At 42.1% G+C, this 288358-nt stretch overlaps 6 protein-coding genes across 8 annotated transcripts in view; 4 read left to right on the top strand and 2 right to left on the bottom strand.

The window, feature by feature from the left end:
* Positions 1 to 4328, bottom strand: part of hdx (highly divergent homeobox) — a 6625-nt gene extending 2297 nt beyond the window's left edge. Inside the window, exons 1-6 of one of the 3 annotated variants that reach the window (XM_083981258.1) lie at positions 4221 to 4328; positions 2577 to 2738; positions 2178 to 2324; positions 733 to 1911; positions 595 to 651; positions 238 to 384 (exon numbers count right to left, since the gene is read on the bottom strand). In XM_083981258.1, coding sequence (XP_083837384.1) covers positions 238 to 384; positions 595 to 651; positions 733 to 1911; positions 2178 to 2324; positions 2577 to 2642 — 1596 coding nt within the window. In that variant the 5' untranslated portion in view covers positions 2643 to 2738; positions 4221 to 4328. Of the gene's footprint in view, positions 1 to 237; positions 385 to 594; positions 1912 to 2177; positions 2325 to 2576; positions 2739 to 4220 lie in introns of all 3 variants that reach the window. The other 2 variants (XM_083981257.1, XM_083981259.1) reach the window with 2 other exon arrangements.
* LOC310993016 (connector enhancer of kinase suppressor of ras 2) lies at positions 3826 to 71290 on the top strand. The gene is made up of 25 exons (XM_083981256.1): positions 3826 to 3995; positions 6614 to 6776; positions 20781 to 20944; positions 28543 to 28745; positions 29556 to 29643; positions 30800 to 30841; positions 37168 to 37287; positions 38449 to 38508; positions 38654 to 38722; positions 42012 to 42158; positions 48239 to 48366; positions 48482 to 48693; positions 49668 to 49754; positions 50563 to 50771; positions 57179 to 57216; positions 57337 to 57379; positions 60924 to 60972; positions 61611 to 61783; positions 62981 to 63054; positions 63189 to 63260; positions 66781 to 66851; positions 66962 to 67062; positions 67805 to 68555; positions 70387 to 70649; positions 70781 to 71290. The coding sequence occupies exons 2-25, from the start codon at positions 6713 to 6715 to the stop codon at positions 70988 to 70990; spliced, it is 3438 nt and encodes a 1145-aa protein (XP_083837382.1). The 5' UTR covers positions 3826 to 3995; positions 6614 to 6712; the 3' UTR covers positions 70991 to 71290.
* A 3581-nt stretch (positions 71291 to 74871) lies between these two features.
* On the top strand, positions 74872 to 82285 carry apool (apolipoprotein O-like). Its single transcript, XM_083980499.1, has 11 exons — positions 74872 to 74936; positions 75889 to 75987; positions 76083 to 76208; positions 76743 to 76797; positions 77275 to 77373; positions 78495 to 78586; positions 78700 to 78816; positions 79165 to 79372; positions 79470 to 79736; positions 80053 to 80175; positions 81649 to 82285. Exons 1-11 carry the CDS (start codon positions 74925 to 74927, stop codon positions 81735 to 81737), a joined length of 1287 nt encoding a protein of 428 aa, XP_083836625.1. The 5' UTR covers positions 74872 to 74924; the 3' UTR covers positions 81738 to 82285.
* Positions 82286 to 88804: 6519 nt separating this feature from the next.
* agtr2 (angiotensin II receptor, type 2) lies at positions 88805 to 91458 on the top strand. The gene is made up of 2 exons (XM_083981313.1): positions 88805 to 88979; positions 89558 to 91458. Exon 2 carries the CDS (start codon positions 89624 to 89626, stop codon positions 90869 to 90871), a length of 1248 nt encoding a protein of 415 aa, XP_083837439.1. The 5' UTR covers positions 88805 to 88979; positions 89558 to 89623; the 3' UTR covers positions 90872 to 91458.
* A 3444-nt stretch (positions 91459 to 94902) lies between these two features.
* Positions 94903 to 97656, top strand: LOC310993069 (SH2 domain-containing protein 1A-like). The gene is made up of 3 exons (XM_083981335.1): positions 94903 to 95301; positions 95626 to 95689; positions 97366 to 97656. The coding sequence occupies exons 1-3, from the start codon at positions 95165 to 95167 to the stop codon at positions 97636 to 97638; spliced, it is 474 nt and encodes a 157-aa protein (XP_083837461.1). The 5' UTR covers positions 94903 to 95164; the 3' UTR covers positions 97639 to 97656.
* Positions 97657 to 99694: 2038 nt separating this feature from the next.
* tenm1 (teneurin transmembrane protein 1) lies at positions 99695 to 254278 on the bottom strand (the record flags this gene model as incomplete). The annotated part of the gene is made up of 37 exons (XM_083980804.1): positions 99695 to 100726; positions 102118 to 102260; positions 102968 to 103674; positions 104148 to 104449; positions 105012 to 105223; positions 106995 to 107137; positions 107880 to 108124; positions 109217 to 109510; positions 110281 to 110525; positions 112063 to 112235; positions 112807 to 113120; positions 114474 to 114670; positions 116349 to 116436; positions 120159 to 120353; positions 120830 to 120913; positions 124005 to 124159; positions 139740 to 139972; positions 145790 to 145810; positions 146570 to 146822; positions 147536 to 147679; positions 152587 to 152872; positions 155467 to 155728; positions 155819 to 155938; positions 157160 to 157394; positions 161719 to 161865; positions 161976 to 162005; positions 162165 to 162350; positions 164278 to 164478; positions 166874 to 167068; positions 169800 to 169901; positions 174172 to 174379; positions 176241 to 176443; positions 185942 to 186115; positions 204319 to 204557; positions 211159 to 211402; positions 250280 to 250606; positions 254062 to 254278. 37 exons carry the CDS (start codon positions 254276 to 254278, stop codon positions 99971 to 99973), a joined length of 8280 nt encoding a protein of 2759 aa, XP_083836930.1. The 3' UTR covers positions 99695 to 99970.
* Positions 254279 to 288358: the final 34080 nt, after the last annotated feature.

Below are 288358 nucleotides of genomic sequence, written 5' to 3'. Positions count from 1 at the left end.
TTCTATGACCTAGAAAAGCTACCCTTTCCTTTTTTCGTTATCTAAGTCAAATACTTTTTTTTTACTAAATGCCATACACAAGAAGCCAGACCACGCGAATAATGTTCAGAGGTTTCTGGGTGAACAAAAACTCTAAATTCTAAATCTCTTTAGTTTCAGTGACTGCAGATTACATCACGGTAGGCAAGTCATGCTTCACCAGATTTCTCAGCATTTCTTTGAAGCCAAGGTGATTACCTTGACTATTTCAGTGTCTACATTAAGTTGGTTTGCTGCAGCGGTGATCTTTTCCCTGCAGACTGAGCCCAGGCTGGTCATGCCTCGGTCCCAGTAACGCTTTAATTGAATGAGATCCCCATCGCTGAACTGGGTCCGATCCTGCAGCTGAAAACACAGACTTCTGTTTGAATACACATCATGCACACTGGTCATAACGCAGATTCAAAGTGAGCGATGTAGGTTATCACAGCTATAGCTTTATAACCAACCAAACAGAAGCAGAATACGTGGGTATGAATATGGTACACTTGATGATTTTTCTTCTCTTCTTCAGATGCTCACATTCTTTTGTTGAGGTTGACAAAAAGTACTTACTGTTCTCTTTCTGGAGTTGCTGATAAACCAGGGGGCAGCAGACATACTGGCTGAAGTCTGCACACAAAGACAGACGCATCCAAGTTGTGTCTTTGAAATCACTTTGAAGGAAAACACCAACACTAGAACATGACTTACCTGTGAGCTGGATTCCCCTGTAACTGAGGTCTGTGCTGTGAGGGAGTAGCTGCCCTGAAGAGTTGTGTTGCTGTGAAGCAGTGTAGGTCTGGAGCTAGTCATAGGAGGTGTGTGGCTTCCTTTCACCACAGACATGTCAGCCCCGGTTGGACTGGCTGATGTCTGCTCCCTGTGGATATGCGTCTGAGCGGCCATATTTGCCAATTCCTCCTCCCTTAGCCACTCATCTGCTTCATCTCCAGTCTCCATGGCAATGGAGATGTTATGACTCGTGTCCAAAGGGTGAGGCACATGCCTATGACTTTCCTGACTTTTCTGGATAGACGATGGTCCAGGTTTAAGTCGGTCTGCCTGTCCTTTTTCAGACAAGGTGAAGACCTGCTGAATACGAGGTGTCTGTTCAGAGGAAGGACCAGAGTTCTGGACTGGGATGGAAACCTGCGTCCTCTGCGGGGCAGGTGGTTGAGGTTGGGGGTTGGAGTGAGGTCTGGGCTGAAGCTGAGCCTGGGATTGTGAGGAAGAGGACCAGGGGCGTGTTTGCGCTGTTCCGTACTGCCTAGTCCAGCTGTGAGGTACCACCCCTGCTCCTGCACTTACCCCTACCTCTCCAAGGGATGAAGTTCCCTTCCTGACTGCAGTGTAGACTAAAGGCCCTGAGGCGGATGTGAGGGATGGGAGATTCTGAGAGTGTGACACCAACTTGGAGTGGAAGGACGAGGAGGTGGAGCTGTTCCTGCTCTGCAGGACCTGGCTGATCAGAGATGAGGATGTGTGCGCAGAAATCTCAGTGTCTGATTGAGATGGGGGTGCTGTGGGTCTTGATCGAGAACGAGGGACGGAGTTTAGAGAGTAGATCCCGGTCAGTATGACGTCATTATTGTTGTTGTTGCTCCCACTGCTGAGCGGAGAGGAAGAGGAGGGAGAGGACGATGCTGATGAGAAGGAAGGGAAGGATGAGGATGGAGGGAGAAGGTGCACACGATTCTGGAGGTTCCGTGCTGCAGCTATTTCTGCAGGAAGCAATGCCCCTGCCGCCAGGCTATGATTGGACAGAGCCCCTCCAGCTAATGTGTGATTGGAGAGTAGTCCCCCAGTGAGTCCGTGACTGGATAAGGAATGAGACACACCTCCATTCTGGTCTTTCGAGGCGATTTTACGTCTTTTGTTGCCAACCCATGTCTGCAGGGAGAAGAGCAATCGGCTCAGTAACATCACTTTAAAAACATTCTGCAAAACACTAGAGGGACAGATTATGCTAAGTGAAAACAGTAAGTAATGCCTCTGCCCTGGATGAGGACCTCACAGGAAAGAAACCACACTAAGCTGACCTTCCCCAGCATTACATAGGCACCTCTAACGAAAAAACACAAGTGCAACACAAATCATATTGAGGAGTTCTACATCCCTCTAACTCATTCACACATTAAAACATTAAATGGGCCTACCCGGACCACACTGAAGTCCAGCTTGGCCTCCTGGGCACATTGCAGTATTAGCTGGAAGCAAGCCTTGCTCTGATTGGTCATCCCATTCTCATAGTAACGTTCCAGGATCCTCTGCTGTTCAGCTGTAAATACTGATCGCAGGTTCATCTGAGAGACAACCACACAGGTAAAGAACCATTAATAAACTTACGGTAATTCACCACTAATCAGAGTTCACTCCCAGATTGGAGTGGGTGATTAAGATAAATAAATAGATAAAGCTTTTACTATACAGTTAATGAGACTTGTGCAATTTGCTTTCCTCAATTTATAGACTACAAAATGTGTTATGTAGGTAGTGTCCCCCAAAATGTCACAGTCTCAAGATTCCTCTCCAACTGGAATACAAATGATACTCACAGTCTGCAGGCCACGTCTCTGCGGCCACGCATCCATTCTGCTACTGGAGGGGAACGGGGCTGCCATGCAGATCACAGCAAAACCTCCATATTTCTAGGTTAGCACACGTCTGATTGTAGTCATCCTGTCTCAGTGTAGCTGGTACACTGCAAGGTAGCACGGCTGAGGAGAAAGCAAAGCAGACAAACGCTGTGCTTAGAAGACAAGGAATCCATTCAATGATCCATCGCATTATGTTGCAGACACCCAGGCAACACTTTGTCATATATTACACATCTTTGATAAAAGTGACATCAAACACAGAGAAGCTGAAAAATATACAACGCACTGTCAGTCAAAGTACAATAAGCTATGACAAAGCTACTGTGTAACATCAATAACACCATCAATCAAGCTAATATCTTGTGCCTAGCCAGACATTGTTTCTTTTATTTCTTTTCTTTATAGTTTATTATCACTAAAAAGCATTTATTGTCAATTAATAACCCCTTGAGCTACAAGTATTTGACCATATGACAAAATTATACATCAAAAGCATCATTACCCTAACAACGATAACATTGTTTAACTCTAACATAACTTAAACTTTTAAAATCAGCTAAAACAGCCCAATTCTCTTCAGCCTTTACATGATCTGTCATTTTGTATCTTGATGAGATTACCTCTATTTCAATACAAAATACTGTTTGTTTATTTATTGTACCTTTACTCATATTTTATGCTTATATTGTGTGTTATGCACATGGAATGACCTGCATATTACGATGTAATATATAAACGTATACCTTGGTTTAGTTTGAAGAGGTTTTCAAAATAGTGTGTACAAGCAAAATAAAAAAAGAAAATAAAAAAGACTCGACTTGCCACCGGACATAGCGAGTTTATACTTTTCTACGTTTCCCACCAATGTATACTATAACGTTACAGGAGGGATAACAGTATTATGAATGTGGACTTCAAATGTAAGAAAGTTTCCCAGTAAACCTGTATGTTGTGTTGTGCTGTGTTGGTAACCTACGCCGAGAGGCGAAGAGAGGAAAGAGCAGCGAACAGCCTGGTCAGAGTAACAACATTTAGACTTTAAAAAAAGGACTGAGAAACGTGTTGACCAAGTTTGGAGCAGCGTTGCAGGAGGTTTTATGATAAATACAAAGTCACACACGGAAATATTGTGCGACCAATAAGCACCGAGCAGCTTTATTTTGGAGGACTGACTGCGCATGGCTACAGTCAATAACATTACGGGGGAGAATTAGCCAACAAATTGTGGGCACGTCAGATTAGCTCGCCACCAAGGCAACAGCCTGGGGATTCAGAAACACAATTACCACACAGGAAGCACATGCCATAACTTTACGACGGCGAAGCCAGACCGTAAACAAACCGGGGGAGAAGCGCCGCATCACCACAATGGCCAGCGTACGTTAGCTTTTGCAGGCCCGAGCGGCCATATCTGAGCCCAGCCAACGTTAGCCACCATTAGCATAGCTTTCCCACTGGATAGCTGCAGCTAAACTTTTCCTTTAAATCTGTGATTTCCCGACCCTGGCATGGTCATTCGCGCTGACCCGGGCTTCAGTCGGATACGAACAAAAGCGCTGCGGGATACCCAGAAGTGAAAAGTGAAATCACTCTGCTGCTTACCATTATGATGTCAAAATCAAAACGAAGGTTCAAATTCAGCAGATTTCTTCACCAGTCCCCTTAGCTAGACAATGAAATCAGAACGTCCGATCATCAATTCTAATCATGATTGTGACGTATGCGCAGACAGGAGCCAATGGGCGCTCGAGATCATCGCTGTGACATTCGGAAAGGGCTGAAAACTGAGCACCGTGGTCCCGCCCACCATTGACTTTGTTCAGTTGGTAGCTGGAGGAGGAGGTCACAGACATGGAAGCAGCCCAAACCCTCAGTGGGAAATGGTTCGTTTCCTCATCACCGGAATCTGTCACAGATCTCTCAGAGTGGTCTTTGTCTGGTCTGCCAAAGGAAGCAGTGCTTTGATACATGCTGTAGGTGCTGGAGATGTTGCCAACAAAGATATGTTTTTGAACAATTCCACTTCAGGATACCAAAATAGATTCATGTTTAATCAGATAAGACAATCGTTTTGTTTAGATTTTGTACTCTTATTCCATATCGATTAGCCTACTAGACTTAACATTATCAGAAAAGGCCTTTACATCTGTTTGATTTTCTAGTTTTTTAAATGTTAAACTCCATTTACTCTGAAAAACTTCACCTGCTTTGACAACACTGCATTTTCCCAGGGAGGTCAATTGGCTTTGCTGTCATCACATTAGGCTACATAGCCTAGATAAAGTAGCTACACAACAGAGATGAAATGACTTCTTGGACCAATAGCTACATAATAGTAATAATGCTAATAACGTGTTAATAAAAAAAAGGGGGGAAAAGTTAATTAAACTATGATTATGCAAAGAAATAAAATGTGTGTTTTAAATTTGATTCCTTTTGATCTTGGGAGACAGATTATTTAAACAATGTTAAGTGATAGATATAGACTAATTATCTTTTAAAGACTAATTAATCCACAGACACATCCACAAACAGGAACTGCTGCACATTCAGTAAGTAATGCAGTATGGCTGATGAAATGGTGGCAGAGGGCATGTATAGCAATTCAAAACATTAGTCAAATAGGGCAACATGTCTCTAAGAATAACTGCAGAACGTAGTCATTATAGTAATTAAAAAGGGTTTTTGTTTTTGGACCAAACAACAAATAGGGCCATGAGACTGTTCATCTATAAGCAAAGTGTTTAGTTATTTTTGTTTGTTTGTTGTTGTTTTTTACTGTCAGACCTCAGGACAGAAACTCTCTTCCCTTTGTTCACTTTCTTCATTTAAGACAGACATTATTAAGAGTCTGGAAAAGATAAATTAAAAAAACAAAACAAAAACAGCAATATGTTACTGTAAACTGAATGACATAACCCATAAACCTTATGGACCTTGTAGATAATCAGTAAGCTATTGCGCCTCCTATCTTGTATCTTACCTCATTTTAACCTCTCATTTGTCTATAGCCTGTCCTGTAGATGCCCATCTTCTGCTTTATCTCACTCTCTATAAAGGGAGCCTGTGTGTGCGTGTGTGTGTTTGTGTGTGCGCGGGGGTGTTGGTGGTGGGGGTACCTTAGTCTATGACGTCACCTGTGTCCCAGGTGCGCAGCAGGGGGCGCTGCTCCTCACAGCTGAGCTCATTCAGCCAGCAGCAGCGCCTGACAACTGATGCTGATTTTCTCATCCATAGATGGTGAACTTAAAAAAAAAAGCTTAGGCTACATGTAACCTGTACCCTGCCGCGTGACGTATCACGAGCTGCCAGCATGCAGTCATGTTATTATAAAGGGAGAGACACAAAAAATAATTGTCCTAAATACAAATAAAAACAACATTTATATTGTTTTTCTCAAGCCTATGGCATATCCCTGATGCACTCCCCCCCCCCCCCCCATTATTCAATGCTTTTTTTTTTTTTTTTTTTCCAATTCAGTTCAAATCAAGTCAGTTCATTGAGCGCTAAGTTATTTTTGCATAAATCACTCCTCTCCCTCTGTATGTATGTGTGTGTGTGCGTGCGTGCGCGCGCGCGGGGGGGCCTGTGTGTAAGTGTGTGTAAGACAGCGAGGGAGGGAGACTGAGAGAGATCCTCCCTATATGGTGTGCGTTGCACCATTCCCTGGTCTGTATTATGAGTGGTGGCCCTTGTGATGCTGCAGCGAGGCGGGCGGGAGGAAAAGAGGAGAGGGGAGGGGTCGCTCTATCCCCTCGCGCCCACCGAATCCACTTCTCACAGCGCGCGGGCTGCTGGCGGGAAGGCACGAGAAAGAGAGAGCGAGAGAGGGAGCAGTAGAGAGAGAGGGAGAGGGAGGGAGAGAGGAGAAAACGTGTGTGTGCGTGTCTCCGTGTGTGCGCGTGGATTGCACCACCGCATCCCGTTCACCGTTTCTGCAGGCGGCCATGCTCTGATGGAGAGAATAAAACTGACAAGCTTTTCTTTTTCCTCAGATTTATCCACCGCTGTGTCATTCCAGATGTGACTGACAAGTCGTTTTATGTCGCCTGCGTTAAGTGCTGTGCTGTTCATCACGGAGAGACTGTGACACCATGGCTTTGGTGATGGAACCTATAAGTAAATGGACACCAAAGCAAGTGCTGGACTGGATGAAAGGTAATATTGCATCCTTTCATTACATCAGCCTGTTAATGTTCACGCTTGTGGTTGGAGTGAGAAAGAGGGGGGTGACGGTGGTGGTGGTGGTGGTGCTGATGATGGTGATGATGTGAGCAGCGGAGGGCCACAGTGCATGTGTGTTCTCCTTATCCAAAACCTGCAGGCTGACGTGTGCTTCTAGGCGCTGTAACTGGCTGCTGTGAGACTGATTCAAGTCACTAAAGTATGAGGTGAATGCGTTTGAGCTTGTGAGAGTGAAATGGATGTCCCCAAGAAGCAGGGGAGTGGAGGCTCAGCATTCTGTCATCTGGCTTGCTTAAGAGCGCTCCCCTTGCAAGCCAAGCCTATAGGCTGCTGCTGCTGCTGCTGTGCTGCTGCTGCTGCTGCTGCTGATGGAGGCAGCAGCAGCAGCAGCAGCAGCAGCAGCAACACGCACCTCTCATCAATGAAGCTGGAAGATATGTCATCTTCCCCTCCACTCACCGCCACATGCTGTAAAGCCATGTCACCTCTTGCTGTATGTGCGTGCGTGTGGGCCTATGTGCATGTGCGCGCGCATCTATGATTAATGTAGTTAACTGCATGTACCCCCCCCCCCCCCCCCCCAGCTCCCCACCCCCACCCCGAATCCCCCCAATGCCAGCCGTACAGTCAGTTTCAGCACCGTGGACAGCGCAACGCAGTGCCGCCTGCCATATAAGGCAAACGCACCGATCACACTCGTTCTCATTTATATATTTAATTAATTACTGCTCGTCTTGCTGGGGCGAGATACATCCCTTCAAAAGAGACAGTATGAATGAGTAATCACTAATCACGCGTGCATGTGTGTGTGTGTGTGTGTGTGTGTGTGTGTGTGCGTGCGTGCGCGCGTGAGTGTGTGATGGTACTGTAGGAGCTTCTCTCACACACTGCTCAGCTACCCGGAGCTGTGAGAGAAACTGTGGTAGGCCTACTGGCAGACAATGGAAATGGTGAGGGAGGCTGTCCGCAATCCCTTTACTTAAGAGAATGACTTAATTACTACTTGTGTGATTACTCAAACCAACATGTAATGTCCCTACTGGTGCTTGTGATAGTGTGATGGTGTGTCTGCATTACTTACATACAGTACAGAGGAATCAATTTCCATATGGATTTCCTACAGCTCCACATTCCTGCATGTTTTCCAGGAGCACAAGTTCCTTTTCATTATGGTAAAGCACTAATGTCTGAGATTAGAAGTGGAGGAGGTTGATAGACCCCCAGGGGACACGGTGAGGGAGTATTTGGGATGCCTTAACTTCAGTGATTATACGACGATGTTCCTGGTTTTATAATTGCTCTCCTCAAGCAGCCAGTGGAGTTATAGCTTCATCCTCTGATCCATGGAGTGTTCATTTGGAAAGCTTTGCTCCTGCACTGTTCATTAAGAGAGGCTGAGGTGAAATTTGATTGGAGATTAGATTACTAACAAGATAAATGTGGTTAGAGTTTTGCAACATAGAAAATGCAATTAAAATGTTGGTTTTGGTTCAGTTAGAATTTGTTTTTGTTTTTTTACTATACAGTGTCACTGATTTATACACATTTGTGTTCAAGTACTAAAAACTAAAAGCAGCTGCAATGACGGAAACATCTTGCCATATGTGCTTACAAAAACATACTGTTATTTTAAGAACCATCACTTAAGTAATGAGCCAGGTCTAAAGATATGCTAAAATACAATTCTGCATAAGTTACATTCATATCTGTGCAGGCTGGTTTTTGAGCACTTAGAACTGTTGTCCTTGAATCCCTGCATTTGACAACATAAATGGTTAAAAACATTTTGAGACACACCAGATTTTTGCTGCTAATTAGTAAGTTCAAAAATTAATGTCCCTTCAATTATGACATTAATGAATTAACTACAATAGGAACTCACAAGTTTCAGAGCAATTTTAAAATTTGTCAGTGTCAGTTGTATGCTGCACAGGAAAAAAAGAGTGATATTGTTTTCCACATAATATTCTGTTATTTGAAACAGCCCTTTATAGTTTTGTCACCATGAGGTAAAGGAAAAAAAGAAAGAAAGAAGGACATTTAAACCAAGTTCTCGAAGGAAACTGTATCATCCCTCTCTTATGCTTTTGGTCTCCTCATTTGTTCTTTGAAAAGCTCGTGCTGGCCTCTTCCAGATGAAGGGCTGGGGGCGAAGAGATTCATTTTCATAGACATTCGCCAACATCTCCCTGTGTTGTCCCTGTTCATGTGAAGCTCCCGGCGTTCTCCTGTGGGGCTTCAAACATAGACCCTCAGGGGCAGGCTTATGCTCAGATCTTATTTTCTTATGAATAAAGTGAAGGGCAAAAGGCTAGTATTAATCTGTACACTTACACAGGCTTCACTTTGGCCCTTCTGTCTGGGAGCTCTTCATCTCTCTCACACTGAGCTAAGGAGTCTTGTGCCATTTTTAGGGGGCAGCAGGCCTTTACAAGTGCTTTAGTGATCTCTGCTGCTTATCATCAGAGAGAAGTACTTTAAATGTATACAGATATATGACACACATTTTAAAATACATTTTGGTGTTAATGTTATTTCACTCTGGAGGGCGGGAGCATCAACTGGCCTCATCACAGCCTTCACAGTCTCATAGTTTCACAAGAGAAATACTGTGCCGTGATTGTACATCAAAATTAGCTGAAATGTGTTACCTATTTTTTTATTATTATTTCTTTATTATCATATTTTTTTTCATAACCAACACCAACGTCTGAAGATTATGTAAACTGATTTTTGAAAAGTGTAAGAAGTCAATCCACATGGCCAAGATACAGTAGATCTTGTTACCTCCACTGAGGAGGTTATGTTTTCACCCATGTCTGTTGGTTTGTGTGTTTTATCAGCTAGATTAATCTTATTTGGTTGCAGGATGAGTCCAGGGCCATGGGAAGAATCGTTGGTGTAGAACTAGTTAAAGGGCCACATCCAGTAAAAAAAAATCTGTTTCCTTAACATTTAGACAGGAGGCTTTTTTTTTTTTTTTTTTTTACATTTTCATCAATTACCCAGGAGATAATGTAGGGTCTAAGGACCTTGATGTAAAAAACAGACATATTGATGTTGTTGAGATCTATGAGTTTGTACAATTTGGTGCAGATCCAGATGATAATCTGAATCTCACAGACTTGTGGTGGACTGTTTGGCCTTGGCGGAGGTATTCACTCAACTTGGTGGCTTTCTAGTTTTTAATTTAATAAAAAAAATCAGAATGAATTTATCTTTACAGCATCTTTTTAGAAATATATTTGATTAATTCACATATGTTTGCACAAAAATACATATTTAGTCTTTTTGGCAAGCGGTATAATTACCCATCCACACTAAAAATACAGTTTCAGTATTAGTAGAAGAATTTTACAAGTAAGGTTCCTGGATTTAAATCAGAAATGGAATAACTATTACTATTATTGAATGCTTTCCTCAAAATGTACTGAAGTATCAAAGATGTGTTCTCATGTAGAGAATATTATTCCCAGTAAAGTAACATAAAGCGGAAAGTATCTTTCAAAGTTGTTCAGTGCATGAGTCAAGGTGCAGAATTATGTCATTTTCATTTAGCAGGGCCTATGATGTCATGAGCTTTGCCTGACACAAGACAGTCTGAATTATTAAAACAGTATCAGGTTTTGTAACATTTGTCAGAGAATGTAGGACCCCATTGTTCCCAAGGGCAACAAATGAGGTAAAATCATAGTTTTGTGCCACCTGCGTGAGCTCGATCCAGATCTTGTGGGCATAAGCTCTTTTCCCTCAGTAGTCCAGACCTGTCATATGAAAGAATATGGGACAGAGAGATGGGGAACTCTGCAGTCCTATCGAGAAAACCTGACACAGCTAGCTACGAGGGCCAAGCAGACTATACTGTATCTCTCACTGCTGTAGAAGAACTGCTCCAGCAGCAGAACACTGGTGAGGCTCACAGAAAGATGACTCATTTGTTTTGATTTGAACACCCACACCGGAGGAGTTTCCTCTATGTGTGTGTGTGTATGTGAGGGTATGTATCTGCTCGGGTGTGTGCAGACGCAATTGATGTGTAAAGTATGACGCGTACGGATCTGTGCTTTAACGTGAGGCAACAAAGAAAAATGGACTTCTTCTTCTCTTCCGCTCTTGGTGCCTTGTGCCTCATAAGATCAGCCTGTGCTTTCAGGCGCGCGGCATTGGCAGCCTACTGATGCATACATTGACGGGAAAATGAATAAGGCAGTTCACTTTTCCTGCAGTAATCTGTCTTTCCTACTTTGTGTGCTGATGCATTGGAACGAAATGAATCCAAAATAAGAAAAATACATGTGATATGCGCAGTTTCAGTCACTGTTAGACATGACTGAGATCATTAGTCATATAACCTATTATGTATTAGAATATTAACATAAATGTGTGGCAGGGGGCCAACAAGGAAAAGATCTAACACTCCAGCAGGAAATGCTTCAGTCCTCTGATGAAAAAAATAGCTTGGATGTTATTCGGCTGTTTGAGTCGAGGACCATGTTTACTACGATTCCATACTGTGTCCTCTGATTTAGTCTCCTGCTGACATCGGAAGGTAGTCTGTGTTGGAAAAAATGCTTCCCCTGGCTCTGATTGTGTGCTTGTTGTAGTTTCAGCTGCATTAAAGATTAAAGAGCATGCCTTATTATGGGGAAACACACACACACGTAGAGGAAACTCCTCCAGTCCTCCATTTTCATACTCTAAAGAAAAGCCGAGATGCATGCGCTGCATATGGATGCACACGGAGACATGCACTAAGTGGAAGGCACATGTCGCTGAAATATATGGTATGTATCTATCTACAGTGTATATATGCACACTGACACACATGCACGGACACAAACTCTGGAGCAGCAGCTTTAAGTGGGGCATCGGTAGTCATGGAAACCAGATCTGATCGTGTTGGAGTCAGAGCACATGTCATGAGATGGGAAAGCAGCAACACACAGAGACTCCCAATTCATATCACAGAACGCACATTTAGACACGTAGCGAAGTGCGTGTTCGTGCAGCATTCGTGCACCCATGCACGGACACACAGCTTCCCCTTCTGTTTTACAGCTCGATGCAGGAAGAGAGAGAAAAGAGCAGGGGCATGGGTTCAGAGATGGAGAGGTGCGAAGCAAAATGAAAGAGAGGCTCAGGAGCCTAAGATGGGGGAGGAAGTGAGGGATTGTGCGAGGGGAAGAGTGGGCATGACGAAGAAAGAGGAGGGGAGAGCGCAGGGGCGATGGTAGAGCGGTGCGGAGAATGGGAGATGCAGTGGGCATCATATCAAAGCACCCGCTCTATCCGGCTGCTCGGACAGAGAGGCCTGTGTGTGTGTGTGGATGTTCGTATGTGTTTTACTGGGTTGTTTTTGCACCTGTTGTACCGGGGGCTGCAGTTTTACGAGCACATATATTAACTTGAAGCAAAGTTTCTCAGCCTACGGGTCAGGACCCCACATTAATTTGCATGTTATTGGTGTACAGACAGTGGTCTCTGGAGATTTCTGGAGAAAAAAAAAATCTGTTTTAAAATCAAGTTTCACAGCAAAACTTAATTGTTGGTGTTAAAAGCCAGAGAGAATGATGAGAAAGTCTGACTTAACGGATGAAACTAGAGACTATAGCTGGGATTAGTGTCTGAAGTTAACCATTTTTTCATCTTAGCTGTCATCAGTCAGGGTTAGTCTGTTCAAGCTCAGACCAACAGCTGGATCTTGTAAAACATTTCAGAATTGTAGAAATAGCTTCATTGAATCATCCTCGTGGCTGCTGAGTCATCTTCTTTGGTCTTTTTTGTGAGTGTGTTGGGGATGTCTTCATGTTGTGGCTTCAGTGGGCCACTGGCCTCAGCAACAAGGCCTGGGTCACCACCAGCTTGTCCCAGTGCTGGCATTTACATTCGTTTTAAATATAATGACATTATGAATACTTATATTTAAAATGTTATATGATTGACATGACATTTTTTCATGTTAAATCTTGATCATTTTAATCTTATTTACTTAATATCTTAAATTATAAGGAAAATTATAATGGAATGCTATAAATTACATGGTGGCGTAAAAGTTTGAAGAGTGAAGCAGCACAAAATACAGCCTACATGGCCATACTTGTACTGTATAAGCTTCTTAAATCTGTACCAAAATACACATTAGCAAACCTGCTTTTCACCACTGTCTACAGGCATTGCTATCAATACACACCTGACTTAAAATTTGTAAAATTGAACTACAACATGCTGTGATGAATCTGTGTAGTTCATATATGTACATTTTGTAAAACCCAGAGAAAATACAGAGGACATGACCTCTTGCACATCTTGCTCATTCCACAGGCAATTTGTGAACAATACTGAAAAACATCAGTGTCACTGATCTAAATTCATTAATTCCTCGCCCAGTTATATTTAGTTTAGCAGGAGAAGCTACATCTTTATACAAGTCAAAAACACAGCCCATATTGAAACTTGCCTTTGGCCTTCATCTTCAAGTCCAACAGCACAGCGCCGTGTCAGATATTAAACCCTCCTGAAGTCACACAAAAATATATTTTTATACAATTACATCTGTTGGTGACATGCTTCACAGATCACCTCAGTGCTGTCTTGTCTTCTGATTCACCTCTGTGATGTTGTGCTCTGGTGTGTATGGAGTTGTGACCTCTCACCAAAATTCACTTCACATATCACTGAATCACCTTCACTTTTGATCTACCCCATTGTGAGACTCTCCTGTCTCCTCTGGGGTTAACCATAAGATAAGCTTTCAGGAAGCTTGTGATTTATCTAATTCATAAATTATTTTAGACAAATCATCAGTAAGTGGATTTTCAGTAGAAATACTGTCATGCACTGGATCAAGGTTTGGACAAACATGGAGGAGAACACAAGGTGGATTCACTACTTAAAAGTAATTTATTAAAAATAACGGCCTTAACAACTGTATCAAATAAGGAATCTGTGGTGTAATGGAAGTGCATGTGGGTTTGAAACAAAGTATTCAATCAAACAATAAACCAAACAAACAGAGGGAATGGGGTGCAGCAATGGAGGAGAGAGAGCAAGGAACTGATCAGGCCAGTTTTCTAGGCTTGGCTCAGCCCACCTTCCAGGTGAATCCCTTTCACCGATGATGATGACCTCACTCTGCAGTCTGCAACAAAGAAGCAAAAGGGGAAACCAACAGCAGACAAAACACAGCAGTGTCAACAGTGGTCATCACAGTGCACAGCTACAGATGATCACCACTCCAGTCCTGTTAAATGAAAGAATATGGAACAGAGCAATAGAAACACTTCACTCGTCTGTCTTCCACAAGTTTTATAATTCACCAAACTGGGGTGATAGTTCATCAGGAAAGGACATAAAATAGGTGAAACAATTTATTATGATACATCTACATCTCAAGCACTTGTTCATACATTATTTCAGTTCACACTATTAGCTTGAGGCTACACAGCAGGAGATGTGCAGCCGTGAAGCCAAAGTCTAGCACAGAGCGAGTGAATGTGGTCCGGGCTCAGAGTACACCAAGTGCAGACTCCAGTACTTGGGAGGTCGAACTTGACAAGTTCAACTCAGGAGTCACGGCTCCAGAGGACAATTTGCATTTGGAACAGTGGCAGTTCAGCTCACCGCTGGTTATTACACTTCAGCACAAGATAGAAGGATACAGTTCATGTTTATCATTATTTATTGTGACTTTAACATTACCTTTTTTTTCATATTTATTTTAATTGAAATGTGTAGATGGTGTATATACTGTATATTATTATAAGAAACCACAGCAAATCTAGACAGTTGAATAAAGTATGGTACAGATATTTGTCACCGCCAATGGAATAAGTATTTGTGGATACATTTATTATATCAGGACAAACACCTTGAGATGTATCATCTTGTTTTCACTGTGCGTTTTTAATGATTAAACATGTGTTAATTGATTTTTGGCCACTTGGGGGAGGAACAACAACAAGCTCCAAACACAACACTGACATATTATCAGCTATTCAAACTTGATATGGCTACAGTGTTGGCAAACAGTTGGATATTATATCCGGTTGATAAGGAGCAACATTAGCCTTAATTTGGAGTCATGTCTCAGGCCTTTCAACTAAGGGTATAGTCCCATAAATTTACCCTTAATTTTGCTGTTATGCCCTTCGCAAGCTTCTCGGGGAACCGTATTTTAAACTAATAAATGCACCACAAAGTTCACAAGCTATTCGCGAACTTTGTTTGTCGGCTGTTTGTTGCTGGTAGCGAGAGTGGATTCATTAGAGCGTTTTTGTGAAAACAGCTGTATAATGTGCCCGGAAACAACTCTAATGAGAGAGCTACAAGACTTAATCATCAAAGTAAAGAAGGAACCTGAAGAACCAAAACAGAAAAAGACTGAAATATGCTAAAAGGTGACGAAGAAGTGAGGAGAACTGCAGTGTGGTGATCATTATAAGAAGCACCTTTTATAACACACAGACATTTAATCTGCTTTTCTTGTATAAGCGAGGAAATGAAGTAAGGCGCGTGAGGTGAAGGTAAATTCACGTCAAACGTTGCAGTGCAGGTCAGTTAGACCGTCTTAACTCCTTGCAGCTCCCTTGCTGACCCTGTTTTCCTCCTTCCTCTTCCTTCAGACCACCTCTTGACACCTCCTCGGTAGCTGGGTTTCAGAGCAGGGCTTTGTGCGCTTGAAAGCTCATATACCAGGGAGCTAAAACGCCATGGTCTTAAGAATATTCTGTCATGATGTGATGAATATTTCACAGCAGGAATATTTTTAGTGAGCGTTGTGTCTTTTCTTTGCACTCAATGAAGCACTTACTCCAACTGGAAGCTCACAGATGGGGCCAAGGCGATGCATGGGACAGCCTTTGCTGCCTGCTGCAACTCTTAGCCCAGCCTTCGCTCTGACCCAAACGTGCACTCAGAGGAAAACACAGGGTTGGCAGTTTGATTTTAATAGATGTTAATGGCTGAACAGCAAAGTCGCTGCTGTGCAAGTTGTTCACGTTGTTCACGTTGAGCTGTAAATGCAGTCTTTGAGGCCTTCAACAACCTTTCTGAGTCAGTCTGTGGAAAGCATACATGCTACCATATGTGTGTGTGTGTGTGTGTGTATTTATAGAGTGTGTGTGTATTCCTTAGCCTAGCATCAGTGCAGGGTCCTGAGGGGCAGCAACTGCAGATCCCTCACTTCTGCTCGGAGGCTTCTCTCGCTCTGGTTGCTTGGCAACCCTCTCGTGTCTGAAGAGGAGGGGTTTATTTTGCCCAGCCAAGAAGGAAAGATTGGTGGGAATTGCATGAAATGTGGATGAAGCTGTCAACATGAGATGCTTGTCCAAGCCTCAGCACACTGGGATTCAGTGATGGCCAGGATCAAGGGATCCTTCAGTGTCTCTTGTTGAGATAAGTCAATTTTACTATGTAGCCTATTTTTCACATTTGGAAAACGACAAACAAAAATAATCTTCTGCCTTTGTGTTATCATTTGGGATTAACAGTATTTGATTTAATTAAAAGTATAGAGTTATTAATTATGTGAGACCTTCTTAGAGTTACTTTATGATTTATTCTGCCAATTAAAGATAAACACGCAACAATCTTAAATAGTTTATTTTGAATACCTTATCATATCTTGTTTGCACTTGATCTCAACATTACAAATGTTCAAGTTTGACATTCAAAAACATTTGCTTCATGGGAACTGTGTGAGTGTGGTTTGGTGTCTGGGTTTCACCATCCAACTGAATCGCACCCAATTCAAACTAGAGAGAAGAGTGCAGACAAAAACACAAACACAGAAGGGTCCACATGAAATAGGCTATTATTTTTAACACTAACAGATAATCGTGTTTCCATGAAGTATAATGTTGCCTGTACTGTAGTGAGAAGCAGCATGAGAACAGATCTTTTAGAAACAGACCCAAAATAGAACCAACTATCAAAATGCAACGCTACCAATATGATTGACTTTGTCCAATCAACAACAAAGGGTTAGCAAACAATAGTAAAAAAAAAAAATACAATGAGCTGACCAATACAAATCCAGGTTTTACAGCAGAATGTGGGATTTGCTAAAGCCTATTCAATTATTTGGATTGACATGATCCCAACCTGTGTGTAGTCATCAAAGAAAAGGAAAGAAAATACAGTCACAATTTCATACCACTACTGTATGTGGCGGCACAATGTAAGTGCAGAAAAAACTGCCATGAGAAACCAGTGTAAATAAAATAAAATTGCTACAGAAGGCTATTTGTAGGAGGTATGTAAGTTTCACCATCACATTAATTAGCATTAACTGTTTAGTTTCCAGTCAAGAAAAAACGTTGCAAGTTCAACATCAAAAACAACATCAACATAAACAAAAAGTGTTAACTCTTTTTATCTCATGATGTTAGCATGCTAACCAGCTAAACTGGGCTGGTTTTGTCTCATAACACTACTTTGTGATAGTGAAATATTGTAGCATCCATTCTGGATGAAGAAGTACTGCCCACAGAGCTTACTCTAACCTCTTGTCTTATTAATGCAACAGTAGATGAACCTCTTGGCAAGCCACCACCACCACCACCACCACCACAACCTACTGCAGGCAAAAAAATCAAGTTCGGCAGCACACACAAAAAAAAACTTAACACAGAGCACCTTGTGAAAACATGAGAGATATGCAGGGACCAGTCTGGTTCAGCAAATACTGCTCAATATTGAGCTCCTGAAACAAAGCAGGAAAAGCAATATTTACAGGAGACACATTAGAGTCGTCTGCCATCGCCACATGAGCAGAGCCTGCTGTGGTGGAAGCTGGTGGAACCATCTCTGCTTAAGCTACGATAAAACATCTTATTCCCATGTCTGTGTAACTCCCAGGAGAAACTATAGCAGAAGCTTATGACTTGATTACACAGAGACGCACTTCTACAGAATTACTTTTTGTTTATTCCTGTTGTATACAGGCTGAGATTTGTTTGACTCTTATCACGCTGCATGACATACTTAAGTCAGTTTTCATGTTTCCTGCAGATACTATACACTGCCTGATGCGAGCAGGCATCTGGGCAGCTGGAGAAAGTATTAGCTGCTGTGTGATGCAGCCACAACTACTGCAGATCCTGACTAATAATATCTCCATGATTTTAATATCATGAACTGCCTGGCGCGAGGCACTGTACTGATGAACCTGACCCCCGTGTGGGTTAGTTTGTGTGTGTGTGTTTGTGAGCAGCATGTGCTATTTCCAGCTGGCATACGAACTCAGCAGATGAACCCAGATCAGCTGTTTGTCCTCTAGGGGAGGCATTGCGACTCATGTGATTGGCCAGCAGCTGTGTGTCACACTGTGTATATGCATGAATATATGCCTTGGTTTTTTTTTTCTTGTTTTTTTTTTTTTTTCTTGTGTTCTTGTTTAGCATTCCTGTGCACGTGCTTGTGTAAAGATGTGATGTGGTCATAAGAGACTGGCCTTTAAATGCACTGCAGTTAACACAGCAGCTCCTCATTCATCCATGTGTGCACTGCAGTAGGACAAAGCTATAGTAGGAGGCTTTCCCAGAGGAAGCCACGGTAGTCAGCCCGGATCTCTTTGATTCTTTATTCATCAGTTCTGTATAATTTATATATTTTATACACTACTGTATCTGGAAAGAGTAAAAAATGAGAGGGAAAAGGGTGCAACAATTAATGAGTGGACACCAGGAGGGAAGTGACGACCAGAATAATAAGTGTGAGAAAGTAATTTCACTTTTCTACCTGCTCAGAATCTTAGATGTGCAACGTCGTCATCAGATATAGTAAGATATTGCATTTGCATTATGATGACATAAGCCATAATGTGCCACACTATATGATGTGGCTGCTATCAAAAAGTGTCTCCATGCTTCAGGAGGGAGAAGCATGGGTATAAGGACACGTGAGTGAAAGAGAGAGAGAGGGAGTGGCAGAGGAAAAGAAAAGGAGGTTCTGGTTTGGGATGGGAGGTTTACTTCCCTTTGGTATGGACATGAAGACTTCCATTTTGAGAAACAGCCATCTGTGTTTTGTTCTTCTTATAACGAGGGCCAGGGGTTTCATATTTAGAAATCCTAGTTTTTCGCTGCAGGGCTTTCTCTCTGCTCTACCTCCATGTTTACTTGCTCCTATAGCTGCTGGCTGGCTGGCTGAAGAAATCTGCATGTTCAGTCCACTTGTGCATTTCTCTGCCAGCACTGGTGATGATTTATCAGACTACAGTGGACTGCTTTTTCTCTGTAGTAAACATTTTATATTCACACAAAAAACAAAAACAAAACAATGCGGGAGTGCAGCCGTGCACTTGCTCTTATTCAAGAATCAATCACCAATCAAGAACTCTCCCTTTTTCCTCGGCTTTCTCCACATCTCTTTGTTTTCTGTGCAGCTTCAGTCACGTTTTCTTCCGGGTCTTCTCTCCTCTCCCCTGCAGCTGTCTCTCGGACTCAGCCTGTTTTTCTGTTTAAGCCCTTGTCTTCCTCCGATCATTGATTTGGACTCATAGATTCATGCAAATATTATATGAGACACATTTAAAACTATATTTGTGTGGTTCTCACTGAGAAGCAGTTTTTTTTCAGTTCTTTTTGGGGAAGGTGTGGATTAACTATTAATGGAGAAGCGGTTTTATTTTTAAGCCGTTTTCATTTTTAACAACTGCTTAAAAGTCCTAGCATCACCTGATCACATGGCACAACATACAAGTCATCATGTGCACCTTCCTGACTTCACAGGTACAGTTTTCTCAGGCTAGCTTGAGCTAATATCAGCCCTGCTTGTCATACCACCATAATATCATTTGTCAGACCCAGACTAACGTGTGGGAAATGATGGTTCGTCCGGGAGTGTATTACATTAAACAATTTTCACTAGTGTTGCTACAGTGCAGAACCTCTCACTGACGTGTTAGATTTAAAATTGCTCTGCTGTGCTGTATGTAACAGATTGTTTGTCCGTGTCACTCAGAGCAACAGTAGGCTTATATTTTGTCTGTTTTGTCCCATGGCACACCAGGAGCAAGATGCCTCTTGCTCATCCTTTGTAGCAAGTGTGTGTGTGTGTGTGTGTGTGTGTGTGTGTGTGCACACTCTCTGTCAGCATTGCTTCCCTTGGGCATCAGTGTTTTCCTCACAGCTCCACTCTGCTTTAACAACATGCCTCCACGAAGGCGTCAAGACCCCGAATAACAGCAGCAGTTGTAATTGTATTTGTATGTGTGATTGTGTTTGAAGTGTGTGTTCACAGAGGGACAGAGTGCAATCTTTGTGTCGCACTGTGGTTCTGTGTGTGGGTATGTGTGTATGGATTTGCCTCCTCTCATGCGATTTTTCTTTCTTTTTTTTGCTCTGTGTGTGCTCATTTTTGAGCAGGCTTGTTCATTAGGTCTGTGGGGAGGACTGCTTTCTGCTGACTTCGTTAGGTTCAAAGCCTGAGGCTCTTACTGATCAATAGTATCCTGGACCCACCACATCTATGAGCAGCTGACTGGCTCTATGCATGGCAGGCAGCCACAGCTTAAGAGTGTAAAGCCATGCGTCAGTGTTGCTCACATCTTACTCACATCTTACCTTCTATATTTTGGACACACCCTTAATCAATCAGAATGTGGTGGAGAATTCTCGAAACAATAAAAACGCATTGCTTGTATTCCTCTGCAATGACACCAAAGGAAATCTCATTATAATGTAGTGTACAATAATCATTAAGAGATATTGAAAAGTTGTGTCAACACGTTTTTTCTAGGTGGCAGTTACTGAAGAGGTAGATTTAAACTGCTGCTTTGTTTCACTTAGCTGACATCTGTTCTATCCAAGTGGACCAGGATTCACCATACAATACTGCAAAAATGATTTGTTTGTTTGTGTATGTCTGGGGAGAAATACCTTTCATTTTTCTTTATTTTGGTCTCCTGCAGTATACACAGTGATAATAGGTAGAAACATCAGCAGGCTAATGTGTGTTTGTCTTTGTTGTCCCCAGGTCTGGATGACTGTCTCCAGCAGTACGTGAAGAGTTTTGAGCGGGAGCAGATGGGGGGTGAGCAGCTGCTGCACATCACCCATCAGGAGCTGGAGGAGCTGGGCGTCACCAGAATAGGACATCAGGAGCTCATCCTGGAAGCTGTCGACCTCCTCTGTGCCCTGGTAAGTAAGCCTCTGTTACTCAATGGCATAATGTTTCTCAATTGACAATAGTTCAGAGTGGTATTGCGTACAGATCCAGGATGTGGATACTGTATGTTTGAGTTTGGCCACAATGAACTAAATCTATTGAACTCCAGAACGGCAAAATGTTGTTATGAGTTATCACGCAAGTCAGATATGAAACAGAATTAATACAGAACATAATACATACATTTATGTATTACATATACATTAAGACATAAATACTCAGTTAAGGGTCTTTAGCTTGATAACTTTATCCATTGTGGCTAAAATGTAAAAGATACAGTGATGATACAGGGGGAGAAAGTTATCTTGAGCTAGACAGGCTAACTATTGTCGCTGGGAAAAGCTGCTGCTCAGTGTGTTTTGCTGCTCAGTGTTTACATTTAATTTACCCACTCAAATCAAACTGATGATAGATGTTGGTAAAAAAAAAAAAAAATACAAGCTTTAGCAAATTGATAGTGGTTTTTATCATTTAGATAAAAAATTATATTTTTTATTCCTCTGAAAGGCTTTGACTGTCACAAATATTGTAAATATTGACAGTATATCATCACAATACTATCTAGACTACTTTTACCAACACATTTTTGTCACAAGATCAATTAATTCCAGTGTAAATGTTGTGATAAGTTGAACTTTGTCACAGAACTTTGCCAGGTTAACTTAGGCATATAGCAAGCTATGCTGACTGTGCTAACATTTTAGGGGATGCATAACCAAGACAGTAATGTAGCTAAACCATCCACGCTTACTTAACCTACTCCGCAGGTTTGGTGATAAACAGTGTGATACTAGTGACCACTTGTTAGCATAACGACACAGAGGGAATGTTAAGAAGCTTGCATGACAAATGTTGCTGTGCACAGCTACTGCTGATTTAAATCCATGTCAGACTGGTTCATTTTTTTGCACTTGTGTTAGACTTTTCAGGATCTTAGAATGCTAGCTTGTTTTGATGAACGAAACAAGGTTTTTGTGGGAAAGAAAAATGTTCGGTGTTTTCCCATGTTTAGGTCAGTCTGTCCTGTCCATCATCAATACCAGTCTGTCCTCTGGTGTTGTTCCTCAGTGTTTTAAACATGCTGTGGTCCAGCCCCTACTTAAAAAACCTGGCCTTGATGGCAGTGTGCTGGCCAATTTTAGACCCATTTCTAAGCTGCCTTTTATTTCCAAAATTTTAGAAAAAGTTGTGTTCACTCAACTCAAGTCGTTTTTAGATGAACAAGATGTCTTGGAGGTCTTCCAGTCAGGTTTTAAAAGTCTGCATAGCACCGAGTCAGCTTTGATTAGAGTGTTCAATGACATACTCTTGGCAAATGACTCTGGTGAACATGTTATTTTGGTTTTATTAGACTTGACTGCAGCGTTTGATACCGTGGATCACAACACCCTAGTGGCTCAGCTACGCTACCTAGTGGGTATACGTGGTACTGCACTAGACTGGTTCAAGTCATATTTTACTGGTAGATCAATGAGTGTGAGCCTTGGGGACTCGAAATCCAGCTCTGCTCCACTGCCATATGGGGTTCCACAGGGGTCGATTCTAGGACCCCTACTTTTCTCTCTGTACTTATTGCCACTGGGATCCATTCTGAGGAAGCATGGCATATCCTTCCATTTTTATGCCGATGACAGTCAGATTTATGTGCCTCTAAAAAAGAAAAATGCCTTCTCCCTCGCACCACTTCTTGCATGTCTTGAGGACATCAAAGCCTGGATGGCCCTCAACTTTTTAAATTTTAATGAGAAGAAAACAGAAGTGATGGTGTTTGGTCATAGTGGCCTCTGCGAACCCCCCCCCTGTTGACTTGGGCCCTTTGGCAGAGTTCACAAAGCCAACAGTTTTAAACTTGGGTTTTAAGATGGACAGTGATTTTAAACTGGATCGACAAATTAGCTCTGTGGTAAAGTCCAGCTTCTTCCAAATTAGACAGCTGGCAAAGGTCAAACCACTTCTTGCACATCAGCACTTTGAAACAGTAATCCATGCCTTCATCACATCTCGGCTGGATTACTGTAATGCACTTTATTTTGGAGTTAGCCAGTCCTCCCTTGCACGTCTCCAGTTGGTGCAAAATGCGGCCGCACGCCTGCTAACTGGAGTACGTAAGAGGGAGCACATCACCCCCATCCTGGCCTCCCTCCACTGGCTGCCTGTGCATTTTAGAGTTCATTTTAAGATTCTTTTATTTGTTTTTAAATCTTTAAATGGACTGGCCCCTTCTTACCTCTCTGAGCTTCTTCACCCCTACGCCCCTGCTCGGTGCCTCCGGTCAGCTGATCTGCTGCTCCTGGAGGTACCGAGGTCCAAACGGAAGCTCAGAGGGGACAGAGCTTTTTCAGTTGCCGCCCCTAAATTGTGGAACGAGCTTCCCCTCCACATTAGACAGGCCTCCTCACTGTCCATTTTTAAAACTAGTCTTAAAACCCACTTTTATTCTTTGGCGTTCAACTCAGCATGAGACTCTACCTCTGTTTTAGTGTTTTATGGTTTGTTCTATTCATTGTTTTTAATGTTTTTTATTTTAATTGTTTTATTTAAATTCTAAATTGTTTTATTGCTTTTAAATTGTTTTAAAAGCAATAAACAATTATTATGTTATATTTATTCTTCTGTTGCACTATGTACAGCACTTTGTTTCAGCTGTGGTTGTTTTAAAGGGCTCTATAAATAAAGTTGAGTTGAGTTGAGTTGAGTTGGTGCTGTAACTGAGATAGTGTATGGTTACATACACGTTTTAGCATTCTGTTACCAGTAATTCTTTTCAGTTTTTTACTCTTTCCGCAAGAATTACCTCTCGGACCAAATCTGAGGTTGTTTTTATTTCCCTTAACCAGATATTGATATTGGTTTAAGAAGTGTCTAGAAAAAAATCCTTTATCATTTGGGCCCTGCTATGTGTGTGTGTGCTGCCTCTGTCACTGCTGACTGTACGTGCAGTGGCCCTGCTCAGGATTAGGGAATTAGGGAGAATAAGGTGCTACTGTCACAGAGAGAGGAAGAGGGAGAGGGAGAGAGAGAGAGAGGGAGAGAGAGAGAGAGTATGTAGAAAGTGTATGTAGGATGCACCTTATCTCCCAGGCACACATGGCTGGATTAGTTGGAGTTTGAATGTGTGTTTTGTGTGTGTGTGTGTGTGTGTGTGTGTGTGTGTGAATATGCTTGTGTGCTAATCAGCACCTCTTCATGGGAATGAGTGTCCCAGAGCAGCAATCACCACAATGTCCTGGAACTGGACACACGCACACGCACACACACACACACACACACACACACACACACACACACACACACACACACACACACACACACACACACACACACACACACACACACACACACACACACACACAAGCATGTTTAGGCATGCTAGATAAACATTACAGCTTGGGTCATACTTTTTTTGAGATATTATCCATGTCAGATATAATAACTGTTTCTGAGATCAGGGGCTGAATGCACAGACAGACTCCATGGTTCATTCCACAACAACAATCTGCTCACTTGTAGCGTAGACAATCAAATGCTTTTCTTACCATGCAATTACACTCATGATACTAGCATGTCCCTGAATCTCATCCATTAATATTACAGTAACTGATAGAAATAACAAGTAGTAAAACTGAATAATCATTTCAGCATACCTGAATTCCCCAGTTAACACAGGGACACAGATCTATGGTACCTGTAGACTGTGACTATTTGTACAATAAAGGCAGATTCACTGTCATCAGCAATATAATCCATCATAGGGAAAGCAAATCCCCATTCCCCTGACTCAAACATTATGGTCTTCCTGCAGTAAGAAAGGGGGGGCTCTGTGGCCCTGCAACTTCCAAATGCTGACTGAGCTTTCAGTCTCACTGTAAATGTGGAAAAGTCTTATCTTTCATGACTATACTATTGACTTTTTGCCCCTAGCATCTATTAGGTTCCCTACATGTGCAGTGAATTTTTACCTAGCTGTACCCATAAACAATAACAAAAGTTAACACTGAAACAACTTCCCATCCTAATATCTGAGCTGAAAGATGCACATAATTGACATACATAGGTGTCATTTTATTTAAGTTACATAGTGAGTGCCAACTTGGAAACCTAAAACATTTGTATATACCCAGAATAAAATGCAACCTATCTTTCTTGAACACCAATTCATCAAGGCGTCAAAATCAGTGACAGGAGTGAGCAGAACAATTATTATGATTACTAATATCATAATTTTCTATTTACCACATACAAATATAATCAGAAAATCTAGTCAATTAACTTTGTGTAAATGTAATGTTTGTGCAGCAGTTTAGGCAAATTATTTGTTAAGATGATATCTAACTGACACCTATTAATCTCACTTTTTGAAATCTTTTTCCTTCAGCTTATAAAGTTGACTTTTAGCCTGTTACATATACAATTAGAAACCACTCCATTTAATTTAAAAATGCCTGTTTTCTTCTCCAGTGCCAGAGGAATGGTAATTCTCTAATGACACTGGACAAACTGCAGAGCGGAGGTCAAAAATCTGTCAGGACACACACAGACAAACATTCATATCTAATAGAAGTTATATGTCTGGAGTACCTAAAAAAAACCCACATGCAAACAGACAGGAAGCTCTGAATATATACCCAAACATCTTACAAACAGCTTAAGTCTTATCATCTGCTCAGAACCCTTAAAATATCTTGGCATAATCTCTAATAATAATTAGTTTCTAACTTCTAAGTCCCCCTTCTTTCTTTTGTTCTGACAAAGTGATTCATGCCTTCCTCTCCTCCTCCTCTAACTCTTTCACGCAGATGAGTCAGCTTTCTATGTTGGTTCCTTTTCACTGTTGCCCTGCATGACTCCAAATTGATTTTAAAATCCTGTTGGTTACTTCAAAGCTATTTAATATTTGCCATAATTTATATTTCTTGTGCTTTTCATCCTCTCTTCAACTTTTGAGCTAATTAGACAGGACCCCTCAGATGTTTCATATAGGAGAGCTTAATAAAACTTGAATGTTCTCTTCGGGTTTACCCCTAGTTTGTGAGAAGGTATCCTGCATTAATGTCTACACAGTGCATGCTCTGCTCTGCATGTATATTTGTCTCAATTTGGTTCATATGATTTTATTCTCTTTTTTCTCTCTTGTTGTCTTTTATGACATCATTGTTTTACATATTTGTTTCTTGATAGGGATTAAACAAATTGACATAAATATGGACATTACAAAAACATCAAATCATGTAGATTCATAATTTATGTTCAGTTTTTAGGCAGCTGAAAACAACTCTTTTCTTTAATATGATATCAACTTTGGAGCCAAAGATAAATATTTCTTAGAATTAAGGTGGGGAAATGGTGTGTTTCAGTTTGAATCCGTACCTTGGTAGTTAAAAATAAAAAATGACAGCTGTTTCAGGTAAATAAGAAAATCCTGTGATTGAGCTGAGCCCATTGAATCCAGATCCTCCAAGCTGAGAGTGACACAAAAAAATCAATATTCTCTTGAATAATAATACAAGTATGCTCACGTAATACGTGTCTGCAAAAGCTTATGTTTCAGTCAAGTGAATGTGAACCAACAGTGAAACTCCATAAAAATAACACCATCTTTTACTTCTGGAAGAAAATGATTAAAGGTGAAGTTGTGCTTTTCGCCCAAGCAGTTCATAAAAAGATGTTTGAGTGTGAGTCCGTGGACAATGGCAGAAATTTCAGCGTAGAGGAGAGGCCACTCCACACATAGCTGCTATGGCAACCACATCAACGTGAAGGTGGAGAAAAGGGGAGGTGGGAGTTGCTCTAATAGCATCACCCTCTTACTGTATTGATTTGATACACACAAGCGCACATATGCACGCGCTGCTCAAATTATTTCCCTCTCTTTCTCCACAGTCACACGCACGCACACGCACGCACACGCACACGCACACACACACACACACACACACACACACACACACACACACACACACACACACACACACACACACACACACACACACACACACACTTACACTCACACACATACAAAGTCATTCAGACAGTCGACACAGGGCATTTTCTTCCCTCCCCTTTATCTCAGCACTCTGTCCCCTGGAGAGAGCTGCACACAGCTTCAGATCGAATCATAGGACAGCCTAATTACAGCTGTGCAAACATGTTCTCTCCAAGTTCATGTATACATCTATGTATGTTCACACAGAATGCAGAAGATTATACAGAACACAGTGTATGCATGACCCAGTTTCAGTGAGATGCATAGCTGGGTGCTTCTCTCTTTCTCTCTCTCCCTCTTGTCTTCTGCCTCTTTAGTTCCTCAATTCCCTCATTTCTCTCTCCCTCTCCTTTCCTCCCTGTCTCTCTCTCTGTCTGTCTCTCTGCTACCACCACAGTGAAACCCCCTCTCCTTTGTAGTTACTGTGGTCGTGACTGTGTAGAAAAGATCCAGAGGCAGGGAAGGAATAGATACGTCTAGTTCAGCCTGTGCATCTGACTATACAAGGATATGTGTATGTGCCTTTTTGTGCATGTTGTGTGTATGTATAGGCTTTATGTCAGAAGGAATCAGGCTCTCTCAGGCAGGACATGACTGGAGGTGCCTTGGGACACTGAGCGCAATGTGGCTTAGTGGGTCTGTGTGTGTGTCTGTGTATGTGTGTGTGTGTGCGTGCGTGCATGTGTGCATGTGCGTATTTATTCAAAGGGTCATAGTGCCATAATGGGCTATTCAACTAGCTTATAGTGTTTTGCATTAGTGTGTGTTTAATGTAAATGTTAATTGTTATTCAGAGATTGTGATTCTAATTTAAGTTAATTCCATTCAGAATGACCATTTGGGTTGATTTTTGTTTACTCAACATATAAGTATTAAAAAAAACATATGAAATTTAGAAGGATAAAAAAAATGTGTGCAGTATCTGTCACGATAAAAACACTCTGAAATGTATATTAAAATAGTTTCACATTACTTTTCTGCTTTGATGATACACAGTAGAAGGGATTTCAAAACCTTTTACAAATAGAAATAGATCAATGAAACTATTAATATTCTGAAGTTTGGACAAATGACTTCCTTTCCAAGAAGATCAACACCACTCTGATGTGCGGGTTTGAAGTGGGGAGCTAAAGAGGATTAGCTAAGCTCAGCACAAACAGTGGAAGCAGCTAGCTCTGCTCTCCGAACTACAGCTAACAACATGTATAAAAGCTCACTCATTAACACATTGTGTTGTGGTTAATTAATCCATATACAAACATAATTGTAAAAACATGGTTTTAAGTGTGAGCTATGTGAATTGATTAGCAGCATTATGAACTTTGAAGACAGCCAAATTAGCTTGGCCAGTATAAAGACAGATGCAAGTTGAAACTACTTTTCTTCAAAGCTGAACGGCTACATTTACCCACAGCTAACTAATTAACACATGTTTTTTGAAACAATATACATATTATATAACAATTTTAGCTTTTGATCCCATGAATCATGGGCAACTGCAAACTACTGGTGTTAAAGAAAATCAGACAAAGGTAGGCCTACTGTACTGTAACTCTTCTAAAATGAATCCCTCTGTTTGTCCTGCAGAACTACGGCCTGGAGACAGAGAACCTCCGCACTTTGTCCCACAAGCTGAATGCCTCAGCAAAGAACCTCCAGAACTTCATCCTGGGCCGGCGGAGGGGAGGACACTACGACGGACGAGCTTCCCGGAGGCTCCCAAATGATTTCCTCACGTCAGTGGTGGATCTGATTGGTGCAGCCAAGAACCTTCTAGCCTGGCTTGACAGGTAAAGATCACAGTTTAGGGTTAGGGTATGGATTAAAATACGTTTGGCCTTTCAGTTTGTCAAGATAACTAGTGCTATATTCATGTAATAAGGATGATAAAAAAAAAGTTAAAATATATAAATTTCATGCTACATTGCAACTTAACTATGATGACTGGAGCTGAACCAACCTGACTTGGCTTAACCTAATTTATACATCCCAGAAATGGTTGGTGCTATTCTGCATTATATCGTAAGCTGGTTCTGTTATTGTAGCCATGGTAACAAGTCACAGATGGATAAAGAGTACACAGTGAAAGTGCTGATGGAATCGTGAACACATACTGTAAAGCACTGTTGACCTTTATTAGATCCCTGAATTGCGTCACCTTGTAGTCACAATATAAAACCAAATATTGTTATTTGTCTTTATCCATTGCTCCTGTGCTCTGAGAGGAGCTGAGAATAGCTTCTATTTCTCTCTCTCTCACACACTTCCCTCTCACAGCTTTTAAAATCACGCCTTTAGGGAATAAATGAACAGAACAAAATGAAATGAAAACACCAATATAAAATAAAAGTAGGGCCCAACACCGAATGAGGAAGCTAATTTTGAAAAGAAAACAACAACCAATGACCAAAATATGCTTTGCTCACATTCATTTATATGTTTCAATTTGATCCTTTTAGTCCCATTTTGCCTTGCAGTGAAAACACACTACTTCCCATTCTGAGGATCATTTTGCTAAAAAACAAAAAGTAAATTTAAAATAAGGTCATAAGGAGTCAGGTGCATTTGTCAAATCATAAACTCTTTTGTGTCTTTTTCAGGTCTCCATTTGCCAGTGTGACAGAGTATTCGTTACTGAAGAACAACATTGTTCAGCTCTGCCTAGAATTAACTACCATTGTACAACAGGTGCTTACAAACACACATGCAGTACACACACAGGATGCTTGTGTCACATAGTCCATCATGCCCATACTCATTACTCCCATACAGTAAAGGTCAGGATTTGAATTGAAAGGGCAAAACTAAAGTGGCTATGGACTGGGAACATCAATACGGATGCAGCTTGCTCCGGTCTATACGTAGCTCATTCCTATAGATTTGACTATCAGTGAAACATATGTCCTCTGCCACAGGCTGTTTGCATCATGGCTGATGGGATGAGTAGTTCTCTGTAACAGCCTCTGGCAATGTGCTCATTGATGCCCTGTTAGACCTCATCCCCTGCTTAACTTATGGACCATGATGGAGAACAAACCAGGGGCCTCTCATCCCTTCATTTCCTGTCCTCCTTCTGCTCTCCCTCTAACTAAAACTGGAGGTGCATGCATACACTCTGATACTGTAGAAATCTCATTGTTTGGACAGAAACTATGTCTGCCGTCCTGGACCTCATCCATGTCCTCCCTGTAAGAGCCTGCTTAGAGTGTGTGTGAGAGTGTGTTTGTCCGTGTGCCCAGAGTGAGTCCTGGAGCTGAGCAGATAACACCCATCCCCTCTTACAAGGGCCAGAGGAGAGCGAAGAGAAAGGGGCCACCGTAGGTGCATAATGGGCAAATGAACATGTGGCTGCCAGGGTGCAGAGAGACAGACAAAGGTGGCAGGGCTGCCTGCACCAATGCATCAAACAGATGAATTAACTGCCACCATGCACATCTGGTGGATTCAGTGGGCTGCTCTCCCAGAAATAGATTAACTATCAGCTATCGTTAAATAACAATCCGTCATGTTCAAATAATGTCATTTCTAAATCCTGAAGAGACACATGATGCTCCATGCAGCAGAGTCGGTCCCAAACTGGTAAATCCAATGTATTAGCCTGCCTAGTTTATAAAGTAACATACTGTAGAAAATGTGGAAGGTTAGCAATAAAACAGCTGACTGCTAATGTTCTCCTGTAGAGAAGAAGTCGCCCATCTCTCATTTCTCTTATTTCCTTCTTTCTCCGCTGTTATATTTGGAGGAGGGAGATATTTGAGCCTCTGTGCGGATGTTCAAATTGATGCTTACTCAATCTTATATTTTTTTCTCTGCTCTCTCATTCTGTTGTCTTCTAATTTTACAGGATTGCACTGTGTATGAGACAGAGAACAAGATTCTCCATGTGGTAAGTTTCTGTTTTAAATGTCAGTTTTAGAAATATCAATGCTGACTTAAAGATATTGGCTTATTATTTATGATGGAAATCAGTGGTTAACTCAGCCATGAAGCCATTAAAAGGATAGATAAAACAAACGCCCACAACTAGATTATTGCCTAAGTGTATTCAGTATTTCATTTCCACAAAGTCATCACAGTTGACCTCTGCTACACATCAAATCAAAGCAAAAACCTAGATGCTTTAAAAGAGGAGGAAAACTTTTTTTTTGTTATCAGTGAGCTGTAGAGATGCTGGTGTAGTTGTTACCTGTGGACAGAGCCAGATTGTTTCCTTTCTTTAACTGGGTCTTAGCTCCAACTTTACATTGAACAAGCAGGCACGAGATGTGTTTCAATACTCTTGTGTATGTTTTGTATATAAAGTGTATGTGGTGTGTGAATGTCTTTGTGTGTGTGTGTGTGTGTGTGTGTGTGTGTGTGTGTGTGTGTGTGTGTGTGTGTGTGTGTGCTCTCACAGTGCTGTTTGTTTTTGTGAAAATTTGTGGCACAAAATTGTGCATGTTAAAATGCAAGTGAGCCTGAGGCCATTTAGCTTCTTGTGTGTGCGTGCGTGCGCGTCCGCGTGTATGATGGAGAACTGTCTGTGTCCACGTGTGAAACCGAGTGAGCAGCTAGTGTCTGATCTGGGCTGACAGTTGGACTGGGACACTTCCCGCTGCCATCCAAGGTCAGGTGTAGAAAACCAAATAAAATGTTGGCAGAGGGAGTTCACAGAAAAATATTAAAGCATATCATGGTGAGGAAAATACTCAGATCAGATGTTCATGGTAAAAAAAAACACTACGAGTATATTATGTATTTCTTTCAATTATATCAATTATTGGACTGTATTTAAAATGCTGGTCTCCTCATGCTACAATGTTCCTTCTGACAGTATTACTTCCCCCTTAGCTGTGTCATTTAAAGCAAAAACCAGGACAGTGACATTGGCAAAATTCAAATATTTAGATGGCTATTCACATGTGTACACACATACAAACACAAACCCCTCAGTGCCAGACTAAAAGCTCCACATGACTAAGTCTGTTATGTGTGGGAGGTTTATGAAATAAGGAGACAGCGTGAAGGGAGGAGAGAGAGAGAGAGAAGATGAGTGGCCTGTTTTTAGTTGCTGCGTCCTTGCTGATCTTTTTTTTTTACTATGTGTTGGAGAAATTGAGGTGAACTGACAGAATACCTAAACCACACACAGCACATAAACACACATGAGACACGCAGGATGATAAAAAAAATAATTGTATGGTGTATATAGAATAAAGTTTTATGTAATTTTTTAAAGAGCTGTAGGTTTGTCTACATCAATTTTGTTCATATCCTTTTCCATATTCTTTAGTGAAATAAACAAAACTTAAACTTAAAGCAGAAGTAAGCGATCCGTTCGTTTTGGCTAATGCTGCGTTCCAGGCAGGCTTTTGAAACCGTAAATTACAGCTTCAAGTCGCGACTTACGACTTTGTAGCGTTCCAGGCAACCCGCAACTCGCGTTTCTCCGACCTGTTTTACCTGTGAAAGTCACTATAACGGCCACTCGTAACTTCCGACCCGTGAACTCGTACCAGATCGAACTGGTACGACTTCACAGGTCGGAAAAACACGAATTACGGGTTGCCTTGAACGCACCATAACGTCTTGTCAGCCGATGGAGTTAGCAGCCCCTGTCCTCGTCCCTACGTCACCACATTCAGGCGCATCCCTTGGCTGCACACACAGTCCTGCATGCCGTTCTCTCTCCTCATTGGATAAAACTTGTAGGATACGAGAAAAGTTTTCTCCTCGGCTCAGAGCAGAGCAGAGGGACTAAGAGACCCGTGTTTCGGTCCAAACACTCTATGTAAGTGATTGCTGTCGGAAGATATAACTATTTAAGACTTATATTAACACAAAAATATCGCTTACTTCTGCTTTAAGTATTTTTTATTCTCTGATTGTCAGCAAAATTCTGTCATTTTTCTATTTAAGATTTTTTATGCAAAACATTCTTTGAAATTATACTACATGATATGTATGTTACCACACATTCATACCATTCAGAACAGTCAACTTCGTAGTATTAATTAGTGTTAGTGTTAGTGTTATTATGAGTATTAGTAGTGGTAGCATATTACATAAAAGGTTCTGTTTAAGGGAGTGTTCTGTGTAATTAGTGCTTTACCATTGATACATATTTGCGATAAGATTCCTGCATGTTCAAGAAGTTTAAAAAAAAATCAGTGCAGACCTTCTCCGGCTTTTTTGCAAGGTATTAGTAGTTTTACTTAAATAGTGTATAATATGTTTATTACCTCTTTTGCCATTAATTGGGAAGATATTACGAGTTCAGTCATGTCTATTAAGTGTCAAACTGTAGTTGGGGAATAGTTAGCAGCATTTCTATATCTCACTAATGAACATGTTGGGCTCTAATATCGTAGACCAGGCGCAAGCGAGGCGCAAGTACTCCTCTTTCCCACCTCCGTCCCTCCCACTAGCACAAGTGGCAAAGAGGGAGGGGAGAAGGCGTGAGTGAGTTTAACACAGACAAGTCAGATCTTCATCAATCAAATGAGCTCCTCTCCTCACCTTTAAATGTGATGTGAGGTGCACTGCAATTTTGTCATTTTGGGGTCTAGTTTCGTAGACCAGGCGCAGTCTAGGGGGGTGTGTCCATGCGCATTTTGAAAGTTTCGTGCACGGTGCAGCCTGGCACAGCAAGCACTCCGCGTTCCCACCTCAAATTTATATAGATATAAATTTACGTGTTGATTCCATTAGTTGCATTAGATGGTGTTTGTTGTGATTATTTTTTGGATTTATTGTCTGAAACTGTGGAAACCTGCCTGTGAGTTCTTGGTGACGTGTGCGCACTGTGCGCCGGTCAGTCAAACTACCACCGCACTGGCTGCGATTCATAGACCAGGTTGGACCTGGCGAGCTTGCCGCCACACCCATCTCGGTGCACCTCGGTTTTCCAAACTGCCAAACTGACTGTGAGCCACCTTGCGCTGCAGCACGGAACTGGGGCCCTTTATATTTCTACATGGACGGCCAAACTTCCCTCAGGAGGAAACTGAAGTTTTGGTCTGGGAGGTCCAAGCTCACTGTGGCCGAATATATGGTAATGCTGATGAAGCAAAAGTAGTCGGGGAGGAGGTTACTAATATCGTTAATCAGGTTTTGCCCTGATGGGACTACGGATAGAAATTAGCATAGAAATGCATAGAAATGTGCCTGACATTCTGGAAACCTGCCTGTGAGGTTTTGGTGACGTGTGCGCACTGTGCACAAGAGTAGACCAGGTTGGAGCTGGCGAGCTTTCAGCACAGCTTCGGCGGAGCCTTTTGGCGCGGAATTGTCACTGCGCCAAGCTGAATCTGTCGACACCTCCTCCTACTGCGCTGCCACACCCATCTCCACGCACCTCGGTCTACCAAATTGGCTGTGCGCGGTGTTGCGCCTGACGAAATTAGCACTGCACGGGCTGCACCACCGTGAGCGACCCTTGCACCTCGTTTACGTCTGGTGTGAAATTAGAACCTGTTATATCATGTTTGAGAGAACTTTACTAAAACCAAATAATTTATAATTGCACCCTCTTGCTGGTACAGTATTTCATGCCAGGTAAGCTGACCATCTCTTGGCTTCATATGTGCAATACAGATTTAGAGAGTGGCACCATTTACCTCCTCCGTGTCTGGCCAAAAAAGTGAATGATGTCATACATAATATTTCCCAAAATGTCAAAGTGTTCCTTTAAGTAATGCATGAGTGGATTTTGAGCTAGACAGACATGTATGTTAGAGCCTCAGCTAGTGTGGCCCCTGTGAGCATCCAGCATGAGGTAGAGACTTAATGCTCCAGTCAATGCTGCTGTAGCTACTGTAGTGGTGGTTGTACGTTTGTCAGCTTCTGCTCAATAATGCAAAACTCACTGCTACACTGCTCTCCTCTAGACTACGGCCTGCAGCAATCAGATGGACAGGGATAGTGTGTGTATGTGTGTGTGTGTGTGTGTGTGTGTGTGTGTGTGTGTGAGAGAGAGAGAGAGAGAGAGAGAGAGAGCGATAAGATATGAGCATGTGTGAGTCTGTGTGTCTGATGGAGCGTGAAGTGTGTATGAGTGTGTGCGTTTTATGTGCATGCATGCATAAGGATGAGAGGAATTACATAAGACTGTCCTAGTTGTGTGTTTTCCCTTTCCCTTGTTTTCTCCCCCTTTCCTCCCGGACTCTCCCTCCCACCTCCCAGCTTTTCTGCTTCCCTCTGCCAGTCCCCCTCTCCCTCCTCGCTTCTCTCCATCTTTCCCTGTGTCTCGGCTCAGGTTTATATTTTTCACAGTGTGCATGCTCACGCAGTGCGATTGTGTGTAATTACACACTTGCTGTGTGTGGGTGTGTGTTAGCATGTGAACATGTGTGTGTTGAGTCCATTAGGAAGATAAGGTGAGAGAGAATGAGAATGAAGGATGCGGTGGGTGGGTGGGTGGGTGGGAGGTGGTGTTGGTGGTGTTGGTGGGGTAGGAGTGTGCAGCCAGAGCTTAATCCATTTGGCAGCGTACTATGTCTGGCTTTCTGTTTGACTGCTTTTAAATCTCACGCCAGCCAGCCACATAAGTTAACTTCCCTATAATCTGCGCTCTGATTCTCCTGGAGGCATGTCAGATCAAGGCTGGGTGTGTCAGAGCTGGAGGACTTGAGAGTCTCCGTGCTGGCGACTGGTCTTTTGTGTCCTGGTCCCGTGTTAATCCCAGGTCAAGACTATTAGTCCTATGATCAAAGCGGGGACACGAGCAGAGCCACAACATTGTCGCTTGCTGTGGTTTCCAGCTGGGCACATCACATGCTACTTAACGACTATATAGGCAGGATTAGATATACACCCCTCCTAGCCTTCCTTTCCATTTCCTCTTTTTTTTTTATATAAAGCTCAAAATTGTGCTTGGTATCTTCTCATGACATGAACAGTTGTGGGTATCCCATTACGTAATGTGTGCACCTTGACATAATAGTACTGAATGAACAGAAACCGGCAGTGTAATGTTCAAATAAATGACCCAGAAAAGGGAGGAAGTGTGTGTGTGTGTGTTTGAGAGAGAGAGAGAGAGAGAGAGAGAGAGAGAGAGAGAGAGAGAGAGAGAGAGAGAGAGAGAGAGAGAGAGACACACACAGACAGACAGAAACAGAGAGAGCATAAGAATCACATAGCCAGCTCACTGAAGATCCTCCACCTATTCTCTCACACTGAATGAATCACAGGCTCTGAGCTATGGTGTATGTGTGTGTAAGTGTGTGTGTGTGTCTGGTGTGTGTGTTGAAGATCCTCTGTTCATTTCATAACCGGTAATAATCTGGTAATTGCTCATTAGAATTGCGATCAGAAGATTATTTTATGCAGGGTTCATCACTGTCATGCAGCTTGTGTGAATGTAGGGAATTTACTGTACATTCACATTCGCATGTTTGTTTGTTACATTCCAGTGTGTGTGTGTGTGTGTGTGTGTGTGTGTGTGTGTGTGTGTGTGTGTGTGTGTGTGTGTGTGTGTGTGTGTGTTTTGCATGCATGTTTGCACTGAGCAGCGATGCAACAAGGCAGGATAACCAGGGTAAAATTCCCGGTAAAGCCACTGCAGTCAGTCAGCCAAGATTAGAAGGCAGAGATGTTGCTGATGATAAATTAACTTGCATGTGTGACCAAGCAGACAAATAGCCTGAAAAACAGTCAAGGTTCATTTAGAACAAAGGCAAGGTGAAGCCATGCTTTTTATTTGGCGTATTTGCTTGGGTGCACTCAAATGGCGTAATATATGTATAATATGAATATAAGTGCAGTGTTGGGGGGGGGGGGGGGGGGGGGGGGGGGGGGATCACAGCACAGATAATCCATCCACTCTACAACAATGTGTCCGTTTGTTGTTAGCTGACATGAAGGGGAAAATAAGAAAATAAAATACAGATAACAAGAAATGAAATCTGTACTCTGTAATTTAGATGTTAGAAAATGTCATCTAGGCACCCCGGGCTTGTCTGGTATCGGTGATGTGTTTTTCTGTCTGTGACGGTGTCTTATGGGCATGCCTGTGGACACACTGTGACAGGAAACAGTTTGTGTGCTGGAGTGATGGAAGTGGCGATGTGGAACAATCTGATGAAATGATTTCTGTTTCACCTCCTCCAGCTAGGTCACAGCATCCCTCGCGGACCAAATCCAATCTCAATAACTTTCTGTCTTCCTCTTTTTGTCACTCTCTCTCTCTCTCTCTCTCTGTCTGTCTGTTTGCTCTCTTTTCTTTACCTCCAGTGTAAGACCTTAGCAGGGATATGCGACCACATCATCTCTCTGTCATCAGACTCTCTGGTCTCTCAGTCCGCCCATCTGGAGGTGGTCCACCTTACCAGCATCATGCCCAGTGAAGGGCTGGTAAGGACACACGCAAGCATGCACACCAAGGTCGTTTCTAAAGCTACACAAGCAACAATTTACTCCATCTGCCTCTCATGTGAAAGGAGACAGTAGAACAGAGAGAACCTAAAGAACTGGATATTTCTTCTAAAAGTCAGCGTGGACCAAACCAAAGCTAAAATGACTGAGTGAATATTTCACTTAAATAACAGAAATATTAGTCCAAATGAATGCTAATGTTCCTCCGCACCTTCTGTGCCTTCTGGATGTGTAAATAAGCAACAGCCAACAACATCGACACAGTTATATATCAGTACTGTGTTTTCATCTTCTTCCACTGAACATACAATGTATTAAAGCTGCTTTAAATGCTCTGGTAAAGTCAAAGTCCTGTAATACTGTATTATCAAATCTCAGGTTACATCTCAAGTCTTTGGGGATAAATACAATTAAAGTCTTCATAAGGAAATAGACTTTTGAACTTTAATTGGACTGTTTTTCTCTAAGCATTTGAGGACTCTGCTGTTGTGTGGTTACATAACTGAATCTTAAGTCTCTCGAATTCATAGCACTGATAAACAAATATTCAAGGTGTGTGGATATACACTGTCTACCTTCTGCTGCCTCAATTCATTATTTACTTTACTTGGTCAAATCTTGAGATGTGAATGTTTTTTTGTTGTTGCTTTTTTTCCCAATTCAAGTCAAGTATTTAAGTGAGTTGGGTGTTAAATCAAAGAAAAAGAACATACAGTATATAACACATATATACAAAATAATACAAAATATGATATGTGGAAGAACATAAATGCAGATCCTTCTGCACAGAGCTGAATGAGCAATAATGTGACTCATACACCTTTGAAGTCAACACCAATGGAGCTTTTGCAACAAGGTGTTGGACAAATCCTCTTGACCAACATTATCAAAATAGTGACCTCAGTATTACTGGGGTCAAAGTCCAAAATATAGAGTCTGTCACTCTGTCCAACACAAACACACACACACACACACACACACACACACACACACACACACACACACACACACACACACACACACACACACACACACACACACACACACACACACACACACACACACACACACACACACACACAGCACAGTCACAGACACAGACACACAGTGTGATGTTGAATCCCCCTGCTTGTGTTTCAGGGGATGTACATCAAGTCAACATATGATGGACTCCACGTTATCACCGGAACCACAGAGAATGTGAGTTTTTATGTCACTCAGTCAGTCTGAAGACTAACACTTCACCAACCACAATTTATAGTCTCATATATCCCACTATGACAATCAATCCATGCTTGCTATGTTTCCATTGTCCTTTTCTGTCCTCCACCTTGCGCCCCTACAGTCTCCAGCAGACCAGTGTAAGAAGATCCATGCAGGGGACGAGGTGATCCAAGTCAACCATCAGACAGTGGTGAGTTTTCAGAAGGAATCACATGAGATACACTGTGTTACATTGAGAGGCTGTCAAGGTACATGTCTCCTACTACCACCACCACCACCACCACCACCACTGCCACCATGGTGCTTCCTGTCCTGTGCCGCTATGTAGGCTAATTAGGCTTGCTGCAGGAGCAGATTATAGGACGATTGTTACAAGACCTTTGTTCAGTCCTGCGTGATTGTCTGCTCACTCTTTCTGGAATTTGTTTCCATTGTCGTAAGGAACCCCTGAGGGAGACGTCAGGTTTGAAATGTGAACTCATGTTCCCATTTCAGACTTGAATAAGTTGTACTTCTGCTTTCAACTCTTCACATCAGAGAGAGGCACGGAAATGGGCAGCCATTTTAAATGGAACGGTGGCTTGTGAGCGCATGTGATTGAGCACGCTGTCTATTGCCTGTGCTGTCAGCTCTGGCACAAATGATTTGTTACAGCGTTTATGTGAGATTTCTGAGGGAGGGTGGAAAAATGGTTGTATCTGCATGTGTGGACGTATTTTGTGTGCTCTTACCCTGAGTATTTCCCTCGTACGTCTCGGTAGGTGCTGCTCATGCGAAAGTGTGCATGCAGGCGCTGGGGAGCGCCGCTGATTGACGCGTGAGGGAGCCGCGTGTTATCTCTGTCCCTCTCTCTCTCTGTCTCTCCTCGGGGTGACAGTGCAGATCGCACCCTGCCAGGCTCTCAGCTCCAACCCCTCATTACTCCCTCAGCTAGACCCTCACCACTCTGATCCCTCACTCTGGGGGAGGAGATAAGCATGAGGGAGATAGAGGTGTGTGTGTCTATAAAGGGGGTGTGTGAAAAAAGGGAGGAGGAAGTAAAGAGTGACTTAGGGAGAAGATGAAAAGGATGGAAAGAAAAGGGGGGGCAGTAGAAGGCAGTCTCTACTCTATATAGCTTTTTTATTAAATCCTAAATGAAGCTGCTGAGGAGGTAAGATGGACACACTCCTGGCAAACTCTCTGTCAACATCACAGCTGATAAGTTTATCTAGTGAGGCTCCATATTAAAAAATTAGATTAGAATGAACAAATTCCATTACATTATACAATCATTATGTAGGCCTATCCCACGTATTTAGCAACAACGCTGCCTTCATGTCTATGCATGAGCCTTTGTTTGAGGCCCACTTCAAAACAGGAACTGCAGTTTTTAGCTCAGATTCTCTTTTGAGGTAAAATGTGGAATTCGCTCAAATAACAAACTGATTGTTTGAAGAGGCAACATAATTATGTGGAGGTAATAGCATCTGGGAAAATAATGAAGACCCCTGGGATTTCAAAAACCTCTCCAGCAGCAGTTTATGCTCTATTATTACTTTGGTAGGTCTCTCCCTGTTTCCCTCTGCATGTTTGCATAACAGAACAGTTCGGAGCCAGCCCGGTTAGGACAGGCTTTGTGTTTGCTGTTAACGCACACTAGACAAGTGGATCAAAAAAGTTTTGATTGCAATTCAGTTTAGTTCACTTTGAGTTCAGTTGATTCTGGGTTTATGTTTTGCATGAAACACTACACCTTAAGAGGTATAGGGCCAAGGCAATACCCTATGTGTTGTCAGTTTCCACTTTGGCCAATTTGTTACCATTTCCCCACTTCTTACAATTTCACTAAGCTTCTAAACTGAAACTTATTGTGGTTTATTTCCCAGTACTATAGAGGAGATGTTGTGAGTTCAGCATAGTTGCTTCACTCACGAAGAGCTGTGCCAGTGCTCGAAAGAAACTCCAATGTTAACTCCTCACTTAACCACATACCTGTAAATTAGCAGGCTAACCAGCTAGCCCTGGCCCGTTTCATTAGGACATATTATCACCTCCTCTCTTGTAATTGCAACAATGGCCAAAGCTCATGTCAATCACTACCACTTGCTCTTGGCAACGAACCACTTTTGGCAGCAAAGGAAACTTACAAATAACCCCTTTAAATCTAGCAAAACTATGAGTGAAAGAAGGAACTATTTAATGAAAGAACAATGAAGAATCTTACTAGACAGTCGGCGATAACTCTTGGTCCTTGACGGTTTTTGTTGGTTTTTTTTCTTTCTTTTGATAGATGGACACATTTCATTTGGTGTCAACTGAGTACTGAGATTCTGTACTCAGCTCTACTTCAGTTATCGAAAGGCCGAAGAAAACAAAGTCGGCCCACTAAATACTGACACGCTGTTCGTCATAATGTCAGGATTATGGCCAGAGCACTTGTGTGTGTGTGTGTGTGTGTGTGTGTGTGTGTGTGTGTGTGTGTGTGTGTGTGTGTGTGTGTGTGTGTGTGTGTGTGTGTGTGTGTGTGTGTGTGTGTGTGTGTGTGGTGGCCTCTGTGGACAGTTCCAGTAGCTGAGACCTGTGTAGCCAATCAATAGCCTGATGAGTGCTACCAGCTCTGGAGACAGGCTGCCCGGAAGCAGGAGGAAACGCTGCAGTCAGCACTCCTTTTACCATCTCCCTGGTTTCCTTAAGCATGTGGACAAAGACATATCTTATTTCAGTATACTAGTGCTTTTAGACCACAAAAGATATTGTCACGACAATGTCATTGACATGATCACTTCATTATGGCTGTTTAAAGATGTCATGGTGCTGTTGTACAGTATCTAGGAGAAATCACATAGGCTTGCTTGAATTATATTGTGTTATACAGGCCACTGTGCCTGATCAATAAGTACCCATTATAAAATCTTCTCAGTATAACACAATGCAGTTCAATGTAACCCCAAATTAAAGCCTCTAAAATGACCACAACAATTGAAAGACGATACCTTAAAAACAACTTGAACAAAAACTGAACATAACCAAAAGAATGAAGGTAAGATATCTTACCAGGATGACGTAATAGAACACATTAAAGTGGAAACTATTGAACGTGAGATAGACCATATTCAATGCCCTATAGATGTAAACCAAAGAATTCTGGGAAAGAAAAGTAGATTTGACTTGATAGTCCACAGAAGGGTGGACATGTGACGTACTTTCATCAAAATGTCATCTATTTCTCCTAGCCCCCCCCCCTCTCTCTCCTCTTCTATCATCCCTTAACTGTCCTCGTCTAATCAGGGCACAAAAGTCTGAGAATAAATAACTGAAAAGTAGCATATGGTGTTTTGGACAGGTAGTATCAGAACCTGTGTGTGTGGTGGTTAATAGAAAGCATGTGTGGTGGTTTTACTCAGCAGATTTTGTTGCTCCCAGTACATTGTGTACAGCATGTGTGTGTGGTTGGCAGCAGTTGTTTCGGTAGCCCGGTATGTGTGTGTGCTCCTCAGGTGGGCTGGCAGCTGAAGAACCTGGTGAACGCTTTGAGAGAGGACCCATGCGGAGTCATCCTCACGCTGAAGAAAAGGCCCCAGAACACCCTGAGCTCCACACCGGCCCTGCTCAGGAACGTCCGCTGGAAACCACTGGGCCTGCAGGTAAACAACAGCAACAGCAACACATGGACACGGCCTTCACTGCAGTGTAATAACAAGCTCTCCTGCACATCCTGACCTGAAAAGTGAGAAACTGATATTTTGCTCCCGAAACATCACTATATTTGAAATTATAACAAACAAGCAAGAAACAGACGTTTGACCTGACTGTCTTCTACATTTATACCTCCACACTTCTCGCGCACACTCCAGCTAAGGATTTGAGGGAGGATGATTTAACATTGTGTACAGTAAGCTGTGTACCTCTGGCTTTAACTTTGACTCACTCTCAGCTCTTGTTTTCACTGCCCACACTCTGCATTCTCCTACTAGCGTTTTCAACAAATATTTTCAAAGGAAACTTGTCCACTGTTTGACCTTGCATCAATCCTCCTGTTGAGCATTTCAACAATTCTCCTGCCGTACTGCTGGCACACTTCAAAGCCATTCACTATAATGTGTTGGTCGCTAAATCTCTACCTGCACAGAATGTATGCATACCAAAAGAATATTTTTAGACTGAGATAATTCAGATTTAAATTAGAAAAATGCCGTTTTTGTAAAAGTCGTTTATAATAGCACTTTGGTGTTACATGAATGATTCAAATGGTATAATATGGTCTGAACTTCCTGCTCAGGATCTAGTGCAGGGCAATACAAGGTCACCATCCACGCTCTCACGCACATTCACCTTCATCTTCACTGAGACAACCTTTGCCCCAAAGGATATCTCTTTTTCAAACGGAAGTAAATGTTTAATGTACTGTACATCTAAAAAAAAAAAAAGAAGAAGAAGAAGAAGAAGGAGGGTGAAGTGTTGGTTTGAAGGCTTACAGCTCTGAGCTGGTGTAGACATTTCACTTAACAGCAAATACTTTGTAAATCTGTCACTCACCCCCCCTAAAAAAGAAAAAAAAAATCACTCAACAATTTTGGTGCACGGAAAGAACAAGTTTTGCCCGAGAAGGACGGAGGGGTGAGGCGAGAGATAGTCTGATGCTGCCTGCGTGCTTTGTGAAGCGGTGACTGTCTTGTCAGACCCCCGTGTTCTGAGGATGCTATTTTTAACCTCACATCAGGCTAATTCATTTACATGCTACATGCATGCTTTGATCTCTGCTTGGCGCATGGCTGCTCTTTGGCATTTTCTCTTTCTTTCTTTGTTTTTTTTGTCCTCCCTTTCAGTGTCTCCTCCAGCATGTCTCCTCTTTGTTCTTTTCAAGCCGCTGCTGTTTGTGCATCTGTTCCTCTCTACATGTCTGTGAGCATTTAAATGCAACATTTAGCAGTTTACTGTGCATGTGAGCGAACATGTGAGCAAACAGATTCAGCCGCCCAGAGTGTTTAGTGGAAATGAAATGGTTTCTGTGATGGCGCAGGAACCATTAAAGTCTTGTAATAACTATAGCGCTAACGCAACTTCATCACCATCTCTGTCTTTAACAAGCTGGAGGATTGCTCTTGTTTCCAGGTTGCTGTCTTGTTAGATCATCACTCGTAGCTGTTACCATGAGCTTACCACTGTATTTGCTGCATGCTACAGCAGGGGATTGTGGGAAGTCTACCCTGATGGGCTGCTAAGACACAAACGCGCCATGAGCACCTAGATCAGAGCACCAAAATATCTGTGGGAGAAGAGAAGAAAGGAGTGTTTTAGATTTGTTCTCTCTCCGAAAGACTGGAGCTCTTAATTATTCATAAGCAACTACAGGCAGCTCCACTGGCTCTGAAACAAGAGCCGCTACTCAGCAAATACTGGAGATAATTCACTGAATCCAAAATACCCTGCTCAACAGCCTGTGAGTGTGTGTGTGTGTTGGGGTGGGTGGGTGTGCACACATATCTGTGCAGGGCCTGTGTCCATATGTATATGTCAAGTGTGTCTCCGTGCACGTTTGTGTAGAGAGATGTTTTCCGTTATCAGTCCCGTTACTCCTTTGGGAGACAAAGGAACTGGGTCACTGCACTCTGTAAGCTTGGTTTTGGATACATATTGCATGTACACACTTCCAAAACAAACACACACACATGCACACTCATACCTCTAAGCCTGGTTTTGGAGGAAATGTGGCAAACGTTAAGCTGGATTATAACTGAATCCACAAAGGAAACAATTTATCTCTGCAAATTATCATGTGATTCCAGCCCCAAATCCCTGCATGGCAACCTCTTTTATTCTACGAAATAATGGCACATATCTTTCTCTCTCTCTCTCTGGCTGCATGTGTCTTGTTTGCATGTGTGTCTGGTTCCACAGACAGATGGAGTAAAAGCAATTTGATGATGCACTGTGATTACAACGATGCCGGCAATAATTTTAGCAAAGATGACGAGGATTACTGTGACGATGCATCCTGCATATATGTCTGCTGCGCTGCTGCTGCAACATGTGCATAAAGGGAGTGAAGTGCGTCCACATCACACATCACGTGTGCCTCACATTGTCCATGACCCCACTTTCATAAATCTGTTCTATGTTTACACATATAAATTATTGCTCTTTGTATACCTGCTATTTTAAGTATCATGTATTGCCCAGTTATCTATTATTAATGAACCAGCTGAACAGGTGAGGGGTTGTGGTTTTACTAAGATTACTTTTGATTCTTTTTGGCTGTGTTTGTGTTTGAGGTAGAGGTTTGCTGAGGTTTGTTGATGACACATAATGAAACTTATTCCATTTTTATCATGACAAATTACTTTTTAACTGTAAATGTGCGCTAATGAAACAATCTCACCTGGAGGTCCATTTAGTAGCTGTCAAACCTTCCATCATATCCCATGATTTCCATCAATCAGACAAGGTCTCAGGCTATTTTTTTTTAATCCAACATGGATGAGAATTCTCTTCATCAGATGATGAAAAGCAAGATAACATCTTCAGGTGAGATTGTTTTGTCAGTTGCTACCTCCAAGGCAGATCTCTGGGATTGATTGACAACATATTATATACAGTATTAGCGTGCGCAGTAGTAATTTCACTGTGTGCTGACTGACGCACAGTGCGCACTTGTCACCAAGACCTCACAGGCAGGTTTCCAGAAAGCCAGGCACATTAAATGCAATAAATAATCATAATAACCACAATTTAATGTAACTATCTGAACCAGCACATACAATTATATCTATATCGATTGTCCCGTCACATTTGTTGTCAGATCAAAGGCGGTTGTTACACGTAATGGAAACTCAACCTTACTGAATTAACACAGCTGAAACTGTGATGCAAGCTAACGAAAAACTAAATACAAACAAACTATCATCCCTCTCTGCAAACCACAAACAGCCTCGGCATCAGATAGTGAGTATATATTCAGCATCTCTCATCTCAGAAAATTCAAAAGAAAAAAAAAAAAGATAGACGCTCGGCAATGCGTCCTTTACGCACAGCTGCTTCTGAGTTCATCCCCATTATGCATGGTATTGGTTTATGTTGTGGTCTGTGCACACTATGTATATCGTTAGGATTTTATTGATATTGATATTGATACCGATACCGATACTCCTTATCGGTACCGATGCTTATCGATACTCTTATCGATACTACAACATGTAATTTAGTGTAAAAAATAAAGATGTTAAAAGATTCAATTAGGGGGGTAACACCAGCAACATAATAAAAAAAAACTGACAGCAGAGAAGTCATCTCAACACCTGCCTTGAGACCCTGAGCAAGTCAACAGTTAACCTGCAGAACCTGCAGTTCATCTTTCATCATGATAAAATATGGTTCTTGATGAATATTTAGTTTTTTTACTATTGCTCTGACTCACAGCTCACGTCAGCTCAGGTGATCTGCAGGTTATTGTTTCACTTCACTGCTTCACCCGTGTGTGCGTGTGTGTCTGTGTACAGCGCTGACACACACACACACACACACACAATTTGTTCCTAAAATTATCCGTCAAACCACCGTACCAAGAAGAATTTTATCAAACCACACAGTATAAGGAATGACAGAAGAAGTTTCTTACCAAAAAAAAACAAACTGAAAAGCCTTGTTCCACAAAAAAGGTTTCCTGGATAATATGTTGGTAGCAATAGCTTCACAGGAGTGACTGGTCCAGCATTGTTCTGAAATATGAGACTGGTCTGAGATACAATTTTGGTGTTCTCAAACTCACTGGTGTCAAATAGCAGTATCATCAGCAAACATGCAACTGGCATATCTTATAAGTTATTAGCTTATCTGATTATATCTTATTGGAATATTGGATACATTTGATATATCGGTTGATAAACAGGATGAAACTGCAAGGTCATTTTCATCTGTAAGAATCTAAATCAAATCCAAGGTGTCTTTATCAAAGAGGTTTGTTTATGTTATATCCTCCTAAAAACCTAGACTGTTTCAAGATTGATGTTTATTTAATGTGCCTTTTTCACTCATTTCAAAAAGCACCGGTGTAAATAATTAAATTAATGACTAACTTCCATTTCAGGGTCCTGGTATTGTTCCTGCTGGTTCGCTGTCACACTGTCTTGACTTACTGAGACACTTTAATGCAACTGAGCCCTAGTTATTCAATGTGCTTTTCCTGTCTGCTTTGAAAAAGGCTGGTTATGTAATGAACATTGCCAAGCGACTACAATCCATTCACAATGTTGGTGATTGAATGAAATAGACAGAAGCTTATCATTTAGCTTTTTGAACATTGGCAAATATTGAGTTGAAATATGTGAGAGTATGTGTGTGTGTATTTTAGTGAACCTTCGTGTGTGCATGTAAAGGCAGTGGGAGGGGTATGAGCAGTGGATCTTGAGGTAGTTTGGACTGGGCACAGCAGGGGTCAAATGGTTTAAGTGCTGTTTTAACAGACTGGAATTTCTCCTGCTGTGGAAGTCCCATCTCTCTCTACTTCTACAACTCCCCTACCCCCTATTCCATGCAGGCAGCAGTGGGCTGTAATCACTAAATTACTGTTTTCACTCTCGGCTCCAGTCACCACACTACACAGCTCCCCCGCCTCACTCTCCCTCTCCTGCACTTTCTCCTTCTGTCTCTCTCTCTTTGTCCTATTTCCTTTGCTCTCCTCTCTCTTGCTCACATCCCTCTCTTTGCGCCTTGTCTTCATGATTTATCGTGAAGCCGTCTTACTGTACGCTGCCTTCATGAGAGGAAGACTGTGTGGGAGAAAGAGATGAAGATAGAGACAGGGCCTGGGGATGGTGGTAGTGATGGAGGGAGAGGAGGGAGCGAGGGGGGAGGAGGGGGGAAAGTTTGGAATATGAAATGAATTCCACTAATGCACTGTTGATGAAATGATGAAACACTAGGCTTCCTTAATGAGAACGCTGCCTGCCTCGCCATCGCTCAGGCTCTGTGTCTGTTTATCTATTCTGTCCGCACTCACATCCACTCCCTAAAATGAGGCATATACTCCTCAGACATACAGTAAAACGCTACATCCTTTAAAATCCAGGAAACCTCATCCTTGGGGAGAAACTGTCAGCACGAGCTACGTATTTTGTCGCCCCAGCTGTTCTGACAGAGAACAAATATAATTCATTTGAAACTTGGAGTGAGTTTCCATGACATCAGAAGCGAGGCATCCTGTCCTCGCCGGAGACCTGATAACAAAAGAGTCTACGTGTCCTTGAGTCAAGCCGAGGCAGGAGGCCACGCTATAGCTTTCCTCTGTCCCTCTCCTTCTCTTGTAGCATGGGGGGGGGGAGGCGGGCGAGGAGAGGACGGGAGAGGAGGGGTTGTCATGGGAACAGACATGGAAAGCCCTGTGTGAGTGAAGAGGCTTGAGACAAAATGACAGAATAGTGAAGCGATTGAACCTGGGAGAGGCTGCACAGTCAGAAAGATATAAAAAGAAAGACAACATACACAACATGGCAGCTCTGTGGAGATAACTCTCTCTGTTTGTGATTCAGTATTAAAACAAGCAGCGGCTGCAGTGAAAAGGTTCCCCTCCTGCGTAACAGCGTAAATTGTGCTTGTTTGTTTTTCCGCGAGGTGGGGAGAGATCAGGTTGTGCTCCGAGATCCCCTCACCGTTATTACCAGTCATTCCTCAATGAAAAACTACTGAAAAAGAGTCATTCTTTCCTTCTCCTGTCTTTTTCTCTCTCCAGCCGGTCCCCACCAGCCCCACCAGCACTTCCCCGACACCCGGTGGAACTTTAGGCATGTCCAAAATGGACGCCCCCAGCATGCAGGACGTCTACATCCTCTCCCCTGTCTCCGGACTCTACAGCACCAGGTCAGACGCCCGTCGCCCACGCAACACAGATGTTTGGTGGTGATCATTATGTTGATTATTATGACCCAGCTGATGACACTGATGACAGCGATGATAACAGCTCTGCTCTCCCCAGGGAGGAGCTGGGTCTGATGTCATGTGACGACATCAGCCGCTACAGCGTGAGCTCCCAGTCCGGCTCCAAAGGTTCAGAGGCAGTCAGCTACTATCTGGACCAGGACAGCGGTCAGTACTTCTCCTTGTTAGAGGGAGATGGTCCCCCAGGGCCTGACTATGACAGGGGGCGCAACACGGGGGTTCGTCGGCGGGACAAGACCCCTACTCATGGTAAGACGGCGAGTGCGACCCCCACCGTGTGAATGAGGCAGCTCCCTGTATTTGTTCTGAAGGACAGCATGCCGCTCTCTCACTTTTCATTGCCATATCTTTTCTCAAAACTCTTCCTTCTGTGTTCATCACTCGCTTCATGGCTCTGCTTCTTTGTGTATTCACCCCGCGTACACACGTCCCAAAAAACACTGATCACATGCCAAAGGGTCAGTCCGAAAACACAGTGTCCAACTCCCTTTCTGCCGCACCACCTGTGTCCACCCTTGTCCGAGACGCCTTCCTCGACATCCTGTTCTGTCCTGGGAACCCCCCCCCCCCCCCCCTCCTCCCCCAGGGACTGCTATGATGAGTGAGGTGAGGGTCGTGTGACAGGCAAAAGCAATGGAAACCAATTTTTTTTATAGCTCTGCTACCAGTTCATGTTGGCTTCTGGGAGAAGGTAATCAGCGTAGAAGCACTTAACACTACAAACATGAAAGATACACAGTAAAGCTTCTGCTGCTGGTGCCCCAAAAATATATTCTTGTTGATTCTTGTGCCTGTTTGGCTTGTGGCTTCACTATATTTTGCCCAAGCTGCAGTAATCTCAAGTAACAATGACTTTATACTGAAATTAAAAACATTTTATATGCCTTGCTCTGCAGTTTGCCAGTCATAGCCAACAGAAATCATGCTAGCAGATTAGCTAGCTGGCACCGCTACTAGCTTGGCCTCCCGTGCTGCAGAGGAGTTTCCTAGCTAAATAGAAATGTACTGATTTAACCACGGAACCTGAAACTGTGGCCATGTGACCTTGGCCTTGCACACCAGAGCAGTCCCACCCTTCCCCCTCACCTGCACACACTTTGTCTCACCTGTCCACCCGTCCAGCTGTCTCCCACGCTGTCTCTCAGCCACCGCCTTCCCGAGATATCCCCCCTCCCCCCCACCGCCCCACAACCGACTCTCTGATTGCTGATTGGTCATTCCAGGTGACCTCAGACCTGTTTCCATGCCTCCCGAATATAACTGGATGGCCGAGGCCAAGGAACCCAGCATGGGCAAAAGAGGGAGCCGAGGTACACACACACAAACACAAATACACGCAAAAAAAAACTCAGGCCCTCACACACTCGACACAAACGGGTGTGACTGGCGCCGTGCTTTGTTCCATACTCAGCTCAACACATTTCAGCTCATCCTCTGGTTATCCATGGTGGTGTGGTTGTGTGAGGATACATATCTCTCAGGTATGTATCTGACAGAGCGACAAATAAACATAAATGCAAGGAAATTGCATTTATACAGCCGCTCTGGAAATGAGGGTATTTCTATGTGACCCGTTCTAACCAGCTTCACCATTTTGCGGCGAGACTCAATCTGTATTCAACCGAGGATCCTCCACTCTACCATCAGAAAGTCTATGAATAACATTAAAGCACAATACTACTGTCAAGGTCTGCCTTTCTCATTCTCTTTTTCTCAGTCACTTTTTTCGTTTTTCACATTTAGTGTATGGATAATAAACAAATAAGGTTTGTTCTTTGTTCTTTGTGGAGTTAAAGCAGAATAAAACTTTCTGTGAGTGACAAGATTTAACAGTAGTGCCCTCCAAATCAGCATAATCACTGCAAACAGATTAGCCGTGTGTCCCCGGCTCTGGATCCATATCAGAAGCTCTGAAGCACTTTTATCCCTTTCTGTTGGGTTTTTATCTGTAAGGGTCTATTCACCCTCATCTGTTTCTACTCTGGGGTTCTCCCTCGACTCTACGATGATATCTCCCTCTGCCTCTGTGGTTTTCCTCTCTCTGTCATCGGTTCTGTTTGGCTTTGTCCATTCTGTAACTGCTATATGTTTCCCACATCCCCCCATTTTCCCCCACAGATTCAGACAACTCCCTGCTGCGTTACCTAAGCGACGACAAGATCCTGGTGATCGAGGAAGAGCCCGAGGGTCCTGGCAGAGAGAGCCGGCGGGATTCCACCAGACGGTCTCGCCGCAAGAGCCGCAATCCCAGCAGCCCCAGCTTTCCCATCAGTCCCTCCATGCTGTCCTCCACCCTGCGCCTAGACCAGCCACCTGAAGCTTTGCCCGTATGTACAGAGTTGGTTGTATCTGCTCTCTGTGGAGTTGTGCTTTAATGTCCCTGAGGGGATATTGGGTTTGCAGACTGCAGTAAACAAATAATCAGTCAATCAAATCAGTCCATCATCTGCTCCTGGATGAATGTAGTTATATCTGTGTTGATGTGTTTAACGTCCTGTGCTGGTTGCACTTATCAAGTCATCATCATGGTAGATATATTTTATGCTCACTTCAGTCCACTGGGCAGTAAAAAAGAGCCTCTTTACATTTGTGTATTAGTTTATGAGGAGTATGGTTGATGTGTATTATGTGCACATATTGAAATGCCTGCACGTGCCATATTAAAGGATAGTGATATTCTATACTTTCATTCCAGTCAACAAATAAAACCAACAGTGAATTGATCCCACTAACAACTACTGTCTATGTAAATACGACTTGATGCAGCTTATTCCTCCGAGTCTTCCACCTCCACTGTTGGGAGGTGCTATAGTTTATTTTGAGTCAGTCAAAAACACACCATCCTGCTGCTATAAAATATGATCGATCGATAAATTATGTATCGAGGAAAAATTACAACTTAAGAAAAAAAATACTGACCTGAACTGAACCCTAACCCTGTACATACAGTATGTGACCCAGTTTTGAGATTTATATCTTCAGCAGGGCTAAGAAGAGCCAGGATGTGCATACCCCCGCGGGTTGTGACACCAACTATGCACCGCAGCATCCACTGCTTTTTGCTATGGTCCTCCTCTAATGAAAAAATGAAAAAAAAAAAAAAAAAAGAATTCTTGGCATAGATTTGAAGGGACATGGGAGTTGGCTAGATTGTTAGTCCTCAGGGCCTGAGCCCAGATACTTCTCCATCAAAAAAACATCAAAATGTACTTCTAAATATTTTTTTTCTTCTGCATGATGGCTACACATTGCTTAGAAAATATAGAGAAGGAAAATGGGTTTGGATTCACTATGCACATGAAAGGGTTAAAAAAAAATGACTGACCTTTTCAGAAAAATGTTCTCTGTGCTCTATATAATCTAAGACCCAACATAGGGGTGGGCGATATGGCGATATTAGATCGTGAAGGATTAGAGTGTGTAGACGATCTGCCAAAGTGCAGAGATCGTAGGATCGTCTGGGGCTCATTCTATAAATTGCAGTTCTATGCTGCAAAGTGCAAACAAAGGACATTTGCAAAGTTTGCTAAAAGAGATAACAACAGTTACTTTATTTGACCCTTTTCAATCAGCTATTTAGTGTTTTGATAAACTTAAAATCCTGTTAAAATGACTGTGTTGAATAAAACAAACAGTAATGTCTTCATTAATATTTTACTTTCATGTTTATTGAAAGCTACCTTTTATGTTGCAAGAGTGCACTTTATCAGAGTGTTGTTGTTTACCTTTTACTATGTTTACGTTGTTTGGCCTAAATTGTCTATTTTTCCTTTTTTCGATTTAAAATCGTGATGAAATCGAAATCGTGACTTCATTTAAAAAAAATCGTGATATGATATTTTTGCCATATCGCCCACCCCTAACCCAACACCATGTAGTTGCTAATATTTAATACACACTTGATAGTCTCATCAGATCATTATGCTACTCCATTACGAATGGAAGTGAAGATACAGTACAGGCTTTGGATTTTTATTTTAAATGAGGATATGTGTGTATGCTTGTTGTGTGCATTAGTGAGAAAAGGAGAAGTGAAGGAAGTAATTGTGGTTCTAGGTGCTTTGATGGTGGAAGACTGTAGCATTTTGTTTTTAGCCTCATAAATCTCTTGACCTCGTCAATCAGCAACATCTCTCTCAATGGACCTTATGGCCAAATTAATCAGCCCATCTCCATTGTGTACATGTGTGCAGTCAGTGCATGTTGCTTTTCATAACTGCAGCTGGTGACTGGGTCAGTCAAAGAAGCTTATAAGATGGCCCAAAAGGGAATACACTTTGATTGTTGGGTACTGTGTCTTTTATGTTTCTGTCAAGGAAATGCTTCGCAATAATAATCTCTTCCGGCTGTTGGTTGATGCTGTAATGTTCAGCAAGATGTTTGAGTGACTCTACATTCAAGAACTGCTCTGCTCTATATTTTCATTGAGATTTTTATTTCCATCTCCAGAAAACACGTTCTTATGCTCTTCTAGTGAACTCCAGTGAGGTCTGACCTGGTGCCATAAGATGTCTCGACTACATGATCCCTCCATGTTTCCTTGCATGAATACCAAGATGTTCACAAGGGACTTTGGTTCTGCATTGTGTCTTTAACTCTTGGGTGTTCGAACAACCCTTTGATACACAGCTGGTTCTTTCTGTACATGTCTGTCTGTGCATACTATGTGTCTCACTAAGTAGAGCAGTGTCCAAAATGTGAAAGCTTTCCTTCTAGTCCCTTGGCTTGAAGTGTTGAAATGCTCCTTGGGGTCAGGATAAAAGCAGGGAGGTTTTGTAGAGTGACGTTCGGTCTCAATCTGGCACGGACTGTCAGTCTTGGATAGCAGGGCAAGTTCTCTGTCCCCTACCCTTAGTTGCTTCTTGAAGGTTTCTAATTTATAGTGGTGGACAAGAGAAGTGGAAAAGACAGAGTAGGCACCCCCCAGGAGATCAAATAAGTCACATGCCTCTGGGATTGCCTTCAAGGTTGGGCAAAGGAGGAGATTTAGTTCAAAGGCTTTGCACTGGATAGTGTGTCTGGATGCTGTGGTCTGAATCGAGCGTGGTACACCTCTCACTGCTTCACTTATGTCAGAAGCACAATGCAAGCCGCTCCAAACCACAATCCTTTGCTTCGTCCACCATTATTGATAAAATGATTTCCCCTATACTCCCTGAGATCATGCATTAACTTATCATCAGAGGTGCTTTGAATATTCATTTTTGAATGGTGGTGAGAGGTAATTGAAAACATATGATACAGGAAAGGCTAAAAACCTCTACTAGAAGTTGCATACGCACCATACAGTTTATCTTCATCGTCACTATCTGGTGCTTCATTGTGACCCTAAAAGGCCTTGCTCTTTCTGAGAGGCTGTCACTTCTGCTATATATCTGAGATACTGCCTACAATCCACAACCTCACTGATGTTTGCAGCTCGTAGCTCTTCTGTGATGTCTCCATGGGCCTTTGTGTCTTTAAAGCTCTTCCAACCTATCGCTGAGGCCTTGTGCATGCTGGATTTTTCATGCTCCCTAAAACAATGTAAATCTTTCTTCCAACTTGTGGTGTTGAGTCTGTCCTTTTGATCTCTTGCCTGTTTGGTTTGCCATAAAATCCACACACGAAGCAGAATACCACATTGGCAGTTAAAGAGTGTTAAAGTCATTAAAAAGTGTCAGACAGGCTTGTATAGAAATAGTCCTTTTTGTTGGTCGACCATGCTGCATGGAAGTAAGAGATGTTGTACTTACCTTGGTTCCCAAATCATTGACTTCAGGTTTGTTTCCGACTGCCTCTTTGGATATTCGGCGACTACTGTCCTGGTCTCCCTCATCTTTGCTGTCGATTTTGTCTCCTTTGCTTCTCCTGTCCTCTCTCAAGACATTGTCACACCTAAAGTTCCCCCGCTCTGGTGGAATTCGGTTAAAGAGTTTGTGAACTTGTCTTGTCTTGTCATTTTCTACGTTGGGCTTGGTTTGCTTTCACACAGATGCATTATTACAATTCACAAATCACTCCACTAACAGATGAGTTAGAAATGAAACTTAGTTACTAGTTAGTTAGTACTTACTAAGTTCACCTGCTCGTGGGGTTGGATCAAGTTCAGGACTCTTTTACACCAAAAACTAACCACCCCAGAGTTTGTTCACAAATGAATCAAGACCAATTCCTTGAAGGGGTCTTGGTGTGATTGATTTGGTCCACACTCAAGTGTGATTACTGTTTTCACACCTGCCCAAATGAATCGTAGCTAGGGGAAAACAAACCAAGGATCAGTTTAATTGGACTAAAAAGCACCAGTGTGAAAACACCCTTTCTCTGTCTTGTCTGACTTACTGGCATAAAAGCTGTATTAACCACAGACAAAAAAAAGGAATAGTGAAATCTCCCTCTCCTGTTAAATGTGTCTCCATTTAAATGAGTCATCATTATTACTACAGTATATAACAGAAAATCCACGATACATAATACAGTGGCTGGTAATTTTAGTTATTCAGTTATTTTAATGCTTTTATTGCCAAAAGAATCAGTCTTAAAAAGGCCAAAACATGAACTCCTGTCTGTTTTTTAACAACAAAATATAACACAACACAAGGTGTATTCTTTAAAGCAATATCAAAATTTGCACAGTATTGAAGTGTAGGAACTATTGGTTAATGAGTAGCATGTTTTAAGCTGAGCCTTTGCTATGCATACTTAATATCAGACAGTAGGCCACACAAAAGTGGCAAGTATTGAACTGATGAGTCTATGAGATGCATCCAATGCAATAATTAGGGGTCTGCAGAAATGGAGAAGTATTTCACAATAAAATCACATGTTACTAAGTTAAACATGTCAGTGAAGGTTCTAGCAAATGTGGCATACAATGGGCATCAGAATGGAACTAATAAGTACTGAAAGTGAACTGAATTACTCTTCTTATTGGTATGCAGGACACAGATGTTTATTGTTTCATATTTTATGCTTAAAAGTTCTTTTTCACAGAAGACATTAATTGTGACTTTTCACTGTTGGAGTAAAACTGATGTAACTTATAACATTAACATGTTTTATTATCTACCCCTGGGCCTTTCCCGACTGTGGCATTCAAAGATGTCTTCTGTGAGCATGAACTATTAGTGGCACTAAAATCACCTTCAAGGATTTAATCCTGATTGATTGAGCAAAGTGGAGCAGTTATGTCACTCGCTCACACAACTTTCTTCATCTCACAGTTGATGTCTTTGTCCTTGAATAGGGGACTGGTTGTGGTTTGTAGGACAGGTCATGATGTTCACAGATTCACACAAATTGTTGTTTGTGTGTGCGTGTGTGCGTGTGTGCGTGCCTGCCTGCCTGCCTGTGAGTGTGTGTCGGTTAGAGGAGACAAAGGAGAGAGAGGATGATAAGTGTTATTGCATGGCTGCCAACATCACGGATTATGAGAATGACAGTGACACTCTCAGACACGCCCCTCTGTAACTTTGCGTTTTCTCTCTCACGCGCACACGTACATGCACACACACACACAAGCAAACACAAACAAATACACACTAGCACACAGGAGTGCATTTGTATGCATGGTAGCCATCTCACGACTCATCCTAACTCATCCTAATATCCCCATCTCCTCTGATACGCCTGAGTCTAAATAGGAGTTTATTCTGGACAAACACACACATTTGCACACACACATACACAAACAAGTATCCCCGTGAGTAGGTGTATGACTCAGCATCAGCCAGACCAATTACAAGCGCGACTGACAGACTGTGCTTAAAACACGGAGCACGCAAACACACATACACATTCACAGCTTAGCTCACACCAGGCCTCTCTAACCCTCTCAGCTGTGTGTTTCTCATGGTGGTGACTCATATCTATTCAGCGGCACATGAAGTATACTATCCTGCACTAACAAGCATATGCTGACCCTAATGGCTGCTCCTTTCCCCTTACTCATTCTCTCTGTAGGTTTCGTTTTCATTAATACAAAACATTTTGGCAAATAAAATGCTGCACAAACTCATTGTGAACCTTTGTGGAGCTCCATGTCTTTGTCTCGAATTTGTGTATTTTACCACAGTGTGTGACAATACACAGTTAAAGAGACATATAATTATTAAAAAATATGAAGCATATAGTTATAGTAGCTTTAGGATCCTGGGACTCCTTGATCCAGTAGCCCCATGTCCATTTAGGCCCAAATGTTAATGGATGCCACAAACACTTTCAACAGAGTATATTTTGTGGAGATTAGTGGTCCAGAAATGATTGATTTATTGGTTGTAATGAACTTGTCTTATATTGCTTCACCTTATTGAATTATAGTCATCTGGCTGCAGTCTGCCAAAAAAGGTTTGCTGGTGATGGAATTGATCAGATACCAGTAGTGGCTGAAATAGTAATGATAGGAAAGAAACATTTAACTGTATATTTTTAATACAGTCTTGTGTTATTTGTTTCAAGAGATATACATTAATGACAGTAGAGACAGTGAGGTTAGATAGACTTAGCTATTAAGTAAACAAATATAAAACCTTAAATACATGTGCAGGAAGTCACATCACATTATACCTCAGTTGAGTAGTTTACTGGTCATTTTTTTCAGTCTAACACACTGTGCTGAGTTTTACTTGTATAGTTTGTTTGAATGAAAAAATATAATTAGTGTTGTAGCAAATCAGGTGTTACACATTTGGCTTGAAAGAAATACACAGATGTGCAAAAGATTAAGTCTTTGTTTCCTTTTCCTTTTGTCCACCAGCGAGGCGCGGACACACTGCGAGCAGACACAACAGACAGGTGAGTTTGTATCTGTATCTGTGGTTGGTTGTGGTTTGACCACATGCTTTTGCCTGATAGTTGGAGCTGCAAGAGTTAAATTGTTTGCGGTCATATTTAATCTTGTCTGTCTGTCTACAGGTACTCGGGCTCAGGGAGCTCAGGAGCGGCCTCCATGAGGAAGGTAGGAGAGCAGATGTTACGCCTCTGACTGTGTACGTGTTGCTTCTTTTACCTATGCACACTGGTTCTGATTTTTTAACAATGTCTCGTCCAGCACATTTTCACTCTGACTCAAACCCCATTTTGATGTAACACTAGAAGCTTCACACTTACATCATCAATCTCCTAGCAACCACATCCGCTGTTATATGGAGATCAATTGTGTCCAAATAATGGCTGAACATACAGTCATACAAGAGTAGGAGAGACACCTGAGATTAAGTCCATTCAGGAGTGTGATAATTAAATAAAGGATAACAGTCGGATGAGGTAAATTGGTTTCCATATTTAGGTTACTGTGACACGGGAAGCTGCCTTAGTCATTAGCTGTTGCCTCTTCTTCAAAGCACTGTTAGTTGTAGCATACAATGAGTCAGCTTGGATGACTACAAACAGGCACTTATTCATCTTTGTCACCTCGATAAATAGCCAGGAGCCTCATTCAGCTGTGATAATGTTACAGTTTTTCTCAGTCGCTTTGGTGCTATTCTCACATCACTCTTAACATTTGCACAACAGTTAGTGCATTTCTCAGAACAATTATCACAAACTGCAAAACCTAGTGGATGACCTGCAAAAGCGCGTCACTTGCTCAAAATGGATTGTCCATCCCTCAAAAGCAAGTATTCATGTCAATGAAACTGTCAGTGTCGTCAGAATGAGAAGTCCTGACACCATCGTTTATGAACAAGATGGTCAAATGGCTTTGTCATGTTTTCATTAAGACACTTTATTCTCTAAGTGTTTTCCAATGCAAAAAGTGATGATACTACCTGAAAATGCAGACAGCACTATACACTACTTGTACAGCCATGTGAAAACTACAGTAAAGTTACACATTACTGTATTTAGTGGAGATACTGAATATGTATGTTTCACATTTCTACTGCATATGCTCTTTGCAATTCTGATTTGTTCACAGCGTTGTGCAAAGGAAAAATACACTACAGTCATCTACAACAAACATAAGAAACACTCTTTGGGTACAACTTTACGTAAACAATGTTGCAGTACATATAGTAACTGAACCTACAGAGTACTGTAAATCATTCCTGCACATCCAGATGTTCCAGTCACATTTTCATCTACATCACTCTGTCAATTGTAGCGATTGAAACAGATTCAATATTCCCAAAGATACAGTAATGTCATCCTTACATTGTATCTCTTTCAACCTTATGTCATTGTTTGTAATCACCATTGCACAAATGTCTTGTTCTTGTAGCAGAGTAAAAAGGGCTCAGTCTCTTCCAGCTCTGTGAGGTTGTCTTGTAATCCTATGTGATGCAGAGTAAAATTACAGTAATGTACAGTACATGTATTGCATCAACCATTATTACTGTAGTGTACAATACTGTAAAAGTGCTTCCTACTTGTAAAATGCTGTAGTACAGTACCGTACTGTAAAGATGGGAAATCTTTACTGTGGTTGCTGTAATACATTACAATACAGTAAATCTGTTCTCTAGTGAAGCTGTAAGTCTAAATGTAAATGTAAAAAGTTCTTGTCCCACTGTATCTTACAGTAAGGCCTGACACAATGACAGCAGTGCAGATTGTTTAGTGCTGAATTACTGTCCAATACCATACATACCTGTTGTTCCTTACTGTAAATGTTTCAATAATTGAATTCACAGTGCTTCTCCCAACATTTAAAACTAGTTTGACAGATTTTGAAAACTAGTTCAACAATTTTGTATGTAATGACTCAAGCAATGAAATGAGGACAATTAGTTTTTTAGGGAAAGACTATTCAGCGTTCAAAAGTATAGTTCATTTTGACTGACAGGACATAAACAAATGATAATGTTGTAAAACAGCAGAGAATTGTATGAGAGCAACTGATACATGTCCAAAAGCATTTGCAATTTGTTCAGAGGAAGGAGAAACTGCTACTATGATGTGGACAAATGACTACATGTTGTGGAGGTTGAACTAATAGTTATGAGAACTTTCATTCTGATCTGAGAATAGCACCAAAGCGACTGAGAAAAACTGTAACACCTATAGCCACCAGGCTACATAGGCTGTTCATTAATCTTTACAACAACATGCTAGGTTGTTGACATTATCTAAACATAAAATACAATTCAAATGTAAGTTTTAAAGGGAGAATAAGATGTCTTTCTTTCACAAATAAAATGTTAATTTCATATGCAACGATAGGCTTCATCATCTAACTGTTTTGCTGCCATATTTGGTCTGGTATGTCCAGAAGCTAACGTGCTAACGTGAGCTCACAAATGCTGAGTAACAGACAGCTACTGAGTTACTGACTTCAGAACTATTTTAGATAGATAGATAGATAGATAGATAGATAGATAGATAGATAGATAGATAGATAGATAGATAGATAGATAGATAGATAGATAGATAGATAGATAGATAGATAGATAGATAGATAGATAGATAGATAGATAGATAGATAGATAGTGTCGTGGAAATTCTTGGCCGTTTGCTGTTGGTGAATAATGAAATAGAGACTTCGCTGGCGGACATGATTTTATTTCCTTGCAAGGAAAGGCCAGTTCCAATCCAAGTGGGTGATGGGTAAGAAAAGACCAAGACAATGGGAAAACCTAAACATTTATAGCTGAGGGAAGGTCCACTTCTGGGGTGTGTTTGTGTCCTTCGGCCGGCCCCTTCCCTGATTGTGTTTTCACACCTTCACCTTTGAAGGTATCATCACCGGTCTCCCAAGGTATGGAGTTAAGAGATACAATTTAAAATACAAAGGGGTTTGAGTGTAAATTAGGAAGTGGGAAGTTGCCAAGTGTAAAGGAACTTGAATTTACAATTGCAGAAGGAAGTCTGGGAAAGTAGGGTGTAGGAACATCTCAAGTGATTAAAACAAAGGAATATTAAGATTTACCATTACAATAGATAGATAGATAGATAGATAGATAGATAGATAGATAGATAGATAGATAGATAGATAGATAGATAGATAGATAGATAGATAGATAGATAGATCATTTATTAGTACAGACTCTGGGTCCAGTTAAGTGTTAGTTTTATTACACGACATTAAACTTTAGCACTGGTGGTCACATTAACCACTGTTCAGCAAAAGTTATGCCAATAGAGTGACTAAAAACAACAGAGCATTTGACTGATGTGGGCACATTTCATCATCAGTGCTCATAACATTTTCAATTTCGGACTCAAGTATTGACAATCTGATTCAACTATTTCAGATATAGGCTACTAAAAGTAACAAATGTGATGTACTTCACAGAATTCACAGACATTTTTCTCAGTGGCAGCTTTCAGTTCTCAGCACAGGTTGTAGGTCAGTTCCCGACTGTAGCAGTTTTAGTATTGTGATCCCTGTGTGGCTGTAATCCTCTCTGCTGTTGGCCTGATAAAATGAAAATAAGCTAAAGAGGGAAAAAAAAGAGTGAGAGAGCGAACTGGCTGCACACTTTTTTTTATCAACACCAACAAATTGTGTATTTCAGGTTTTTTTGGGGGGGATAACATCTTTTTTTCTGTCTTTCTTGTAGTCTTTCCATTACACCTCTCTAAGAACGAAAACCAAAAAGAGAAGTAAAGGTAGGCACTGCTGTACTGCTGTAGTATTTACCCTGTGGCTCAACAGAGACTCAAAGGTTTCACCAAGTATATACAGTATGACTCCCCACAAATGTCTAAACCTGACAGATTTTAGTTTCTGTGAGTATTCACTGTAGTGTGCGTCACAGGCAGAATGGCTTGACATATCAAAAGGTTTGGTGATAACACAATGCTTAAGTGTGATAAGCCCACATTCAGAGTACATGATGAAAACAGCAATGTTCACACTATAATAATAACTCTGTACTTGCAAAATAGAACATTTACATGTACGGATTTTCTTCAAAACATCTGCCATCTCTGTTTTGTCATTCGTTGTACTTGCAATGATAGACCATTTCCTATTTTTGGATACTCTCAACTTATCACTGTCAGTGCTGTAATACTGGTATATTCATCAGAATTGCAGATGGGCTGAAAATCTTTAACTTTGGAGGGATCCAACAGTGCTGATTTTACAGGAATGAAATCCTACAGTGAGAGTACAGACATTTGGATTTAGTCTGTTAGACTGGAATCACTAAAAACATGCTTGTACTTATTTACTAAATTTCTCTCACTCCAGCTTTAAACCCTGTGAAGACTGGGTTTTATATCAATATTACCTTTCTCCTTAGGTTCCCTCACTAGTGCCAGTCGAAGGAGAATCTCCTGTAAGGACCTGGGCCATGGTGACTGTGAGGGCTGGCTGTGGAAGAAGAAGGATGCCAAAGGCTACTTCACTCAGAAATGGAGGAAATACTGGTTTATCCTCAAAGAGTCCTGCCTCTACTGGTACACCAACCAAAATGTAAGGCATCACTTTTATATATTATCAAATCCTGATGTCCAATATCAGAATAGAATCCCTTTATGTTTACATTATTTGAACTTTGCATTTTTGCTTTACATGTTTGCTTAAATTTTCATTTTAACCACAAAGCTAATATATAGGCATTGAGGGGTATTCCCCATCAGGGTCATCTTGAGTAATGCATGAAATATTATGATACTGACACTGTAATCTTGGGGCATGCAGAAATATCTCTCAATCGATCATTTCCTCAATCTTTTTTTTACTGTATACATCTAAGATAGCATTTAAATACTTATTAATATTGCACATGTTAGAAATCATAACTTTACCATGCAATGTCCCCAATTAGATTCTATCTGAGAATTTTTACAAGCAACCACAAACATCAAAAACAAAACCCCAAACATTCTTTAAATTAATTAAATATCAAGATTACAGATAATTTAGGAGTTTCCATCTTATTCATCAAGTGGAGGGTTTTGATGGTTGTTGATGCCAAAGCTTATTGTTGGGATAAAGTTGGGAATTTACAAATTCAAAAATTGTTTGTTATTTCTGTTTTTATGTCATTAACAATTATTTTTATTGTTGATTAATCCATAATCCAATTTTTTCTTGATTATTTAATCATTCGGCCTATATATCACTACAAAAAAGAAAAATAGCTACTTCTCATATTGGTACAACTCCACCCTTTAAATCTTTGTCATCTTGAACAATACCATACAACCATACAATTATTGGTTAGAAAGATATACGTATACTGATTATTAATGTCAATCAACTTATAAATGCATCCACCAACTTAAACCACTCTAATTTCTAATGTTTGAGCTGTTTAATATATTCATACAGTAGCATTTTGGCCTAATTGAGACTCATTGTAAGACTCTAAGACATAAGACATGAGAAATGTCTAAATATCTGGATCAATGAATTGACTTAAATGTTTATAATACTGTATAATGATAAAAAGAAGTGATCCAGACCTGACAGTTTACTGTGAATATGATGTTTTGTTTATGTAACTCTGTAGTAGTGAAAGGAGTTACCAGTCAATGTAAACAACATATGTTGTTTTCATTTGCTTGACAAGAGTACTACTATCCCAAATATAATTGGTATATCAGTATGCGTGACATTTTGTTCTGTGTTGATGTACCTCCACTCTCCATCTGTCTCTGCCTGTAGGATGAGAAGGCTGAGGGCTTCATCAGCCTCCCTGAATTCAGAATAGACCGAGCCATAGAGTGCAGACGGAAATTGTGAGTGTCCCTCACATGTCGCCAAAATTACTAATCAAGCACATTTGCGCTCGCCCACACAACACGAACGTACACAAACCCACTGTGCATAAACAAAAACACTAATCAGTCTTCTTCTCCCTGACTGACTGCAGTGCCTTCAAAGCCTGTCATCCCAAAATCAAGAGCTTCTTCTTTGCCACAGACTGTCTTGAAGAAATGAACAGGTGAGCGATTGTGTGTCTGTATGACTCTCGTGTGTGTTTGTGTCTTAATGTGGACAATACTTAGTGACTGGGGATGTCACATTCATGAATACTTTAAACGAGTTAACCAAGTTTGCACAAGGCAACAGCCCGCCAACACAACGCTGTGCATGAATAAGACATGAACCTTGCCCCGTGTTGTTAAATGTAGAGCTGTGTACGTGTGTGTTAATGTGTTAGTCTCACGTGTGTGCTTGTGTGAAGAGGGAGAACTTAGTGATATTTGCAGGAGTGTTATTTGATGAGCTCTAATTATCCACACCTCTCCTCAGTGACATGGGGAGATAATTGGGGGAGAGTAATTAACCAGCTATATTTGACTTCCATACTGTGTTGATGAATGTGTGATCGCACCGTTACACACATGTTTGTGTGCATTTGTGTCTATATATGAATAGATAGTAGATACAGTAAATGGTCTCATACATTAGCTTCATATGTTTATGAGACCCATTCACTTTTTGCACAGTAAATTTTACGTAGTTATTTTGGCAATCAGTAATCTACAATCAGTAACCCATAGTGATAAAATGTTTAAAGCTGTGAAGAAAAGAAAATTGAATTTGAGCCCACTGTGGGTCCTAACATTAGTGTAATAACTCATCTATCAGACGATGTAGCCCAAACTTTGTGCAAAATTGTCTATGGATATTCTAATTCATCCAGGTCATCGTTGTTTTCTGGACAAATTGAATCGTAGGCAACTGGACTTGTATTTGTCTGGGAAGACGTTTCGCCTCTTATCCAAGGGGCTTCATCAATTTGTACGCAACAAGTCTCACTAGTCCGCACTAGCTAGACAAAGACAGTGGAGTAAGACCCAGGTATTTAACCTCTGTGGGAGTGGTCACCAGAGTACCTGTGGGTGTGTTTACAAAGGTACTGGTTTCACCATTGTTGGGTTCCCAAGTGACAGTTGTTAGAGTCCTGTGCCACTTGGGGAACAACAGTCAGGAGAAACCCTGGTGGACGACAATCGTTGAGAGTCGTTAGAGGTTGAGTTACAGTAGGTTGAATACAGTAGGTGGTGTCTCAGACCTCCTCCTCAGAAAAAAAAGAAAGAAAATTGTGCAAAATTCTATTTTTGAGTAAATCCGGGATGAAAGTGTGGTATTTTTTTTCGCATTGGATAATGCAGGCGCACAAATTATGCGTCACCCTGCTCACGATTCATCAGCCACTGATATTGGATCCGTCATCCGTCAATCAAACATCTGAGACACACACACACACACACTGAGCTCGTCTCGCCCCAAACATTGAATATCCCGCCCGCTCGATAACGACCAATCAAATTCGTTTTCCTTACTCGGGTAAACACGTGCGGCAACTCGTGGCACGACAAACAGGACAAACAGTCATTTCTCAACACCTTTGATTTACAAAATATTCAGATGAATTGACTGGACATAGTTTAGAAAGAGCACACACCAGTCCCACAATTAACACTGCACACCAGGACAGAAATTGAGCCATGGAGTCCAAGAAACTCTCAGTAGACCTGTGATAAAGTTGTGAGGAAGCACAGATCAGATCAAGGGTACAAAATCATTTCTAAACGTTTGAGTGTTCTCAGGAGCACAGTGGCCTCAGTAATTGTGAAATGGAAGTTTGTAACCACCAGGTCCTTTACTAGAGGGGCTGTCCACCACAACTGAACTAACAGAGCAAAAAAGCCCTCGGTCAGTGAGGTGACCAGGAACCCAACGCTGACTCTTACAGAAAACCTGCTGGGAGGACGCTCCATCATTCAGGCCTTCATAGTAAAGTGGCTGGACAGAAGCCAGAGTGAAAGGCACATGAGATCTCACTTGGAGTTTGCCAAACAGTATTTAAAGAACACTGAGAGCATGAGGAAAAATGATTATGTGGCCTGATTCGGCTTCTCAGCAGCAGGGACAGGGAGACTGGTCAGAATTGAAAGAAGGATGAATGCAGCTGAACACAGAGAGCTCCTGGAAGAAAACATGACCCGAGACAGGGGTCAGGTCTTTTTTTAAATTAGTCTTTTAATTAATATTTTAGCAGGATATCATCACATCACTCCGCATCATGATGACATATTCATTGTCCTTTTTTATATACGTATACAAAGAAAGACAAAACAAAGACAAACAATATGGACCAATAAATAAAAACATTAACATTGGACAAAGAAAAGAAAAAAATGGTACTCAGGGTACTGATTAAACTTACAAACATATGACAAGGACAAAGCAGATGTGACTGTGTATTTATTTATTATTATCAACAAATTATATTTAAAAATCAAAACCAATAATGTGTTTGTTCACTGGACAGTGCCACTCATCTTACTCCAGAGGTCAGTCTTTTTAAAACATGTCAACATTTGATTTTTACCAAACTTTTAAAGGTGTACAGAAATGGCCGTTTGTCCTGTTTGTCGCGCCGAGTTGTCACGAGCTGCAACACGAGTTTACCCGAGTGAGGAAAACGAATTTGATTGGTCGTTATCGAGCGGGCGGGATATTCAAAGCTTGGGGCGAGACCGAGCTTTGTGTGTGTGTGCGTGTCTCAGACGTTTGAATGACGGATGACGGATCCAATATCAGTGGCTGGTGAATCCTGTACAGGCTGACGTATAATTCGTGCGCCTGCATTATCCAATGCGAGAAAAAAAAAATACACACTTTCAGCCCGGATTTACTCAAAAATAGAATTTTGCACAAAGTTTGGGCTCCATCGTCTGATAGATGAGTTATTACACTAATTTTATGATCCAGAGTGGGCTCAAATTCAGTTTTCTTTTCTGTACACCTTTAATAATTTCCTACAAAACATGTCCATGTAGTTTTTAGCAAATATCACTGAAACAGGAGGAAACGATGCATAAGATGGGTACTATTTTCAGCAGTGGATAAACACACATTTTTTAATGATATGGTTAGATTATGTGTTTTTAAAGTTGTGAACAACAGCAGCAACATAAAATCTGGTTGCTTTTATCCTACTTGATATTAAGATGAATTCACATTTGGTTTGAGTCTTTATTTATAGTACATGGGATTTGTTGACCATTATAAATCAGTTGTGTTGTTCGTGCACGGACTGGGGCGGGCCTCTATTCTTAGCTGCGACCTTATTATTAGGTGTCTGCAGAGGACAAGTCAGGATCTGTAGGGAAGACAGACAGCGGGATGGGAAGAAGACAAGTGTGAATGTAGAGAAAGAACACCATCTGAGACTCAGTGTGGAGAGACAATGGGACAGAGGAGTCTCAGTTCTCTTTTTCTGCATTCATCTCTCTAATTATCTTGATTCTTTCCTCTCGTCGTCAGGAGGATGGAGTCAGTTAGACACTGTTAAGAGACACCACTTGAATTATTTAGAGTCAAAGTTTTTTTATTCATCACCTACCATTTACCCCGTATAGCCCATCCATTCCTCTCCTCCTTTCTGCTACTGTTTCTACACATTACTTTCCCTCACCTCTCCTCTCCCCTTCACTTGTTTCCCATAGATGGATGAATCGACTGGGGCTTGCTGCTATTGGCTACACACCAGATGACAAGGTGCCACGTCCTGATGAAGGTAGGATCGATTGGCTTGGTTAAAAAATGGCTATTTTTTCGTCCATGAATCTCTAACATTAGTGTGTGTGTATGTGTATGTGTGTGTTTCTTTTCTTATCTCAATATCAGACTATTGGAGTGAGAGTGATCAGGACGAGGTCGACGGCTCAATGACACTCAAACAGGAGGGACCCTCATCCCTCTGTGATACTTATCACCGCACACCATCAGTAAGTACACACACAACACACACACACACACACACACACACACACACACACACACACACACACACACACACACACACACACACACACACACACACACACACACACACACACACACACACACACTCACTCACTCAACATTTCTTTGCAGTGTTTCATTCTGATGGAATATTTTATTCCTAAAAGCTCCACAGTTTTCAGAGCTGCATAGACCAGAGCTCTCAGCATTAATAAAACATCAGAGTGTGAGACTATCTGGTTCGGTAAGCAGCCAACACCATCACTTCTCTGTGTTCTTTTGCCAGGACTAATACACAATCTCACCTCTAGGTGGAGACAATTGACCATGCATCTGAAAATAGATATGAAAACATACACTTTTTTTTAGATTAGGCATTCAGACATGTATTTGAAGGAGCAGTGGCATTGGTACCATGTTTTCCCAATGAGCCATTCAACAGTCATATCAGTCCTTCCTGGAGTTACTCATCTACCATCTCATAGCTTTTTTGCTCTCATATTTTGCTCTCTTTCTGTCCTTTATACTTTCCTGTCCTTTCTTCTTCTTTCTCCTCTCTCCATCCCTGCACTCGTCCTTCTCCCCCTTGTTTTGCGGGTCACCTTCTCCTTGTAACTGTGCTCACACCTTCATACCTTTCTGTCAACTTTTATCTGTCTCTCGTCTCGTCCTCCCTCCCCCATACTAACCAACTCCGTCCACCTCACTTACCCCTGGGCCCTTCAGTCTAACTTCCTCCATAGTTACGACCAGTTGCCCCGCTCAGTCAGCTCCATGAGCCTCATGCGCTCCACTCCGTCCCCACTCCCTCCACTGAGTGCCTCCACCTCCCCCATCCCTCCACAGATGGTCTCTTCCACCTCCCCTCTCCCTCCCCAGGTCAACTCTTCTAGCCCCTTCCCGGAGCCCAAGCACGGCCGACACTTCTCCAGCGAGTCCACACACTCCCACTCCTCAGCTGAGGACCAGCGTGGAGACGGCATGGGCATGGGTACGGGCACAGGCAGCACCAGCACACACTCGTCTGGCTGCCGCTCTTCCCATCGTGAGCGTCGATCCTGGCAGGACCTCATCGAGACCCCTCTGACCAGCGCCGGGCTGCACTTCCTCCAGACGGCACCGGGGGAGAGTGACTACGGAGGCCTAATGGGGACCATGGCCGGAGACATGGGGCTCTACGGAGGCCTGGGCAGACAGGGCATGTCCCCGGAGAGACGCAGGCAGGCCACTCTTCCTGTACGGAGACACCACGCCGCAGAGAGGGACAGGGAGCGGGATGGGCCCTTCCCTCTGGAGCGGGGGCCACACACGCACAGTCACACACACCGACGCTCACACAAGCAACGGAGCCAGAGTCTGCCCAGGAACAGGGACCCAGTGCCAGGAAAGCTGCTATACACCTCCGCTCATATGGAGGAGAGGAGCGAGGATGAAGAGGCAGAGGGACAGGCGGCAGATATGTTCGAGGGTGAGGAGGGTAAGGCAACTGCACACAGTCTGAATTATAATAATAATATGCACAGAAAGAACAAACTATGAAATAACAAATGACTCTAGAAGATTGTGCTATCCATTGTAATCTCCTACCTACAGTAGACCTATTTACTGCATATAAAATAAAGTCCTTCATTGAAATGCTCATAATAAAGTAATAAAATATTACAGTATCAGCAAAAATTCTTAAAGCATCAAGCATAAAAGTCACCATAATGCAGAACTATGGCCCCTCTGAGTGTTTTAGTATTAAATATTACATTAGTGGGTTATTATTAGTGATGCAATAACATGTAAGTAGCATTTTATTGTTGTAGCTGCTTGAGGGGAAGCAGATTTTATCGTTTTAATATAGTATGGTAGTTTGGGCTTTGGTTTGGTAATTTAACAGAGGAGCATCATATTTTGTTCATAAAGTCTCTCGTGGCTCCTGGAGACCCCGGGGCCTCTTTAGCAGCCCAAAAATACACCTAACATTGTTTTATCAGCTGCTGTGACCAAACTAATTCTATGAAAATGTATTTTAAACATAATTTTAGATTAACTTTATTGTCCACCTTAGTGGAAATTTTGAAATGATATGTTGGCATATTTTGGAGGTCAGTTTTGGTTTGTGGTCTAAGAGACCTCAGCTGTAAAACAAGATTTAATAATTATATCTATTAGCATGAGAGCTGTGTGAACAAGAAGTTCAATATACTTTACAGTTTAGGGCAAAAAAACAACAACAAAAAACAGAATTGAGGATATTTATTAATGCATGGATCATATACGTTTGAAATTTCTCTTCTTCCGGTGTAACAATGATGCTTTATGATCAGTCTGTACTTTGATACCTTCACAAATTGATTAGTATTATGACCCCACTTCACTTTTGTTGCATTTACTATTATTGGATTACAAAAAAGGGTGTGCTGTGTGTGGGATCACAAATACTGAGGACATTCTGAAAATCTAAACAATACACAGGTTTAATCTTTCAATCCCCAAGGTAACAAATAACTGTAGCTATAACATTTGTAGTTGTAGTGGAGCACTACCACTACTACCACTAAAGTACAAGTAAATTGGATGGAAAAGGTGGTGGTTTTTGCGGGGGGCTCAAGGACTCACATAGGTCCTGGCTTACTCTCAATGTGCTAACGACCACACGAGAAGTTAAATGTCTGGAACCCCCCGTTAGTCTGTTAGAAGAGTGAGAAGGCTTTTGGATGAGAGAGGAAACATCTTCAGACAAGTCCAGTTGCCTCCACACAGCACTAAGAATCCTCACTCTCCCAATTTCCATACTTTCTGGTGGTGTGTGTGTGTATGGGTTAGGGTTGTCTCTGATATTTACTTTTTTCTAACCTATACCTCCCAACTTTCCAAAACAGTACATATATTCACACATACTGTACACACACACACACCAGTAGGCTGACAGGGTATAGGATATGTAGGTATAGGTACATGTAGATATAGGTTATAGGATGACAGGTCAGGTTAACCATCAAAACAGATTTCATAAAACAATGGAGTTATAAGTTAGAAGAACAGGAAACTTAAATGCAAATATATCACATCAGAAAATATGTCAATAGTGGTTAGGGTGTAAAAAGAAAAAAGATCATTTGTCAACACACCAAGTTCTGTGAATTAACTGATGTTCATAATTTCATTTGCTATGTGAAAATGGCAGGACACGGTGCCACTGAGGAGGAGCATTAAACAATACGTCATTTTGTGTAGTAGTATTTCTCCTGTGTTAGTGTTAAGCACACCAGTGTACGTTCTGAATCTGACTCTTACTGGTCGTCTCCTGGCTGTCTCAGACCTGCGGGAATTGAGAGTTGAGAGCAGAGAGAGGAGGGTGTCAGAAGGAAGGGAGCGGCGAGTGTCAGAGGGCCGTGAGCCAGAGCCATTAGATGGTCTAGAACAGCTGTACCGGGCCTTGGAGCAAGCTAACCTGACGGCCCTAGGAGACCCCAGACCTTGTAGCAGGCAAGAGCTTCGACGCTGTTTCACCCAGAGAGCCAGGGACCCTCTGCTCAACGACAGGCTACACCGGGTGCGAGCCCTCCGCAGCACCTTGAAGGTAGCACAAAGAGAGGATTCTGTCACAAACACAGCAAAGATTTGGGGATTTAAAGAGGAATTAGACGTGCAAGGACTCAATGTGGTAATCTCTTGGTGTCTCTTTTCTCCCCCCTCCTCCCACCCCCCCAGGCCAAAGAGTCAGAGCTGGCAGTAATCTGTGCTCTCCTGGAGGACCCTGGCCTGTGCTCCCAGACCTTCAGAGAGTGGAAGCAGTGGCACAGCGATCTCTACTCAGACATCTGCCAGCTCAGCCCCGGCACCAACGGCCAGGACGACCTGTCCCCGCTAGCTGCTCCTCTCATGACTCACACACACTCCTTCATTGAGACACACGTGTGAGACAGAGAAGACAAACATAGACTGAACTGATATGCACACTCACTTACACATGCACACACATACACACAGACACACACATGCTCACAGAAACACACAGAGCTTTACATTAGCGAAACCCTTTCCCCTGATCAAGACTCTGAGCACGCACTCACACAAACACATACAGGAACACACATTGTAAGATGTGTAAATATCATAGAGGGAACAGTCTGAGACCTGCGTGTATGAACTTTTGATAATCCTGAGGACCCCACAGGGTGCCTATTGCATGCCTGAACAGAAAGCATTAATCTTCCTTTGTCTATGGAACTCAGCATAAACTCCACACGAGCAAAATGGAAAAAAAAAGGAGACTTTTTAACATGTCCGTTCCTTTGTATTGGTTTTGTTATTTTTTCCGGTTGATTTAAGGGGACAGGGGGAGCTATGTAGCAGCAATACAGAGGAGAATCCTTTTCACCACAGCACTGTACTTTTGTACTGATGAACTTTGCACCCAGAGCCACCAGTTCTCCCCCTTTCTCTCTCTCTTTTTTTCTCTCACTGCATATCTCACTGATTTACAGGGACCTAACTGTTGCTCGAGGCCGATCTGACGGGACAGTGTGGGGAACGTGAGGGCAGCGACTTTACTGTAAGACTGTGAAAGGTAGCCATCAATGCTGGTTTATCTGTTTTAGCTGGTGAAAATACGTGTCACAAGCATTGAGAAACAATTGTGCCAGCTAGATGCACACTATTTCAAACTGTGAACTGTTATAAAAAAAAACACAATTTTATCAGCAGAAGGAGGCTCCTCTGATAGAGTGCAATTCTATGATTCAGTTTGCATTCTCTCTCCCTCTCTCTCTGTGTTTCTCTCCATCTCCTCCTTCTCTTTTCTTAATTTTTCCCTTTTGTTTCCTCTCTCTCTCTCTAGTCCTCAAAGACTTGTGTATATGTGTATACTGCTGTGTATACTGATGTAAATGTTTGCGTTCCACTACCACTGTGATATGCTTCTAGAGGTAGCGGAGGGAAGACGGAGAGTATGTATTTGCGTGGGTGCAAAACTCTTTTTTTTTCTTCTATTTTTTTCTTCTATTTTTTTTTTTCATTTTTTTCTTAAACAGTGAATGCAAGAGCTGGAGAGTCTTTTCAAAGGAGTCACTCACTACAAAGAATGCACTTTCTATATCTCTATATCTCATTGGCTGCATCACAGGGTCTGTGTCTCATCGGCCTCTTTACCATTGCTGTTCAAAATATCAGGTAAAAGCATTTGCCGTCTCATTTTCTAAAGATTTGTGTACAGTCTACAAATATATTTAAGCATAGAAGAATATATAAATCTATTTACGTTTTGTGTCATAGATATAATGTAAAGTATGATGTATTCTATGCCAAGGTTTTGCAGTGTCCCCCTCTTCACTCTGTAGATGCAGGGTGTTTAGCAGTTGAACAACTAGAAGGCAAACAACAACAACAACCACCATCACTGACAGTTTTTACTGGTTTACATCACAGCTGACTCTTCTCCTGGTGATGTGTTGCATGAGAAAAGGCCTGGGACTGATTTGATTGGACAGGGTAAAAAATCGTGGATCATTTGTGTTCTTTCTTATTTTAAAAATAATATTTTTTATCTTCCTCTCATGATTGCAAGATAATTAGACTTGTAGCGCATGATACATGCAAACATACTGTCAAAGAATGACTTTTTATTTGTGTTCATAGGTTTGACATCTTTTTTTCATTAGATGGTGTTCGTAGACACAAACTGTACAATAACTGAGGGAGGCACTTTTGTATCTCAGTTTTTTTTTTAATCTAATGCAGATCCTTCTTCAGCATCTTACCAGAAGCTTTCAGTTTGGTATTTTGGTTTACATACAGTAGAGAGACTGACACACATCCAAAGGTTTCAGGAATCTTACCAAGGAGACAACCATACAGTTACTTCTAAAACAAAAGCTTTTTTTTGACATTCCCTACAAGCATTTGGTTGATAGTGGGCAGTCTAAGACCTCTAGATTAATTGGTCTGTAATGTCTGTGAAACTCAGATGAATCATTTCATCTGCAATATCAGGCCAAGGACTCAACGGTGCCCCCCAGTGTCGAAGACTCTGCAAGACATGCGTAGCACCTGCTGCATCCAGCACGTCTGTACTCTTCATATTTTAACTGTAGTTCTTTGAGTGTAGGTTCAGGTTTTTCATCATGTCACACTGTCTTGAAATATCAAACACACCCCAGAGATATAGCTCATGTTTTTTTTTTGTTTTTTTAAGTACATTTTTTTGTTCTTTTTGAATGGTTAATTTGAGAGTACCACAAAGAAAACTAAATGATGCAAGCACTTTCCCTGTGCCTCCCAACCCTCTCTTTGGCAATGGTGGACTGACTATACTGGCGATCCTACACACACACAGCTGTAGAAGAGCTACAATACAGTTTTAGTCTGCAGACCTCTCTCCGTTTCTCATCTGTAGTGTTGGTCTTCTTTTTCCAACCGCTGCTCCGCTGAGCAGGTGACATACTGTAGATTAAGGAGCTATGTGAGTTATGATTTGTAGGCACAGACTGTGTTAGTCCTCCCAGATTTTTGTGTGTGTAGACCTGCAGAAACAGGCCGAAAAGGGAGATTCCACTGTGTGTTCTTTCAGGGGTGTACACCTCATGGTACATTGCACAGGTGTTTAAGATGTAAGTTGCACTGCGACATTAAAAAAGGAACATATTGCTCTTTTTCAAGGATAATATTAGCTTACTGTTATTCTGTACATTAAACTGACTAAAGATGATATTAAAAAAGAAAGAAAATGACATTTATTCTTCCTAAAGTAGCCTTTTTTTGGTTTCATATATATGAATATATATTACAAAAAATACAGATTGTAAACTTAAGTTGTTAAACTTTGACTTCAATAAACTGAATCCTCTGCACTATGAGCTATGATCTGTTTATGTGTACCTCTTATTGGATTTATTGTAACAGCATTGCAATGTGTTCTGAGCTGATGTTTCCAGAACATAGATTTAAAATTTAGAGTCACCTCATGACGTTCCTGCATCGACTAATGTGTATATTTTAAATCTCTTTAACCAAACTAAACCTTTACTAGCTCAATCTGTTTAGCCACCCACCTTTAACTATTATGGGTGACTATTATACATGCTTTATATATTCTTTGAATTTATTAACCCCTGTTTCTCCTGGACAAGGTCATAGGAGGGAAAGGAGGTTGTTCATTCAGTCCCAAAAGGTCACCTATCTATCACAGGGGTGAAACATACTGACACCCATTCGCACTGACAATCAGTTCAGAAATTTACTCTTGTGTCCATTCTTCCTGACGCCCCATCTATACAATGTACAATGCACATGTGCCCTATCACTCCCAGTTCATCATTGGGCACATCACAAGCAGTGCTTTATGATATACTTCACAAAGAGAACACAACAACAACAGATTGTAATACCGAGCCTTGACGAGACATGACCACGATAAAGACCACCATAGTTAATATTACACTTACACTACAAGTTTTGTTGTGGTAACTATTAATGAGAACACAGTATATCCATCACACTTTCTATGAACATGAGCTTGTGGAGTGTCTTTAGATCCAAGGCCCCTGGGTAGGCTATTTTCCTTGCTTATGCCCTTTGCTGTTTGTGTGGAATTGCAGCAACAGTCAAATATAACATCCATGTAGCCTATTTATAAACAACAAAATGTGATATATGTGAAACTTCAGTTCTTTGGAGGCACATACAAAACCAGAGTCATCAGCCACTGTTTACTGAGCGCGTGGCACCACAGTGATGAGATCACATAAACACCGAGTGGTGCATGCGCCTCCTCTGGCCACTCGGTGGCAGCAGGTGACCGTGGTTCCGACCGGTGGAAGCTGTTCACGGAGCCCAAAGAAGACGGAGGGGTACTGTCATGGCGGCCAAGGTGAATGCTTGACATTTTCTCTTCGGCAAAGTTTTACTATGTCGTAGATGTATATTTTTCAATGAAAACGCGCGTGTATTGTTAACGTCAACCTGTCCCGAGCCGTTGGTGCAAACGTGAACTGACTGTCACTTTCCAGGCATTTGTACTGCACACGACAACAGCTTTGCTAACCACTGTGTGTGTGTCCACTGTGCTAGCCTCGCTCACTCAGTCCACGCTAACTAACAACCCCACAATTAGGTCAATAGTTTCCTAGTGTAGCGTAACAGCCGGTCAGTCTTACTACGTGTCAGCCCTGGCTTTGGTTTAAATACAGTTGGCACGTATTCCGCTCAGTTTCAGGTGACGCTGCTGTTCAGCTCAGCTAGCTTAGCTGGACACAGTTGTGAAGCTGTTACATACATGAGTTGTACACGCTGCATTAGTGGCTTTTATTTACACTGTAGACTATTTCTACACCAGTGCACATCAAGTAATAAAGTACATGTAAAGTAACTGTTGTGTCGACTCCACTAACGTCGCTGTTATTGACAGAATTGATTTTCCATGTGTTAACGTTACATTAAAAAAAAAAAAAAAAAAGCTAAACTTGTGAAATGTGATGCAAATTTCAAATTAAAATATCCAGTCAGTCATTGACAGAGTTCCCACTTAACATGTTATGGCATAAAAATTGCTGATTTGGTGTCATTACGTTTGGCTATAAATATGCATAACCATACACAGGGAATGTGTGGTAGATGAACCTCACAGTTAACTTTCACACTGGTTTTGCTACTTTGAATAATGCAGAGGAGGATGTACTTCTTCCATTACTGATGTACAGGAGTCATCTGTCAGTCAGTCTGTCTGTCAATCAGTCAGTGACTCAGTGTCTGTCACTTGCTGCCGTGGTTTTTGTGAGGTGATAGATGGATAATGACTGACATGTACTTTCATTGTGCACTAGGTGGTGATGGTGGCCGTCCCGACGGTGCTGGGAATAGCCTCAATCCGTGTGTACAATGTGAGCGAAGCCCCCACTGACGGGCTGGTTACTCGCGAGAAGGTACGTCTGTCTCCAAACGTCAGCAGATGTGACAAGACTCAGTGCCATTCACTGAACTGCTGCATCTTAAAATAATATCTCACCTCTCTCCTCAGCTGAACATCTACACACCGCTGCAACAGTCTGCCCAGGCCCAGTTTGTGCCCGAGAAGCCAGGTGTTATTGAGAGTGGGCTCACTACAGCCAGAGAGAGCATACTACCAGTGGCCCAGGCTGTTAAGGTATTAATGTTTTGCTGTGTGGATCTACAGAACAGAACGTACATCAGAATGAGTTCATATGCAGCATTTACTCACATCCTGTGTAACACTGTGCAACACAAACGGGTCAACCCCCGGTTAGTGAATTACACATCGTTGTGATGAAAATGAAAAAAAAAAAACAGCTAAAACACGTCAAAGATGTCTTATCTTGCATTTGCAGTGTTAGTTTTCCAACGTTGATTTTTGTCTCTCTTGTTTGTGGTTACACAGCACAGTCCCACGTGCCACAAGAGCTCTGTGCAGATACAACTTTGCAAACGGCAAAGTTGAGGAGTCAGACAGGAAATAGTTCATGCCGTTAATTCTGCAGCTGTGTGTGTGTGTGTGTGTGTGTTTACTGCGAGGAGATGTGACAGTTTGATACTGTGGAAGAGAGGGTGGAAAAACACTTCACATCACTCAGATGAATCTGCGTCATTGTTGTCTAGATGATGGAAGAAGAAGAATGATATAATGCAATGATTTTCAGGTTTGTTGTCCATTTCCCTGCAGGGTGCCTGCATCTCTGTGAAAAGGGGAGGTGTTAATCTCTACCATGCAGGAGAGGGTGAGTCAACAGTAGGTACCTTAAGGTCTCGTTTACAGCAAACACTTTCCCCCCATGAAAGTCAATGTCTAAAGCAGCCAGTAGAATAATGCAGTGGATTTCTGACTTCATTACTTTTTCAGGGGGTGGGGAATTGTTGTGTGTTACAAACTACATTGATGTTATAAAAACAAATTCCCTGCACTGTCAATTAACAGCATCTATTTTCTTCTCCAAAGTGCAGGGAACAGAATGTAGCTGAATAATGAATTATCAAACATCCTCTCTGACTGTGCATGTTTCTCTCTCCTATTTATACCGTGCGTGTTGTGAAAATTGGCATCTTAATGTCATCATCATGTTGTGTTACTGCTGCACACAATATAGCTGTTTTCATCATAAAGTTAACACAATGAGTCAGATGACCTTCTCAAAATGAAGGAAGGTCCCACGAGTATTAGTCAGCATATTGACTTTCCTATGTCTCTCTTTCCCCAGATGCATACTATTATCTCAAAGACCCTCCCCCAGGTTTTCTACCCAGATTTGGCACCATCACCATGGCTGGCCTGCTTGGAATGTTTCTGGCACGGAAAGGTAGCGAATCCCCCGTCTCTGCATCTCAAACACTCGAGGCCTGCTGGGAACAATTATTACCTCTTAATCTGTCCATTTATTTGTTCTTACCGCAATATTACAAGGAAAAAAGTTAGAAAGAAAATAGTATAAAATGATTATGCACTGTCATGTCACACTATTTACTATATAGTCATCATAAGCTCACATTTTGCCAACATTAGACACATTCAAGCCAAAAGCTGTAGCATCAAGCCCAGTATTGTTCAGATTCTCAGTACTGCATCAGTTCTGTATCAGTGTTGTTAATGATATGTGAAGACTCCATTTTCAGTGCTACAAGTTCATGAGCCCAAAAAACAACATTCATTTAACAAAACATATGAAACTGACCAACTGACTGCAACAAACAAAGTAAAGGTAAACAGTAAAAGAAAAAATCTTACCAAGCCCTTGGTGTCCACCTTTGATACACAGTGCTGCACGCACAATTTGGTTGATGCTCAGGGAGTATTAAGGATCTGACACCCACATCTGAGATGATCAAAAACCTTTGTTTCATGTCCTTGGCAATCCTGTAATGAATTCTGTCGCACCACTGTAGACGGGGAAATAACAGATGGCTTTGAAAGAATTTTCACCACCGCAAATATAGATGATCAATATGTAGTGTTCACTGTAGATGTTTGAGCCCTTTATTTGAATCAGGCTATTTTAGCAGTATTAAAAAAGAAGTACCTTCAGTCCTTTGCAATATTACGGTAGCGTGCCGACTAACTTGGTGTCATTGTAGCTTAAAATAAAAATTGCCATGCAGCTGTAAATGTAAATGAATATATGACCTGTCGTGTCATATATTTTTAAATCTCAAATACAAACCACTAGTGGGATCATGTTATGTACATGGAGGGAACATTTGGCTGGTGCTCAGTCACACTGGGCTGGGAAGAGGTTTTTGAACCTCCAATACAGTTTTTACCTGTGTTTCTTTGTGGGTCTAAATAGCTCATTATAGCCTGTGTGTGTGAATGTGTGAGTGTGACCTTTGTGAATACAGCAGTCCCAGATGAAGTTGTCCTCCATTATCTAATCTGTGCCAAGTTTGATTGATTGCCATTGTTCTTTGTAAAACTTCATTGTAGGCACTCGTTTCAAGAGGTTAGCTGTACCACTGGGCTTGATGAGTGCAGGAGCCTCAGTGTGCTACCCAGCCCAGACAGTGGCTGTGCTTAAGGTAACAACTTCTTCAAATTAAAACATCTTGTTAACTACTCGCTCCATCATTCTCAGTAACAAACCTCCTTATTTTCCGAGTGTGACCCTGTTATTGACTGTTGTGCTGTGTAGGTGACGGGTAGGAAGGTGTACGCTGCAGGGCAGTGGAGCAGCGCTGCAGTGGCTTCGTTGCTCGCCTCCAAACCCAAGGAGCCTGTTGCCAAAGAGATAACAGCTTCACAACCAGAGGTTAACACTCACTGAGTTTCTGAACTGATTGTCACATATCGATTCAACTGGCTCGTTTTAAAATAGAAACAAGTGTAAAGCCGTTTCACTGTGTGTGACTAAAACCAAAACATCTGTTCAACCTCTTTAATGTTATCTGTCTTCCCGCTGAGTTATTTTCCATTGACATAATTTACTTTCTAAAGAAAATCCCTTGTGTCTCAGTCAGTCATATTCTATTTCCTTTCCCAGCAATTTGCCTTTGATCGTTGAGTTGTTACGGGAATTTGCGCTTTTTGTTTCATATGCAGTCACTTGTGATTTTGTGATTTAGAAGGCGACGCTTAAATGTGTTATACATGTTGTCAGTCATCTACAGTGTCAAATGCAGAGTGTGCAGCCGTTGAGGCCTCAGAGCCCAGCTCCACCACAGACAGCTCATCCCAAAGTGCTACAATCCCAGAAACAGAGGCAGCTGAATCTGTTCCTGTCTCTGAAGAGCCCAACGCTGCTGTCATAACAAAGGAGGCGTCCTCAGTAACACTCTCAGAGATCTCCCCCACAGAGACCAGCACAGGTATTGTAGATATTAATCCCTGTCTCCATCTCCGTTTCACACACAATCACACAAGTGCATCTGCCGATGATGTGCCGTGTTTCTTCCCCCTGTCCAGATCCCGTGGTACATTCTGTGCCAGCAGAGACAGAAGCCGCTCCTCCCTCTGAAGAGCTGCCTGCCCCTGTTGAAAGCGAGGAGCCCGCAGACACAAAACAAGCACCACAGGACGTCTCAAACGATGCTGTCCCAGCCGAGGCCGCGGCGAGCGTAGAACCAGAGGCGGCAGAGGCTGTCCCCGCTGAGACCGCCGAGACTGCCGAGGTCGAGTCTGCACCCCCCTCTGAAGAAGCACCTGCTCCGAAGGCCTCAGAGGAGGCAGCAGGTACTAAAACACTCTGGCCCTTGATGTCAAACCGCCAAAAAAAGGATCAAAGACACAAGATCAAAATGATGCCAGATTGAATCAGCTTCTTTTTGAGCATTACTCTTGGTACAGAGGAGCTAATGACTTTATGCACCTCTTGTGTTATTTCTTATTAAACCCATCCTGTACAGTGCACTAACATGCAGAATAAGAACTTTCAAAACAGCATGACTTTATCACCAGTCTGACATCACAGTAGCTTCATAAAGGATGAGGTACACATCAGTTCATGATTCTGCTGCTGACCTTGTGTTTTATTTTGACTTCTCCTCAGAACCAGTTGTTGAATCAGCTGAGCCTGAGCCCACTGCTCAACCAGAGGACGCCCCGACCACAGCACTTGCATCACCACCACCACCACCACCTCCTGAGCTGCCTGCAGCAGAAAACAACAAAGGTAGTGTGATGAGCTGCTGCTCAGACATACACCACTGGTCCAGTTTATTAGCTGGACACTGACTCACTCAAGCACACATACACACACATAGACACAGAATCACCTCTGCAAATAACTTGAATTCTTGTTCTTTGTTACTCGGTGTGTTGTTAGTTATCCAGACTTTTGATGAGCCGAGGTTTGCTCATGCTGTTATCAGTTTTCTCCAAAGGTTGTGTTGCTTCATAGCTCCAAAAACATGTGGGGGGAAAAAAACAGTTTCATTCACATTAACTGGCACCTACAATACTGGCAGTCTTACATCTCCTCTCTCAGCCAAACACACACACCACCTTTGGACTTCTGAGAATCCATCTATATTTTAACAGTTAAATAGATTGAGAAGTAAATGTTCTGCAGCCGTTTACCTGTGGGACTCTTCTGTTAGATGGCAGAGAATAATAAAATAAAACGAGTCAGCATTTGGAATATGCAGTTTGAAAACTTTAGTCAAGCATTGGACTCACAGTTTGTAACAGTCAAGATGGTCTGATTTTAAGATTAACAGAAAGGCAATTTCACCAGGCGGTGATCCCATATTGCAGGACCCTGTAGAAAAATAATCAAATCAGTCTCCAAATAAACTCACTCTCCATGGAAAATAAATTTCCTGTTGCTGCAGATGTCCTCCATATGTGTACTCCAAAACAACTAGCATCCAAATAAATTGCTAAATATTTATGGATTCTTAATGGGGAATAATAAGACTCTACTGAAGAAGCAGTGTGGATTTATTTATTATATTTTTTTAGTTAATAGCTTTGGGTTATTAGTATTCAGTGAGAGCAGGTTGGTTTGAAGATGAGATTTGAGACTTAAACTGCTCTCACTGACAATATGTATGTCTGTCTACTTTATCTTTGCATATAAATGATGTGTTAATAATCAAATAGGGGTTTCACATTGTATCAATACACAGTGGCTCATTGTTAATCTATTACATACAGCTTATAACACATTATACATGTCCCAGTGTTTTATTCTGTGTTTTCATTTAATCAGTTTAAATAAATTATGTAAATATGTATGTACCCATTTTATGTTGAAAGTCAGTAGTCCTCATCAGAGGTCCTTATTTTCCCCTGAATGCATGGATGTGGTAGTAGGTACAAGGGTTTATAAACAGCTTTCATTTACTTACATTTACATTTTTTCCACTGAGTGTTTTTACCTGTGGTCCAACTTGAACTTCATATTCATTTGGTGAAGTGTATTCGCAGTAATACAGTATAGTCTAATGATCGGATCAGGAAAGTACACACCTACACACATGCTCAAGACTCAGTTGAGGTATTTCTAGGTGGTGTGGTGTCAGTTGTTTTTGATCTTTGTAAGAACCCACGCCTCTTGTTATTGTAGATAAGAAGACCTTGTCCCTTACTTGAAGTAAAACGTGTAATAATTCAGTGTTGTCTTTCTCTTATTGCCCTCCAGAGGGCTCTGGTTTCAAGGCAGACCCCTCACTGATGGACTTTGGCCAATCCAGCCCGGAGGATGAAGACCTGTACAGCACTCGCAGCTGAGAGAGCAGTCTGCAGCAGCAGAGACCTCATTCCCACACTGCCATCTCATCCAGACTGACAAACATTCTGTGTCATTATGCTGTTTAAATTGCCATTTTACAAGCAAGCCTAGTTAGGTAGTCTTTTATCAATGTTTCCATTCTCATTTTTCTGCCTACATCATTTATATTTCCACATAATCACTGAAATGCATTTGCATTGCAAATAGCAGCAGGCAGTTGGTGTGGAAGGACCGAAATCTAGAAAAAAAATACACCCACAACTGTTTACAAGTCTTTGAATTCACAGATGGCAGATTGTGAATATTTCTCTCTCTTCATGTCATTTAACAATTACTGGCTTTTTTGCTACAGCTTTTAAGTCATGAGTGCACAGTGCTTTTATTTATTGTAATTTAGCCCACTGTTGGTAAGCGCAGCACATGTGCTGGTAATGGTTACAAGATGTAACTTGGGCACTGTTCCATTTTGTTCAAAATGGTCAAAATCAGAAATCGTCTTTACTTTGTTGATTTGAAGAACTCAAAATAAATCTATATTTTTCAGGGATCTGCATCGTCTTCTTGGCCACCGAGTTTGTGTTCTGACTTGTTCTGAATTGTAGGATCATATAAACTGTACAATCCAGTTCAGTTTGTCATTGATGAATTTCAAAACTTCAGGGATAATTGGAAAGATGTTTGGAGTTTAGTTTTTGCAAATGAGAGATTTCAGTGCTTCTCTCAATATAAACAATACTGAGAACATGACAAAGTGAAAACAACCTCTTACATACTGGGTCAGGACTGATGAGTAAATGTGGCAATTTTATCCATTTGTAATCAAATTCTCGAAAGATTAGACCAAAAGACTGGGTGGGGGTGTTAAATGCCACAGTTACAGTGAAATGCTGATGTAATATTGGAAAAATAACTTTGTTTCTTTTCCCAAACAGATAAAATGGGACACAGAACAGATTCACTCACTAACACAACTCAGTCTTTTTCATAATCAGTCATCATCTGGAGATGAAGGACTTGTCACACAAAATGCTGAGGATGCAGTAATAACACAGATCTTTTACTAAAACCCTTCTTCACAAAAATCTGTAGATATATATCCGTCTGTCAACCCTGGAGCAAAATCTAATTCCAAGTGATGCAGTCACTTTCTGAAACACAAGCTAGGATGTTAAAGTCATTAAAATTTCAATATGCCTGTACAGTATGTGAACAAGCATTAGTCATTGAAATGATTATTTCGAGGAGCTCTGAAAGTTTGTGCACAAAAGTGTGTGAACGTCATGTGTGTGAAGCATTCTTGGTGCCACATGTTTTTGCTTATAACTGCGAGCACACGGTTTGTGCCAAGGGATGGGGCTATCTGTTAACATCTTTATAGCCTTTTTACTGCTCCTCAGAGGAACCAGAGTTGCCTGGACCTCATAAACTCTGCATGAGGTTGACCAGAGTCACGACCCTCAGCCATGTGTGTATAACAAAGAAAAAAGAAAGAAAGGGAGGAAGATGGCAGATCATTTAGACATCAATACTTTTTTTCATCATCCTTCCTGTTGCACATGGAGGAAAAATACACATATGGGGACCAAGCTTTCTGCAGCGTCTGAACATTCTGCTTTGAGTTGCAGGGTTAAGGGACTTGTTGGCTGGTGAGACTGTGTTGTGTTAGAGAAGCACTACCAAATGTTCAGACAAAAAAAAAAAAAAGTTCAGAAAGATCCAGAGACTCTGTGTCCTTCCACCAACAGTGGTAAGAAAACCACATGGAGTATATTGACTCTGTTAAAAAATAGAACAGAGCAGACAGAGTGGGATCTGTGCAATCTTCTCTTCTCACAGCTCGTGAGGAAGGATGGACATCTTGTTGCTAAGCTGAATTAGCCACAGTGTTCGAGGTCTCAGAGCCCAGCCCACCCCGTCAAGATGTGATACTAATTATAGTCTCGTCTCACCTCTCTCTAGGGTCCCCTCCACATATGGGGCCCCCTCTTCCATACAGTGTCCCACACAACCAGCAGTTATCATAATGTCCTGAGAACTGATGTTAGCGAGTGATTTTTTTTTTTATCTTGAACAGCAGAGAGGAAGTGGGACTCAGAACGCTGACCTTTCACCTCTCACCCCCATGAGCCAGATTTTCCACAGAGGACTGTGTGAGGGTTACGGTTTGCAGTGGTTATCTTCCCAGGGTCCAGCTGGTTAGAGAGAGACCCCCACCATCAAATAAACACATAGCACATTTATCAGCAAACAATATAAACACAACAATTATGTAAGCCACTGAAGGGCCTTTGTGAATATAGTGAATGTTTACATGTGCACATCTTTCTCTTTATTCCTGTGGGTCAGCATGTGTATATAGTATGTGTACATGTTTTTGTACAATTTCCTGTGTTTGCAGATAAAATGAGAAATTTGGCAGTTTGCTCTGTTCAATGGAAACATATCACATTACACCCTCTTAGAGTGACTGTATGTTATTCATTATAATTAGTTTGGAAGTTTTGCAGGCTACTGATATATAAACTGTGTTAACTTTTTGGTTGCTCAACATCCCCTGTTATATAATCATTACAACTTGTTTAATGAGTGGAGAGAAAAAGAAACTTTAAACAAACTACATCAGCAAAGAAATTAAATGTCATACTTTTAATGCAGAAAAAAAAAATAATTGGCCAGGAAATTGATGTCCAGTAAGGGCTGTGGTGTAAGATGAGGTTTGATGCTCTCTGCTCCATTGCTCCTCTTATCTACTGCCCGTACATACACACACTCCCACACATGCTCCATATTAATCACTCAGCCTCTCAATTTGTGCTTGTGCATGTAATGTTCAAAAAAATATGGCAGATACTGAATTTTCTGGCAGAAATACCTTAAAAAGTGAAATAATTATCTGTGTGCTTACAAGCCAATTTAATTGATTGAGATAGGACAAAGGGAGATTGTCATTCCAAATGTAGACAAAGGTCAAACAGAAGCAGCTGAGATAAAACAGGTGAAAGTAAGACACCGGATGTAAAAGACTGAGACATTATGTGAAAGTCTGTTTTCACTGTATCACGCAGAAACTACAGCTGTCATGGAACAAGTAGTTTCCTGTGTGTTACAGTCAGAATAATAATGCGAAAATGCTTGAAAAGCTTGATAGGAGTTTGCATCCCTAACTCCACTGACACATTGTGATACCTTACACATCGTGTTTTAAGCTGACTGCTAACGCTGACATGGCACGCTCACAATGTGTTGATGTTAAGTTATTTTACCTTTTTGTGTTAGGTTGCTAATATTTACTAATTAGCAACATATAGACGTGTGTTAGCATGCTAATATTTGCTTAACATGGAGAATATACGAGTATAAGACTGCTAAAACGAAAAGTCGCTATTCAATAGGCCACTGGATTTTGACATGAGTGGTCAACTTCAGACACTGAGATTGCTGCTAGTAGCCTATGACCAATTGTTACAGCAGCAGGGGGTGGCCTATTATGTAATTACATTGAAAGCATTAGCCGGTAACACTTTATAATAACTATCCGTTATAACTACTTAATAGATCATTAGTAAACTGTTAATTAATGAGTTATTAATGACCTGTTAAGTGTTTGTTAACAGTTTGTTAAGGATTTATAACAATGCCTTATAGATAGTTAATAGACCATTAATAAACTGTTAGTAAATCGGTTATAAATGACTTGTTAAATAACAGTTAACAATTTGTTAAGGATTTATAACTGTGCCTTATAGATAGCCAATAGATAACTTGTTAGTTAATGAGTTATAAATGACTTGTTAACTGTATGTTAATGATTTATAACTACACCTTATAAATTAGTAATAGATCATGAACAAGCTATTAGTGAATTACTTACTAATGACTTGTTAAGTATCAGTTAATATTTTATGTATGTTATTGGGACGTTATTCTAAAGTTGCAACTATTCCTCATGTATTAACTGTTAGTAAATGAGGAATAGTTGCTTTAGAATAACGTCCCAGTTACATACATAAGCTAATAACTAATATATTAACTCACACTTTACAGATCAGTTGTTAATAGTTTGTTAACCATCTACTAATACCAGTGAAACTTTGTAGAACAGCAAATGGGTGGAAAAAGTTCAAGGTACAGAAATTTGATGTGATATTTAAAATATCAAATTTTTGTACCTCAACCTTGTTCCACCCATAGGCTGTTCTGTGTACTGTATTTTACCAAAGAAACACCACATGTTGAACATTGTGTAAATGTTCACAAAATGTTCACAAAGGGCCCGCTCTCCTCACCAGTAGGGGGCAGTGTTGGCGAGTAGCTGAATTAAAACAAACGAAGAAGACTGCTACTGGATTATCTCGAGAAATTATTTTAATTCCCAGTGTTAATGCATCACTTTATTACGTTTTAATATTTTTCATGCAATAAAGTAACTGTTTAGATCCCAAACAGCCTGCGTCATTTGGATAAACTAACCGCATATTGGGGATCTAAACAGTTACTTTATCGCATGAAAAAATATTAAAACTTAATAAAGTGACGCATTAACAGTGGGAATTAAAATAATTTCTCGAGTTAAACCAGTAGCAGACTTCTTCGTTTGTTTTAATTTAGCTACTCGCCAACACTGCCCCCTACTGGTGAGGAGAGCGGCCCTTTGTGAACATTTTGTGTACATTAAACACAATGTTCAACATTTCATCTGTGGTGTTTCTTTGGTAAAATACAGTAGCCTACACAGAACAGCCTATGGGTGGAACAAGGTTGAGGTACAAAAATTTGATATTTTAAATATCACATCAAATTTCTGTACCTTGAACTTTTTCCACCCATTTGCTGTTCTACAAAGTTTCACTGGTATTAGTAGATGGTTAACAAACTATTAACAACTTATCTGTAAAGTGTGAGTTAATATTAGTTATTATCTTATGTATGTAACTGGGACGTTATTCTAAAGTTGCAACTATTCCTTATTTACTAACAGTTAATACATGAGGAATAGTTGCAACTTTAGAATAATGTCCCAATAACAGACATAAAATATTAACTGATAGCCTACTTAACAAGTCATTAGTAAGTAATTCACTAATAGCTTGTTCATGATCTATTACTAATTTATAAGGTGTAGTTATAAATCATTAACATACAGTTAACAAGTCATTTATAACTCATTAACTAACAGCTTGTAAGTTATCTATTGGCTATCTATAAGGCACATTTATAAATCCTTAACAAATTGTTAACTGTTATTTAACAAGTCATTTATAACCGATTTACTAACAGTTTATTAATGGTCTATTAACTATCTATAAGGCATTGTTATAAATCCTTAACAAACTGTTAACAAACACTTAACAGGTCATTAATAACTCATTAATTAACAGTTTACTAATGATCTATTAACTAGTTATAACGGATAGTTATTATAAAGTGTTACCCATTAGCCTTTAGCAGTACAGTATGTTTCTGAATATTAATATCATTGATATATAAGATCACTAGAAGTTGCTATACGTATAATTTTAATGCTACATACATTGCTTGTGGCTGTGGCTAATGTTGGGTCATGTAGTTCGTAAGAATACATTATAAATAAAACAAATATGTCTTTTAGGGTTGAATGTTAGTGTGCAATAACTCTGCTGGATAAATTAAGTGCAGTAGGCTACATTGTTTCTACAACATTTTTCAATCAAATGTGGAGAAGTAGAGGCATAAAGAAGCAGAAATTCGTCCAGCGCCTCAAAATTGTATTCAAGCACATTAGATTAAATGTGCTGTGTGGAGACATAGCTGTTTGTTATTTTCTGTCTTCATCTATTTAAGTTGGCCACTGTGACGCCATAAATTTCAGTTTTTAGTTGTTGCATGTCATGACTAAGGGTCCTTGGCTTCCCTGTGTGTGTGTCTGACAACAACTGTGCATACCCGGCGTGCCAGTGGAAGAACACTGCATTATGAAGTTTCCATTTTGGAAAGCATTCCCATTTTAATAGTTCTGCAACAGTGCATTCCCAATTTCTCATGTTCTGCAAGTAGGCAACAGCAGAGCTCTTCATTTGCAGCCTTCGAATCCTGCTGCTTTCTGTCTCACCTTCATCTGTCATCCTCACCGTCGGCTTCCTCACAACTGTTAGAAAATGGCATACGTATCCTCATAGACATTCAGTGGAGCAGAGTAACACACACACATCTGAACACAAGTGAGCACTTTGCGTTGAGGCAGACAGGCTGATATTTAGGTACTGTTGCACAAGTATTGAAGCACAGAAACACACATGCACATGCACACACTCGTGCGCATATAGGGATAGATGCATGCTCACACTGTTGATCAAAGGAGCTGTGATGTAATCAGTCTCCGAGCTTTGCACGCATCCCTCATTAACTTTCACCAGAGGCTTTAATGAAAAACCACTGGAGGGAATCTCCTCTTTCTCTCCCTCTTTCCTTCTCATCTTCTCGTTCACTCCCTGCAGTATCTGCTCGTCCTCCTCCTCATTCATCTTCCACACTGTGCCCCCCCCCTCTCCCCACCTCTCCCCCATCTCTCCCTCTGCCCCAGTGGCTGGCTTGACTTCCGCTCAGGCAGAGTAAATATTTCCCATGGCTTGTCTGACCGCTGGCAGAACGAATATGACACAAAGTGCAAGACTCTGCTAATTAACACGGCCTCCGTTTTTCGGGTCAGAGGCCCCCGACGGGGACAGTTAAGTTTGACACCTCAAACACTCTGGTGTCCTGTTCATTACAGTCAGGTATGGCATTTGGATGTGTGTCCACAGTCACTCAGGACCCAACTTTTACAGTAACACACATCTTGACTTGATTTTCCTAGTTTTTGCCATTTCTGGTTGAGACTCTAAAGAGGGAGGAAGAAAAGGGGAGAGGAACTTTCTCTTTCTCCTCCCTCTCTTTCTGCAGACTGGCTCATGTCCAGGTAAGTCCAGCCCCTTGGTGATGTTGAAGGTATGACGTGTAGCAACTTCCCTGTTGTGCAATAATCAAGGGGGCTCCTGGGGGCTATAAGACCCCCAACCTCAGCTGGTTTCTCAGAGCCTCCAATCTGTTTTCTCTAAGCGCGCACACACACACACACAAGCACAGAGGCATGACATGGTCCAGGGTAGTCAGCTACGAAGATTTCACTTAGAGGGGTCGAGGAGCAATCGTCAAGACATGGACTTTAGCCAACAGACGCACTGAAAACTGCTTGACTGCTTGGACTGGATGCTCAATAACTCAAGGTAAAATGAATTCTTTCAAATGAAATAATATAGTAAATCTGGTCTGATTTTACTATATCTTCTCTTTTCTACCAATACATAAATAACGTTTTTACTGTAATTTTGTATATTGGAAGAAGTTATTTGAAGATTTCTCCTGTGTTTCTGACTGCCTGCTTTAAATTCTATTTGTTTTTGTTTTTTTCTGTTATCAATAATGTATTCCTCTGGTGCACTGGACGGTAATAGGATCAGTTTTTGTGGCTTTTAAGATCCTTCTGAAACCATTAAATTGAATATGAAGCTGACACTTTTTAAATTGAAATCATGAATGTTTAAAAAACTCTTTTCAGCCGTTAATCCAAAATACACATTTCTGAGGAATCCAATGAACAGACAACCTATTACAACCACTTCATTTGTATTTAATCATTGCCCAACTTTGAGAATGGTGTAATGTATTGTTGTTGCGATTAGTTATCAAGTAGTACAGCTAATAAACACTGGGGCCAGGTACAGATTACCACATATAAATACTTTTTCTTCAGCCAAAAAAGGCAGCAGAATTTTTATGCTCCCATGTCTTGTTTTATTTCCAGCTGACCTTGGAAAACTGAAAGGGGGGAAGTTGAACTGTGTGACGCAAGGGTACATCCAGTTCCATAATGGAGATCCCAGATGACCTCTCTATTTTCAACTGCACCTCCTCCCTGAATCAAACTTCAGAGATCTATCCCAACATCTCATGTGAAGACTGGACTAATTTACCCATATCTACAGTCATCCCCATCATCTACAGCATTATCTGTGTGTTTGGAACTATTGTCAATGCCCTGGCGGTGTCTGTGTTGGCCCATGGCAGCACCTCAAGGAGAACTGTAGCTAACACTTTCATGCTGAACCTGTGTGTGTCTGACCTGCTGTTCTTGCTGTCTCTCCCGCTGTGGGCCGTCTACTACTCCCGGGGCTACAGCTGGCCCTTTGGACGGGTGGCCTGCAAAATCTGTGGCTTGCTCCACAACCTCAACCTCTACGCTTCTATCTTCTTCATCACATCCATGAGCATAGACCGCTACTTGGCCATCGTGCATCCACTCCGCTCACAGAGCGCACGAGACTCCAAACGTGCCCGTCTCACATGCATGCTGGTGTGGGTTCTGGCATGTGTTTGCTCAGCCCCCACCTTCACTCTGAGGGACACACACTACATCAGTACGCTTGACGTGGAGGTCTGTGGGATAAATTATCCTAGCTATACCTGGTTTCTGACCCTGGTCTGCATAAAGATGGTTCTGGCCTTCCTCCTCCCGCTACTCGTCATCTCCTGTTGCTACTGTGCTATTGGCAGACATTTGCTGGCAGACACAGGGCTGGTAAGAATGCGGAATCCGTCTCGCCCCTCCACCATGTCCTCTTTTAAATCAGTGGAGTCCCAGGAGAGCTGTGGTAAACCAGACAGACCTCCAACCCCCTCTGTGAGCCCTAGCTACAGCGGGGGTAGACCCCTGGAGGGCAGGGGTTTGGAGAGGGTTTTGTGGACAGTAGCCGCTGTGGTCTTGACCTTCTTCCTCTGCTGGTTTCCCTTCCACTGCGTGACCTTCATGGATGTGCTGAGCAGCGAGGGGTGGTTGGACAGCTGCTGGGTTAACTGGACCATCCACAACCTGACCCCTCTCACCTTATGCTTGGGCTTCTCGAGCTCAGCCATCAACCCAGTGCTCTACTGCTTCATAGGGAACCATTTCCGGGGACGTCTCGGCGGCCTCTGCAAGGGCTTGTGTTCGCGTTTGAAGGCCCGTGGGGAAGATCACAGCCAGAAGAGGGGCTCATTCAGCACCAGACTGAGCTCCTTCTCCAGAAAACTCAGTGACCTGAAAGACCTGGCGATTGTGGAGCCCCCTGGTTCTGCTTAGCCAACTCCCAGAGAGGAGACTTTCCTTTCCCTCCACCAGCTTCACACCTTAAGAATGAATGTGAAATGAACTCCTATATGTGCGGATGTGTGAGCGAGAGCTGCTACTATAAAATTCTATAAAGCAATAAAACTATAAAATTCCAGCAGAGCTCATCTCTACCCTATAGCGCTAGGAAAAGTAACTACAAAAGATGGAGATGAGAAAAAAGGGTTGAAAGTTTGGAGGTTGGTGAAAACAATGTGACAATTTGAAAGGGGTCACTTGTAGTAATGAATTATTCACCAAATCTGCAGCTCTACCTGGCTCTACTGGGCTTTATAGTGAGTTTCGGCTCAGTGTTTAGCTGTCCCATCCCCGGCTTTACTTTTTACTGTTTTGATTTATTCTCATGGTGTGTTGTTTTTTCCAACAGCAGGCAGCTGTTTTGGCTGTTTCCAGTAAGAAATGAAAAATGAAAACAAAAAACCAATCTAAAAATCCACTGTACACTATCAGACAGACAGGTCATGACTGGTGGAGTACTTAGTAGCTGGAGAGCCAGATATTTCCTCAGAGAGATGGTATGACCAAAAACAAAAAAAGCAGAGTTACATTTGTCACATAGACAGAATGACGTTGATAATGCTCTGTAAATGCTGGATGTGTAAATACACGACTGTTGACTGACACTATCAGACACTGTTTAATGTGTCAGTGTAAAAACAAATTCTTATGGGTTTAATGATACAGAGAAAAGACTTAAAACCTGCGGAGAGTTGGGCTGAGACAGTTACGACTTTGCTAAGCGTGGACAAGTTACACTGCTGCTACCTTTTTGTTTTTTAATCCTATACTAAGATTTGGCTACTGCCTTGTTTATATGGGCATTTTCCACAGGCTACTGGGTCAAAATCGACTTTTCATATAAAACAGTAGGTACATTTTGCTAGCTTTAGCATAAATTTGCTTGTTTTGTAGTCTTGCAAAAATACACACAGTTTTCTTTAAGAGTGTACTGAATGTTCCCTCACATATGGTAAAAAAGAAAAAAAAAAGACTGTATACTTATTCAGTTTTGACTAAATGTGTAGTTACTGTATTTTGGCTTTGTAATCAGAACAGGCCTAAAGATGAATGGAAGATATAAAGGGATAATTATTAACCAATCATAACAGTGCTATTTTTCTCTGTGGTTATTGGGACCAAGATGTTATTTGTGTAATCTACTTATAACTTTATTATGTATTATTCTCTAAGGATAATGTAGGAAAAAACAACACTGCATTTCTTTGACTGTATAAGAAATAAAGTAAGCTGTTTTTGCCAAAAAAAAAAAAAAAAAAAAAAAGCAGTCTCATTGCCTGATATAATTCTCTCTTCTGAAATGGGGCATTTGTTGCTCCAGTTCCACACATGCATTGATTTTGTGAAACCCATGCCATTTACAATTTTATGTTCCTTTCCCAGTCTTACCCTCCAACAGCTGTGACTGAGAGCTTCCCCCACCTGGGAATGAGAGCACTGGCAGATGGACTTTCAGTCAGTCTCCCCCCTTTTTCCTCCCGTCCCAGAATGCCTCTCATGGATTCCGTACATACTGTATCAAGGCCAGATATCATAATCTCATACTAATGTCCTTATGAAACATTCCAGTCAGGCCACTTGTGTTGGTTGAGGGAGCTGCCAGCTAATCAATGATGTATCTCGGTCTGTTATTTGTGTCCAGTATAGATCCACAGCATGCTGCATTGAACCTCTGCTGCCTCTGTGAGCTGAGAGCCAATGCAGTATGGTATAATTTAGTTTGCACTGAGAGATTATTACTTTACACTTATGAAGGTTAAGTGGCTAAATGCTAGACATGCTTTTGTTTCTGACCAAATGTTGAAGTGTTTTTTTTCTATTTCATGCTCCAAGGGTAGTCTGAATGTCTTTCCACATTAACAGTAAGGCAGAAAAAGTATTCAGCCCACACCAGAGGCTCGTTGCAGTAGATCGTCTTGCATTAGTCTTCCAAACTTTGCCACTGGATGGCGCTAAATTGCTGTAAAAGCAATGACTAAGATGCCCCTGGCTGCTTACCCAGACAGAGCCCCTTAGTCCCACCGCTCATGATCTTTTTGAGCTGAGGGAAAAATGGCTCTGACATAGACTGATGACTCATGTAGGCTACAGTTCTGAATGTATAAAAGCAGATATGCTCAACAAATGCTATATTAAAGAGAATATAGCAGAGAATACACCACTGAGTAGAACTCCATGGTTTGCCTTTCTGAAGAGTCTTTTAGAGAAGCATATGGTGGTCTGAAGGACTCCATGTGACCACGGCCTTATTGAAAAGCACTGCGACCCAATATAATACATATCTCCTCATAACAGATTAGATATACCAGATGCTGTGCTATCACCTTGGTAAAATGTTATACCACAGTACTGCGGCAAACGCTCAATATTTGAATCAGCAGCCACTTAATTTGACACAACAGATCTTTTCGACTGACAGGACAGATTGCAGGATGAGTTTGTTGCTGCTCCACAGTATGTTCATGCAACTTCATTAGCTGTCACCTCACTCTTCTGTGGAGCAGGTGTGAGTGTCCTTGACACATGTCGAGAGAAGACAGACCGCCGATGTGATCGAGAAACGAGCAAAAAATGTGAGCTGCAGCACTTTTAGTTCTTCAAATGCCCTGCCATAATATAATCAATAGGCGACAAATTTAAAGCAGTTGTTATTAGATTTATGTAATTAGACAAAGTGTAATTTAACCTTTCTTTTATTAATCATAACATTAGGTAAAGAAACAAAATTGTTTTTGTTTTTTATTTTGCCATGGTGAAAAAATAACAAAATACACTCAGCCAGGTATTTTACTTAAATATAATCTTCAGGTGTTTGTACTTTGAACTACATCTAGATTTATTTTTCATTCTGCTGTACAGTATATTTGATGGTTGTTACAGTCACACTTTAGACAATAGGAAGAAGATAATAATAAAAGGAACTGCATTCATTGTCACATTTCTATTAGTTCTTTGTCACCTATTGTTCCGTGTGTAAGAGTGTGTGTGTGTGTGTGTGAAATGGAGAGAGTCGGCTGGCTGGTGGGCTTGTGTTTTATTGATTTTATTCTGTACAGCACTTAGTGTTACATTGTTTGTATGAGAAGTAATATACAAAGTTTGTTTGATTGATTGATCAGTCGATTTAGATCATGACTGTCCACTACTGAACCAGTGATTTTAAATATGTGCATATGTAGCAGATTTCCACTTTCATGTGTTTATTTCAATAATTATTCAAAGTAGTGAAATTAAACAATACTTCAGAAAATCATTTCATAAATATTACAGATGAGTCCAGACTCTTTCTTCAAATTCAAAGTCTCAAATATTATTTAACTATACCTTCATCTAAACCAGTTAGAACCCTGAACCGCTGCACCAACAACAACAACAACAACAACACAGCCCTGCCATGTGTAATGACATTCTGCTGAGCAGGCACTTTTATTTTTAAAGTACATTTTGCTGATAATGATTTTAAATTTTTACTTTATGTAGGGATTTGAATGCACAGCTAACTTATGATAAAAAGTATTTTACATTACTGTATTTGCTTACTGTGTAGATAAAGGATCTGAATATTTCCACCACTGAGTTCTGCACATCACTATTCATGGAAATCATGGTGAAAACAGACAGCATAAGCAAAGTTCTCTTAATAAGAAAACAAAGCAGGGCCTCCAGATAATTGAGCTGGAAACAGTGTAAGTCACTGCATATGCACAATATACGTTTTTCTGTTTGAAAGGATTGTATTGCTTTTTTTTATCCTTCTCTTGTGCTTTCTATTGTTGTGGAAATATTCAGTTAGAATCTTTGAAGTTATTTCCTGTTTAAAAAATACGATCATTTCCTGAGAGATACACAAACCCACATTTTACCAACGCGTGTGTGCGTACGCGCATGTGTGTGTGTGTGTGTGTTTTCAGAGCAAGAGGAAGAGTGCGAGCATCAAGGCATAAAGGTTGGAGGTTAGGCAGAGCTGCTATCAGTCTCGGTAAGAAAGTGGAAAATCAGAGAGCTCAGGATCCCAAACAGACATTTGACACAGCAAGGAGCAAATATCAAATGAGAGGCTTGACAGCTGCCTTACCTGTGGTGTTCCCAGTCTACAGCATTATGCAGTGACGACCAAAAGGCTTGCCTGAAGTGAAAAGTTGAAGACAAGAAAGAGAGAGAGGATACTTGGCACCTGGGAGCACAGCTGTAAAAGAGAAAAAAAAACTGATCTGGGGAGAAGGAGAGATGGAAAACCTGCCCGTCTACCACGGACCCATCGGCAAGGAAGAAGGGGAGAGGCGGCTGGCCCAGGACGGCCGGGATGGGTGCTACCTAGTCCGCAACAGTGACTCTGTACCAGGCGTCTACTGCCTGTGTGTGCTGTGAGTATAAACAGAGATTGTGCAATAGCTCTCTTTGTGCTGCTTGTTTAGTCCATTACTGAAACCTCAGCAATCACATCAACACATAATCCTATTTTCTACTGTTGTAGACAGTATTGATCTCCTCACATTTAAGAAAATAGAAGGACAAAGGGATAAACAAACCAACTGAGTGTTAAGTGAAACCAAAAAATATGGCGTCTTATTTTTTGTAAGTGTGAGTATCACAGATGAATAGAGAATTATTGGTGCCAGTATTGGCAGATGTTTATATCACTGATCTAGAAGATTCAGTTAAAGATGTTTCTGTATGTGTGTGTGCAGGTACAATGGATACGTCTACACATACAGACTCCAAAAGGATGAGGCAGGCTCGTGGGCTGCAGATGTAAGACATTTTTTATCTTATTTATTGCTTTGGAGTCTGCATGGTCTGTTAACACCTTTCAAGCTCCCAGAGAAATGCAACAAGCTGTACACCTGCCTCACACCGTTCAGAGGTCATTAGTTCAAGAGGTTGTTTTGGGGACAGTTTAATTCAGCAAGCTGTGATTTTGAGACAAACATTTAATTGTATTTCATTTATGTTTTTGGCATGGGGAGGATGCTTTTCTTCTCCTTTAGCAATAACAGCCTCTAAGTTAGCCACCCCCACCCATCTACACACAACAACCACCCACAAACCTAAACTCAAATTCTCACCACAGCATCAGCATATCCCCAGAAGATGGGAAATGTGGAATTGCATTTGACAGCATTTCTGATGGGATATGTAATTGAGCGCTGAGGATTGGCAAACACCCAGAGATGTGAATGTATAGAGACATCTGAAGGCTGTGTTCCTCTCTGACAACTAAGCTCCACGCTGTTGTAACTACATTTTACCCTTGCTCATTTTCACTGACAGCATCAAGCGAACAGATGGGGGGGGGGGTAGAACTTGAATTACAGGAATTTCACTACAAGCTCGATAACAGTTTACATTATTCATGTGCAATATCAGTCACTTTAATGAAATATTCTTGGGAACAGAGGTAACACTTGTGGCCAGAGACAGAAAAATCCAAAGTGCTTTGCTGGGGAAGTGCTCTCTGCGTTTGATTAAATCACTTTAAAATGCATTTAAACAAGATTTTCACCATTTCTTACAGCATGATTGAAGGAGGAGAATGAAAACATGTAATGCTTTTTAAAAAGTCCTTACTTGGCAAAATTAGAATACTCTGAGAGCCTTAAAACTTTGTAGTTTAGAGAGATTAAATATTAAACTGACAGCTTTGGGCAAAGTAGAAAATTTATGTGTGCTTTCAATTAGAAATAACGAAAAACGCCCTGAAAGATCTTTGATAAAGTTTAAGTTGGATTTCACTAAAGCCAAGTGAAAACCGTCAGATAAGAGACGAAAAATCTTTTTTGCAGACAGGAGATGAATTCTAAACATCATATTTTATTTTCGTTTATGCTACAGATCATTTCTAAAAAAAAAAAAAAAAAAAAAAAAGAGCTCTTTGTGCTATTTCAGTTGGATTCCGTCACAAGTAAAGCTGTACGGATAATGGGATACTTTAGCATCTTTAAGATGTCACACATAAATCCTAAAATAAATGCTTTTTGTTGACTAACAATATATATATATATATATATATATATATGTAAAAGCCCACAGGAGTGAATGCTTTCAGAGGCAAGAGCATCCTAATTTTTCTGAGTTTAGCTTTTAAACCCTTTGGGCATATTATCCAGGTGCAGCAACTACAGATCAGATTTATTTTGCATGATCTCACTGATTAATATGTGTCCAGTTATTGTTGCTCAGCTCTTCCTTGATCAGTGGTCAGATATACATAAAAAAGTAATTGGCCTGGGCTCCAACCCTCTGCACAGCTCTTTTGTCTCTGCTTTTAGCACATCTGATGTCTTCTGTAAAGGTGAATCTGCAAGAGCTCATTTCAAGCCGACCCTGTCCCGGCCTCTTCATTTCCCCTGTGGGCTTTGATGTTGAGATGGAGATGATGGAGACGCTGAATTCCCTTCTCCTCTCTCCCCCTTCTTCTTGTGTTTCAGACCTCTCCTGGTGTGCAGAAACGATATTTCCGCCAAATCAGGAACTTGATAGCAGCTTTCCAGAAGCCTGATCAAGGAATTGCCATGCCTCTGCTCTACCCTGTCACCGCTCAGAGACGGGCACAGACACACACAGAGGCACAGACGCCCAGTAATAGCCTGTCGCCGACACACAGCAGCCCAAACCCGTACCTCCACATGCAGCAACCACCACGTGCTGCACAGGGACAGAAAAACAGAAACAAGAAGGAGGTGCGGAAAGCTTTCAGTTAAGCGTAAACCCTTATCTAACCCGTGACCCAATTATAAACACAAATACTGTGCCATGATGTGTACTGCTGCACTTTGCTGGCTGTAGGTGAGGTAAATGTCTTTTTTTCCCCAATTAAGCAGCTCCTGTTTGTTACATCCGAGTCATTTAGGCTCTGCAGTGGCTCAGATCTCAGTATCCCTGCAATCTCTTTTTCTTGCTGCACTTGCGACACAGAGAGGGGCTCATAACTTTCAGGGATGTGATGTAAAATATTCAACTTCTCCAACATTAATATCCATTACTGCATACGCAAGTTGACAACAAATATTGTGCTCTGTTTTCTTAATGCAATTCAGTTGTGTGAATGGCTAAGATAATAAATGATATTGGCTGAAATAAACTCTTTTAAATGAGGTCATGCATACACAGCCATACACACCCGAGCCTCTGTCTGACACATAATGTCGAACAAAAATTCAATTTGACATATTGAAGTGCTGATTTCCATGGAGAGAGTGCTGACTGCTTGAAAGGGAGGGGGCGGGGGGTGGGGGGTGGGAGGTGGGGTCTGTCATTCATCTGATTGACATTACTGGCTCCTCATAAAAAAATGAGGGATAGAGAAAGAGTAGGAGAAAGAGAGAAGGAGAGATCGAGCATCCATTCAGCGTGTGCGATTCTTCAGTGCAGTCGTCTCCTAGCAACCGGTCCCTCCATCTTTTCGCCGCCGAGATGAGGTTGGACAGTATCTAGCGGAGCATATGGTTTAGAAGGGAAGGTGCATCGCAGCTGATCAGCAGAGTGCTGCTCAGGAACGTATATCACCTGCTCGCAGTCAGAACATATGCATTGTGCGGCTCTGTCATCCGCAGCCCAGGAGAGGAACACAAACAATTAATGGTGGGCAGATGGTGGAGTGACGGTGGGAGGGAGGCGAGCGGGGGATAGGCAGACGGACGGGGAGGTGGATTAGTGGTAGCTAGATTAAAAAAATGTAAAAAAAGGAAAAGACAAACAAACAAACTTCTTTACTTTCTTTTTTTGAAACTTTTTTTTTGGTGGGGAGAGGCTTGGAAGTGGTTCACATGTAGTCTGATTGGCATTTCCTAATGAGAGTAGACAAGCTGTAGAGAACAGCACAGCCAACTCCAGGTCCTGCCCCTTCTGCACTCACCACCCACTCGCTGAGCCTCAGCTGTCACATTTCTTTTTCCTTTCCTCTGTGCCTTTTTTTCTCTCTCTTTCTCTCTCTCTCTTCTGCTTCTTCTTCTGTCAGACGCAGGTTTCTCATGCATATCTCAGTTTGAGCCATAATGATGGGTGATAATGACAGCACAAGATTTGAAAGTTACAAACTTCTAGAAACAAGAACAAAGAGCACACAACAAATGTGTAGAGGGAAGGCGCCGAGACAGAGGAGAAGCTTGAGAGAGAGAGAGAGAGAGAGAGAGCAGACACAGAGACACAGATAATAAGGAGCAATGCCTATGAAATCCCAGGGAGCAATCTGGTAATTCACACATAATAACTTTAATCAGCATTGTAACCCAATAAAGTCAGAATCTTCAGCGAGAATATTTACTATAGCCATGTATAATTCTTTGCAAAAATGTAACTGTTTTTCTATTGATTAACAATACTGACACTTACTTATGAACAACAGAATTTCCAGTTGAGCACTTTTTTTTTCAGTGTGAAAGCACTGGCTATGTACATTCTTGATTTTAGTATACACACTCATACAAACTACTGTTGGAGCACACCAGAGGTGGAAAACCCCATGGGGTTTCCTTCTCTAAAGGGGAGTGTCAGAGTCGACAAGGCCTCTCTTACACAATATGTAAACGATAGTATTTCCGAGGTAAACCATGTAGGAACTCAAATGGCAACCGGAGAGCTCTTGATTTGAGTCATGAAGAGGATTATTCACTGGCAAATCCTAAAGTCTTCATCTCTACAGTTCAGTGAGTTTGAACAGTTTCCAAATGATGAACAGTGTTGAAACAGCAAATGACAGACAGACAGTCAGTCAGTCGGTCAGTCTGTGAGTCAGTCGGTCGGTCGGTCAGTCCCAGGCCAGTTGGGATACAAAAAGCGAAGCCACAGCCAAACCACACTGCTTGTGCCACTGTTAGAAATTGGAGAAACTGGACGATAATAATAAAATACCATCATTTTGTCACAATTAAAGGCATTTGGAAATCATTTTTTCCCCCAATCTCTCTTCTTGTTCTTCTTTGTTGTCGTCTTCTTCTTCTTTTTTTTGATACAGTATAGAAACAGTAGAACAAATCAGAGTAGAGTAGAAACAGGCAGTCTTTGGTGGGGTGGGGGGCTGCTCACGTGTCTCTGTTACCTGCCCCCCACCTCGCTCAGTGTCATAAAGTGGATGTTGGAGGGGCAGTCGGACAGCTCCGGCTGCTGCTCTATAGGCAGGGAGTAGTAGCCGTCGTAACCCTGAACCCGTCCTCCGGTCAGCAGCTGCTGCTTCTCCGCCTCGCTCCACGCCCTGCTCCCTGCGTCCCCTAAATCCACCCTTTTCCTCTCCTTCTCCCACGCCCCCTCCACCGCTCTCTTCCTCGCCTCCTCCCTCACCCGTGCCCTCTCCTCCTCCTCGTTTCCGCCGTAGCGCACGCACAGGCACAACGCCCCCTGCTGGAGAGTGATATCGGCGAATCGTCGAGTCCTGCCGTTCACAGTGGCGCTCATCTGAGACACGCTCACGTTCACACCGCTCTCCAGGACGCGGCCCCCGACTCCCAACCCCAGGGCGAGGTCTTCTTCGATTGGCCGGGACTGGAGGAAGTGGTGGGTGTCGCAGCCGTGCACGGTGAAGCTCAGCCCGCTCAGGTGGACGGCCCCGTTCAGAATGGCTGCCACGCGACGGCTGTCCTCGCTGGCTACGCCGATGACTTCGGCACTGACCCGGCCATGGGAGACGGCAAATCGGATGCTAGGGCCGAGAAGAGAGGGTCTGGAACCGAAGGGGGGCGGGCGTGTCGGTCTGTGGCAGGTGGACCCGACAGGCTCTGAGACCAGCGGTAACCTTTCCAGAGAAATGAAGCTCCTCAGCTGTCTCCGCAGCTCACACTGGATCCCCAAAACCACCTGGAAAAATACAGAAATGCTGGTTCACAAAAGGTATTACAGAGTTTTAAAGAGATGTTGAAGGGTGTAAACGACTATCTAATACAACTAAACTTGTCATAACAGAAAAACTACAGTTTTCACTAATCACATTTTAAAGAATGCTCTGTTCTGTGAAGCGATGTGCACAGACACATGGTCTCGAAATTTAAATGCGGCACCTTCACATGTCACCTTAATTTACGTAAGAAACACCTGTGTATGTCTTGTCTAAATCGCAGCTGTGAAAATTGTGACACAATTAATTGCATTAAAGGTGATAGCTACAAGTTTAATTCCTCCTGGCCAGTAGGTGTAGAACCCACGCACTGCCTGCTCTCGCTCCAACCTTCCGTTTTACTGGTTGCCAGTTACAGCAGTAGCTAAAGTTCTAATGCTGTTGCCACAGAGATCATTCCATGCCGACGTTGCCAATGTAACCAGATGTAAATATTTATATATTTCGGACCCGCCAAAATTTATTAAACAATTAGGTACATACTATTTTTTTTTAATTCAGTAAAAGTAATGATTTTATTCTGCACCCCTATAGACATTCTGTGGATGCATTTTTTTTTTTTAAATGAATCCTTTTGATGAAAAAGTTGTAGCTATAACCTTTAAATGTGCTACAGTGCAAGTTTGCTGCCACAGCAACAGAGAAGCAACTGTTCTAGAAAATCAGGCTAACAAAGACAATGAATATGTGATATAAAAACATTCAAACCCGTTGCTCAATAGGATTTTTTATTTGCCCAAACTGCTATTTTCAAAAGATTGGTTTCATTGAAGACTTTCAAATTACATTTTTAATCTACCTCCAGCTTTCTGACATACAGTCATATCATGCCCCCCCCCCCCCCCCCCCCCCCCCCCCCCCCCCCCACACACACACACACACACACATAACACACTCCTCCCACTGTGGCACAAGGGGTTACCCTGAAGTGTGAGCTCAACAGTCAAGAAGGGTGTGATATGAGATTAGTCAGTTAGCGTGTGTATTTGTATGATGTGAACACCACCCAAGTTTTAAATGAATCATCAAAAATATTTATTATAATTATTCTGCTACGGGGCGGTGCGTGGCGCAGTGGGTAGAGCGGCCGCCCCATGTAGAGGCTACAGTCCTCGCCGCAGGCGTCCCCGGTTCGAATCCCGCGTCGGGCAGACCTTTCCTGCGTGTCATTCCCCCTCTCTCTGCCTCCCCATTTCCTGTCTATCTCTACTGTCATCACTATCAAATAAAGGCAAAAAGCTGAAAAATATACTTAAAAAAAAAATTATAATAATAATAATTCTGCTATAAGAGGAACTAAACTATCACAAGATAAGAAGGACGGAGTGGTTCCTGGAAGTGGTGGAAAGCTCACCTTGCTGGAGTCCCAGTCCTGGGTCTTGGTTTGGGTCTTCATCAGTTCATATGTTTGTTCCATTCTGGCCACCTCCGGCTTTGGGAAGCCTGGAACAACATTATGAAGCTGGAAACCAAACAGCTGCAGCCAGCTACCGATGTCTGGAAAGAGACAAACACACATACATACAGACAGAGAGAAAATTGCACAGTGGGAGAGAGTTAGAATATAATGTGTATACTGTGAAGCAAACAAAAAGTCATAAGGCCAGAGAAACAACACCTTGTACGGGAAATCACACAATATTTGAACGTAATGCGCGACTGAGATGGGTCGGCTGGTGTTTTTCTCACAAACACATTCTGTCTGTAATAAACAATACTGCTGGAGGAAAACGTGACAGGCCAAATGAATGTTCCATTAACCAGAAGGACGTACGCCCCCGGCAACATCCTATATTCATCCTCCTACTCTCCTATTCCATCTCTTTCCCTTGCTTGAGTTTCTATTTTGTCTCTCGGGGAAACAGTATGTTCTTGACAGACAGAGGGAACAAAACATAACAGCCTGTGTTAAAAAACAAGATGATCACAGGCATGGCTGTCCTTTCTGTTGCCAGTATTTTCTGTCTGTCACATCTTTTCTCTGTAACACAGCTCACCTGTGGTTAACTGTGGGCCCCGTTCACTCGCTCTTTATGGCAGATGTCTCTGGTGTAGGTGTGTTTGTGTGGGAGTAGGTGCCGCTGAGAGAAATATCAGCCTCTGTCTGTGTGAGCGCTGCAGTGTGGCAGCTTTCCTGCGTCAGTCAGTGATTGGGTTTGGACAGCCAAAGACTGTGTGTGAGCATACTGATGTGTTAAACTCACCTGTAGTAAACTGTGTCACCTCCTCCACCGTCCCAACTGGGCAGTTGTTTTTGAAAGCGTACAGGTTAAACGGCTTCGGTTCCTTTCCCAGCTCGCCCCACAGTTCATGATTTGGTGAGGTCCATCGGCCGGCCAGAGTGTCGTAATCCCGCCTGCCTAAATGTACCAGTCGTGTTAAAGGGTCGTACAAGCCTCCATGGAAACCGATGACCAGCTGGAAGTCAGGGTTGGTGTCCTGATACACCTCTCCATAGGGGGTGTAGAGGATCTCTTTGACCAACCGGCCCTTGCTGGAGAATACCGCCCTCGGACTCCCGGCGCTGTCGCAGGCTACGTAGTACTCCTCTCCGCTGCTCAGCTCCATGGCAATGAGGTGGCCCTGGAGGTCGTAATACAGCGAGGTGATCAAATTGCTGCTGTGGTTGTACAAGTGGCTGACTCTAGTGGGATGTGACAGGTCAGCATAAAAGAACTGCAGCTGCTCGCCCTGGCTGGTCTTGGTGGCCACGCGGCGACCCAGCCCGTCATAGCGGTACCAGACGGTGCGCTCAGTCACGCGGTTCAAGACGCGGGTCAGCAGGCCGTTGGAGTTATAGTCAAAGAGGTCGTTCGCTCGCTGCCTGAGAAAGCCATCGTCATCGACGCTGTACTGTAGCTCGCCAAGGTGCGTGATGCGGTCTCTTTGGTCGTAACGCAGCGGCGTCAGCCTGGAATCAGACCAAACAGACGTGTAACAGTGTTGTGTACTTAATTCTGTATCTAACATCAATGGGCCCAACATGTTTCCATCAATAACGCTGATGTGCTCATTGTGTGTTAGCATGATATATTTTGATGGAAGAAATATCGAAACTGATGGGAAAATCATTGTTAAAAAGCATTTAATCTTAACCAAAGTATTGAACAGAATAAAATATGGACCTGATAATACTAATTAATTTGATCCTGGGGGGAGCATGAATGACCAGATTAAATTCAAAAGCAGCTCTAATCATCCATGAATAGTCTGACCTTCTGGTGGTGTTAGATATTAAATCTCACTCACTAAAGCTCAGTGGGGTTGGGTGGCTGGGAACCATGAATGTAGGGCCTATATACAAAACTTCACGACAATCCAAAAGCATGCATGTTTTGCCACACGACCTGCTGTAAAATGTAGTGCTAGTTGATGCTAACTCACCTAGCGCTGGTCCCATGGCTGAGCAGGTTGATGTTCCCGTTGAGGTCGTAGCTATAGCGCCACTGTGGTCGCTCATTTACCGAGGCGCTCTGGAGTTGGCTGTCTGCATCGTACTCATAAGTATAGCGGGTGACGTTGCTGTCCACGCCCACCCTGATGTCACAGGTGGTGGTGCGGCCTGCTGAGTCGTACTGGATTGTCATCCAGTAGGCGATGGATTTAAGGATTTCGTACTGGACCTCTACCACCTGGCCATAGGAGTTAAATACCTTGGTGTGCTTCATCAGATGGGTGGTGATCACCTAGAACACATACAACACGTGTTGGCTATGTATGCATTTAAAAACACACACGCTCACACACCTAAAACAGGCTGAAGTGCTTCATGCAGCATTATATCTGGATGTTTTCAGGTGGTATTTATTGATTTTTCTTTGGCCACTAGGGAGCAACAAAACAAGCCTGGCTATAAAACCAACACCTTATAAAGTTGCTTTACACATCCAGCGGACAGGAGCCAACATTTCATTGGGAGTCCTTGTTTTTGGCCACTCAACAAATAATTCTGTAGCAAATTTAATTTTAGCTCTGTTAGGGTCTCCACCAATTTCTGAGTGGAACATAACGCTATGGTGCTAATGACTGCTAAATACTTAAAATGCCTATGGTAACAAACTTTGTTGGTCTGCTGTTGAACAAATAGCGTGCAATGTTTTCATCTGACCACAGAAGAACGACTTTCTGTTGTGGTTGGAAACAGACTGAGACTGGTGAGGACAACATCAAAGCCATAAAGATTAAAGGGTAGACTGCTAGGGGCTTTACAATGCATGCAGTAAAATATCTTAAGTGCAAGATGCCTACCTGGTTGAGGTCATAAAAAATGACACTAAACTTTCCAAACTGCTCAACCCGTCCAGATACATCAACGTAACGGTAGAGATCAATCGGCAGAGGTGTCTCGTTGATGACTGCTTGCATGCTCGTCACTCTGAAGTTGTTGTAGCTGTAGTCAAACCTGGCGTTGACCAATCCTTCCTCACTGAAGCGGAAGATCTGCCGACTTGTCAAGGGACCTATGTAGAGAAATCGGATTGTGTGAAATTCAGCGAGCACGTGTGTGGACTTCACACATAATACGAAACACACACACACACACACACACACACACACACACACACACACACACACACACACACACACACACACACACACACACACACACACACACACACACACACACACACACACACACACACACACACACACACACACACACACACACACACACACACACACACACACAGCACTCACAGTTGGCCATCACGCTGTCCATACAAGCCTGCCTAATTAATTCAAATCAAGGCCTAATTCAACATCATTAACACAGACACACACAGCGCAATCCATTCAATCTTAACCATCCCCACACCTCTATGGCATTTCCAGTAGTGACCTTTAATATGGAGAGATAATGAAATCTAAAGACAATAGCCATGATGGGCCAATGTGCTCCTTAATGTCAGAACATCAACGTTAACAACACCATTCATCACCTTTGCTGCTAGCTACTAAAGCTCATCCTCCATTTGGAAAAAAAAGGCCTGCTAATGAAACACCATTATGATGCTATTTGAGATGACTCTGATTGCAGTTAACATGAAAAAGTGTCGAGCTTTGCCGACTGTAGAGAGCTGGATCAGCATTACATCTTCTATTTTTATTTTCTGTGGAATGTTGATTCTGAACCTGCGCTAATGGGAAAATGGCAAAAGCAGTGAGAGTGAGGTGGAGGTTTTCCCACAGCCCAAGGGAACTCACAGTCTGTTCGTCTCGCTTCTCTAGCTGTCACTTCCCCAAGCTGTCATTTTTCCCTCTCCATTTTCTGTTTCTTTTCTCCCTCGCTATATCCCTGTCTTTTTTTTTCTGGTCCCTTACTTTTCCTTGTCTCCTCTCAAGGGACAATTACCACTATCTCTCCTCTCTCCAAGGCTCCGTTTGTTCTGCTGAAATGAGATCAGTTAAAGGAAGGTGAGAGTCTATTCACTGTGAGGGCAAACCGATAAACACACACACACACACACACACACATATGACTGTGCCTCCCAGATTAGTGACACCTGATCATGGCGAGCCAATCACAAAGCCATGTGTAGTGAACCAGCAGCAGAGATGAGAGGGCTCTTAACCACCCTGGGAAGATTCTGTAACTTGAAGGAATCGGTGAACTGTATTAACAATGGCACTATCCTAACATAACGGCTAAAGGGGGCCACTGATGACCATGTCCTCACTGAGTAATACTGAAACTTATGAAGTGCAACGTCTTTCTAAGTAATTCTCTGGGTGGGACAGTTGTCACATTATGGGGGTTATAATTAATTTCCTGCACTCTACTGTTTGCAAACATTAACGCAGACAAAGCCATTCAACACAAATACAGCATAGCCACAGGTAGCTAACCACAAATTAGCTTCTATTTATACATTCACTTATTTACTTTGATCAGAGAGACGGGTTGCGGAGGTGGGGAAGAGATAGCACGGCTCAGAGCCCAGGGGGTGGTCTCGTATTTACTTCTGTGGTAGACCACAGTCTCTTCCAGTTGAGCATTCTCTAACTGTGGCTGTCTCAGTGTAAGATAAAAAAACACTAAGGTTGACTCAAAGCCAGGCTATATAGTTTTATCTCTCAAGAGACCAAGCCATTGTACAGTGGAGATGCCTTGAGCTGTGCCATACGTTTTAAAAGATCCATCTAAATGACTCATTGCACATTGTCAATATTTAAAATTTGTGGCTACTGGTCCCTTTAATGTATATGCTGTGAATGCGTGTATATATGTACCTGTCTGTCTGTATCGTATGGAGCTTATGAAGCCGTTATGGGTGAGATGAATGGTCTTGACGGTGCCAGAGGCCTCGTCATAAGTGAAGGTCACCAGAGTAGAGTCATAAACCACCTCTGAGAGCCGCGCTGCCGGAGTATACCTTGAAAAACAGAGTGAAAAAAAAATTAATTCATATGAAAAATAGAGCAACTGGGATGGATGATAAATTAGTTAGCTGTTTCAGAAGAGTCTAATAAAATGGTAAAACATACGCTAAAATATACATTTGAACTTCAGTGTAAGTAAACATGGTTTACCTCATGAATAATACAAAGATGCCTTGGGCCGTTAAGGAGCAAGTTGCATCATCCTTCAATATTTCATCAAAATCAGACTGGTTGCTGTGGCAGTTATGGCCTTTCACATCTTGAAAATGGGGCCGTTTATTATAGTGTGCCCATCAAGCCAATGAGTATTAAAAATGTTAAATGCCAGAACAGTGCCCAAATCAGTTCTCCAGCTTTCATCAAAATCAGATCAGTGGTGTCTGACATAGTATGATGATAAAAAATTTGACCTTTAATCAGCCCTCCCCATCTCCTTTGGTCCAATCAGTGTAATTTGCAAGGACAGCTGTGTGTAGTATGTTTTTGTGTCAGCTAGACCTGGTCCTAATGGGGCTTTTAAATTTCTGAGATTAGCCTTTAATTAAGGCACCTTCATTAGGCCAATCAGCGTTATGTTTTTAAATGCCTGACAGTCGTGCCAAGATGCGTAATGCCTCCGAATTCATCAGAATCAAACCAGTGTTGACCGCTATGTCACCCCTTCCACACTGCACTGCCTCCCTAAATGAACTGATAAAATCTACGGCCAGTAATATTCTGTGATCTGTGCCATACCTGTAGATGGCACTACGCCCTGTTCCCAAGTACTGAGTCCTCATCAGCCGCCCATCCAAGGTGTAGTCCTGCATGAAGTAGGCTTGGCTGTCGGGAGGGGTGTAAATGTTCCTATAGTAACCAATTGACAGGAGAGACTGCAGGGTGTGTTTCACCATACTGGGCATCGTCACGGCAACCAGGCGGTCCGTTTGATCGTATTCAAATACATAGCGCCGTTGGCTATGCAGGAGCAGCATAATGGACTGAAAGAACACAGACAGAGTTAAAATGCTTTTTATATTTCAGTGTCATTTCCTGAAAAGATTTTATCAAACAAAGAAATGTTGCAACCTTGAGTTTAGCTTGAGTTTGGCCTTTCACATCCTTATTTCTGCCAGACAAGCTTTGAAAATGTGTGTCTACAGTCTTATGGTAACTAGAACAGTCTGAGCTGAGGCAAATAAAGGGTTTTGCAGAAATTTAACTGTAAGGTATAATACTAATCTATTAATAATACATGCAGGTATAATTCATTTCTGGATGGTTCTGTAATATAAGCTCATTTATACCCTCTCTTAGACCAAAACCTGATACTAAATATATTTCAGGCTGAATATAATTTCATTAAATATTTCAATTAATTTCAAGTACGGAAATTATAACCTCTGGTAGCTTTCAGCTTTGTCACACACTTAAATGAGCGTAGCTGTCATTGTGTGTTTTAGCCCATTTACTAAGAATCACATGAACTGTAAGTTACTGTATTCCCGCCATTAAAAGCATGGTGAGAATTTACTGTTACCTACTACCAGGAAACTACTGGTTACTTTCCCTTTCACATCTCTGAAAATCTAGCTGCAGAGCCTTGAAACTTTGTTTATGTAATCCATGAGAACGAACACCTTGTCTACTTTTACTGCTCTGGAAGCTGTGTTATAATTGTGTATTAATGCATCTATAAGTGCGGCTCATACACAAAGAATGTAACTGAATAATTGAAACTTGAAAACCTTGAACTTAAGACATGAATTCAACTTAACTCTGCAAAAAGCTTGGTAATATGAATGGAAACAAATGGATACCTCAAAGAGAGGGAAAAATATATATTTTAAAAAGTTGTTGGCAGTACTGCACATTAAATTATTTTCACGTGCTCTCAATTTGTTACTTTCATTAATCCACAACAGAAAATACTTCCTGTACTTTTAGTGTTAGTTTTGGTTTCATACAGTAACCTGTGAAGCAGCAGATGAAGAAGAGCAGATGTGTTAAATTTCCTGTCAAGTTACCAAACAAATCTCAGCATGATGCAGGCAGTCCCACCTAAACATGTTTTCTGTAAGTGCAGTTCTTACTCTGTCTGCGTATGTGTAGCTCCAGATCTTGCCGTTGACCCAGGCTCTGGAAACAACCCTGTCGTTTTCATACTCCAGCCTTTCAGACCACTCTCCACGGTGAATTGCAGACAACAGACCTCCAGCAGAATAGCTGATATTCACTTCAGTGTATTTGCTACTGGGAGACCACACCACAGGCCGACCCAGCAGGTCGTACTGGATATGGAGGGTGAACTTCCTGTGGTCATCATAGATCTTCCCTACTCTGGTGCTCTGATCAAAGTCTATGGACAGCAGGTTCCTGTTATGTGCCTGGAAAGAAAAACAGTAAAATGTCAGTGAGTGGGAGCAGCAGTAACTAAAGCTGGTTTCTAATCAACATGAATTCTGAATAAGGCTATAGACATGCAAATATAAATTAAGTGGTATGTTTGAGACTAAAACAGATTTCATTTGGTAAGATAAATTAATGAGTGAATGACATTTTAGCAAACCAGGTCTGCATACAAACAATAAAATGCCTGGTGAACAAGTGAAGAACAGAGTCCTGGGGATTGCTATTTAATTAGCAGACATCAGATAAAATGCTCCATTCTTATGAAATATTCTGTTTGTGTGGTAGACTCTCTGTGCAGAGGGAAAAGAGAAGAGGTGTTGTAGTCGGCGTGTGATTTGTGGAAAGAACAGTCTACACTGATGTCACCAATCACGCAGGACACCTTAACATGCTGAGTGAAAAACAGGCTGTGGCAACGGTTAACCTCACAACAAATGTTAAGATCCATTGAAAAGCTGTGGGTACATTGCACTTAGAAGTGACATTTCTTTGTCACTATTAATGGAGTGTTTAAAGGTCACATTACGCAACTTTGACTCAACACACCATGCTTCACAGATGTGGTTTCAGTGATGTGATTTAACCCATTCAAACTGGTTTCCACAGGATATTTATTGGATGTTGGGCATTTAATGGATTCTGTTGTGAGTTCAGATGCTAATGATTGTTTGCTAATGATCTATTAGACTGGATTTTCTACATTATCTGAATTAACTGAAGAATATTCTGGTAATAAGTGTTTTACCCTCAGCCTGCGCTCATAAGTGCTGTAGTTAGTTTTGCTCTGCTCCTTCCTCTGCCTCCACTCTATCAGGCTGGGGGCGTGGTCTCCTGGCAGGCTGATGTTACAGCGGCTGGCTGTGGGACTGACTCCTCCACCCATGCCTCCAGGGAGGAGGGGCTCCGTGCTGAGCGACAGCTCCATCCCACTCGCCAGCGTCACAAGGAATGAACCATCAGCGCTCACTCTGTACGAACTCTGAGCATGGTCTGTGGGGGGGGGCGATCATATACAACAGTTTAGGTCACACAAACACAGTGGCCCACAAAACCACAGGTCTACGCAGAGATGCAAAAGTGCAAAAACAGTTGAACAAAGTGTGAAAACATCAGTGTCTCTCTAAAACAGCCTTGAGAAAAGGCAATGAGATAAAGCAGTAGACTACTTGAATGCAGTGAATTCATGTCTGGCTTTTGTGTGAATTAGGTGCTTTGTATTTTTTGAAACAATTCCTCTGCAACGTTGGTGTTGTACAGTATCTGCTATTGTATGCTTTGAAAAATGTGTATCTATTCAAAAAAAAAAGGCTGGAAGACAGTGTGAGAAAGATGGACAGAGAGCAATAAAAAGAGGAAGAGAGAGGGGGAAGAGAGAGAGAGAGAGAGATACAGACAGTAGGTGTAAGGGAGGGGTGCTTGGCCGTCAAACGTTTTCACACATTGCAAAGGTTTCTCAGAAACTGTTCTCTCATTTCTGCATGTCTCATAGTAAGATTTCATAAAGCACTTACAGATGCTGGTATCAGTTTATGTCAAGTCTTTACTGTTTATAAAACAAAGGTGATTTTTTTTTTAAATGGCTAAAATAATCATTAAACTATATTTTAAATCATAAAACTTAACACAGTGGATAGTAACTTGTATTCCCTGCATGACTATAAAACCTCATTCTACATATTCTTATTGTTGCCTCAGAGGCAGGAGACGACAGTGAATTTGTGGGTGGCGGAAGTAAAGGGGGAGGGGGGGCACTCTAAAATAAGGGGTCATTTCAACTCTTCCCTGGCAGCTCTGTCATACTGTAGCACTGCCAGTGTGCGTGCAAATGTATTTATGTGTGTTGCAGCCGCTTTTCTCTCCCTGCAGTCCTGTCATTGTGACAACAGCTAGAAAGCAATTAAAGGGATGACATGAGAAGAAACTGCTCCCATGAGCAGCTTCTCCACTCTACTCTCATTTTCTCCTCTTCTCATCTCTGCCCTCTTTTCTATTTTTTTCCTGCGGTCGTTAAGGCCTTTCACAATCAGTTGGATCAGTCTCTTCTTTTGTAAATTTTGTAAAACAAAAAACAAAACACTGTTTTACTATACATTACTCTGGCCATGTAAATAGGGAATATACGATCCATATTTGAAGTATTAAAGAAAACAATAAATCCTCAAAGCTGTGACTCTCCTGCACATACCTTCAGTGCAGCCGGTGAAGGGGGAGAATAAGAAAACCACAGGTCAGAGCGTCTGACCCTACCAGAATAACAGCCACGTTATTGCAGTTTGTCACTCATAAATGTTTAAATATCACTATAACCTTAACGGCCTGCCCTTCCATACATATGTGTGTGGTCTATAGTTTGGCCCCCCCCAGATGAGTCATAAACAGCCTTGCAGCAGGTTTGTGGTGAAGTCGACGGCAGCAGATGCATTGTGGTTAGGCTATAATCTTTCCTGCATGTCAGTTGGTGAATACATTATGTATGGTCCTACTGACCTGCACGGTGTAAAGACGAAAATGCACAACGATGCCGTACCTTGTCGGAAAATGTAGATCGTGTCACTTGCAGACAGGTTAGTGCTAGTGATGAAGTTTTCACGGTTAGACACTTCAACCTCCACCCTAGACCACCGCTCTAGGTTGCCATGGAAACCGCTCACTTCACCCGTGGGGAGGGTGATGTTGGTCACACGGCCCTCGCTGTTGTACCTTGAGGAGTAAACACAAAGACAATGATGTACAAGCACAAACACACACACATATACTGTAGATAATGGCTGTTCGGACAAACGAACACAGCTGTACACACACATATGCACACGCACACTCACTATTACATTCTTATACACTAACACAGAGTAAGTGTCAACTATGATTTATATGTGTAATTATCCAGCTGTGGAATTTGACACTGAGACTGGGTCGGCAGTAGTGAATAATTCAGACAGATGTGTCTTGGGGTGCGTTCAATATGCACTAAACATATGTGTGATCAAAGTGTTGCTGAAATGTCCTTTAACAAAAACCAAAATGAAAAGAAAAAAAAAAAGGCTCACCAGCTTACTACAATGATGCAGTAGCTACCACCAGATGGCACTCATATGTTATGCTGTTCTGACATTCACACACATGCACATACATAATTCTATGTTTATGTTCATATGTAACATCATCATCATCATGCAGATAAAAATATGAATATATGACAAAAGTGAAAGAAGGAAGGAATAAAAGGTATAAAGAAAGAAAGAAAAACAGCAGAAAACAACTATAAACTTACTCATAAACAGTGGTCCAACTGTTCTCATCACTCTTGGTTGCTAGGAGACCTGTGTTGCCATGGTAAGTGATGTGGGCGATGTCATGGCCTTGGGCCGACACCTTCCTCAATGTTCCACTGTTGCTAAGAGACAGCCAGTACACCTGTCCTCCAGGTAGTGCCAGCCAAAGGGGAACGCCGTGAGCGTCCCTCCTCACCTGGAGCCCGTGGCCGTCGCGACACATCAGTCCAGAAAGTTGACCGTCGGTGCCGTAAGAGAAGTTGTACAGGTAGTGGCCAGTGATCAGGTGCTTGGTGTGCATGTGGGAACCGTTCTGTTCATGGGAAGAAAGAGAATATGATCAGGATTGTGTTACAGCTACTATTTATAAATCCATTAATAAGTCGTGTAAAGAGTCCTGCTCATGTTTCATTAACCACTGTTTGAAACTAGTGATTTACAAAATCTTTAAAACTTAAAATGCACTGGGACACTTTGGCCTTGGTGAAAGGTGTGCTTTAGTCTGTACTGGACTCAGTCCTCACACAACCTTGACAAATTATACATGATTTGAAAGCTGCAAGTCTCCTGATCCCAACTGTGCAAAGCATTTTAGGATCCTCACATCACTGTGACAGCTGGAGACACAGAACTGGTTCAGACCTGTGGCTATGGCTCCATAGAATTCTTCAGAAATAACAAACCTCTGTTATGTTTGCAAGAAGTAGATAAATGAATTAATAATTAACTATCACATTCAAATCTTGTGTGCACCTTTTTGGATCTAACCTGTTTAGTTTTTGTGCTTTTATTTTTAAACTTTTGCATAAAAATAAGAGTGGGTTGGGCGTTGCATAGCTCAGTGGGTTGAGCAGGCCAGCAGCCCTTTGCTGCATGTCATTCCCCCTCTCTCTGTCTCCCTATTTCCTGTCTCTTTCCAGCTGTTCTGCCCACTTGAGGCATAAAAGCCCCCAAAAATCCTTTAAAAAAAGAGTTAGGGTGGTAACAGCGTAAGGACTGTGTTAACAAGTGAAAATGAATCAACTTAATTAACTAAAGATTTTAGGGGTCATACATTTCACTGCTTATCCTTTGTATAGGTAGGTTTAACTTTATGGTGAGTTAGGAGTGTTTCAGAGTTAGTATGATTAGTGTAGGTGAGAATGTGTGGGTAACAGTGGAATATGCTCACCTAGCTAATACCACTTGGGCATTCAGTCTTACATTATTAGCATTACATTTTGTAAGTTACGTTATGTTGAATTCAGAATTATCCCAGGATACATAATTATTAAAGGGTCAGATCAGATATGTTGAGCACATTTCATATTATCTCTTGTAGATTTTACCCTAATCCGCTCATTAGCAAGCCAACGTGAGCTTTTGTAAGTTTCATCTAGTGCTCAGCGTCAATATTTAGTAACCTACAATCTCTGTGTGAGAACTAGTTCATCTGGCTCAACTTATTTTCATTTAGCGAAGTGTGAATTTTAGCAAACACAGTTAAAACCAGGCTAAATCTGAATTTATGAACTGCACACAGTTGCACTAAATTAATTATGCAGTGACAGTAATGGTGTTCTTACAAAGGTCTCACCCCCATTCTGACCTAACTGAGATACGGCTCCCTAGTTAATATTTTACATGCACATACACATTTTATATACAGGGCTTAAGCATTATGTACCTGGCTGAAGAGATAGAGCTCCTGGTCCAGTGGGGAGCTGATCTCCACCAGTCCGGCCGGGCCGGGCTGAGGCTGGTTGGGGCTTACAGCTCTGATCCGGATGTTGCCCAGATCAGCAATATACAGGGTACCATTGGGGGCCACGGTCAGAGAGGAGGGGGCCTTGAGACGAGAGTCACGGGCATAGCCTCCATCTCCTGATAAGACACAAGAAGACATTATTTCAATGAGGACAAACCCTTTATCAACAAAATGGCATAAGTGAAGACACCCCGAGTTTTAAACACACTGAGAAATACAAATGATTCTTCAGAGAACGGGAGAAGCCACAACCAGTACACACAATCTCTGCAAAATATGAAGATCCCATGGGGCCGCTTATCAGTTTAGCTCAGGACTTGGACTTGTTGGGATACCGTAGCTTCCCAATGGAGTGGATATGAGCACCTTGATAGTGACCTCGGCCTTATCAGACGCTGGTAGTGGGTGACTGAATGCATTCAGATGTCTTTGGTAGCACAGCGGGATAATAGCTGGGTGAAGCCCTTTAGATGCTGTCAGCAGTAGGCCCAGGGCCTCTGATGGGTCTGTGCTGACAGCAGGGTGGCAGTTTATCTCTTGACAGCATGCGCATTATGTGTGTGTGAGTATGCTTTTATGCGTGTGTGCGTGCTCATGTCTGTTTGTATTTGCGGGTGTGTGGTCACATATGTGCGCATGTTCAAAGTGTGAGTGTTTATGGTGAAGGGATGGGAACGGAAAGCCTCTGAAGAGAGTAATCATCTGTTAACAGCAAGACATGATTGAAAATATGCAAAGTACAACCCAAGAAATAGGGATGGTTACAGCCCATTGGCTTGTGTCATGGGAGAGACACTTCCCTCCATTTTGAATAGAAAAGAGACAGATTTTTATGAGCAGAATTAAATGATAAAATCACCTCCTCTGACACTTACAATGAAAGCGTGGCCTAACTGTCAAAAGAACATCTGCTTATTTGTTTGGTCCTTTCCCTCTTCCCTTTATTACATTTCAGGTGCCCTTCCATGATACACCAACTAGTTAAAACCTTCAGCAGCCAGACGAGGGCCTTTTCTTTCGCCAGCTGTAATTTGAATGAATTTGAAAGGTTCCTCTCGAGCTGGTTGCTACTGAAATCAAGCTGGAGGTCTCTGCGAAGACAGAGCCTCCTTATGAATACAAATACAAATACATCACCCGCACTTACACATATGCATTGCCTGCATACCCAACACACATACATTCACCAAATTACATTTGCTCACTTTTCCATTGTGACATCAGAGATGGCCATTTCTTTCCTGCACACTGTCATAATTTAAACGTCATTATCATACTTTTTTCATGGAGAGTCAAAACAGCCCTGCTTCGATATTAAAACTCCATCTGACTTAAATAATTCAGACAGATTGAAAGGAGGATGAAACAGTGCAGGAGACAGACATAGAGAAAAAGTTCTTCTCGAGCGCTGATAATAAAATCACTGGCCAGCAGGGACACACAGGAAGCAAGATTTAATCACTCAATATAAAACACACTGACTATTTCGATTCATGTAAGTTATGTCAAAGCTTTTAAAATGTTCCTGTTTTTGTTTAATTCATATATACATCTTGGCCAGGCCAAGCATGATATGATCTCAAATGATGTTTACAGTAAGTGGAGTTGCATGTTGTTTTTAGGAGCAAAATGTTATTAGATACAGTATAATCTAATATTCTCCCATTAGTTAACCCTGCACTCACATTACAAGTGTGTGTGTGTGTGTGTGTGTGTGTGTGTGTGTGTGTGTGTGTGTGTGTGTGTGTGTGTGTGTGTGTGTGTGTGCTTGTGCCATCTTGCCTGATGACCCACCAGAGAAGCAGTCACAGTTGGGGTCTATCTTACAGTCACAGTCCGTGGGGGCTCCAGAGATAACAGATATCTCCCCGTTGGTCGACACCTGTGGAGTATTCAGAAAAGAAAGAAAGAAAAAAAAAACCCCACAACATGTCAGACACAGCAAAGGAAATCTGTTGGAGATCATTGTTGGAGAGAAGATAACGTTCAACAACATCCTTTGTTACATCTTATCTTCCCAGCAAAACAGATAATGATGGCATTTCATAAAGACCTGAGATGAAAATGCAGATAGATTATATTATAATGAAATACTAATAATAAAAAAAATTGACAACAATGTTTTTGTCGGTGTTTATTCACTGGTCATTCAACCCCCCCCAAAAAATATCAGATAATATCTTCGATGCCTTTTATTTTAATTTTAGGAAAAACAAAAGGAGCATGTGCCTTCGATGAGTGGGAACATTCATTGTTTGGTCTAAATGGGGATTTGTTGACTAATCTTTGCAAAATTGAATCAAGCTCTCCACACACTTGAAACTGACTGTCCTGATGCGGCGTGTGCTTTATATGAAATCATGTATTTCAACTGATTTAAATTAGATGAGGACACTTACACCACCTCATGTCTGTATCAGTGTTTCTTTAACATTGATTTGTGGCGGTATAACATAACATCGACAGTGTCAGTGTCAGATATTCAATTTCTGTTTTTGTCACTGTTTCAAATGAATAAAATCTTACACTTTATTTTATTCTAGTGCCATATGCAGTGTATTGATTCACTCAGCCCTACTACTCACAAACACACTGAATGGACTTCTGTCAGTTAGACTGGCCATCAGGCACAAATCAAAAAATCCATAAAGTTTTTATTGTCCCCATCTGTGTCTTTACTGACTGTCTCTCTGTACAGTACTTTTTATTCAGGATGTGGGGACTGGGCACAACATTAAATAATGGAGCCCAAAGTGCTTTGAAATTTGAATATTTGCAATGGAGCACCTTTATGACCCCCCACCCTCACTTTATCTACTGCCTCAAAGAAAGTCTAACTCTGGGAAACACTTCTGTACAGTCCCTCAATAATTAGCACGTTCTATCTTGTTTCTTTAATCTGTACAAGCTGTGGTGTAAGAACAATATATATTCAGTAAGATTTGTAGATCCTGGTTAGTGGATTTTGGTATGTTTGGATGGACAGTCTCTCCATTTTCCAGTCTTTGTGTTGTGCTAAGTAAACCAGCTGCTTGCTGCAGCTTCATAATTGTCACAGACATGAGAACGATATCCGTCTTCTCACCAGATTTTTGGCAAGGAAATGAGTATGTGTATTTCCCTCAACTGTGAACTACTTCTTAAAGATTTATAACCTCGGTCTGTATTTATTCCAGTTTCTCAGAGTAGGAAATAATTCCTCGCTGGCCGAGAATTCTCATTGAGATGCACATTTGTTCCTGTTGTTCTGGGCCCGGGTGTGAAAGTGTTTCATCAACATTCTTGACCTGGGAAATTACTCATGCTGTACCTCTTCCAAAATTTAGGAGAGCTGCATAGCTGTCCTAACAGTTTTTACAGTAGTTTCAACACGAGGACAGTAATGAGTAAAACATCTCCACACATTCAAGGAGGCAGGGCAAACAGAATCGAGAGCCTTTGATTTAAAATGATGTTGAGCCTTTTAAAGAACATCAGTCAGATGTAAAAGTCTTGTGACTTATCTGCAATAACCCCTCTTCAGTTTGCCCTGATGTGAAAATGAAACACACAGCTACAACAGAGCCAATCTGAGACTTAATGACTGTGATTTTAATGTACCTCAAAGCTCAATGACTTCCCTGCCTTTATACAAGATTGAAAATAATACTGGTACATATTAGTTTTGCGTGTGTGGTCCTTGATATTACAGCCAAAATGTTCTTGGTTTACATGGCAGAGAAACATGCCTGGACCATAATAATAGCTGAACAGCGGTGCCAAAGTATTGCCTGTATACTTACTGCAGCCAAAGCACGTTCACATTTAATAGAGCTTATAATACTGCAGAGATAGGCTTGCTGGCTAAACAGTACAAGATGCAGCTGGTGTCAGCCATTTAAGATGAAATGTAGTGGTTAATTCATGTGTCATTTTTTTTTTTAGCATTTTAAAATATCCTGTCAGTCTGTACATGTGTGCAGCTAGTTTGTCTTACAAGTGACACAATGTTGTGCATTTCATTTTTTTTCTACATGACACTGTATCTGCACGAGTCTGTCAGTTTCCTTAATGTGTTGATTGCAGAATCTGCTGAGAAAATCTGTTACACATCATCATTAATTTCATTTTACGGTTCACTGTCACAGAACGGTTTCGATCACTCTCTAAGTCCACTCCACTTGCTGCTGCTGAGAGTGTGTCTACGAACTTTCATAAATAACTCAAGTTCCACTCTGAAGCAGAAGGAATTTTCAGCTCTGGTTTGACTTTCTGTGTGAGTGATTCTGAGATGCTTCACAAATACAGGGCCAGAAATATCAAACATAAAATCAGTGTGACAAATACAGTAAAAAAGTTGTATTTTCATTGCCTTCTACAGCAGATGCCTGGTCTCCGTCAAAAACATCCAAGGCATTTTATGTTCCTGTCTGCCTCCACATGGACTCAGTGTGGTATTAACCACAAAGAGACTATTGATTGAATCCAGCGGGCTGTATCTTTGTGGTGCTGGTGCCCAAATGCCGTAGGCTTGTGATAGCGTGCTGCTAGCGATTGGAGCTAATGGACAAAAATATATTTTTTCATAAATGAAAACAGGCCTTTTGGTTATCTTTTTGATGGATCTGAGTTTTGCTTCAGAAGGCTGTCAGAATTTTTTTTATCTTTTTTATTGTGTTGTACATTTTATTCTAAATAGACAAAATCACATTGTTTTCCATCAATATAAACTTAGTAACTCTTTTTTAACCTTTTCAAATTAATTTCAAATCAAAAACTGAAATATCTCTTTTGAGACCCTCTACTCGGCACCCCAAATGATTAGACCTAGCTTGAAGTCCACCTGTGTCACACTGAATTGATTGGACATACTTTAGAAAGAGTACACACCAAGGTCTCACAATTCACACTGCACGTCAGGACCAAAATAAAACCATGAAGTCCAAGGAACTCTCTGTAGGCGTCTGCGATAAAATTTTGAATTGCGTGGATCAGGGCAAGGGTACAAAGCATTACTAAAGCTTTGAGTGTTCCCAGGAGCACAGTGGCCTCAATAGTTGTAAAACTTTAGAACCATCAGGTCTTTTTTAGAGTGGACTGTCCAACCAAACTGAGTACTTGCGTTAGCAGGGCTGTGGTCAGGGAGCTCAACTCTCATCTAACAGAGCTTCAGAAATTACAGGAAAGAATGGGAGAACCTGCTGGAAGATGTCCACCACAGCAGCACTACATCAATCAGGCTTTTGTGGTGGAGTGGCAGGAAGGAAGCCACCCCGATTGACAGCTTGCTTGGAGTTTGGCCAACATCATTAAAGGGACTTAGAGCATGAGAACAAAAAGATGTTCTGAACCAAAATTGAACCCTTTTGGCAGGACGCCAAAAACTGACTGGTGAACATGTCTTCATGATGGTGCTAACATGAGGGAATTGGTGGCTTTGACTGTCTCTTGTGTGAGAGCGTTCTGCAAAGATGTCCATACATGGGAACCTCATGGTTGCTATCAGATCCGTAGATTTTAATGACATTAAATCCATCATTGCTGCCCTACAAAACACAATCAGAGCATCTCTAGCTAAAAATAAGCCAAGAGTAATTACAGTGTGTGTGTGATATTTTTAGTGACCTGCTGGATGCGGTTGATGCGACGTTCATCAGTCTCTGCGATGAACAGTGTGCCCAGGTGGGACAGAGCGATGGCCTTGGCAGCCTCCAGGGTGGCACGCACTGCTGCCCGGCTCACAAGGTGGTGGTCAATACCCGGAACCTGGCAATGGATGGGACGTCCCGCCACAATACGCACCTGAAGACTTTCTGACACCTAAGGAAATACACTATCAAGTATTAGCTATGTAAAAGAGAGACAGAATATAAACAGTTAAAACAGCTGTGGCTGCAGTATATATGTATTTGGAATCACTGACATCAAAGTGTTGTTCTTCCATTGCATCAGACTTCAATTGAGAATCGTCTAATGACTGAATAATGTTCACATGATACACAATCAAACAGGTAGTTCATTAATTTTGAACAACAAGTTTTTGGGTCATAAGGAAAAGTTACACAGCATGTTATTATTATTATTATTTTTTTTTACAACACACTCTTTTCCTCTCTTTAATGTTGGCAGCCACACTCACTCTAAATGCACTTAAAGTGACAGCACAGCACTTTGCAAGAAATATTTTAATACTCTGTCTTTTAATACTCTGTCTGTCTCTGTTACAGAGTCTCTGAAAAAGCAAAGCGTGAATGGGAAACAACTTATTCGCTGTGTTTTTGTGTGTGTTTCTCTACCTGTAGGACAATGTTGTTGTCCAGGATATAGAGGGAGTTGTCCAGTGGGTTGATGGCCAGGTCTGTTGGCCACTCCAGTCGTACCTGTAGAATAACAAACATACAGTAACCGAGGTGGGAACAAAAGAACATGAAAGCCTTGGTGGCGATTGCCCACATGAGTCTGTTACATCTGATACAAATAATATCCCCTTAATAACATAGCATTAGGCCTCCTGACCCTCCCTGCTCATGCAAAGGTCAGTAGCGAGCAGGGAGCCTTCCCCGTGTTTATTCAAGACTCACACTGGCTCGCCTCGGCACTGTTCCAAATGTCAACCAATAACCGTGATCGCCGCCTGCTCAAAAAGCCGAACCTGCCCACGAACACTGTGGGGGTCAAAGGCAGACAAACCTACACTGATGCATGGCCACCCACATCACTGTCTATCTCTCTCATACACACACACACACACACACACACACACACACACACACACACACACACACACACACACACACACACACACACACACACACACAAACACTCAAACTGTGCAGCTAAATCTGCTATTAAAACGAGACAGCGCGTCCGAGGGATCAGTGAGGTGATTGATGACTCTGAGGATGGATTGGTAAATAAATGGATCATGTTAAATTGCCACTGACATGTCCAATTATAGGCTCTGTCAAATGAGAAAGAAGAGGGTTCACTCTGAAATCCCGTTCTAAGAGGTGAGGAGATTCATCACGCAGGACTTACCCTGTCCTTAGACAAAGAGGACACACATCAAATCTCCCCTGCTTAAGATATTGAACTCTGCAGTCATGCCAGGCAAACACTTTTACAAGTTAAGTTGAGCAGGGCCTGCTGAATTAAAAGTCAAACTGAAATTAAAATTAATTTCAGCCAAGCCAATTCCCATATTCCTATAGGGCACTAATGTTCTGACTGACATGCAGTATTGATAATGGTAATTTCATTGGTGCTGAATCTGTGTGTGGGCACCAGTGGTCAAAGAAGAAATATTAAAATCCTTTACTTACAAGGAATGGTCATCTTACATTAATGAACAGAAGTAATAGCAAATGTGCTGTAGTGTCAAAAGTAAAAGTTTTTTTTTTTATGACCTTACCCTATACAGTACCACTGGGTATCTTTTCTATTCACTGTTTACACTACCTGTAATAATTCATCATTGTTGGTTTCCTGACTAAAAAATAAGCTGTAACTACTGTAAATGTGGCGAGGGGGGAAATATACTACTTAAGCACACTATCCATCCATCTACCCAATTTCCACAGCGTTTCTGAGATCAGGTTGTGGTGGCAGCCTAGGCATCTCTTCCCACCAGCACCATTCCCAGCTCCTCCTGGGGGATCCCGAGGCGTTCCCAGGCCATGCTATATGTGTTTTTTATGACTGAATGTGTCTTCTTTTTAAATGCCAGGTTGTAATCAAATGTCCCCTGGTGGGGTAATAAAGTTTGACTTGACATGACTTGACTTTATGTAATCTCTCCAGCGTGTTCTGAGTCTGCCCTGAGGTCTCCTGCCAGTTGAACATGCCTGTAAGTCGTCCAATTGAGGGTGCCCAAGAGGCATCCTAATTTCCTAATCAGTGCCCAAACCACCTCGGCTGGCTCATTTCCATGCAAAAGAGCAGTGGCTAAACTCCAGATGTTGGAGCACCTTATCCTACCTCAGCCTGTGGGCTCACCACCAGGAGGGATAGGAATCAGGGCTGGGCACTATTCAAGCCTGGCCTCAGGCCAGGTCATGGGCTTGGGTGTGTTGACCCTTACTACTTACTGTAGTAGCCTTGAATATGCTATTTGAGTGAATTATATTAAGTTCTGGTGAGCACTAAAAATAGTTCAAAATATCACTTTAATTCTGGTGCCTAGCAGGCACTTAATGAACCGAACAATGTTTTTGGCTGATGATGAGCACCATCTGTGATATGAGCACTGTGTATGTTATTTCATGACTCCATATGTCAGTTAAACTGTTTCATGTTTCAAATCATGGGCTAATGTGTGGAGGGCTGTGGTTACAGTCTGGTCATCTGCTTTTGGCACATTTAGTTCCTTAAACGAGAGACGGCTAACACCAGCTAGCTGCTCTGTATGCAGAAGCTGCAGATGAATCAGTACATGTTGAAATAACATGATAGAAAAGTTATGACTTGAGAATTAGTGCCAAAGTTAGCAAGCAAGGCTAACTAGCTTCTAGTTTCCCAGTGGAAGTTAGCCTACCGTGCTTACTACCACTTTCTGTGTGCATTATCGTATGTGGGCTTGTTGAAAAAAATAGGAAAGTCATATATCATCATTCATGTTCCAAGCTAAGGCATTACTGAGGTTGAGGCTTAGACACCAATAACACAAATATGTGGTTTCATCCCTAAATGTCTGTTTTGAATGCTTACAAGAGCTGGAATATTATTGTAGTTTTTTTTTTTTTTTTTTTGGGGGGGGGGGGTCAGTAACATTCTCAACTAACAGTAATTTAGCATACCTCCATTGATTTATAGCTATCAATCATCAGTGTATATCAATATTGAAGCCAGACTGATGTCAGATCAGCTTGAACAAACAGACGGAGGATGACTGTGACAGAGGCCAGTCATTTACAAAGAAGACTGTTGGGTAACCTGGGCTCCCCCACAGACATATAAGAGCACCGCTGGGAGTTCATCTGGGTTGTACATGCATATTAGCATACAGGTACACATACAGGCACTTTCATCCCTATGTGTGGGCAGAGATCCCTCTATAGAGCCAGAGGTTCATCCATAATTCACTCGCTGCTCTAATAGGCCTGATAAGTCAGCAGCGTGATCTGAAGGCTGGCTGATCAAATCTGTACAGTGCCTGTCTTACCACGAGCCCCCCCCCCCCCCCCCCCCCCCCCCCCCCCCCTCTCTCTGCTGTCTCTCTCTTACACACACACACACCCATAAGAAAGTATTTAGAGTTTCTATAGAGGACGCCAGGCAATTCAGATTGACACAACAGTCACTGACTGTAAGAGAACAACAAATAAACACTTTGTTTTTCGCAATCTCTCTCCATTTTTACATAATTACTCTAATTAGTTTAAACAAACACATGTGAGAGAAATAATTTAAACAATTATAAGTAGAGGGTACAGTCTATTTTACTAGTCTTTAGAAACACCACTGCATCCTCACCTGGTTGATGTCCATGCGTGCATCACAGCTTAGTGGCTGTGTTGACATCAGTCCGTTTGAGCCAATCACGGTGGAGAGCAAACCCCTCTCATTAATCTTCTGAATGGTGGTGCCATCAACGAAGTAGACAACACCTCTTTTATCCACTGCAATACCTGGGCAGGCGAGAAAGAGAGAGAGGCAGAATGAGCTTTTGGAGATGACAGAGGGAGCGAGTCGGGGTGAGAGAACAAAGAGGGAAAAGGAGAAAAAATGGTGAAAGAGAGTAGGAGAGAGAAGAGGTGAGGAGGAGTGAGTGGGGGAGAGAAGTAGAAGTGGAGAGAGGAGAGGGCTTCGGAGAGGCATCCAACTCAGTTAGACATTCAGCTCAGCAAGCGGCTGTCTTATCAAAGGCACTGCACCACAGAAATGTAATTATATTTCCATTCCAGAGCCCACTAAAGGGATTAGAACAATGCAACTGGAGGAAGAAGTTATTTGTCACATTAGATGTGAGTAGGGTGCTGCAGTGAACTTTTGACATTTGAAGCTTCTGTGTAAATGTGAATTAGAAATGTGCTCCTGCCAATGTGCATGTGTGCATACGCTTGCCTGTATTTGTGCAGCACATGTGAAAACACGCTTGGAGAGAGGGCTTTGCTATGAACAGTGTACACTTGAACTCTCCTTGGAGTGGAGGTCTGCACCAGACAGCGAAGCTGAGGGACAGGGAGAGAGGTAGGTCCAGGCACTAAAGGTCAGGGCAGACTATGAATCATCTGTTATGGATGAGGAGCAAACCTTCATCCCTGTCTCATCTCCATACAGAGAATAGCCTTTTGACTCAACTCCTCAGCAATAATATTCCACGACTCAACCCTCACCTCTCATTCAGCACGCTGCCAATTCTGCTTGATTGCTTTCACTTAGCATCAGCGAAAATAAGCCATACTTCAGTCTTCCTACCTGCCATCTCCAATGCATGTGGCTCATGATCGCACCATTTAAAATACATTTTATTTATGGTTTATCACCGAGTCATGGCAAGTTTATCTCAAGCATGCCTCAAAGGACTTAATGGGAGACAAAGCCCACTTATATCCAACTACACAATAATCAATCACAAAACTTAATGGAGCAATACAATACGGTCATGGTGGAAAGATACGCCCAATGTGTTTATGCTCTCCACCAACTCCTGGGGGAAATACAATATCTGGCTCTTTAGCTGTTAAATGCTTTACTATGTTCACTAACTAGATGCTTAATTTGTTTGGCTGCCCTTTGCTTCTCTCAAGGTAATGTGCAGTTGCTTTATTAGAGCTTTTGTGCCGGAAACAGCTGCCTGCTGCAGCTGGAACACAGATTTATTAAAGTGGTGAGAGTCAACCAAGATATTAGAGATAATAATAAGATGAATGAAAGCAAAAAATATTATTCAAAATTTCACCAAAAAACAAAACAAATTGCTTGTTTTGTTCAACCAAGAGTCCATAACCGAAAGTTATAATTCATAATCAGACGCAGAAGAGAGCAAAAGGGAAGCTGGAACCAGTGAGTATTTGATATTTTTTCATACTAAATCACACTGACTATCAAGATTGTTGTTCATTAAAGTTCTGTCGACTGACTGAATTTAATTCTAGATATAGCAGGTCTGGCTGCTTTCCCAGCACTACCCACATTAGAGGAAGAAGGAACCTTCTGAAAAAGATTCAAAGAGTGACCATGCAGAGGTGCCAGCACATCATAATAAAAATGGACAAGACACAGCTCTAACTACTCTTCTCTGATGCAGTCATCTTGTCCCATTTCCTTTCATTTTTTCTCCTCGTCCTGTCAGTCTTTCTCCTTTCATACTCTGTCATACTGGATTATGTGGGGATGTGTCTGCGCTCACCCTCTGAGCCCAGGATAAAAATCACTACTGCTCTTTTCCCTAGGCAGCACTAAGATCTCATCCTCGCTGACGTACAATGGCTTTCTTTACAGGTGATCTCATTCAACATGTGCACACACACATGCACAAACATGCAAACACGACACGCTGCCGCACAACCGCAACCAGATTCACAAATGTCCTCAAAGCAAGCAACCCTGGATCAACCCTGAGAGTCATAAATCGTGCAGGTGGAGAGGAGAGGTGGGCAGGGGGAGGGCCAGGGTCAGTGTGTTTCCTCCAGAGGCCAGAAGGTGAACTGCAGAGCTCTCCCTCCTGGCCCCTTCATCATCCCTCTGACACAGACAGATTACACCACCCACACAGCCTCACCCCCCCCACCTCACCAACACCTTTCCTCCCCTCCTCTACAGCCTACGTTCGCTCTCCATCCTCCCTAACTTGATCTTCTCCTGCTCTCTTTTCTGCTCACTCTTCCCCTCTCCTTGTTTTTTTTTCTTGTTGTCCTTTGCTTCCTTTTTGTTGCTGCACTTGCTCTTCTTTTCTCTCTGGCAAGTGCTAATCAAATCAGTGGCCTCTGACCCTTCAGTAATGTCTGGGCTCTATCTCCTTCTGTTCAGCCCATTTTTTATTCTTTCTTGTGTTCCTCTTGGCCTTGCCATTCCTCCTCCTGTCACCTGGCATTATGCAGGAGGGACGTCTCAACCCACAGCACAGACTGAGCCTACTTAGGTCTGAAATTCAGCGCATTCTCTCTGCTGTAACGCCATCCTCGGATCCTTCCTACTTTCCTTTCACTTTCCCATCCATTCCTCCTCCTTGCACCCTAAACCTGTCCCTGATCTTAGAGCTCATAAATCCTGCACAAGGACATAACGAGGCAGCGAGGACTCACTCTCAATACTGATTTCTGTCCTCCTCCTCCTCCTCTTCCTCTGTCCCTGGATATTTGCCTTTCTTCTCTGTGTCTCTTCTATTGACTTCCATCCTAAATTCCTCTATTTCTGTCTTTTTTATGGTTGGGGTTTTCTGAGTATGCATGCTCAGGATCTGCTCGTCTTATATTCCACACAAAAAGCTTTTAAGTAGCTGCCAATCTATCATCGACAATAAATACAGAACTCCACTGACTTACTGATCCTCACACTGGCCGCAACAATGTAGAATGATTGCTATTATTTCTCAGCATCGGCAAAACGATTCACGGCTGTTTATGTGTTGTTTAGGACTATTTTGCCTTGTTTATTGAAAAGGCAGCAAATTAGTCCACACTCTCCTTGTCAGTGGCTGGGTTTCCTGCAGGGCTGTGCGCTGGTGTAACAGTTGCGTGCTACAGCCCCTCAATATAGCCGGTGGATACTCACAAGACATCAAAAGATTTACCGTTTCTCCCTGGGTGGACTTGGCACTCTGATAGTCATGTTTAGCAGTTGGCAGACTTACCAGTGGAAAAATAATGGCGATAAATCTTCGCTCCAGAGGGAGACGGACATTTGGCTAAAGTTGGGACTTTTACCATCAAAGAAAAGTGAATTAGACTGAGTTACACTGACCTTGGGAAAACAGGAGGACTGAAGGAGAGGATGATACAGCGATGCTATTCACGTTTCAGCTAAGATTTAGGGACAAACGCAGCCAAAGAGAAAAAGACAGACAGTGCCAAAAGAGGTGGGAAAGAGGAGAGAGGTGGTGATGAGACAAAGGGACATGATGAAGAATTGCTTCAATTAACCATTACAGGCCAATCACTCTCAATCAGAGAATCCCTTTGTTCTCCGTCCTTGTCAAAAGAATATCAGTTATAACGGCCCCCTGTGGCATCACAACACAATCCGATCTGATTAATGCCTTGGAGAGGGGTCTTACAGAGCATCAGTGTTGATTACAGCTATTTGAAGAGAAGGAGCCGCCAGGGATTTTCCAAGCAGAGAGCAACGGAGAAGCGAGGTAAGGTGTAAGGTGAGAAATTGGACTAGGTGAGAGAGACTAATTATGAGATAAGCTGTGGATTGTGTCTTATTTAGCAAAAAGAGTAGAGACAGCCGTGTTGGGAAGCAGTAACATCAGGATGTGGTGCATTTGCATAGTGCATACCGAGAGCTAACACCTGAGCCCTCAAGAAAGCAGGAAGTCAGTCTGCTGCTGTTGTTCAAGTTTCCCTTCTACAGTACTCTCACCCTTCAAATGTTGACAGCAGAGCTGCTGAAAGAGGCGCCTCTATGAATGAAAGCCAGAAATGTAACATCCTTAAGAAAACAAACAAGCTGGTGGAAGGACCACTTAAGTGCAAAATAAGCACATGTTCGGCATTGGAAACCTATTTAAAGGCTCTGCGTATGGGGGAAGCATGTGTTGGAAGTTCTATTTATACCTGAAAACTTTTATACCCAGTGACACGCACGGACACGCAAGCACACACACATGCGCGCGCACACACGCACGCACGCACGCACGCACGCACGCACGCACGCACGCACGCACGCACGCACGCACGCACGCACGCACACACACACACACACACACACACACACACACACACACACACACACACACACACACACACACACACAGATTGCCAGCAGCCTGAGGGAGAAGTCATTCAATCTACCCTCCCATATCCCCAGGCTCAGTGGGTGTTAATGATATGGACTGACATATTATTACAACATCTAAATGATGCTAGCTGTAGCTGATTATGGCCTATGGCGTTTCTGTACAGAGTAACTGTGTGTGACTGACAAGTGAATGTAGACAAATAGACAGCTTCACCTGCACGACTGGCCCCTGTGAGGGACCCCGACCATAAATAAAGTCAACTATATTAGCTGGGCAAAGCCTGGAGGGTTCACTAACTGCTACAGTCCAACTGCAAGTGAAACTGAATAACACACACACTGTTTCAAAGAGTTTTTAGCTGGCTGTGTGGTTTACTGTTGCCTTTCATCATTTCTCCTTGAGAGCACACATTGCTGTTTGTATGTGAACGTGTGAATACATGTGAACGTGTGCGTGCGATGCCGATGTGTGCAGACCCGCGTGCGAATGTGTGTGCATGCATGCATGCGGTGAAGTTGTTAGGCGAAAAGATAAGGTATGGCAGTTAATCACATTGCGCGCATATGCAAATATAGAGCGGATAAATCAGTGTCTGCAGATGAGAAACTCACAGTCCCACCCACCCAAACCCACACACATGCATGCACACACAGCTTCGGTGTAGACTGTGGGGGGAAATTAAACCTGCTCACTCAATCCCAGCACTGTGAAATGGCTCTGTGTGTGCACCATACTGATTTTGGGTGTGTGCACATTGTTCTGAGTGTGAGTGCAAGTGTGATCAAATTTGCTCTGTCTATACATTCTTCATCATGTAGTGCTCTGTTATCTGTGGCACATACTGTACCTCTATGAACTGCAGTAGTATAAGTAGTAGTAGTAGTAGTACAGGTCCAGTGGCTCTTATGTCCCAATCAAACACTTATCAGCAATCAATAGCTGAGCGCCATAAACGAGGACAGGCGTGTATTTCTGGTAGATCTTTGGTAAGCAGAAATAATTCATGCTTCTTGTAATTAATTATTCATTAAAGCCCCATAGAACAGACAGTGGCTTAGTAATTAAGTCTGAATCAGACACTGTGGCTCATCTAATTATCAAGCACTATAAGTTTGTTAACATATTAACCCGTATTAATTAATTATTGATAGCTGCCTGTTTTTCTGAGCTGGTAGTTCCCGACTACACATGTATGGTGAGGAGAGACATTGCAAGTATGCAGGGAACTGGAAGGAGATTTTGCAATAGTTGCATGGTAATTTTTGTGCAAATAGTTTTTTTTTTTTTTTTTTTTTTTTTTTTAAATATGCGACTTGGCAGTAATTGCCTTGTTTGATAGCAAAAGAGAGATCCAGAGCAATCACACAGGCAGCAGACAAACTCAATTATAAAAGCAATTGAAATGCTTTGGACTAGAAAACTCCATGAAAGGCTGAGGGGTTTGGATCAGTGCAAGGCGTCTGCAGATTATGTTGCACTGTTTAGAACGTCAAACAAACACAAGGAGGTCTATCAATAGAGACTTTTTTTTTTTTTAACCAAACGCGGCATCACAACAACAAGTCAGTGTGGCTGTGCAGTGGCAGAAAGAGGAAATGGGATCAGATGGGAGGAAACAAATGTTTTAATGACTGAAAAAGTGGAAAAGAGGCGCTGAACTACTATGGATTGCAAATTTGTATGCACAGCTTCCACCCAAACAATGTTTCCCCACATACAAAGACATCACAGCAGCTGAGCCAGAGGCATCTCCAGCACTGTCTGGATCACAGATAGCTGGCTTTGCAACCATTTCAGATGCTTGCTCCCACATTTTCCAAAAGAACAGTGTGAGTGCTTCTCTGGATGGAGCTGTGGCCATTGGCTTGCTGCAGAGCTGCAGGTGATAATGGTACCCAGGTGCAAACATTTACTGGCTCTGTTTTGCCATCCCCATAACAACAGCTGACCCCTCCCTCCCCCTCCCTTCTCTCACGCAGGCAGGTTCAATTGGACTGCCAAGCCAAACTGTGCCTGCCACCATCACTCTTCTTATTCATCTTTTTTGTCAGCGTGTTTAAAGAATCAAGGTAGAAATGACCTGCATGGGCACAAGTTCACTATCTCTCCCCCTCATCAGAACCCCATCCACTCCCCCTGACCGAGACAAATGCTTCCATCTGAATGTGTGAGTGTATGTACAGTATGTGTGTGTGCGCTGGGCATTCACCTCGAGTAAATGCAATTTATTCCTCCACAGTGGCATAGCTCCACTCCTCCTGTCACCTTGCCAGGCTCCCAGTGGAGGTTGACAGGCCAGCTGCCAACAGTGGCCATCTCGACCAGTTAAAGGGACACGTGTGTCACATTTCCCATGATCACACTTGATGCTGACAGCCTGACATACTTTTAACAAGACGCCCATAACTAACTCAATTCGCCGGGAGAGGAGGAGTAGGTCCAGGGACCCGAAAGGCTGTCAATCAAAAACAAGCATGCACAAACACACGGACTCCCACAAACGTAGCACCTTTGATGCACAGGCTCAGCCTTTGGCCTTGAGCCTGCATCTCTTATTGACTCAGGACTTCATTACACACACAGCGAGCTTCAGTAATCTCTCTGAAGCTACCCTACACACTCTGACTACAAACAAGGTAGCTGTCAGTCTGTATAGTGTTCTACCTAATACATTACTTGAATAGCAGCCATTTTACAGGTAGAGACTTGTTTTAAGTCAGCATAAATTTGCCTCGACTAAGCCCACTGGCTGTATTTTCTTTGGTCCTTAGGAAATCTTGGCAGAGGACAGACTACTTCCTCCAGGAATACAAGTCCTCTGACCCATGGTGATTAGGATGCAGACTATACTTAGTGCGACAGATCCCTGTTTTGAGGAAAGAAAATTCAGCGTAAACAAAGTCTGGTCTATGTCAAAAATGCATCTGATGACAGAACACAAAGCAGTAAAATGACTAAAAAAACAACGACAAACCTTTAACCATATGAAACAGGTTTACATATTGTAAACTGAATTTCAGACCAGTTTCAAAGTACCAGTTCTCCCAGCTCCACTGTCAGACCAGAGCCAGGATCATATTTTGGGCTATAATACACTGGTGTATTTGCTCTACTCTGTCTGTAGGTCAAGACAGGCCCCAGTGAATGTTTGATCAGTTTTCAGTAAAATCAGCAACTATTTTGAGTTTTGTTGAAATAATTTTTTTTGGTGTTTGACAGCTGAGTCCTCATTCTGTCTGGAGGGAGCTGTCTCATCACATTCCAGGCTGTCTTTACCAGAAAAAAAACATTTGTTCAAATGCTTAAATGACCTATGTCTACATTTCCTGACAAGCACACTCCTGTGGTAGTGAAATAATGATTACACAGAAGCAGTGCGACCTTGTTATTGCTTAGAAAAACCTCTTACAGGGATTTCACGCCAAAAGCTTATAGGTTTGCTGCTGCACAGAGCAAGATTATTTCCACTGATGCTTCCAGTGCTTTTCAATTACCATTTAACCTGACTCTTAACCAGGTTTTAAATTGACATTCACCTAACTTGAACTTTGACCCCAAATCCACAGAAATTATGACAGCAACAGTTTTACAGTAGAAGTGGGTGGAGGGAGGTTAATACTGTGCATATCTGTATTTGAAAGAGATATGTAACTCTATTCTGCTATACAAATGACACTAAAACTGTTTTGTTTTTTTAAATCTCATGCATGGCAGAAAATGTGAGAAAGGACAGAATTGGCAGGTTAGAAAATGAATCATGTTTACAGTACATGCCTCTGTAGTCTGCAGCATCTTTTCATTTTATGCCCTCCCTTGTGTAAACTTTTAGCTCGTGCACATGAGGTGGCAAGCTATTTTGTCTTTTATGGACGTGAACTTGTTGCTTTATTAAACAATTTTCAAGCTGCACAACGTTTAGCCTTGAGGCTGACCGCAGGTAGATAAAAGAGCAAATTCTGTCATTTCAATTTGAAAAGACTAACACATTTCACAATGCTTGGTGATAGTATATTCATTCCATCTTAAAAAGGAAAGGGTAACATCATTGAAATTTGGGTCAGACTAATTTTTCAAGAGAATAGTGACACCAACGAACAAAGTGACTTATACCCTACAACAACGCAGGACATTTAAAATGTAAACCTTCAGCAATAAACACATGCATTCTAAAGAGATAGTGCACATTATTTACCAAGACCAGCTCCCTTGTGTCAGGTGCATTACGTTTGATTATGCTCATCATAGCCTCATAGCAGTGAGTGACACATTTTAAGACTCTTGCAGCTCTGTCTGGGATGTGCACATGTTGCAGACTGTTTGGCTGTCAAACAGTCAGCTGTAAACACACAGACAACAAGAAATGTCCCCATATCTGTGCAATTCTTTCTCCAATCATGTAAAAACTGCTCAGTGACTGGACAATTCCTACATGTACCCGTGTGTCGCATGCTCTGCTTGATGCTCTGTTGCTTGGCCCTCCGGATTTGCCTCTGGCAGCTTTATTATTAGCATTAGTGTTTGGAGAAACGAGTCTCTGGCAGAGCCTCATATTGTGGCTGCTCAGTGATGCACGTCTGTTGCACAACCCATTGCCGATCTTCTAATTATCATGGATGCTGCAGTGAGAAAACAAGCTGTGGTAGAAATAGCATGACCCAATGGCGTCTCTCTGTTTTGCATTATCATAGAGTATGCTGCTGTTTGCCTTGCTGTGTGATTAATTCATGTGTGTATCATTAATGCAGGAATGTCCAGGGGCAAAGACAAAAGCTCGGTCAATGTGGAATGAAACACAGGAGCGGGCTGTTAAAAATTGTGCACACATATGCACATGCTCACACTAAACTGAATCTTGGAGATAAAAAAAACAGTGTGACTTATCTGATGCCCTCGTTTTGCGAAGTAGTGCTCTGTTTAAACCAACAGAAACAATGATAGTTGACCCTCTGAGAGGGAAGGCAGCCACAGGGCCAGTTTAATATGCAGATGAGGTGTGGGACTGCTGCTGCATGCTGCAGGATTTAGACGCAAAACACTGACTTCTCTCTCTCTCTTTGCATCCATTTCATTCCCTCTTGTTCTCTCTTTCCCTTCATTCCCCATTTTTCTCTATTAATTTCATATTATTTTTGTTCTCTGTTGCACACAATTTCTCCTTTACTCTCCGCCTCTCTCGGTTCTGAGCTCCCTCTTTTTCTCTATCAATTTAATCCTCTCTCCCTCTCCCTTTCTCTATTTTGTGAGACACAACAATCACTCTGCCCTAAATGCTATGGGAGCCAGAGGTAGAATAACAATGGCATATTCATTCCAAAGTTATAACACAAAGCAGCTGGCATAGAGGCTACACAGCCCTAGGAGATCTTATAACTTCGCTGCTGCAGCCAGCAAATACAGTTTGGGAAGTGGCAGATTCGGGAAATGTGAAAGGCAAGCTGCAATGATTAAAGCTGTGCAGTTAAAGGACACTACCAGTCGTAGGACTCCACCGCAGAAGCAGAGGCAGGGGGGGCGGTGTTTGCAGAGTTAATGGTTTGAGTATAGGCTTGCTGACAACATTGCTGAATGCTTGATTCACACTGATGAAACAAACTGGGAAACGCTCCTTTGCACACTGCCACTGTTTTCAGCCATTTCTGTAAATGAGCCTGGAGCCTCACTGTGTGGGGACACATTTCTTCACCTGAGCCACTTACATGTCAACCGTCAGCCATGACAAATACTGTACAGCGCAAGGTCTGGCTGGAGTTTGGTGGCTGGAGTTTGGTGGCTGAGCAGCGATGTGTCATCTGAAGCAATATTTACCCGTGGCTGTGTCTCTTCCTTCTAAACTCCCTTGCTGTTCAACATGCTAATAACCACGACCGGCCTTAAACCCCACTGCCTCATCCGGCACCCTGGCCCTGCTATCTCAACTCTGATGACGTGCCTCACAGCTCTGGGGCTGAGTGAGATGGGGACAAATGTGTTGTGTCTGTCTGTGTGGTGAAGAGAGAGAGAGAGAGAGAGGTGGAGAAAGAGACAGAAAGAAAGCAGAGGGGAGAAAAGATGAAGAAAGGGAGAGAGAGAGAGAGAAAGAGAGAGGCCGATGGGGCAAGAGGGAGAAATGTGGTGGCAGCATGTCAGCTTCTGATAAGGGCATTAGTCTGCCCCCTGTGGGTCAGAGTGAGAGACTGACAGTGCAAGTGCTCACACCACAATGCGCACACACACATACACACACACAACACACGCGCGCACCTCTCTCTGCGGATGTCAGCTTTGCTGTCTGGGAGTAGTCACCAAAAAAAAAAAAAAAACAGATAAGACCTGCGCATGGCAAACAACAACAACTAAACTCTCAATCACTGGAGTCACTCTGAACTCCTCTGACCAAACTGACACAAACACAAACACAGACATGTGACGTTCACATATCTATTACTAACCAAATATGTACAAAAAGAAGAAAAAAAACACCCCTTCATGTTGTGAACAGAAGGAGTCCAGAGATACGAGCCAAGGCTGCAAGGTCCTGTGGGACTGACGTCTCTTTCATGTCAGACATGGGATCCATCCTAAATGGAGCAAGGCCTTTTATTTACCACACTAATTGACTGCAGAAGTACATGTGGAGCCAACTCTAAACAATGCCCCAGATCTTGTATTCATAAGAGAGTGTTTGAAGGACACAAGATAATCCTGGCAGCTTACGCTATGGAGAGACTACAAACTTGGGCAATGGCAGCCTGCTCAATAGTGCAGCAACATTGTTGGCTAAATTAAAATTATGGATTACTATTTAACAACTGTTTGCCATGTTGTAACAATATTATGCGTCACAGCAGGCCCACTGCAGCTAAGTCAACACTGGGGCACAAGGATGATTCATCAATGAGACAGGGGGAGGGATAGAAACAGAGATTGGAGGAAGTGGGGGAAAATGAAGGAAAGGCTCTAATTTTGCTCACAAGAGGACACAAGACAAGATCAATGCCAGAGAATCACAGAGCCACGGCTTCAAAAAAGAAATGGACAGATATTTCTCTGTGAAGTCTACCACTCATTACCATTGGTAAGAGGGTGTGAGGAGGAGGAAGAGTGTGGGCTGTGGCAGATGGATGACAGGGAACTAGGGGGCTCCAGGCAGAAATCTCCAGAGCCTTTATAAGAGCTGGTTAGGCGGAGCACAATGGCCACAGAAGAGAGTCTGTGAAGTGCGGTGAGTCAAAGAGTATAAAATACCTGACCATGAGAGAACAGGCAGAGAGTCATGGGACAGAATATTCTATTACTGTGTAAAGGCAGGAATACAGCATGTTCTCAGGCATAAGGGGCATGAACACTGAGAATAATAGTCTTCTGATCGTCCATCAGATTGAAATAGAAATCAGCTCCAATCTTGTGTTTCTGTTATCTTCCCCCCCTCCCCTCCCCATTTTCTATCTGTGTGAACGTTCGTTCTGGGAAAGAAATATCAAAGTTCTGCTATCAAATGTGGCGCTACTTTGTATTTCGAATCAGTGACATTTGAAGAGTGGAGACACTTCTGCACTACATTTGTTTATTGTGCTCTATATCGACTGGCTGTCTGCCTCCGACGTCAGACTGCATCGCACGCACCAGCTGAGTGTGACTGACGGGAGAGGCCGTGTAGGGCTGTGGGCGCAGCCTGAGTGACAGGCCTGTGGCTAAAACTCCTGTGCAACCTGAGGATGAAGAGGTGGTCAGGTGCGTGGGTGTGATTGGTGAGAGCTGTAAACAGATTATTTCTTCTTCTTGGCAGCTTCGGTTCTTTGTGAAAAATGTAGCCCACACAAGCCTGATATAGTTCTGCTCTGGCCTTCACAGACAGAAGTACATGATATTAGCCATTTAGTGGCCATATTCCACCAATGCACCGTATGAAGTGTTGAGTTCAATGTCACTGACCAAAGCATAGAAAAACTGCAGCATTTCTATCAGAAGGATTTCTTTCATTCAAATGTTGGAAGGGTATATAGATGCTTAGAAGGACAGGTCCATACTGTCCTTTTCCATAAACCAACGCAGGTCCATGTTCTGCTGTGGATGACGATGATGAATGATAGATAATGTTGTTTCCTCCTCCCTGACTTGTTCTCAATTCAACCGCTCATCCTCTGCACAGTCCTCATTGTCAGGCCTGTATATACACTGTATATTAGAATACCAAAGGAAATGTACCTCGGATGAAAAACAAACACGCTAAACACAAAAACTGCACATTTGTCATATCCAGAGAAACATATGAGATCAGAGCATATATGCGGAGCAAGAATGTGGTTTTTCAGGAATTTAGCTCAGCTTATGGCTTTGGTTGATGAGTGTAATCAACAATGTGTCATGACAGCAAGACATAATCACCAGTGCAAGTTGAACTTCATGTCATTGTCATTTCAACTATTTAACATGAATCTAAGAAGTAGCATAAAACATAAGTGATGAAACACTGTTTATCTCTCAACACTGCAGCCATGTTAGACCACTGTCCATTCTGCAGTACTTTGTCCAGACATATTTGATGTCTACATTTAACTTCTGGAGCCTTGTGCAATGAACAAAGACAGAATTACAAAAAAAAAACTTCCAAAACTCCAGCTTTCCCCTTGGTGACAATGCCTTATTAATGACAAAAGTCAGAAGACACTGGTACGGCTTGTTCCAGCTAACAGGCAGGGCAGAGGAAAGGAAATAGAGTGCAACAGCAGAAAAGACACATTGCTGGAATCCACTCCTGTCAGCTAATAAGTAAGGGTAGAACGATTAACCAATTCAAATCGACACTCCAGGCTTAATGTCTGAAATACGTGCATTCATTCAAATAGCTCGAACTGAGCTAAAGCTAGGAGGGAATCAGAGCTGAATCTGCAGACTTCTCTGTATTAGAAAGGCTTAATATGACAGGCGTATTTTGGTTAAGTTTAGCGCCTACAAGTGCCATTTTCCCCCGTAAGCCAAGGGAAACCATACTTACCCTATTAGTCAGGCTATTATTGTCATTTTAATAAAAAGATCAAATAACTTGTCTTGTCATGACAATTACTGTACTTTTATCTTGTTCTCTCGGCCAGCTACTCTCCGTTTTTCACAGGATATCTTCATATTAGTGAAACAACCTTCCTCTGCATGGCACTGTTGGTCAATTTGTGTAGTTTACTGAGCTGCAGAAGCTCATGCGGTGGTTAGCAGCACTATCGCCTCACAGAGAGAAGGTTCTCAGCTCGAACCCGCCAGCTAACTGGGGCTGTTCTGTGTGAAGTTTACTGTACATGTTCTCCTCTGAGCCTTTGTAGGGGTTGTCTCTGGGGTTTCCAGCCTCTTCCCACAGTCCAAAGACATGCAGGTTAATTGGTATCTCTAAGTCGTCCGTGGGTGTGAATGTGAGCGTGTAAGGTTGTTTGTCTCTATGTCTGCCCTGTGATAGACTGGTTGCCTGTCAAGGGTGTACCCTGCCCTCCCTCAATGTCAGCTGTGACTGGCACCAGCTGTAGGATCTACAATATAAGCAACAGTACATCCACAGATAGAACACTTTCCCATGCAGACATATATGTGTGTACAACACAGCACCTCTGAGGTAAGTAAACCAATCACTTACTGTAAGTAGACTCTTGTGGCACTGTGTAGCCGAGAATCATCAGGAGAAGAAAACAAAAACCACTAATTTACCTGAAAATGGTCTTGGATTTTTTGGACCATACTGTAATTTTTGACTTATTTTTCTTTATAATTCTTGTAATTCAGGCTTTACAGACCGCTCCATCCCCACAGCCTTAAGTGGAGTAAGTTGCACTTGACAAAGCTGACACAACACACTATTTCTTTCTCTGTAAATATTCTGCCTTGTTATAGCAACAGAAGCAGGTGCAACGAACAGCACTTTTAATGGCCTTATTCCATTGATGTGTAAGCCTTGACAATGAGCCAGCACACACAACACCAGGGAACACCTGAATGGACTGCAGCCATGATTATCAGTTTTATTAGCCACGCTTTTGCTTTTCCTGTTGTGACAAGGCAGAATATCTGCTGTGTGAGACGTCTAGCAGTAGGGTGGCAGACCAGGCAGTTTTCTCACTGTGAAGACACTTACTTTTAATGTGAATCACATGTATAGAAGTAGAAGTAATTACCTTTAAGTAACTTTGACCGACAATGATAATTACTGAAGAGTGGAAAAATGAATGCTGCGTGGTAAAATTCATTTGTATTTTAAAAAATGCCGGCAGGGTCGAGAAACAGAAATAGGCGCAGCCAGCGTGAACCCATCAATCCATCATGCCAGGTGACAACAGTGCAGGCTGGTGCTGGGGATGCGATGGGGTTTTATGTGCCAGTGCACAGTTGGATCCTTGAACCTATTATGCATTATTTCATGCCACAGCATATGTAAATATTTGAGATCTTACAGCCAAAGTGCAATTTTAAGGATTAAATGACTGCGTCTTTTAGTCAAAACACAGAAATTAACCGTTACATTTACACTTGTTCTGATATCCTATATAAACATTTTAAGTTAACATAATGAGTAATTAAGATAATCAGCATTGTAATTTAAAGAGGAAATTTAATTGTATTTGAGTCCAACCATAACTGTCTTGTGTCTGATATAATAGAACATTTGTTCACTATGCTTGCTAATGATTAATAATTTACCCATAATTCAAATTGTGGGGTTTCAGTCTGGACAGAGGAATATTTCTGAACAGGAACTGAGCAGGTCTCTGACTATAAAAACAGAAACATCCCATAGGGGGAGGAGGAATTTACAGATACTGATATATCTTTGAAGATTGTACAGATTGTGCATTTTGACCAACAGGAGCTGGCGGACGACAAACTGTTACATGAAAAGAATTGTAGGCTACTACCCTCCCACACAGATTATCGTTTTCTATAAACTATACTTCAAGGAGAACAACGTTCAAAGCGCACAGAGCACAGAGACAGTTCCAGGGTTATCAAAGAAACTTTGTATGAGATCACTATAGTGGTGTCTGTGGCTCCCATGAGAATTTCAATACAGATAGAGTGTTGCACTTAATGTTGAGAAGAAAATGGCGATTCTGAGATGTTCTTTGTCACGAAATCAGAAAAATACGAAATACAGTAATTGAACTTGTCAATGTTTTGCGCTGCTTCAATACAGAAATTGTGACCTTCAGAAAACTTGTCAAAGCGTGTACCAAATATTAGTGAATACTGATCGGTGAGTACTGAAGGATTATAAATCTACTTCATGCTCATGGAAAAAGTGTGTTGTGACTTACTGAGGAAGTGCTGTGTGTGTTGTGTCCTACCTCGAGGGTTATTGAGTGCAGCTTCAGTGGCCTTCCTGCCCTCTCCACAGTGGCTCTGGTCAAAGGGCAGACACTGCTCCCCTGTCCCGGCCACCACCTCAAGGTTGCGTGACGGGTCCTTTGGCTGTCCAAGGTTTCTCACTCGGTATACTTTGCGACTGCTGGTGTCCGACACGTACAGAACTTCCCCCATTGGGTCCATGGCCAGGTAGTACTTATGAGCAGGGCTGGTGCTAGTAGGAGAGGGTGTACAACGTTACTCCAAGTCAGTCAAGTCACAAAGTGGAGTAAGTTTAGATGGTAAAGATATGCAAATTTCACCAGTGACAAATTCCAGCAAACGACACTGAGTTTCTCCTGTTCTTCTGGTTACCCAGACTGACACAAACAGCTGCTTGTTTGCGACATGATATGATGCGGTTTAAACTTATATTGACAGTGAGAACTGGCCTATTTCAGGAAATTCCAATATTACTCAGTATTCACAACTAGACAACACCATCAGTTGAAGCCAAGGGATGCAGCAATCAGGTCATTCCAGTGAAAACATTAGTGTGAGAAACTCCAGGAGCCAGCGCTGGAACAAGATTAATCACTTGTAATTCAAATAGTACAGATGGCCACAGCCACAGCAGCCAGATAATAGTCCTAAGTGATTATCCCATTGTCAGGATTTTGTACCTATACGTTTTTAAAGAGAAAAAAAGCTTATGAATTCAAAGTATTAAACCAGTGATTCCATGTTCCTTGTATGTCCCTACTCACACTAATAATCCCATTCAGTGAAACCAACCTGAACTAATCTCAACAAACCTTCAAAAGACTACATTCAAACCACATGAAAAAAGAAGAACATAGTCACAAAGTGTCAATAAAATGAGGTGAAATCTTCCCAAACAATAACACACAGTGAACCATCATTCAAACAAGGGCAACATGTAGCTGTTCAAGAGTAAAATAGCACCCCTGGATCCAGAGCTCAGATAAGGCTCTTGGTAATGTGCTCCACCTTTTCTACATTACTCTTCTATATGTGCAGAATAGTCTATACGCTGCATAAAGCTGATAGCCCTGATGTCAAGGTGACCATTAAGTAATTCCTTCTTTTGTGGTGGATAACTGTAACAATAAAACAAAGCATGGATATTTTTTTCAAACTGAAATTCAGTTAATGTGGAAAATAGCAATGTGGTGAGTACAGCGAAGGAATGTACTTAGATTGTAATGTTCACTAATTCTTACTCTTTTTGATGTGGAAATAAGGTAGCGTTTTCTCAAGGGTCAAATGCTAAGCCCTGTGCAGGACTCTCCTACAGGATTGTTACAAAAATAAAGTGCTCACAATGATGAAGCCATGGGAATAATTTACATGAGCCATATAGTCATATGTTCTTCAGCTTCAAAGCATCCACATGTCAAGCACTAATAAGGAACCTTATGTAAAATGTATGTGTGGACTGAATAAGGTGGAGAATATCATATTAAAGCCTTGGTAAATACTTCCAGTAGCTGCATCTTTACATAATGTTCCTGTAATATGATACCTCTGTATAAAGAATCTACTTTGACAATGAGATACAACAGTCAAGAATTTCATTTTATGTACATACTAATGTGACCTTCGATTTTTTGACACTGTGTTGTTTGCAATATGTCATAAATATAAAATGTTATCCCAGATTGATTATTAACAATCCTCGGCTTCTATAAAACTTTGTTTAAAATAAAGCAAACCTCACTGAGAGAGACAGGAAAAGAGGAGGGACAATAACAGGGAGTAGGAACAACAGGCAACAAAGGTCCAGGACTAAAATTAAACCCAGAACATTCATACAGCTAAATTTGGCCTAAGCCAAATGAGCTGTGTGGGCACATAATTGTTAATTGTTCTAGTTGTTTTTGGAGGTTTATGGGAGGCAAGAGTGGACATAAGACTGGAAGGCTGTTCAGCATACAGTTAGGCTCAAAAATACAGGATGTTGTGAAAAAGGAAAGGGTATATGGAACTGTGTACTTTTCGACTGTTTTAATATCTTTTGTCCTCAGTGTAACCCCTGGATTACACCTGAGCCAGTTGTGACGCTGCTGCAGGAGCAGACTGTGGCCACTCCAGACAATGCTTGTGATGATATCAGATGTGCTGCAGCAAAGTGTCACGGAAGCAGCTCACCAAAACGACGCACCTGTCTCTACTTTTTAAGTATATATATTATTTTTTCTTTAATGGACAGGAGAGTTGAGAGAGAGACAGGAAATGGGAGGCAGAGAGGGGGGTGGTGACATGCAGGAAAGGGCCGCTTCACGGTGCATCTGATCAATTTTAAAATAAAACACTTTCTCCCTACGTTCCCAGTTGAATAAAGCATCACATCACTTCATCAACATCGCAACCACTAGCACCAAGCCCGGAGGAAGGAAACTGCAGTCACAGATTCACATCTGTCATTCACCTGCACATGGTGGAATCCACGGGTAAGCCTCGGCTTAAGTTAGCACACCATGAACACTGACTTCATTTTGCCTCATGTTGACTGTGAGCTATGTGCTGTGCTTTGAGTAGGAACACCAACACTGTGCAGAGACAACTCTGCTTGCTCCTATACACTTGCAGTACATTAATTACAGAAAACCTTTTAGTTACTGTAGTTTGATTATTGTGTTGTATTTTTGAGAACTATAATTTTGCACTCTGAAAATTGCATCTCTCTGTGATTCATTATTACTCAGACTTACTCTGTAGTGTGGTATCCAATGTCAATGTGCTGGGTCTGGCCAGAGGCTTCCTGCTGTTAAACTTAAAGATATCCCTGTAATGGGGCTATTTTTTTTTCACCGGCCATTCAGTGAAATATGTCTTGTGAGAAAAATTACAATGTCAAGAAAAATATTCTCTGTCTTGCTTGTCAGTACCTTAGCATGTATGCTGCTTTACGGCCCTCAAAACCTTTCTGTGGTTTCTTAAACATTTTTCACAGAGGTCACCAACCATTTCCTATAATTGTGTGTTCGCCTTGGACTGCAGCTGTGCGTCATGAGCCTGTCCTATACTCACTCTAAAGAAAAAACTTCCTTCTGATTTAAGCCGGAAACTTCTCACAACCCAGAGAAAGAGAGAGAGAGAAAAAAAACAAAAAATATGTTGCAATGTAGGCAAGAGTGCTGTCAGTCATCTAGTCCATTAAGTGCATAACTGTTTACAGAACTCTGCACTGAACTGCACATGCATAATTTAGTCTTGATCCTAAGAGAGTTATTCACCGAGTTCCAAAGTGTGCCACTACTCTGTGCAGTATATCATATTTGTTGGGCCTCTTGAAGCGACTGCGAGCCCCGCATGGTGAATACAACTGATTACAAATAACTTCACCTGTCTTTTCCTCAATTAGATGCTCACAGCTCTGAATACATTTATCCAGTGGACGGGAAATGAACAACAATAACAACCACAGCACAAACAATCCCGCTCCATCCAGCCTCCCTTGTTCCCTGCACACATAACAAAAACAATGATCAGAGTTGATAGACACAGTGATCTAGCTGTTCCTGACTGTCTCTCTGAATCAAGCGTCTGGGCTCTCAGATAATATTGCAGAGGACTTCCTTCCCTATTTGCTTTAGTCTTTGCTCAAACTCTTGAAGGGAAAGAATAGACAATGGTTTTACAGTGAGTACATCCCATATTGTCTCCCCTCGGAGAGCACCTTGTTTTGAAGCCCTGTTGGCTGATAGGCACTTTGCTGGGAAGAATGTGGAGTGAAAAGCTTTGAAAGCTGAATATGGATGAATAATTAATGTATTTGACTTGGGAGAACAATAGTATGGAATAAAAGAGAAACGGTAAAAAGCTGCGGTGTAGAGAAAGGAGGAAGCGGGAACTAAAGGAGAAACCTCCAGGGTGAGGTGAGGGTATCCAGAGTGCCTTCTGAAGAATCCAGTTGCTACAGGCTACAAGACCAGTGCTTCTCCACCCTTTATTTCTTGTGTGAAGTTTCCCCACAGGTGGGGCGGGATTAATTACAGTGCCCCTCCACTGACACTGCCCACTGTGTTCCAAATTTAGATCGATTTTTAACTGGATGGTATTTAACTATTAATGATATTAAAGTGGATATAAAAGTGGATGTTACACTATTTTTCCCAAATAATTCAATTTTAGTTTGGTGAAATTTGCAGTCATACACTACTACTTGGATGGATGTTTTAACCATCTACCCATTAGGGCTTCTTTGAGCTTTTTTGCCCATTTAGCTTATACAACTTTACAACTGTTTATCCATTGATTTGAGCCAATTCACTATGTATTCACACCTGGCTATTTCAATTGGCTATCCATGTTTTTTTTTTTGACAATTTCAAGTAATTATAATTTACTTTTAACTGAATTAGGTTAACTATTTATTCATTACTTTTAGCTATGTTAAAGGGACAGTATGGGACTTTATTGGCTTTTTATTGACAAAAATCAAATATCGCTTTCATAAATACGTATTTCACTGAAGTGGAATCGCGCCCGCATACAAACGAGCGCTTTCTCGTACCTTAGAATGAGATGTTACAAGTCGTTACAAACATACAGGGGGGGGTTCACCGAACCTTCTCTGCCATGTTGAATCGCCATGTTTTACGTTCAGTGTCACCGTGGCTGTAAGTAACCTCAAACTCGGGCCGCCGGAGCTTCTCGGCTCGGGGAGAAAGTTTTCCAGACAGCGCCTGTTAAAACTGTCACCACCGTGTAGCTAGTGTGAGGAAGGACGGAGGCACTGGTGTTGCCTTCAGGTGCAGTCAGACACCTGAATGACGCCGTGAGTGACGCCGTCGGCAAACCAACTGGATGTTATTTTACTCGACGAGAGAAAGCCGGTAAAACGTGGGTCAGGTAAACAATACGACATCACCATGACAACATATTGTCACGCCTGTATTGTTTTGCCTCGTGCTGGCGGACCGTTTGTTTACATAGAGGCTTGTTTATCCTGATACATGCAGCGTGTGTTGTTTTTCTGACTTCTGCCCGAGTTTACGTAAACACAACAGCAAGAATACGTGCCGACATGCAACCGCACCGCTAGATGGGGGTAAATCTCACATACTGTCCCTTTAAATATTTATCAGATTTACACTATATCAGCCATTCAGCTATCTAATTATCTGAACTACTCCACAATCTTTCTACTTACCCCCTGGCAAGGCCACAAGTATTCCCCTAGGGTACAAATGCCGGTGCTTGGGATCACTGGCTTCGGCTTTCCAGTAGGTATTTACTATGGTTTGTGCATCACGGGCACATTTACATTTTCACACTCACAGACATTTGTACACACCCACCTTTACAGTACAAGCATAAACAAGCCACGTTATCCTTTTTGCATGGTTGAAAACTCTGGCATGCTGGAGATATGGCATCTTGAAAACCCCATTCCCTTTTCAAATCGGATAAACTCTCTCTGTCTGTCTCACAAACACCCACAAGCTCTCACACACACACACACACCCGGCTTGATATAACCCCTGATAGTGGTGCGCACACACAGACAGGCTCACAAACATCCACACACACACACAAACACAAACCCTTTAACATCTGTCTAATCTTCTGTTGAACATGGTGAATAGAGCTCACACCACCATCACAATGTCAAGGCCACACCAGGCCTCACGCTTTTTTACTCCAGCTCAGGAAGTGAATGAACCGCTGCATCCTCCAAACAGAGTTCTGCTAATCCTCTAAAAGAGGAAATCCTTGACATTTTGGCTTTTTTCCAGTTTACACATTTAATATCGCACAGTGAAATTTAAATGAGGATTTGAAAGATCTGACTGTATCATACAGTGCATGACGATTTGGGGTGTTTTGTTGGTGTATGTGTGCAATTGCGCATCTTGTGGGGCATGGGAAAAGTGAGGTCAATCCAATTTACAGCAAACAAACTAAGGTAAGTGCTGTGACACATTTTTCCACATGTTTTGTCTTTTCTCCTGACACATCTCCTTTGGGTGAATGCGTGTACTTTTCAAGATACATAAAAGAGGTGTTAATCACCAATTCTCACCTGTGTCTGGTGTCCCGGTTCCTGGTGATGAGCCATGAAGGAGCGTTTAAAAAGGAGAAAAGAGAAGACAATCACAAAAAACAATCACTTGTAGAAATTCATTGGCTACAATAAGTCAATTCTCACCTCATACAGTAAAATTAGGTCTGATTTACAGTAGATGACTATATTGTTTCACATTAAATATCAACCTAAACAGGAAGCTTCTTGGCATTTTCTCCCAGAGGGCAGGGAAGTATCAAATACAGACACCATGAAGACTCCGTCTGAACCAGCAATATTAGTCAGAGATGATAATAATAGAGAATGAGAGAGTAAAGTTACATAAGGAGAACGCATTACAGGACAAATGACTGTGCAATCCCACCGAGATTCTATGCTTGAGAAAGTACAAAAATAGAGAATGTAGTGCCTGCAGCACAGTAGAAGATATCATCGTCATAATCCACGGGAAAAAAAATTCTTTGTTTCACAGCACAGACTTTGAGCTTCTCTTACATCCTAAAGAGGTAGATTAGAGTCTGTGATGCCTGAACCTCACATACTCGGCTTTTTGCATGAAGACAAACTTCAGAGTGTATTCTGCTGAGATCAAAAAGATCACAACTGCAGATGCCAACCCGAGCAAATGCCATACTAACCCATATCAGCCACACTAATTTTCCTTTAATTGCGCTCAAGTCAATCCAATGCTCAGAATCCCACTGCTTCCCACTGTGGGAGATCCCTACCAAGATCAGACTTTATCAGGCGTATACTCAACAAGATCATGGGTCTCACTTGAGTTCGAGTATGGTTCTTGTGTATCCGTCTGGATGAACCCTGCGGATGAAGTTGAAGTCGCCCACGTAGAGAGAGCCATCAGGGCCACTGGCCAGGGCCACAGGGGCAAACAGCATCATGTCTCTGGCTGCACCGTTGCAGCTTGGACTACAGGGGACACTCCGGTAGAAGCCATTGCCCATTACAGTGCTGATGACAGGAGGCTGCTGGGAGAGGAAGACGTTTTCCCCATTTCCCTTGTGAAGGATTCCTTGGGGGAGAGGAAAGCAATAAATTCCTTAAAGGCTGTTATTACTACGAGTGATGTGATACACATCACATATACACACAATTTCCTGCCAATGGTAGAACATGAACATGATCTCTTTTCTTTGTTCCGTCTGAGCTCTCTCTTCTCACGACTTTTTTATGCAGATTGGAGACACAATCTACAAAGAAGGTGATGTCACACACTTCTCTGCACCAGCTGGGATTTAAATGTGATGGACAGTTATTTGGTCAAATTTGACATTTAAATCTTAAAAAAAGATTGTTTTATATTTAGTGAGGAGTATCAAATGTTATAAACAAGTACTTAAGATTTGAAAGAATCTTTCAGGAACTTTAATGCAATTTGTTGAGCTGGTTTGATGATGGGATGTGGCCTGTACTGCTTCCTATAATGTCAGATAAAGTCTACTAAAACATTATGTATGTATGTGGTATGGGCAATCTGATCCTCATTCACAAAAATGTGTGTGTGTATGCACTGAATAGTGGCCGACTGAAGGGAAGCAAGATTTCAGCGCTGTGTCTTGAAAAAAATGACCAAAAATTTTCACTTCAATCCAACTGAATTTAATTAAATTTCAGTTGATGGATCTGAAACTAAGGGCAAGTGGCAGCTGGCCTCCATGAACTGAAAACAGACAAAAAAAACATACAAGTATATTTTCTCCTTAGGAGGCTTGTGTTCATCCTCACCGCTGCGTATGTTGAGGGTGTGGTGTTTGTCCAGAGACCAGCCTCCCAGGTTTGAAGGGACCAGTTCAAATCCTTGCATCAGAGCCGTCCTCCTCTCCCACTGGATAACTCCAGGACATGATTCGTACTCGTAGCCGACCGATACTGAAACGCAGATACACACAAAGGGGCTTGATGTTATGCATGGTAATAACTATATGCAATGCACCTGCTGTGTGTAACACCATAGTAGGTGCAGCAAAATAACTATGTGTGGAGGTATTTGTACAGAACTTGACAGTCAGACATTCCACACCAGCACACACACACGCACTCAATTGCACTCGCACACATATTTCCCATCACTCTCAAAACTACATTGTATTGAGTGGTGAAAGAGATGAAAGGCCTGTAAGCGGGCCCTCATCAGTGTGTGTGTGTGTGTGTTTGAGAGAGATCAGTGAAAAGTGGAGGCGTAATCAGGAGGAGCCCGTCTTCATGAAGGAGCCCTAGAATTAGCTGCTTGGCCTCTTAGTTGTAATGATACACTGTGCAGCATCCCACTACAACTAACAACTATCAACAGCTTTTTTTGGCTTGGCAGGATTAAATATGTTTCGACAGTAATTTACCACTTCAGACTTGGAATACGTTTAAAAGCAGAAGGTGTTAAAGCTGTAGGGGCTCTCAGAAACATGTTAACACAGACACACTCACATATTCTGCAAGACAGTCACACATACATGTAAGAGAGCGCAACATGCACAAATTCTTTTGTAAGAGTTGAAAACTCACTGAGCACATTTACTCTATTGTAATTATCAATTCAGCTAATCTCTATTTCCTCTTCACTATGTTCATTTGACAGTTACAGTTATCAGATACGTGTTACTATAGTAGCATACGTTGTTCTGTAATGTAATATCATAGATGAGGCTACTTGAAACCGGTGGACGTACTAGTTAAAAGGAGTTCTGTTTGAATCAACCACTAAAAATAAACCAATAATGTAAAACAACCATGATGATATATTTTACCCTGGAATCAGTGTACAAGACAACAAGTAATGTAACTATATTTTCTCTGATAATACCTCTTATAATACTGAAATTAAGCATGTTCACACTGTAGCATTAATGCCTCAGTTTAAAGCTGCAACTGATCTTTTAACTGTGGGTGGTGGAAAAAGTTGTGAAAATAACACTCACATATTATCACCTTATAAAGTTGTAATGGCAAACTCACAATCAAACTGTTGTTCACCAAGCACAGACTGAGAAACATGATGACGTCTGATATTTGCTTTAGCAATCTTAGCTAGGTTCGCAAGCTAGATGCTAACTTTGTCTATCTGTCTATTTGACACTGGGATGTAGGCTACTGCATAATGGCTTCATCATTACGTTTTCACTATGAACCGTAGCCAACGGTTGACCAAAAGAAAAAAAAAAGATGATAAAAACACTACAAAAGAAAGCTTGAAAGAACTGCATAGTTGGCTGATTATTCTCTGTGGCCTTATTGCTTTTACAGTCAGTGGTTTAATCATTTGTTTGTATTAATATCAGTGCAGATCAGTGCATTGATGTGAAGCTTTTATTTATCTCATATGCTATGTATATATTCAAATGCCTGATCATTGCTTGAATGGTAAATGGACTGGCATTTCTGGAGTGCGTCTCTGCGACCACTGAAAGCGCTTACACTACTACTGTAGTCACATTCACCCATTCACACACACATCCATACAGTGATTCTATTTATAGGTATTGCGCATAGTCTCCATTCATAGTATCTTGCTTCAAGGACTTAAGTACTTGGGGATTGAACCATTGACCTTGTGGTTAGTGGGCAACTCACTCCACCTCCAGAGCCACAGCTTTCATTAAAACTAACTTTTCACTTCTCACAAAGTCCCAGTATGGACAACTTGTGAATTGTGGTGCTACTGTACATATTTCCCCTGGCCTACAAACCATATTTTCCAGACATAAGGAAACTTACCAGACCCCCAAAAATCACATCATCATCAAACAAAAAAAAAAAAATCAGTGATAATGAAATGCAAAATTATCATTTTCACTGAAATCTGAAACTCATCACATAGCTAAATCTACTTTTTTTTCTTTTGCATGTTGTGTGCCTCTATTTTTCACCAAAGCTGAGAGTTTGGTGTATGAAATGAAAAAAAGAATCCATCTTTAACATACTGTCTAATTAATGCAGTGGGAGTTCAATACAGTTAATTTTTCGCAGTCAAATAAAGATAATGATGTACTATACGGTAGGAGCTTGACACAAAAGCTGTATAGAAGAATAGTTGTCTCTGTCAGTCACTGTTGGCACTGATCTCTCTAACTTGCTTCATTGTAAACCTGTGTGCCTCTGAATTGATGGGCACTCAAGGGGAACAGGAGAGCACAGTCAGCATAAAGAACAGCAGAGATGGTGGAATACGTTAAGTAAGGGCTCTGACATTATGCACAAACTCAGGAGATTCCCTCTAACACGGAGAGAAACTCATGGGGCACACAGGGCCAACTTAAAACTCCAACTCAATGGGTACAATCAATAAAGTGATTGGGCAGGGGAAATAATGGGTAATTTGGGACACTGGGGAGTCTCATAGAGAAAAAGAAACATTATAGTGGACAGAAGTTCTCAGTTGAGGAGCTATCTCTTCAGTTCATTTAAAAGGCTCATTTATTTCAATTTTCATATGTCTTCTGCTCTTATAGTTTTGTGATCGTGTGGTTTTGAAGGACAAAGGCAGAGCAGAGAGTCACAGAGTTTAAATTTATATTGAGGTAATGCTTGGATAGACAGATCATGCAAAAAAAAGAAAAAAGAAAAAAAACCCACTTCCTAGAATAAAAGCACATTTTAATATATAATTTCTGACCCTTAAATTCACATTGTACCCCCCTTGAAGAACCTGCTTCATGACCTGGAAACCACCCAGCTTTAGGAAACTGCATATCAAAAGTTGCCATAAATAAATTGCCGTCAACAGGGACACTGTCTTGTTTTTATTTTAAATTCTACAATAAAACTGACTTTATTTGAGGAACAAGGCATTTCCAGGACAAAAGGGGCAAAGCAATCTCAAAGGGAAAGTGTCAGTGCTTTGAGAACTGCTTCACAACCTAATATTACTGTAGCTATATTACAAGAAATGACACACTCACACGGCAGCACATACACACTCTCCCACAAACAATGCACACGCACACCATAGAACATAAATGCACACTCAATATCTCACAGGTGAAAGCTTTCATTCCCCTCTGCTGAAGCCTCAGGCAATGTGTTCACCCCAGCAAACAGAGCATGATCTCCCTTTCTCTGGCTGTGTTCGAGCACACGGAGTGCGCGTGAGTACGCAGGCACACCTTGGCGCATGTGTGTGTGTGTGTGTGTGTGCGTGTTTGTGCACGTCTGTGTCATTGTGCCAACAAAGCACCAAGAACTATAGAGAGGGAAGGATCAGGGGGAAACATGGGTAGAGGAAAGAGAACAAGGGAGGGCAGAGGAAAACAGGAGAGTGGTAACAGGGGAGATCAGAGAGAATGGGGGAAATAACAAGCAGGGAAGAGAAGAAAAGAGAGTTCAGGAAAGGACAGAAACACAGGAAACACTACGAGGGTAGAGGAAGACAGCACATGAGGGAAGGGGGTAAGGAGGGCAGAGAGGGAGGTGGCTCTGCAAAGCAGGGCAAATAATAAAACAACATCATTTGAGTTGAGAAAAGGTGAGAGAGCTGGAGCAGATGAAATTAAGCCCTAGCAGATAAGAGTGGGGCGAGAGGTGGATCAGGTGAAGGCCTAGGGATGGAGAGATGCAATCTGTGTACAAGACCATACACTTGAGTGGACAAAGCTTCTGGCGTGCCTACGATAAGTGCTTATGGAGAACTCTCGCTCACAGCAGCAGCACTGTTTGTCTACAACCTGCCACAAAGAAAAAGTGGCAAACACAGATAGTGGAAACATAATCTCTCAGATTACCTATACTGTAGAAAGTCCAAAGGGTTAATCCCTCATAGCATCTGTTAAATGATTCTTTTTTTTGCCATAATGAAGGAAAAGTGCAGGAAAAGTGACAGTTGTGTATCTTTTTTCACAGGTAGGAGAGGACTCTGAAAGGAAAGAGATCACCCATGTTCACTCAATCCACTTCCCACTGTGTGTGTTACACAATTTTAATTTCCTGGCCCAAACATTTTAACTGTAAATGAACACTTAACTGCAGCCTGGTAAACCTGCAACTGTCAAACTAATTTAAAGAATAAATCCAGATAAAGCAATAATTATTATTTTTTTTATAATCAGGCAACTTCAAATATTTACTATCACAATATAAAACTGATTACTTGCTGAATGGTCAGTAATTTACATGACGACTTCAGGCTTTTGTGCAAAGCAGTCACTCAACATTTGACCACAGCATGCAACATTGTTGATCAAAAATATTAAAGGCTTATTTGCAAAGCCTGGAAATAACACATTAATGGGACGCAGAATACATTTTTCCATCAAGTCTTTTGTTAGGAATGGTTACATATTTTGGGAAGTACTGTTAGTTGTTGGGAGTTTTTTGAAGAGATTAGTAATGCTGTCATGTCTGAGGCAATTATCGTAGCATAAAGACTGGAAATGGGGACACTGTGTAAAAACAACAAGTTAAGAGTATACAGTGCATGCTGTAACTGTTTTGTGACATCAGGACCAGGATGTAGGTAGGGCCTTCCCACAAAAATGACAGTTCTTAACTCGTGGTAAAAACACCATTTGACAATTTTTAAAACTCTGAACCAGAGTGTGACATCTATATATGTCTGTAATTGTTGAACAGATGTTCATTATAATTCATGTCAGAAATCAGTAGTTTGAATGCTTTCTATAACCCAGATGTTTTGTAATTTATTTTTCTGGGATGTTTTATTCCACAGAGTAGATATGACATTAAATAAAGGGAGGGAGAGGACACAATGTGCAACAAATGTATTTTCACTTATTTAAGACAGAAAGAGGAACTGTGAATGAGACTCACTATATTCCATTCCTACCTACCAGTTGCATGAGTGAGGCCCCAGACCTCCTGGCCATAAACATCAGTCTTGTTCCAAACTAGCCTGTGGACCAGACCAGGCCCAGCAGGATACCAGCGCTGGTACAACCTTCCCTGGACTGATGCACGGACGTGCACCTTGGACAAACCACCCAGTGGGGAGACAGGGGAAGATGGGGAAGGAGGTGTGAGGAGAATCCGCAGCAGGGAGAGATACCCAGCAGCTCGGGTGCTCAAATAGTTCAGCTTCACAAAGTCTCCTGGGATTGAAATTTCTTCCTGCACCGCCTGTGGAGGAAAGAAAATGTGTTTTATCATTACTTTGCATTTGAATAATGAGCTAACACAATAAGTGTTATTGGCAGGTATATAAAGAAATAGCTCACGCAGTAGGTGTTCGCCAGTAATAATTTTGAGTATGAAGAACCTTTTCTTCTTTTTTGTAAAGAATATCTTTTTCATGTAAAGATGCTACACAGTTAGTCTGTTTAATTAGTCTATGAGTCAAAGGGGAAAAATGGAATGACAAGCTATGTTTTACAGTTTTGGACTGTTGGTCAAATAAAACCAGCTAAATGAAAATTAATACATCAACTCAAGCTCTGGAAAATTATAGCAGGCATTTTACTTATTTTCTTTTCACATTTTATGGACAAAATGATGGACCTATTAAATCTAATAAAAGCACATTAACTGCTAATGAAAACAAGCATTAATTACAGGCATATTGTAATGATAATTGTGTTGAAGTAAAATAAAGTCAAATCTGAAAGATGATGGTCGTCTGTACTGACAGTTTCTTGTGAAGAACGATATCTTACAGAAAAATAAAGCACAACTTTCATCTTCCATAAACATTTAACAAGCCACCGGAGGAAACATTTACTCATCCATCACAATATTTCTGTTGGATAACAGCGTGCCATTTCAGTCAGAGATTACCTTAAATCAAATTATCTTTTAGACGATGAGACATTTTCATCAAAAGTCTAAATCCTTTGATTCCACTTATTAACACAGGTGAACACAGTGGGTGTTGCAAAGCTCATGGTGAACATTAAGTACTGTTCGTTCCATTTATTTGCTTGCTGCCTGTTTGTCCTGAGGTGTTATTTGTCATAAGGATAAAATGTTCCCTCATTTCAATGGTCTGTTCGTTCCAATCATCTGATTTGGTAAAATGAGGCTGAACTCTGAAGAACAGATGATGTGTTGTGGGTATGAGTGACACGTACAACTAAAAACTCCTTTTTTCTTCTGCCACAAAAGGATGCTGTGACCATAGTACATATTGGATATGACATTTTCTGCAGTCTATCATGTGTCCAGGCAACAGGAAAACAACTTTCTGTGCACCAAGAATTTTAGTTGGAGCTGAAATAAGATCAGGGTGGTCACGGTGAAAAAAATACATTTGGAGCCACATTGGAGGGTGAATATGTAATCACCAGTCTGACCTCCACACCTGACTTTCAGACACCTAATTTGCTTTTGGTGGGGAAGTATATGGATGGAGAACAAATTTGCATTCTGCTCATTTTTTTATTTATTTTTTAGCTCAGTTCATATTTGCATCATGCAAATATGAACTGAGCTAAATCTGCAAATTCCAATGAGACCAGGTTGGTTTGTTACTGAGTTGTTACAAATTGTGTCTGAGCATCACTCTCACTGAGTGACACTGGTACACATTAGACAGTGTGTTGTTATGCTCATGCTTTTATTTGTCCAACAGAATACTTATGACCACACAGCTGTATGACTTTGGTATTTGTACTGTATGTAGCACTGCAACTAAAAATTATTTTGATGATCAATTAATCTGCTTTAACAACAAATAAATAGTTACAGCTACAGGATGTAACTTGGTGGTGATGGTGCCATCAAAGGCCTTTATGACACACACACATTGAACAGCCTGTCAGCATTTCATGTCTCATGACATGATTGTGACAATGTAAATGTGATTTATACTAGATAAAGCAACCTGGTGGACAGGGAAATTTTGGTTGAAATGACTACAATAAGCTGTAGTAGTTTCAGTCTATACCCTTTGATGACAAATTGATTCAGATCTGTTCTGTTCAGCCTCAGTTCATTGTCTTCAGCATTAACTAGCAAATGTTAACATGCTAAACCAACGGTCGCCAACCCATCAGTTGCAATCTACTGGCAGATCTCAAAGACTTTCTCTCAAGAACAATTCCACCTTTGACCAAAATGTGGGTTCACGTTTTAACTCATTGACTCCACAAGCAGACAAAGAACAAACAATAAATAAACAAATATGACCCGGTGGTTATTAATTATCCAGGGTGGTGGAAGCCTCATGAAAGAAGGCGACTGCACATTACCTATACTTTCTAAAAGTGGTGACAAATTTCAATGTAATCATGTTGTAATGTAATCATCTTTACGAGCTTTAGGAAATAAGCAAAGCAGTTAACAATGGTACTTAATATGATTTGGTCACTGCAAATGTGAAAAAAAAATAGCTTCCTCATAAAAATGCAAAATAAGGCACATTCCTTTATTTTTGGCTGTTATGAAATACAATATTTAGTTAGTATTTTAAGTATAATGTATTGGCTTTCAAATTCTAGTTGTAATACCTTCTTGTCTCATGTCATTCATTTGAAATCCGGACTTAAGCACTTAATGTAATTCAAATACATTAAGACCAAATGAAGAAGCCTCATTTTGGAAATAAAATCTGGGCTGCATTTTTATCTTGAATTTCACTCAGGCTGAGCTCAAAAACATTGTGGCAACTGCACTAAACTACAGTGTTAAAACAGTAAACATTAGACCTTCTAAGTGATAGCATGTTAGCACAAAGCACCAGTGTTGCACAGCTGCTAGCAAAGCAAAGTGGACAGTACCTGTAGCTCAGGTACAGCTGGTCCCTTCTCTGCACATGCTCCTGTGTATCTGGGAAGAGGGTAGGGCAGGACCAGCGGGTAGGGACTCAAAACACTCCTGATGTCACACTTAGGAGTTTGAGCTTCCTCCCTGGACATGGTAACCTGATCTAAAACGAGGAAGTTATTGTTTGGCGTCCAGATGGTGCGCGTTTGCGGGAGGAAGGGTGGGCGCTGGAACATCAGGGTCACAGACATTGCGCCCAAGGTCACTAAGTCAAAACTAGAGATGAAAGAGAGTAAAACAGAATAAGACTGGAGGAAGCTGTGGGAAAAAACAGACAAATGTGAATTTTGTAGTTTGTGTCTGTACCTTCCATCCTGCCTGCTGATAGTGTAACCATACTCGGGATGCTGTGGAAAGGTGATGTTGACTCCAACCAGAGGAGAGCCGTCGTGCAACACGACACTACCTCGAATTACAGCTACCCGACTGGAAAAACAAAGACGGGAAACAGGGAGAGACAAAAAGAGGGAGAGATGACAGGTTTACACTGATGGAGAACATAATCATTGTTTGAGGAGAAAGGCATATTGTGATGCACTAGCCAAACAACCTTGTGCGTGAAGAGAAAGCAACTGCATTTATTCTGCTCAGTACAATTCCCTTCTGTAGCACAGAGAAATCTGCCAGAGATTGCCAGGATACAAGGACCATAAATATAGCTTCACCCACAGTAAAACCTTTCAACACCCTGTCATATTAAAGGCAAAACTTCCACATCATGTTTATATTACAGTGACAGTGGTACCTGCAGCAAAAGGACTGTGTTGTTCTTTACATAGCCCGTAAACTATCAGTCACATCTTGGCTGTTTTAAAATATTCATCTTGATTTTGCAGGTATAGTGTGGAATACACTGCTCAAACCTGGAATAATCGCTGAACTCGTCAAATGAAGACGGATTTAGACCCACACATGTGTTGCACTCGCGCACTCACACACACAGGTTCACTGATGGAGCCTATCTGTTACTCCAGAAGAGGGATAAATGAAGGATAGAGAGGTTTCTCCGGGTGGCTGTGTTGCCCCGTTTGTTACTCTGATCCTGAAAGCAGCCATCGATTTCCCCTCAGAAAAAAACTGCTACATAATTAATTTATTTGTTTATTCCACAAGTGAACTGTGGAAAAATGCCCTTTGTCATTTTTTTTCAGAGGCATCACTTCTTGTTTTCCAAACTGAACTTTCTGGGTCATCATCACACCGGCAAGATGTATTTTCTCTGGTAGATGGCAGTGAGAGGCCACTTAAAAATTTATGGTGACACCTTTACGACTGGTGTAACTGAATGACACATTAAGCATTAATATGTAACAAAGAAAAAGTCTGCCGTTATACTCTGACACTGATAGCGGACGACAACGTGCTGCCGTGTGACTGCTAATCTCCAGGGGAACACAGATCACTTAGATGTGCGCAGAGGCATGTGAACACACAAAAAGACTCATTCACATGCAAACACACACTCTCATTAAACAAATAACGGGCAACGGACGATTAAGTGCATTAATACAGATGCATTTACTTCATTACCGACTACTTATGCCTTTGAATATACAGTGCGGCAGGACAACTGAAGGACACGGACACACAAAGCAAATATATGAGGCTATTCAGACTCAGGCGCGCAAGGAGTAAACAAGCACATACCTGATATCAAAGGGCACATCTCCAGGGAGAGTGTGTGTGGCTGCCTTGCCAAGGAGGAAGCGTATGCGGCGGTAGAAGCTGTGTGTGTGTGTGCTGGTTGGTGAGGGTGGTGCGGTGGAGGTCAGCGGGCTCTGCTGCAACAGGGCCAAAGGGTCGGCCGAACCGTGGCACAAGGGGTCAGACCCACAGCTCAGCTGCTCGCAGCAGTCGGGGTCCACACAGTCAATCAGGCCATCTGAAATGGACAGGGAGTTAAAATTTTTTTTCCTGAGGTGAAAATAAAGTTAAAAAAATACACACTCACAAACACTACCACATGATGAAATATTTAGAGAATATGTGAATGTATACCATTAATAGAGACAAGATATTACCATGTTTTTGATGCAGAATGTTTATGATGAAGAATCAAGATTTAAACGACTAAGGTGCTGAGAATACATTTCTATTCTTAAAGGTCACAGTGCTGTATATATGGGCAGCAGAAAGATATGAAGATGGCACCATAAAACCTCAGAATTGCACTGCTGGCAGGTGAGAAACTCTACTACAGTGATCCGATCTACAAGGAACCGCACATGTATCATCATTATCACAAATATCAATCACATGAGATTCATCAGCGGCCATCAGTGCACAATTATAGCATCTGTTGCTATAAATCAGGCCTGGATCTTCATTCATTATTTGAATGTGATCTATAAAAGTCCAGCGTAAACAATGAGCCACAGACCACTGCGGCAGATAATAGATGCCGGGTTAGCATTTGTGTTTCCCATTTCAAACCTGTTTCTGAAAAGGCAGGAAACACTGCTGACATTTAAATGCATCTGACCACAGAGCAGAAAGCTAAAGGCCAACAATATTCTATTATAACCTCCTCCTCCTGCCGAGCTAAAATAGCACAATGGTTGATTTCCATAAGGTTCAGCACTTCAGCTTGAAAGCAAAGTATTACTTGTCATTAAGGGAATACAGGTTTGTAGCATATAACGCACATATGGCAGTTAAGGAGTAAACATAGAGCGCTACTGTATATAAAGTGTAGGTTTTACGTACGTATGTATGCACAGTTGCACTGCATAGTGTGGGGGATAGGTGCTGTTGTTTTTTCCCAAGGAGGCACACTACGTGCACTCCACTCTCCCATCCAGGCAGAATAATTGAAACTCTCTCTCTTCAAAGTTCCTCTTTATTCTCTGATTACTTGTGATAGCATCTTTCCATCTCTGTCTATCTTCAGAGACAAAAAGATTACCCTGAGAGAGGGCTATGAGAGCCTACAGTATATCTGCCAATTAAGGGAGATGGCTGAATTGTATGGTAGAAAATTACGGTATTTGAAATCTGTGCACAGAGGTGGAAGGACAGAAAGATAAGAGAAGTGTAAACGGCCTCCATAAGGCTTTGTTAGTGAGACTTTCTGTAGCATTATCATACCTAAACAGAACAGTTTTGTACCTGCAGACATGTGAGCAGGTTCATCCATATTCATATGGAATCACAATACCACCCAATGCCATACAGTATGCATGAACTGAATTCCCTTTTGCATATAATGCCATACATAAAATCCACCCACTCACCACCTCAACCTCTAGTACCTCTCCTCAACCTACTCATACACACAGAGAGAAAACATGATCAAATCAGATCAACACATGTATCCAAGGGCACGTCCAGAAGCACACCACTTGCTTTGTATCATATTTAACAGTGGTTCACTCATAAGAAATGGCAAAAACTGGCAATATTCAAAGCAGTGGAATTATGTATTACACACTTGCACACTTCCCATAAAAAATAAAAAAATAAAAAGCACCTTTTCTGTCAGACCTCCCAGGCCTGCCAAGAGAATAATTTGACATTTTCTAAAATGTGCTTTCTTACCAAGAGTGAAATGACAGGAATGATACTCCTCTCATATCTGTCCATTACAGTACAAGGCTACAGCCAGCAGCTAGTTAGCTTAGCTTAACAAAATGACACAGCTTGTCTGGCTCTTTTAAAAGCTTACAGTAGTGTGGTTCATCCAGTGACCAGTAAACTGATCTTTATGTGTGAAATCTGATGGCAAAATGAAGGAGAATGTTTAAGCTGTGACTGAATTAACACTCATATGTTTGATGTATAAAATTTATTGAGTGTACAGTGTGTCAGTCCATTTGATGGTGTTATTATTATTGTTGTTATTTATTCCTTGAAGGCTACAGAAACACAGATCAGTAAAAGAAAATACTCAGAACAATGAGACAGAGCATAATCCAATAATATAATACCATTAGTGCCTACACTGTTGGCAGGCCACGCAGTCCTGTTGTGACTCGTTCCCTTTGTTCAGCCCATAGTTTTATAGTCCACAATACATTTTTTATTGCATGGCTACAAGGTTATAATCAAGAGTAGGGGCCTGTAATTCACATGTTGAGCAGCCATCTACACTGGCTTTCTGAATTGTTGGTTCAGTTTGTCATGTATCTTTGGTAAACAGGGAAAAACAGTTACATACTGCAGCAGGTATCAGCACCTTGTAAACCTGAATAAGTGACGACAAAACAACTAAGTGTTTGAGATTCCCTGCTGCTGTGTGCACTGACTGAGACGCAGCTGATAACAAAACAGTACAACACAAAATACAACAGTATTGGACGTTTGAAAATTAGGCAGTGGCGCTGTTGCGTGCCTCTAACATTGCTGCCGGACCCACATTTTATGTGTCAGTCGCCATTGTAGTAGTTGGACATAAATAGAAATTGATGATATAAAGATAATGAACTAATAATTAAACTATCAATTTAAGGGTGCAGGAGAAGGTTGCAACAGTTAAATCAACATTTGTAACTGGATGATAATCATTGTATTGATAAAACCAGTTCGATTTGTGTGTGCACATTTGTGCAGGCAAAATTTGTGCACCATTTAGGACATTTATGTCTGTATTTTTAATCATAGGCTGCATCATCACATTAACTTCTAAAGTGGTGAATCATTCATTTGCAAATTATTTGTGTCAAATCTACATTTCCTCCTCATTAATTCATGCAATCTGGATGTTAATGAGATGGCCTTTTGCTTAAAATTGTAACATTATTTTTTTTCCCCAAAAATGCATTTAGGACTTTTTTTGATTTTCATATCCTGGTGATATACAGTGACACAGAAGTGCAGTATTTGCACAAGGTTTGGTTAATATCAGTAGTTACTACTGTCTGTTTAATTCAGTGCCAAACCTAAGTAATTAATGTGAAAAGAGTAGTTGATGGAAAATAATATACAGTCGCCCTAATGTGTAACATTAACAGAATCAGCTAACAATTTACAATTTAACTTGACTTGCAATGACTTTGCTATGTGCATTTACAAACCTTCACTGTGTTAAATTGGGCCTGCTTTAGTAGATACTAGTCATTTAAGATAGACCAGTAAGACATTCTTTTAGCATAGGCAGATGCACCTTCACGCATTGCTGGCCACGTGTGTCCAGTGATTTGACCAGCTGCTGCTTGCGCACTCACAAACAGCCTGATGTTGAACTATTCAACAGTGACGTCACTGTGTGTAGTTGTTTTTGATTGTCTGAATGAGGTTTCATACGAGTGCCAGTCTGCTCAGTGTAGAAAGCGCATGTTCCAGTGGTTACATTTGGTTGTTAAAATTAATGGGGCGGGTGAAATTTCAGCAGCGGCATTTAGGGACAAAAAAAAATAAAAACATACAAAGAAGCTTTTCCTACAAAACAAAAGTGACACCACCTTGTTTGCAGTGATGGATTACAGCAGTGGCTTAACATGTCTATAAAGGATATTTGATTTGAGTTTCAAAGTGAATGGGCACAGATGAAAACAATGTAATGCTGCACATTATTTTTTAAAACTCGAGCTGCAGATGTAGCAGTGAGGAAATGATTGTAATGAGCAGCATCCCCGTTACTGGTGAAATGTTGCCTTCTTGTGTCTTTACATTAGGGTAGAAAAACACAACTATGAGGCTGAGCTACACACACACACACACACACACACACACACACACACACACACACACACACACACACACACACACACACACACACACACACACACACACACACACACACACACACACACACACACACACACACACACACACACACACACACGTCTCACCTGTCACCAAGCAGTTCCTAACCAAAAGCAGCCAAAATCTATTCTGCATGGTTTGCTGTATTTAAACTTTTGAAAATTTCACTGAGTTCCTTTTATCCTAGCAGGTGGTATGCATATTAGACATTTAGCTGTGATAAGAGGAAAAAACTGGCATAGACACTTGCACATATGCACACACCCGCACACACAAATACATATTCAATATAATAATGACCAGCAGGACTCTACAGGAGTCTCAGCAGGACTGGGACAACACAGAGGGATGAAGGGGAGGAACAATGAGGCAGATTTTTCGGCAGGAGTAACAGGAGGAGAAGTAATGGAATGGAATGGACAATCTGCTCAAAAGGACAGAAAGTGAAAGAGGTACGATAGATAAAAAGAGATAGAAAATGATAGATGATGTTAGAATGTCACCTCCGTCGTTGTCTGTTCCATCACTGCAGTCAGTTTCCATGACAACGCTGCATCCAGGCCCACTCCATCCAGGCTGGCAGACGCAACGCCAACCGCTCTGCTCCAGGGTACAGCGCCCATGCCCGCTGCACAACCCTGGGCAGCCGTCTGAAAAACGCACACATGTGCACACAGGTGCACACACACAGTTTTGGTATTTGTGAGCACGCTGGAAGCGCACAATATGAAATTTTAATCCCAAAATGAAGATAAATTACCTTTCACCACGACATCCAAATCATGAGTAACTGTGGAGGAAAAAAAAGTGAGAATCTGTTAATGCAATTGTAGAGGAAAATTAGTCCAACACCAGTCACACCTTTTTTTTATCCTATTAATCATACTAATCAAAATATCACAAGGAATAATTCAACACTCCCACATGCTCAACACAACACACAGCTCACCGATGTTACAGTGCTCTCCCTCCCAGCCAGGCTGGCAGATGCAGGTCCCATCATGACACTGGCCGTGCTCTTCGCAGCGAGGGTGGCATGCTCTCTGGTCACACGCAGCGCCATTCCAGCCCTCCTCACACTGACACTGGCCCTCTGAGCAAACACCATGGCTGCCACATGGCACCGGGCACAGCTCTGCCAAACAGGTGGGTGGGGATATATACGTGAGAAAAAATTGTGTAAGTGTGAGAGGAAGAGAGAATGAGAGGGAGGGGAACAGATGGAGGAATTGAGCGTTAGGGGAAAATAAAGAGGCAAGTAAAAAGAGACACAGGGGACATGATGGGAGGAGAAAAAAGTTAAAAAATCAGAATTGGGGGTGAGCCATCGGATATAGGTGAGAGAAAAAAAACAAGCGATAGAGGAGGATAACCTTAGAGACTAAAAAAAGTCTACTTTCTCACAATACACAATCTTCCCACCTCTAATAGCTGAGCTCCCTTAAGGAGGAGAAGAGTGAATAGACTCATAATAACAGCCAAATGATTCGTATTTGCACCGCATATTTAAACTACTGGGACTCCAGTTCAGCTCTATTATTCTTTTCTGACATTTTGATCAGATTTTCTGGGTATGTTAATACGCTTTCTTTTTCTTCATCTCTCCATCTTTGTCTCCGTCAGCTTTCTCTTTTCTGTATCTCCTTCTCTCTCTCTCTCTCTCTCTCTCTTGCAACATCCCTTTAAAATTCTTTGCTCCTCTTTTTGTCTATTTCCTTTTCTGTGCACCCCTCACCATCCAACTCTCTCTCTCACTCTCTCTCTCTGCAGAAGCAAAGCCTCATCCATCAGTAAAGAGAGCAAAGTGCTGGAGGCACATAAAGACTACTTATCCAGCTGCAGTAAAAAGTTATTTCAATTTAAATATACATAGCATGGAGAGGGAGGAAAAAGTGGATTAAAGTTGGAGAGTTTTTCAGCTCTCTATTAGAATTACATTAGCTTAGCTATGCTTCAACAAGACCAGGATGTAGAATTGCTGGGTCCTTTTGATTAAAAGCCCAGCAGGTAGAGAGGGGGCTGCTCATATCTCAGATATTCAGCCACGGTCCATCATTATCATGGGCTATATCACTATAATAAGGCATGCATACACCTGAGAGTGAGAGCTAATGCCAGCTGCCTTCAAATCATTTGTCTGCACGGCAAAGCGGATCCTTCCCAAAACCGTCATTGAGTTAGGGTGGTGGAAACAGTGGAAACTTGCACCTATAATGCCTATTTTCCTCGCTGTCAGCTTATACCGCAAGGACAAGGACACTTTTCTCACTGTGCACCGCAGAGTGCTGCACGTTATATTTGAAACACTGCGGTATGCACGCATTGCTGGTCCACTATGGCTGGCTCACTGTGTTTTTGTTATAATCAGTGTAAAGTAGAGGTTTTCTGGCTGTGAACAAAAACTTAAATTAGCTGAGGATGTAAGAAATATTTAAGAAATATATTCAAACAACTACAGTACACACTAACTAATATTTAGAGCACAGGTAAAGAGGTTCTCTGTACGAACATCAGCAAGCTTTTAAATGCCAAGCTGAATGTTCCTCAGAAAGGCCTCGGAGCAAAGTGAGAAGAGAGGGCTCTTTTTTTTTCGCATGCCTTTTTTTTCCATTTAGCTGAAGGGAATATATTGTGCACAAGTGTGTGTATGCCTGTGTGCGCATGAGCATGTGTGTCACTGTGTAAATGCACAGTAAAGTGAGTGCTATGGCGAGGGAGGAAGAAGGAGGAGGAGGGAGGAGGAGGGTGGGGGAAGGCGGGGGCGGCCGGGGCTCCAGTGTGCTGCCGTCACCGAGTCATGAGGGGAAATCTCATTTACCACCAGCATGAAGAGACTGCATAACACACGCATGTGCACTCACACTCACACACACACACACACACACACAGACCCATTCCACAGTGTGGCTCAAATCCATATTTCTCTCTCATGTCTATCAAATCCCCAGAAAATAGTATCTGGCAAGAGCATGCGTGCTACAAGAACACTGGCAAACTCGTGATGTGCAGTTACAATTTTCAGTGTTTTTTCCTGTGTGTGAACAATAATCCTCAGGTCTTACCAGTGTAGCAGTCGGGTCCCGTCCAGTTGGGTTGGCAGGCGCAGGTGTCTGACTCAGGGAGATAGGTGCCATGTCCTGAACACTGCTCCTGACAGGCTGGCAGCTGGTCATCACAGCTCACTCCTGCCCAGCCTGCTGAGCACACGCACTCGCCGCGCACACACACGCCGTGCCCACCGCACTGAGGGTCTGCACAGTCCACTGCGGAGAGAGGGAGGACGAGAGAGAAAGAGCAGGAGTGAGTCAGAGGTGAGCGGAGGGAGTGAAAGGGTGGGTGGGTGGTGGTGGTGGGGTGCCTGTCTCATTATAATCATCAGTTCACAGAGTATGAAAGCAGTGTTCTTTGCATCCCATCCAGGAGTTAACCACCCTCGCTACAATCCCTGTATCTGTTCCACAACATTACACTTCATAGGACACTTAGAACTGAGGCTTTGATAAGGGGTGAAATGGGTTGGTTTGTGTGTGGGTGTGTGCGCGTGCGTGCGTGTGTGTGTCTCTCATGGTGGTCCGCACTACACAGTGTTAGTGTGTGTAATTACAGCTCTGAGCAGCGAGCCAAAGCTCAGCATAGTTCGGCTCAGCTCAGCTCAGGTCAACTCTACTGCTCAAGGTCAAACACCTGATTCAGTCTCCACAGGCCCAGATACAGGAGGCAACGGCACGGCACTCTTTAAGACATCTGTGCCATCAGGCTACGTTCAAGTGTAACATCATAATTGTTTTAAATATCATGGCTTTGTTTGCTTACTGCTAATTTATTGGGTGATTTTACAGTGAGCAGCTGTAAGCAGATGAAGAAATAAAACAAATCATTTATGCTGTTGAACCCGAGGCCACTCGGCTTGATTTTCACTCACTCATGTAATTAATGTCCTGGCTAACAGAATATAACGTTATAATATATATCATGTGTTACTCCCTAGGTTCTCTAGGATATGTGTACAGTACATTGTTCACGATTTTGGTCTGTGTGTCTTATTTATTTTATTTCACCTTTACTGTATTTATTCAGGGAAGGTCAATTTTTCAATGACGCCCTGATTACAAAAACACACAATTATACAATATACAAATACAATCAAAATCATAATCATAATCAACAATTACATACAGGCTGTAGAACAGTTGATAGTAAGTTTCTGAAGCTATCTAAAGAAATGAGATGATCCAGTTTCAGACAGCTTTTTAGGTTATTCCACTTTTGGGGGGCATAGAACTGAAAGGCAGTCTTCCCTAATTCTGTCCTGATTCTGTTCTATGCATGTGTGTCCTAATAGAACCATGTTTATAGGACATTTTGTGCTTTAGTGCTGATGCAAAACCTATTGATAGTTATAGTGTAAAATAAATAAATAGCACAAAGTAATTTTCATTTTTTTTTATCTGCCTGGGTTGAACGTTTCTTGGGTTTTTTAAACCAGGCTTCCCACAATACTTTGGGTGATGTAACAGAAAAGAAAATGTTGCACTTGAGTCCCTGCACCATGCACCATGAAAAGTCATGCTGTATTGCCTATGAGCGGTCCCTGTCTGTACTGTAACCAGGGGTGTAAACAACTCTCTGTTGCTTTTGATACTGCACACAAAGTCAAAATTTGACGTGAAATGATTTTGAGGTAAAAATCTGAGTGTGTTTTCTTATGACATTGCAAGGTGGATTTATGGATCTTTATCCTTGAAGGCCACTGAAAAATGAAAGTTCTGCGGATTGTAGCAGGACATGAGATTCTGTGCATGGATTTCAATTCTACACTGGTGCTGTCCAACCATGATACGAGGAGAGAGAGCAAATTATGTACAGTGTATGCGTTTTTAACTTAAGCAAAGCAAATTGAATCAATTACATTAAAATGAATTATTCAAGCTGCATTTACTGATTATTGGCCACTTAAGGGGAAATTTGACAGCGAAACACTGACAATATGAAATACGGTTAACATATTAGTTAACAATGCTTGTTTTGACATCATACACAGTGACATTATTGGCATCCATAATAAGTTGTGTGACGGGATGAATGTTAAGTCTGATATTCAAGCTCCCTTTAGCTCTATTTTGTTCTCCACCAACTCTTGAGGGGAATATACAGCTCTTTAGCTGCCAAATGCTCCACTATGTTCACCAGCTAGTCTCTAACTCTGTCCGCCTGTCATTTGGAGCCGAGTGGGCTGAAAACAGCTGCCTGCTACAGCTGGAATGTGGGTGGATTTGCTGGCTGGAGAGGCAAAACAATGATAAAATATATATATTTTTAGATTTTTCTTAAGAGTCTGGTGGTCTAAGGATAGAGAGTGTTGTATGCTGTGCTGCTTGTAAAGCTCTTTGAGGTAATTTTGCTATTGTATATGGGCCAAAATTTGTGATTTGGCCCATATGAATCAAAAATGACTTGGCAGATTTCACTTTGAAATGTTATGTAGAGCTGATGTCTGCAGAATCGGATGATCTAGTGTGAAAAGATAAAATGTTGAAAAGTGCAGTTTTAAATGAAATCATTAAAAATAGAAAAGCCATGAATGTGTGTGTGTGAAACCATTTTTGGTGTGCAGGTGTGACATTTTAAGGTGTGTTTCTCTGCTGTACAACGTCTTACCTTGTTCACAGTTAACCCCCTTGTAGGCAGGATTGCATATGCAGATTCCCTGGATGCAGGAGCCGTGGTTGGAGCAGGTGGGGTCGATACACTGACCTTCCTCCACATTACACTCTGCCCCCTTCCACCCTGCCAGGCACACACACCTCCCTTTCTCATACACGCCGTTGCCGCTGCACAACACGGGGCATGAATCTGCAACAGGACAAACACAGATTACACCCACATTCTAAATAGCACACACATGCAAACGCACACACACACACACACACACACACACACACACACAGTGCTGCAGTATATTAGCTGGAGACCGCAGTAACCTACCGTGAGTGGGGCTACGCTCTCTTATCTCAGCTACAGCGCGGATTCAGCAAATCCTCAAGCAGCCTCTGTCTCCCTCTCTTTCTCTTACACACATACGCACGTACATACACACTCTTCAGCTTATCCCTCACGCTGTTTCAATTTACTCAAGCACCACCTGAGCCCAGCTACCACGGCAACCCAGGAATTGTAGAAAATCCCCCCAATGTCACCTCACTCGCTCTGAACAGGCCGTGAAAACAATCGTGAAAACTGAAGATTAGGAAAGAGAGCATTAGGGGTTTATAGAATGAGGGTGGAAAGCAGAGCTATCTCCATGCAGCGATGGAGAGCTGTGTGGCTAATGTAATGACAGCCAGGTAGAATAAAGTCAGCGAGTGTCTGATGATGCGCTGACAGTTACATCCCCCCCTCCTCATTGCAGCTGGAGGAGGTATGGCAGCTCCAGACTTCAAATGGATTAAAAAGAAGATCCAGAACCAATGTCTTTTTTTCTGGGATAATTTGCAATGAAGGCCTGCTGCATTCATGCGTGTGGGCATGCGTTATGTGTTTGTTTGATCCTTTGTTAAAACTAACACTATGTACCGAGAAAACAAAATGAGCAAAGATAGGAGATGCATATGAATAAATGATGAGCCTAAATAAATCATAGGATGTGATATCATATCACCTGTTTTTACACAATGAGACAGATGCAACTACAATCGTTTTAAATCGGAGGACAGAGGAAGAGAGGGAAGGAAAAAACACGCAGTGAAAGAGAGAAAGGAGGGAGAGCAACATTGAAAAGAGACATGAGTGAAACTCATTAATTTCTGTTGCTTCTACTTGGCTGATCTTCAAGCTCTGTTAAAGTTGCTGTCAATAAAACCTTAAAACCTTGCGCTGATTTTCACATTAAAAACCTGCCAGAAATGAAACGGGGTGCCGGCTGAGACAATAGAAGGCTTTTAATGTAAGACATCTCTGCAGGAAGTGATGAGTTTATTGACTGTAGTTAAGCAGTGCTTGGAAAATGGAAGTGACTTTTGACAATGCTAACCGTGTAGCCACTGACAAAGACAAACTCAGAGGTGAGCATACAGTGGCTTCACAGAGGTTTTTCTGACTTTCTGTAGTAACTTTAATTGGGAAAAAGGTAAAACTGTATTCATCAATTTTCACCTGAATTACTTTTTTTTTATTTTTTTTTATTAAATTGAAATCTAAAGAAGTGGTTACATATGTATTTTCAGTGCATTATAGTCTTCTTGGGTACCTTCATTTCCATATCCCAGTATCATCAGGTCTTTCCACACAGATTCTCTCCTGTCTCTTGTCCCAGAGCTATCTAGCATCAGTGTTTCAGGTCATTGTCGCAGGTTTTCTTTAAGGACCTTTCTGTGTTCAGCTGCATTCATCCCTCCCTCAATTTTGACCAGTCTCTCTATTCCTGCTGCTGAAAAGCCCCCAAATAGCACCATGTTGCCACCACCATTCTTCACTCGAGGTGATGAGCAGTGTCTGGTGTCCACCAGATATAGTGCTTAAAGTTTTGCCCAAAGGGTTCAATTTCTGTCTCATCAGACCAGAGAATCTTTTCCCTCATGCTCTCATGGTCCTTTTAATGCTGTTTGGCAAGCTCCAGGTGGGCTGTCATATGCCTTTCCCTCAAAGTGGCTTCCTTCTGGGCTCTCTCCTTGCGACTATAAAGGCCTGACTGAAGTGCCGCTGAGATGGTCGTTCTTGCGCCTTGTTCTCTCATCTTTACAGAAAACATCTGAAGTTCTGCAAGAGAGACTTTTGGGTTCTTGGTTACCTCAGAAACCACGGCCTTGTTACTCAGGCCAACTAAAGGAAGAGTCTTGGCTCCATCTCTTTCATGTCACATACTGTATACTGCAGCCACTGTGCTCCTGGGAACACCTCTGGGTTTTAGAAATGACAATTGAGAAATTTAATACCCTTGGTCTGATCTATGCCTAACCACAATTTTATTATGGAGGTCTTATGATATTTCCTTGAACTCCTGAAATCATAACTTGGTTTTGGTCCTGAAATGCGGTGTGAATGGTGGGACCTTGGTGCAAACCTTATTGCAGTCAAGTCCTCTGCACTTCTCAAGGATAATTAAAGCAAACACTTTGCACATGAATCTGCTGGTGCACTGATGGAATTGGTGCTGTGGAAATGTACATAACATTGAATTTGTCATGGCCAAAGATAAAAATGTTATTTTATGTTAATTTAATTAACAGGAAACAAAAGAACTATGGTCTTGGTCTGCTGTTTTAGAAAGTTCAACTATTTAAATTCAGCTGTATAATTATGCTCCACTTGGGTGACTGTGGAGGTGGTTGTCCATTAACCGGAAGGTTGGTGGTTTGATCCCCTGCTCCTCCAGTCCTCCACCTTGTCCTTGGCCAAGATACTGAATGCAAAATTGCTTCCGATGTCTCATTGGTGTCTGAATCAGTGAATCAGACACCATGTGCCATGTAAGCACTTTGAATGGTCGCTATTTAAATGCATTCACTTATGACTGATATGAATGTACTAAGACTTTGTTGTTGTGGTCTTGTCATCTGTAAGTCAGTAAGAAGCAAACATTCCTTACCTTTGGCACAGTCAGGACCCAAGAATCCAGCGAAGCAGTGGCAGTGTCCAGCCACACATTCTCCATTTCCATTGCAGTTTGTTGAGCACCCGTCCATTGAGTCTGCACAATCACACGCATTCACAAATCAGGCAGAGAGAAAAAACTGACTTGAAATATTCCACATGTAACTCCATAAGCTGGCACAGCTCACTGTTATTGAATGAGAGATCTGATAAGAAATGGATGGCTCCCCAGACACAGGGGCTATATTAGATTAGTTTGATCCAGCTGCTATCGCTCTCTGGGGAATGGCCAAGCACTCACTTACACTCAGTAGCACTAAGCACATTATACTGCATTACAGGTTGGAAACACACTGCACGCAAATTTACAAACATCAAGGCTTAATCAACAAACTGTTTACAAGGGCGCAGTTTGGAACGAGATTGAACAACATAAAATCTGACATTGTGAGTGCACAAGTTAGTGCAGAATGGGTAATACTGTGTCGTTACAGTAGCTGCACTCACAGCATGGCGAAGATCAATGTGATGCTTGTTCCTCCTAGCGCTTTGTCTCATCTGGATATGTGCGTTTCATCATATCCTTCTGTAGGCTATATGCGTTTCATCATATTCCTCTATCGGACTTCAATTAGCTGCCGTCCTTTTACCGGTCTCCTTTTCTCCCATTGATATGTCCGTCATGTCAGATCTCATTCTCTGGGCATAGATAACGTGGCAAAGATAGATAAAGAGGGAGAGCACTTTTATGCTTTTAGAGCATTATATAAGCCCGCCGAGCTCCGTCAGCTCCACTCGAGATGGAAGATTCTGGTGGAGAAGTACCCAGAGGCTGGCAGGGTCGGGGGATCTGAACTGTGCTGCTGGTTGTCTTCTGCCAGGCGAGCTCTATCTACGCTAGATAGAGTAATTAAAATGGGTGTCAAGGATGTCATCCTTTATTTGACCCTGTGGTGTCCTGGCCGGCTCCTCTGAACAGGCATCGAGTCCAGAATCAAACCACTGCAGTCCCCTGGCTCGGTCTGTTCAGGGAGCATGGATGACAAATCCTTCAGTGGCATGGCTGTCGCACACGCGCACACACACATTTACAAACACGTGCACGCAAAGTTATTATGTGACACCCGCCTTGAGGCGCGTGTGACACATGCTAATGAGACAGGCCCTGCCAGTAGCCGGCAGCACAACGTTATCCTCCACAGCAGCGCATCACTACAGAAACCAAAGTCATTTTCACCTCCATCACCTGTCATCGTCGCACTGATGGAGAGAAGGAGTGGCAATCATCTTTTCTCCCACACAGTCAGGAGAACTCACCAACCTTTTTCCATATGTGTGTGTTTCTTGCTCTTGAGAAAAAAAAGCTCCACAAACACAAACTCCAATATTGTATCTGGCACCTGACACATGCAATGAACAAAAGCTCACCTGCAAGGTCACAGAGTTGCTTTTAAACCAGAGGAGATGAGTGATCAGTCAGGAGACTCACAGGGCTATAACCGTGATATAAGCTCTGTATCTCTCAGGTCAATGTCTCAGCTATAAAAATCCCCAGGCAATTAACAGGTAATGTATTAAGAGCCATGTCTTTATTTGTTACTGTATAGTAAGTGCGAGTATGTGTCATTCTCTGTGTGTGTGTGCGTGTGTGTGTGCGTGCATCCGTGAGACACCCCGCTTGGTTCTTTCCACTGACTAAACCCTTCCCAGTTAGAAATCACTCATGCCATAAGTTATTGCAGTTAAATGCTATTATAAAATGGGTACTTCCAGCCAAGTGATCTGATTGGTCAAATAAGCATTCCAATTGTACTTTATGAGCCCGTAAAGTTCCAGCCACGCTTTATGACCCTTGCGCTTTATGAATTGATGGAAAAATGAAATGGCTGCTCAGCTAACTCGAAGTATCCTGCCGCTAGCTAACCCCTGCTTTTGTTTATCCTGTTTTATTTTGTTCAAAGTTCCAGTTATCTACATGAAACTTTTTTTTTGTTTCATACTTTGTTGGCTGTTTGTGTAAAAGATATAATATTTGAGAGGATGTGTGATGACAGGTGAAGTATGCATAATTAATAAGGCTGCAGGAAGCACCGCTCTCTGCCTGAGTCTAGGCCGAGTAGAATTAAAAAAGATGACGGTGGAGTGGAGGTGGCAAAATGGCAGAATTCATGAAGCTGGAGCTTTTGCGGATCACAGGTAAATGTCAATAACAGTGGAGGAGGCAAAAAAAGGTTTTATCTCTATCTGCCACTGTTGTTGTCAGGGAAAAATGTGCTTGAAAATTCAATCTCTATCCACATAATGATGCTATTTTGAAATCAGGAGATGTTCTACTCCATTTTATGCAACATTTATGTGAGACCCATTTTGCATGATAGCGAATATCACTGAAACACGACTGCGCTGTATTTCAGTGAATGGGAAAATGGCCTCGGACTTAGAAGAAATCCTACTGTAAATCAAACTGAGTGCAGTATATCAGCATTTGTGCCGACAGTTCTCTGTCCAACTCAGCAGCAGCAGCAGCAGCAGCAGCAGCACTGAGTCGGTTGTGTGCTGAGATGTAACTAAACGCTGTGTGTGTGAGACGGTGTGTGAACAGATGACAGAACTGCATAACGTCCTGCGACTGATGCAGGTCAGTTACCAGCTGACCAAACTCATGTGGCTTTGAAGGTTCTGCCACGATTCACTTCTTTCTTCTTTCTACCTTCATCAGGCTGATGATTATTATGATTGTCGACGACAGCATTTTCTGTCTCATGTGATCACAAACATCATTACTTTCTACAAGCATGTTGAAGCACTAGAACATACCACATCCCCCTGCTTCTTTTGGTGCTTTGGCATCAGCTCTCCAGATTCTCGTATTTTCCCTCTTGTCATACTGTACACGGTATTGATTTTATTTTATTTTATTTTATTTATTTATTTTTACGACAGTCTTTTGCTATTCCCTTATTTATGCTCTCTGTTTCTTTGTTGTATCCAGTTACTATTTGCTGCGGAAAAGCTCAATTTCCCGACAGAGATCATCTCATTTCTCCCCCATCTCCCCACAAAGCTCAAAGCATACTGTGTCTCATATTAGAATTTATCTCATTGTAGCTCAATGGCTTGGATTTTCTGCATCCAAAACAATGCAGTGTCTGTTTGTAACCCTTGTTAAAAGGTGTAAATGGACAGTGAAATGACCTTTGACATCAGTCCATTAATATTATTTTCCTCTTTCAAGCCGAATCACTTGATTAATTGTTTGAAAAACCTCAGCAGACAAAGAGCTGCTATTCGGAGCCCATCTGTTGCGTCTATATTTGTTTTGATTATTGAAGAGGGGGATAAAAAAAAGGAAAAAAGACGGGAATGTTAACTCTTTGTAAGTCCTGCTGTTCCCCACTTAACTCTAAATATGTGAGTCAGGATAGGTCTGCTATATTCCAGACTTTACAGACAGCGCACGTGTCAATAAATGTTTGACAGCTCTGAAATAAAATCTGTCTTTAGTTGTCACATGCTGTCATTCATTACATAAAGGAATCTGTCAATATGAAGATGAAAGATGTCTCCAGTACAAATGTTTTGGCATTACGAAGCTGTTTACTGATTGGCCTACAACTTGGGCTTTTAAGAGGTTGGTGACTAATAAGCATGGAGAGAACTCTGTTCCTGATCATTTACAAAACAACCGCAGAATGGGTGGCCTGCTGAAAATCAAAAAATAGTTTTTCATGGAGTCCTTTTGTATCTAGTCATCACATACTGCATGCTTTGTAATTGCCATATTACCTGTCTGCTACATAAAAATTCCCCCCCATGACGTTACTGAGCTGCAAACACTTCCTGGCACTTTTTTTGTGTTATTTCAATACTGTATTCTCTTAAGGGCTACTGGACAAAATGGGAGTGAAGGAACTGCCCTGGTAATTATCCACTTGTCTATATTCAGCCACGTACTCTTGCATTATTCACATCCTTCAATTTACACTGCCATCCGTGTGTGTCATAGCAATGAGCTGCAGTTAGCAAGCCCTGTCATTACTACAGGAGCTGTCCTCCCCTTTCTAACGGCTGTCTGTTGCCATGCCAGGCTCACTCTTGTAATAAGAAAAGTTCCCCTCAAATGTCAATGAGTTTCAAACCACTTTTTTTAATCACCTTTTTTTCCTTTGCTCTTTGTAGTTTTTGTTTTCTTCACGAAATCAGATGAAAAGCGTAAAAGGACAAAGAGAGTGAAGCAATCCTGAGCTACAAAAAGTATAAATACATGAAATAAAACTGTGTATATCTGCTTTAAATGCTAGCACTAAATGTTTAAGAAAGGTAAAAAATGTGATTACTTCAAGTGAATTTGCACTGATTCTCCTCACCTATGGGGCTGCTGTGGAGTAACACTTGCTCCAGGTTTCGTCCATCATTGTAGACGGCGAGGTGCCAAGTACCGGGGTCCATGTACTCAATGAAGCCTGTTTCTTGGAGGCCACTCAGGAGCAGGCCTTTGGGAGTTTTGGCAGTTGAGATGGGATCAGTCAAGGACCTGGGCAGCGCCTTCCCATCCAGCAATTTCACAAAGTCGAACTGAATATAACACAGTAACACAATCAAAGATGAGAAATGTAAAAAAAAAAAACAATGCAAAAAAAAGCTTTATCTGAACACTATGTACAGAGCATGCAAAAAGAAAAATTCACATAGAGAAGAGAAACTGTCAGCCCAGTCCTCCACCACACATGTTCCACAGCAGTTGTTTCAACAACTTGACATGCTGCTAATAGCATGGGCAGACTTTACCACCCAAGGTTTCAAATGGATCAGACTATTATTTCATCCGTCTCAACCTTTCTCTGCTTCTTTCTCACCCTCTTTAACTTTCCCCAGCACCCTCATCTCTCCCTCCCTTCCTCTCCATCCTCAGACCTCCTTGAACTAGCAAGCACTTGCTGAGTCTTATTCCCCCTGAGGGCTGTGTGTCACACTAGTGTCAAAAACAGCTAATTAGACCTCTTCATGCAGGCGAGAGCAGGGGTGCACTGATGTTAAAAAGCAGACGACTCAGTGTGTGTTGTATTTTTGTCTGTATGTGTTCTCCCTGCATGACACGATGCTGTTCTACACCATCTACAGCATATGAGTTTATGTGCGTGTGTGTATTGTTTCTGAGACTGAGACTCACTCACACAGCTGACTAAATCAGAAATGACTGTTTTCTCCTTGTGAAAACATTGCACATCCACACTTTTTGAAGATCTCTGTCCATGTGGGGAAAATGGGCAAAATCTCTTCTTCTTACACTTTTAGTTGGCAACAGAATTTTGCATCACAGCCAACATTTGTAAGGAGCAGGAGACAGACAGGCTGATTACTCTGCGGAGTATAAGCAAGCACAATCAGAGTTTTATAATACAGCTCAACTCAAATATATTTGTTCCCATTTGCACATTTTCTGTTGCTGTTGTCAGAGCAAGTATAAAGCAGTGATTTGTTCATGGCTCATAAATGCAACCTGTTTAACAGGAAGACAACAATTGCTGCTCTGGTGCACTGAGACGCCGATCAAATCATTATTGTAGTCTCGCAAATCTGTCAGAGCCTTATTATAGTTCACTGACACCTGTTATTGTTTAACTGGCTTTACTGATATTTAAAATGAGTGATCATGGATGTAAGGAGTGACAGGAAGTTGCTTTATGCCATACAACCCCTGACCTGTCATCTGAATCAAACTGCCTCAGAAATGGAAGAAGTCAAAAAAGATACCAAGGTCAACATGCTTATTTACCATTTACCAAGTGTTTAGCGACCCAGTGCTGTATATGAATTTTGAATGCTAAATCTTCAAACTGAACTGATTATACTGGATCACTATTTTCTGATCGAACCACTGGTTGTTCTAGCAGCACCCTTGCAACTTTTACCTGTATTGCACAAGCAATAATCTGCAAGCAACTGGATTGGAGACAAAACTGTGAATTGGCAAAAGCCTTCTCCAATTTTCAGATTGGGTGAAAGTATGGCTCACTATGACACATTGTCAGGTTGATTGAGCTTGCAGGCAAAACTGAGAACGTACTGACCAAAGATTGTAAGAGAGAAAGAGACACTATGTGTGTGGACTGGATAGTAGGAGATGCACAAAAGAAATTGCATATATTGAGCACAGAATAGATTTTTGTTTGCTCAGATGAAATTAGTTCTAATTTCTCTATAAAATTCAATCTGTGTGTTCACAAAAAGTCCTGTTGTGTATTTGAAATGGCACCTGTGTGCTTAAAATGGTGAGATCAGAACTGAAGAGTTTGTATCGAAAAACACAGTCTAAGTGTAGATGAAAGGCCAGAGCGGAGAGAGAACTGTGCATTAGTCAAGATGTTATTCGAGGGAGCTGAAGCAAACAAGCCCATCTGGGCAAACAGCATGCTACAACAGGAGCCTTCTTTACCTGAGTGTGTGTAGGCGGTATGTTCCTGCGTCCATAGACCCCCAACAATGCGTTGTGTGAGAGAGAGAGGTTGAACTTGATGTAGGTTGGATGGTGCACAGTCATATGAAACCTCCAGAAGAGTCCCGGCGGGATCGCTTGGCTCTGCTGGGTTCCGATGTCGACCTCGCCACGGTCGATGGCTCGGCCTCGCACCCACTTCTCTGCAGGTAAGAGCCGAAGACAGGTGACAGCGTTAAGTCAAATACTACGGACTTATCAGGGTGGAGAGAGAGTTCTTTTCAGTATCAGAGGGAGCAATTAATAACAAGCTGATGTCCTCAAACATTAGCGTGATCAGCAGCCACACTAATGAAGTGAGACTGAATAGATATCAGGAATGACTGAGAGCTTGTAAAAATCCAGCTTTTCAAGGGACCCTGCTTTGGCAGTGCTTTGGATAGGGTCTGCATAAAGATGAACTGCTTTAGAAAGAAAGTGTTTTGTCTGAGAGCTGTCTACCGGGGCTTTGTCATGTGCTGTATTAGCATCTTCTAACAAGAAAGAAAGAGAGTGTGTGTGTGTTAGCATGTGTGTGAAAGGAGAGATAGAGAGGTGGAAGAGAGAAAGTGCAGGGGCACACACACACACACATACACACACACACGCGCACCGGCATTCACAAACAGCGCCACGGCACACAGACAGTGTCTTGAGTGAGAGCACGTCTTTGTGTGTGAAGAAAATAGGTCTTTCCAGCAGTCCCTGGCCATCAGCTGCTCCCCTCTCCATAAGCCTTTATCAACCACCAGGCCTGAGTCTTTTGTGCAGGGGAGCAGGCAAGGCTCTCCAGCCCTCTTTGTGTCGGCCTTTATGGAGAGATATATCTCTGCTTCTAAACTAAGATGGAGGAAATACGGTGACAGAGGGGAGCCAGCCGATCGTTACGGCCACAAAGGCAAAAGAACAGTTAGGGGCAGATTCATGGACGAGGCCGCTCGCTCTCAATCTATAATGCCTGCAGCTTTACCACTCCATTATGGCGACACCATGCACACCCACAGGCTAGCTGGCATATATCACATGTACTGTCACAGAGACAGGCAGGCAGAGAGTGCAGGTCTGTGCGGAGCTGCTGTTTCTACCGTCACTGTTTCTTTGTGTTTTGTGTTCTGTTGTGGTGAGTGGTTTTCTTTTCGTTACTACTTTTATTGTTGTGTCTTTAAGAATTTGTTAAGAACTTCACTTTGTGACTTCACTCTGTGAAAGGCACTAAAACACCTGAACATGGTTGTGTCTTTCCCTTTTAGCTATGTTAGAACATATTCCCAGTGGCATGGCTATATCGGCCTTAAATGTATCACTGGATTGCCAGAAAATTTTAATTTTGTGCAGACATTCATGGTGCACAGTGAGCTGGTGCTGAAGCACCACCATTAAGTTGACATTTGTTGGATCACTTGTACTATCATCTGATCAAATTTTAATTACTTATTACTCTGGGCTATACCTGCACAAATTATTCCCATAAGCCTCAGCTGTACTTTGTGTTGCTAATTAGCAAATATTACTATGCTAATATGATAGTCTACGATCATTGTAAATATTATCCACTATGCAGTAGGATGCTAGTACAGTTATATTATCATTCATTAGCATTTTGGCTAAAACTACAACTGTACCTTTTGTGACAAACTCACTAGCATGACTCTGCTCTTGTGTCATATTAAGTGCCTTACACTTGCTAGCTTCTGTTGTCACTAGCGTGGCGACAAACCTCACTCATGTTTATTTTTGACATTTTTTTGTTTTACATTTAAAATCTACTCTCAAAAAATGTCAAATATTACAGATATCATGCTGGTAAATGTCAAAACGTTGGACTGCTCTTTTTATCTTCCATCTCCTTTATCTTTGTCTTCTATGGACTATGTGATTGAAGATGTAAACTGATTAATTGGTTAATTGATTGAACTTGACTGAGCTTTGACACAAGAGTGGGAGAGCCTAAAAGGGAAAAGACAAAAGGGAGAAAAAGATGAGACGGGAATGAGAACAAAAAGAGAGTTCAAAAAGGTCTGTAATGAAAGAGAGAAAAGAGACAGGTGTCCTGTGTGAAGCATAAATTGTCCCTGTACTAAAATCTCTACCAAACGGAATAAAAGCAGCTTGGCAGAACTAAGGTATGCATTCATACTCAACCTCAGCAGTCTATTCCTTTTAATGCTAATCCTCACTCCTGTGCCTCACCACAAAAAAATAAAGGCCAGTGGAGGGATGGATGTCCCGAGGAAAGCAGCCTTTTATTCAACACTAGATGAATAGGACATGAATAGGGCATGGCAGTTGGCAGAACATTGGCAGGCAGGCAGGCGTGCAGGCGGGCCGGCGAGCAGGCTGACTGGCAGGCTGGCGGGCAGATGAGCAGGCAGGTCCTTCTGATGCTAATTACTGTATAGTGCCTCTCGGAGTCTGATGCAACATGGGGACAGAAAGTGCCGCTCGGGTCACCCACGAGTACGGGTGGGAGATTGGGGGAGACAGAGGGGGGTGAGATGTGGGAGAGTTGTGGAGAAGAGGATGAGGGAGAAAAGAGAGGACCATGTCCAAAGAGGAGGTTGCGGTGTCAAGTTACAGCTGCTGATGCAAGAAAGAAGAAAACCCCTCCAATAGCAAAAGAGAATAATACTGCAGCTCCAGTAAAAAGATGGGAGGATTGAGGCATTTGTGGGAGTCCCACAGAAACCGCATGGATCACATGGTGACTAGGGCTCCTCCAGGCCTCCCTAGCTGCTCAGATTACTGCTGTCAATCAATGTGCTCCACCAGCATCGTAACTCTGTGTGTCTCAGCACAAAAGCTGAGACCGTACTTTCAAACGTATCTTTCAAAACAGCAAATCTCTGTTTATTCCTGTTTGGCAGGCAAAAGGAATACAAGCTTAAACAAGCCAATATGTGAGCAGAGAGGTAAAATTCCTTCGCACCTTGCTATCTTTAATAAGGGAAAAGCAGCTTGAAATTCACACTTGGTTACTTAAAATAAAAATAAATGGCATCGCATAAATCTCCTCTTGTGCTTTTCATCATTAGCTGGCGGAAGAAGCAAGTTGTAAGCAAAAAATGTGTTAAGGTTTATTTCAAAATGTTGAGCTTGTTTAAAGGGGCGATCAAAGTGATGCATGGCTTATTCATGTCCACCATCAAGCTCACTGTGCCTGCCGGGCAGGTCTGCTTATAACCAACACGCCATACAATATAATAATGATGCAGACTCGGCCAATTACAGCAGTGGTGCAATATGTACATGTAACACTGCTAATGTCCTAATTGACACAATTCACCCACAATATGAAAGCACATGTACGCACTGTAATGTCTTCTGTTAAATTAGCCCTTGAAAGGTTTCTGTGCCACAGGACATCTGGACGAGGATGGTTTTAGATTTGCTCCTTTAGTTTCTAACATTTCTAATGACTAGGAAACATCTCCACACTCTAAGTCGTTGTGAGTTTGACCATCTGTCTGTTGTGTGTCTCTGACTGTTTTGTGTGTCTAGTGTGAGTGTGTGTGTGCGCAAGGCCAGAGATGGAGATGAGCTACATTAGGACTTGGGACACAAGGTCTAATTAATTTCTCTTGCCTACGGGTTATTCAGGTAAAACAATTACACCTGTAATCTATTTTCAAAGGAACTAAACTGTCTTTGCAATTAATGTTATTATCCTTCAGATTCTAATGAAGCTGAGAACAGACTAAAAGTGCAGTCAGGGTCTTGGTGATGGGACATGTCTGGGGGGACCGGAACTGCGCGTGTGTGTGTGTGTGTGTGCACCAGTGTTCGTCGATATTGAGGAATAGGCCCGTGTGTGAATCTCACACACGTTGATGCAGACAACATTAATAGCGTTCCAAATGCAAGAGAGATTGAGTTTGCCGCAGGATGAATAAAAATATCACAATGGGCAAGGTCTCTATAATTACTTGAATTCAATTAAGGGCCTTTTGAGCAGGTGGCTTAATAAGCTTTCAGCCTCCTCTCTCCACTGTGCAGCCTAATGAGTGTCAGTCAGAGTCAGGAGAAGATAATGCTCTTGGCCGTAGGGCCTTCCATTACTCTTGTCCTCACCTTCCACCATCATGCCTCAGGCTATGTCTGTGACAGGCATGTCTGACAGTTCACAAACTCATTCAATCTGAGGCAGTCCAAGTGCACTTATATCGTTACACATGTAATATGTGTTGTATAAATTGACTTACAGCTTTTTTTTTGTCTGCAGCCTACTGAGCATATACAAATTTAGCCTGGGCACAGCTGTGGGAGGAGTGAAAAGGGGCTCAGCAGATATACATGCTGCTAATTTTAATGAAGGCTTAAATGCAAAGTTTCTTTAGTCCCTTAGCAACCAAGAAGTCTATTACCTCAAGACAGTGCAAGGAGTGCTTTTCCTTTTTTTTCTGCATGATGGGGTCATTTTTACATGGTAATGTCAGGATCTGTTTTGTTATTTTCACATAATACGTTTCTGTATTTCACCGTTTCTCCAGGCTCTTATCACTAGTTTAAAGCAGACAGGGCTCAGCTAAAAAACAACTCCTTGCAACAATCGCAACTTAGCACAACACTGGAGTCAGAAAATGGCCCCTGTTTGTGGGCTGTCAATCAAATCTGATCAGACCACAATCATTGTCTGCTTGTGATCCTTCATTACAAGCACCATGATACCTTTGTGTGAAGGGTTATTTTCTTTCTTAGACTGAAGGACTGAAGCATTTGAAAGATTATGTCTTCAGTATTTCACAAGAAAATAGCAAAACCATTTGTGGGAAATCAGAATTTTTTTTTTAATCATCTTTCCGCAAGCTCTCAGGATACTCTTGACCCCCAGGTTTGGAATATACTTGAAGCCAACTTGTTACTAAAGGTAACAAAAAAAAGATTAATCAAAATGCCTTTAAAATGCAGCGGAAATATTTGCTACTCTACATATTACCTTGCTGTGACATGATATATTTAGATCAATGTAAAACAATCAGACAAAGATAGTGGAATAAAAGACACAAGCAAAGTGTATTTAACCTAAAATCCTACTTAACCCCTGTTGGCCAAGACTATTGACTGAGAGGACTGAAAGAACCTTTTTTAAATCGAAAATCAAATATAAAGTGGCGTTCTCGTCTGTTTCCCAGGAAGATGAAAATTGACTTGGATTTTTTTTTTCGCCTTTGATGTCAGAGCCAAAGACATCAATCTCCCACTCTCAAATGTCAAGAGGCAGTACTACAGAGCCCCCTGCCTTTGATAAAATGTGTCATCTGCACTGTAAATACTGACTGCAGCTTGAAATTATGGTTAATTTCTTCAGCAATATTTGGATGCAATGTTTTGAATGCAGGCTGAATAACAGATAGACATGTTGCTGCTGTTAGGCTTTCTCAAGATGAGGCACTCAAGCAGGGGGTTCACTAAATGATCTATACTCTCTGTGTGCATGTGTCAGTGAGTTTGAGTGTGTGTGTGTGTGTGTGTGTGTGTGTGTGTGTGTGTGTGTGTGTGTGTGTGTGTGTGTGTGTGTGTGTGTGTCTATGCATGTGTTACATCCTGAGACTGTATCCCAGCGTGAGAAAATCAATGAGACCAATGTAACAGGGACCAGTCCATCAGCATTTACACACATGCATGAGCACATGAACACACTTCTCTCCCTTTCTCTCACTCTCTCACACACACACACACACCCACCCTGATCCCCCACATGCATGCATATAATATACACACTTCCTTACACTTGTGCACACACACACACACACACACACACACACACTGCTCAGTCGTCTCTCCTCTCCACTCTCTCTCTGCACGCAGTCTGGAATATTGATGTGCTCTTTAAGAGCCCTCCTCTCTGTCTGTGTCACATTCCATCCATCTACTCACCATTCCCAACCACAGCATCAGATAGAGTGAAAACAATTCAGCGCTAACTCTCCTTTCATACAGTGGTTTATACAATCATCACATAGATGGCTCAGATGGCATTCCACAAGCTCCACATTTCATCATCTCCGTATTATAATGAGGCAATACGCCGCTCTACTGTATGTCAGTTTGTATCATTTCATATCATTAATTTATCCGGCGTCCTGCATTGAGTGAAATATTATTCCCAAACTCCGACATACTTCATTAAGGCAGGGAATCCACTGACAGAGAATTTCATCTCTGGGCACTTCTTCTTTCATCTGCACCAGAGGAGTTTCTATGTGTGTTTGTGGGCGTGTCATGTGCATGTACGCAGGCGCGCTCAATAAAGTGTCAGCCCGCGGTTGATTATCATGGGGTGAGTGGCAATTAATGTAGCACTAATTAGAGAGGCTTTTATGTACAGAAAAATACGAAGGGCTCCTGGTGATCTCTCGAACCTGCAGGAGAGATAGCGGGAAGAACATAAAACACAGCGCATCCTGGCTCGACAAGACACTAGCCTTACGCACATGACACAACATGTCAATTAGTATCTACCGCTATGCTGCAAGATGCATCGTAAGGTAGATTAGAATTCAGCTACTTCGGATCATGACTTCGGCGCCGTGCCAACAAATCAAACAAAAAACCCTATCTTTATGGCACTGAAGTCGGCATAAAAACAACACCACTAAAAATACATGAGCAAGAATGCAATAAGATTACTACCTTCCAATCATTCCACCGAGCTTGTTTCATCTCTAACTCCCTACTGTGTCATCACTTTATATCAAAACAAGCAGAAACTGATAACTATCCTCCAATCAGTCTCCTCAGCTATCTTTATGCCCCCACTGTTATCCTACTTGTGTTTATAGCAGTGCATCAAAAATAAAGTCATTCATTCCAAATGGATTGAAAAACAAAAAAACATTTAGCTGCTTTTTTGTTGTTGTTGTTGTTGACATAAGGCATGAAATTGGCTAATAACTTGTTTCTTGAAGTTTTTATTTTAATGTCAATTACATAGATCCCTCTAGGAGATTGGTGTCCATCAATCATTCTCCTCTCCTCCCATCACTCACTCTTCTCCCTCCCTACCGTGTCATGTTTTTATCCTTTCCATTCCCTGCAGCCTCCTCTCACCATCCTTCGCTGTGTAATCTAGGGGATTGTGTGGTCTCTTGGTGTGAGAGGTGATGGGTACAGCAGGATGAGCGTGATAATCTGCCACACTGGATTACAGCCTAATCTCTAATCTCTCTGGCCCTCCCCTGCCCGGGGACAACCTCCACCGTGCCAATTTTAATAATCTGAGCCCCCTGCATCAACAGCTTAGCTTTGTCCATTTTGATTTCCCAGCTTTCATCAAGCACATATAGTAAAGCAACAGCAGTTGAAACAATAGATTGTTGTGACGCAACACTTGGAAGTGAATGCCGTGACCCCCACGCGCTCTATCGGAGGATTTAGCTACTGATGAGAGTGTTAATCTGCAGAATGTGAGGATTCATCAAGAACAGTTGCTTTAGGGATGTCCCAGGTTGCCTAAATTGCAGCGGGTTGCAGTTTGGCTCGCACATTCTCCGTATAAGTGCTGAACATGGGCTCCAACAGCATCCAATGTAATATCCATCAGAGTCAGACTAAGCGTGAAGGTTGCTGTGTCCTGCCTGACTTCATGACCTGGAACACTCACAATTAATGTCCCATATCATGGGGTTAAATTGGTGTTAGTAATTCCTCTGGCTAGTTGAGAGACGGCCGAGTGAAGGAAGGCTATTCTAGTCACGTAGTAGCTAAGAAGGAACATGATTAACCAATTACCTTGCCTTTCTAATAAATGAGTAATCAGTTCAAGGCTGATCTCTGCACTGATGTCTCTCTACCGTATTGGAACATTCATTGTGCCAAGTGTGCTATACATGTAAGCCAGGATGCTAATGCAATAGGAACTGATTGGAATTCATGCCAGTGGATATACTGTATAGTCAGTCTCAACATGTTCCATTCATCATCTTTAAAGGCTTAAATTTATATTTGACAAAGACGTATTTGTCTTGCGTCTATTTCAGTAATTGTGCTTCAATTAAATCCAATGGCAAAAAAGGTCTGAGTGTCCTGTCCTTGCAGCATTTGTATTTCTAAGCTAGCAGACAGAAAAAAAACAACACAAGGATTCATCTTGAATGCTCAAAGGAAGGTATATCAGTTGGATTAACATGTAACCTGTTTCCAGCTGTCCTTTCTGGTGTGTGTTTGTGTGTGTGTGGACTGGGCTCAAGGGTGTTTCATTTCATAAAGGTGTCTCAGAAAAACTGGGTTTATTCATAAATCCCACTTGTTGGCTAATGTGAGCAGACTAAATCGTCTGGTTTATTTCATGACCTTGAAACCTTTCACTTCAAGCACTGATCACATAAATTCAACGGTGAGGAAAATGAATGTGTGAAAAGAAAATGTGATGTTCACAGACACAAAGCAGCATTGTTAAATGTATAATTTAGACAGCAATGCTAGTTCTAGTGGATCTGAATGAATAAATGCCAACATATTACTTTATATTCTAACATTCTGGTTAATACAAATATATACACACACATCTATACAACAGCAGATACTGTAGCAGTCACTTAACTGACACAAACAGTTAAGTGAAACTGCTACAGTATGTGCTGTTGTAGAGTGCAGTTTAACATTTACAAGCTTAAAAGAGATAAAAGCCAGGTCATTTATTTCATACCGAGAAAATCTGATGATCAATATTTTTGTCAGAGAGTATCCATTGAATCGTGTTGTACAAGTGTATAAAGACAGTGGCTGTCTGTCTCTTTATTTTCATGAACTGATTGCTCAGTCTTATTTATTGGCTTTATTTTTAATGCAGTGCATTTAAAACACATATCCTGACTGTTACACTGTGCAGATCTACCAGAACTAGAGACATCATCTTTTTCATTCCACACATTCTCCTTCTCCATCTTGAGCAGAGATGAGCAGCAGGCTACAGGGGGCTAGCAATCTCACGTCTTTCTAACCCCCCACCCCACACCTACCCACCCAACATCATTTTCAAACTTGAAGTCCTCTGCCCCGACCGACACTTTCTCCAGAGACATCATTTGCTGCAACTTATCAGATTCACGGAAGTTATGTGGCTCCTGAGGGTTTTTTTTTCTACATGTGCAGTAGAGCTCCCAAAAATCTGTAAACACACTTTCATGTGTAAAAATCAGTGGTGTTCCCCCTTAAAACTGCAAGAGATATGACTTCACATTTTAACAAAGGCAGTAAGAGCAGCTCATGTCATTTCCTATACTACAAACTGACTCATGTTCTGCATGAAACCAGGAGCAGGTTGGTCTAGTGGGATGTGTTTCCATGGTAATTTAAGATAGACTTTTTTGTACCTTAATGAAACTGAATGTCCTGAAAATAAGTCTGACTTACTAAAATAAGCCTGGCTTACGCAGCAATTTAACTTCATGAAACACCATCTGATTTAACTACACACTCACTTTGTTGCTTTTCATTTGTCATGAAAATACAAAGTAGGAGCACTCAAGCCCTGCTGTAATGAAGTGAAATGCTTTGAGCTAGTGTTTATTCAATAAATTTTATAGTTACAAATTGCTGTATAACATTGTTTTGTTGTTACTGACGGGTAAATCTTGTCAATAGTTGCATGCAGAACATCTGTTATTGTGGTGCAATACTGTGTGTGTGTGTGTGTGTGTGTGTGTGTGCTCGCGTCAGCTCACCTCTGTCACCTGCATGTGTGTTTTCAGGGTTGAGTGTGTCCAGCAGGTGAATGGAGCTGGTAGGTCTGGTTTTGCCGCGGTCCTCCTGTTGATGGTCTGCCGAGCTCAGGCCGTTCTCATACAGCTGGCTCTCGCCGTGCCGCAGATGCCAGGTCAGACCTAACAGGTGGACCGCTACACACACACACACACGCACACACACGCGTGCACAGACACACAGTGACAGCCAAAGGGAGAGAAAAAGCAGAGAGGAGAGATCATTATTCAGTGCATGCAGAGGGGTGTGTCTGAATCTTCTTTAATGCCCATCTCAGAACTCTGACTCAGTTTATGTGCTTATTAGCGCCTGGCAAGACAATGGACAATTAGCAAATACACTAAGAACTCACACACACAAGGCTTTCTTCATCTCACACACACACACACACACACACACACACACACACACACACACACACACACACACACACACACACACACACACACACACACACACACACACACACACACACACACACACACACACTGATGCGTCCAGTTAGTGCACGTACACATGAACACAGAACATGGCAGAGGTGGGCAATTAAGGCAGATCTTCAGAGCCTGAGCCTAGGGCTGGTATTAAAGCGCTAACACAGTCTTTTATGCATGACTAATGATGCTTTGAAAGCTGCTGCCGATTCACAATCCATATGGGCCTTTTAAACAACAAAGGATATGGGAGTATTCTGAGTTCCCCCTCCCACTCATAAAACTGTTTACTAGGACGACAATCCAACATGCTGTTAAATAAAAACAACTAACACCTGCCCATTAAGGAAATTAATTAGTGTGTTGCAAGGCTGTCAATAAAATGTTCAGTAAAACATTCACCTTGCTCTGACCAATCATCAGGTTCCATTCATGTGAGATTGTACTCCAACACCGCTTTAGTTTTATACTTAAAAAGAATCTAAAAAGGTAATGTCTCCTTGCTGATAGGAAGAACAAAGCAAATGAAATAAATCATTGCGGGTTTTTTCTCCTCTGACACATTCGGAACATCAAACAAAAGCAAAGACTCAAATCAAAAAGTTACTAGGCGCTGGTGGCAGTCAGAGGATGGCTGCTGCATGCAGATCAAGGTAAGGAACTTCTAACGACTTCAAACATCTTCACTGTCTGTCTTCTGTCTGCTGATTGCCTCGCCGACACCCAGAAAAAGCACTTGACACACGCTTGCACAAAATGGCTGCTTAGAAAAACAAATCCACAATTATACAGCATGACCAACACAATCACACAGGTACAGGCACGAGCTCACACAAGTGCATTAATGTCCCTGCTGTTTTCATCTGTGCATGCATGCACATACCCGCACACCTACACGCTCACCCGCACTTGATCCCCAGCTGATGAGGAATACCTAATTAAAACTCCCGATAGTTCAAAGACATTTGCATTCACTTTACCATTGCAGGAAAAAAGGAACTATTTCCTCTGAAAAATACAGCAAATCTATGATGAGCTCTGAGAGTTGAAGCCAGTTTGGTCCCATGCTCCACTCTGGCATCTGTGGGGATCAGAAAATTATACATTTCAACTTCTGACTAGCCTTAGCCACTGTTGGTTTAGCTATCTACTCATGCACAATATGAGCTCTTCAAAGCAGAACACTGACGATTACTAGGGCCATGAGGGAGACGGCATGCATCATTTAATTCAGACTAATTGAACTGTCAGCCTGTGACGAGACCAGACTTGGACACGTGCAGATTCTTCCCATCAGCGTGGGTACGAGTCACTCATTTTAATTTTTTCCTCTTTTTCCTTCGCTGTAGTTTTCTTAATTTTCCTTTTAAAAGATGCAATGTGGGGGTTTTTCTCATTAACAAGTCGCTGTGAAATTACTTGTGATGACTCAGTCTGTGGATGGAATAAGGAAAAAAAAAAAGTATGACAAACAGTAACCCAAATGATCTGCCATGTACATTCAATTTCATGGGTTTAGTTTCCAGCAAAATCCCTTATGGTTGTCTGGTGCTGTAAGTACTGCGTCCTTAGCAGACAGGTGGAAGAAAGAAAAAAAGAAGCAGGTGGAGAAAAACTGGCAGAGAAACCTATGATCGTCAGAATCATATTTTATTTGACAATGACAGATTTAGAGACAATGCCGCAGAGATTCCCTTTAAAATATGACCCATTATCAACTCTCGCTATTAGAATTAAACATGAAATATTGTGTTGCACCTACAAATGTTGGTTTGTATGCATCATCACTGTTTGTACTGCATTATATTATGCAGCGAAGTGGAACAGCCTATCATGGTTTCATAAATTAGTCTGTAAGAGTGCTCGGTAAGGAATAACAAGTTATTCCCAAACTGAAACGTTTAGCATTTTCACCATTCAGTCTCTCATGCTCCATTCTCTCCTCACTTCCTCTCATCTGAATTGCTTTTCTTTCTCTCCTTGTACTCTGGTGCCCCCCACACCTCCGTTAGCCAAGTGTTACCCACTCCAGTAATGACTCTGCAGCAACAGTCCTCATGGGCTCTCCTATCTTCTCCTCTTCACCGTTCCATCCCTCCTCAAAAGCCCCTCAGACCACACTCCTCCTGCTCCAGCTCATCAGCCTCTCTCTCCCTCCGTCTCTCGCACTCTCTTGTTTTATGGCTGTTGACCTTTTGCTAGAACACTTAGCATCTAGAGTCACCCAGCGCGCGCACACACACACACACACACTGAAGCGAGGATGGATAAGGACCTGTGAACGTGATGAGGAGAGGATGGTGGTGGAGAGTACAAGTTTGTGTGTATGCTCTTGTTCTTTTAAGGACCTGATGTACTCACACTAATCTTAAGTCTAGTGAGGAAATGTTCGTTGTTATTCACTTGACCATGTTAATTCTAGGTATTTAAAAACTAATTTTGGAGCCACAGGCTGGGACATCAACAGGGCTTAAATTTATATTTACATTTGGATATACAGTTTAAGTGTGGGTTGTTTTAGGATGTCTGGTCCTATTCATTTGTTGCAGGTGACAGGCACCTGGAGCATTTCTGAGGCGCAGCTGAGCATGAACCTCAGCTGCTTGAATCAGCACAAAAGATGTGCGACTGCTGAAGGTTCATTCTTGACCTCAGAGAGGTAGTTTGACAAAATAGTCCCGACTCAAGGTCTACTCACTAGCTTCTGCCCATGGACAGATGGATCTGCTCAGTTGTCATGGAGACATGTCGATGTCATAAGATTGTTGTTGCCATACGCACCAGAAAAAGACAGAGTGGACTTTGAGTTTGTCAAAGGAGAAGCTCTGTTAGTGTGTATTTGATATAATGGAAGTTCAAATGTATGGACCTGTGTGCATAAAAAAGTAATTAGTGAAGTCAGTTACAATGTGGACCAGGTTACAAACCTTAAATATTTGACGTCAGCACCTGCTGATGCTAAATAGGCCAGGGTCTCAGTAATTAGACATTTTGCTGAACTGGTTTACTGATTTAAATTCTTTAATTGACGTTAACACAGCATCCCTCCAGAAGACTATACTGTAGGTCCTAAGATTGGGTGAAAAAGCAGGTGACACCTTAGGGACTATACTATTTCAGCTTTTAATTTTTTGCTTCAATGATGGTAAGTGCCAAATAAATACAGAATTTCTGTATTGCCATGTAGACAACCTGGAGCATTCTGGACCTCAAGGGCCCCCCATGTGGCATTTGGACAATTTGCCCAGTAGGCAGTCGAGCTTGTTCCAAACAGACTCGCTGCAAAATTGTTTTGACATTTTGAGAAGCACACATACAACTCTATTACCAGGATTTACATTAAAAAATGTATACCTCTCTCAGATGGTAAGCTTAGTTTATCATAGTTCAGCTTATCTTATTTTAACTCAACATAAATATAGGAGAGGGTAGCCTGCATGACTCTGTTCAAATGTAACTAAATCCACCTACTGGTACTGTACCTCTACAGTGACATAAGAGTGATATCAATCTTCTTATCTTATCTAACTCCTGCCAAGAGTTCATAGATTCATATTTTCCACACTGTTTAAATCAATTTACTGTCACATTCAGAGTATAAGTTAGATGAATTCACTAACTATGCCACAGTATTTTACTCCCAGTTGTGACAACGAAGTGTTCAAAGTGAATTTGCTACAGCTCTGATTCTTAACACCGACAGGCTTCTTATTCCCCATTGCAATGGCAGCTATATCTCATGGAAGTAGTAGTATAGAGCCATCTGCTGCACCACACAATGGAAACAGCATGATTTCTCACATGAAATAAATAAAACTGAGAGTTGGAACATAAACATGAAATAGTAGGATATTATTTAATTATCATTAAACCGTGTTTTTATGTTTGTTTCTTTCATTTTCCCCTTAGAAACACACCATGCTCCCACCCACCACCACCGCTCCCCTCCCACTCCTTGACTCTATACTGCTTATAGGATTAAGTACTTTTCATCATACCTGTACGTGTACGTGTGAACACATGACACACATACACACTCTCACAGGCACACACTCCGACACAGCATGCTGTCAGTTATGCAAGCAGCATGTGCTCAGCATGAACCTTCATTCTCACTTTCTTTTTCCCCCTCTCTGTCGATCCATCTCTCTCCCGGTGTCCATCTCTCTCCTTCACTCTCGCGCACAAAAAAATGAACATAACCGCCGCACGTTAGAAAGAGAGAGAGAGAGAGAGAGGGAGAGAGACTGAGTGAGTCCAGTCATTATAACGCGAGCGGCGGTAGCAGCAGCAGCACAGTGGCGACAGCGAGCAGCAGTGCAGCGAGCTAACAGGCCGAGGCCCTCGCACATATGAAGCATTGATCAGTGTGACAGTGAGATGACTGCCAGAGGTAATAGGACAGCACTGCTGTGAGGGGATTCTGTACTGTACCCTCGCTGTCAGCTACCCAGCCGAGATGTGCGCGGAGGATGTGGCAGGCTGAAGAGAACAGCGCCGGTTGTAGTGAGAGACAGTTCAGTAGTAAGAGAAAGAGGCACTTGATGTGGCTTTTTCAGGTTTACTTAAACTACTATGGACAGAAATAAGAGGACGGAAGCTGGTGGAAATTTGTGAATAAAGTTAGCAAGGGCTGCCGAGAGAGCAACTGCTCCCCTGCAGCTGTTGCACATCAACAGCTGGAATGGCCGGGCTGTATGGATGGCATATCTTTATTGTGACAGCAATAAATAGGAAGTCTGAGCCACTAAATGTTCTTGCACCAGTCTTTCCAGACAGACAGGTTTTAAAAGCAGGCTATTTGAGCTGGTAGACGTAGAGATAATGCTAGCATGCAGTGGCTGCTGCCGTTGTTCCTATTGTTGTTGTCAGGCATGTGTGGGTCTCCAGATTAGATAGAAATGATTGTGGGCTCCAGTGATGATTAGATTTCACACTTGTGTTGGGAGAAAGAGAAGGAGATAGAGAAAGAAAATTGTGTGTGTATGTGTGTGTGTGTTTGTCTGCGCACGCGTGTGCACTCCTGTTTAATGCATCTGTATCAGTCCTGAGCTGGGTTGCTGGACACAATGGATGAGACTGACTGTGAATATACTGTCTTATCGATAACCATTACAGCCAAGGTAGCACTGCAGTCAGTTAAAAATGATTTATCAATACTCTCGCGCAAGCGGAAACACACCCAGGCCTGATTGCCAAGTTCTCCTCTCTCATACACATTGCTAACCACCAACTATATTCCATCTGACAACCAAAGACTACAGCTGGCTTTGCCCAGCAGCAAACACTTTCAAGAGCATCAGTCATTCGATTTAGTGTGTAGTTTAGCATGTACAGTAAAAGCAATTGCTCATCCGAGTTCTGCATGGCTGTGTCAGCCTCTAGCTAAGCCCAAACTTCTGAGGGATGGGGAAAAGAAAGGCAGAGCGGGAGAGAAGGGCAGAGAGAGAGATAAAAGACGGAGGGAGAGGGAGAGAAGGGAGTAAGAGAGAAGGAGAGACAAATGGGGAAAACAAGTGTGAAGGAGAGTGAAGGAGAGGGACTTCAGAGCCAATAAAACAAATCTGTGTCTAAGTCAACGTTAGAGTAGAGACTGAGAGCCTGAGGGTCCCCCTGCCCTCCTGCCTTTTTGCCTGTTGGCCCTTGCGCCACTCTGACAGACAAGAGGTGCTAAAGTGTTTTTCTTTCTCTCCTCCACCAGCCGCTTGAAAGCTACTAATACCGCTGTCATGACTGTTTAAGTGTTTATGTTTGCGTGCATGAGTGTGTGTCTGCTGTGATTTGCTCTGCGGAGCGGCGATTTCTTGACTGGTCTGCTATAAAGCTCAGGACTCATCATTGCTGTGACCTTGCTAATCTGAGATGGGAAGCCCTGTTTGGATAAAGGGATAAAATGACGAAAAGAGGGATAAAGGAAGAGCGGAGGTGGTGACACACTTCTCACGTCTTGAATGATGAGATTTGCCGTATATCCTGGTGTTTATTTACCAGTAAAACTTACCGTCACTGTCATCTAGTTAGTCACGGTAGCGTCAGTACACCAAGTCCAACAGATCACAGCTTTCTGCTTCGCGCATTTCTCTGTTGTTCTCTCATTTCTAATCACGCCCCCTCTCCCTCTCTGTCAGAGTCCCCCTCTCTCTGTGTCTATCTCCCACTTGCCGTCTTACTGATCTGGCCCCTTTCTGAGAGCTGAGTCATGTTACAACAGACAGAATAGTGTTAAATGAGCAGGGGATCGGCGCCATGTTAGATTCCCCTCCGGCAGCCACCAGCTACCACCACTGAGAGCTAAAACACTACAGACAAACAGCGACTCACAACTGCCGCTCACTGTCTCATACAGCTCAATCCCTGCATGCTTGTGTGTGCGCTAGTGTGTGACCATGTGTGTGTCATAGAGATGATGGGACAGAAAAAAAAACAGCACGAGTGTGAGTTAAAGTCTGTGCCCATGTGTGCGTGTGTGAGCATGTTCTTGCCTGGTGAACTATTGGAGCTATTGAGGCTATTTTATTGCAGCCTCTCTGACCTTCTGAAGACATTTTACCAAAGGGCTCCCTCACCATTCAGAGCTTTCTGACCACAGACTGTCTGGCCATTTAAAGCAATTTTACCAAAGGCTTCTGTAGCTGTTAGGGTAGTTTTAGCAAAGGCCAGCGGGTTTCTTTGAGCTGCATTAGATGACCAAAATAGAGGACTGAAAACAAAGAGAAACTGGACCAATCAATACAGACCCCAATGAGGCATGAAGCAGCTGGCTGAAAGAAGCTGGGGTGAGTAGCACACACAATCACACACACACACACACTCACTCACTCACACAAACCCAATCACAAGTCAGGCACACACCTTCATGTACACATCCACACACATTTGGACTCACACACACACAAGCATGTAGGGCTCATTTTTTTTTTCGATTTTTCTTTACCGATTTGCACCAGAAATAATAGTAGGATTTTGTGAAGGAGCAGAGCAGTTTCAACCAATTTTCACCTTGAACTTCTTTTCCCATGCTGCAAGAGCACTGAACGTTAGAGTTTACAGTAAACAAACCCAGAAAATGCTCCTATAAATAGAAATTGAGGACAAAAATCATGAGAAAAACACAAATGTGCTGCTTGTTGAGCACTGGAGTCATTCTAAGTTTATAAACAAAATCAATATATGAATAACAAAACTGTAAATGGTTATTGACATGACCCAAAGAGACATTCAGAAAATATTGCTGTAATAACTGAAATAAACATCAATAAATCAGCTGATTTTCTATTTCTTCTGGAAAAAATAATGAACCCTTAATGTACACACACACACACATACATATGGTACTCACAGTCAGACAAATAAATTCAGAAACACATAATGGCTTCTCTCAGTGTGAGCTACAATTATGCAACAGAATAAAAAACATCTGTTGAGAGTAAGACATTAAAGTCAATGAGCGACACAGAACACTACAGCCTTCCCCTACAGTTATTGAGTCATGGTAAGTGACAGTGTTGTTGTGTCCAGCTGAACTGTGCTGAGCGGGAACACCGCTGATAGAAAAGGGTTCTGGTTCCCAGGCCCTACTGGAAACAAGTTGCAGCGGCCAATCTTACCCCACTCAGCATTGCTGAGTAGATAATTGGTTGCCAGTTGCCCTCCTTGACAAGGCAGCACAACGAAGAGGATCACAGCTGATCCCAGATGAAAAGGCGACCACCTGTTCAAAAAATTCCCTTTGGGAGGAGGAAATACTTCATTAGGAGCCGGAAGGCCAAGCGCCTCCACAGCTCCACCCAGAGAGCCGTCGCCGGATTCAACCGACTTCACCTGTACACAGTCTCTGGCCTCCTGCCCACCACCTGCTCTCACAACAGACTGCAGTCCCCACTCCTCTGACTCCTCACTCCACTGAGGTTGTGATCACTAAACAATAACAGTCCACTAATGAATGTACTGCAGTCCACAGAGCATCATCACATACGCCCATATTCATCATTACCGCAGGCTGCTTCTCTTACGTTCCTCAATTTGCCTGCACTCTGTGCTCTCTATACCACCTACCTATAGCTTCGGGAACTGATGTGACTCAGCGTTCAAAACGTTTTAGAGCATTTTTATCCCACTCAGTGTAACTATCTCAAAGAGCAGTACAATATGCTGTGCAATGGCCTGCAGATTGTGCTGTCTGATTGCATGTGGGCCACAGTTCAGGGTGAATAAAAGCAGCAGATCTTCAGCAGAGTGAATCAGCATATTTGAGCTTTATTTCCAATTTAAACTTGGACTATCTCTCTCTTTTTTTTAGGGCATGTCTTTGCTTCTACATGAATTTGTTCAAGTCTTTGCTTTTTGTCCTTCCCATTGGTACACTGGAAAATTACGCCCAGGAGTTTTTTTCTCCCCTGTCTTTTTTGTTGAGGTATTTCTTTAATTACTTGCACACAGTAACTGAATTGGAAATTAACTCATTATTTTCCACCTTTTTGCCTTCACATAACTGATGAATTTCATGGCAAGTTATGTATTTTTAATAGGAGTTGGATTAAGTGACAACTGCTTTCGCCAAGTCAAGTTGTAACGTTAGTAATTTTTAGATCGTATATCAGTCCTGATGGGTTGTTGGTTGGAGGGATTGGCCTTAGCAAAGGTTGCAACTCACTGACAACATTATTTTTCATGTTTTCTCAGCTCTGCGCCAAAGAAAGTTTCTTTGTTCAGATTTGCTGTGTTTGCTGGTGATGAGAGATGAGAGCCTGGAGCGGCGATGCTGAGGAGGGATGGATCATTACTAGTCTGGGACCAATGTAGGTCATCCTCTCTTATGCCTGACAAAAGTTCCATCATGCACCTCAGTCCAATATGTCCACCAGAGGTTGTGCCAGGCAGAAATACTGTTGTCTGCTCACCTAAAAAAGAAAGCTGTTTGCTGCGACTTTACTTCGATTTGTTACAAGTTTATCTACAAGGAAAACAACTCAGAGTGATACATGGTACTGTACATACTGGACAGTATGCATTTGCATGTCCTTTAGGTACAGGATAATACCCTCATAGCTGGTGTACTGTTTCTCCATATTTTACATTTAAGCCTTGACTGATCGACCAGTGATCATTATTGTGTTCATTAAATGCTCTGACTGTGTGCTGGGTAGCGTAGCCTCCACCTCTAATGTGCTGGTGTGCGACAATCTAAATAAAACAACATGTTGGCAGACTGACATCAGCAAATCTCACTTATATCGGATCAGTATCTGTGGCAAAAAAAAAAAAAAACACACAATCAGGGTGTCCACAGTCTAAAGTGGACAAACCATCTTTAATATCCTGAAGGTTCATACTGGTCAGCCCACTGTATACATTTGGCCTCAACTCCATAGTCCTCCACTCTCTTCTGCAATGTTCACAACTTGACAACTTTGTCACTTGATTGGCAAGTCTCCAGACGCCTTTAGCACTTTTATATCAATAACAAGCCTTAGCAACAAATGCAGCAACTTTTTTGAGCAGGCATCAGCTACTTTCTCCAGCCGCACTTTCATCAGCTGTAGCTCTCCAGCTCACACAACAGCTGCTGGTTATGCAAGTTGAGAGCCAGGCTCAATCAGCCAACCCAGTAATACTTTTGAAACATAAATGAGCTGCGTCTGTGAGAACCACTGTGATGAACCACTGAGCACTGGGTCACAATAGGTCCCCTCCACCACTCTCAACACACTTCTAGTGCTTCCTTAGCTAATTCATTTTAGTTAATTAAAAGCTAGCTGTTTATTTTCCCCCTCTTTACTGCTTCTAAAAACAGAACAAATCTTGATAAAAGACATGTTTGCACAGTATCCACATCTACTGTACAGTATGCCGACTCTATTATATGTACATGTAGCATGCAACCCACCTCAACTACAATAAATATCATGGTCCACTCTCCTGTGGTTCCCTGGTAACTGCTACACTGATGCACTTATCTAAATACACACATTAAACCTTGTTGCAGTGAGGGGATGAACCACTTCCATTCTATTAAGGGGCAGCCATTTCTTTATTAGCTTGGGTCCTACAGGTGACACATGGCACTGGATGTGGTGCAGCAGCTGTACAACCATGCTCAACCCCTCCAACGAGAGCAGGGCAGGGGCTGACTGGCTGCTTGTGCCGCCCCAATAGAAAAAGTGGTTCATTTCGTTACCCCTGAAATACAATTTAGTCCCCCTAGAGAAATGGCTATAGTTCCCAGCTCCCGTAGCAGCTTGACCTCGCTCTCATTACCACTTCCTGTCTCTGTGGTTTCGCGTGTATTTACTATGGACAAGGAGACATTACTTGTTCAGGTTGAGAAAGGTAGACAACTGTGGGGCCACAATCACGTTATTACAAAGACAATGGCAATTGCCTGGAAAGCCATAGCTCTGGAGATAAGCTATACAGGAGAGAAATGAAGCTCAAGTAGTGGTTGTGTGTGTGTGTGTCCACAGTCCACACTAGATTTCAAGTTCCTTTTGTGTGTTTGGTCCTAGTCCTGTTTGGGTGCTTTCTACTGGCGAGTGGTGAGGCAGCAATTTCTGTGAGGTGCTGCAGCAGCAGTGCCATTTAGGATTAATTCAGTCTGTTACCTATTTATATTTTGAGGTGATGTGATTTATTTATTACATTCATTATTTGTGCACATAAAACTGTAGAGCAAACAAAACTGTTACACATAGAGGTTCGGCTGCAGTTTTGCAGTGCCACGAATATTGTTATAGAGAACATGAAGAATGCCTGAAGCCATTGACATTCATACAAATTCAAAATTATGCTGCTGACACTTTTCTTATTTGCGAGATCGTTTCAAGTCTTTTGCGCAACAAATGTGAAATCTGATCATTCGCTTTCATGTTAATGATTAATGGTAGGTGATTGAAAATGCATCACTGTCAATAGCCAATAGGTTGGCTCACATCGGCACAGCAACAGCGACAGCAGGCTGTGGCAAACATGGCGCACACCAGTGTTTCCACCCTAACCTCCGGTGTTACTGTCAGAATGTGATAGCAGATGCAGCAGCTGGGGTGAAAAACGGTCACGCTTCCAACAGTGTTACGCCTGTCCCGTCTGTGGTCACACATTTTTACTCTCGTGGAAATGATGCAACAGTCTTTAGCGTATTTGATATCAACTGCTGATGCTACATTAGCTGCTACATTTATCTTTAGCCTTTTCAGTTTTCTCCATTCTGTCTGCACGTTGGAGTTTATTGTCTACAAGCACAGAATTAGAAAGGGCTTAATGTGTTCCTTGTGTAATTGGTTCAGTCTTTCTGTTCCTTTCCTCGAGCAAATTGAGGTATAACGGAAAAAAACAAAACAAACAAGTCAATATTGATGCACCGAGCTCTCTACAGATCCTTGGAGTCTGAGCACCTGCGCTAAACATTCATGACTTATGACATACTGTTGTTAAATGTGAAGGTACTCTTGGTATAATATACTGTATGTTATGCATAATGTGGTCCTCAGCTCCTAGTTGTAATTTTTCAACTTGTTTGCCAGGCCGGTCAACAACACAGGATACAACAAGCACTTAATTCATGATAAACTGTAATCAGCCTGGTGCTTTGAGACAGACACGGCCTGCTAGGACATTTGGAGGAGAAATCCAGATCAAGAGGGAGCGACTTACTGAAAGAACTCTTATTTAATCGAGCCACCAGCCACAAGCCACAATTTAATAAGAGGCCAACTAAGGTTGCAACATGAGAATTATTCTCTTAATTGACTGATTGCTCTGTAGATTTTCTTTTTTTTTGATTAAGAGAAACCAAGGTGACATATTCACATTGCTTATTTGTTCAGCCAACAACCACAACCAAAAGTTGTTCTGTGAAATAAAACAGAAAATGATCTGAAAGTAGAAAACTTTGCCTGATAAATTATTCCATTAATTGATCAAAATTGTTGTCAATTAATTTAGTCACAACTTAAGTTAATTACTGCTCTGTTATAAGCTACATATGCATAAACATTAGAGGTGAAGCAATTAAGTCTAAGAATTGATTAATGGGTTGAGAGAAAATTTTTAAAGGCTGCTTGTGTAATTCTTCAAATAAAATTGCTAAATATTTGCTGGCTCCAGCTTCCAAAATGGGTGCTGTTTTGTCTCTTACTCTTCTGTTCTTTGTTTGGAAAAATAAGACATTTAAAGAAATCACTTTAGGCTATGGGAAACCTAAAAAGACAAAACAATCTGCTGATCTATTGATAATTGAGGTAATTGTTAATTGTAGCTCTAGTAAAGACACAGTCGCCTTTTTTATCCAAGTTCATTTGGAGACTGAACAGAGCTTGACCCCCATGATTAATGGCCATCCTTTAAAGCAGATGCTTTGAATTGCCTTCAAACTGTGAAAGTAGATTTACTGAAAGAAAAAGCGTGAAAGTAATGAACTTAAAGCCGCTAACGAGTCATTTGGCTCTTTATGGAACCACCAGGTCCCCTGAAGCCTCACGTACCGCACAACAGAGCTATAAAGAAGGTCTTGGCTTAAAATGTGCACTGCCTGTGTTTCTGTGTGTGTACGAGTGACTGAAATGTGATTTGGAGGTGATTATTTGATTGCAGGGTGCTGCTGACTTGCTCATTTCACTTGCATCAGAAGCTTCTCCCTGTTGCCATAGAGATGATTATCTTTCATAACTGACACATCCCACCCCCTCCTCATATTCGATTCAACAACTGAGAATTGTAACTGTTTAAAACAGCAAGGCATTCATTAATGCAGAAAATACTCTAATTAGCTTCTCTTTTTTGACAGCATGATAGAGCAATAGTCGGTGGTTGTTGTTTTTTTTAATAGAGGCAGAACTTAAATGAGGTTTAAAATAGAAAATGGGTTACTTGTAGTGTTGTCAGCAGCAATATTCTTTAAGATTACAGATGCAATCTTAATCTGTCCTCTATCTCTCCTTAAATGCCCCGTTTGCTATCATAAAGCCTGCTCCTCATATCTGATGGCCGTGTTGTGCTTAATAACAAGCTATGACGGCAGGAGGGAGGGGTACGTTGGGAGATAAACAAATTAACAAAGCTATTCACAGCCCCTGCAACACCAGGGGGTACGGGAGGAGGGGAGAGAGGGCAGTAAAGAAAGAGAGGAGGACTGCCTTAGCTAATCACAACAGGGGGCATACGCTGCAATCATTTAGGCGCAGCATTATCTCTGCAATCATGCATCCTCCCATTGTTGTGCTAATTGGAAACCTTAATTTGAGACACAATATTATTGCCTCATTATTTGCTGGGTTACTTTTTTCCCAAATTAATAAACAAGTCCCATAACTTGAACAAAGGGCTCTCAGGACTGGCAGTAATTTGAGGTGGGTACTAGGAGATGCTTCCAAACTGTCGAAAACCGAGGAATTGCTTCAAATCATCGGTGTCAGATCTGCTTTGTTTTGTTTTTTTATACAAATTATTAAAACCTACATCCAGTCCAAAGCTCTCACTGTTGCACCACTGGTCATCCCGTGCCTCCGTTTAGCACGTTCAGATCGGTCACCAGCTCTGTTACACGCTGAACCGCTGAAGACTGCGTCAAACAGTGCAAAGTTTGGCTGAGCATCAGGAGAAAAGATAGAGATTCAGCCAAATGTAACAGCTGCGTTAAGATGAGTTTCACCAAGGGGAGGGGCCCTTTCCAATATTCTGAAATGTTTGGCTCCAGCTTGGCACGACTGTAAAGGAATATGTCATGTTTTTATTTTGTTTTTTTTCAATGTTGCAAACATCTTGATTCAGTCAGCAGTATCTGCAGTATGAAACTGACAGACAATACACACTATATTTAGCAGTAATGCAGTATAAGGACATGTTAGGGCTATTGAAGCGGAAACTTGCATGTAGGACTATTTTCATTATCTGCTTATCGATCTATAATTTTCTGTCGTTATCTATTAAGTCTCTATAATGAAAAAAACCTCATTACACGGTCGTAAGCATGTAGGCTATTGCTGAGCAGAACTCAGGATAGACACCCGCAAAGACTGAGCTAGTCCAGGCAACCCTCAAAGATTGACCCACCTCCCATCAAAAGACAGGGCCCAGGACCTTTCCCACTGTTATGAATAAATTGTCAAGCTCAGATTTGGTACCGAACAGGGCCTGCTGTTTACATCTCAGGACAATCAAAGACGTTTATGGAGGAAGTACAGATAAGAACGGATTAACAAGCAAAATGCTAACGGTCCCGGAGAGAGACACACCGGACAGGACCCTCAAGAAGCGAAGGTCTGCTGCCCTGCATGGACTGTTTGTAAACCTCTCTATCAACCTATATGGAAACCCATACAGGAGAACATCAAAGAAAAAAAAAGACATGATCCAGCATTAGTTTTGGACTGAAAGCTGAGGACAGAACTGCCACACAGCACATAACCTCTCCACAGCTAAACGTCCCCGCAGATATCTTAAAGGTCCCTGCAAATATCTTAAAGCGCCCCTTTCTTCTGCCCCTCCTCTACTCCAGATACCCTTTCAAGAAAACATGAGCAATTAAGTGCTACTACTTTATTACTTTTAGAGATTTGCTGTCATATATAGTTGAATCCTTTAACTTGTTTATCTGCTAAACATATTCATATTTCCATAACCATTAGATATGAGCATTAGAGTGACAGATCTTTATTAATTTGTGATTAAAATACGGTTCTTACTTATGTGTGACACTATATCCGATAGAGGGAGCTGCCCGCGTATTGTCCAGGCTCTTCTTGGATGTGCTGTCTTAAAGGTTTCCTCAGAAAAATAACTTTTGCTGGAATACAGCTTTAGATGTTCTTTTGTGTGTCCACTCTGTCCCTGCACTGCTCCACTAATCTCCGCTGCTCTATCCTCAACTTTTCCCCACTGCCAAACATCACCACGCTGACTCCACAGACACGCAACCAGCGCACCTTCTTTAAAATTGGCTTCTCTACCTAAGCATGATTCTTAAGGTACCACTTTTACCACTAAAAGGTCACATTATTTCAGTTTATTCACTTGCTTCATATTTCCTTCCAATTCATTGTGTCAGTCTTTGTTAGTAGTGTGTAATAATAAATGCTTTTAAGTACAGCCATTGCCTCTATTTTCTAAAAAGAACTTTCAGTCACTTTACATATCGGACTCCTGTGTTTCTTGTTTTATAAAGTTATTTCTTTCTTCTTATAAATTTGTGCATGATTGACACTCTTAACAGATCACCAAGGGAAACAGTTAGTTTTACTGTGCTGACGCTGAAATTATAGCTCTAGTTGAATATAAAAAAAGGTTTTTCATGATAATACAGATTAATAGCATAGCATGTCCTCAAATTGAGCTAATTTCCTCACATAAAATCAGAATCAAATATATTTTTTGTCTAACCAGAACTCAAGAAGATAAAAAATATAATAACAAAGGAAATCAAAAAATCATCGCAGACACTGGTATTAGGGAATGTTTAAAAATTAAAAACTCACTTAAATGATTAGTAAACTGTCAAAACAGTGTTTTAAGTCAGCATGTGGTAGGTTTTACACATGAATAAAAAACTTTCTTACTGAGAAATATTTTCAACATGTATAAAAATAACAAAAATATGTGCAATATAACAACTGCCTACCAGAGAACAATAGAATAATAACTAGGAGCTGATTATATCTGGAATAGTAAATTTCATTATCATATTTTGAAAATGGAATAAATTAATTTTGTTTTGTATCACATTATTTATGATAATAAGAACGACTCTTCAATAAGAGCCAGATTTAATGAGAGGCAGACTAAAAATCAATACGTACAGAAAAAATCAGCATGGCTTTTATTTGATGAAGATGAAAGGGCGAGGGAGGTTTTTTTTCCCCCTTCTCCTGTCAGTGGCTTTTAATTAATTCATTAAAATTACTGAATCATTATGTAATGAGAGAACCTAATCATCTGGTGGCCTGTGTCTCAACCTCTCCCCCCAGACAAAGACATTAAGTCCATGACCACTTTAATCTTGCTATTTGAATATCTTTGATTTACAGGCGGACATATCATCTGTGCTTACATCCCATACATCTTGGTGCAGTTGCCATGGTAATGTCAACATGAAGATCAATCATTAACAAGCAGGAGTGGAGCATGACACCAATTAAAAGGTGATGTCGTCTCCAAGTCATCACTCACACTCCTCACTAATGCACTAATTACCGGGGCCGGGACATTAATGGAATAGCATGGTTCAGCCTGGGGATTAATCTGCATGGATTTGCAAGTGCGCGTGCATGTGCATGTGTGTGTGTGTGTGTGTGTGTGTGAGATGTCTGTCTATGACATGTGTGCGTGAGTGTGTTTGTGTGTGTGTGTGCGTGCCTGTATGTGTGTGTGTGTGATTAATGCAAACCCCCGCCTGCTCCGGCGTGACCTTGAGCACCACCACAGGAGGGAAATGAACTGGCTGGGTGGAGGGTTGGGTTATCTGCACAAGGGGCGGTGGAGGGGAGACGATGCGCTAGGGTGGAGGGCCGGGCCAAGGTTGAGGATGAACAGGGAATTGGTGCAATCGGAGGGGATCGATGAATAAATTTAGTATTTGACTTTGACAAACTGCGCTGATGATCTTCCATACTGCAGAACAACTCCCAAAACTTTCTCGGTTTTAAAGATCCAAATTATTTCTAAGTTAGTATCAGTCATAAAAGCTGGAGTTCATCTGCATTCACGAGTGGCTCAGAAGTGGTGATTACTCAAGCAATGCAGCAATATAAAATACTCCATTACAAGTCAAATCCTGCGGTGAAAATGTCACTTAAGTAAAAGTATGTAAGTATCAGCCAGACAGATTTAAAGTGTGAAAAGTAAAAGAATTTATATTGAAAAAAAAACATGTCTGTGCTATGAACTTCTTCATGTACAGCAAAGCAGTTCTTATCTGTAACAGCACACTGTTAAAAAAAAAAAAAAAAAAACTCAGAACATATTCTATATATAAAATCCTGGCAAATGAAGTACAATATTTGATTGAATCTGACTTCATGGTGTAAATGTTTATCAGCTAATGTGTAGTCTATCTTGTGTTTTTCTTTTAAATCAAAAATGAAAACCAAACCGACTTAAAAATAATCACAATGAACTGTTGTAATGAAATTTGCTGAGGTGTTGTTAAAAAAAGAAGAGGGAGTTATGTATTAAGACCTAATCCTTAAACAAGTGAAAAATTCAATTAAAAAAAATAAAATTAACAACTAAAATATACACATATATAAGAAAAGCACAATGAAGTTATAAGCTACAAGTAAGAAACATGGATTAATATAATAAAAACAACATGTTAAAAACGGAAAAGGCGAATTTATGTGTGTAGTGTGTGTGTGTGTGTATGTGTGTGAGAGAGAGAAAAAGAGAAAACAGTAGATGAGTCTGTACATCTTTTTTTTGTTTTTTAGATGTGTGTGTTCATCACAGAATAATTACTAGTTGGTGCGCTTTGGTCTAGAACAGCTAATTTAAATTTTCAAATACCCCACAGAGGGTCACATTTGGAAAACATTACCTGCTGCTTTTAAAGCCCACTCCGTCAAAGTAAGGGTGTGAAATTTTCAGCCGTCCTGATTTTATCCCTATTGATTTCCTTCTCTGTTTTTCTTTTTCTTTTCTTTTTTCCATTCGTTTATTTTTTTTTTCACCCTTTGATGCCTGCAACGTTCTGTATGGTACGAAAATTGCTGTTAGACTTTGTTTGTGTATTTTTTATTGATTCAGTTTTGAATTAATTAGGCAGTCTCTTGACAAGCCTCCCAATTTCCTTGCTCCTCTAGCAATCTGTTTTGAAAATGTTCATTCCTTAAATAAAATCTGAACAAACAAAGCAAACACTTCTCGAGCTGCCACACATGACCAGCCTGCGCTGCTGGCTGATGAGCTCTGTAACTCACCGATGACGTATGTGAGCAGCAGGGCGAGGGTGAGGGTGAGGAGGGATGCGGACAGGGCTGTACACTTCCAGTTGCAGCAGCGATGAGGCTTGTTGAAGGTAAACAGTGGTCTGGTCACGCTGCTGCGAGGGAGGGGCCGCGGTGGAGGGGAGTATACTGTCCCAGAGGTCAGGGGGTAACCCTGCCCTGCTCCTGACAGTAGGGCCGAAGAACCAGAGCCTTGCTTGAACAGGAAGTGTCTGTGGGACAAACACACACAGGAAAAAAAAAAAAACATCATATAAACCTGAACAGTTCGTTAAACCCCATGCTATACCAGTCAGCCCCCTGCAAGACATAAATGCAGATTACAGTGATAATGCTGGAAATTGTTTGTAACATCTGAAACACAGAGCTCTTGATTTGAGACAAGGAGGAAAAGCAGCCCTCTGATTTCGAACCAGCAACCGCCAATTTTGTTGACTGAAATGACAACTGTCACTTGCAGAGATGATCACCTCTAACTAGCTGCTAATTAAGCCAAAGTTAGTTGAAAACACCATCTCTGGCTGAAATTTTAATGTTTACAGTTGATTTGGTTCAAAAGGAGAATTATATCTGTGGTACTTTATGGCAGCAGATTGGACATGATATAGTTTAATTCCTGTTTTCCTTCCTAAAATTTTGACTTAAAAAAAAGGAAAAGCTCTCTGTCTCAAATAGGCTAACAGTGACAGAGGTTGCTGGAGTGTAAACTTCTCTAAATCAAATGCAGAGAGATACAGAGATGCTAATTACCAGAAACTCTGACACAGTGAGCAGTGAGCTGTGGTGAACCTGTAACCCCACAATAATGTAGTTAATGGTGTACTGTATACTCCTTGGCCTTGGGAGAAATGCATGGTTACTTTAAGATAGTTAGCCATACATGCCAACAATCGTGGTTTAGGGACGAGTCCTGTGTTTTTGGCTGTGGAAAGGAAATCAAAAAAATAATACCACCTATCAATCCCTCATACTTGAGTCCCCTGAACTTTGCTGCTTAGCTTGATAAATCTTAAACTCATCACAGCTGCCGTGATTGTTTACAGCTGACAACCTATGATTGGACGATCATTTTTCTAGGTAGTTGTATAGAGGACAGAAAATTAATTGCTGTCTTTTGTGTCCCAAAAACTACTTGCCACCTGGGATCACTTCTTGTGTCTCTCTAAAGTAGATTATGGCGCAAAGATGGAAACAATCACAGTTACTGTGCAGGCCTATCTAGGATAGTGGTTCAGTGCTTTGGCAATTAGCTTAGCAGAGAACAGACATAATTTTTTCTCAGGTATCTGGTATCTTATTCTGATTCTATTTATGCAAATCTGCACTCGGTGGAATTCAGTCTCACTCTAAAGTATGCCTGACTGAAACTCATTTAAATGGCCCCCAAGGTGGGAGATTTTCGAATAGAGACCCTTTTCCTGCTATTTTTTAGATGGTGCTTACAGGCTGGCTCAGGATTCAGGTATCACAACCAGGACAGACTGTCCCCCCTTGCCCCTGCATGAAGTCCTACTGAAGCCCACATGTCTTGAAGAATGTATTTCATTTGAACCGTTAATATATCATGTTTGGACACATTCGTGTGCTTTTAATTTAAATGCTCTCTCTAACTTGCAAGTAATGCATCATCAAAGATTAAGCCAGAAAGCTAATCAAGGAAAAAAGTAGTTTCAGAAAGTCCCTAAGCACTACGGTTCCACTTATAATTTATATTCTGTTTCACTATACAATAAATCCAGAAAAGGTGAGCAAAATGTGAAAAATGTGAAGACACTATTCACAGTTGGAGCATTATATGCAGTTAAACAATGGATAACAGCCACACAATGAATGCTACAAACTCCTATTGTAATATACCCACAACACACAACAGCAGATACAGTGTAAGTCTCACAATATTAAACCATAATCTCATATCCAGCCTAAGCCCCTCATCAGAGAGGAAGCCTAAATTTGACAAAAAAAAAGAGGGGGGAAAAAGAAAGAAAAAAAAAACACAGTGTCTGTCTGGTGCAACACTATGAGCAGCTACTGTAATGCAGAGCAGCACTCATATGAAGGAGAATGAAAAAGCCCTGGCAGCCAAGGATCAATGACTTACCTATTCCTTTTTTAACTCATCAAAGCGACTACTTAAGTTATACGACTGTATTAGTTAAACGAAGATGAGGTTCATTTTCATTATGAAAAAGAGTGCGTTAGATGGCAGATGATGATAGGAAACTAAACTGAAGGGCAATTAATCTAGGTAGCATTTCATCTATATTGTGTTTGGATAATGGGGGGCAAGGGTTGGAGGGTGTCATTTGAGGAAGCAGAAATATCAGGGCTTGGAAAATTATGCAATTTGGGAAAGTGGATCTGGGCAGGCAATTATAAGCAGTTCCAGCGCGTTCTGGCCACACTGACTTCCATCCAAAAATGAACAAAGGCTGCTGGTGTAGGGAAACAAAGCATAGGCATGCTGGAGAAAACATCAGAGGCAAAGAACAGGTATGACTCATTGTTTTCTTTTCCTGCAGTGTGTATGTGTGTGTGTATTTTCCATAACAAAAATGCTGCTGGAATTCTCTGACAGCACTGATTGCCCTAGGTTACTGTGTGCTCTCCGGGGGTTAATACCGGCTGTGAGTGTGATATGTCGGGGCAGACGAGCGGCTTGCCGGAGCGCTATTCTGTCTGTGCGGCGGCAGGTGTGAGGTCACAGGCTGCTGGTAGGATTGTGGTCTCTGAAGGACCCTCGGAGGACAGGCCATTAAAGCGGGGCCAGACAGCAGCCTGACGGAGTCACTGGACACCAGACGGCACCCGCTTTACACTTCGTCCATTTGCCCTCATGCACGGCAACAACACATCCATCTTCTGAAATCTCACGTTCAGCCCTGAAGACAGATTGTGCTTAAAAATAGGACTGAAAATTCCATAAATGGAGACTTTCAAAAATATTTGTGGAAATTAGTTTTGAGTATAACAGTACGTGACAGAATGAAGCTGATCATGACATGTGTGTCATGCAAATTACGAGAAAATGTGTGAAACAATATGATTTGGACGGAGATTGGATAAATTAGCTATTAGTTTATTTCCATAGGACTTTTCAAACACAGAGGCAAATCAAAGGCAAAACTTGCATTTGAGCAATACTGACGAACAGAAAAAAAGAGAAAAACTAAAATTTATTCTGTAAATGAAAACAGACACATATAGGACAAGGGGGTTAGTTTCAGTGCATAAAGAGAATCTGACATTGATTTTCTAATTTAATTTTTGCTTCTTTCAGGCTCAAGAATTTCCTTAATTTGCAGTATGATGGATTACGTTTGTTACACGCATGTCTTCAAAAAAAAAAGTTAACATTTTCTTCCTCACTTAAATTCTCTCTTTTGATTTTGCCAGTCACCTCCGCTCTGTGCCTGTCTGTGTCTCTCTCTTTTCGTGTGTGTCTAAAATGAGGTCCCGTAGCTGAGACAGATGACATCCATCCCTCTCTGTCACTCTCCCCTCCTCTATCCATCCACCCATCCAGCGTCTGCTGAAGGCTGTGAGTCAGATGGGGGACACAGGAGGCTGCACATGGAGCAACCACACACCTAAGGGTCAATGGTAGTTCAACTCTGAAAGGCCAGAGATAAACTTAGGACAACCGCACACACACACATAGAGAAACATAGTGCCGCTCAGAGATGCTCGCACAAGACCAGCATACACAAATAGATGTCAAATACAGGTGAGCATTTTCACATTTTTTAGGCCAGTACGTAGGTCGGGTCCACAGTGATGCTTTTTATTGCTCTGCTGAAGGTGCATTATAGCAAAAGGGATCAGAATCCAGCTGAAGAAATTACATTTGTCAATGCGCGTGCAACTCTGTTCTTCTTGTGTGGCGCTTTTAAAAATTCTTCACTGTTCTTCCTAGCTCTCTGCCTTTGATCTTGCCAGACAATATCCAGGGGCGACGCCCAGGAAGCTCTGAATTCATATCAGAGGGCAGATTTCCCCGGAGACAGGAAGAAAATGAGAGTTCCCGCTCCGCAGGAGGTCGGAGTCTACGGCCCAAGGGCTGTCTCTACCTGGATATGTTCGAATGATTGTGTGTGTGTGTGTGTGTGTTTGTGTGCGTGTGTGGGTGGAGACGGTTGTGCACAGGTACAGTACATACGGTATTATGGTATGTCTGTTCAGGGGTTGCTTTCAGTGTGTAGCTACAGATACACACAGTGTATATGATTCAAGTAGTCTCATCTCTTAGCGATAAGAGGAAGAGGAGAAGGCAGGGCACCAGTCAATTTATTACAGTCCCAACATTTGTTATGCCTCTTAACACACCCAGTGTGAGATCCAGTTAGATATATCGAATATCCATATCTGCATCCTTCCACTTACACAAGCTGCCCTCTCCAGAAACATAACGGATATGCAGTTGAATAGGAAATCTATGCGCACTTCAAACAATCTTAATCTCAGTTGACGCAAAGTCAATACATTTCAATACAGATTCATCAAATAGGCATCAAGGAAAATGGAAGTGCACTTGACAACAGGAGATATCATCCATTTTTTTTTTGCCATCTTGAATAAGGTCATAGCATCACTTGTAATTCCGTTGGCATGAGCCTCCGTGTCAAGTTTGTAAATACTTGATAAATCTTTAATCTCACGCCTGAGATTGAGCTGATAGCAGTGTGAGGATAAGAAGAGTAAAAAAAATATAAAATCATTATATTATTAGTATATCTGATAAAATGAAAGAAGAGAGCGAGAGAGGAGGGTGCTTGAATATTAAATCCAACTGAAAATAGTTAAGCAGTGAAGTCTTTTTTTTTGTCTCCCCCCAAAAGCCAGATAGGAAAGAGCCAATAATATCTGAATTATGTTATGAAGGGACACTATTCTATTGACTATGAATATGATTACATTTTATGGTTCAGAACTAATAGTGTACTATCAAATGAAACTTATTTGACTATAAAGTCCCAAATGCAAAAATGTATTACTACAAAAAGCTACCATCCAATATACTGAACCACTGCGGAAATTGTGTTTTATAATCACATCTCTCTTTGGGAGACAGTTCTTTATGTTCAGCAAATATTGTTTGAGCAATTCAAAGAAAAAAAAACTCCATATTTTTGTTTATCATGGATTTTCATTTTAAGCACACACACATGGATAAGTAATGTAATTACGAGGCACGTCTTTCACATTGATACACATGTCTGGCCAATGATTAATTTAAATTGTCACTGAATCTAATTTTATTCTTCCTTTCCTTTAAATGAGGTAAGATCTAATTATGGCCTAATGCATAACTTATTAAAACCTCTTCTTCTAGTGTGGCAGCCTGCCAATCTCATCCACACTCATAATACCAGAATTCAGCTGCGGCACTGAGCTTTCATTAAACATGCAAACATATTCTTTTGCACCTTGCTGCTCCTTCTCGAAAGCAGCCTCACAAATGAGGATCTCCTAAATAATTCTCTGATCAATTATTACTTATGCAGCAAGCACATGCCTAATTCTGTTTGATGGGACAAAATTCCAGCGGTTCATCTCCGGGCATTTGGAGGAAACGCTTTCTTGGGTATCACAATTGGAAGTGGAATCACAATGTGTTCCTGAAAAAGAGGATTTCTTCTGGATCCTGAATTTCACTTTTATTTTTGGGTAGTATAAACTCAGATACAGGTCCCCTGGTAAAAGTCACTGCAGTAGGGGGTAAAAAAAAGAGAGAAAAGAACCCAAGAAAACCTGTGAGATTCCTCACGACTTTGATGGTGTGCAGAGTCCTGTAATAATACCCCAGAGGCCTGTATGGTGTTCCACTTCCTGCTCGCTACACGTGCAAAACATGTCGATCCTAACGAATTCTTTAGTCCGACATTCATTCTTAATCATTCCGCTCTGATTTCTCTAAGAAATTGTTCAAGTCTGCCAACTTCAGAACCCTGATGAAAGAATCGCCTTTAATCTAATGATCCTCATTTGTGGGATTAGGGAACTGTCTTTAATCAAGTGACATTATGTTGAAGTAGGGTAGTTTGCCTGGAAGGTATTTTCATTTCAAGGGTTTCATTGCAAAATGACATATCCGCCGTTCGGGACTAAAAAGTATTTTGGAACGAAGCCATCTGTTTGCTCCAAATTCTTTAAATCATCCTACCCCATTTTTTCTTACTCATTTAGGGGAAAAAAAGTGAAACAAAAACATCATGCTAAAAATAACACTTAAAGCAGATATCAGTGGAATGTTTTTGTTAATATAAGTCCTAAATAGTCCTATTTTCCGTCAGCAATCACTTACATGAAGTATTTCAGCCTAAACACGAGTCTCTCCGTCACTCTGCTCTGCTGTAACCCGAGGAGAAAATTTTCCTTGTGGGATACAAGTGTTATCCAATGAGGAGAGAGAACGGCATGAAGGGCTGTGTGTGCAGCCAAGGGATGCGCGTGAATGTGGTGACGTAGCACGAGGACCAATTGATGCCTGACAAGGGCGGGGGCTGCTTACTCATGGTGCGTTCAAAGAAACTCGTACTTTGTGTTTTTCCTTCCTGTGAAGTCATACCAGTTCGATCTGGTACGAGTTCACGGGTCGGAAGTTACGAGTGGCCGTTATAGGGAACTTTCACAGACAACAGGATGGTAAAAACACGAGCTACGGGTTACCTGGAACGCTACCAAGTCGTAGTTGTGACTTGAAGCTGTAACTTACGGTTTCAAAAGCCTGCCTTGAACGCAGCATTAGCCGAAACGGCCGTGAAGCTGATATCTGCTTTAAGAGGGAGTTTATCATTTGCTGCATTCTCTTACCTGGTCTCTAGGGGAATGTTGCTGTTGAGCACCCAGCTGTTGTGAAGCTGCGCCTGGTCTGTGCTCGAGCTGGTGTCTGCCCCCTGGCCGCCCTGGCTGGCCTGGCAACGCGTCGGCATGGTCTTCCTCTGCAGGCTGACTTGAGTGTAGGGCGCGGGGCGGGCACAAGTGCAGGCGTGGGGTGGTGGGGGCGGCGGGGGCAGTGGGCGAAACGTGAACTGACCACCTGGACTGCTAGGCAGCTCTGTGCAGGGAGACAGAGGAAAACAGAGGAGGACGAGGAGGAGGAGAGGGAGGAGGAGGGGGAGGAAGGGGACAGCAGAGAAATAAACATAGGTTTATTAGGAGCACAGTACCATAAATTACAAATAAAAGTGGCGTGTTAGTTGACAGTTTATTGTTATTACATTGATTGAGGGGAATAAATCAGCTTGAAAACTGTCCCTGTCCAAAGCCTTCCCTTCCTACCTGCTTTGATACACTTCCAGCTGCCCTATAAATAGGTTCTTGGCTGCCTGCAACATTGAGCAGTCTTTAAAGAGCTAACAGCTCTGGCTTAATCTGCACCCGCCAGCCCAAACTACCCATGTGATGTTTATTATGAGATCTGTAGCTCCTCGGAATGAGCTAGCCAGCTGTAACTCCCTCACACTGGTAACCTCAGGGTCTAGCTGGAGCTCTCTCAATCCATCATTTATCATTCTCTTTCACTTTAACTCAGCCGCTCCTCGTCTCTACCCTCCTGCTACTTTCTCCCACTTCTCAGTCTGTCCTCTAAAACAGAGAATGGATTAATTACGGTTTTGCAAAATGCAAAATGTGTGCATATGTTTGTTTAATGCGTGTGCGTGTGTCCACAGAAGATGGTTTGCATGTATTTCCATGTGTACGTCAAGCATCTTGGGACATTAGTTATCCGTGTTTAGGGGTGACAGCTTGTGCCATATGGCTGCAGCATGGTTGTATGAGCACGGCAAATCCCACATCCCAAAAGACCAACTCTGTCCAGCTGTATCGACAATGAATGTAACATTAGCCTTGAACCCGTTGTAAGGGATTCAGGGTGCCAGAATCTGTTAGACGGACACTACTGGGCCTCAACTATATTTACTGCCAAAATGTCAGCGATAATTTAATATGTGGATATGAAGCCCACCTGGGAGATTACCATGGGCTTCCCAATTCAAGTGTTAAGTATCAAACAGACAACATGGGCGAACAGATTTTATGATTCTTGCCAGACATAAACTGAGAAAAGTAAAGAATGAAATAATGTAGTTCCTACAGTTTCTATTGCTGGCATAAAAACCTCTACGTTACCGGAATCTGCACTCCAGCCCTCATTATGTTGCAAACTGAGGTGACATCTTTTTCAAATATTGCAAGGAAACAGTTATGGATCATTTTATCATCAACATTTCCATAACAGTAAATTTATATTGCCGGTTTGATCTTGATCTCTTCATCTTCAAGTCATTGTTGCCTTTTCACACCAACATGTCAACCAATATGCTATGCCATATCCTCCAATGAGCACAAAGTTCGTTGACAGACTGCATAGCACATCAGGTTTTATGACTCTTAAGTTGCTGGGATTTCACATTTACAAGATATATATTGTGGTAGTGTTGCAGGAATGCTGCAGTAGAGCAGCTTTGTAAATGGTCTATAAACATTTCCTCGGTAATACTTGCATGATGCCATCTGTCCATCTGCAATGACATTTTGAACATGGCTACAGCAGCAGTTATGACACTGTCTTCTGTAGTTGTCTCAGGTGTGGAAATATCTTCACACGTGACATTAAAATGCACTTTGAACAAATGACAAGTATTTCATCTTCCGAATCGCATCGCTGCTGAGTGATCCGCAAAAATGGCTGAACTGTCTTTGTTACATTTCCAGAGTATGTGATGAAATATTTGTCTCCATCCCCTGCATTCTGACACAATAAAATTATCTCTTCATTACTCATGACGCGCCATTACTCATGCTTGAGACATGCTGCGGGTTCTAAACTAAAACAGCGTCCTCCCTCCATTGTTGTTTATTGCTCTGGGCCATCTGCGATGATGCACATTTCACACTCACACATAAAACTTGATATTTTTAGCATGCTTAACATGTTTCTCTCGAACAACAACAGCTGAATGAGTGTGTCAACCTGTAGTTGGAGAATATACTTATCCAGTGGAAGTGTCATATTTTTACACTCTACAACACACAGTGCACGGCATGAATCTGAAGAACAGATTTTCCTCTTATGTTGCATTGGGCTGTGCACATCCTACTAGTTATCACCGTGCTAAATCACAAGGAGATTTCATCCTGGTAAAAATGACTGGAATGTATTCGTGTCATCACCTGGAGGAACTGTTTAGTCTAAACTAATGGATGTCGAAAATTGAAGTTATTTTTGTCGGAACCACCTCTGAGTATTAAAAATTACACGCTTAGGGAAAACTGACGGCACATTTTTAGAGCACTACTGCATTGGTGTGTCATTGTAATGCACCAGGAGCTTTAAAGTGGTGCTTCAGTTTTTAGCACTCTATCTGATTCATCAGTAACTGGGAGTCCTTTGAGTCCAGCCAGAAACCTACTGCTTTCACGGGTTTTCTCTAGATACTTGATGTTTTTAGCATTTGTCATAAAAAATACAAAAAAAAAACCTTTATATAAAAAAAAAAGATTTATTTTTTTTAAAAGAGGTGGGCACTTCAGTCAGGAATTTTTATTTAAGTCGTTCTTGAGGCACTAAAGAATTCAATTTAGTCAACTTAAGATCTGAGTTTGTTGATTCGTACCATGTTAACACTGTAATGACTTGAGAGCAATACGAGCCATTGAGAAGCTGTAAAGCAGCTGTGAACATTTCTGCCAAAGCAAAGCTGTGATTTCTACAATGCTGTCAAATTCTCTTACACATCACAATGCGCACCTGCCAGCTAAAGGTGTGACACTGACACTGCCAACTTTTTTTTCAGCTACAGCTTGCTGCAAATGTCACAAGCAGTGATGTAAGGAGAATTTAGATCCTCCACCCAAGTAAAAGAAGCAATCGCACGGTGTGAAAATATTCCATTACCTGCATTCACAATGGTACTGAGGAAAAAGTGCAGTCGTATCATCAGATAAATATACTTTAGCTATTAAACTTCTTATTATACACAATGACCTTTTCCAGAGTTTTTATATCCTTACGCATACATTGGATTATGATTAACATTTAACCAACATATTAAAGATTTAACTGGTAGTTGTGGAACTACTCTACTTCTGTAAAGCTACTGTATACTGTGCAATACAGTGTAAAAAAGTTTCTGTAAAGAATTCCATAGGTGTGTACCTTGAACTGAGAGGGATGATTGGCCAAATGTTGTCCTGCATCTTCGAATTTTACAGTTTTTTTTTTTGCTTGGTTATGCTCTTGTCATTGTCTACAGTTGTCTGTCTTAATAAAAATCTGAGACATTGCTTGTGGACGGGGCAAGCATCAAACAGGAGGTTGAACCTGCTATGTATGAGTTGAAGAAAATGACATAAACCTTTGATGGAAACATGAATATGATGTACTACTGCAACAAAAACAGTTTTAAAAAAAAGTGTTATGTTTATATTTATGGATTTAGGTTATTTTTATGTTTTTAACATAAAAATAAAAAAGCATGGTTTTGAGTGATTGGGGCAGTGCTAAACGGCTTTGCTAATGACGAAAATGATCAACCTTGCAACAGAGAACCATTGTGTATGCTCTAAATTAGTGGTTCCCAACCTCTTCATGTGTCATGGACTGACTGGATTTTTATAGCTGTATTACATTTCTGTAATACCAGGGTTTCCCGCAGCGCTTTCCTGTTAAGGCGGCCGCCTTAACAACAAAGAGCTGCCGCCTAAACTAACGTCTTAAAAAAATAAAAATGTAGCGATATTCACAGCACACACACACGACTGTGACATTAACGCGCGCCGCCACGTCTGCTCATAGCGCAGCAACAATGCAGCAGCGTCAGGCCGTCACTGAAACGCTCCGTGGAACCGAGACATGACACGGCGGGCCCGGTGTAAAAGTTCTCAGAATCAGCCCCGGTGACCGCGGCGCTGACGATTGGGAGTGAGTCGCGAGCGTCATATGTCTTGGTAGAGCACGGCCGCTGCAGCGACCCTCCGACAGTCCCATCGCTGCGTGTCAATCCCCCCTCTCACTTTCTCTCCACGCCCCCGTCTCTCTCCAGCTGCCCTTTCAAAATAAATGCATAAAAAGCCAGAGAAAAAAACAAAGTAGGGGAAACACTGCTTTGTTTTCTCTGTCTTTTTATGGTTTAGTAATTCTTTCATTGGTGTAGTAGCAGCGTTCAGTTACCACGAGCGTAGTTGTGACCTGTTGTGACACATGGCACCAGGGCCGTTGCTAGGAATCCTGGGCCCCCTGAAAGTATACTAAAGTGGGCCCCTGCCCCCTGACTTTTCCACTTTTACGTATCTATTATCATTTCTTATTTAGCCTACTTTGTTTTGATGCTAATGCAGCATTACTATGAGTATCAGTCAGGGTCTTATGCAGAATAATTCAGTCATACAAAGATTAGACTACTGGGGTTTTTGTGGGCCCTACTGAGCGCTGGGCCCCTATAATGATCATCACCTTTCTCCCCTATACAACGGCCCTGTATGGCACTACAGGACCAGTTAAATATAAAACACAATTTTATACAATATACTGTATATAAGTAGGGGGTCCCCCCCCCCCAATCAATCGATCCGCTCGCGCCCCCCCCCGCCAACAGGACAGACACCACCTTAACTAACACATTTTCTGGGGGAAACACTGAATACTGAAGATGTTACCTATCCATTTGAGGAAAGAGGGATATATATCATATTCCAAGAATGAGTGGCATACCCTTTGGTGTAATCAAAGCCTTTTTATTTTGTAACATTTGCGTGATAGGACAGGACCTTTGGGTGATTTGGACAGCACATCTTATCATTGATTTAGGCTAGGCTAGTGTGCATACATTGCACAATTTTATTCATACTTACTACATACTTTTTGCTATTCATCATTATGAATTAAGACTCTCATTGTTCATTTCTGTTAAACGTTATTATTGAAGGTTTGAAAATCCATCCGCAATTCATACATTATAAAGCTGCCTTTCCTCATTCTCACAACCCCTCTCTCCCAATCCTTTCTCTCCCCCCATATTTCACTGAATAGCTACATTTAACTGAGATAACACTAAAACTAAAGGATCCCTTTGCTCTCCGTTTTTCTGCCTTCCTGCATCTCTCTTCCTGTCTCGCTGGAGCCATTCTACTCGGCAATAGGCTACATTAATCAGGATTAGTTAGGGATGGGTTAAAACTAAAGGTCAACGCTAATTTAGTGTTAGGTTTGGCTTGGTGTACTGTATAAAGGTAAACTTGCTGTTTTTTACTAAATTGTTTGAAATTGTCTTCACACTCCGATTGCAACAAATTAATTGAATGCTTTTACACAAAAATGAAAAAGTCACATATGGGACGGACAGTCCTGTAAAAACAGCATCCAATCATTGTGAATGTGACGTTAAGGTCAATTAGATCGTGATGTGCCAATCAAGCTGCCGTCTCTGTCTCTCTGATCAGAGTCTTCAATGTACCACACTGAAGTCTGGTAGGTGGCAATAGCTCTAAGCTTGATGCTGGATGCTTTATTATGATGTCAGGTGTTTTCTGTCACATAAATGAGCCACAAGAAAAAGCTGCTGGAAGGTTAGCGATGCTGCACAGTGACACGTGATAGTATATCAAAGCTGCGTCACTCACATTGGGATTTCATTGTCGCACCTTGAGCACAATACCTTTATGGCTTCACCTTGATTTGAACCCAATGCTGAACAAATGTTACGTGTTCCTGAGCTCTGGAGGCATGGCTTCAGAGGCCGTGTTCAGACTGCAGGCAAATCTGATTCAAATCTGATTCCTTCTCATATCCGATTTTTAGGGCTGACTGTCCACACTGTTTTTTGCAAGTGTTCAAATCGCATTTACACAGTATGTTACAGGCGATGCCTCCCGGACGTGGCGGCTGCTCTCGCTGCAGCACAGTGATCTGCCCGGTGCTGCAGCCGCACTACCCCGCTAGTTTCAACCTCAGCCCGCCAGTGTGTGTGTGTGTGTGTGTGTGTGTGTGTGTGTGTGTAGGCTACGTGTACGTGTACCAGAGACTGGTGTGTATGTGTGTGTGTATATGTGTACGTGTACCAGAGACTGGTGGTGTGTATGTGTGTGTAGCCACAGAGACGGGAAACTCCAGCACCCCAGAGCTGGGAGCGTGACGTCGCCGTCACTCCTGTCGCCGACAACACGGTAGTTTGCATAAAAGAAAAGTAACAAGAAGGAAATTGATATTTAAGTGGAGCTCACGGGACCATACGGGACCTGTGACAGCGCCGCGTAGAGTGACGTCACGGACAGTCAAAACCGATTTGAGTGTTTGGAGCTGTTCTGACTGAGACGCATCTGTCCAAATGCGATCTGAAACTACCTCCCGGAGGTGGTTTCGATCCGTTTTGCAAAAACGCACGGATTTCATGTGATTTGGGACTGTTCAGACTTAAAAAGAGCTATCCGGTTCCAATCTGGATCGGCTAAAAATCGGATTTTGGCTGGCAGTCTGAACGCGGCCAGAGAGAAGTCTGGGGAAAGGGGCTTGGACTTTTGACTTGTGTGTTTTAAAAATGTGGCCTGTTCGAACCGTTTTTCCATCTCCAACCCTATACCTTTAAGTAAACTAAACAAACAATAATCAACAACAATTTAAGTCAAAAGGCTTTTTCTCACTTGTACAGTAAATCCTCTATTGTAACAGCTATGTTTAAGGTGTAATCTTGCAACAGTAAGAAGCTGAGTAATAAATGTTTCACTACACACAGCTCATGATTGTATTGAAACGACAAATACATTCCAATCATTTCTGCCTCTTACAGTAAATCTCAAATGACCTCTACTTCATCATTAATTGAATCTTTTTAGAAAACCTGAGCATGTTAGAGGAGCTCTGAGTATACAGTGGCCACAATTTCACCTGCTTCGTTTCTGTTTGCTGGCGAGGGGAAAGGGGGAAAGTGTGTAAAGCAGACAGGAAGGCAGGAGAAAGGCCAGGGATAGAGGGCCAGAGGAGAATGTAATCTTGGTGAGTGGGGTGACACAGGGGCCCAGGCTGCCAGATGGTGCTTTAGAAGGCTTAGCTAAGGCAGCTTTGGGTCTCCACTCCCAAAGATCCACAAACTGACTCAATTCCTCTCTTCTCACACAAACACAAATGGTAGAGAAACACTTGCTATCCCCCTCCCTCTCTCTCACTCTGTCTCTCTTTCTATATATCTCTTTTTGACTCACTCACTCTTTCCCACATAGTCATATCAAACACACACGCTGTGATGTTGTGTTAAATAGTAGATGTAACCTAAATAGGCCTGGCAATGTAGGCCAGAAGCTGTGCAATATTTGGCGGGCTAGCCAGGAGTTCAAAAAACATCAAATTAACTCTGTGGGGAGCAGATAGAGGCCAGAGGAGGGGCCATTACAGCTCTAGATGACAGTCGTGACAGTGTAGAACATCCTCTGCCCTGGGGTTTCTCTGGGACTTAACCCTCCAGAAAAGACACTTTTTGGAAAGTCGCTTATGAGATACTTTCCTGGAATCATCAGCTTTTGGTTACATAAGCGAGATATGAGGGAAATCGTTTTATAGCCAGCCGAAGAGAGATCTGGTGGGATTTAGTGGAAAATGTAACAGGTAACAGGTATTCGGGTATTAAAAATGCCTGACTGTTGGTGAGATGGACTGAAAATAGCACAGACTTTGAGTATTCGTCACAATTTCAGCATTTCAAGCCAATTATAATATGAGGACACCATAAGAAAACATATCTAAACACATTCATAGCAATTGTGGTGTGTGTGTGTGATGAGTTAACTGTCATGATGTAATTCTCTTTGGAGGGTATATTAACACGCGCGTATTACACTGTTTGAATGAAAAATGAATCACATGTGCTAAATAATCTCATTCATGAATGCTCGTCATGCTCATTAAAATGTTCTACCTTCGGTGGATGTCGCCGCCAGATGTTCAGCGCTACCTGCACACAGTGGTTTTTGTAATTGGGCAGAGAATAACTTAAGTCATTACAGTGAGAAATGTTCAGAAAAGAGAAGAAAAAAACATTTGAATTCTAATTATGGACAGGAAGGCCTGAGGGTCTTTTTGCAGGATGGGAAAATGTAAGGTCTTTTGACTTCTCTTATCCTGTGTTTTATTCATATTCTATTGTAGCTTTGTCATATGAAAGTTTAGTGCATTAAAAAATGGAATAGTTGCATTGCATTAAAAAGAAGCTCTTGTCTGCGCTGCCGTCCACTTTCTCTCTCTGGGTTTTAATTCCATTCTAATCAAAATCAGCCCGTTCTCCTGCTGGTGCCTGTTATAACCTGACAGTGGCTGTTTCTTCATAATTTTCTTGTATGTATATTACATATATATAATTTGACATATGTTTTCTAGGGCTGAACGACATGCAAAAAATAAATTGCTTTTGTGATTATTTTGTCAGATATTGCGATTGAAATATGAGTCGGGGAAGGTAATTTTTGCATTTCACTTTCACTGAAATAATAAAAAAAGTTGATGATGTGACTTTTGCTCCTGGTTCTTTTGCATCTGGAGAATATTATCTGTAGACAAGGTATAGCACAACAATGCTTCATAGTATGTACTACATTTCATACTGTACCTTTATCAAAAAAGAGTGCAGCTCCTTATGTTGCATTTGGCTAGATTGTGATTTTGACAATATATACATTAATTGTTGGCCTTAATATCTTATTAAATTATATTAGAATAGAACAATTATATTAGATATTTAACAGAAATTGAACATTTCACACCACTGTAAAGGGCATTGTTTTTTTTTCTTGAATTAAATAAGCTTCAGGTTTCTTTGTCCAGCCCCTTAAATTTTCATCCAGAGTGTGGATGCCGGAAACACAGAATAGTGTAGAGATTCTTTAATCAGAAGCAACCAATACTTTTTTTTCTTGTAGCAGGCCATAAAAACACAAGCCACAATAATATCAAAACCCAATATTTAACCAGGTTTCTGCCACTTCTCCGCTCGCCGTGTTTGCTCGCGCCTCCCTACCTTTCGCTTCCTTTTCCTCTTTCTCTTCATTACACTGCCCGCGCTCGAGTGCAGAGTTAATTTCACTTATTACAGAAAAGCTGTATAAAATCCATAGTGCCTGACCTGGACTATATCTAACCTGCCTGCCTGACAGAGGAATGTGATTGTTTTAGAGAACATTTAACACTATTGTTGGACCAGACCCAGCGAAGAGCACATCATCCACCCCACTCTAAAAATAAAAGCTTAATAATTTCCCCCAGGATAGCTTTTCATCTATCTCGCTTCTTAATTGACTTGCATTAAATTGCCACAAAGTTTATTCCACTGCTGTGCTTCGATGAAATAAATAATTAACCCCATAAAAAGGTCAGACAAGTGAAATTAGAACTCACTGGTTTTTGTTCTTCTTCTTTTTTACGTTAATGAGATGGGATCCCGGCCTATCTGACCATCTGACTCTCTGTAATAATTTGTCTTTGTCTTTGCAGAGTTTCTGACCAGAGATAACACATTATCTCATCACTTATTATGAGATCCAATATGACTCCTTTCATTGGTTGGCTGCTGATGAAATATTGCTAATGATCTTGGCGCCGATGATGACGTTGATGAAGATGATGTTGGCGATAATAGCGGCGCTGGTTGTGATGAAAATAACAAAGATAATGATGATAACATTGGTAATAACAGTGGTAACAATGATGATGAAAACAGTAGTGATGGCACCAGAAACACTGATAATTACATTGATGACAGTGGGCTCTGAGACAGCAATTAGAATAAAAACAGCCATTGATTCATCTCTGCAGACACAGGGATAAACGGTGGGATCTCCATTTAACAAAGTGACACAATCATGTTGTCCAATTAAAGCAAGAAAATACAAATGAAGAAACAGAGTGCTCTAAGAGCTTTTCCCTCTCATATGGAACCCAGTCGATTTTCATACAGAGGCCGATAATTAGCAGCAATGCATCATCTGACTATTTCATACCCAAGGACTCGCCCCATGTGCATGCAGCTATGTGTGTACATGCATGCATATGTCTACATGATAGTGTTTATCTATGTGCGTGTTTGTGTAATTGCTTGTTTGTACCCCCATCTTCAAAAATAACTGCAGAGCAACTTCACAATCATGTTTAGGCTGCAGGTGATTCTGAAAGTAGCATTTCCCTAGAGAGGGCGTGAAACCTCCCGAGTCTAGCTCCTCAGCTCTACAGGAAGAGGCTTACCATCACTCAAACACTTCACTGCAGGGGCCCGCGCTCAAATTACATTTTCAGAAGAGCACCCGCCTTCTGTCCTGCTCCGTTTAAATGATGTGTTTAAAAACTTATGATTAATCAGCGGCTGTTTTGCAGACATGAGCTACCTGACCAAACTTTTTTTTTTTGATCTTAATGAATTTTGGCTGTTTTTGCAGCCGGGGCCAGCCCACGTTTGCCAGGATGGAGCTAATAGTGGAGAAGCAGCTAGCTGAGCTCAGCTCATCTCTCCTGAGAACACAGCAGTGTCCTGATCCTTCCTGACCTTGTCGCTACTGCAGGGTACCCGGTCACTGCCACCTGCCATGGAGCTGTGCATTCTTTTGTGTGTGTATGTATGTGTGTGTATATAGTGCATGTCATACTTCTATGTGCACCCATGCATGCATGCATAAGTATGCACATAAGTGCCTGGCAAAGACCATTCACAGTAGTGGCGTGATGTCGTGTGCGTTATTAGCCTCGGTAGATGTTTACATCACTAGGAAGAGGGCGTGACAAGGTGTTTGAGACTTGGGAGGTGAAACACCACAATGGCCATTACAGTGATTAGTGCGCACATTCATCTTTTACAAGTCTCATGATTCTCTTCCCTCTTCCCCCCTCGCTCTCTCTTTTATATGTGAACACACAATGCATGTCCCTCAACCCCAAAACAATCACAGCAAGTACACACAGAGTATGGTGCAGTTTTCGCTTGCATACACATGCATACAGTATATTTCCACAGTCTCCGACACTATAACAGGAGAAAGTGCCTGGTCTTGACAGCAAACAAACCGACATGAAGAGATTCCTGGCAGGCTAAAGAGAGAGTAGTATCAAAGCTACAGGAATGCACCACCAGCAGCAGCCTAATTTTTTCACTGTGAGAGTGAGAGAGAGAGACAGAGAGACAGAGAGAGAGGGAGAGTATGCGCAGTGTTGTAGCAGACCTGAGCTGCTGGTAATTAGAATGGGCTCTGAGGAGAGACAGGCAGTGGAATGAATGCAAATGAATTCACTGGCTCCGGCACTGGGCTCCACAACCTTACTTTTCATATAGCTTGCTTTACAGACAAGAAGCTACTGGCACAAACAGAGCCGGGCTACACAATAAACCCTGAGTGACATGACTGTTCTCACACCATGTCCACACACACACACATGCAGTGAGTGTGAACACAAAATGTGATATGCAGCCCTGACGCAAACATGAACCCCGCAGCGCACGAGGAAGCGAGCACGTGTGTGGAAAAACACACAAACACACGACGCATACACACAAACACATTATACTAATCCCCGAAAATGACACAGTGTTGCTTGTGAAAAGAGAAAGGGGGTGAAAATGCTTGTTCCAGGCAAACATTCACGGCATGTCCCACGGCGGAATAAACAAACCCTTCTTAATTGGTGTCGATTTGGAATGGAGTGATGATTCATCATGCAGAACTCCCCAGTAGAATATTGGAAACCCAATCATTTCTAATCCATATGACCTTGACAGAGGGCCAGAGTCTGACTCTCACTCCTTCCACGTGCATTGTCCGTCAGACAAAGTCAGGGCATTGTAACTGACTTTACAACTCGTTGAAATTGTAATCCACCAAAGTCAGATCACTTCGCTGATTACTCCATCTCAGCCAGCGGCAAATCTTTATGAAGCACTCAATTCTCCACAGCAGTCATAAATCAGGGTACTATAAGCTTTCCGTCTCGATGATGGCACACCAGAGACACTATTTCCATACCACGCTGCTCCAGTCAATAATTCCTATTCCCATTACATCCACCAACGCTGCTCTTGACTTAAAGACGTCCACTGGTGCTACCTCAGCTCACCTCCGGCTCCCTGGTGGTTTGCCATGTGAAACTTTGATCAGTTACTCTGTGGCTCTGCTCAAGGAGAAGCAGGTCATCTGTGAAGGGGTCCTGCTCTTTACTGGCTAGTGCTGTAAATGAGTCTAATTAACACATCTCCTTTCCTATCGTAACCAGACATCCAGGGCCAACGAGAGTCTTATTATAGAGCAGATTATGCATGTAATGTCCCCACCGAGAATACAGTAAAGAAAAACGAGGCATTCACAGAGGCGTACATATATGTGTACTGTGCACAAGGAGGACAGGGCTGTGTGAGTACAGGGGGAATAGCAGAAAGGATGAGGGGCTGCTTGGTATTCCGACTGGAACATATAATAGATGGTGGAGGGAGATAGAGATACAAAGGGTGCGCGGAAGAGAGAGGGGGGGGGGGGGGGGGGGGGGGAAAGAGACGTGTCTTCGGCACCACCTGCAGATTCGACTGGCGGCCATCTTGCGGTCAATGAGGTGAGTGCAGCCACCGCCCTGGGTCAGCATTAACACAGACCAATGACAAGTCGGCACTTGCCCTCTAGCGCAACAACACCTTGTCGTTCCACTCCACCGACCGCACCTATCACGCTGATCACAACGCGCGCACACGCGTACGCTTTTGCACTCCTGTGTTCCTCTGTCTCCCAGTTCTCTTAAAAAAACATCAAACACACACACATACACACACACACACCAGGAGAGGCTTAACAAATGTGGGAACAGATGCCCCACATCAGACTGCAGTTGCCCTCTGCTCCCAGCGTGCCTCCAGAGAGACAGAGGAATACCGTTAACGAAGATAAGACACTGCAGTCCTCTGTTGTCTGGACACACACACACACAAACACACATTTGAGTCATTTTTTAATGTCCATATCAGTATAATACAATCAGAATATCTCCCAGACCGTCTTGATAGCCTCTGTATGTGCTCTCCACTCATTCTCATCACCTTTCTCCTCCAGCAAAAACAACATACTAGCCGATACTTTTTCATCTTTTCTTTTGAAGACATGAATTATCTTCATCCAAGCTGAAATTGCCCTCCATTCACCTATTGAACTCAAGTAGCTTCTTTGATAGGTGAAGGAGAAAACAAGGCATTTAGTGGCCCTCTTGTGCTCAGATGTCACACCAATGCACTGTGTTTTTTTCTCCCCCAAAAGCCTTGCTGCTATTTTCAAAGAGAGTGCACCTTTCCTTTAACATACACAAAAAATGGTCCAGACACAGAACGCTGATGTGATACATAACTCTTCATAACTCAATATGATCCAAGTCAGCTGTGATTTATTACTGATCTGGCTCAGATCCAACATGATTTGATATTGTTACTTCACTATGGAATTAAATGTGTTCATCTTGAGTCACTGAAGGATCAATATTTCTTCATTTTTATTTCAAATACAGGATTAAAAAAACATGTCCTCGCTCAGGAACATAGCTAGTTCCAAAGAGGATGGATTTTTTTCCACTAAAATGCTATCAACAGGGTGTTGTTTACCACAGTCTCCACATCACTTGCATGAGTCTAAATTAGTATTTTCAGTAACAGCTCATGGCTTCAGTTATTGCTTTCAGTTGTGGAGAGTTTAGGGCTTTGAAAGTGTAGCATTAGTCTGTGTTTTTACTGTCAGTGCACTCTTAGCCCTCTTAACTGAGGTTTGTGCTGCCATGTTTTAGGATTTTACAGACTGCAAAAGCAATAAAAATATTTCACACACAGTGGTCTTTATTATTATTTAGGAGGACAATCGCTGGAAAGTTGCATTCACCAAACACATATCTATGTTCGGTGAATGCGACTCAGCAGGAAAGGTGTTGGTCACGCATCGACCGTATAGGGCAAGACTGGTACAGTCTGTGTATTAATTGGTTCTTTTTACCACGTGCTTTTATGAATATGAATTAATGAACGAATGAATGAATATTTTATTTTGGTGTCATGCCACCGCTGTGGCCCATTCCATATGGGATTACAAGACACATTTACTAAGAACATCAAAAAACTAGACACAGTCCTTCCTGTTGTCACATACATAAACAACTTAAGACTACTAACAACATTCATCTGTATATAGCTCTTCTTCTCATTGCCCAGGCCTTTTCAAGACACGAAGAAAATGCAAATCAAACTGAGAAAGACGCTTTAGCTTCTCCACGTCGTCCAACCACACAAATTCATACTGTAGCAGATTGTGACTATTGATACACAACTGTTTGCTTAATAAAGCTTCATGAGTGAGTGTCTCAATACACCACTACAGTAAGTAAACATGGTTTAAAAGTATGTGACATTTAGGAAAGACTATATATAGAGTGCAGTCAGCTGAGGAACACTGGCTTGCTGCAGGGTCAGCCAAGAGATCAGACTAAATAAGCATCAGTGAAAAAGAGAGAGACAAACACAAACACACACACACACACACACACACAGAAACAAAGAGAAATAGACACACAAAGAAAGACGAAGAGACAGACAAACAGACAGGAAATGATAGCTCATGAGTTTGATGTTTTTGGCCACAAATTAAGGCAGCAGGTGTTTATTTGATCATTGGTGGATCAGACACATAATCACAGCTCTCCACACACACAGCAGACGAGGGGCCAAGGCTGAGGATATGTGGACGGATCAAGGGTTTAGGGTTAACACTTTCTGTGTCGGACCAACTGACATCAATCTGTCATCCCTCCTGGTGTCTCCTCTCTATCTGACATGGCCTGGCTATCGTCTGGTTTCTTACAGTAAATGACATGATTAAAGATCCGTCAACACAATAAAAACTGAACCCTCGGCTTGACGACTCACAACTGGCCATTGATCCCGTGACTACGGTGTCGGTGTGAAAGTAGCTCAGTGGACTGTGTGGCACACAAATACCTGGCTCTGCAAACGTGTCAAGAATATGCAGACGTGTCACATTATGGTATGCAAATGCGGAATGAAAAACTTACATTGCATTCTTGATATTACGAGTTAGGTCAATACACTATTACAGCTAAGACAGCTAAAGTGTGCACTTAAACATAGCCAGGTAGAAGGATGTTTAGATAGCCATTAGCCAACGACACTTTATGACTATTCACAAGCCACTCACAGGACACATACTTCCAGACACTCACAGCTATTAGCAGCCATTAACATTTGTGTTTATTCATGTGGAATGGTGTGCGAGCAACAGTGAACTTGGAGAAAATTAAAATCCATCCAGCAGATGATACGATTCTGCAGTGATACAGGTGTGTACACAACGCACACACATCGCCGCGTCCGTACACATTGCAGTCTCGCGTACACACAAGCCCACATTGTCAACAATGTTAGGGCACACAACATCTGCAAAAACAGTGGGGGAGAGGTGTAGAAAACCCAGATATATGCATCAACCCTCCATTTTCATACCGACCACCAGCGGTGAAAATGTGACACCGCTGCCCTCAGCCTCACCCATCTCCTTTCCTATCTACAACTGTGACTAAAAGGGTTACTAACCTCTGACACAGTAATGAAAAGAAAAGCCACAACAACTAGAAAAGACTGCTAGTGACCCTCCTCTAAAAGGGTCAGTCGCTCCAAGGCTATAAAATCTTAAAAAGCAAAAGATAATATTCTGCCTTAGCTATGACCGTGGAGACAGCGACGAATGGCGAGAAAGGGGGAGCTAAGACAGGACCCCAGCCTTAATGTAGTTTGTAATTGTAAGTGTTGGTCTTTAATAAAAGCCCAGAGTATTTGGTCAGGCTAATAGACTGGGCTCTCTAAATCCTGCCTGCCATGCATTATTCAACAGCCATTAGCTATCGCCTCATCTGGGAGGCTTTATGAGTCCCATCATCGGCCAGGGCCCAGGCTAGGCACACCAGAGGTGTGTGGGGAGGGAATGAAGAGGGGATTAGCTGGGGACAGAAAGAGAGAAAGAAGGAGATGCAAATACATGCACTGTATGGGAGGGAGGAGGAGGAGGAGGAGGAGGAGGAGGAGGGAGGTTAAGGAGGATTCAGAGGCAAAGAATCAAAAAGGAAAGCTGACGAAAGATGGGCGTGATGTGGCATAGGTGAGGGCTGTGATATGGAAATGACCAGAGGGAGATAAAGTAACAGCTGGATGAAAGCCAGAGGTCATATGATAGACAAATGAAAATGGGAAGAGGTTGACGCAGGGAAATGAGAAGAGGAAGAGTGGCCGGTGGAAGGCGGCGGGAATCGCTGGCAAGTTGTATGGAAGGAGGTGTGGGGGGTGAGGCTCGGGTCAGAGGGAGGCTGGAGAGAGCAACAGAGAATGAAAGAGAGATGCCAGCCTGAAGTGGCATTTTCTGTTGGCCAGGAACATAAATGTCAGATGCTTCCTCCCTCTCCCCTCTCAACCTTTTCTTCTTTCAATTCCTCTCACCTCCCTCTCAACCTCTTCCTGCTCCTTCCACTCCACCTCCTGCTGCCCTTCTCAATCTGCCTACCTCTCCCTTGCCTCTCTCCACCTCCCCAGAGTAGTGCCAGCGGTAATTTTGCTTTCAGAGACGAGAGAAGGCCATGGAACACATGGAGATGCAGGCTGCTCAGTTACCATGGTATCACTGGCCAACAGGAATGGCGCCAAGACCGGGACGCGTACGTGCGTCTGTGTGTGCATGAGTGTGTGCGGGTGTGAGCGCGAGCGTGCACTCTTGAGTGCATCTACACGTCTGGGTAATGGGTGTTTAGCAGCCCTGCCAGACTTGTCCCAGCCACTGCTCTTCCAGACTACCAGGTTCTCCTGACCCTCTGCGGCAGCCCAAGGACACACTCCTGTCTCTCTAATTAAAACACAACCCTGACACACACACACACACACACACACAGCACTCTCTCTCACACACACACATACACGCACACACATACACACCCTGCAGGTCTGCAGCTTAAAATAACCTTAAAAGGAACAAGCAGAGCCATCATCCCCCTTGCACTCAACACCTCTTCAAAATCTGCACACTCTTCTCACCAGGCAGCTCCCAGGCAGCCTCTGCCTCAATCTGCAGGAAGATCCGCAAAACAACAAACAGCATATTCAAATGTGGCACTCATTTAGTGGAGGACTCATCAAAGGGGCTGCATTTATTATTGCATGTCCTCTGTGCAACAATGGCACTGCTGCACTGTCGCTCTGTTCTCGAAAATAATTGGCTGCAGAACTATTTGGCACCATCAGAAAACCACAAAAAAAGTGGGGTTTCTGCAAAGCTGTCAGTGTGGCTGTGGTCTAAGAAGCAGGCAGTTATTTCAGACGCTCAATGTTAAGTGTCCAATACATAAAATATTACTGCGCATTTATGAGTCCGGCAATTTCAGATTGTTAGGAGGTTAGTATTTTGCAACAATAAACCTCACCGCCGAGAATTCATTATAACCATTCTGAGCACAATTAAGCCTTCCACATGTTTGCAAATCTATCATTATGCATAGCCAACATGTCTGCAGCATACAACATTTAACATTAATGTTGTGTGTTCTCATAAACCAATGCTACGGCTTGCTAATGGTTTCTATTTAAGGAGCAACGGTGGCACTTAACTGTGTATTCTGCGTGTGTTTGCCTGTATGTTCATTGCTTGAAGTAAAGAAACTAACTTGTGTGCGCATCACACGTGACACGCAGCATTGAGACAGGCTCTTCACTTCATCTCCACCAACAGACAATTTAGCATGTTTACTTCCTCGTTAAGCGCATGAGAGACCTTGATGGAGGAATCCCAGGGAGGCGATGGCGTCCTGTCACTGCAGGTTACCACTGCAGCATGATTTAATGGAACTGTCTGTCAGAGGGCTGAACAACAGCCTGTCATCCAACAAGCAGAGGTAGCATAGACACATACACACTCGCAAAAACATGCACAGAGTCAAAAAAAAAACACACACAATAGAGACAGATTATCAAAAACTCTCTCTATCTCATTCACTTGCTTTCTCTTTTTATTTCTCTCTCTCACACACACACACACACACACACACACACACACACACACACACACACACACACACACACACACACACACACACACACACACACACACACAGGCACACAAAATCATAAAGCAAAAGCACATATGTCCAAAGAGGGTCTGGTAAGAGCTAAGACAGGCGTAGACAAACACAGAAGCGGTCAGAGCACATCCAGAGAAATCAGCAGTTAGAAAAACAATCATCACCGGCAGCCCCCCTACCAGGAGAGGAGATGACTGCCAGGAATATGCCCACTGCATCAAGCGGCACAGGTGTTATCAGAAGCGGTTTTTGCAGGAGATCCCGCCAAACAAAGTACCACTGTCATCTCCGCAGAAGTGGCGGTGTGGAAATCAACCCAAACAAATGTAATGAATGGTTCACAAAGTATTTAGCAGATTAGGCGGAAAACTCTATGCATGATGGGGGCCCAAATCCAAAGCTCATTACATGTGGCACTGCATTAGCTCACACAAGCCAGCATACAGCCCTATTCCCCAGCTCAAGCCTGATTTCTATCCCCTGCTACCCAGCGGATGAGGTAGAGAGCAATCACATCAGCCAGGCGTCGGGCATCTGCTATAAAAGGTTTTTTTTATATTGTATATTTCCACCATCATCCCAAACTGGCAGGACAGAGAGGTCTGATTAGCATCAAAGCCTTTGATTGCCCCACTCAACAATCAGTGCTGCTCTCCTGTATGATGCCTGCTGTGATACATAACTGTGTGTGTGTGTGTGTGTGTGTGTGTGTGTGTGTGTGTGTGTGTGTGTGTGTGTGTGTGTGTGTGTGTGTGTGTGTGTGTGTGTGTGTGTGTGTGTGTGTGTGTGTGTGTGTGTGTGTGTGGGTGTGTGTGTGTGTGTGTGTGTGTGTTTGACTGGTGAGGGAGGGGAAAGAAATCATGAAAAATCATCCTAGGAGAATCAAAATTACTCCTGCGTATATGCAAGAACATATGTGCGTTTACTTTGGGGCTTAATGTTTTGAGATGAGCCTAAATTGTTCTAAGTAATACGCTGGCCACAGAACCCCAACGTTTGATGTTACACACGGCAGCACCATCCTCTGGTCTGCACAATTCACTCAAGCCCTGAAAATAGGCAGCTTTTTTGAAGATACCTTTCTCTGTGGCTAAATATGATTAGCTGCAGAGGACATTGTAGCTCTCTCCACAGCTAATACATTTAGTATGGATTGTCTGAGGGGTAAGGATACAGCTAGCAGAGGGATCAATATTCTAAGTCAGAGTCTGTCTGGAAAGGAGGAACCATGCTGGGAGATGGTTAACTGTTCTAAAGCAGCAAATGCTGTCTGGAAGCACCAAATGCCAGGAATCCCACGTTATTGAACACTTCTTCAAAAGGTAATGCTTAATGCTCGAGCTGGGCGATGGGTTATGTTGAGTGTCTGCACCAGGCAAGGAGCTTGTTGAAGATTTGTTGTGGATATCTCTAAGGATGAGAGATTATATAAGGCAAATCTGGATTCCTTATAGTCTATAGTGCATCACTTAAGACCAAAGCCCCATAGGGCCTTGCCTCCATAGGGCTGATGTCAAAGTGGTGCTCCAAATAGAGAATAGGGTGTCCTTTGAGAGAGGGGGGGAAAAAAAGACCCAGATTTAAGTGCCTTCATTTGCATGCGTGAATCCCTCACTTAAACCCATTTGAATCGCACACACGAGCAGCAGCAGACACAAATGGACATGCGCACACCCTCGCACAAATTCCCCAGCACACGAATGCACACACTTAGCACAGACACATTCTTTCCCCCTTTTTTTTTTCCTAGAGTCAGAGGACATTAGCACTGCATCTATTTCTGGAGGCCCATTAAGGCCGTAAAACATTTAAGATCCTCACAGAGTGATTCCTACTGTCAGAATGACCCGTTCTTTCCCCATTTCTCCTGCTCATGTAAAAAAAGCTGACACGAAGCTTGTGACAGAAACATGTATTTGGTGCCGTTCTGGATTTGGCTGAGTGGGCTAGCACGCTGGCTGGATGGGCGGGATGGGAGGGGGGTAGGGTTGTGAAGTTGGGGTGGAGGGAATTTTTGGGGGGGACTGAGGGGGGGGGGCAGTTGTTCACCCGCCAAATTCCATTTTTGCTGAAATGTGACGCCTGCATTTTCCTTGACACGCTATAATAAATCCATCAATTGTGTGCGTGGGTGTGTCCGCGTGTGTGCATTACGCCTGCATGCACCGTGCGTGAAGAAGAAATTGGTGCCATCTAAACAGGAAATATCCCCTTCCCTTCCCCTCTGTACATGTGACAGTCACAGCTAACAGCTCAGCTCACTGTAACACAAGGTGGCATATGCCTTGTAATGGAAATGCATTGTACCAGTAAGGGACTAACATACACTCACAGGGGCACACATGTATGCAAACACACCCAATATGCACACGCACATAGAAGCTAATGTGGGATGAGTAGACAACCTTGTCTGCCTCCCATCTCAAATCTATACATAAATATATCATTTGCTGTCCAGTGAGGACTAAATCCATGAAAGCAGCAATGCTAGGCTACTTTAATGTGAAATGACAGGCTTCTAGGCAGCTCTTAGAAGCCTAACAAGCCTGAATCGTCTCTATTTCCAGAGGGGGAGTGCAGAATGCTAGCAGAATTGTTGCTTTACTACTACATATATATAGTTCATTATAGCACACAACCCTGAACACCCCCTCAGCCTGTGTTTCACCTACTTCCCATCCTGTAAGAAAAAGCATTTGCCTTAACAGAAGCTTTGTGTCCTTAACCGAGCCAAATTATTTGTGATACAGTAAATCTTCCCTAAACCCTTTCCACATTTCGTAATGCCCAAATTTTGGAGACCGTTTAAAAACTCAGTATAAGTTCATCAAGTGAAACAAGTTTTCTTGGTGAAGGATCTAAGCCTTAATGAGGAAGTATTTTTAGATATGACATAAGGCAATGATGGTTTATTTTTATTAACCACCTACAGTATATTGCAAGTTATAGCAGCAATTTGTGATCTGCACTCTGTCCATTAATTAGAGGAAGTGTTACTCTGATCACCATAACTTTGTCAGTAAGGTTTCCGGTGTTAGGGTAGGCTACATCAACAAAATTGTGATTATAATGATTATAATGTAACAGACAAGCAAACCATCATTGGATGTCACCTATCTTACAACCAAGGGGGAAAAAAGCCTCTGCCAAAGAATCACGTTAGAGTAAATATAGTTACAATTTCCCCCTACTGATTTGAATAGTAATTGCTGTAACATGTTATGTCAAAATGTAAAAAAAAAAATAAAAAAAAAAAGAGAGAAAAAAGCAAAAAGAAAAGAAAAGATTATGATAAAGATTTTTATTCTGTGGGTAATGGGGGCGGGACTAGATAAGCTTTTGCTTCTCCCACTTTCCCTTTCGGCCATGTGTATTGTATTATTTGAACTAAGATGAAGTGTGATGATGATGATTTAAATTGACATGCCCGAAATAAACAAATTGATTGATTGATTGATTGATTGATTGATTGATTGATTGATTGATTGATTGATTGATTGATTGATTGATTGATTGATTGATAGTAGTAATTTGTGTGTGTGTGTGTGTGTGTGTGTGTGTGTGTGTGTGTGTGTGTGTGTGTGTGTGTGTGTGTGTGTGTGTGTGTGTGTGTGTGTGTGTGTGTGTTTTCTTTTCTTTTCTTCTTTTTTAAGTTTTAAGTTTATGTCACAGTGAACTGAAGTTGACCTTTGGATATAATATGTCACAATTTCCCCTTTTTTTCTGTTATGGGGTCAATATTATTTCTTCGGTCACAGTGACCTTGACCTTTGACCTTTGGCCTTTTCTTTCCTTCTTTCAGTTCCTTCTCGAGTGAACAATTGTGACAAATATAATGCATTTCATTCATGCCATTCACAATGGCATGGCATGCCATGGATGTGAACCTTTGATCACCAAAATCCAAATGCTTCATCCCTGAATCCAAGTGAATGTTTGCACCAAATTTTGAAGACATTCCCTAACGGCGTTCATGAGAATGGGTTGGACAAACAGACAGATGGACTGAAAACATAATGCCCCTGGCCGCTGTCGCCAGCACAGAGGCATAAAGAGAGGAAATGCGAGTTCCGCTAAAGCCTCATCAGACAGGGTAAGAGGGAGTGGGAAGACATAAGGCTGCGGAGAGCCAAGGGAAAGTATGTTATCTAATTGCTTCATGGGTAGTGCACTGGCTCTTAAAAGATGGAAACCTATAGAGACTAACAACATGTCTATCATGGGTCCCTTGACTTTAATGTGCTATAGTAAATTTGCTTAACGCAAGCACTTAATATTATGTACAAACAAAAAATGGAATACAATATTTACACAGAGTTGTCATTATTGTGTTTTTTTTTTTTTTTTTTTTTTACTTTCTACTTTTTACATTTCTTTAGAAACCTTGAGATTCATGAGGTCATCTAATTTACAGAACACCAGTACAACCAAATTAAATACAGAGAAACAACACTTGAAAAACATGGCTTATTCCTAATCTGTTTCAGTGGTGAACACTACGACATCAGCTGGACAGTTAAACTAGAGAGGCCTCACTTTCATTTTGAAGATTTATAGTAGCATTAAGAGTTAAATAATTAAGACAATGACACTTTTTGTTAATGCTTGATTTGGCTGAACTTCAGATGGCATTCATTTCAGGTTCCCCACTCTACCCAGCACTTTTATCCTCACTGTAATTATTAAGACAGGAAAGGCAGAGTAAAGTATTCTTTACCAAGTGAGAGCATGAACTTTTTCTCCTTCATATTAGTTACTATGTCCTAAGTAAACTTTCTGCCTGCTATTTATAAAGAGTTTTCTGCTGTGGACAAGGTATTATCTCCTGAGAGTTGAGCCCACACCTTGGCCATCACTGACTCACACCTTTGCTTTTTCTCATATCATCCCATGATCCTCCTATGACTGTTCTGCTTCTTGGTACAAAGAATTACAGTAAAAAAAAAACCTGCTCCCTGGTCAGTAGTCTCTTATTGTGTCTTGTAAGGCACAGGTACAATTGTGCATTGAAGTGATTGAAACAACCTTAAAAAAAATTCCAGTAGGCATGTATCCCCACATTTCTGTCACTGCTAACTATTTTCACTTGGTGAGAGAGCAGACAGATCACGTACTTCTCACTGATACAACCCCATCCTACAGGTGACCCCATGAGCTGGTAGAAGTTTGTTTAAAGAACATGATCCCACACTGGATTCCCACCAAGGAACACTGCCAATTATGTTTGATAGTGTGGTCAGCAAAGCCAGATGCATCGTGGCAGTGTGTATGGGAAGTGCTTCATCCCTTTGTGCCACCCCATTCAGAGTTGCACCTTAACTGGCTAGTTATTGATTCCTGTAGGCGACGCAATTAAAATTCCGATTATACGTTACAGGTTCAAAGTTGGCTGGTCAGCAATAGCGTATTGTCACAGGAAATGTGATACACACACTGTTGCAGTCAACAAACACCAGGGATACTCCAACAATGCTTTTGAACACTGGAAAAACTCAACAAAACCGTTTGTATCAGATGACTGAACCGCCATACAGTGTAAAATACCACACCTGCCACACCTGCTGCATGCTGAAAGACTAAATTGAAAATAAATTTTAATCTCTAGCTTGTCAGGAAATTCTTAACAGTAGATCAAAAGGTCTCTATAGAGTCCCCCGAGAGCCTATTATTGTACACCTATGAAAAAGTGCTTTTTGGTACAAACACAAGCTCCTGTTTACCTCCATTTGAGTGTGTTCAGTGTTTTCATCTATTGACTGTGAAAACGAATTTCCTCTCACAGGATAATAAAGTATCTGTCCACTTTACCGAGGTGCAGCATTGTCAATAATATTCGTGTAGATGTGTTTTCTCAACGCGCCTACTGCAGCACCGGGGACTAGTCAATATCCCACAATGCACCTCTGACCTGTGGGCAAACCTGCCTCACTCCTCCTTTCAGCTTCCGATGGACATTGATTTTCTAGCAGCTCCCACTCATATAAATGTGGCAATTGAGGAAAAGTGAACAGGGATGTACTTAAAGTACAGATCAAGGCTTTTTGAGTTGAGAAGGAAATAAAGGAGGATATTTCTTTAGATCCAGCCATCTCACAACCACAGAAACCTAAAAAGCACCCTGAAAAGCCAACAAGGAGAATGTTTTGCCGATATTATTGTTCTCCTGATCACAAAGTACATTGTGTAAGTGTGAAGTGTGTTACACCATGGATGTATGATACAGTATGTGAAGTTCTATTCTAGGGTGAAAATGTGTGTGCATGTGTGTGTGCGTGTGTGTGTCTTTGTGAGAGAAGGCAGTATCTAGGTCTATTTGATGAATCTGTTTCAGTGGCAAGCAAGGTGCTGCGAGCAGCATGCCGTCTGTTAATTCACATTCGCCGCGGGTGGTTAGAGTCTGTGGCTGATGATACTGGGAGGTACTGAGAGAGGAGAGAGAGCCTTGACAAATGAACACGAGCCATGAGCTGGGATGATCCCTGGTGTCAGCCGTTGTCAAAACAAAATTTAAAGTATAACCATAACAGTAACTTCCTGGCATTCACTACAGAAAAACTGCACAAAAAAAAGAAAAGAAAAAATGCTTTGAAACTGCAAAACGCAAACTGCAGCGTCAAAGCATCGGCTGCACAAAAGAAGAAATATTTCAGCTCCATGTGCTGGGGTGTAAAGCCACTCAGTGCTTGTATAAGTAAAATTAGCTGGAGCAGCAATCTCAGCTGGAGAGGTTTTGATCTCTGAGCCATCATGTCTTCATTAAAGTATTAACCGATGATTGCAGCACCACCAACCAGCCGTGTTTATTTCAGCAGCGATTACAGCCACGCAATCATAACCTTCGCCTGTGATAAACCTTCCCACACAGGGTTGCCTCTCTTGGCCGTGCAACAGTCATGAGAACATTAATCTCCAGATTCCTCTCTCCTTGTTTCCCCTCTCTGCCTCTGGCCAAACGTTAGCAGTGATTGTGCATCACCCTGCATTCATTCCACTAATGTAGCATACAACTGCAAATATACATTTGATACATGGCACGTCTCACACGCCGGCTCCCCTCACTCCTTCTTTACTCCCCCCCTGCCTGAGATATCAGGGGAAATTCATTCAGCTAAGACGGTCCAGATGTAAATAGCTCTTGCATAAGCCCTGCCCACTCAAGATCACACCACAGGAAAAAGACGTAGCATTGCCCTGGGCTATGAGGACAAGAGGATGTAGTTAGAAACCTAGAAGATTTATGTTTAGTTGCTATTCGGCTCACTTTGTGATGTACAGGTAGAAATACAACTGCAAAACTGGTTTATAGTGGTTGCCACCCCTCTGTTTCCTGTCGTGTAAAGCAGAAAGAAAAGATACTGCTACATCACCCACATCACATAAATCAGGCATGAAAGCATAATGGTGTGGATTTGACTGAGGGCAACCGGGGGCAAGGACAGACATATGAGATATTACCCTCATCCATTCTTGCTCCCTCTGTTTCCTTCACTCCGTCTGCGTGCTGACCCATCTCTGGTGCTGACCCAAAAAGACTAGAAAGAAGAACCACCTATCCAACCTATTGTCAGCCGCATAACCCATTATCTCTGTCTCGCTCGCTCTGCGGCTATGTGGGGGCTCGGCTCATGCTTCCCCGAGGTGATCATCTCTCAACACATCTCACAGGCTAGACTCTTTTCTGCGTGTTCCCAAATTGTACAGGGATCTTTCCCGCTCAGACAGGGCTGAAGTCATTCTCTTTATTCCACCGCAAATACAAAAACAATGGACGAATGTACCTTTAATGTAACACGGGTTCCTCCAGGGAGAGAAGGAGACCTTAAGAACTGGTGGAGCATATCCACTCGGTCTAAGAACTACAGATATGTAGGTCTTTGAAGAGATCATAATCTGCCCTGCGGTTACAAATGGACAAAAGGGGAATCAGCTTAAAGTATCCGCCAGTGTTGCATCATCGCTGTATTATGTATGCTGCTCTTTTTTTCCCCCAAAGTGACAACTTAAACGTTGCATATTTAATTTTTTTTCAATGTTTCACTTTATTAAAGGGATATTTCAACATTTTGGCAAATTGGCCCATTGCCATAATCCCTATAATTTTAGGGGTAGGTTCGTTACCTAAAATTGTCAGTGCAAGCTATTTTTAGAACGGTGGAGCAGAGCTACGCTACGGAGGCTCATGGGATTTCTTGGTTTCCCTCATCAAACTCATCAAATACACAGTCCAACAACTCCAAAACGCTCTCGTGGACAAGTTGTGACCTGCACATTCACCACGCTATGAGATAATAACGGAACGTTACGAGACAGAGTTGTTGATGAGGGAAACAAAGAAATCCCATTAGCCTCCATAGCGTAGCTCTGAGCAGCTCGCAGCTCGGCTGCGCCATTCTAAAAATAACTTGCACCGACGATTAAAGGTAACGAACCTACTCCTAAAACTATATAGGGATTATGGCAATGGGCCAATTTGCCAAAATGTTGAACTATCCCTTTAAGAAAATATATTTGTGGTTTTAAGTACCAAAAAACATCTAAATATAGTTTTGTTTTTATAGGCTTATGTCTGGAGCTCTAATAACAACAGACTGGTGACTGGTTTAATATGTTTAAAGTGCAAACGTAAAACCAAGATCTGATGTGTAATCCAACATGGAAATACATAATAGGCGACACGATATGAGATCTTTAAATCAAAAATCGGTCCAATCATATTTTGGATGACATAAACTAGACACTGTCCAGTTCTGGATTTTTGCACATGCTGAAGCAGAACAAAAAGGAAGGTGAATATATTAAACAGGTGGGTTTTTGGGTGTTTGGAAGTCGAGTGGTTAGAACACATCTTATGTTGGCATGGCCGAGGCGGTGAGTGCCAGTTTTGACTTCCGAGTCCCGACTGAGGCAATCTTTACTCCCCTAGTCTCTCTTCCCTCTTTTCTGTCTCTCTTCACTGTCCTATCTAATGAATAAAAAATGCCCTAAAATACTTTAAAAAACAAACAAAAAGAACAAAACAAAACAGAAAAAACAAGTCAGTTTTTTGTCTAACATACCATAGGTTTAATGGTTACCCAGCTAAACATTAGGAGGCCTCAGAGGACTATTGATAGCTTTCATGTGACGTCACGGCCCGTATGGAACGCCCCCCTGGCGGTCAAAACAATCCACTTCCCCGCTGTCCGCGGATTAGGACAAGGCAGAAAAACACACACTGCTCCCTGCTGCTTCAAAAATACCGGTGTTATGGCCCAACTGGTGTCTGATTTAACTGGTTACCGTACCGAACAACAGCTGTGCTGCACTTCCGTCCGCAGATTTGTCACAAATTCACAAATAAAGCCGCAGTTCACATGTTACTGCAGCGTTGTTATGCTTCTGTGAGTGAACCTGTTCAGGCAATCTACAGTCAGTCAGCGCCACACTTCTCTCATTCTGCACAATACTGCACACTATGACAAAGCCTGTCATGTTAAAGTTACGAACTAATGGAAAACACTCTGAAAATACAATAACAACATCGTCCTCGTCGCGGTCGGTCCCGACCCCCGTTACCGTGTCGCTGCCGCCGCGGGCGGTGCTGTTGCCGTGTCCGGTGGCGGCGGTCCCGCCGGGTTACCATCGCCGCCGCCGCCGGGTCCCGCTGCTGTCGGACCGCCGTCATCGTTGCCGTCGGTAGCGGTGCGTAGCAAAGCTCCGGGGGGAGGGGGGGGGGCAGCTGGTCACCGTGCAGCCCAGCACAGGGCTCTGGTTTGTGGGTGAGAGGAGCAGGGAGCCTGGGCTCAGTGGGCTGGAGCTCAGACTGTGGAGCTCAGCGGAGCTGCGGTACCAGGACGGTGTTCCCGTACAGGAAAGTTACAGGTACATTTCTACCACTTCAATGAGTTCAGAAACATTATTTTAAGATCAAAAAACTACAAAATGGGGCTTTTAATCAGACACCAGTTGAGCCATAACACCGGAAATATTGGTTGCAAGCGGTGGAGGATGATGGATTCTCCACCAGGTAAATGTAAACATCGCCCAACTCGAGCTTCGGCAGGGAACTGGTCATTTTAAACAGCTGGTATACAGCAGCTGGTGTTGAATATGGGTCACAAGTGCCCAAAACTTCAAAGCTGTTTTTATATCTTTCTTTCTCGGCTGCTGGCAGATGATTTAAGTCATTACTCGGTTGTTTGTCCATAGAAAGTCCATTGCGGGGCCACTTTGGAATGTTGCTTTTGACCGCCAGGGCCCTGGGAAGTGACGTCACTGAAAGCTATCAATTGGCTAACTTCGTTTTTGGGGTTCAGTGTGGAGCATCAATTCGGAGTGCTGGTCTTGGATGATCCTTTATTCAGCTGTAAGCTAATGATAGCAGCTCTGTCTTGACCTTTATTGGATTTGGAGAGGTTTACACACCAGCAATCCCAACTAATGATAGCTGATATTGTTACATTTGCCAGGAACATTTCTTAGTCCTCATCCATTTTGCTCTCTTCACATTAAAAGTAGTCCATAGTGTAAAAGTGTATAAAAATGAATAATAAAGCATAAAAGATAACAAGTATGAAAGATAAGCTTCAAGGCAGGATAAGTTGGGATGAAATATGAGTCTGATTTGTCCTTATCATTCTTATAGGAAGAGGACTAACTAGCTCTGCCCTGCAATACAAGAACAACGTCTTGCTCTCCGATGATTCTCGGATACTTTTTGCCTTTGACACGTAGCTTCGGCCTCTGTATGATTACGCTGATATCACGCTGCCATCAAGTGTGTATAGGGTTTTGGTTTTAAAAGGAGTACTACAGTTAACGACAGCGGACAAAAGTTGTCCAACATTTCAGCCACTAAAATCAATGAAAAGAAACAAGTGGCTCGTTTTTGTCTTCCACTGTTGCAAATCCAAGACCCATTTTCAAATATTACACTGAATTTCCATGGTACTGTAAATTCACCAGCATGCCCCATGATAGAGAGGAACGTTTGACAGGCGCAGCAATAGTAACCAAGGGGGGAGGCTTTCCCTGTGGGGGTTGGGGTGAAAGTACAGTATTATTTCAACGAGCACACATTAACAGAGGGGCTATTGCGAAGGCTACAGTACATAAACACAGGCCCCTCTGAGTAAAATTAAGTCCACCCAATCATGATGTACCCTACAACCACTTCCTCCACCTCCTCATTTACTTGTATTTGATTATACTCTTTTATTTCCTGCCCACTTTTTCTTAATGACTGTTTGCAATTTCTTTTTTACTACGCTACTTGCAATCATCATGATTCATGTTGAGTTAATCTACGGTTGTTTCCACTTATCCTATTGAGTCAGCTAAAGCTTAAAATGATACAGTAGTTTTAATGTAAAGGTTTGCATGCATGTGCTCTTTCTGCATCTTGCTCTGCATCTTGCTCTACTTAGTCTCTTCAGTGTGTGTGTGTGTGTGTGTGTGTGTGTGTGTGTAGTATTGGCCAAAGCGTGCAGTGAATATTATCCACCTTGGCCAGACTCACTGCCTCGGCGTGTGTTGATCTGATTCAGCTCATACACACACTTTGGGAAAAAAAAAACATCTGTTCGGAGCAAAATACACTCACACACAGATATGATTACAAAGTGCACACTCACTTGGAAGCAAATGCAGCATGTGCATCCACACGCGGACACACTCACCCCACCCAGTCACACGTGCGCACACATAAACACTATCTGGAAATGGCATTGAGCATCTGTTTGGACAGCGCTAGCACATTTAGTTTTTTGTGAAACACTGGCAAGAGCCCTGCATTGGCCACGAGAAGCTTGTCTACTGCAGCAGGATGACCGGGTGACCGAGCAGTCTGCTCGATTGTCTGCTCGCCTCATCCGCACACACATACAAATCCACACACACTTTCAAGCGCAGACGCCACAATGCAAATTCAGTTTCCACCACCTCCCCTTCACACTGCCACTCTCTTTTCCCAAGTCACCTATAAAATGCTCATGCTTTTAGCGGTATTCTGCAGCATTTTAAGAAGCTATTTATTTAACGGCATGATTATCTATCTGGTGTTAGGGTGATCTATCCTGCAAAGTGAATGGGTGTGCTATTAACGCCCTCTCCTCTGGCACAGGTAGCAGCTGTTCAGAGAATATGCAATAAAAAAAAGAGGGAAAAAAAGAAAGAAATAAAAGACAACTATTTGACACATTCAGGTTTTCTTTCCCATATGCACCAATCGCTGCCACAGTGTGACAGCATACAACTGAATCTTAAGCACCAGGAGAAAGTGGTCAATCAAGAATGCGATGATGAGCACCAGTGGGCACACACACATATCGACAAAGTCTTCTTTTTTTTAAATAAAATGCTAAAAATAAACTCTCCTCAGATGTTGGGGACCTTGGAATAATTCCATATATTGTAAATACAAAGGTGATGTCTCATGCCAATCTGTCACGTCTCATCTTTATAAATGTATCCCTTCAGGGAGCGCCAGTTTAGCATTTAGCATGTACATACATCACATCAATGTCACTTGACAAAAGCACCCCATTTGTATTGCTGACAGCATGGTTGGGGCCAAGGTGTGTGTGTTTCTGTGTGTGTGTGTGTGTGTGTGTCTGTGTGTATGTGTGTGTAAGAAAAAGACAGAGAGGAGAGAGACAGTGATGGAAACAGAGGAAAACAAACAGAAACAACAGAAAGAAAGAGAGAGAGCGGACTCTAAGGCGGAGAGAGTTATAAGCCAAGGCCTGGAGGAGTTTTCAGTTATTTACATATGCAGATTCTGGTCACCCCAGATCCCTACCCTCATCAAGAGAAACCAATTAAAACTCTCTTCATTTAATGTTTACCTTAATTAACCGTAACAATTAATGGCTTTCCAAAGTCCTATTGTGGCTTTTTCAATTAAACGCTGCCTGTGACAAAGGTTGCAATCCAATCCAATAAATCATACAGACAATTCTCCAGTGAGAAGAAGGAGTCCATCCCAGGGCAAAGTGAATGAATGAAATAGGCCCATATATCACTTGTTTTTTCTTTTCAATTTGGGTTATGCTTCAACTCATACCTCACTTAAAAAGTTATTTTTCTTCTTGGTGTGGAGACTTTGGACTGCGCTGAAGTCCCTGAAAGCCGGAGCAGTTTCACTTCTGTCTGTCCATGTATGTGCACACACGCACACATCGGCATGCGTGTGTGTAGGTGTCCAGCCGTCCAAGCAGCAGCACTCATACTGGTCAGCAGATTGTTGGGTGAGACCCAGTGGACCATTATCTGTCCGTAGCTGCCAGGGCTGAGAGCTGATAATGACAGGTGGTGTACACACCCTGGAGGTCTGACAGGCTCAGGGCACCGTGCCATGTAACAACAGCCTTTACTACTGGCACCACGGCTGTGATGGCAGCCTTTAACACTGGCACTGTGGCAGCTATGGCAGAAGTGTTCTTGGCAGTATCACGACGGCTGCGACGGAGAAGCAGCCATTACTACAAGCAGTTAAACTAAAATGGCAGCAATTGTTAATGGCGGGGAAACCACTACACTGTCATTACTACTACTGACATCCTCTTGGCATTTCAATCCCTACACAGGCTCAGATGACAATGGTGATTAAAGGAATATTAATTAAACTGTAGGTTCGTTATTCAGACAAGCATTTTTCACAGCAGAAACCTGCTTGGTGACAATGTCCCATTCATGCACTCTATGTGCAGGACATAAAGGTCTTGCTTTGCTTACTTTTCTTTATCTTTTCCCACCATTGTTCAGTTAAGCTGTCTAGTTTCCCATTCATAGAAATGTACATCTTCTCTCTGGGTCTGCACTGGGAAATCTTAGGTAAAAGTACAAACTTAAAATAGAATAGAAATGTAGCATTTTCTAACATTCCCCCGTAGTACACATCCCTCTGACCCCTCACACACACAAACACACACACACACACACACACAGTGGACAAAACAGCATGAGTGTGTGTGGGTATCCGAGTGTGTGCGTCCACACAGGTACAGTATGTGTCCTCCGCCTCCTCTCAGCCCCTCTCCCCCCAGTGCAGAATACTCTGATTTGCACTAATCTCTTGGTACACTCTCAGGGCTATTGTTCCTTTCTGCTGTGAGCTTATTCATGTGCCACTCAGCATGCTCTCCTCTCATTTTAATACTCCAACAGCGCCAGCAGCTAAAAACTGGTTTAAGCTCGCTTATTCCACTGTTCATTAAAAAAAATCAGCTCGCCTCTCACCTCCTCTGCTGCGTAGGTGATCGCGGAATTGTGCGGGATGCGACCGCTTATTAAAAAGCAAGTAGCGGCTGGACTCTGTGATGGAAACATCACAGAGTTTATGTATACAGACAGCCTGTAGGCAGACAGCGGACAGTGCGAGATGAAAGCTACGGCTGACGTTCTGATTTGATGACTGTTGCCATGGAAGCAAGATGAGAACGGAGGAGGGGCATTCACAGAGACAGACAGAAAATTATCCCCCTCTCTCTCTGTCTGTCTCTCCCCGAAGAACACACACACTTGCACACACATCCCTAACCCCCCATCAACCAGTCGTACAGTCCAGTAGGTCTTCTTTCGGATCAGTGAGCTGCAAAGGTCCATCATTAGGACAACAGGGCGGGGTCCAACATTCTGACAGCTTGTCAAGAACAGAAGCCTGCATGGCTAACTATGTGATGAGACTGCTATTAAAGAAGAGGAAAACCACACAACTGTGCTGTTGCTACAATAAGGCACCTGGCGGATTCATGGGAGCTCTTCGGCCTCTCCTGGATGGCTGAATGGGTATTTCGATAAAAACGGTTCCTGGCTCCAGCGGACGTGTTTATAGCGTTTCCTCTGGCCAAGCGCAGCACCAGGGTTAAGTTGATCATCTCTCACTCTGGTAAAATAGCCAGGGGAGTCTGTGTACCACTAGATCAACTCTACAACTTAAAGACCCTAAACGTTACAGCTCAGATGATCGATATGGCACTGAGCAATGTTCTTTACGAGCTAATAGACAAATCCATTCCTGCAAAACCCCTTGGGCCTTGGGAAGGCAAGAAGGGAGTACAAGGCTGTTTGCCTGGTGTTGCCACTTAGACCTCCACTCGCATGCACGCACATACAAACACACCAAGCTGGTTTGACGAGACACTGGGACGCAGCTTGTGTTTCTGTGCATCTCGTCTATGTGTGGTTGTATTGGCACATCTGCGGATGTCTCTGTCTCTCGGGGCATTGTAGTTTCCTGATTCCACCGAGGTTATTGCGGCTGCAGAGCTGCCAAAAGGAGATTTGTGTCTTCCGACATCAGAGGGAGAAAAAACACATAAAACCCATTTCATTCACGTTGCTTAAATGCTCTTATCTGACACTTGTGGATAAGAGAGCTTACAGGAAACATTTGTAATTCCCTCACTATCTAATTAAAAGTCCAAGTTGCCTAATAAATGTCAGAATTGCATCAGGTAGTAGAGAAATCCTGAAAATCTGATTCCCGTCTGAGATCTAACTCGGTATAACACCTGTTGCTATTTCATCGGATTCCATCAGTCCATCAGAATAGCTTTTCAAATAGAGCTATAACATGTCAAGACACTGATAGCTAAAATAACAATAATAAAAGTCTAAAAGTTAAACCTTGCCAAGATTTCCTGATGAAGGCTATCCTATTTCCAGCGCAGATTCTTCTGCGAGCCTCCCTGCCTTCCCATCTTCACTGTGCCCTCTCTTTGTCTTTCTTTGTGCCGTATGCTTGCTCATTAAACCATAAGGTCAGTTTTTCACTCCACTCTACCGCCCTTTGTCTCCGTGCCCTTGCTAACCTTCTGCAACACTTACTTGAATGCAGCTTGGCCAAACTTGACTGCAAAACTTTGGCACATCATTATAAAAATAATGGACCATGTTTATAAAGGATATGAGGGCTCTCTATGACATTGTGCGGTCCCACGGGCCCCCGAACAACCTAGTTTATAGCCGGCATGTAACATTTACGTGTAAGGTAACATTCATGCTTGTCTTATTTCAAGGCAAGGACAACAGCTAAAAAAAAAAAAAAGATGGCCCACTGGCAATCTATTTTAGGGTAATACTGCTCATTTAGATTTGGTAAGTATAAACCTGGCAGGTGTCTGTGTTACTGTGTTACTCTTACAGTCACTCATTTGTTATTCTTATCTTTCATTTATTGGACAAGGATATTATGAGAAATTACTGGGATTAGTTCTGGACGCTGTCTAAAGCAGTAAATGTGCTTGTTGGAAAACACTGCACTGACAACATAATTGAGTTCAAACATGAGGATTTGTAAATGATATTGTTTTCAGGTACAGTATTTTTTTTAAATATGTTTTGTGCTACGACCAACAATATTGTCATTATCAGACAATCTTAGATTTTATTCATTAATAATAAATGATATCCATCTTCATATTGTCACAAAAAAGTGGCACATCATTTTTCATAGCCTGTTTGAATGTCCTCAGATTACTAAATGGGCAGAGCATATTTTTGAGGGTTTTCATTTTACTATGAAATACTGTAAGAGAGTGAAATTCAACAAATTGTAAGATCTGAGAAACAAAAACTCTTAATTGCCTGAAATTTGGTTAGAAATCAAATTCAAGAAAAACATTCTATCAGGTGTAATAAATTAATGCCTTAAAAAAATGAACAGGGAAGGAACTTTCATTCATGTTGAAAATACATGCTACTGATCATAGGTTCACTTAGCAACATCTCGATGTGGAATATTTATCTACAATTAGCCTGCTAACAAAGGTAATACCCCAACAAAGAGTACTAATGTTGTACATCTTTATTCATTTATATCTGTCAGGTTATATTTTTAATGTGTTTTTATGTCATAGTGTTCCACTGTGTTTGCAGTATTAACACAGTGTCACAGGACGGTCAGATCAACAGCTGAGGGCTAACATGTCTGGATGTCGGGGGATTACATCCATTCTGAGCTATGTTTTTCAGTGCCACTGCTTTCATAAGACGTGATTGCTAACTTGGGTACTGTAAATGTTTGAGGCAATTTGAAAACCCATTTTCTTCAAACCATTATCAGCAGTGTACGGCAGAAATGGAACACTTAAACCTTTCTAGTATATTAATTTAGCACTGTGATCAGACAGTTATAAGCGACTTGTCAAGTTTTTAAAAAATAATGGACATCCCGCGGCCAATCAGAATCAAGTGCTTACTCAGGCCATGGTAATTACACAGACATTTGCATTTTAGCACAGAATGTTATCTACCATAATGAGTGATAGAGGCTTTCATTGGACTGCTGTTTGCAGTTGCCTTAGAACCCTCTCTGCTCCGAGGATGATGTATGAAAAGTGCAGTGATGTAAAACCACAAGGCAGTCTGCTACACGCCAATGTGTCGATCCCAAAAGTGCAGGAAAAAAGATAAGCTAAAAAGATAGACAATTGGCTGGAGTAAATCTGCAACTGATTAAATTAATGAAAAAGTGGTCAATTAATTAGCATCTCATTTTGGGGCAGTGTTGTAACCCAGATAATACAGCTAATGTAGTTTTTTATTATTATTCCACTCTGCAGTAAATCAGAAGAGTGACACCAAATCTATCTGCTCCCTCCCTCCCTCCTTCCCTCCCCCTCTCCCATCAGCCCTCCTCTTCTCTTTCTCTCAGCATTTATTTCACCGCTTCCACCTACTACACGAGCATCATTGTCACTGGTGAAGATTTGAAGAAGACTCGAGACTTTAACATTTTTGGAAATATGCTTCCCCTCTTTCTTGCCAAGAGTTAGATAAGACCATTTATGTCAGAGCCATGAATTGTATAAGAATAAAGTCTATAATTAGATTAAGTCTGTGGTCTGTGCAAGATACAGCGAACTAGTGAGGTTAGCTAGTTCATTCGTCCCTCCAGTTGCTATGCTAATCAGCTAAAACTAACTCTTAACTGAAGTGCTCTCCAAATGTATTGTGTTTAAAGCACCTTTTATATATATTTTTCTGTTTCCTCCTCCTTTGTGGTAAACGTTCAGGCTCTTACATGTAGAGCTATAACAGTATCCACATTCATAAAGCCAGGTCTGAGTTCCTTCACAGAGCCTGAACCACATCTACGTCCAGCACCTTTGGGGTGAACTGGCCACTGTCGGTCATCCATCATTAATACCCAGCCTCAATTATGCTCTTTTGCATTGAATGGGGACATCATACCGCCAGGTTCCACAACCCTGTAGACAGCCTCCCCGTAGACACACATTATTCTGCAGTTGGAATGAAATGGCTACTCTGGGTATCCGCACATTTCTGGCCTTATAAATACAGTGTATGTGTGTGAATATGTGTGTGTCAGCAGTAAACTCTAACTGAACTACACTTCGTTCTTCTACTGCCAATCTCCTCTCTTCTATCGGGGCGCTGTCCTCAGTTCAGGGTGGTGATGGTTTCCTGAGTTTGTCAGCAGGTCTGACTGGTGCTTGAGAATGCCCACAGCCTTCCTCAGGGGAGGTGTCACAGTTGGACATGCACCCTCCCACCGCCATCATCCGATCGCACAGACAGGCGCGCACACACACACACACACACAAACACACACACACACACACACACACACACACACACACACACACACACACACACATTCACAAAATAGAATAAAGACAGACATCTGTACAAACATGGCTTCACACACAGGCTGAATCCCTTTCTCCTTTACTCTTTCTTAATCTGTCGCTCCCTCTTCCTATTTTTCTCACACTCAAATCCACACACATACACACACACACATACACAAACTCACACACACTGACTAAATTGACTTGTCAGCTTCAATCAGACCAGGAACAAAAGGATTCCTGCCAGTTTGAAGCTGACATCATTAATGGGTTTGGGAGGGGGCGAGCTCTGAAGACAAAGGGAGTGCAAGGTCGTGCTGACTTAAAATGCACTTTCATTTTGGCAGGGACGTTAGCTTTTTGATTTCAGCCCCTTTACGCCAACATCTTTTTGCGAGTGGCTCTAACTTTCATTATCGTGGGGAACAGAGGGGCGTGTGAGACTTTGTTGTGCTGATGGAGAGATATGTGACATCCATAATGCATTTCCTATTAGAGGATGCCACGCATGGACACACCTGGCCACGTGTCAGAGAAAGATGGACAGGAAAAGGATGAGAATAAATGGGGTGTCGCTGTGAGAGCAGAGGAAAACGGCTTGCCAAGCAAAGGATACCAGTGCAAGGGAAAACACAGACGTCAGGGGTAGAGCGCGAGCAAAAGCAAGAGTGTGTTCTCCAGATTGTGTCAAGGTTTGAAGAGCCTGAGGACATACTGTACAGCACTTCATGTGACATATGGAATCCACACATAAACCAGCTTTTCCTTGTGCATTGTCGCAGTAAAGCCAAATGCTTTGAACATTTAAATCCTCTCCTCTCACTTCTGTGACTCCAGCCATCCTCATATGCTTCTGTTTCCTCTGCTCTGTGCCCACCCCCACCCCCTTTCCCCTTCATTTTTCGAGCTTTCATTCTGACCCTGGATAAAGATGGAGTCCCTCATCTCAAATGGTAATAACTTTGGTCCATATGCACACAGCCATCACAAATTGATTACTGTGTAATGCTGCAAGCACTCCCACTCTCTCACTCTCTCCTCTCTTCCATCGTGTGATTTTTGCACAAGGCTGACTCCATGTCCAATCTGGCTGCCATTAAACAGCACCCCTGGGTGCATCCCAAACATAAACAGGCAGATGCTGAACCCTTCCTTGCACGATCCCTGACTCCTCCTTTTCCCACCATCTTTGTCCACCACTCATTTCAAATCAGCTTCTCCTTCACCTGTTTTACCCTCAACTACTCATTCCTCTTTTTATTCTCATTCTAATTATATCATTACATTACCATTTCTATTCTCTCATTAGCATTTTTTGCTCTCCCCGTCTCTTTTATTCCCCTCTCTAATTCTTTTTTTCCCCTCTCTTTCTCTCTTTCTCCATCACCCTTCCTTTTCTCAGCCACTGAATACGTTCCACCTTTTTTGCGGCATATAAACAGACAGTGCCCTTGGGGATGGGTTGGAGAGCTCTGTCTTTGTTTGTGTGCACCCCTAACTAACTCTCCATCTGCAGGGAGCCTAGCCAAGCCCAGCAGTGCAAGACAGATAGCTGGCACCATCCCAGACTCTTCTCTCGTTGGCCCCATATCTTCACCCCCGCCTCTCAACTTTTCCTTCCTTGCAAGCTATAGTCTTCCCACAGAGTTGGTTGTCAGCTGCCCTCAGGCAGCCAGTCAGGTACTGTAGATGTCCGACCCCTACGATTCCTTTTCCTGCAAGCCTTAAACCAAAATCTGCCTCCACTTTCAATGGATATTAACCCTTCTCCAACCCATATGCTGCAGATGTTAGTCACTGGACTTTCCTCAAGCTCCATCCTTAGTTAACCACAGTTTCACCCTCAGTGCGAGCTCACTTCAGAGACTAAATAACCAATAGTATATTTTCTGTATTTAGTCACATCAAAGAACCTTCAAAGAGGGAGGAACTTAAGCATTAGCATTAGTTCAAAAACTGAGAGTTTCAATCATGTAATTGCCCAAGGCTGTAACTTAAACCTTGAAAGGAGTTTTAATGCTATATGTTGTTTTTCTTTGCATTTTCTTCCTTTATAACATGAAGCTGTAAGGATGTAACTTGAAACACAGTAGAGAGGAAAATTGTGCATGCTACTGCTATGCATAAAATTGAATCATCAAAGGTGTACTACATTGTCTGCTTGAGCTAAATCTTTACTCTCCCTGGGCTTCTTCTTCCATCACCTACAGTAATAGCGTAAGAAGAGAAACTGTGCACTCACCATTGTCAGGCTCGGACTTCCTGTCATGCTCGGTGTCAGTGAGAGAAAGGGCAGAGTTGGCGCGGCTTGTGAGGCAGGAGCTCTGCTCAGACTTGAGGCCACGCATCCACATGTGCTGCAGACCGTGAGCGGGAGACGGGTCCACCTCCGGCTCAGTGTCAACGTCCGAGCTCACACCCAGGGAGTAGGCGCGGCTGTGGACATGAGCGACTGGCCCAGAGCACAACGCTTCTTCCTCCTCCTCCTGGTGCTGCTGCTGCTGCTGCTGCTGTTGGTGAATGTGGTAGTCTGGGCTCCTCATCTGCCCGGCCTTGCAAAAGTCTAAATCTAGAAGAGGAGGGAGAAGCATGCAGATTGAGAGCTGTAAAGCCTTTAATACCAGCATGTGTTTTTATTTGCTTTAGCAACTAAGCTGCCCAGGTGTTTGTTAGCGTGGAGCACTTACAAGCCAAACACTGAACACCTCCCAAATTATGTCAAGGGACAGGCTGTTATTTGAGCAGGCATTTATTAAAAGTTTTGCAGCACAAGTCCAAATCAAAATGCCACCCTCGATTTTTCTTAACCATTTGCAGGTAGGCTATATCCTGTTCATGCTGCCTGATGTGTGTTATTGAGCTCAAGATGTATTGAACTGCTGCTCAAACAGAGCACTGATCTCATCTATATTCTCCTTGGTGGGGTGAAGAGATCAGATAAAGATCAAACCTTATTAATATTGACTCAGTCTGAGGGAAAAATTGAGCCTCATATGCTTTCAGGTATTAGAACGCCCTCCAATCCCAAGCATCAACCTGTTATCTGAGAACATCAGATATACTGTGTTAGTCCTCTGGTTACACTTCAATTCAATTCAATTCAATTGAGTTCTAGATATATTTTTTGAGTTGAGTAAATTTTCTTCCTCACCACCTCCTCAAGTTTTCTGTTTAGAATGTATAAGTGGAAGTGATGGAGCTGATATAATTCTAAAGAAATCAAGGTATAAATTGAAATCAATACATATACTCCTGTAACCAGGCATCATATACTCAACTGAATGCAGAGGAAGGAAAAGAGACTGCTTCTCACTTAGTGCAGTTAATATTTGTGTTAGGTCAGGTCTTCTGAACATGAACCGCAGTGTTTCAATAAAAGCCACAGCCCTGTTGACCACTCCATTGACCAGCGGTGTATCCTGCTGTGCCTGTTTGATGGGGTCAAGACCAACTGTGGCTCACACACTGTTTTGCCGGAATTAAACCGCCGCAAGATTGGTCACCAGTACACACTTCTGTTTAGCTCAAATTGGCTGCAAGAGGGCAATTGAGGAGCAAATAGGCTATTTCCTCGCAGCGACAAACATGGATGGACCTGAAAAGTCATACAAACATTTTGTTTTGCAACAAATTCATAACACACAAAAAGATTTTAGCAGGTGATTAGAGGGGAAATATATTTTTAGAATAACTTCCCATTTCCTGCCATTACGGTTCACAGCTTCTGACAAATTAATGTATCCAACCCTACTTTAGCCAAATGTCGTGAGTATTTGTCATGAGCAAATATCTGCCAACAGTTTGGGTCACACTTTCACTGTAATGAAGTCCGGGATGTGATAGAAGATAACACATCTAAATTCTGTTTATCCAAGGGTATAATTACTGTTGCAGCCACCCCCCTCACCAAGGCAACCACACAAGGGCCCCGTACTTACACGGGCCCCGAGACTGTGTGTTGAATGGTTTAAATTAACCAATTGTTTGGAAACGTGAGACACTGAGGCACAATATCCACAAATCCACGACAAGGTTCTTTGACTGACATTTTAATTGAGGCTCTGTATAGATGCAGGCAAACATGGCACTAGGAAGTGCTGTGTTCTCCAACACTATTACCCTGACTTTTTTTTTCTGAGGCTGCATGAGATGGAGCCTGACAGAAAGGGCTGCAGACTATTTTGCGAACTAAAAAAGGCATTTCAATGCCCTCTGCCTGTTTTGTTACCTAGAAAAAAATTACATCCAATTTTCTCCTAAAAAAAAAGACATCAATAAGCTGGTCAGGGACAGTGTTCTTTTTAGTAAAATGCAGCTGATGTAGGTAGTCTATCAGTGTATTAATAATGTACCAATTTACATAGAAATTCTCTTTTTGTTCTCAGGCTAGTACCATTATTTTGGAAAACAAGATATCCAATTTCATCTTGACTGTATTTTTCTCTCTCACATTGTTGTGTCAAAATCTTTGTGTTTACCTTCATGTCATGATTTATGTATTAACTACAACTAAACAGAATTAACTTCATGCATTAGGTCCATACATGCGCAAATCGTCCAGCTCTTGTAAGACTGTTATTAATTCAAAGATGTACATTGTTACTAATTTCTGGTTTAGTAAACAAAATATTGGAGAGGGTGAATTATTTGAGTTAATTAACTGGCAAAACTAATTATTTTGGTCGACTCTCTTATGTGCTTGAGATAGATAACAGAGCAGTGGTAAGAGCTGACTGGCTAGCCAACTATCAATAGTATATTTCTAACCGAAAGGGATTTCGGGAAGAAACTGAGCAGTGTAGAACAGAGAAAAGGCATGAGGTGGGATTAAGTGGACACAGAAGAATTTATAATATTAGGGAAAATAAACAGCTGGGAGAAGAGAAGAGAGGGAAGGAAGGGAGGAGAGGGCGAGATACGGCAGTTTAAAAGATGAGGGGAAATATGAAGAACATGGGTGGGGAATTAGATGAGAAACGAACTGTCTGATCTTTGTCAGGAACACCGTAATCCATTAAAAATGTCACTGGAGGCAATGTCCCCCCTTAACAGTTGGTTACTTAGGTAGGGTATACTATATATAGCTCCTTTGCCCAAAGATGAACAGATGTGCTTCGCAGAACCGGCTGCCATTGACATTTCAAAGGCCGCTTTGGGGGGTCTTTCGCGCCTAACCATATGACACTGATGGCAGGGGGATGTTGTTTGTTATGGAAACAGAAAGGCTGAGTAACTGTTGAAAAAGCCAAGTGCTCTTTGACACCGCAACGCAACGTTCAACATCGAACCAACATGATGATGACTAACGGCCATCGATGGCTCGCTGCGTGGCGAACAATACGACAGAATCCATAGCAGGTGGCATTCAAACCATGAGATCCCTGGAGCGGCCTGCTTGTCAGGAGTCCTAACTGTTATGAATGTCTAATGTTGCTTGTTAGCATGGTGGGTAGGTCTTGCAGAGTAGCAGGATGTTGAGGTGGTGGAGAGAGTATCTATTGATCACTATGAACCATGCACAGCGGTGTTCTCCTGAGGAGGTGCGGCTTCTGTCTTAACGCTACACATGACCTGCATAAAGGCCATCCATCACAGCACGTGCTGGCCCATTTCTCCCCCCGTCACTGGCAGGGAAGAATTTTCCAGTGTGTATGTGTCAACGTGCGCCTCTACATGTGCCTATGTCCACCTGTGTCTGTGTCTGTGAGTGTGTGTGTAATGAAGGGTGGTGTTCCACCCCAGGTGAGGCCACAGAGGTTTGGGGTTGACCTACTTTAGCTGTGGGAGAGAAATATCACCTCCGTGGAGAAGAGGTAATTGGCTGCCTCCGACTGTCCTTCTGCCTCATTGTGGACTGTAATAGGTAATTCACATAGGCCCTTTTAAAGTGTGTGTGTGTCCCCGTCTATATGTGTGCCTTTTTGTGCCTGTATCCATTTGCTACCACATACAGTAACTGTGCAAATGTGGACAATATATTTATAGGTAAACACATCCAGCCTACGCATGAAATAAACGTGGTACCTGGCTGGGCTTGGCTGTAGTTGCTCTGTCTCTCCCGGTGTGACCCAAGGGTGAGGCGTAGCTCATGTGTGTAGTCGGGCAGGGTTTCGCGTGAAGTGTACGAGCGGTGGTGGGCGCGGCCGTCCTCGCTCTCGTCAGACGAGCTGGTGTAGGACATCTCCATCTCATGGCGCCCCTTAGACAACGGCTGGTAGGGTTTACTGTCCATCTCCTCCATGGCTCGAAGCGCTCCGTTTAGTCACTCAGCACAGCCACAGCACAGAGCACAGAGTCTGGAGAGCAGGTAGAAAGGTGAGGGGGGGAAGGTGGTGGGGACAGCAGGGGCAGAAGACAGATGGGCCAGCGGGGGGAAATGAAAAGGAAGAGGGGATTGAACAGACAGGATGGAGGAGAAAAATAGCACAAGAAGCCTGTTATTGAGCACAGTGGAACAATATTGCAACATCTGCTCATTTCAATTAGAGCAGACATTCATAAACAGTATTTGGCTTCTCTCACTAAAGGTTGCTTCCAAATCAATACACTCAGAAGGGACCGCGATGGTGCCCATTATGTCCGGATGCGTTTGAAGAGAAATTGGCCAAAATCAAACACGGCTCTCTGTTCTGTCAGTTGTGGTTTCTATTTTCCCGAGCTACTGTAAGCTTTATCTTTCTCCCACAGACAACCACTGACAATTTGTGGATAAATCAACAAATTTGTAGCTGTGTCTCACGTCTGTCAGTCTCATTAAACACTGTGACTCATGAGATTCTGTAGTAATGACGAAACCCTATTAGACATCAGTCTTTACAGTGCCATCGCCCTCCAAAATACAGTAGTGATAAATCAGCTGGTGTAGCTCTGTTCAGCTCATATTCTCTTGTTCTTCTCTGAACCACATCAAAATCTACTTCTGATAACGTCTGGCGCAATATGCTTATCCCGCCATAACTAATGATTGATTGGGACAATGATTAGAGCACAGAAGAAGTGATTAGAAAATACTTCATTCATATTAGCTCTCTTTCAACGTGCCCTGCCCGAGGCCTTTCCAGCCTATTTCCTGCAGATATAAAGCTTCTAAATGGAGCTTGAGAGGGTCATTGCTCATAGAGACAAAGTGCTACGGTATTGACCTCTTCAGGGAGTCCTGTAGTCCATATATCAAAGCCATTAGAGCGTGCCTGCTCAATACCTCAGAGATCTGCAGCACAGGGTGATCACCACTAGTCTGATACAAGTTTACAGCTGACCTTTCTACCACTGCAGTAATGCTTTTATTCCACCTGAAAGACTCCTTCCCCTAGCCCCGCATTCACCCTCCTCGATCCCCACATGCGTGTGTACACATGCACATACCAGTTTACATGCACACACACACACAGACCGCTTCCTGACCTCTGACTGCAAACAGTCAAAAAATGGGCCAGGTTGCTCACACTCACACACACACACACACACTCACCCCCTGCAGACATTATCATAGCACAGATGATCTGTGAAAGCTCGGCACTTGCCTCTCCTGCCATCCGTCTCTTGTGTTTTCTCTTTATTGATGAAACAAAGCAATAATGCCTTTAAAATACGTAACCGCAACTTGCCTCCAATTAGCTTTTAGCAGCACTATAACATACTGTAAGCTCTCCCTGACTCACGCATGCACACGCTTGTGCTTCCCTGCAATCATGATGCCTTTCATTTTGATTGGCAGGAGTTATTGCAAGGAATCAAAGCATGCTATTATCTCAGCTGCCCTGTCAGAATGGGATTGACTGGTGTCACCTTCTCTCTGGTACAGCAAGGAGCGAGTATACATTACCCCGCAAGCTCTGAGCTTGCTGTAGGCACTGACTGCTGTCTGTCTCTACAGAGGCTCTCTGTCCTGTTTTATGTCTGGTACACGCTTACACACAAGAATGAAAGCATGCAACCCTGCACATGGGAGCTCCATCTTGTTCACCATCATGTGTGTGCACAGATACAGACTGTCTAGCGAGCATTTGCCTAGTACAAATAGTCCTTGAGTGTTGCGTACGCTGAACGTCAATATACAAGCATTGGTTAAATACTGACTGGTTCCCTTTAAAACACTTCTCTGCTGGTAAATCCCTCCCCTTCTTTCACTCCTCTTTCACCATGTGTCTTTGGTGTACCAGTCCACCTCTGCTCTGCCTCCGCCTTCCCTCCGAATCTCACTCTTTCTCCCCCACCGTACACACTCTCCACCCTCCATCTCATCCTCTGAGGCGCCTGCATTTAGAGAAGTAAGCCCGCTAATTCTAGCCCACAGTGGGGTGCCCATTAGGGGGCTTGATACTTGGTTTTGATGTGAAAACCTGGAGGTTGTTTCCTAGAGCCAAGCTCACTTCAAACAAGACACATGGGCGTTCTGTAGGACAAGTTAGCGTGAGCCACCTGAGCTCAATACCAGCCTGGATTTGTAGTTGAGGAGTGACCACCTTGAGGGGGCGTAGAGGTCACTGTACCTTTGCTCTGGGTTGCTATTCATAGAAAACACACAAGGACGGGACTGGAAAGGTTATGGGATGTTGAAATAATTAGCATCATGCTAGAATGAATTTTTAATAGCTGGATCTTCAAAACCTTCACTACAACATTTGTATCATCTCCCCTCATTATTTTTTTATGCGTGTGTCAAGCAGGGGACTACACGGTGTGCTGAGGGATCCCTCAGTATAGCTAACTAAGTGCTTAACTGATTGCATGGCTATACTTCCAGTCACTAAAAACTGATCTTAATCATCTCTATGCGAGTGCAATATGTAAAATTCATACACTTCAATGATTTATGCAACCTACTGTATTAACCCCGGTGCTGTAGCCTACTGTATGTGTACTGGAATACTCATTTATTGATAGACTGCTGTCAAAAAAATACAGCAGAACAAAACAAAAGAAGAAACGTGATGTAAAAATACTGTTTAAAATTTTAAAATGGATGTGATGTGTGTTTGTTTGCGCTACAAATTAACAGAGAGCAGCTGTATGAACTGACAATATATGTTATTATGGGACTTTATTTCTAATTTATGTCCAATTTATTATTCATCAGTGTGCATTGAACTCTTCACCACGCAGTCTAAAATTAATACAAAGTGACAACGCTGAGTGAAACACATGCATTGCATTACATTGTTACCCCCCCCCCACACACACACACACACACACACACACACACACACCCCTCCCCTCATCCAATACTAACCCTTTTCTTTCTGTCTCTTATCACTCCCTCTTTCACACACAAACTCACTCATACACACATACAACCCTGCGGGAGTGGTAATCCATGGCTACACAGTTGCAATAATATCTAATGGGACCCTTCACCCACTTGATCCCCTCCTATCCATCCATTTATTCAAACAGTGCAACCATAGACCATAGTGGGCTGCTTTTTTCCTCCCTTTTTTTCCTTTTGCAAATCTGCTTAGAGAAGTGATAGAGGCTCACATACACAGTTGCTTTTAAACAGGATTTGTGCTCCAAGCCTTCTCCAGAGGGGCGGGGTTCCCTAAGATGTCCGACATCAACAACAATACTACAAACGGCACAAGCAATGATCGTCATGTGTGAAGGCAAGGACCATGAGGACAAGTCCAAACTGATTTACACTTTCCAATCTCAAGTGAATGTGCCGAAATCATGACGAACAGAGGAGAGGGCAGGCAAAATGGAAGAGAAAAAAAGGAGAGTGGCGGAGAGAGGATTGGGGCCAGACAGCGGCAGAAAAATTGAGTTTCACATTGGTAAATAAACAACGATGGGGAGAGCAGAGTGCCATCCAACAATATTAGCTCCTCAGATTATTGATACAGTATAGTTCCAGGATTATGAATACATTTCCACCATGCAGAGAAGGTCTTATTGTCATAACAGACTGGAGACCCCCGGTGAGTAGGGAGCTACTTTCTTTGTTAGCTCTGGCCTTTACACATTTCCAAGAAGCTTGTTTGCACAGAGACGAGCTAATCCCGCTCACTAAACAGGCCTCGCGAAGCCACAGGAATGACGATGAGAAACCTTGAGAAATATATTCATGCTCGAGCATAAACTTGTCACTGCAGATGCTCCGAAGTGAAGTCATAACAGTCCTGGTGTTGTTTGTAGGTTTTCATTTTGTCTACCGTTACAATGGCTTAATCATCAGAAGGCATGGAGGCGCAGTCTGTAGCTGCAAATGCAGATCCAGGCTACAGGTCCTACGGGAGTAAACAGTGAGCTGTCAGACAGAGATGCCTCTCGGAGTGAGTGTGTGTGTGTGTGTGTGTGAGTGTCTGTGTGCGTATTGTTGTGTGTGTAGAGAAAGAGATGGGGAGGGTAAGGCTTAAAAATCTATCTATTTCATTCGTTAGCACCGCCATCTCCTCAGGCATATGACAGGGACACCTCTGAGAGGCCCTGATGGACCCAGAGGACCCTGTTATACCTAAACCACTCTGAAACACAACAAAACAGCATGCCGTCCACAGGGAGCCCTCTGCGCCTGGCGAGAGAACGGAGGGAGGGACGGAATGGAGAAGGAGAATAAAGAGAGTGATAGATAATGAGAGATGGAGTGCTCACAGTGAAAATGGGAGGAATTGAAGGATAGAGAGATTGCCAAGTGAGACATGGAGTGATAGAGGGTTTTAATTAGTGGATAAGGGCTAGCTATCTGTGGGCGGCGGTAGCACTCTCGTCACGTAGTTGTGCTTTCATAGCTGACCAAGCCTGAAATCTCTCGCCGCTAATGCCGAGTTTACCAGCAGAACGCATAGTGTAGTGTGTACCCACACACACACACACACACACACACACACACACACACACAAGCGCACACTGACACAAACAAGGCTGGACCTCACCATACATACCATACAGTACCCTTGATAAGATGCAGAAGCTGAAACAGACAATCAACCACAAATGGACACACACACAGTGCCCCTGCGCCCACACACACTTGTGGCATTCATAAACAACACACTTGAACACCCACGCACACCCCAGAAGAATCAACAGTCTTTACAGAGCGTTTTAGTAAAGGCCAGATTGAGTAAAAACCTCGCTTACTGTTTGTGCCACTGCAGTGTCTTTACAATTCAGCCTCTGGTGCACTGCTTCCGTTGTTCCTCCCATGATAGCACCCAAGGTTAATGCATGTATGGACAAAGCAAGTCACATAGGTGACACGGTAGCCGAGGGACACCAGGCGTGTGCCCACTCGTGTCCAAATGATGGCGTGACCAAGAAGCAGAAGCACTGTGTGTGTGTGTGTGTCTGTGTGTGTGTGTGTGTGTGTGTGTGTGTGTGTGTGTGTGTGCGTGTGCGTGTGCGCTTGTCTGGAGCTTGAAAATCATCCTGGACCATTTGATCATTTATAGCGGACATGGGTCAAATCCCATATCATCATCGCATGCCTGAACATTGTGGAGAAATCCATAAGGTCCTACACTATTCATGCCCCCTGAATGTGGCCTTGAGCAAGGGAGTAGCTGCGGTTTAACTTTTCAAAGGCCGTTTTTATATCTTGACTACTGTTAAAAAACTTTTCTTCTTTCTTTTAGATCTTGACTAAGGTCTATCTTTTTTTCCCCCCAACTGCTTCACACTAGACTACGAGTTTCTTTTCATGATATTCACTTCTGCTCCTGCTCTCTGATCTAAAGCCGTGTGCTGATTCCCCAGGAGGGCCAGGAGCAAACAAAGGAAAAAAAAGAGGATAAGAATATGCAACGACAGACATGCCCTGTATGTGCATTCACATGCGCAATGCCGCGTTGCTTGGAGGGGCATACAGGCATTTGACCACAAGCACACACACACACAAACACACGGAGTGAAAGACACCACCCAAAACCACTTAATCAATATTCCTGACAAGGCAAAGCCTTATTCAACACATTTGATATTCCTCCTCTCTCGCAAAATAAATACATGTCACTGTCCTCCCAGCAGGACTAAAAGGCTGTTCACACTAACTCGCTTTCCAAATAAAGCTTTACATCAAGACTGACAACCTCCTAAGCTCTCAGCATCAGCCACTGCTTGGTAAAAAGCCTCTTTCAATAACGCATTTGACCGCTAAAACCTCCAACACCCAAAGCAAAGTAAAGTGGCAGCATTACAGATGCAGAATTAATTAATAAATCAATCCCATCGATTTCAGAAACAGGGTTTGTTGATTAGTGATTTCAGACGGCATTTCTGGTGTATCTCCTTCATGAGGTTGTTGGTTACAGAGAGATGAGTTAGTAAAGAGAATTAGCCCTGCGGAGCACTAGCAGAAAAGCTCTACTGGTAGCCGTTGAGCAGCATTGCAGATTGATTTTAGAATGCTAAGTGGGCTAATCTTCCATCTACACCATTACAATGTGATGCTTGTCACTAGGCCTGGGACGATAACAAATTTTGCTGGACGATATATTGTCCCACAAATTATTGACGATAAACGATATTATTGACAAATTTTTTGAGAACAAATTAATAACCACTAATATAATAATAATATTTCATAATAATGCAAGTAGACCCTTTTAAATGTGATAAACTTTTATTTCTCTGAGTATTGTTTTTAAACATTGTAATTGGAATGACAAGAACTTATATAGCTACTATCCTAAATAAATAAAATAAACAAAAAATAAAAAACCAGTGCAGTGCAGCTCTTCTGTCATAACTTTACGTGAAGCTCCACTTTTCATTCAAACAAACTAATGTGACTTCCACACATGACATGTAAGATTTAATCAATGAGACTAGCATTTATCTCCTATAAAGTATTAAACCAGCCGGCGGCGGTAAACCTCTAAAAACCTGCTGATACGTTTTCTTAGTCGTTTTCTCCCCCAATGATGGAGGCTGACCGGCCCGTGAGCTGCTGCAGAGAGACGGCTGCAGACTGGGGAAGCCCCGCTCCTCCTGCTCGCTGCTACCACATTAGCTCCAAAAACGTCGGAGGAAATCTCCAGCAGGCGACATGTGGATGAACTGACCACAGACTGGGATCTAAACTGTGACTTTCTCGCATGAAAAAATATTAAAACTTTAAAAAGTGACGTGTTAACAGCGCGGCAGCAAGAATTACGTAAAATAGCTTTTAGCTGCTTAGCTTTACAGCTACAGCTAGCGCTGCCGGTTGCTGCCAAATGCATTCTGGGAAACAAAGATCCTGGATGACTGAAAAGAGGGTTCACTCCTTTCATTCTGCAAAACAAACGGCCAGGTGCTGAGACCGATGCACAGAGTGAAGCCTCTTGTCATCCAGCCTGGTTGGAGGCGAGAGACCAGGAAAACAAATACGTGCATGCAAATGGCGATTTATCGAGGCCGGAAAAACTATCGAGTTCATTTTCATTTATCGTGCGATTAATTGATTTATTGATTATCGTCCCAGGCCTACTTGTCACAGTGGAAAAACTTGGGAGTATGCGAGAGGAGGAGAATTTTTGCGAGGCTCCCATTCCCAATGTCCTGAGTGCTCCCCGTGGCTCCTCCCGTGCCTCAGATCTGTTCTCAACCCTCACCTCCTCTCTGATTCGCCTGGCCTCTCGCAGGCTGAGGACACAGATGGCATTCAGAAGGAAAATGCTTCTCAACAAAGAGAGGATCGGCTCCACAAAGGCCGCAGAACCCAGTCGGGAACAAACTGTGGCCCTGGTGGTGCTCTTTTGTGAGCTGATGACAGTGATAATGCGGGGGCTGAAAACTCTCCATCCTCATGACTGCTCAGCATATAGGAAAAAAACAACATAAATACACCTCAAGGTTATGGCATATTGGTTAACCACGCTGTCAGAGAAATGTAGACAATTCAAATATTTGCCAAGGAATGTGTGGCTCTTAAAAATCTAAGTGACGTTTTCAGCCCAAGATCTAGTCTCACTTGCAGCCCTGCCGCAAGTGTAAGATACATATCAGTGAAAAGAGGAGTCGCAGTTTCATAGATAAACAAATCATTTATGCTTGAAATCAATAGCACATACTGTAAAATGTATTTGCAGTTGGGAAATGGCAAATACTCATTTTAAGCACTTTTCTTTTCAATATCACTGTTCTATGCTTTGTTTTTCATTTAATCTGCATCTTATTTTTCATTGCAGCCTTTTCTTTCTAAAAATTTGCTAGGCAAAACTGCATCGGGCATGTCCCTTAACAATTTGCATTTCTCATTTCGCTGCCTGTCAGATGAATCATTGTGTGTTTTGAGCACATTAAAGAGAACAAAATATGAATTTTTCAAACAATTCCTTTTCTCAGCACATCGGGTCGGGATGACATGCAATGCATGCTGTAAAATCTGGGATTTCAGGATTGTTACATCTGGAGACAACATGTATTAGGTCTGCTTTATTTTGAAAAATGGCTGCACACAGCTGCCATGATTTTCTTGGAGTAGATGTTGAGTATTTATTTGCTCAAATCATTTTTCTTTGTGCAGTTTGGCTTGGCATTTTGGCTGGCAATCAGCGGAGAATATGTGTCTCTACAGTTAGAAGTCAATTTGGGCGATGATACGCATACTTGAAATACATCCCAGAGTTCACGGTGGATCAAGACTCATTCTGAAATTAAACCTTAACAACAAAACAACTCCCCTGCAACATACTGCAAAACATATTGAACTCGCCTGTACTGTACTATATTGTTCTGTATTGTATAAAACATGGCTTCCAGCAGGGATGCATCAAGCACCATTTTGGAGCTATTCATCTTTTCTATGAGTTAATAATTCATGATCATCTCGAAAGTAGAGCTATGAATATTACTGATGATACACATGAGGCTATTTACCAGTCAGTGGGAAATAGATGAACTCGTTTAGAGGGGAGATGTACAGTATACCATCACTGTGTTTTATGTTGCTAAGTAAATCACTTCATAGCCAAGCAACAAGGGGATGCAGATGCAACTTATTCATATTGAGATATTCATCGTGTTTTTTGAGGTGCAAATGGAGGTGTATAATGTGTTGTTGATGTTTCACCGTGGACTAATTTGCAGCAGGTGTGTGGTCACCTCACTTCCAATCACACTGTTGCAGTAGCTACTGAAGGAGCTGTGTAGTTAAGCGATCAAACATCTTCAGGTTGATCACGCTCTTCTGAATATCTGATGGGATACATTTTCTTTGAATCCTCCTCAGATTTCCATTTTCCCTGTATTGACTCAACTGAAGGTGATGCGCTGCCATATATCTTGTCAGTAAAAGCTGGGCCAACGCCGACTGCCTTTGTGTCCTTTGTGTCAACAAAAGCAGGATAAAAATCAACGCAAATATAATGGATTTTAACTTAATTATTTTGACACCAACGCCGAGGCGTGCACTTTGAAGTGAAGGACAATTTATGTGGTAATAAATTGGGGTGATTGATTTTTCTTCTTCTAAAGTTGTCCACTGACTTGATTAATAAAAATTTCACTGTGAGAAATGTGTCCCTGTAGGTGTGCATCGGCTTTCTCTCTGCGCGTGAGTGAGTCAGCTAGTGTGCCAAGAGTGTGTGTGTGTGTGTTGGTGTGTGCATGCTAACATTATGGTTTATTGTTCTCCGCATGTATCGTATAGACAACATGCACTAGACAAAATAAAATGAACACCAGTAAAACAAAGCACATAAAAAGAGCGTTCTGATACAGTGTGGAGGGGGAGAAAATCAAAGAAACACTTTGCAACATGCAATGAACTATCAACTAATTATTTTGACACATGATGAACTTGAAAAACTATTTACTAAAATTCATATTCTGAATTGAACTGAATATCTTTAGGTTTTCAATAGCTGGGCAAACATAAGACATTTGAAGATGTCTCATTAGACTGTTTCTACTAGCAATGGACACTTTTCACAATTTGCCTACATTCTAGACTAAATTATAAATCGAGAAAAAATAAAAGGTGTAATAACCAATGATGAATATAATTGTTGCTTCCAGCACGAGCAGATCAACACAAATCTGTACAGTTACCATACACTTAAATCATCATCTTCACGTCTCAGGCCTCTAGCTAGGCGGGTTTCATCAGCGCGCACTCACTCTCTCTCACACACACACACACACACACACACACACACACACACACACACACACACACACACGCACACACACACACATACATACACACAAAGGCTTGACAAATTAATCTCATATTTTAAAGAGAAGTAGAGTGGGCTTGACCAGTAAGCCTCTTGTGGCTCCGATCCTTCTGTCTTCTGACTAGAATTTTAAAGGGGGGGGGGGGGGGGGGGTGATGGTGAGTTTGAAGGTAGGAGTGTGAAAGGAAGCTGTGATTGCATTTTCACAACACAAATCTCACATAACACCCAGCTCCTTATTCAACTGAGTATAGTTCCTGACTCTTGCCTATAGCCCAATGGAAGAAGACAAGAAAGAGTAGAGGGCTGGTGATTCCAGTGGAGACATAGCCAAACACTTGAAAGAAGAATGCCTCGGGCATATCTGTATGTACCAGTGTGTGTGTGTGTGTGTGTGTGTGTGTGTGTGTGTGTGTGTGTGTGTGTGTGTGTGCGTGCGTGCGTGCGTGCATTTGCAGTACTGGTGGTGACTGAAGGCAATTTTGGTTTTGATACTATTTCTGTCTCTGTTGCAGTTGGTCCCGTTTTTGGTTTCAACAATAAAATAAACAGTATTGTATTTGGATAATTTATCTTCAGGAGAGAACAGATAGAACAGACTTATGGTTTTCACATGGGAAAAAAAAAAGCTTAGTGATGGAAAAATATTTTGATTGAAGAAAAGCGTCATAGTATAAAAAGATATGGAAACACAAACAGACATATCAGCCTCGTTAATAAAAAAAAAGAGATCTATAATCCAAAACCTAATATGTTACTGGAAAGAAATTCTATTAATTATGAAACATGTATGAGTCACTAATCAAAGATGACACAGTCCTCTGAAGAGTTCATCATTTCAAAAACATGCTCGTTTCCAAAACTGCTGTCAATCACTTTGTTAAGAACAATGGTGATGAGTTGGACCAAAGCTTTTCATGTTCACCACCGATTATCAGCAAACGCTTAGTGCATTAAGTGCAAACACGGGCTCTACTGCCATTCAAGAGTTTTATGGGGTAATTTGGTGATATTGTATTGCTTCTGCATTTCACTTTTTTTAAATGGCAGTGCTGGCAGTTTCCTTACTGCGGAGGCCGACCACAGTCGAATGAATTGAGGAAACTCTAATTAGCACTGCAGGATTTGTTAAACAATTCCTCTTGAGGATGGAGCAGCATTGCAGCAAGAAGGTAAATATTTGAAGTTGTACAATGGTTACAACGGTTACATCTCTAAGTGTCTGTGCGCGCGTGTGTGCACTGTGCAAGTCTTGTGGTCCATCAGCCTGATAACCCAACTGGCACTGGCTCTTTTACTTTGAAATTATCAGCAGGGTGGCAAACATTTTAAGCTCTTGCAGCCATTGCATTCTTCCCCATGTGATGGACATGCAGAGAGAGCATGTGTGTGTGATGAAGAGAGACACAGAGAGAGAGAGAGAGAGAGAGAGAGAAGGGGGTGGGGGGGGTAAAAACTCCCACTGGGCCTCATATCTATCCTCGCCGACTGTAAACTGTCTACAGCACCAAGTGTCGTACTCAGGGTTATAAACAACCTGAGATGTATTTCACATTGTCCCCTTCACTAATTCATGACCCCAATTTTATTAAGGAAATTTAGTTTTGCAGAGAACTCGTGGCAGAAGGGAAGTGTGTAAGCGATTCCATGGGAAAAAGTAGCATTACAGTGCCAGGGGCTACTGCATTCCTGGAATGAAAATTCATAAATAATGCAGGCCTGGATAACAAAAAGAACTCCCCCGCTGTCTCGCGCAGCACTGCGCTATCCAAAGGCCATGCAATATCACTCAAATCTCAGAAAAACACAAATTATTAGACACAAGTAAGGAGCTTCTTTTTTGTGCTTTCTTGACTCAGGACAATGAGATCTGCTGACAGCTGAGGCAATCCTAACAATCGACAATTCGGGCCCAAATTGTCAGGAAGTTGAACTGAAATAATGATGGCTGAGCAGCTACTTTGGATTTCCAAAATGCCACATGCACTACCAGCTAAACAATAACAAGCCTGAAATGTTTAAAAAGTGTGTGTGTGTTTGTGTGTGCACAACACTGCTGACCACTGACTGCTGCTGAGGGGACGCCGGAGTGCAATGGCACAAGTTGAAATGTGAAACCCTGAATGTCTTGACTGATTGATAAATCATGTGGTTAGCTGGTTGACTGACAGAAATGCCAATGCCTTATCAGTGGCATGTGCGCAGCGTATAATTGGTTGAGTGACATTTCAATTCAAAGACCTGTCCTTTAATTGTAAAGGCGTTGCCATAATGGGTGTGCCATTTCAAATATGCACTTAATCACTGTTCATCACCACCTCCAGTGCAGCAGCCCTGCAGGGCCCAAAAATCATCCACATGTGGCCAACGAGCTGACACACACAAACACACAGACAAACACACACATATCACTGAGCAATAATATGAGCAGCTTCCTTGCTATAACACACTGTCCATCAACGCTACAACAGTGGGAGAACTCAACGGAATTACCATCATCAACCTCGCCAGGTCCCATACATACATCACCTCCATCATCTGTGTGAATATGACTGTAAGTGTGTGTGTGTGTGTGTGTGTGTGTGTGTGTGTGTGTGTGTGTGTGTGTGTGTGTGTGTGTTTGTGGAAAAGACACACTAAGAGAGGGTGTGTGTATTATCTAACCTCCATGCACAGATGCTCTCTATTAATCACAAAGAGCTAAGACAGACTGGCGCATTTTTATCATCTCTATCAATAATGTGCGAGCCTAGGAAGAATTAAGCTCAGTGCCCACATCACTGTGAGCAGTGTCAGGTGAAGAGCAGTGACAGACACACACACACACACACACACACACACACACACACACACACAGCTACAATGACAGAACACACTCCATCCAAGTCAGTGGGTTTGTAATTAAAGCTAGTTTTTCTTTTGTTTTGAGTGAGGTTTTTTGTTGGGATATATAGTATATTATGGGGATCTTAAAATAATATGGTAGAGAGCAGGTGAGCCTGAAACAATCCAAACATCAATATAGTTCTCTGAAAGATGTGCACAGTGGCTGGAGGAGTAGTGCTTTAGATCTATGTGATGTATTAGACATATTGACAAATTGTAGTTTATGATTACAATGCATTTGCATTTGCAAATGAAAGGTATATAGTTCCTTTTCCACTCCCCAGTCAAGTAGAGCAAGATTAACAAACCATGCAGGAAAAGTATGGCACGCATTTCCTCCCTAATGGAAGAATATATTTAGACAATTACTCAGAAATATGTATTATTAATTTATTTGTTTGTGCTTATTTTAAATTATTTATTTATTGGAAATGTGCCTTCAGTGGTCTACTCCAGGCAATTATTTATAATCTGCTGTGAAGGAGAGGAGTGAGGAGGTCTAATTTAATTCTATCGGAGCATATCCATCCTGGTGCAATTTGCGCTGCCTTCACAATAATTATGATTTATCAAAATGAATTTGCTGCTGTTAATTATTTACCCTCGCCCACTTTAAACGCTGCCCATGTGAAAAATAAATAAATAAGTATCCAACATTCAATCATTTAACTGAGGAATTTCTCCAGCAGCTGCAGCGTCAATCCAGAGAGGGCAGAAGTTTAGATGTGTGAGGTGTTTAAAAAAAAAAAAAAAAAAAAAACATCAGCAGAATGCAGAGGGTCACAGTGCTGAGATGTGCCCTGAAGGTGCCTGTTGGACCTGTGGTGGTGCTTTAATGTCCAGCCCGGGCCCGGTGAGCTGCGTTGATGTTGTGAGACAGAAGGCACGCGTCAGAGAGATCTATACCCCCTGGATCTCTGGTGGCCCTGCTGGCATCATTAGACTACCTTAGCGCTGATGGAGATGGAGTGGACGAGCCGGAACTGGAGCAAAAAACAACTCAAGGCTGCGAGCATTGCTGAACCAAAGCGAATATGACACTTGCACCCATGAAGCAAGCAGGTCTGCAGCTGCTGCACTCTACCTGGGTGACCACTATTTAGACTGGTTGTCAAAGAGACGGGCTTGGACAGAGTCTGCATCCGTACGCTTCAAAGGAGGCGCACTGATTTTCATAAAACCGCACCACACATAACACACACGTACACACAGAGAAGCACATACACTCTCAAAACCTATCTCTCCCCGTGTGCCTCTGTATCCCCCTCTCTGCCTCCCTCTCTCTCATACACGCACCGCAACACTGAACAGCACATCTGAACAGCTGATAATAACCATTTCCTGTGAACTCACGTTGTTTCAGCATCCAAGCCTCGTTTAGCCGAGCAACATTGTGGCCGATCTCCCCCCGAACGAGCCCACTAAAGGCCAGAACTGAGCGTACCGCTTACCTTTCCGACGTAAAGCCATTCCTTTAGTCCGATTCCATGGTATAAGAACCCTGCAAATGCTGAAGTCTGTGCAATCCCCCCCGGTAGAAATGTGACTCGAGACGCGGTGCTCCTGCTAAAATTGTGGATGAAGCACCTCTTCTGTGTGTGTGTGTATGTGCCGTGCTGGTCGGGGTTTCGAGGCGGCGGTGCTGATGCTGATGATGCTCGTCTCTCAAATGCCGATAGAGGACGACGCAAGGAACAGTGCGGGGAGGAAGGGATCTGCTCTCGGGGGCTGAACGCGAGCCAGCTCCGCCGTGCTGTGTGTGTGACAGGGAGCCCGGCGCGGTGCGTTTAGCCGCAGTTGAACCCAAGGTGGCTGACGGGTTGATGCTGTTGCTGGTAGAGGCTCGGTGCCGCTATAACAGCATCCCCGGATCATACCACCGCGCGGAGGAGAAGGGGGTGTGGCACAGACCGGCCACAGACACAAGCGCGCACAGGCTCTCTCTCGTCGGGAGGTCGTCTGGATCACTAGTTAGACTCATTCAGGTGATGCCATATGGCTGCACGGTTGTCCTGTGCCGGAATGCTGACTCATTAATGAGGCCAAAATGGGGCAAAGTTTTGGAGGCTATTTTCTGCCAGCGCTGCTGCTTTAGTCACATTTACCACCATATTTAAAAACAACAACAACAAAAAATATATATTCTCATGAGTTTTCAGGCCTGGGAGCCACTGAAGCGCAGTTCATTCATTCTCACATAAGCCTTCCATATTCTAGATCCAAGTGATACAGTAGCTCTTCATTGTTAAGCACCATCACATAAAGCCTTAGATGATAAAAAAAAGCAAAGCAAATACGGTACTTACAATGCAGCGCATATTAAGAGAAGATGGAATCTGACACTAATTTATTGCAGCGGTGGGCCTGGTTTATGATAACACCTGCATATCATCTCACAAGATCTGTTTTTCTTCTGCTAAATTAGCCACCTAATGATTCTGACCTGTGCTCTCTGTGTGATGCAGTGGTGTGGGTATTTACAGCCAGTCGGTAGCTGGTACAAACAACTTGTGAATGACAGGGGTTCTAATGATGCAGTTTATTATTTCCCCAAAGCACGGTACGCGTGGGGCTACAAACAACCATTTTGACAGCTGCTTCAGTCTATCTGCCTTTCAGCCTGTCTTGCCATATCCCCAACACAACACAGCAGTATGCAGCTTTTATCAACAATAGGTTTTGGCACTTTCGTTCAGTTTCACCACTGGTTCTCTCTAAATGGAGGCTGCAAGTCAAGCAGCTGCCGGCAGAGAATTAAATGATCCAAGAGAGAACAGTGAGGGAAAAGGTCTTGAGGTCCAAGTATGTTTGATAACAGTGTGCCTCTCTGACGTAGGGATAACCACCGTGTTTGTCATCTGTGTGTGAGGTTGTCTGCATGTGGCTGCTTTCCTGGAATAATGGCTGCAGAAGCCTATAATGGATTTTGATCGGGGATCCAAAGACCACTGGAGTTCGTGAACCAGCAGCCTTGCGCAGAAGAACTGTTTCTGCGACTCCATGTTTGCCTGCAGAGTCCTAATGGCAGGCACATTACACCTCCAGCAGCTGGGTAAACGCTGTTTTAAAAGAGCAGTTCCTCTTCTGCCCGACACATCTCACTGAGACATCTCCTTGACAACCAGCTCAATGCAGAGATTTGAAATGTCACAGTGTTTTACTGTGATTCTTTTTTATCATTATGGTCTATAGAGGAGAGATAATAGATGTGGAGAGGGGAGGAGTGCTGGTCTTGCTATATGAGAGACATAGCCCTCACACATTAAGCCAGAAAACATGGAAAATAGAAATTGAAAGTAACATTTCATATCTAGCTGGAAAATATGTCTTTGAAAGCACTGCTATGTATCTACAGAACGGAGCTTTCATGGCGAGGGAAACTTGTGGAGGAAGACATTTTATCTGATAATTAGCATCATTAGAGCCACAAATGCTCTATAGAGCTGGTCAGAGTGCATTTCAGACATCAGTAGCATTACATCTGATGTCATCAGATTAGAATGCAAGTTGCATTAAAATGATATAACCTAATTAAACAGTATCTCATCTGGCAAAGAAAAAATGTCAGTGGAAACAAATAGGAGAGCCCCATCTCCATAAGACCATGTTTGCTGATCCAATTATTCCTGCCCTATTTGGATAACATGCAAGCACAGCTGAGCGTATAGGGAGGGAAGGGGAGCACAGAGGTGGATTTAGAGTTGGTACTCCATAAAAGCGATGTGAGAGGGAAAGCTACTGTTGCTGTGATGAATGCTAAAATGGAGTCTGGTGAGAATAACCTTGATGGGAAGATGTCCGTGGTTCTACTATCCCAACTTTTTTCACCCCCTCTGCTTACACGAGACCCACGCTTCTCCCATGAGACACATCTGTTAAAGACCTGAAGAGCTGATATATTACACTTTACATAGTGAGACAAGAGACACATCCATAATGCATCCGCACCTTAATGCTACTTCAAGCCGTAGCTGTAATATTGGATTTTAAGTATCCCTGCACTACTTAGCTTCACAGCTGGAGGCAGTTTCCATGAGCATTATTTAGCCTGGTACATGCAAACTGCAAAGCCAACACAGTTTTTCCTCCACGGAACTCAGTGTTCCTCGTAGGCTGTGATCGATTGGCCGGTGATCAATCCTACCACTATGGAACACAAGGTATTGTTGCACATTGTAACCAGAAACTAACAATTATCCTCTCAATACTTCTGCTGCTCTTCTCATTTGCTGATTTTCTGGGCATCTCCCTTTTTATTCCCCTCTACATCTCTATCCTCCTGACCATGTCTTCCTCTAAAAGCTTCCCTTCACCCCAACACCTCCACCTCCACCTCCTCCTCCTCCTCCTCCTCCTCCTCCTCCTCCTCCTCCTCCTCCTCCTCCTCCTCCTCCTCCTCCTCCTCACTCCTTTTTTCCTAGCTCCATCCCTCTCCAGGGTGACGTTGCTGAAGGGGTTTCTCTCATTCAGTAATGAGGGATCTTGGATCAATGCTATGAACAATGCTCACCGGCTGCACGAGCGATACACTCTTATTCTGCCCCTGCGGTGGATGCCTGTTCTCCAGGGGTGTTAAGAGTTAACTAGGGTATTCTTTCTCCGGAAGGGTGTTAGGGATGTGCTCCATCACTTTTCCCTCTCTTCTCCACCAGCACTGAGGCTCCACCCATCTAGCCATGCAGCTTGAGTATCTCACAGGAGACAGCGCCAACCATTTATTGAAATCTTTTTTTTTTTAAATGACAGAGCTATGACCTTTCCGATGCACAAGCTCCACAACCATAAATTCTCACAGATTTCATTTTACATTTCCTCCAAGCATTCACAACCAAATTACACCTCCGCAGCCCTCAACCTATGGGCAAGGATCCAGTATTTTCATCTTCAATTATTACTTTTTAAAAAAAACTTTCAGATGGTGCTTTAGCACTTTTGGAGGCAGGTAAGTGTTTTGCAAGTGCTAAAAAGGGTGGTGTAATCTGTCTCCAAAACACATACATTTTGACAGCAGTTTCAAAGGCCGTCCTTTTCTAAGCCTGTCATCAATATCCCATCAGAAAAAGGGAAAGCAAAGAAGAAGCAAGCATGGAGACGCATCTATTGATTAATCAGCAACACTAAGAGCCCTAATGTATGAAAGATGTGAACCAGTTTCAAAGTGTTGACAGATGAAACAGCTATATCACCTCACCTCGGTGACATAGTCTCCTTCAAGCCTTTCTATCATAATTAGTCTTATCCCTGAAAGGGCATGACATTAATAAATTCTGCATTAAAGCCACATGTATAAACTGAGTGGGATTTGAAAGAAAGCAATATTTTTAACCAGCGCTGCTGTGACATTCAATAGGTGGTGAAGAGCAGCTTGAGATTGCACTACAGAGGACACACAATGATACAGGCGAGGACATCACTGCATCAAAGACAAGCAGCAAGCACATGATACAGGAATTATTGATTTATAAGGCATATCTTTATCCTTACAGTATGCATGAAAGTGAAGAGAACATCAAGAGCATCTCTCAATCACCTTGAGCAATGGATTCAAGTCTTTGTTCTGAGCTTAAACAAAGCACCAACACACACTCATGCATGCACTTCTTGGTCCCCAAATCATGGCTAAAAAAAATGCTTTTTACTTTGGACCCCTAAAATCTAAGGATTGTTCCCATAAGGATCAAAGTGTATGTGTATGTTTCAGGGGCTTTTGTGTTTAAGTGTGACTAGTGTTGAGTGCTTTCCTCAGTCTGTGCAAAAAGCCCTCAGATACTGAATGCCACCCTAAAGCATGGGCACTTCTCCTCTTCTCCTTTTATCACCATACACTTCTTGCTCTGGCTACCCTGCTTACCTGTGACAGGAGCGCCTTTCAAATGCACCTCATTGCATTTCAAACGCCAGTGACTCCCACTCCCATTTCCAAGACTCCCACACAGACGTACACGCACGCAGCTGTCAGCTGCCCAAATACTGTATATCCCCTGGCCTTCTCTCCAACCCCTTCCTGAACTAACTCCTCCACAACCTCTAGTTGTTGAGAAAATAATATTTTATGCATGCCACAGCAGCCCACACACAGATACAGCTTATGAAAGACATACCGAGCCTACTTTCCTGCCAACATTTGTGTGCATGTCATGCATGTCTGTCTGTCTTCATGTATATTTGTGTACAGCTTGTATTTAAATGGTAAATTTAGATACACTTAAATGATATTGTGATCTTGTTCTCAAATTTTAAAGGAAAAGCATATAGCACAGTTCTTGTTTTGCAGTGTCTGAGTGATCAATATACATTATGTAAATACTACTTCTCTAAAACTTCAGGGTGCAAAAGGCCATGAGAGTCCAGTTTTGGCATAGGCATCCCATTCTCAAGAGAATGAATCATAGCAAAACAATCGGTCTGCCTACATACCTAAGCATTTGTCAGAGCAGGAGAGGACAGAGTAATGAATTTGCATCTGTTTGAAGTGGTATTATTAATTCATGCCAATGAGACTTTGCATAAGGAAAACTGAGTGAAATTTGAAAGGGGAGGGGGGGGGGGGGTCCCAGTAAGCACAGGGATTGTTTGATCTTGTTACGTCTACTTGTTCTTGTTCTGCTTGTGGAAACTATATTGTTGTCCAAGCATCTTTATGTTTAGGTGCCCCATATTGACTGAGCCCCTTGGGAACAACAGGGCTGGTATAAGCACGGGCCTATCTTATTTAATCAGCGTGTTGAGCTAAATGACAAGCTATTATCACCGGCCACCCGTCGACTGCTGCTCAGCTTCTCAAACAGCCAAAGCAAAAGGTCAAACACTGATAATGAGTAGACAGAAAGAGCTATTCCTAATTAGACATGAATGTAAAATCTCAATGGAAATTAGGCTGGTATGAGCTTCAGCACGCTCATCTGGCAATTTATTCCAGCTGTACTCAATATGTACTCTTTTCTCCATTTTTTGTGCCTCAACAGGTGACCATGAATATTACAAGAGTGTGTGTTTACATTCATATTCAGCCTTCTACAGGGGGAACTTGTTGATGTACCTGAATGTATATAAGGAAACAAGTACACCATATTTCACGTGTAAATCAACGTGCATGTGTGTGTATGTGTGCCACTCGCACCCATGGGTAGCCCGTGTATATGCTGGCACAGCTATTTTCCCCTGGGGTGGGGACGCAGGGTGGTCTTGGGGTGGTGACAAATATACTCGTGGCACATTATCAGCAGCAACACAAACACATGCTGGCAGTATCCCAGCTGTTAAAAGGGGTCTTTATTTGTGTATGTGTGTATCTCTATGTGTTTGAATCAAGGGGAGAAAAGCACAGAAGGGTAGTAGTGCCAAGTAGGGAGGTTTTGTCTTCAGGGAGAAGGGTAATTACATGAGAGCAAACAGATGATAAAAAATATTAATGATATTACTGGTCAGCAGGGTGCTGTCCTTGCTGTGTCCTGGAGACACATATCAAGCATATTCTGGTGTTGCTGCTGATTCAACTCTATTGTAAAACTAAATTCCACACGGTTTTCTTCCTGTTCCTACATGATCTAATGAAGTCATCAAAGCATACTCCAAATAAGGAGCCATCTTTCAACCAGAGGACCTACACTCAAGCCCAAGTGACAGCAAGGATTTACCTTGCTTAAGTGTCCTTGAGCATTTTACTTAATCCCCACCTGCTCTGGGGACACTGCTGTGGTGCTAACCTGTGCTCTCGGGCTGTCTGTGGAGGCAAGTGGAACATGAATTTACCCTTCAGGACCTGAGTTTCAACAGGAAGAGCATTACACTGATAGCTCTGTCCATGGTGCTGAAATCCAGCAGAAAAGCTGCAGACACAAGCTGCATCCTGATTCCACAACACATACTAATTGTAGCAGGTTTTCAGTATGCAGTGGATTTACACTGAAGAAGTGCTGAAATTAAGAATACTCAAAGATAACACGATGCATACTAAAGTCTCTTGTATTCGAGTGCGCTGTTGATGGACTTTGCTATCCCACAATGCAATGCACAAATGAAGGAGCTGCTCACAGCTGGGAAAAATTATGCCAAATTGTAGACACACTGGTGTACAAACACTAAGAATATCAAATCATGTGGTAGCAATAGTACATGTTGCCTCACAGGAATTTGAACCATCCCCTCTTTACATTTCCATTGTGAGATAACACAATTGCTGCGAGCATGAGCACACAAACTGTTACTGCAGATAACAGTGGTGGTAAAGAAGCTTATCAAGCCTGAATACAGCGAATCGTGTTTATGTTTTTGGGGTGCAAACCCACAGTTTTAAAATGTATTCCTCATTTGTTGTTTGATCAGCTTATAAAGAGAGCAAATTTTCAAATGACAAATGTAGATTAAACCACAACACATGTATAATAAATACATATAGCTTATTTGAATTGACAAATTCAACGATACCAGCCAAGACGTTAGATAAGGCTGCAACTATCCATTGTTACCATGATCAATTTCATCTGACAAATTACTTTCTCAGTCAGTCATTAATAATGAGAAATGCCCTTTCCAAAAGGCCAATGTTGATCAATATCCCCAAACCCACAGTCATTTAATTTTCTATCACTTAAAGTTAGGTAAGCCAGTTTTGCCTCTTAATCAAACAACTCATTATCAAAATAGTTGCCAATCAATTTCCCGTTTATCAACTATCTTGAGATCTACTAATCTACTAAACATTTCAACTCTGTGTGACGCTACAAGAACATAAAAGGCTAAATCACCAAAGAAGTTCTTAAGATGTCAAATTAGAAAGTGAAAGTGGAGCCCAGGTGGTGAAGAGTACGGTTAGCTCAACTTCCTACCCCCTCCAGAAATGGCCAATAACTGTGAGGTTAAAGTGTAGGATTGCCAATTTTGAGCAAAAAGGGATTTATGCCGATATCAGATGAATCACTGAACCTTGACAGAATTTCCATGAATCAAACTGAAATCTGCTCATGGATCTTCTTTTCAAGGGATTGAAATTATTTAAGCAGATTAATAATGTATTGACCAAAAGTCACAATTCATGTAGTTTTAAAAAATTCTATGCTACGCTTTGGTCTGTGGACCTGAAACCCATAAATATCACCAGACTCTTGATAAGTTCTTTTTGCACCCATTTTGTATTTCAGCGTATCAGAATGAGAATTCAGCTGTGACTGGCCTTGGCTCCAAATTACTCTCAGGCAGTTTGCAGTACGTGGATGGGTTAGAGAACAACAATAGTGTGACTTTCCAATCCAGTTCTGAGTGATCATGTTCCTTCTCCTTACAAAGCTTCAACACTGCGGGTGTTATTTTCTCTCCCTCTTCAAATATTTCTGTATGATTATATTAAAGATAAATATCTGCAAAAAAGCGTGGGTTTCACAAAAGAAGCTATTTCATTACTCAAGTTTAAGAAGTTTTCTCATTGGGCTTCTTATTGTGAGTGATCTAGTCCTTGATGAGGATGATTTTTCTACCAAAGCTGGGATATCATGTTATTTAGCTTGAGAGGCTTCTGTATTTTTGTTTTTAGTTTGTGCTATTATGTTTGGTTTGAAGTGGGCAGGAATCCGAAAAACCAAAAAATGAGACATCAGACACCAGTTTTCACCAATCAGAGTGGGGCAATGTTTGAATCAGACTTTGCCATGTTTGAACAGTTTGCTGATGTCTGTCTGTCTGTCTGTCTATCTATCTATCTCTATAGTGAGTAACAGTTTTTTAGTGTTTAATTTTTAATAAACAATGTGATCTTTATCTTGAAATTGTCATTACAGCAGGAATATTTAATGATATGAAAAAAAATCCATTGTCCTTGTTCCATCTAAATGTATAGCACAGTTACATCTAAAAGGTGAAGTGAGGATCCAATCTGAGTTAAACAAATCAACTGGGAATTTTCAAAAGTGACTGTGTTTTTCGTACAAAATTCCCTCTTTGTCGTCCCTGGAGAATAATGCACTAAAAAGACTGTAACTTTGGAAAGTAGGCTACATACTTGATTTGATTTTCTCAAGCTGCTGAAGGCTCAAATGATCTTCAGTTAACCTTTAGAACAAGAGTATGTCCTGCATCACTTAGAAGACTATAATCTCTCCCATTTGAGATTCTGTGTCCCTGTTTCAATTGTTTAATTTTATTCAAAACCATTTTTGAGTGACCCTAAAATATCAGTCTTTTTTCATCCTGTGAAATTGTAACTCATCAAAAGTTTGATTAATCTTCAACTTGGGGGTGTTTACATGATGAATGCATAAAGTTAGCTAAAGCTAAAGCTAAAGTTATCTATCGCATCTACACTGCACTATTTGGTTGAGGGTTGTTGGAGATAGCAGAATAATATCATGGGACGCATCATGTGTGTGGGTCACTGTCTTTGCCAAGCCACATCCATTTAACAATCCCACTGAATCTGAAAGGTCTTTAGATATATGAATATGTTTTGTTTCACACAAAAATATCACAAAAATAATAATAAAAGGGATTCAAGTAAGTAACAATGTTATATTTACTCTATTCACTTAAATACACTCCATTTGTGTAATTATACTTGTAACAACTATGCAGGAACACAACAAAGTAAGAGTCAAATAGCTGCAGCAGAAAAGAAGCTGCTGACTCACTGCCTTACTGCCTGACAAACAGGTGCATGCTGGGTCGGACCATAAGCTAAATGCTACAATACCAATGGTGGTTCCTCCATCTTAGACTGCTATAGGTGTTCACCACCCCTCCACTGATTTTCTGTGGTGTGACTACTTCAGCTCAGTGTATGAAAAGAGTACAGTGCAGTGAGCACAGTGCAGCACAGTGAGACAGTGGAGGACTTGGTAGGCTACTGCATAACACTCACAGTCAGAGATATTCAGACAAGCATGTGCAATGAATGACTGATTGTTGTAACTGCACTGTATAGGACAGCATCAACTATTGTGTTGCCTAGCAATGCAGTTTATCTCTCCTCACTCCTCTCCTGTTTTATAATTGAATAGAATTAATATCTATATAATTTATAGATATTAATTCTATTCAATTAACGTTGTTTAATAATATTGCTATGTAAAGCGTAATTACTGTATCAGGATGCAAAATGCATGACTGATTTAGATGTTAGGCCTAGAATAAAGATGTTTTTTTTCACAGTTCTATCTACAAATCATCAGCACAGTCAGAACATGTTGTAGGCTACCCCCTGCTTCTCCCCAGGTGTCACGCAGCTAAGTTCACTTGTTGTTCACCTGACTGTACTTTCATCTCAGTTGAGGGTTTTTCTACACAAGTAATTTTTTACTTGTACTTGAATATAATTTATTTTTCCTCAGGTACAACTTACTAGTGCTCTTTCTATCCTAACTCCAACGTCCATTTCATTATGACTGACAAATCTTTATGAAACTTTATGACTTCGGGCCTCGTGACCATGGATGTATTATATTAACGCTCGTGACCCAAAGTTCACAGAGCAGGAAATCGACCTCTACGTTGCCGGAAGACAGGCAGGACGAGGGAAATGAGGCAACTAGCCTCAAAGTAGCTGGACACTTAGCATTGGACTTCACGCAAATACTCGTAACTTGGAATACTTGAATGAACGTTGTTGACACTTACGGACTAAAGGAATACAGACCGGGAATAGACAACAAGCTGGGCTTCAAGGCAAAGGTAGGGAGTCTACGCTTCGTCTGCTAGCTGTCTAACTTAGTGCCATTTCAACCTACTGAGGCAGTAATATAGTGCTTGTTGCTGTCAGGACGGTGGCCAATTGAACATCTCAAATGTACAAATATTAATGCCAACTTGCCGGTAGCGAGTCGTAGTCTCCCGCCGGGCGACATCAAGTGGAAATGGTCCTGTCTGCCATAATATAAATAACACGGTGGAAATCCAGCACTGGTTTCGTCCATGGGTTGTGTAGCTGTCCTCCTGTAAGTGGCGGGCTCACCATAACACGTTTGGAAAGAGGAGGAAACCTGGGGAAAATTAGCTCCAGACATGGCTTCGTTGTGGTTTTGCCGCCGGAATAGCAAACAAAGTACATTTCTTCAGGCTACTGACACAATGGTGTCTTCTCGGCTGGGCCACAAAACTGTAACTTCGTGGCTGGCCTTCTATTTTAATAGTTGTGTGTAATTTTGTGCTGCATAGCCTAGCCTACTACTTGATGAGGTGCAGGTGTGCTGCGCTGAGGGACGGACTGACGTTATTACGTCAGTAACCCTGGACACCCCCAGAGGCGTTTGATGACAATCAGAAAAGTGTGTGTGTGTGTGTGTGTGTGTGTGTGTGTGTGTGTGTGTGTGTGTGTGTGTGTGTGTGTGTGTGTGTGTGTGTGTGTGTGTGTGTGTGTGCCTGTGTGAAGAACCTCAAAACACATTAAGTGATAGGATAGGCCTACTGGTCTTATTGGACATGAATGTTGTGGGTCAATGTAGGATCCATCCGTTCGCTCTTGAAGGCATCCACAGTTTCACAGTTGTGAGAAAATACTGTGGTTCCAAGTGATGTGGCTTCAGCTGGCATGGTGTGAAACACTTTACCGTTAACACTTTCACACACAGCCTGTCAGTGTAATGAAAGCCCACAGCCTTAGGCACTGACAGACATACGCGCACACATGCACACACATCTGTAAACTCTCCTGTCACTTTGATTTAACCTTGTTAAATTGTTTCACAGATATTTTTCTGAGTGGAGACGGATTTTCTGTCTGACATGTGATAGGTGAGTTAATTAAGACAGTGACATTATAAAGACTGACTGTGGCATGTTTTTATTAATTCACCATCTGACCTTTCCTCGGGATTCAAGCTAACACCTGATACCTTTACAATTACTGTGTCACACCCTGGAAACATTCAGAGGAGAGGGAGAGAACGCTGAATTCAGCTGTTAAGGACTGCACACAAAAGCCGCAGTGACTTTTCCATTTTGTTTCTGTGTCCTTTCCTGACTGTGAGCCCCATTGAGCAGTGGTGAGGGGATGTGCTATAAAAAAGGGAATGACGACAGCAATTCAAACTCAGCAAAGGCACACATGTCGTGCATATACACACACATGCAGACATTTTCAGTGCATGGTATGTGAGAGGTCGGTAATAAAGCAATTGTGCAAGATATAAAAACAGCATTTTGTTTGAATATTACTTCTCAGAAAAGGTCGGAACTTTAAATAGGAGAAATCTGACATTTACATAAATACAAAAAAAAGTCATTTCCAAAACCAATTTCCCACATGTGCAGCTCAGCTTGAAGAGCTCACAGCCTGTAATATTAGGCCAATGAAATTATTCATTGATTAAAAAAAAGCCACACTGTTACACAATGCAAGGCCTCAAGCAATAAACTTATGATCCAATGAGACTCAAAGGGCAATGATGACAAACAATGCTGCTGGGATCCCACTCTCTAGTCAATCCCATGACTTTGCCTTTAGCTAAAAGTCATGAAATTACAGTTTGTTATCAGGTGTAAAGGGGGGGGGGGACATTTAGACAGCTTATCCTATGAGCAGTAAGACTGCTATTTTTTTTTTTTATCCAACTCTGTATTTCTTCAAACCCTCAAAATTAGTCATCTTTGACTCCAGGTAAAAAAAAAAAGTTAAAAGTTAGAGTGTGGTGGGATATAAATGCCTCAGAGCTATAATTTTTAGTTTACAATCCCTATGATGACACATGAAAACAGATTATTAACCTTTTGCATAAACTTGCATTTAGCCAACAACAACCTAGATATCATAGCCTGCAGATATTCACCTTTCAATGAATGGAGACATGTAAGATAGGTCAGTGCTTTCATGTAGGCGTACTTCATGATACAAGTGAATATGGGTCTTTTTCACAGGAGACATCATACATGTCTCTACAGTTGCAAGAAAAAGTATGCGAACCCTTTGGAATTTCCTAGTTTTCTGAATTAATTGCTTTGCTTTCCATTGCAGGCCCGAAGTTTGTCACTCCGCAACACTAATGGGAAAATGTTTTGTGGACTGATGAAACTTAGATTTAATTGTAATTTAATTTAATTGTAATTGTATTTTTCTAAGTTAATTTATTAATTTATTTGTATTTTTTTTTTAACGTATGGTATGGTAAAAATGGCACTGCATACCAGCATGTAAACGTTATCTCAAAAGTGAAGTATGGTAAGGCCATGGTCTGGGGCTGCATTGTGTTCAATAAAGACATGAAAATTGTTTGTGTTTATACTTGTAACTTAGATGTAGATCGGATCACATTAAATGTCCAATTAATGCAGAAAACAAAAAGGGTTCACATACTTTTTCTTGCCACTGTAGGTGTGAATATAAGATCCAGTGATGGCTATGTCCCATTTAGCTGCTTCAGTTCCAGGGTCAGAATATTGAGCTTGTTGATTCAATGTCACACTTATATGGCTTCTTAATGTTATTAGAAACACCTGTGCTCTTCTCACACTCCTTCTCTGTTGGATACTCAAATAGAAATAACATTACCGTAAAATAATATAATAATGTAATATTTTTTTGCTAATTCTCTTACAGTTAGCACAGATCAAAGATATTGCCTCTAGCAACAAACCAGGAGTGAATTATCCCTTGAGCTCCACAGTGCGGTGGTCCTGAGAGCTCAACACACTGCAGCCTTGGAAAACATATGCAAAGACACAAAAGAAACACGCTGCGAATTCAGAAAACATCTGTATCACTTTGACAACACATGTGCTGCATTTACAAAACACAGCAGAAGTCTTTCCAGGGGACACAATAAAGTGATGAACCTGGCTGGGACTTGTTCAATGCCCAATTGTGACTTTTGAAGTTAAAAGCATTGAATAATAATTGCATACCAGCAGGATTATCTTTTTATTTTTTTTTATTTTTTAGCTGTATTGTGATTTTCATCACAGAACACAGAAAAGTCAGGGAGATAGAGGCAGATATGGCACAAAGGGTTACAGGTTAATGGTTGGTCCACTGTTGTTTTTGCCCTCATTGGACCCCCAAGCCCCACTCCACATGCACAGTTCTCATCCCACCCTACACTTATGACTGTTGGAAATCCTACCATTGTGTTGCAGGACTGAATTTGCAGCTTTTTGTGTATTTGGAAGTGTTTTCTTATTTTGCAGTGCTGTCAGGGCCACCGCACCACAGAGCAGGTTAGCATCTTGTCATCTGTTGTTTTGATTTTACAGCTTGCAACTTAACTGTTTTATCACACTCACACCACAGCATCGTTTTAACATGGCTGGAAGCTGTTTTGAGCAAATCGCTCTAAAATTCAACTGTACACTGTAACCACTGCACCCAGTACCACATGGCAGACAAAGAAAGTTAATGACTAACTGTGAAGCATTTACACAGGTAAGGAGATAATTACTTCCCTCAGAAGTAGGAAGGGACACAAAACTACAGGAGAGTGAATATCAAACTACACCTCAGAATGATAGCTAAGTTTTCTCTGCAACTGCTGTTTGTGTAAATAATTGATTGTTTCTTCATAAATTCTACATATGATATCAAATGAGAAAAATCTCTTATTGTAGTATTAAAGCAGAAGTAAGCGATCCGGTCGTTTTTCTGACTTCTTGTCAGCAGATGGAGTTAGCAGCCCCCGCCCTCGTCATGGATCTATTGCACACACACAGCCCTTAATGCCGTTCTCTCTCCTCATTGGATAAAGCTTGTAGGATACAAGGAAATAAAATAAAAGTTTTCTCCTCGGCTTACAGCAGAGCAGAGTGACTGACAGACCCGTGCTTCGGACCAAACACTCTATGTAAGTGATTGCCATCGGAAGATATAGCCTATTTAAGACTTATATTAACACAAATATTCTGCTTACTTCTGCTTTAAAGGGACAACGAGGAGTTTTGGAAAAGCGAAGCGTTTTCACACTACATTTATGAGCCTCTGCGCGCACCGTAAAATTATTTTGACCGGCGCAAGACGGACTCATGTTTTCATTCATCAATAATTAAAGTCAGAGGTTCAAAGAGGTTCACATACCGTCGTAGTTCCCACCATAAACGGCGATTCAGCTGCGTTATTCTCATGACTCGTTGCGAAACTGAAAGTAAAGAAACGCTGGTCGGCTCGACCAGCATCTCCGCCACCACTAATAATAACAAAATAACGATAGAGACAGAATGATATATTTATCGAAAATGGGCCCATTAACAAGTGTGGGTAGCGGAGATTCATCCACATTAACGTGAGACTTTTTTATAACCGATTAGAAACTCCTCGTTGTCCCTTTAAAGGATAATTTCCGTTTTTTACAACCTGGACCTTATTTCTAGCATAAAATACAATCATTTTACTCACCCAGAAACTTTGGTGTCATTTGGAGTTGTTTTGACGAAATTAGCCCCAGTGGAGCGGCGCGTATATCCGTATAATGCGAGAGCACGGGGCACCCAATGCAGCCTCTAAATATCACATTATCCGCCGCAAAACTCGTTCATTTCGCCAATATTTTGTTATGATACACTAGTGATATTCCCCTCCGAGCCCGTGGTGGCATGTTAACAACATGCTGCGCCTGTAGGTTGACTACTAACCTCTGACCTGGATGATGTCATCTCCGACCGCTGCCCGGCTCATTCTGATAATAATTATTCTGCTTCGGCATTCGGGTCCATTTTTAGCTCAACTAGCCAGAGCTTTAGTGAGTCCAGGTTGAGGAGAGGAAGCCTGTGGAAGCTGAACTTCATCCAGCTGCTCATTTTGTTCTGACAAGTCAGAAACACGCAGAAACGAACCATAGCATCAGCCGTAGCAAGTTAGCCGCGCCGGGCAGCGGTCGGAGATGACATCATCCAGATAAGAGGTTAGTAGTCAACCTACAGGCGCAGCATGTTGATAACATGCCACCACGGGCTCGGAGGGGAATATCACTAGTGTATCATAACAAAATATTGGCGAAATGAACGAGTTTTGCAGCGGATAATGTGTTATTTAGAGGCTGCATTGCGTGCCCCGTGTTCTCGCATTATACGGATATACGCGCCGCTCCACTGGGGCTAATTTCGTCAAAACAACTCCAAATGACACCAAAGTTTCTGGGTGAGTAAAATGATCTTATTTTATGCTAGAAATAAGGTCCAGGTTGTAAAAAACGGAAATGATCCTTTAAGTGCAAGTAACATACATCAGATCAAAATACTGCAGAACCTACAGCTTGAACTGAAACCTGCAACACTCAATGTTTTTATAGTATGGATGTAACAGATGTCACTTAGAGACAAACCCACAGTTAATTATCACCCATCCCTGCAGTTCCCCTGCAGTTGAATCGTGCTTTATTTATTTTTAATTGTTTTTGTTTCAGTCTTACCACTTATCAGTGTTGATTTGAACAGAGGAAGGCAGCTATTTTTACCAACAACAACAAAAAAGTAGACAGTATACAGTAGAGTGCCGAAGAGGAAGCAGGAAGTAACGGTCGCCATGGGACCTCAATTTGGAAATAATCTCCATGATCCGATTGAATTGTGCCATGAGAAAAAAATATGACCTCTACCTGTTTAAAACATTGCGTTTAATGCCGAGAAATCAGCAGTTTGTTGTAAAACTATTGTAAAATAAAATTCAGAAGAATCCGTAACCAGAAAGACTACAGGTGACGTCACACACCAAATGCCACCCTTTCCCGTGTCAGTTGGTGACGTATTTTTTGTGGGACACCAGATCTGTAGTCCTTAGAGCGGTCTTCACACAAAATACTTTCTTCCATTGCCGTTTTATGATAAACTGCTGATTTTTTGGCATGAAACGTTATGTTTTAAGGTCATATATTTTTCTCATTACACAATTCAATTTGATAACGAAATAAAATTTTGACTCCTGTTCACTTACATTCACATTTTTTCTGAATTGAGGTCCCATGGCGACGTTACTTCCTGCTTTCGCTTCGGCACTCTATACTGGCAGAGTTAGTGACTTGCTGGTGAGTTGGGCCTTTTTAATGCTATAACCAACATTTTAACTTTTCACTTTGGGAGGATTAATGAACACAACACAGCTTAACATTTTATAAAATGATCAATTATAATGTATGGAAATATATTTACGTGTAAAGTAACTATGGCGCTCACAAGTACAGTGGAGAAAAATAAATGTAGCATCTATCAGTTACAATATTTCGATTTGTTACTGCCACCACTGCGCTTGTGGGAGATTTTGTAGTGGCATGTGCAAATGGTTCATCATAAAAACGCCAACTGAGGTAGCCTAGTGTGTTTTGGAACAGCAGTGACCACCCTAGCAGTGACTAGAGATCTGAGCCAAGGATCACAGATTGATGGCCCAAGAACTGACTCAGACTGTTGATGTTGCTTTTACCAATAATTTGTTACTCGTCTGTATTTCCTTATTGATGAAAGCCGTTTGGATGAACAGTCCATGTAAATGAGAGCTGACCGCACTCATCATCCACTTCTAATTAACAACTGGGAAGCAACTTAAGGCAAAGCAAAGATCAGAATTGGGCAGCTCACTAAAGCAACATTAACTGGCCACCTTACAATAGCTGCCTTTTGATTCTGGACCCCAAGGGCCAGTCTGGTTGCACAAGACAGAGAAGTGATGGCATTACTGATTCAAGGCCTTTAAGCAAGGTGAGTAAAAGCTAAAAGAGGCTTTGGTGGGGTTTTTTTCCTTCTTCCTTTTTTTTTGGAAGGGTGCCTAACCAGTTGGAATCAGCAATGCCAAAATATTACATATTTTCTGTGTGTGTGTGTGTGTGTGTGTGTGTGTGTGACTACATTGAAAATAGCAGGTTATGAAACACATTGAATCACCTGGCAAAACCACAAAAATAGCACAGCATGCCTGTTTGCCATCAGTATTTTTGCCCTGTTGTTTTCATAGACATGCTGAAAAAGGATGAATGCAGGAGAATGAATTAAGTTGATTCATGGCTGCCTCTGTTGTGTTATGGTGTGGATTTTGTATTACAGTTTAAAAGGATGCACTGTGTATTTTTGATTTGTTGGAGCGGAAGACAGATAGGTGGAGAAATAGACAAATAGATGGTACAGCGGCATTTCTGAATGCTGAACTAGATGTTCTTGAAGAAATGCACACAAACACACACAGCCTCAGCTGTTTTCACAGTACAGTAGCCGGTTTTGTCTGTAAAGGCTGCCCCGATGATATGATGATATGTAGCAGAAAACTCATGGAGCACAGAGCACCAGAGGTCCCAGAACCCCAGAGACTGCTTTGCAGGCAACCAAAGGCATATCTGCAGGCAGCTACATCACACACCACTATCTGTCTGGAGCTGGTGTACATCATCATGAGCTCTGTAACATTGGGTACTGAAACATCCAAATGCCGAGATTCCCAGCGGAGTGCCGCTTTCTTTTCTACAAAGCTTGAACATATTGCATTACCGTAGTGGGAATATGAAACGGTGCTGTATCTGTTGGAGGTTTGTGTTGTGCCTCAAAGATAAGTTGAAGTTGAGTTCTACCAAGTGGAGTAGAAGGTGGTCTTTGGTTGTTTCAGCTCTGGGGTTATCTCCACCACAGTGCACCCTGAGAGCATAGAGGGGGGGTGGATCTGTAAACAGTGTTAATCACCAGAACAGAATAATGTGATTTGCTCATAATGAGAACGGGCGTAGCACATCACACTTAGAGCTGTGATTACTGACATCTCACTGAGTCCCGATGTAGCAGAACTAATTCATACATACAAATGTATGTCTAAAAAAATGATGAATTCACTTCAGGCTAATTAATAATCAAACAAACCAATGAGCAGTGAAACACCCCAGATGATGCGTCGAGTCCGACTACACCGGGCTTCTTTCGATCATAATACACCACCATCAATATAGCCAGGAGCTGTGTTGTACATGTTTTCATCTGCAGAGAGCTGCATTTGATTTCTTTAACGCTCACACCAGGCTGTGAATCCAGAACGTCTCCTGTCCTAGAGGGATGTAAATATTAAAGAACTGTAAGAAGAAGAAGTCAAGAAAAAGATTACACAATGCAATTGAGCAACGTCCTTGTTCCTTTTCAAATAAGGCTGTCAAAAACCTTCTAAACTTGATTTTTGTGTTGCCTTCGGTAATGACATTTGCAGACCTGGCAGGCAGGGTCAAACTAAGTTGTATAAACATCCACAATCATCTACTACAAAGTTATCCAAGAGAGATGAGGCTAAGGCTGAATTTACCTAGACATATTGACTTTAATTGATGAAAGGTTTAAACCAGAGTTCATTTACATTTCCGCCAAGTTTGCAAATGACAATTAGTGTAAGCTCATTGTAAGCTTAAATTCTCTGACTGTCAATATTGCAGACGAGTAAGCGTGTAAGAAGTGCAAGGGTCACAACTATACAGACAATGGACTCAGCACAATAAGAAAAATAACTGTGTCTGCACAGGAATATTTCAGCCTAATAGAGAAATTCATTGGTAGCAGTTCTGGGTGAGCGCTAAAGGAACTAAAAGGGGGAATTAGGGCAGTGCATTGTTGTCAGAGTTTACAACATAACCCAACAATTAGCAGTCCTACTTGCTCTCCCCAGTGTCCAGTGTGTTAATAGTCTTGGGCAGGTTCCAGTATTCCATTACTGAATAATTGGACAGCATAGTGGGCCATCACTGAGCCCCTTGCTCTTGCCAAGGGAGAGGTGAAAGCCTTATTGATCCTGTGTCTGAATCTCTGATCAATCACCCCAAATCAGCCCCCGGGGGATGAGCCAGGGAAAACAGGTGACAAAAGATATCTCTATGACTATGTATATATTAATCACAACCGAGGCTGGAAGGATACGTGCAGCATCACAAGTAGCATCTCAACACAAAAATCTCAAGCGAACGCGGAAGAAGGCCGCGGCGGAGCGTGTCTCGACGACGGTTTTGGTCAGACGCTCGGCGACGCGTCTCTCCAGGTGACATCAGTGGCGGTGGAGCCTGCTGTGGCTTCCTGTAATTGAGTTAAATAAATGATTGCGTTTCCAGTGGCGGTTGCTGTGGCCTTCAGCTTTATGCCTGGCTAGAGCCACAGCCGATTTAATTAATTTTTAATTAGGAGGGAAAATTGCAGGCCTATTCCACCGGGACCTTTAAGACATCTGTGCATTAGAGATAACATTCTTAAATACCCTGCGCCTCCCAACAGTAGGAGCTTTGAGGGCAGCGTGGCTCGCGCAGACCAAGGGCCAGGGGAGGTAGACTGGGTGCAGTAAAAGTTTTCTGAGGGCTTGTCGGTCGCACTCGACGTGATCGGGGTTTGTTGATCATCGCCGTGAATGCCACCAAGCCGGAGTGAGCTTTAAGCCGCAGACTTGAGAAGATTTGGTCCATCCATCAGTCACCGAGATTCCTGTC

This window comes from Trachurus trachurus, assembly GCF_905171665.1.
Source record: "Trachurus trachurus genome assembly, chromosome: 10".
NCBI classification, from domain to species: Eukaryota; Metazoa; Chordata; class Actinopteri; order Carangiformes; family Carangidae; genus Trachurus; species Trachurus trachurus.
Note: the sequence above shows the minus strand (reverse complement) of the source record. Positions and strands in the feature narration are given on the sequence as shown.

Bases quoted from the DNA above. Each gene is read 5' to 3' on its own strand.
- LOC310993016 (XM_083981256.1), top strand. From the start codon at position 6,713: ATGGCTTTGGTGATGGAACCTATAAGTAAATGGACACCAAAGCAAGTG. The intron at 29,644-30,799 runs GTGCTTACAAAC...CTAATTTTACAG, and splicing joins TAACTACCATTGTACAACAG to GATTGCACTGTGTATGAGAC. The intron at 66,852-66,961 runs GTAGGATCGATT...TCTCAATATCAG, and splicing joins GGTGCCACGTCCTGATGAAG to ACTATTGGAGTGAGAGTGAT.
- apool (XM_083980499.1), top strand. The intron at 79,373-79,469 runs GTATTGTAGATA...CCCCCTGTCCAG, and splicing joins CCCCACAGAGACCAGCACAG to ATCCCGTGGTACATTCTGTG. The intron at 80,176-81,648 runs GTAGTGTGATGA...ATTGCCCTCCAG, and splicing joins TGCAGCAGAAAACAACAAAG to AGGGCTCTGGTTTCAAGGCA.
- agtr2 (XM_083981313.1), top strand. From the start codon at position 89,624: ATGGAGATCCCAGATGACCTCTCTATTTTCAACTGCACCTCCTCCCTG.
- LOC310993069 (XM_083981335.1), top strand. From the start codon at position 95,165: ATGGAAAACCTGCCCGTCTACCACGGACCCATCGGCAAGGAAGAAGGG. The intron at 95,302-95,625 runs GTGAGTATAAAC...GTGTGTGTGCAG, and splicing joins GTCTACTGCCTGTGTGTGCT to GTACAATGGATACGTCTACA. The intron at 95,690-97,365 runs GTAAGACATTTT...CTTGTGTTTCAG, and splicing joins CAGGCTCGTGGGCTGCAGAT to ACCTCTCCTGGTGTGCAGAA.